Genomic DNA, 288,358 nt, shown 5'->3' on the forward strand with positions numbered 1-288,358 from the left:
GAACAGTTGTTAGAGTGGTGTCATCAACTGAAGGAATCCATCAACCACATTTGGTGATAGAACAGTGGTAAAGCCTTTGTGAAGAGTCTGAAGGATGTTGTGCTAGATTTAGGCATCTGTGTGGTTGAAGAAAGAAGGAGAATAGAGATAGGCAAAGGAAAGCTAATCATAGATCGGAGTGAAGATATGGGTTTCTAATGATCTACTAATCTGAGGAAGTTATGATAGGCAGACCTTAGGCATCTGGTAGGTAAATAGAGACAAAACCATTTGGATATTCATAACTCAGTCCTGTAAAACTTTAAGAAGAAGACAGATGGATTTGAGGTTTGCTCTCTTTTTGATCAGGAGCCAGTGGAGCGCTTTCAGGACAGCCCAATCTGGTCATGTTATTTTAGCCTGAACCGGAGACAAGCAGCATGGGTATGGATTGAAGTGTGGGTATGGATTTGTTAGACAGTTCAGAAATAATCAAGTGCATTAATCAAAGCGTAAAATGGTTTGTAAGAGTTGTTGGATGTTTCTCTACCAATAATTATTAGAGCAAGCTGTTTTCAAAGTAGATACAAATGTTTGCTATTCAAGGGACAAAATGCATTTCAAGCATATCAAGCAACATCTTAAATTTAGACAATAATCCATTCAAAGGATCGATTATTTAAATGTAATAGAACAACAAGAAAGAAGGTGACTACACAAATGATTTTTCTTTCTAAAACATTTTATTGTTTTATTTTTCTGTGTTTAATACAAAAAGTGTTTATCACTGATGGTAATACAGGATGGGAACAGTATAACATAGGCACTTCTTCCCCGGCTTGCCCCTACCACTACGAGTACATCAGTCCCTCCGGATCCGACCAGATGCAGTTATCCTGTGTATGACCGGATTTCCATTTCTAGTGTCTAGGCTTGTGATTCCCTTGGTGTCATAGTAATGCCCTGATAATCTGCCCATTTTGTCCATATTTTTACATATTTTTGGGGGTAGTGATGGAGCAAGGACTCGTATAAAAGAGACGTGCTTGGATGCAATCCTCTCATATAACTCGTAACTCTGTACTAATTATGTAATTTGTAAATTAATATGCACCAAATTACACATTTTAGCAAGATGAAGCTTGCTTTTGTGTTTTACTAACAAGTAACCCGAGTGAAACTTAAAATGGCTGCTAACGCGGGAAACTGTACTGCGCATGCGTCAACTGCATCTACGCAGAATGACGTTCTTTCGCTTGGAGGAAAATTTTTGCACCTGCACAGTTGCTCTAAAAATGTCCACTTGAAAGCTCACATGCTAAGCATCTCCTTTGCTGAAACTAAAACAAGCTGTTTACTAAATGCTAATGCGTGAAGAGCTTTTATAAGTAAATGGGATTAGAGCAGAGATAGGGGGTATACAGTGAAATCATTTTATTTGTAATGAATATGTTCTTTTCAACCTCTCTACTAGTTTGTATTTGGGCCTCTGAGAGAGAGAGAGAAGCGTGCGCTACACGTGACTTTTACGCAGGCGCAGTAATAACAAGCCGAGAAGCAGTGATGTAGTACTTGAAACCCGTCCAAGGCCATCATTGCTACATCGCCTGGGAACCTGATGGACATCCTGAGAGCTGAATGGAAACGAACATCAAATGTATACATTTGTCTGATAAAGATGTGAATACAGGTGGGAAATAAAGCTTGGGAATAAGAATTAAGGGGTGGAATATTAAACAAAGAACCAAAGAAAATTATTAAAACTTAGCATGGTGTGATGATCATCCCCCCCTTGCCTATCCAATCAGAATTAGAAGTTTCATAAAGTTGAAACATTAATGGGTGGAACATGAGTAATGAAAGGTATACTTGAGGTAGTTTAGTTAGTTAGAACACATGAAGCGATGCTGAGATGCTGAGAGATGTTATGCTGTCCGAGAGCTGAGCGAATGCTGAAGAAGAGTCGACTTGCAGACTTAGAATTTAAGCCAATTAATTAGAAGAAGATTGCGGAAGAAGTAGGCCCTGGCCTAGCACATCGGTTTCTCCCTACTCATGCACCAGTTGAGTCCCTTGCGCCATTCCTCGACAAAGGGTGGCTCACTGTCCTTCCATACAAATAATTTTTTTTATAGAAACCTGCGATTTACACTAGGTTTTCAGAAATACAAGACATACATTTGCAGAAATGTGACCATATGTATACGCACACACACAACTCGAGTTATTTCTTGACATGTGTATATAGACAATCAAGGCTTGTTTTTACTTTGCATTCGACTTCATGCAGTCCTGCATTTTTGATGAGAAAATCAAAACAAACATCAGAACCTATGGAAAACTGCATTGAGTGACATGGAGAAAGTTGAGATCTCCAGACTGTAGATGTTGTCTATTGCATTCAACACATTTTTCCTTTTTCATAGAACAGGGGGCAGGCTACAAAAAGGAGGGTGGACTGGAACACAGAGATTTCACTTGTCTTGTCCAGTTGTCGAATTGTATTTTATCAAGGCATTTTCCCCATTGTATTATGGCAATTGTAACATTACATTTAAAACAAAATTCTTCATGTCTCTGAATGCAAAGAAAAAATGGTTTGGTAAGCTCAGCATTGCACCACATTTCCACCTGCAACAAGGTGTTGCATAAACTGTCAGTGATGAGGCATGCAACCGTGACAGATACTGTCACTGCAAATAGATAAATGTCACACACACACATTTAGAAAACATGACAGCTATTTTTATTATGAAATTGAATTTTATTTTGTTCTCATTTAGTGCATTTCGAAGGGCAAGTAACAAGTGAATTGTGGTTACTGGTATATTTACCCTTGTTAGAACTTGATTATGTCACCACTGGAGCACATGTATGTCACAGTGGATGTAATCCTGGTCATTCTGATTAAAGACTGTTATGTTATGTTATGTTATGTTAAAATGGGTCTTGTATAGCGCACGGCTACTCTACAGAGTGTCCCGGCGCTTTTATTGAAGACCCACCTAGAGACAGCAGACACAGTGAGGCAAGCAGAAAACAGAAACACAACATAAAAGAAAACTGCCAAACTAAAGAGTAAAAAGCCAGGTTTTAAGGCCTTTCCTAAAGGCCAACAAGTTGGCGGTGCAGCGCAAGGCCAGGGGCAACGCATTCCAGCGCTGCGGTGCCAAAAACCTGAAAGAACGCCCACCGATGCGAGCTTTCTTAACACGGGGGACTACGGCCAAAAAAAGAGACTCGGACCTCAGAGCTCGGGCCGGATGATAAAAGACAAGCCTCTTTTGAAGATATTTCGCACCGGAGGCATAAAGAGCCTTGTGCGTAAGCGTCAGGGCCTTGAACACAATCCGTTTCCGGATCGGAAGCCAGTGTAGTGACTGTAAGAGGCAAGAGGCATTGGCTCGCCTGTGCAGGCCGAAGATCGCCCTCGCGGCCGAATTCTGGACTACCTGCAGCCGTTGCAGAAGATACTCCGGTAGGCCCAGATATAAGATGTTAGCATAATCCAGCCTTGAGCCAATCAGGGCCAACACCGTCGTCCTTCTGTGCTCTTCGGAAATAAGAGGAAGAAACTTGCGTAACATTCTCAGGAGGCCGAAACAAGTTCCGGTGAGACCTAGAATCTGGGTTTTTAATGTCAACCCATTGTCTTAATCCCCAGATTCTTAGCGAGCTGAGAAGAGCTCGCTGGAGGAAACATGTTAGGAGGCCACCATTCCCGCCAGTTAGGGTCCGACGAGCAGCCAAAGAAAAGTACCTCTGATTTGTCTGAGTTGCACTTGAGACTGTTACCCTGAAACCATTCAAAAACAGCCCCAAGGCACTCACGAATGCGCTCCCCATCAAAGTCTTCGCCTTTCCTGCATGTGAAGAGGAGCTGAGTGTCGTCGGCATAGGAAACGATCTGAGCTCCCCGAGACTCCGCCAGGGCTGCCAAAGGGGTCATAAAGATGTTGAAAAGAGTAGGGCTCAATACAGATCCTTGTGGAACTCCTACTCCCAGAGTCGGCATCGCGGCGGAGCCAGGGGGAACCCAAACCGTTTGCTGATGGCTTTCCAGGAAAGATCTAAACCACCTGAGCACCGTCCCCCTCAGACCGATGTCATATAGCCTGGCGAGGAGACCCTCGTGGGGGACGGTGTCAAAGGCTGCCAACAGGTCTAACATGACGAGCATAGCCTTGCCACCAGCGTCCAGCACCTCTTTAATGGCCTCGGACACTTCCAGAAGCGCCGTCTCCGTACTTAAATTGGGGCGAAAGCCGGATTGTGATGGATGCAAGAGGCTATGAAATTCCAGGAAATTGGAGAGCACAGAGTGAACATGTTTCTCCACAATCTTGGCCAAGGCCGGAAGAAGAGAAATAGGTCTATAGTTGGCCAAGACCTTTGGATCCAGGCCAGGCTTTTTAAGAAGAGGAATCACCAGCGCTTGCTTCCAAGCCCGCGGAACCAGACCCCGACTAAGGGACAAGTTCAGAAGAGGATTAGCCAAAGGATTAACAACTTGCGCCACCTTGGCCAGAAACTTGGCTGGGCACGGATCTAGAGGTGAGCCAGATTTGAGATTGGCCATAAGAGCCAGAGATGATGCAGTCGAAATAGGCGGAAAGGATACCAAAACCGGGCCCGAAGGAGTCCCCGGAGCTAGGTCACTCTCAGAACTGTGACAAGGCTTAACGATACTCCGCGGAAGAGTATCCTGAATCGATTTGATCTTCTTGACAAAGAAGTCTGCTAGGGCGAAAGCCCATGACTCAGAGGGAGCAGCCACCGTCTCATTTTGGCGCGTGGACGTGAATTCTCTGACAATAGTAAAGATCTCCTTACAGGAGTTAGAGGCGGCCTCAATCCTCTTAGCCAGATAGTCCTTTTTTTCCGCGAGAATAGCACGATGGTAAGCTTTAATTGCCAACCTGTACGTCAGCTTGGCAGCAGGATCGTACTGCGACCGCCAGGCCCTCTCGGCTACCTTGCATAAGCGGCGAGACGCCAGCAGAGCAGCAGAAAACCAGGGGGCCGACGCCCGATTAGAAGATAACCGGGGGGCCCTCTCAGGGGCCAGATCGTTCAGGCATCTAGTTAGCCAGACCTGCAAGGATTCGAGGTCACTCTCCAAATCACCCGTAAAGGAGCAGGGATGATCATGAAATGCCCGAGTCAGCATATCGGGGGTCACCCGATAGTATGCTCTAGATGAGCGCGCCTGATATCTAGGACCAGTACTGACAGGTTTCTTCAGGCCAGGTACAGAGAACTTGACCAGCCAGTGGTCAGACCAAATCACCGGAAGAAGTACGAAAGCTTCGATAGGAAGCGTGGAGAAGACCTGGTCCAAGGTGTGGCCTTTATCATGTGTGGGTCCTGTGAGATACGGAGTGAAACCAAGAGGAACCGTGACATCCAAGAGCTTCATCGTATCAGGATCAGATCCATCATCCATATGGAAATTGAAGTCCCCCGCCAGAACACAGTGCTGAGCTCTCATAGCAAGCACGGTAATTAGCGACTGGAGCTCATCAAAGAAAGAACCGGCTGGACCAGGAGGTCTATAGACTAACAGTCCTTTTAGGGAATGATGGTGCGCCAGCGCTAAAGAAAACGCAAGGCATTCCGATCCAGTGATGGCCTCAGTAGGGATGATGGAGCATGCAACCGATTTACTCACTACCAGAGCCACCCCCCCACCCCTTCCGCCCGATCTATCGTGACGGTAGATGTTATAATCAGGGGGAATAGCTACCGCTATGTCCGGGTTGGAGAACTCCCCCAACCAGGTCTCAGTCAGCATTAAACAAAGTGGTTTTTCGGTGGCTAAAAGATCGTAGATGTCCTGTGCGTGACGACGCACGGATCTAGTATTAAGGAGCATGAACAAATGCCTTACAGGATCCACTTCCTCATTGGAGAAATGGGCCGCGGACTTAGTAGGGAGCCACCCACAACCAGGGCATCTATTCTTCCCCCTAAACCTCCCAGGAAATACCTTACGACAGTTGCAGGACATCCTCTGCAAAGAGCGTAGTGCATGTGCCGTGTAGCACAGCATAACGCCAGCAACAGGGGTAAACCTTCGGACTGTTCAATGGCCACTACCTATCCTCCGAACGCCTCCGAGACGCGGACGAGCGCAGACGGGCAGGACTCTGGCGCGACTCCGGCGCAGAGAAGGCGCCCACCCCTGCGCGTCACCGCTGCGTGTGCAAGTGGCTGGCTTAAATGCACCGTCCGCGCATAGGCTGCAGGCCTCCTCCCCCAATATGGCGCCCGGCAATGGCCCACCACTACCCCAAGCAAAGATGGCGTCCAAGCAATCCCCGACGCTTCCCCCCGAGGACAAGGACCCGCCAAACAGCGGTGCTCAACAATTTAAAGTGCGGGTAAGAGGACCACGGCGTACCTAAAAGCAAGGATAATAAAGTAAAATAAAACGCAAATATTAAACGGGAAGAATTAAAATACGACTACAGACAGCGCTGCGCTGGACTGTGCGCTGATATCAAGGCAGGTAGGAGCTGAATTACCTTGTCCGACTGACCCGTGCCACTACCCGCCTTAAATGCACCGTCCGCGCATAGGCTGCAGGCCTCCTCCCCCAATATGGCGCCCAGCAATGGCCCACCACTACCCCAAGCAAAGATGGCGTCAAAGCAATCCCCGACGCTTCCCCCCGAGGACAAGGACCCGCCAAACAGCGGTGCTCAACAATTTAAAGTGCGGGTAAGAGGACCACGGCGTACCTAAAAGCAAGGATAATAAAGTAAAATAAAACGCAAATATTAAACGGGAAGAATTAAAATACGACTACAGACAGCGCTGCGCTGGACTGTGCGCTGATATCAAGGCAGGTAGGAGCTGAATTACCTTGTCCCTGGAATGAACTTGCTTGGCTCTTGATGCTCCTCAGTGGTGCCCCAAGTAAACACTTCAACTAACTTCGGTGTGAGAGTTAATTTCTTTCACTGTTGGCATTGAGTACAGGGGCACAGCAATTCTAAAGGTGTATGAATTAAAGAACTAATGGACAATATACAACAACTATGTCATGAAGAGTGAGTTACAGTAAAAGGTGCACATATTTAATGTTCATGTAGTAGGTGAATTGTGCTTCTCGGTCACCTACAAAAAAAATCCTGAAGTCTACACTATTTGAAAAGAAAAAACCTGCTTCATTGTTTTTTGCCTGACCTTATCAACCGCAAGCACACACTTCCACTGTTTACCAAGCTGCCCTGTAGAGAATCAGCACACACAGCATAAGGTCAAGTAGTGGAGAATCTATTCACCACCGTACGATGCCCATTTAGAGAATCTCAATTTACAGTGACGAAGCTGGGATATTTTAAATCTCAAACGTTGGATGTAATCAACATACAAATCTCCCCACTGGTCGTATGGACATTTTCTCGTTGACTTGGAGAGAGGTTTTGAAGCAAACATTAACATACATTTCAGTGGAGAACAATGGGACTCCACAGGAAATGACAAAGATATTTGAATAAGCTTAATATGATTTATTAACAAATTTAGTCAAAACAAGGTCATTAATTCAGTATGTTTTCGGTTTAAACATTCTTTTTGAAAGTTTAAGTTATTCAGAAGGCCATATTTCAGGATAAGGAAAAATATAATATTAACAAGAACTACATAAAGAACACAAAATATTCAAAAAGTGTTCTATTGAGCAAAAAAGTCAGTGGCACTTTGAACATCACCATCCTACACTATGAATAAATCATCAATGTAACGTAACCAAGTTACAACTTTTGTTTTACATGTCTGCTCGAATTGTTGCATGAGGACCAGCTCCTCCCACCATCCCATAAATAAACAGGCATAACTGGGGGAGAAGCTGGCCCCCATAGCAGCACCCTGTATTTGTTGGTACATTTTGCCATTAAACAAAAATAGATTGTTCTCCAAACAAAACAGTAGCATTTTAAGCAGCATATTAGTATGGTGAACATATATGATAGATCTATTCATCAAAAAGTATTCCACTGCCCTCATTCCATCCTTATTTTTGATGCATGTATACAAAGAAGATACATCCAAAGCTATCAATAAATAAGTGGGTTTCCATGATATATTTTGGATTTTTCTTAAAAAGTCACATGTGTCCTGTACATATGATTTAAGTCCTTTTACAAAATCTTGCAGGAAAAAATCAATATACCTGGATAAGTTCTCCAAAAGACCATCACAGGCAGCTATTATGGGTCTTCCCGGTGGTTTACTGATATTTTTATGTACCTTTGGTATAAGATAAATCACCGGGATAGTGGGATGTTCTTTCTTAAGACATTTGAATTCTTCCCAACTTAACAAGCCCTTGCTTTTCCAAGTCAACAATTGTGAGAATAGAAGTTCCTGTGTATCTTTGAACTCTATAGGAGAAATCTTCCTATAGCATTCCACAATATTTAATTGGTTGTACGCTTCCTCCATATATTCAGTTAAAGGCCATAAAACGATATTCCCACCTTTGTCGGAATTACGAATTATCACTTTGTGGTTCTCTTTGAGTTTATCAATAAGTTGGTGATATTTCCTCTCATGATTGGTATGTTTCCTTTGTGTCTTCTTGATGGTTATATTCAATTTCTTGATTTGTGCAACTATTTGCTCATTAAAAACATCAATTGAATCTCTGGCCAAAATAGGAACAAATTTAGATTTAGTCCTGAACGGGGTAGATGGTTTGGCATGTGTCCCATGTATTTGAGCCGGTTGGGAACTGGGATTTGTTGAATCTATTTGAGTTGCACTTGCATTAGACGTAGGCATATCTCCCCTTTCTAGATCATGTAAGTCCCGTAACAGCCCATAATCTGATGCCATTAATTCTGAGATTTCTGATTCTATCATAGGCGAGGCCATAATGTCAGAGTCTCCTTGTTTATTCCATTGGTGATGAAACTTTTTTAAATTGAGTGTCCGAATAAACTTATATATATCCGCTCTAGTCTGGGTATAATTAAAATTCGATATATATATACATGTATATATATATTACCTACTGGCGGTCGCCAGGAGGTAGTTATAGTGAGGACCTAGTTTCTATAGGAAAAGTGTTTTTGGTTTTCGCAATCGTCGTTTGATGAATCTTCGCAACATTTTCAAAACTAGTGGGGCGCTCCGGTTAGCTCCTGTCTTGAAAGTTTCGGGGTGATTCGTCAAGCGGGGGCCGATAAAAAAGGGGGGACCAAAACGCATTTTCCCCATGTAATGTTCCATAGGAAACTTTAGACAAAGCTACAGCCCGAACTGCTGAACGGTATTACACCAAATTTGGCAAAAACGTATCCCTTGGTTCAGAAAGAGCCATTTTTGTGAAATGGTGTAAATCCGTTCAGTAGTTGCTGAGAAATTTGAAAAAGAAAACGTTTCAATATCTGGGGCAGCGGTGGGTTCGCGAACCCTCCCGGTCACGTGCTTCATTGTGCTTGGCTGCCAACACTCCAAACCAGGAAGTGTTGGCAGAAAGTCACAAGAAAACAGAAAAAAAAGGTTAAAAAAAACAAGAAAAGGGGGCAGGGTAGAAACACCCTGACCCCAGAGGCCTGCTCAGGGGGGCCCACAAGGACCCCTAGGGCCCAAAAAATCCCGCAGAAATTATTTAAAAAAAAACGAAGCGCGGGCTCCCATGCTTAATTTTGAGAAAGCCCGCGGGTGCGCCAGGTCCCGGGGGCACTTGTAAATTCATTAGCGAGGGGCCCGTGGGCGGCCCGCAGCCCCATGGACCGCAACCTCCCGGGGCTTATATTATTGTATGTGGTGGGCAATGTGGCTCCCAGCCGCCCTGGGGACCGCCACCTCCCTGGGGCCATTTTGACAAAGGGAGGCGGGGCCGTGTGGCCCCCTCCTGGAGCCCTCCATGGCCCTGGGGACCGCCACCCCCCAGGGCCGGTTCCTGTAGTGTCCCGGGGTGCCCATCCCGAGACACTGCTATTTGCTATGACAGGGCGGGACCTGTGCGGCTCCCACCCTGTCATAGCAAACACTGGTTTGGATTTTGGAAGTGAGAGCAGGTTTCCTGCTCTCGTTTCCAAAATCCAAAGCAGATTGCTTTTCCACAAGGGGAGCTGCATGTCAGCAGCTCCCCTTGTGGAAAAGCAATGCTGGCTCCCGCAGGACGCGGGAAGCCGGTGGGACCGTGGCGGCATTGGGGCTCGGGAGGGGAGCCACACGGCCCCCCTTCTGTTTAATTTAAAAAAAAGAATGGCCGGGCCCTGGGGGATGGGGTCCCTGGGGTCGATATCGGCCTGGGGAGGGGAGCCACGCGGCCCTCCTCCCTTAAACAAATAAGTAATTGGGCATGCCCCGGGGGTGGGCTCCCCGGGGCAGAACTGGCCCAAGGGAGGGGGGCCAGACGGCATCCTTCCCAGATTAAAAAAAAAATGTACAAAAAAATAATAATATAGAGGCACAACACCGAGGGATGGGGCCCCCGGGGCCAATAATGGCCTCAGGAGGGGGGCCACGCAGTCCCACTCCTTTATAAAAAATATTAGATATGTAGCCATGCCCCGGGGGATGGGGTCCCCAGGGCCGAAATTAGCAGCGGGAGGGGGGCCGCGAGACCCCCTTCCTGTTTAAATATTTTTTTTTTTAAAGAGCAGGCCCTCGGGGATGGGGTCCCCAGGGCCTCAAATAATGTAAAAGAAGGGGGGTCACACAGCCCCCCTTGTAAAAAAATAAAAAATGAAAAGCCGACATCGCGCCAGAGGCCCCACCCCCTCCCTGCAGCACTCAGCAAACGCGCCCCCTGGCGCGTTGTAAGTTGGGAAATGAATTTCCCTTGAATACTTAGGGTCCCTGGGGCCAACTAGCCCACCAGGTACCTCCAGTATGTGCCACAGGGGTGTATTGCAGAGAGGTGTTCCGAAGCAACGCCCCTTTTTACACCTCTCTGCAACGCAGCTCTGTGGTGCTTACTGGAGGTACTTGGTGGGCTAGTTGCCCCCCAGAGACCCTCAGGACTCAAGGGGAATATATCCCCCAACTTACAACATGCCAGGGGACGCATTTGCAGAGTGGTGCAGGAGGGGGCGGGGCCTGACATAGCAAGTGTGCTATCGTTAGAATTTAGCATTTAAAAAACCTTAGAACTTCACTGAAAACATAGGTTTCAGGGATGTTATAGTTAGTCGGACATTTCACTCGTACAAAACCAGAGAAATTCAGTCGTTATAGTTAGTTCAGCTAACTATAACTCGCGCCACCGCAATGCACTACTGATGACGTCACATATTACATCATTCATATACATTCACAATACACCTTAGCACACCCAAAAAGAGTAACTATAATCCAAAGTTTAAGTAAAAACCAATGCACTGCAAACAATAGTCAGTTTTTCAAATGTCCTTAATCACAGTTGTATGACAAGAAACTCTCCAATCAGGTCCTGTTGCAGATTTTTTAATGATCAAACAACAACGCAGAACAGCAGCAGCCGACGTGCGTTACGCCCTCTGGGCTTTTTCAAGGCTTGGAAGTCGAGGCTAAAGCTCCTAGCTAGTTCAGAGTTGAAGATTATGTATCGATAACTTGGAAGATTAGTTCCCGAATCACCACCGCCCACGTTAGTCTTCTTGTAACACGTGGGTATGTGTGGCCGAGACACGTTCTCAAAAAGTGGTTTGTCGTCGTAGTAAACAGTACCATTCAATCCTAGGACACGAGCACCGGACCTTGATAAGTCCTGATTCAAAGTGAAGTCTAGTGAGAGACGCGTGGCAACTCGGCGTTCTACATCATTCATGATATGGTCAGTGACATCACTGATGACACCACTGATGACATCTCAAATGACATCACTGATGACATCATCCACGTGAAAATCTGATGCACCTCCTCATACCCTAATATAACCTTTGATACACCCACTCTAAAATACAGACTACCATTTTCAAAACCATAGACATACCAATACCAGTTAGTACATACCCACTCACTAATTCCTAGGTCTACACACACATCCACTCATTCACCCATACATTCATCCATGCAGTCATCCATCAATGCTGCACTACCATATGTACTCACATATCTATACAAACACTCACACACCGCCACTCATCCATAGAGTTACTCGCACACTTAGTGAGTCGTGCAAAGAATCAATCACACTCCCATTTACTCACCTATACAGTTATACACACACCACCTCACTTATTCAAACATATACTAACACATACTTACACTCTTATACAATAACTAATACAAGCACACACTCATCCATACAGCCACTCTCACAATCACTCACTCTCACATATTGTCATTTATATACTCCAACACTCACATATACTGCCTTTCACATATGTAGTTACTCGCACATGTACCACTGAGGCATCCATTCACTCACCAACACACCCACACACACACCCACCCATACAGCCCTTCACAGATGCACTCTTGAACCCATACACCCAGTGAATCACCCACTCACACATCTATGCACGGAGTCATACACCCCCCACACACCCACACAGATACTCAGGCACCCATACAAATACTCAGACAACCAATCAATAAACCATATAGACACCCGTTTAGCTACTCACCAACCCATGCAACCGCTTACACACCAACTGACAGACTGATACAGACATTTACATAGTTTAGTGACTAATACATGCATTCATTAAGACACGTTTAATTACTCACTTATACAGACAGTCATGCACTTACTAAATCATCCATTCAAACACTAATACACCCACTCATTCTTCAATACACCTTAGTATATTTATATATATATATATTTATAAAACATATTTAAACTTTACAGAAACACACAATCACTGGATGATGTCATCAGTGATGTCATTTGAGATGTCATCAGTGATGTCAACCGTGATGTCACTGACCATGTCATGAATGTTGTAATATGTGATGTCAACAGCAGTGCATTGAGGGCGCGAGTTATAGTTAGCTGAACTAACTATAACGGCCGAATTTCTCTGGTTTTGTACGAGTGAAATGTCAACTAACTATAACGTCCCTGAAACCTGTGGTTTTTTCAGTGAATTTCAAAGGTTTTTTAAATGCTAATTCCTATCTATAACTTATCTCTGAAGATATCATGTTTAATGATTTTGATTGGATTTGTATATTTTTCAAATTCAGTGTGTCAATTTCATTAATTACGTTTTTTTAAAAATACTTTTTTATAACCATTTTTTAAACTTATTTTTTCAATTAATTCTTTTAAAAATTAAAAAATATTATTTGAACTTAATGGGTTTTTCAAACATATTTTTTTAACTATATGTTCAAAACTTTATTTTATATATTTTTTTCAATGTTTTTGGATCCGCGCACCGTTCTCGATCCCTACACGATAGCATCCGCGCATGGTAAGCGTTGGGTGCGTGTAATGCGCGATTGCAATGCGACCGGTACGCGCCTCCCAGCCTATACGCGACACGTTCGATGTACGTAGCGCGACGTTTACGCGCTTCCGGGATGCGTCATGTACGTCTATGACGCGGTAGGTGCGCGGATCCCGTGAAATATTTAACATTTAAACAAACATATAAATATGTATTTCATGTGAATATTAATTGAAGACAAACTCTAAACTAGTCTTAAAAGTAATATATTTTTACATCTAATCCATATTTCTTTTTAATTCAATTTCGCGGATTCGCGCTGGGTGCGTGCTGCGTACGCGCAGGGTGCGCAGATCCCATGTGACCTGCAAAAAAAGAGATTTGATTGGTTCTTTACACTTCCTCTTCTAACTATTGAAAGACCCCACCCATTTCAATCATTCTTCTTTGACCTTCTTTGGAGAACCATCTCTTTGGAGAGAAGAAGATTTTTTAGACTAAGTTTACACTTAGCTCTAACTTTTTTCAACCAAAAATGGCTTCAGGGCAGCAGGCATCACCTGCATCTCCTCATATTTCTGAGGATGAATTTTTGGGGGAGGCACCACCCAAAGAATGTTTTTCTTCAGTGGTGTGCAAATTTTTTACTTTTCCCGAGGGGCAGAATAAGACCAATGCCACCTTGGTCACGTGCAAGATTTGCAAAAGAGTCCTGTCGCGAGGGGATCCTAACAAGAAATACTCATGCGGCACGGCAAGTATGAGGAAGCACATGAGGACCCTTCATCCAAACAATCTTGCATGAAAAGAGTGCCGACGGATGCGAAACACTCCTGCTCCTGCGCCTTCCACCTCATCGCAGCCGAGCACATCAAGAGTGCATCCATCAGCCCAAACCTTGGACATCCGTCCTCAATTTCAATATTTAAAAATACTCTGCACTAAGTGCAATGCGACTTTATGCTATGCTGAGCAGTCGATCGATCTGATCTGCCGCCGGCAAGAAAGTCACATTTGCTATTTTTTTTTTATTATTATTGTTCCCTGAAGTTCATTGTTTGGTTTCTCCTGTTTTATTTTTTGTTTTTTCTTTTTTGCAGAAAAACCAAAAGAAATTAAAAATTGTTCAGAAAACCTAAAAAAAATTATAAAAGAAGAAAGAAGAAAAAAAAAACTTCTTGTAAGAACTAACTCTCCTGGTTTAAAAAACAGAGCTAAATGTCTTTGTTACCTTGTGAAAGTTTAGATGAATCTATGTGTACTACATAATAGACTGAATGAATGCATAAGTGCACAACTATGAGGAAGTGCTGCAGCATCACACAGTAACCCCTTTAACTGCAGTGTGCTGTAGTACTTCCGAAGCACAGGGATGCAACATATGTACATAAATATGTTGCAAATCTATGCTTCTCTCTGTACAGCTGCTTAAATTGCAGCCATGTGGTGACACAGGCACCCTTGCACCATAGTGCAAGGATTTCTGTGTCATGTGCTGTTTGTTTTTGTGCAGCAAGACACACCTTCCTGCACAAAAACAATCAGAAAACGCATTTTTCTCCTTCAATGTATGCTGAACATTTTAGCATGCATTGAAGATATAAAAATGTGGAGAAATTAAAACAATTCCCTTTGTTGTGCTTTCCTACACCAATTTTAGAATGGTGCACCATTCACACACATATCGAGATTCATGATTTCTGATAAATCTAGACATGTGTCTTGTTCTATGAGTATTCAGTGCAATCATGCACAACAACACTTATAGAACACCCTTTCAACGCAAAGTGGTGTGTATGATGAGGTTGTATTTACATGGAGTATAAAAAGTGCACAGAGTGCCTTTTCCTCTCTTTGTAAATATGAAAGAGTGTCTTGCGTGATAACTATGTTACAAAAAGTGACATATTTCCGGTTTCAAAATTCCTTGCAAATGATAGAAAGTAAGCACAGAGTTTTGTCTCCAAAGATTTTCAAAGAAGAATGATTGAAATGATTGCGGTCCTTCAATAGGTACAATGGGAAATATTATGAACCCCTCAAATCTCTTTTTTTGCAGGTCACATGATATCTGATTATGGTCAGATTTGAAAACTACATACGTATAAACAGAGTGTTTTTAGAAACATGTTTCAACTTTGTAGCTTCTTGCAGACCTCGTCATTCTGCATATTGAGACTTAGTTAAACTTACCTTCACAATAATAGGAATAAAAAATGGTATACATTTTTTTCATATATTCATTGCAATCTAAATTCATATAAATTGCTTGTTTTAAAATTTGGATCCGTGAAAGAAAAGAAGAAAAAAAATTATAACATGTAATAATACATTTTTTATAACACAGCATAATTTCCACAAAGTAATTAGTTTGCCTTTGTCGCTGTTCTCAGAATATATTGAATTTCACTAGAAATAGTGATTTCAATCGTACTCATCACTTAACAGCGGGGGGAAAAAAAAAACAATCAGAAAGATTGTTAAAAAAAAAAAAACATACTATTCTCAGTAAAATACCAGAAAATACAAATCACACATATGTGAAATGCTTACAGATTACAAAATTTTATAACTTTAACTCATAAAAACTGTAAATGTTGCCGCATTAAAATAATCACAGAATAAATGACCACCAAAAAGTCCATAATTCAAAAATATACCTTTCCTTGAGGCCAAATGGTACTTTTGCACTTCTTTATGTAAATTGTCCAATGGTAGTCCTATTACATTATAATAATAAATTCCTCAGAGAGTGAATTATCTTCCTAAAACTTTGGCTTTAAAAATATTAAGTAGGAATTTGGTAATTCACTAGGCAAACGTTGTTTGAAAACCAACTGGGCATCATTACAAAGTGTCCAGCCTTTGTCACATTTTAGATATGCAGTGTAATGTCCAGATGTGGTGGAAGGACCATCATGGAAAATTATTGCAATTGCTACAAAAGTCCTTCCTGATATTGATAGTTGTGCTGCTACAAATTGTTTTATTAAAGTATCCAATTTTCTTCCGTCAGCTGTACAACGTTGCATCATTAAAATTATGTATTTTCCATATTTTGTTAAGAATAATGTGGATAACATTTCTGATTTAAATTGGCTACACTCCATGTTTTGAATTGCACCTTTCACTAATTTATTGAAAGACACTGATTTACAGTCTGGTAATGTTAAATACAGAAATCTCTCAGTGTCTACATTGGTGCTACATGTATACATGCAATTTTCACAATAATGTTCCCATTTGTAAGAAAGGCCAAAAATATTTTCTATTTCTACACCTTCATTTTCAAAAATGGTAAGCATATACATTAAATATTCTTGAGCATCTTGTTGAATATTTTGTGTAAATTGTGTAGAACCAGAACACACATCCAATAGACTACGAACATCTGAAACAGATTGTATTTTACTTCGATCTGTTGTCAATTTTTCATAAACAGAATGCAACAGAGAACAAAATCTTTTTTGCCGATTCTCCATAATTTGTTCTTGCAAACCTTCAAGATAAAAAACAACATTGACCACTCCATTAGCATAGCAGTTGACACCAGAACTATTTTCAAACTGATAACCAACAATCTCTCCAACAGTGTCCAATTTCTTTTTACCTGCAATCACAACATTATCTTCTTCTTTTCTTTTCTTGACACCTTCAGAACAGATATTCTCTAACCTTCTTTTTCGACCAACCACACGCTTTTCAAATACAGGATATTTACCTAAATTTGGAGCATACACCCTTCTAAACCTATTATACTCTTTTACACAGTTTGCATCTGCAGTAACCTTTGTCTCATCAAAATCAATCAAAAACAAACCAGATAATGTTTTGACTCGCGACAAAGCAACATATGCCATACCCTCCTTAAATACGGTAGATCCAATGTCCACCAATGCACTGTCTACACTTAATCCTTGAGATTTATGAATAGTAACTGCATATGCCGGAGAAAATGGAAATTGTTTCCTACGGACATATAAATCTTTAACAAGCAAAAAACGAACTGAACAACGACCAATTTCTTTAACTTCATCAATCTGATCATATTTAATTTTTTTAAATTCAATTCCTTCTTTTTTCTGATAATTCACAAAATCCACCACTTTGCCCATTGCACCATTAACTAAGCCTTTCTCTACATCCAAATTACGCCTTAAAATTACCCGACAGTTTACACTAGGCCTGGGCGGCAAATTCTGTTCCGCCCGCGGAATTTGCGTAATTTGCGTAATTTCGCGTTCCGCGGAGAACGCGAAATTGCTCAAAAGTCTGCTTTCCGCGATTCCGCGAAATTTTTGCTTGTTCGCGTTCTCAAAATGCGTGTTCGCGAGATATTTCTCCCCGAGCACGCAAACAGCAATTGTGAACAGGAAAAAAGCATCGCGAACAAGCAATTCCGCGTGTTCGCGGAATTTCCGCGTGTTCGCGGAGATTTTTTACCGTTTCGCGGAGATTTGCGTAACGCAATTACGCGAATTCCGCCCACCCCTAGTTTACACACGCATATAGTGTCTTTTCTAAACCAGCAGTTTTAGATATTTTTTTCTTTAAACAATCCAGTTTTGATCTCAACTTACCCGTCAAAATAATAGTGATTCCTTCATGCAGTATTTTATCAATGGCTTCCATTTTTACAATTTCTTCATTTTCCAGTTTTAATAATTCTTCATTGAATATTGAACACTCACGCAGTGTTGGCATTAAGCAAATCACTGACTTATTTTTAACAATTTCCACGTACACTTTTGCAGGGACTGCATTTTCATTTGGAAAGACATTGCAAAGTAATCGACTCTCCAAAGCTTCTTTCCCTTGTTTTGAAAGAATTCCAATTCTTATATCTTGAAGAATACTTCCATATTCAGCATCATTTGCCTGTCGCATATTTGTTGTCAGTTCTTTGTATTCAAAATTACTCCAAATGTTCACATTACCAACACTGCCAAGAGACTTTCTGGTATCTTCATGAGCAAGTGTTTTAAATACCGGTTGTCCTTTTACCGGAGTCAGTTGCAGTAGATCTCCAAAAACTATGAGGTGTTTTCCTCCAAATAACACGTCATACTCTGTTTTAAGAATTTGCTGCATTCTTAAATGCACAAAGGCAAGCATCAAGTTTGAAACCATGCTCACCTCATCAATAATGAGAAGATTCATTTTCTTCAGGACTCTTGAAACTTCACAACAAGCTTCTCCAGATAGCTTGTGGTATTCCAATTTGTTCTCATGCTCTACTGGTAGCATTAGTAAACGATGTAAAGTAATTCCTTTAATGTTATGTGCTGCCAACCCAGTTGGAGCAGTGACAACACAAGACAAATGCGACTCAGTTGTTTTTTGCAGATCACTTGTAATTACTTTAATTAAGAAACTTTTTCCTGTTCCAGCTTGACCACTCACATACATTCGGATAGGTTGAAATGATGTACATGAGCACCCTCTCTTTTCATGAAGTAATCCATGGTCAATCTGCTCTTTCACTTGCTGATATATTTGTTTCTGTTCAGCATTTAGTTGCTCTTCCAAGTTTCCTAACTGTATTGCATCTTCTTGTGCTTGATACATTGCTGTTTCCACCTCATTCATTGCAATCGCTGCTTCATTTTCAACAATTGGTTGTCCTAGTGGATCTTGAACTTTGACTGTCTTGAGAACTGTCTCTAGCAATCTCAGCTGCAATTATAGCTTCTTGATCAATTTCATCATTCAACATTTTGACATAATTAGCGAAAGCACTGCATTGTATGCTATCTTTACAAGCATTAAATGAATCTTCATAGCTGGGAAAATCTCCAAGTAATTCCAGTTCTGAACGCCATGGTTTGAACATTTGCAAAAGGGCTAAATAGTAAAATTCCCTTTTGTCAGCAGTGTCGCAACTCAGATTTCTGTGATTAATTAAATTTCCTTTCCTTTGTTTCACCAGACATCCTTCGGAACCAATATTTTCCATCGTTGATGTTCTCTGTAGTATTCCGTTTAAAAGTGTAGTTTTGCAGCACTTCATAGAGACACATGTTCTCAAGATGATGACTTCTATTTGGATAGTATGTGTCCAACATATTGGTTTTCAAAATATCTGTACTTTCAGGGTCATTTTCTGCTAAATATTCAATTTCTTGAACAGATCTCGGTACCCGATTTTGCATTCCTGCAAGACCTAGACTCACCCAAATGATTCTTCTACTTTTGGAATATAGACTTGCAGATGATAACCGATCTGAACATTCATATGCTCCAACTTCACGATGCGATAACATCCTCAAACTGAAACTGTATAATTTCTTACTTAGAGTCTTCTCATGAGAAATCTCTTCCCACATTTCTTTCAATTCATTCTTTTCTGATTTAGTAATGTAAGACGTTACATATCGAGCTACAGCAATGGAATTGTCCGCAACATACTGAATATCCATGTTAGCGTTCCACATGGATAAAATAACTGGATTGTAGTCATTTATGTATTTTGATTCTTCGCTTCTTCTTAAGTTGTAGGTGTTTTTCGGAGACTTTCTTGTGATGGTATGTCGTACAGCTGACATAAAACTGTTCACTCTTCCTTTGGATAATACAGGACGTGGAAATCCAAAACGACATTTGGTATAGAACTTATCCTTTGACTTGTACTTTCGTCGACAGTATTTTCCACACCTGTGGCTTTGAAATCGTAAGACTTGTTGTTTTAAGTTTTTGTCTTCTCTGCTTGGGAAGAGCACATGTAGCATAATCTTCAATGAAAGACAAAACAGTTTCATCTGAATCTGTTCCAAATTTGGGGGCGTCCTTGAACAATAACAACATATGTATGTGAGGAGCACCTCTTGCTTGATGCTCCTTTCTCCAAAAGAAATCCACAACTTCTCCAAGAGGAGGATTCTTTTTATTGGAGATGAAAGACATCATAGCTTCAAATCTATGATTGAAATATCTGCATACATTGACAGGATCCAAAGAGCACAATTCTCCAGGTGTCTTGTATTCAATATTTTTTATATTGGAATTTGCCTCTCTAAGAAATTCAAGTAAATCATCCCAAGCATACTCAGCACAGCTTAGTGTAACGAACCATGTAGGAGTTCCCAAGTTCCGTAGCATACATTTCAGTTCTCCATGTCGACGGTACCAATATTCATTAGTCCCACACTGATATGCCATCAGATTAATCAACTGAGATTCTAAATGATCATCTCTCTGATGCACTTTATCCATAAAATCCTTTGCAGTTACATTTTGAAGATGCATTCTAGTTTTTAAAATGTGATTTACTGCATATGAAAGTCCAGACAAGTCAATTTCAAACAGAAGATGAAACATATAAGGGATACATTGACGAAATCTTGGATCTTCTGCATATAATCTTGTTGTCCGATATTCAGATGCAGGAATCTGCACAGGACGTTCATCATATCGTCCACCTTTTCCTGTTGGAAACAACGAGCTTCCAAGCTCTCTTCCCATACACTCATGGGACTTCCTGTTGCTTTTTTCATTTGAAACAACTCAATCGTATTCCCTATTACCTCTTTGGAATGAAGTGGATGTACACTGTAATGTTCATAGATCTCTTCACATCTGGACATGTCCACTTTTTCAATTTGTCCACTTAATGTTTCAGTATCTTCTGCTAAATCTATTTCTTCTTCTCCAACAAACACATTTCTATAGTACTCATTATTTTTTAACAGATACAATGATGTCTTTTGCACTTTTCTAACATCCACTAACTCTTGCCAGATTTTCTTATTATTAGTAGGAACACCATTAACAATAATGACTAGTGGCTCATTTTCTGCATGATCTACACCAATAGTTTCAATATTTTTCCTTAAATCTAATGGTAAATACACAACTCTTCCTTTCAATTCTCTTTGCAACTCTGATGGAGGTAATTTACTTGTTTTGGGCTCCATACGAACAATAGCCTGAAACGGGTGAACACATTGTATGAGAATAGACTCATACGTATTTAAATCTATCAGCTCTGGAGGAATAGCAACCAACTCCAGATTATTATGAACAGCTCTAGCAGGCATTTTATTCTCATCTTATTTGTTATAACAATATTTGCAAATATGCTGCTCACATCCCAAATCAAAACAATCCTCTACCAACAAATAAGTTGCAAATTCCATCATTATCTTCTATTTCTCTTTTAAAATACAGATTGACACCCCTAGTCTGATTTTTATAGTGACTTCGCCGACAACAAATACAAGAAACATTTGGTCTTTCACCTGAAATTACCTTAAACTTTGAGATTTCATCCTCAAAATTTTCTGTAATTACGGGTTCTACATTGTCTTCAACATTTGGTTCTACTAATGTGTCAGTTTCTTCACTCTCTTTCTGAGGCCCAAAGTAACAAAACTCAATATCCTCACAGACCTGCTTCACATCTGATATTGACCCACGCAAAAGAGCATGTTCAAGTCACTTAACTTTAGTGCTGGACTTTTTGCATAATACAACTGTTGTATTTTCCCTCTGGCTCCTCCCCTTTGGTACCTCCCGTCCACCCCTTCCCTTTACTCACCTTTGGAATGTCCGGGAGCTCACCTTAGAATGTTGGTGTGAGCCTCGGTGTATTGAGAGCGGATGACCTGAATAAAGTGACTGCTCATTCTTCTCCTCTGGTGTCACTTGGATTTGTAATACTGGCGACGAGGAGGATCGAGTATCTGCCGGGTCAGGATAATGTCGTGGCAGATTTTTTATCTAGATCTCCTCTGGCAATCAACATCAATGAAGATCCCTTGGATACCCCCATCCTATCTATCCATCTTCCGTCTTTCACAAGGGAGGAATGGGATGATGAAATGAAGAAGGATTCTAAAATGATTGCTCTTAAAAATCTAATAATAAATGGTTGGCCAGATAAATGTTGCAATGTCACGGATGAGTTAAAAGAGTTTTGGGAAGTTAGAAATGAGCTGACCATTTATGAAAACAAAATCTACCGCAACACCAAAATTGTTCCACCTGAGGCCCTAAGAGACAAAATCATAGATCTCGCCCATGGGGGACACTTAGGAAGAAGTATTACTAAAAGTAAAGTAAGGAACAGCTTTTGGTTCCCCATATTGGATTCCAGGGTAGAATTAAAAGTAAAGGATTGCATTAGTTGCGCTAATAGCGACAAGACAAAGATATTACATAAGGTTCCACTATCCCCAGTGGAGGTACCTGTAATTCCTTGGACAAAACTTGGCATGGACATAATTGGCCCAATGGATGCCTTAGGTCCACAAAAAAGGTTTATGTTTGTTCTGGTGGACTACACCTCTCACTGGGTAAATGCTAAATTCACCTCTTCCACCACAACCAGGAACCTCGTCACCTTCTTAAAGTCGGTGTTCTCATTTGAAGGAATCCCATCGATCTTAGTAACCGACAATGGGGTGCAATTTACCTCTGATGAAATGATGACTTTTCTGAAGAACCTTAACATCAAGCATGAAAGAACTGCACTTTACTGTCCCAAAGCAAATGGGTTAGTAGAAGGGATGAATCGTATGATTAAGGATCACATTCAACGGGCAATGTCCAATGGGCTCAACTTAGATGATTCTCTGAGAGACTGTCTGTGGGCCTACCACACAGCACCCAACCTTGTAAGTGGTATCTCTCCTTTTGTGGCCTTAAGAGGGAGAGAGCCTGGCACCAAACTAAACCCTCTCTGGCTAGACGGGTTAAAACCGTTATCTATAACAGGATGGAGAGTCATCTTAAAGTCCAGCAACATCAATCCCGCTACAAAGACTGGTACGACAGAAAACATGGAGTGAAGAATTTAAATCTCAATGTTAATGATCCCGTGGTGGTAAGGAAACCCACCCGGGTACAGGCGGGACAGAGTAAATTTTTCCCTCCGCAAAAAGTTAAAAACATTGGGAAAAATGTGGTGAAGTTGGAGGACGGTCACATCTGGAGTGGCCCCTTGCCTTATTTTTATTTTGTGCTGATAATGTTTCAACAACCCTAGATCATGGGTAAGGAGAAGTGTTGTATTTTCCCTCTGGCTCCTCCCCTTTGGTACCTCCCGTCCACCCCTTCCCTTTACTCACCTTTGGAATGTCCGGGAGCTCACCTTAGAATGTTGGTGTGAGCCTCGGTGTATTGAGAGCGGATGACCTGAATAAAGTGACTGCTCATTCTTCTCCTCTGGTGTCACTTGGATTTGTAATAACAACCTTCTCACTAACTTCCGCATTTGAGTATGATGTACTGCCAGCATTCTGAAATGGTGAAAAACACTTTGACAAACTTTCCTTGAAAGACAAGCCAGAGAATGACCTTGCAAACCAGTATGTTTTCTCACTCTGCAAGGGTCTAGTCCTTGCAACAGCTTAATCTTTTGTTTTACACTTTTTTTAGTATAGGCTCGTAAAAAACTACATAATTTTTCAAAAGATTCCTGTTGTACACTGCAAACACTACTGCAATCCCAAGTGTACACAGGGTTTTTAGCACGTCTCCCTAAAACTTCATCAGCTATCACTTCTTCTGCATGTCTTTCAACCATTTTGTCTTTCTCCATTGGACAATCGTCACTAACCTCATAACCTCTACCACTGGTGTCAACTGCATACAATAATTTTTCGCTCAGTGAATAACTCTCTTCATTAAAAAAAAGGCTCTGAACTAGAACTGTGTTTCCATTCTCCCCAAAAAACATCACAATTTATTTTTTATTAATAACTCTTTTCCTCCTACTTTTGGCCTTCATTACATATCTTGGTTTATCTAGTGATCGAATTCTGTTTAACACTAAAATAAACAGTTTCCTTTTTACTTCAAAAGCCTTTTCCACAATGCTTTCAATATGCTTCTTCTTTTTTATAAAACAAAGCTCTCTTTTTATATTTCTTCACATCTTTCAGCAAATTATGCACTACTCTCTTGTAAAATATTTTTTTGCGTAATTCCTTATACTGATTTTGCCTTCTTTTACCATACTTTATCTCCTTTGACTGAACATTTGCTCTTTTACTTTTCCTCCTATTTTGAATTTTTTTCTTACTTGAAAAATTCTCAGAAGTTCCAGCATTATCTACATTCTGTTTGCTCCTACAAACATTTTTAATAAATTGCTTCGTGATCTTACCAGAAGATTTTTTCCTTTTAGCCACATTATCTTGTTCATTCAATACTTGTGGTTGATGTTTCTTCAAATAATCCTCCTGTCTCTGTTCTTTTCTTTTTCTTTTTTTTTCTGGCATAATTTCTCTATTTTAACGTTGAAAAACAGTATCTGTAAAAAAGAATCACAAATAAATGTATATTAATAACTTTCAAATTTACACTATTCCATTACTGTACAAACACATTTTATATAAAAACTGACTAAGAAACTATAGCCCTGAACCACAAGTGTGACGATGGTTAAAACACTACATGCATAGTGCATACTACTTTGAAGCAGTTCATGCCCTAAAGCCTACCTCACTCAAAGACTACATGCTAACTGACTGAATGATTACAGTACTATAAGGAGACACACTGGGTGAGTACCAGGGTGTTTGCTAGAAGTGTATGAATACTAACTGGGGAATTGAAGGTGTGAAAGACAACTGTGTAGCTGATTAGAGGACTGAATGCATACTGGATAGGCATTTAAAGCAGACCATGTGCTAAGGCCTGGCTCACTGCATGAGTACTTGGGTACTGACTGAATGATTAGACTACAGCAAGGAGAGTGCCTGGGTGAATTTATGAGTGGTAGGCTTTTGGCGCAGGGAATGGATTAGTACTTGGTACTGATGGGTCACTAGAGGAGTGCCAAGGGAGTCACAGGATGTTTGCTGGACGGTATGGCTACTGACTAGGGAATTGAAAGTGTGAAAGACAAGTGTCTAGGTGGTTAGAAGAGTGCATGCATAGTGGATAGGGGTTTGAAACAGTCCATGTGCTAAGGCCTGGCTCAGTGCATGAATACTTAGGCACTGACTGAATGATTAGAGTACTGCAAAGAGAAAGTCTTGGTGAATTTATAAGTGTTTGGGTTTTAGCACAGTGAATGGATTAGTACATGGTGCTGAATGGGTCACTAGAGGTCTGCAAAGGGAGTGACAGGGTGTTTCCTGGAAGTGTATGGATACTGACTAGGGAATTGAAGGTGGGAAAAACAACTGTGTAGGTGGTTAGAGGACTACATGCATAGTGAATAGGCGTTTGAAGCAGTCTATGTGATAAGGCCTGGCTCACTGCATGAGTACTTGAGTACTGACTGAATGATTAGAGTACAGCAAAAAGACTGCCTGGGTGAATTTATAAGTGGTAGGCTTTTGGCGCAGGGAATGGATTAGTACTTGGTACTGAATGGGTCACTAGAAGAGTGCAAGGGGAGTGACAGGATGTTTGCTGGACTGTATGGATACTGACTAGGGAATTGAAAGTGTGAAAGACAAGTGTCTAGGTGGTTAGAAGACTGCATGCATAGTGCATAGGGATTTGAAGCAGTCCATGTGCTAAGGCTTGGCTCAGTGTATGAATACTTAGGCAGTGACTGAATCATTAGAGTACTGGAAAGAGAGTGTCTTGGTGAATGTATAAGTGTTTGGGTTTTGGCACAGTGAATGGATTAGTACATGGTGCTGAATGGGTCACTAGAGAACTGCAAAGGGAGCGACAGGGTGTTTCCTGGAAGTGTGTGAATACTGGCTAGGGAATTGAAGGTGTAAAAGACAAGTGTATAGTATGTTAGAACACTACATGCATACTGCATAGACATTTGAAGCAGTCTATTTGGTAATGAATGGTTCACAACATAAGTACTTAGAAACTGACTAAATCATCAGACTACTTCTAGGATAGTGCCTGGGTAAAACTTTTAAATTTTCAGTTCTGCCACAGTGAAGAGAATAGTACATGGTACTGAACCTTAGTGTCAAACCCTGACTCATTTTATCAATGCATAAGCAAAGACTAGCTTCTAATGCTACTAAGACTTGACAACATGACCGGTTTTAAAAGAGTTATCTGTCAGAAAATACCCGATGTTACCCAATCCTTCTCTCACAGTGGTTCCCAAATGCACACAGACTCACTGTGTGATTCTAGACAACAACCACTATCCCTAGAAGTTTACCAAAACTCATTTACTACTGTAGAAGTGGTAAGGGAACTGCACACAATCTACATATTTCAGAACTGCACTTTTGTGTCAAAGCTTGACTCATTTAATCAAAGCATAAGCAAAGACTGGCTTCTAATGCTACTAAAACTTGACAACATGACAGGTTTTAAAACAGTTATCTGCCACCAAATACACAATGTTACCAAATGCTTCTCTCACAGTGGATCCCAAATGCACACAGACTCACAGTGTGATTCTAGACAACAACCACGATCCCTAGGAGTTTACCAAAACTGATTCACTACTATGGAAGTGTTAACGAAACTGCACACAATGTACATATTTCAAGACTGCACTTTTGTGTCAAAGCCTGGCTCATTTAATCAACGCATAAGCAAAGACTGGCTTCTAATGCTACTAAAACTTGACAACATGACCGGTTTTAAAAGACATATCTGTCAGAAAATACACGATGTTACCCAATCCTTCTCTCACAGTGATTCCCAAATGCACACACACTCACAGTGTGATTCTAGACAAGCACCACTATCCTTAGGAGTTTACCAAAACTCATTCACTACAGTGGAAGTGGTAAGAGAACTGCACGCAATCTACATATTTCAGGACTACACTTTAGTGTCAATGCCTGACTCATTTAATCAAAGCATAAGCAAAGACTGGCTTCTAATGCTACTAAAACTTGACAACATGACAGGTTTTAAAATAGTTATCTGTCAGCAAATACATGATGTTACCAAACACTTCTCTCACAGTGGTTCCCAAATGCACACAGACTCACAGTGTGATTCTAGACAAACAACACTATACCTAGAAGTTTACCAAAACTCATTCACTACTATGGAAGTGGTAAGGGAACTGCACACAATGTACATATTTCAAGACTGCACTTTTGTGTCAAAGCCTAACGCATTTAATCAACGCATAAGCAAAGACTGGATTCTAATACTACTAAAACTTGACAACATGACACGTTTTAAAAGAGTTATCTGTCAGAAAATACACAATGTTACCAAATACTTCTCTCACAGTGGTTCCAAAATGCACACAGACTCACAGTGTGATTCTAGACAAGCACCACTATCCCTAGGAGATTACCAAAACTCATTCACTACAGTAGAAGTGGTAAGGGAACTGCACACAATCTACATATTTCAGGACTGCACTTTTGTGTCAAAGCTTCACTCATTTAATCAACGCATTAGCAAAGACTGGCTTCTAATGCTACTATAACTTGACAACATGACAGGTTTTAAAAGAGTTATCTGTCAGCAAATACAGTATGTTACCAAATGCTTCTCTCACAGTGGTTCCCAAATGCACACATACTCACTGTGTGATTCTAGACAAACAACACTATCCCTTGCACTATACCAAAACACATTTCTTCATCTACAAGGAGTACTACATTTTAGTGCAGAAACATAACTAATTTCACAAATTCATAAACAATGACTGGTTTCTAATTCTACCAAAATATAAAAACTGCATAGTTATCGGTCTACAAACACATGAAAAAAACAAATGCTTATCACAGAATGGTTTCTACATGCACACACACTGTCAATAAGATTGTAGAGAAAAAAAAGTACTCCTTACACTTTAGCAGAAGAAATACATTAGTCTGATTAAAATAAAAATAGTCTACATACATCCCCTCACAATTAAATAACTCACCTTTCAAGTTGTTTTGTAGATTAAGAAGTATATCAGTCACACACCAGATATCAGTCCCACACCAGATTTTCTTATACAGAATCTCTGCACTGTGCACCTGTCAGCAGAACCAAAGAATGGCAAAGTTTCCCACACATATACATGTAAACATCAAATCACATTCCTTCACACATAAATTCAAAAGCAAACACACATTTCTATTGGTTAAACATATCAACCCTTTCCAAATGACATACACTTCAACCCTTCCCCCAATCTGCCGTCTGCCCGTTACCATAGAAACAGGTCATGGAACACTGTACTGAGCACACAGGTCACAAGTTCAGCACACACAATGTTGCTAATCAAGACAGCAAGTGTGCTTGACTTTTCAACATATCAGCTTATCATATAATGTTCCTTACAATCAGTTTTTGTTAACCAATAAGAATCATGCGTTTAAAAAACTGAAATATACACCCTACCTTTCAGTGTAGAAGGTTGTCAAATAACCAATGATTTCTTGTCTTTTTTCAAAATTGCATCTTAGCCACCATTTTACAAACATCTTACTTTCCAAACTGCCATTTCATTTACAGAGACCATCTGAGTGCATCCAGACCTCCTTACAAGATGCTTACAGTGTGGATTGTGGGACACAGCTACATTTTCTGGAGCCAAAGGTATGCAGAAAACAAAGGCATTCACAAAGACCTAGGTTTGCCAAATGTAGACATTAAATAGATTGGACAGAGAGGGTTAAAGTGGCACCAATTGATGCCATTGGTGAAATCCTTCATGCAAATCCAACACCCTGACCTCATAATAGTGCACTGTGGTGGCAAAGACCTAGGCACTTTGACTGGGGTAGGTCTGGAAATGCTTATGAAGGACACCTTTGCAGAACTGAGTTCACTTTTCCCTAATACTGCCTTTGTGTATTCTAACATATGCCAAAGGCAGAAATGGAACTGGTCCGATCATTTTTGTCAGTGATGTCATTTGAGATGTCATCAGTGATGTCATGAGTGATGTCACTGACCATGTCATGAGTGATGTAATATGTGACGTCATCAGCAGTGCATTGCGGGCGCGCGAGTTATAGTTAGCTGAACTATCTATAATGGGGGAATTTCAACGGTTTTGTACGAGTGAAAAGTCCAGCTAACTATAACGCCCCTGAAACCTATGGTTTTTGCAGTAAATTTTTAAGGTTTTTTAAATGCTAATTCCTAACTATAACGTGCCTGAAACCTATGTTTTTTTTCAGTGAATTGCAAAGGTTTTTTAAATGCTAATTTCTAACTATGCCTACAGAGATAGGACATGTGAAGAAAGAAGAAAAAACGCACAGAAAGAAAAAAAAGAAATGCCGAAAGAAGCAACAGAAGTCCTCAAAGACGAAGAAAAGTGCAGGAAGAAGGATAACGTGCAGAAAGAACAAACAGAAGAGCAGAAAGAAGCCTTGTTGCAAAATCATCCTGTACCCTCCACTTTTTCAGACGGATACTGGTGGTAAATGAGTCTGACTAACCAGTCCTAGAGCCAGTGCTATGTTAAAAGACACTCAGAATACAGTGGAAACACCTACATACACTAGAGAACACTATGTGTTGGGGTCCCCCTGTGATTAGCATGACCTCCTCTGTAAGCCCCTAGTATATAATAGGGCAGGGGGATTAAAACTACCTCTTAAAACAGCGCCACAGGGCGTGTTTGCACACGTCACCTGAGGCCCCGTCCCCTCCCTTCCCCACTGTGTAAACACGCCCTGTGAACGTTTTAAGTTGGGAGATTAAGTCCCCTTGAATCCTGAGGGTCCCTAGGGGCAAAATAGCCCACTAGGTACGTCCAGTAAGCGCCATTGCAGAGAGGTGTAAAAAGGGGCACGGCCTGCACCACCTCTCTGCAACGCAGAGCAGTGGCACTTACTGGAAGCACCTGGTGGGCTAGTTGGCCCCCAGGGTCCCTCAGGATTGAAAGGGAATTATTTCCCAAAATTAAAACACGCCACAGGGCGTGTTTGCACACGTCACCTCTGGCCCCGTCCCCTCCCTTCACCACTGTGTAAACGCGCCCTGTGGCCATTCTAAATTGAGAGATTAAGTCCCCTTGAATCCTAAGGGTCCCTAGGGTCAAACTAGCCCACTAGGTACCTCCAGTAAGCGCCACAGAGCTGCATTGCAGAGAGGTGTAAAAAGGAGAGTGGCCTCAGAACACCTGTCTGCAACTCAGCTCCCTGGCACATACTGGAGATACCTGTTGGGCTAGTTGGTCCTCAGGGACCCTCAGTATTGAAGGGGAATTAATTCCCCAACTTACAACTGGCCAGGGGGCACGTTTGCAGAGTGCTGCAAGGAGGGGGCGTGGCCTCTGGTGCAATGCCAGTCTTTTATTTATTTTATTAAGAAGGAGGGCTGTGTGGCCCCCCTTCTTTTTCTAATTTATTGGCCCTGGGGACCCCATCCCCCAGGGCCTGCTCCCTAATTTTTTTTGGGGGGGAAAAAAACAATTTGGAAGGGGGCCGTGTGGCCCCCCTCCTAAGGCCTTAATCGGCCCCGGGGACCCCAACCCCCAGGGCATGGCCTTATTTTAAAAAAAAAATTCTTTAGGAGGGGGCTGCGTTGCCCCCCCCCTCCTCAGGCCACTCTTGGCCTCGGGGACCCCATCCCCAGGGCCGCACTTTGTTTTTTATTATTTAAAAAAATATATATATTTATAGAAACACCTAGGACATGCTGGACAAACCGTATGTACCTATCACCATGACGATTTGCGGGATATTCATTAAAAGGCGACTCTGCATAAAATGAATCCACGTGGAATGTATTTACACCGCTAGTGAAGATCTGACGTGTCTGACGCCCTCCCGTGCCTAATCCCGGTGCCCCCGCCGGTGGGTACACTCCAAGTAGACACACTTGTCGTTTATTTATACAAACATGGGTAGCTATTGACGGGCACATTTAATACACACGCACACCAAGCCATTCAAAGGGGATTCAAGTAAAATTCGACCAAAACTATGCAAGAAACCCCCCTCACGGTTAATAAAACACACATCCACCGCCGGATGTGTAATACTTTTTATTTTACTCTCTGGAAAGGAGACGAACCTCACTTGAGAGTCACAGCGCGCTCCTGGCTGAGCCCAATGCTGTGTTACACCCACCAGTGCCCACCGAGTGCCACACACCTCTGTGTTGTATTCCACCAGCTAGTGCGTATGCTATGACACTCTCCAGCCCATGTGCACTGTAACACCACCCCGTGAATATGTCATGCCACACTTGCCTTCGCACGGATTATATTGCCCCATCTAACGTGCCTTCCTCGGTGCCTATGTTATAACGCACAGCGCTATGCCATACATATTACAATCTGGGATCCATATCTTTGTCACAGTTCATATGCAACGTTACACTCCACAGCACATATTTTATATTACAACTTTAGGGACTAGTTAGGTTACACAACACTGCCCTGTGCATATTACACTCCAAGGCGCATAGCACACGCTAGTACCTGTGCTATCTCGCGCTCTCCAATGAATCTGTCATTGTGCACAATGTATTGCATATTATATTTCACACCCCGGTTCATCTTATATCACACTTTTTGGTGCATAGTTTATACCATACACTATATCTAGTTTTCATTTTCAATCGTGCTCTCAGGACTATGTTCTATATAACACTGCGTTCACCTACCCTTTTCACAGGCATTACATTTTGCGATGGGGGGTGGAGGGTCAGGTTTTTTTTCTGCCAAGTGAGCCCGGAGTCACAGTCACAAACGTCCTCTTCCTTCTGAATAAAAGTGAGATTATGCTGCAAACTTGTTCATATTTTAAGTAGTTCGCACAGACACACATTTTAAAAACAATAAAGTTCCTAATACCCACCTTCTCTGAACAGTTGGCTTGCTGCCCCATCCACCTCCTCCCTATCCTCTGTTGTCTGAATCCATGGACTAGCCTCCTCCCTCCTGCCATGCATGGTCTGATGTGCTGCCACTGCCCTCCATTTAGCATGATGTACCAGACCACTCCTCCTGCCCTCCATTGCCCAATTCTATGCCCCATCATTGACCTCCTGCTTAGCCTCTGTGCTTAGCTTGCTGCCCCTATTTTCCTTCCCCCTGCCCTCCGATGTTTTTGTGCATGCCCCTGCTCTATCCTTTTTGCCCACCATGTTCCATGGACCTGCCACTCCTATCTACTCTGAGTGTTCTGTTCAGCTGCCACTCCCTTCCCACCTGCCTAGCATTGTCAGATGACTGTAACCTGTCCCTGCCACCTCCACCCTGCCTGTCCACATGCCATGCCCCTATCCCCTTCCTCCTGTCCTCCATGGTCCATTTTACTGCCACACCCTTCTGCCCTCCCTGGTCTGTTGTGCTGCAACTGCTCCTCATGGCTGCCCCGTGCGGTCTGTTGTGAGGCCCCTTCCCCTGAACTCTCTCGTCTCTGCCCCGGTCCTGACCCTCCCTATCCTCCATGGTCCTTTGTGCATGCCCCTGCACCCTCCTTCTTGCCCATCATAGCCATTGTGCTGCCACTAACCCTCCCGCTTGCCATGCATGGGCTTCTGTGCTGCCACGGACCCTCCCACCTTCCCTGTGTGGTCAACTACCTGCCCCTGACCCCCTCCCACCTTCCTTCCATGGTCTGTGTGTATGCCATCATAGTCTCACTGTTGCTCTCCATGGTGTGTCTTGTTTCTAGTGCCCATCCTGCCTGACCTCCATGGTCATCTTGCTGCTCCTGCCCTGCATCCTTGCCCCCAGCCCTCTGTTTCCATGTGCAGACCCCTATTCCCTCCCTCCTGGCTTGTCTGTTCCATTGTAATGCCTCTGATCCGTCCCTCCTGCCCTTTATGGTCTGTTATGCTGCAGCTTTCTCTCCTGTCTGTACATTATGGTCAGCTAGCTACCATTGCCTCTTTCCCCTCTGTTCTCTGTATTCTATGTGCATGGTCCTGTCCCCTCCCTATTGCTTTCTATGGATTGTTGTGCTGCACTCCTGTCCTGCATGCCCTGTGTGGTGTATTGTGCTGCTGCAAACCCTGATGCCTGCCCTGTAGGGTCAGTTTGGTGCACCTCTCCATGTCCCTCCTGTCCTCTGTTATCAGAGTCCATGTCCCTACCCCAATTCCTCCTGACTTCCATGATCCAATATACCATACTTGTGAACATTTTGAACTTGGTAAGAGGGAGATTTTGAAAAGAAACTGGGGTATTGATTTTCCCCTTTGAGTTACATTGAAAAAGAGGAGATTGTAGACAGGAGACAGATCAAACAAAGCCCATTTGAGCTTAAAAACATTGGACGTTTCCTGGCTGAATCGGGTCTGTTGGTATGTATTGTTGTACTACCACTGCCTCTTCCTTCTGCCCACAATGGTCTATTATATTGCCACAGCCTCTCTTGCCAGTCCTGTATTGTTGGTTTGTTGCCCCTGACCCCCTTTCCACTGCCCTCCATAGTCTGTTGTGCTGCCACTGCCCTTCCTGCCTGCCCAGTGTGGTCAAATTGTTGCCTCTGCACCCTCCTACTTGCCTTCAATTTTCAGAATCCGTGCCCCTGGCCTCTGCCTCTCAACAGTATCCTAATGAACAATTAGATTGCTAACATTCTATATTTATTACAAAAGTGCAGAACGCCTGACGTCATCTTGATGTGATCAAAACGGTAATACCTAGAGCATTTCCTTTAGAAATTCCATATATGAGAGGGTCTTATTTGCATCAAAATTATGGTTAGTGCTCTAAAAAACTAAAATGGGCAATCCCGACTTCACCCCAGGATTAGAGGAAGCCGCCTTTGTGAGCTGGAAAGCAGCGGGCTGTTGGTCCCTGTGTCATGATTACGGAGGGGACTGGGTACACTCGTTCGTTCATATGCAGAGAGATTTTGGGCTGCCGGAGACAGAGAGGTTACGGTATCTGCAAGTGAGACACTGGGCGCTCCAGCCACAGGTCCGTTCGGGGGCAGAGAGGCGCCTCCTCCCTTACGAGCGATGGCTTATTACACGCACATCAGACAAACACCTCGTTTCAGATCTTTATAAACAATTGCAGGTTAAACACAAACACACATATAACTCTAGTAGGATCCGATGGGAACGAGAACTGGGAAGAACACTGACCCATAAAGAATGGGAGGGCATCTATTACAGGGCACGGCACTCGGCATACCACATGGGGCTCACGGAGACTCTCACGAAGGTAGCGGCATATTGGTATTACACCCCGGAGCGCTTACATGCGATGGACCACTCTCGGGAGGCGACATGCTGGAGGGGTTGTGGTCAATTGGGGTGTCTAACGCACATATTGTGGGACTGCACACACCTCCAATCTTATTGGAAGCAGGTGTTGGATTAAGTGGATAATCACTTCGAGACAGAGATACCGCGTTTCCCTGCTTATGTAATTTTAGGTCTGCCCAACCCTCTGACATACCCATTGCGCTCACGCAGAGGCAGGCTGATAGCCATCGCGCAGGGGTCTGCTATACAAAATATACTTGCGCACTGGCATACACCCCAGCTACCGACCTTCACGGGTTGGCTCCACCGGTTGTGGTATGTCTTGGGTATGGAAAAGCTAGCGCTAACCATGGCAGGGGAAGGGGACAAATGTGGGGAGTTATGGAAGCCCTTTTTATCACTCTTAGCCTCAGAGTTTAGGGAGGTCACGTGTCCCCGATTTTTAAGACTGTTACGTATTGCGGAGACTCCGGGTGGAGACGGCCATTAAAATCTGGCGGGACCTTGGGAAGGACGTGGAGCCAGGGAAGGGGGGGATGGGGTTTGGGGATTGGGGGGGGGGGGTGTTTAATTTGGAGGGACCTTTTATTGGGGGAGGAGGGTTTATATTTGAAAGTTGTGTTTGATTAAATGATTATTCAGCTAAAGCACACTTAGTTTAAAAGAAGAACAATAATGACCCAGATGGTAGTTATGTCATAGCAATGTGTATTTGGGTTTTGACGCATGTTCTTTGGACTGATTTTCAATAAAAACATTTAAACCATAAAAAACTAAAATGAGGACATATTTTCTGAGTTTTCAAATAGCGACAAAGCACTTTTAAATTATTTGTTATCTTTATGTTTTTTTATCCAGTTGACCACTTGATTAAATGTTGCACTTAGGGGAGAGGATGTGTTGTTACCTCCAGAGCTGCAGACTTTGCAACTGGGGAACCAGGTTGGAGTTTCTGCTTCAGCTCAACATTCTGTTATTCTGGTCAAATCACTTAATCTCCCCATGTCTACAACCAAAATGAATTTGATCTTGTGTGATGTAACCAATGCTCATGTAAAGCACTCCAATACCTGACAAGTCTGCACTATATAAAACTGCAAAAACACAAAAAATAAGTGTTTTGCACACTTCTGTCATTGGGCTACATGTGGGCTACATCTAGGTGATATTTGTGCAGCATTTGGGCTCTTTTGTCTCTGGTGGCCATCTTGGGAGATTTATTTGTTATGAAGTTTCCTAATTTCCTCATTTACTGCAGTCTCCTCAGTAAGAAATGCTTTCAGTTTTTTACTTTGATTCCATCAAGAAGGTATTCAGATAAGTCACACATTTGCCATACATTCAGAATGTTAGCACTCTAGTTGCTCATTAGATCACTGTAGTAAAGCTACTGCTCACCACGGAAGTCTGCTGCTTGTATTGAAAGTGCATGTTTCAGTCTGCATGTCAGAAATGTTTAATGAAATAGAAGAGGATTTGCGAAGTCACTCAAAATGTGCCCTAATTTTTATTTCTGCAGCACTAATCATACTTTCTATGGCATAATTAACCCCCTCATTTTGTTCCTTTTTAGATTAAATGTTTTAAGAGTTACCACTTTATTCCAATCAAGATGGCTTCAGGTGTGCAATACGTTTGTCATAAGTAGGACTGTTAGCGCTCTAGTTGTTCTTTAGAACACTCTGGAAAGCTGCAGTAGAACACAAAGGAATCAACTGACAGTCTCTGCCCTTGTTGGATGTACATGTTTTACTGAGAATGTCAGACTTCATTCTCACATGACTGAGAAAGATAATGTGAATTTACAGAAAATATGCTCTCAGTTTAGCTTATAGATCACCTTCCAAACCCCTGTGGGAAAGCATGAGAAAATAGTTTTCTCTCAAACCTGATTCATGATATCACAGCAGAAGGCTTTTTCACATGGTAAAATCACCTTAGAACACACCGCAATTCCTAAAATAAGTATGGTACCATCAACAAATGATTTATAATGTAACTTAAGTCTTAAAACCTTCTATTAACTGCAACGCTTTTTAATGAGGTGCTATCATGTATATTGATCCCAAGATGGCTGCCAACACTTCTTGGATGAAGTACTGACAGCCAATCAGATCTCACGATGAGATGTGTGGTTAGGCTCCGCCCAGATATATATGTGATTTTGATTTTCTCAGGAACTACTGAACGGATTTACACCATTTAAGCAAAAGGCACGACTATGAACCAAGGTATACCTTTCTACCAAATTTGGTGTAATTCCGTTCAGCAGTTCGGCCTGTAGCTGCGGCTAAAGGTCCTATGGGAAATTGCATGGAGAAAACACGTTTTGGGACCTCCCTTTTTTCTCAGCCCCGCTACACGAATCATCCCGAGACTTTCAGGATAGGAGCGGACCGGAGCTGGCCAAAAGTTTTGAAAATTTCGTGAAGATTCGTCAACGGGCGCCAAAGTTATTCCAAATAGAATGTTGCGGATTTCCTATGGAAAATAGGTCCCAACTATAACTACCTACTGGCGACCACCAGTAGGTAAGATAGATAGATAGATAGATATAGCAGTTACCACTGGGAAGTTTTAGTTAGATTTCTGGTTTCTCTAGGAAATGCATTTTTTGTGTTACTAATAACTTTGGAGCCGCTTGCTGAATCTCCACAAAACCTTTCAAAACAGGGCAACTTTTTGACTAGTTTGCGATCATCGGGATGATCCGTCAAGTAGGGGCCGAGAAAGAAGGGGGGTCCCAAAACACGTTTTCATCATTCAATTGTCCATAGGAATATTAGAAACAGCTACAGCCTAAACAGCTGAACGGATGTAAACCAAATTTGGCAAACAGCTAGATCTTGGTCCAGAAAGAGTGATTCTTGTGATTTGGTGTAAATCTGTCCAATAGTTTTTGAGCAATTAATGCTAAAAAATGTTGTATATCTAGGGCTGTGGAGCCTCTGCGGATCCAACAGATCTCCTGCTGAGATCTGATTGGCTGCCACCACCTCACCAGGAAGTGGTGGCTGTATATCTGATAAAAATTTAGTTGTCATACACACCTTAGTGCATCCCTGAGGTGAATGAGAAGCCACAGAGCGCAGCCACGGTGTGAGGTAATTTAGAGTGATGGAGAGTGTCAAAGAGAGTGTGAGCATCAATGTGTATGAATAAGTGAGGGAGTAAAGCAGTGTAAGTGAGTTTTATTGAGTGAGGTGGAGATCGCGAAAGGAATTGGGAGTGAGTCAGGAGTGCCACTATTATTGGTGCAACAGGTGCAGTTGTACCAGGGCCTAGAGGTCTGAGGAGTCTACTGAAACCTATTTATTAAAGCAAAACACGTATACCCTATGAGTTCAAACCAGAGCCCCTGCACACCAGCAGTTGTGAGTGAGAGTCAGTGATTATGAAAGAGTTTGTGTGTGTCAGTGTGTTTGTCATTGAGAGTGAGAATCAGTTAATGTTAATGTATGGGTACATTTGTGTCTGGGTGACAGTAAGTGGAAGTGAGTATGACTCAGAATGATTAAGCGAGAAAGTGTGGGTTAGAAAAGAGAGAGTGTGAATGAGACAGATAATGAGTGTGAGTGTAAGCGAGTAAGAGTGTGTTTGTTAGCATGTTGTATACTTGTGAGTCTGTTACTTGTCAAGACATAGTCTACATTATTCTTGGCTTATGAGGACACTCAAGATCACTTGATGTCTCTGGTATAATTAAGGTAATTCTAGATATATGGGAGGGCATCTAATATAGGCCTAGACATATTTGTTGTAATTCTTGCCATATGGGGGACACTGGCAAAATAATAGTGCTGTCATACTGAATGTAATACTTGGCAACCATGGCAGATTCTGGGTGGGAGGTCTGGTTGGGGGAAGAAAACCATGGGGAAATGCTGGCTCTGGCATACTTGGGTCATTTTTTACATGAAGGTCCCCTACGGTATATGAGTGGTATAAATGGCAAAATTCAGGTACGGAGAAATTGTAAGTAATTCTTGGAATAAAGGGGTACTCATGACACAATTCTAGCATTGGCACACTGGAGGTAATTTGTAACATATAGGGGTCATCCAAGGCAAACTTTGAAAACCGTGAGGTGAACCTCTAGCAAGTACTAATGAATTTGATTTTTAATAAATATTACAAATAGTAGCCATTCCTCTAGCTTGCCCCAAACCAGAGAGAACAAAAGTAATATATCAATCTGCACTCTAGGTTTCCACCTAGTGCAGCCAAAGCCTTTCATAGTGAAAATAGTTTATGGGGGCTTGTTACTGCAGAACATGGCAACATTACATTTGTACTTGTCCCACTTTTAAATATCATGCACTCGACCTTGTGGGCTACAAGGCCTACAAAGGTGTGACTTATTAATATTTGAAAGGAAGTTTTTCCCCCCTGTCAAAGGGTTATTTTAACAGGTCGGACTGCAGGTTTTAAACTGCAGCAGTCAGGCTATATTGGTAGGCCTAAAGTCATGTTTTCTCTGTCAGACTAGTAGATGGCACAATAAATGCTTCAGTCCAAAGGTGACACAACTTTCCATACTATTGGTGTAGTTCTTAGACCATATACTAAGGCCTTACAGGACAGCTAAATATACCAATCAGGGAATAGCCGATTTTTCCAAGTTTTATGGGTTACAGCACTTTGCACTGGACACTGATTGACGGTGCCCCAGTGTGCAGAATCTAATTAGCCGCATTTTCTCACACAAAGGCACAATTACAAGAATAATTTACATTAAAAGGTGGATCCCAAAGTCCAATGTACATAACAATGATACATATATTCTTTCAAGAACAATTGTGAATTCCTGGAACAGGACCATGATGTGGAGTATTTAAAAAATTGTGCAGTACTTACCAAAACACACGGTTATGTTTTACTTTCTTCTTTTTGTAAGTGCTGCGTGCAGCAGGTAAGATACTGCCTCATTGGGATGGCAGGCCTTGAGATATATTTTGGAATGTTATGTCTATAGAAATATGATGCTGCGGACACCTCTGGATCTTCTGTTTCTGTCACTAATGTTTTGGCCAAAAACTGGTACAAAACAAACCTCGTTAAGTCTCTCCTTCCACTTGTACAACTGAATCTTGGAACGTTCACATGATTTTCATTCTGCTCTTACTATTTGGAGCTACCACCAACAATGGAGAACTGGTGCCGTTCCAACTCGATTACTGTGTGTGATTTCCTGATAGCGGATATGCAAAGTGTTTCTTCTCTTCTTACATTTTCTATTAGGTTGGACTGTCTTTCATTAAGGTTTGTCAACTCCACCTCACAACAACATTGTAAGCAACAATGGTACACTCCAGAAAGACCTCATCAAATTGAGACAGCAAAATACCCATAGACCTCTCAGTAAATTGGCAAGCTTTACACGGAGGATTGTCAGACAGCTGCTTACCATGTAGGCTTTAACCTCTGTTTTGTCTGGTGTGTTCCTGCTTTTCACTTCTTTATACTGTTCATCAAGTGCACCTTCACAGTAGCTTAGGCCATCCCAACCTTCAATGTAGAAAAAGACGCATGGACACTTAAGTGGCAAATTCCACAAAGTGTTACACTTACAAAATAGACTTCACGAAATCAATGCAATCAGTCACAAACCTCCATATTTGTGAGTAGAGTCCATGTAACCAATTCCTCTGCACAGATTTTTCCTGAATTGTCACACAGTCCAAATCCATTGAAGGGAAAGGGGGGAGCAGAGGGGGCACAATCAGTTTCGCTACTGTGTGCTTTTATTTCATTATGTTTTCCTTATTTTTTCTCCAACAAATATTTTCAGTTAACAGCCTCTGTATTTGATCTTTCATGTTCCTTTCACCTTGCTCAACACTGTTGATGAGAAAAAAAATGAAATGTATAATTAAAGAAATGTCACTCAAAATACATTATATATAATACCGTTTAATATGAGCAATCCGCCCATTTAGGAGACACAAAAAGGCAAATAAAGAGCCATGTGAATGACACACCCATATCCTGCAATACATTTGGCCTCATAAGTACATCCTAAAAAAAGACAAATTACAGGGCATAGATAAATTTGAAAGTTCAGTGCTTCTTTTTCCATCAAAGTACACAAAGCCACCATTATATATGATAAACTTATAGAAACTTAAAAATGTCTTCAACTGCGATCATCCATGCAAAAAAAAAGCCATTAGTACATCTTGTGCCTGCTCTGGATACATATATTTGCACCTGATCACCACATTTGCATGACTGCGCTTTCGCTTTCCCCATCGCTGTGACTAGCGTTATATCTCTGCACATCTCACTTTTGCTTCTTTTCGAACTCCTATACTCACTCCCTCCTTCATGTTCTTCCATCTTCCTAGAATTTCTATTTCCTGACCAGTGAAGCAAGAGTGCCACCAACCCTAATATAAGAGAGGCAAAGGGCCCCCATTCCCTGATCTTGTGGTTAAAAAACAGGGGTGTAGCGTGGTGGACCCCTTACAACAGTGGACCCTGGTACCACTGCAACTGCTGCACTACCGTTAGGTACTCCAGTTCTTGAACTCGTTAACTACTTTAACACATGTATGACTTCTCTGCAACTCATGTAAAAATGCTTGCTTCAATTTCAACACTGGAACTAATTAAAGAAAATAGGTATGTTCTTAACCGATTATCAAACCAGGGCGTATGTCTTTGTTTTGTGAGAACCACAAATTCTAGCAGGCTATCACTCACAGTATTTGCTCAGGAGTACATAACAAATCAATGTATATTCGTATGTAATGCTATGTATATAGTGCAGACTTGGGTAGGAAGCAATGGAGAGCTGAAATCACACAGCAATATAGACAATATTACATGATATAAATAATATCTGATTGCAGGAGTTAATGGCACATCTGAGGGATTGTTGCCTTACTCCAGGGTGGCTTTTGTTGAGTGCAATATGCCTTCTCTATACCTGAATCTTTGTAACCAAGTGGTCTATGAGAACCTGGGAGTGAACCCTGATCAATGCTCAAGGTCTTCAGTAGATTGCAATACAGTTTGTATTAATGGGCTGTACAGTTGGGTTTAGTTACTCATGTTAAAAGGAACTTCAGTAGGTGTTGCTAGAAGTGAATGTGTAACGTTAGATTTTGTTTAGTACTTAGTTATCGGCTACACAGAGCCGAATAAGGAAGATGTGAGATACTATCCGGGGTGGTTTACAGCGAAGAAGGATGTGTGTGGATCAAAAGTGCCATCAATGGGGGGGGGCAGGTGACAAGCATGGTGTACATGCTCTTAGAGCACTCTCGCTGCTGAAACTGTAATACTGAGAATGAAGATGAAGAGAGAGACCATCAGATCTCTGAGGCAGGCCCCATCAGACAATGGCAATTGTACAACAGATTCTAGTTGGCAGAACAACTACACGAGACCGATATTCTTTGACTGGACAACAGCCCATCCCTCTCCTTTGTATAACAAGGATTGAAGGTAGTTAAATCCGGAACCTCTTAAGGCTTTTGGGAGACCTGGGCCAAACATATTTTGGGGGCCCCTGTTTGGATCAGCTTTGAATTTATGATCCAGTTTCAGCTCTTTCATGTCCTCTTTGGCCAGGTCACTGAGTGCACAGGCGCACTAGTCCAGATTCTAAATGTGTTTACATCTGATATTCATGGATAGTGTGTGTTTTCAATATTGTAACAGCAGCAGCTCACTAATTTTATCACAAATAATCTGTGTCATCCTCCCGTTTCACATACTTGAGGTCGTGTTTTGATCTAAAATAAACTTTTTTATGGGTGTTGAATCAAACATAAACACAACATTTCTCTGCAAAATGTTTGTAATAGACTCTCACACATCAACCACTTAAAAAAAATATAAAGGAAAACAGTATTTACAATAACATGTTTAAGAATTATTTAAGGTCATCAAGGCAAGAGCCTCTGCAGAACAGAGCTGGCTCTATCAGGGGCTTCCCTGAAGGGCTTGGGCCCTGGGCCTGAGCCCACTTTCCTAGTCTGTGGCTACAATCGCTGATTTGTGACTTTGGAGGCAAATGTCTACAGGCACATTCTGCCTGCCTCTGGGAGGCATGTGCAGTCCAGGTACTGCAACCTCTTTGCTAAGAAAGGACCCCGGGAGAACCAAGTTTGGTGCCCCTTCCTCATCCTCTTCCCCTCAGCCCCTCTCTCGCTCTCCTCTAACCGCTATAAATAACAGGCGTATGTCGGAGGAAGCAAAATAATGTATGCAGTGCATGGAGATAAAGAACAGGCACCTGCAGCATGGAAGAAAGGTACATTATTAAAAGCAGTTTTGTAGGTAAGTTCAGGGCGCCCCTTCGAAATTAAGCGCCCGGGCCTTTGCCCACCTCACCCATGCCTAAAACAGGCCCTGCATGCAAGCAGCAGCTGTGACAGATGTTCGGTTGGCCTGGGTGCAGCTGATCGCGAAAACTGAATCGCTCGAGGTATCTTGGGAGCTTGAGGGGGCTGCAAACTGATCTGGCTCTGAAACTGTGTCAGGAAAATGAGCAACAGTCATGTGCCATACTGGAACATGTGGGAAGAGGAGGGAAGGTAGAGAAGTTGTGCGCGTTTTATAAACAGACTGATCTGAGGAGAGAAATAGTGCATGCGACATGTGCAGAGATAGTGCTCTGTTCACAGTGACATGGGAGGGAAAGTGTCATGGCTGTTCATTCTCCTTGTCAGTCATGTGAGGATGACAAGGAACTCACATAGACTGCGGGTTTATAAGTTATGTGGTATGTTCACTGTTTGATGTCTGGACAGTTGCTGTATTACAAGATCGTGTTCCAAAATTATTGTAACAGATCGGTTTGAGCCATTTCTTTCTTGGTCGATTATATGCGGGGCACGCGAACATTATATGCAAAATTGTCTCATCTGCAAGTGGACACGAGGGGCACTTAGTCCCAGTAGCATTACGCCAATTTGATGCAAACATCTTTATAGGGAAAGACCCGACTCTAAATTGATGGTACAATTTCCTTTCGCAAGGTCTAGTGATGGTATCCCAGTATGTTTCAAATCTTGTTTCAAGCTTATATTCCAAGAAACTACGTCAACGAAGAGTTGTTTATCGTTGACATAGTATTAAAAGTGACCTTGTTCCAGTAAATTGTCTTATACTCTAATTGTGAAGGAAAAGAGTTTGCTACTGGGTCCTCCCACAGGTGACTAAGCCCCAAGGTAGTAAGTGAACACTTAATTTTTTGTAGCCATTTTATTTTGCCTGATGTGTCTACTTCTTTTATATGTTTTAGAGCATTTGAATATGGGAGAAGTTCCGGAGTAGTCCAGAGCCTTTTCCAATATGCTAGGGGTCTGAAGCGAGCAATCTCCTCAATTGTTTTACATCCCAGATCTAAAAATAGTGGTTTTAGAGGGGTCGAATGGGATAAACCAGTTAGGGATCTCAGGAATTTATTTTGAGCTTGGACTAAGGAAGATAAGTTTTCGAAGCCCCATAGCTCTGCGCCATATAATATTGACGCCCTAACTTTTCCATTATAAAATTATAGCACTGGGCTTACCGGTTTTGAGTAGGAGGGACGATGCTCTTTTAGTATTGCACCTCCCAGTTGGTTGTGCCTAATTGTCAATAGGTCTAGCTGGGATTTCTAGTCTAATCTCTTACTCAAGGTTACCCCCAAATAAGTGAAGGTGTCAGTTTGTTCCAGTGGTACCCCATTCACAATCACTCTCTCTTTCACTATTTTGTACTTGTGTAGTATCATAAACTTTGTTTTCTCAATATTAATCGCTAGATCGTGGTCTTTGCAGAAGACTGTAAATCTGTCTAGAGCTCGTTTTAACCCTGATCGTGTCTTAGACAGTATTAAAGTGTCGTCTGCAAACATCAATAGGGGCACCTTCAAGCCAGCGAGTGACGGAGCGTCAGTGGGGTAATTTGCATAATACGTAACTACCCTGTTGATAAACAAAGTAAAGAGAGTGGGGGCCAAGACACATCCTTGTCGAACCCCCTTATTAACTGGAAAGCGTTCCGTTAAGTCACCTTGTTTACCCCAGCGAACCTGAGCATAATTTGCCTCATGAAGTTTGACAAGAATAAGTAATAGTTCCAATGGTAGCCCTGAATCCTTTAATATGTCCCATAATATTTTCCGGGGGACTAAGTCAAATGCTGATTTTAGGTCTACAAATGCTGCGTATAAGGTCCCTCCAGCTAAAATTACAGTGTTTCAAGTGACCATCATAAACCTAAAAACGTGGTCTATGGTACTTACATGGGGTCGAAAACCTGTCTGTAAGTTAGAAAGGATATCGTGATCATCTATCCACGTGTTTATTTTACCAAGGACTAACCTGGCAAAAATGTTTTGGATGGTATCTATTAGGCCTATAGTTGCTGGGGATGGCATGGTCCCCTTTTTTATAAATAGGGACAATTTCAGCTCCCCGCCAAGATTCGGGAACAGGTGCCCCCCTGGCTATAGCATTAGATAATACATAGATATATTTTAGCCAGTTTGGTTTGTCAAATTTGAATATATCGGCAGGGATACAATCCGGGCCGGGGGCCCTTCCCGATGGAATTGCATCCAAAGCTGATTCTATTTCCCTCATCTCGAAAGATACATAAGTTTTATTAATTAACTCGGGGTGCTTATTCTGAGCTTCAGGAGTGGCAGCGAATTGTGCCCCAAAGTATGCAACCCATTGATCAGGGGCTATGTTATTAACTGGGACTGGCATATTATCACCGCTCCCCCATTTTACTCTGTGCCAAAATATTTGCATGTCCTTCATTTTACATGCTTCTAGGAGATTTAGCCATCGCTGTTCATCAAAATCCTTTTTTGCCTTATATTGAGCTTTTTTGTATACTAATCGGGCAGCTCTAACCTCATATGCTGTTTTAGACCTAATTGCTTGCTATAGGGATTTATACGCAGCTCTACAATCCGAGTCATACCATTTTGCTGATTTCTGTTGTATCCCTCTACTCGATTTGTTTTCCCTGATAAAATAGGCCTTTAACTTTACAAACAGCTCCTCATGAGCCTTTGTTATATAAATTGGGATTTCTCCCTGGATCTGTGGGGTTAATATTGAGGTTAAAGTATCCCTCACAGCTAGCTTTATCCTTTCCAGGACATTAGCATTTTCTGATAGTGATCCCCATTTTATTCTTCTCATGTCATTTGTGATCACTCTATCTGCAGTCATTATTTCATTTACTATCATCTGTGTTTTTAGTCCCTTAATATCCAAAGTTAACAATAAAGGGTTATGATCGCTCTCGATTCTTTATTGGATTATCATATCCTTTAGCTGGGACCATAGCTCTAAATTTATAAGAAAATAATCTATACGGCTACTTCTGATTCCATTATTAGATGTGTGCTGACCCTCATTGTCTGACTGTGACCTCCCGTTTACTGCCCTTATGCCCTTTTCTAGACATAAGCTTTTTAGCTGGAGAGCTGCCTCAGTCCATTTTTTTATGTGTCGTAGCGTAAGCTGGGGGATACCCAAATCAGAATCCTCTTCCCTGCCAAGATCACAATCTTCATGTCCAAGGGGCTCAAACGTACAGTTAAAATCACCTCCAATTCCTAGGTGGTTTTTTGATCTGATTAGGTCAATAAAGTCATCCAGTTGTGAGACAGTAGGGGATGATTTCCCGCCCACCAACCCTCTTGCATACACATTAACTGCTACAACATCATGATCATGTTTAAAGCGGATCCTAAAAGCTAAGATGTCTGGGCAGTCTATGTTTACCTCCTCAACCTGGTATTCAGAGTGTTGTCTAACCCAGATGGTAAGTCCCCCTGAGGGTCTTCCCCTTTGTCCAGTATAAGCCAGTTTGGAAAAAGCAAGGCAACCCGTGCGAAAGGTACAGTCCCTTGACCAGGTTTCCTGGAACATACAGATATCTTGATCCTCTATAAAAGCGGACCAATCTGATGACATTATCTTAGAGGGTAGACCGGCGATGTTCCATGAGAGAATACTTATGGAGGAGCTCCCCAATCTCTCAGTGGATTGGGGAATTATCTGTGTCATGCTACCTTCCAGTTGTGTGACTTTAATTTTAGTTATCTGTGAACCTGAATTTAGATCGTGATTTAGTGTAGCTGTGCTGGGGCTGTTCTCTATAAATTGTGAATTGCTTAGTTGTAGTCAATCACATTCTTCAAGATCCGATAATGGGGCAAACCTATTGGCCAATCTTAAATCAGTACGTGTAGGCAGAATTCTTGGGTTTGGGAATAACTGCCTACCTGCGTTTAGGGGGGTGCTCTTCCCTAAGATATTACAGTGAGGTCTATAAAAGAACACTAGCGAAAGAATAATGATCTTATCGGCACGGGTCTCTGAATTATTTCCCAAGTAGTCCATGAGAAAACGAACTATTGCACCATTATTAAAATTTACTACTATACAGTCACCCCCCCAATGCTTTTCTTGTTTGGCCAATCCAAGACAGTCTTCTAGCCATGATCATCTGGTTTTGCATGTCTCTATTCATAACCCCAGTGCCCTGCAAGCGTTGATCCAGCCAGTTAATGACCTTTAGCATGAGCTGCGCTGTCGATTCAACCTGGTCCTCCCGTAAAGATGGTACATTCCCTAGACCCACCACCAACGGGGCTGCTGCGGGTGGAAGATCTAGTGTCCGTAGTCCTAGAGCAGAGGATCCATTGGCTTTTGTTTCATGACTCCAATGGTTTCCTGAGGCGCTATTCCTCAGCAGCGGACAAGTGGGATCTATAGGGATTTTGTTCATGGTATTGCTCATTTTGGTTGAGCTATTAATATCTCCTGCTTTATTTATAGCTCTATCGTCCGTTAAACTTCCATTTAATTGAGCAAATTCCCCAGATGGGTCTAGTGCATCCGAAATCTCCATTCCGGTTATTGCAGCTGAACTTCCCTCTACATTTGGAGTCTCCGTTTGGATATTGATTTTACAAGCCAATTATGTTTGCTTTGAGGGTGGCTTACTTGGTAATTTATTAGCTCCGCCTGTGGAGGGAGATTTACTTTTCTCAGGATTGATCACAGGGTTCTCCTTGGTTAAAGGCGTTAACGTTTGATTTGTTTTGACTAGAAGACCCTCAAGCGCGCGGAAATTGGACTTGGCCCGAGAGTGGGGACTGTTTAACCTTTCTTCAATTCGGCTCAGTCATTCTGTGATTGGGTTTACAAGTGTGAGCACAAGGTGTTCTAGTTTAGTCCACATTTCCTCACATATAGGTGGGGGCTGATTATGTGATGAGTTGGAATGCGTAATAGTGACTTGTGATGGAATACCTTCTTCTTCATTAATTAACTCTGTTTGGCCCTCCCCTCCGTTAGTATTCAGCTTCGATATTTTAGAGTTTTTCGGCCTCTGTGGCCCCCCTCCTCTCTTTCTTTTAACTGCAGGATCCACGGTTGGACCTAGGCTTAGGTGTTTTTTTGAACCCATGGCATTAATGACGGGTTGCGATCTAGCGCATGCTGTAACAGATTTAGTCACAATTTCCCCAGATAGCAAACTTCCTTGAGTTAAATCTATTTTGTCGATGACCAGGGTGGAATCGGCCACCTTCTCCATAATTACCCCATGATCAGAGTTGTTGTTTTGAGGGACTATAGAACCCAGAGAAGATCTTTTGTGTGGTAATGGATCTAATGATAATCGTCGCTCTGTCCTTTCTATTTCGCTCTCAAGGGCAGAGGTAGCTCTGGTAAGGAATTGGTCAAGAGTCCCCACAATGCTTCCTCCTGTTTGCGCACTCTTACCCTTAGGATCTCGCTTGTTCATGTTAGCGCTTGAAGTTAGTAGCGTCTTATACAGCTGCGCTCTTGGCAGGGAGTTAGTGTGGTTAATAGGTAGCGGAGTAACAAGACTAACCTTATGAAGTGCTGTAGATTGAAGGCTTAATGATGTGCCCCCCCCCCCCAGCCTCTTTCGGTCTCTGACGGGCCCGCCCTTGGCCCGGGCACGCCTGCTCTGCGGGAGACCTGGTCTCCTTTTGAGCACCTTCTGGCGCTCAAACGATTAAGCGCAATGTGCGCGCCTTGGGGGGTGATGGGATTTGTAGTGCCCTTGTGGTGGCAGCAAGCGATGTTTGGCGATGCTTTAACGGGACCCCCAACAGCGGTCTCCTTATCCCCAGCGTTGGCAGCAAGTAGGGGAATGTCACAACAGGTACAAAAACGGTGCTTTATCGCTCCAGGGAGTCATAAAAAAGAACAGGAATGAAATATATGACATGATTGGAATTCCTAATCTGTGGCATCAAAAACTAATTTGTATAATTCGGATAGTACTGTTTCACACACAATTGGACCATGAATCCTTAATTAAAAAAAAACCAGACAGGCTTGTTAGATGAGTAAATCAGAACCTAATGATTAGTCAGCCTATAGACGATTTTGCTCCTTGCACATATGGCCACCTTAGTAGCCTCTCCCCTACTTCACAGAAGCCAGTTAATATTGAGGTAGAGTCACCTTCAGAAATTAATTATGCATGACACGGTGATACTTACTCTATCTTTCATTGGTACTGGTTCTCTCGTAATTGTGAAATTAAAGGCTTGAGCTTAAACAGGTGCAATATGAATAGACCACGTAGATGGTCGCTACCTTGAATGCGGGCTTATGGTTGTCCAACATCAACTTTATGATATAGGCACTCTATGCTCCCCCTTTTTAAATTTCTTTTGTTTTTTAAATTTATTTACGTTATTCATAAAGACCAACAGACATGTATGTCTTTCAAAATGGCTGCCGCGCTACATACGGTCTAGTGGTTGCGATATCATAAAAAGAGCCGCTGTAGTGTTGCACAACAATATTAGTTGCTGCAAATTATTGACCAACACATTTTTCGCCTTAAGGCCATTGAGCAACTATTGAGCATAGCCATGTATAAGCCACCCATAAGGTTCACTGACATTGATATCCCTCAAGATGGCTGCAGTGGAATATGCAGTCTAGTAGTTACGATCCTCTTACTGGTGCCATGCATGCTCATCTTTATTAGTTTGAATTCCTGTGCTTGTTGAGTGTGTCCAGGGCAGCCGAACATGCCATCTTTCATTGCGACTATTACAACCATTGAATGATTTCTGCTGTGTCTTAAGTAAGTTTTTCTCATAGATGCCCCTATAATTCCGACCATTTTTGTCGTATACATCGTCATAGTGGTATTGATTGTGTTATACTATGTTTTTACAGAGCCACCCATTATTGAAGGGCTTTCTAATGATTAATATTGAAGGAGTGGGTCGATGCACTACACCACTGGATTTATTGCTATTCCTTATTTGTGGGCCCCTTTTTAATGCTTTGATATCGTTTTCTAGACACCCTGGCTCCTATTTTCTTATCAGATCATAAAATATCATTCAGTTGCAAAGGTTGCAGGTGAATCTGCAACGCCTTATGGCTGCATGCTGTTTCATATTTTTAAGTCTTTGAATGTAGACCACTGATTTGAATTTTGGTTCATTCTGTTAGTTGTTTTGGTTTCACTTCTTCGGTTTTTTAAATTGGATTAGGTTTTAACCAATTGGTGATGGGTTTTCACTTTTATCAAGGCGGGTGAATTATATCTCAGACAGGCATATTTCTTTGTAATATTTGATATTATTGTTGTTTTGCAAATTTTTAATAAGTTCCAGTGGGGTCATCAATGTATTGCCACAAGAAATCTTACTGGTCCTGAGGATGGCCTCTTGGATTGATAACAATTGAGATCAAAACGTCAACTACAAGCCCATCTCTCTGGTACAATTCTCTCCATCAACTTGGAATTTTGTCTTAAAAAAAAGATGGACATTTACATTGCTTGAGGGTGGGTTACTCATACATTGACAGATTGAATCATTGAACGACGTATTTATCTTAGGATAACGCGTTGTCAATGTATATGTGAATATCATTTGTATAGGGCCACATTGTTTTCAGTTTATGAATACATATTCTTTCTGATTTAAACATCTTACATGGAAGTCTGTTTTTTACTGAGGATTTATGGGGCAATTTAGTGTGAAACAGTGCAGTCTGAATGATACAAATTCAAATCATGTCATATTTGTCAAATGTCTGTTCTTTTGAATGACTCCCCTGTCAGCAATTTACCTTACTATAGTTAGAAACCCAAGCTCACACGGGAATATTTGGTTACACTTTTGGATGATGTATTACTCAAGGGGCACAGAAGGAGAATGTAAAAGAAAGCAAGGCACCTTTCTTTACATCCATGGAGGTCCCAGACAGCAATGAGGATGTCCTCGCCATAAGGGCACCTGCCTGACCCCCCCTGCTCCTCCAAGAGACACCTTAGACAAGCTTCTACTCTAGCACTTTCCAACTTTCTTAGGGGTTCTCCTAAACACCCAGGCTCCACCATTCCTCGGTTTCCCTTCTTCCCTGTCTCTGTGTTACCTCCCAACTACTTGCATTCGTTTTTGGAACTCTCATGAAAGTCTGGGAGGAGACCGACTCAGAGCTCGAAGCACATTTGTGCCTCCCTTGTTGCAAGTGGATGGTCGGCATACAGTCATGCACCCATGATTCCATTTAACATCTGGATACGAGAACTGCATTGGTGTACATTATGTTATACTTTCTAATGTGCAATAGTCTTATTTCAAGCAATGTTTTGATTTCGGACTACCCCTTAGTTTTTGTCATGCTAATGCATGTATTGAAAAAAAGTAATAAAAACGAACAGTCCATTGCATGTATTGCAAAAAGACCATAGCCATCATATATGAAGTTATTTTTACGACCGCAAAATGGCATTTTTTAATTCACTAAATCTAATTTGTGATTGATAAGATGTTACTGAATCGCTAACTGGTTTGGGGAATAAATATCAATTCAGTTATTGGAATGGATGTGTTTAGTGTCCCCTCCAAATACTGAATCTTTAATATAGGTATTCATGTTTTGCAGCAAAAAATCCAGTTGCAATACAAATATTTTGCCATCTCCTCAAATGAGGTGGTAAGCCATTCAAAAATGGGAAGGGATCCCCGTGGGATCACTTTCCCTTTGTGAATGTTCACAAAAATGTTTTTTTATGAGCAGGCAGTGGTCCATTAAAACCACTGCTGCAATAAAATAGATCTGTGTACTTTTTTTTTTTTTTTTTTTTTAAACAAATCCCGTTTCCTTGAAGGAAAAAGGGTTGTATAAAGAAAAGTCACTTCATTTAAAAGTAATAAAATGCATGGTGCTCTGGTGACCTCAGCAGGCCACCATGCCTGACACTGCGGCCCATCCAAATGGGTCTCAATTTACAGCCTCCCTCATGCAAATTAATAACGTAGGTAGAATTGCGACCCACTAGGAATCAGCATTTTGAAAAGCAACCTATTAATACATAGGTTGGGTCTCAAAATACCAATGGATTTGTCTGAAGTCGGTGCGCAAATTGCGACCACTTGGAACAAATCTTTTTTTGAACATTCCAGTTAAGGAATCCCAAATTGCGAATCCTGATTTTTCACAATTTACAGTTCCCTAAATGGAATCTTTGTACATAAGTGTCCACGTCTTCTCAGTCACTAATTAAAAAAGAAAAACAAATAGTGTCTATTATGCATCCACTGTGGAGCTAATTTATTAAATGGAAGGAGTGCTGCCCTGACCAGACAAGTGCCCAATTCATACGACCATTAACAGAGTGAAATGAAATGGTATTATCTTCATTTGTTTGCTGCAACTAGGCTGTGCTCAAAACCAATGGGAAACTGATGTGATTGTAGTTGCAGTTATATTTTACTCTGGTGGCAAGCCTTGATGGACGCCTGACACAGAGGGGTCTTATAGAAGGTCAACTGAAAAAATACAAATAAATAAGCGAAAGTGTTACAGCTGGGTCAAAGAGATGTTGAATCTCCCAAAACAAAGCAAACACAAGGAGATGATGGAGAGAGCGCTGAATCTTCGGACACTCACCCCCACTCACTGATCTGGTCTGAAGCCATCATCATTTTCTAGCTTACTCTACCAACCCAGTTCAGACCCAGCCATATGCAAATCAGTCTTGACCCTGTGCCTCATGGGAACAGTCCAGCCCAAACTGCCAAGTCAGGCCTTCCCTGGACCGGAAACAAGCATCCTGGGTCTGGTTTCGGGGTAACTCCCCCTCATCAGCCAGGCTAGCTTGAATCCAGTGGCAAAGTGAGCAAGGGACCCACGTCTGGGCATACCCTGCCAACTTAGGGCGAACATTGAACGAAGTGCTAAAACTTTTCAGACACACCCCCCCCAGTCACAGACCAGCACTAAATTGTGGGGAGCAAGAGACAGAAAGGCAAATAAGAACCAGAGAAGGAGGAAGATAAAGATAGGAAACAGTGACAAAGGACAGGGAGCAAGGATGAAAAAGAACACGCACAAGTAAAATGAGGAGACAGGAAATGAAGGGCGACGGAAGAAAACGATGAGGCAGAATCAAGCTAATAATGCAGCCTTGGTATTCAGCAGCACCGACAGTGAGCCGCGGTACCAACCAAAATTCGTGGAATCCTATTGTACATATATTATTCGAGATACAGGATGCTGCGCACGTCACCAGGCTCAAGAAGCCTTCAGATCATGTGCGTGGTGCAGGGAAGACAAGCACAGATTACCATCGAGGAGCTGAAGAAGGGCAATACGTCTTCTGCTGGCGGTAATGGCTTCTACCCAAGCATATTCATCTCATCCGCACAAGGCGACACACTCTTCTGATGAATAAATCAATCTCGATGGGAAACTTCTAGAACTTCTATTTCTTCGTGCGTGCTTGTGCCCGCGCTAAGACAATATGCATATTATTTGAGCAATACGTTTGTTCTGTTTCAGTATGTTTTGCATATGTCATTGTACATGTATGACATTTCTTGATATGCTGTTGTGTAGCTAGGGACAGATTAATGAAACTCTCCTTTGATTGCTCTGTCATCTCCCATCAGTAAATAGCACATTCTTGACTGTCATTCGGCAACCGGATGAATGAAGTTGCCTTTTAGTGCAGGCATAACCCCATCATTTTGAAAGTAATGCAATAAGGGGGAAAGTATCCACCCAGGCAAAAAATAATACACAGCTGGGTGAAGCCAAGTAAAGCAAGGTTTAGTAAAATTAGATAGGATGCTCACATTGTGAAACGATCATTAAAAGGAGGTCAATAAATCAACATAATCACAAAAAGCTGTGGAAAAAGAACTAACACAAGTCAAACTACTTCAATTTGGCAAATGTCCATCCACTTAAGGAAACAAGAATTAAAGAGTAACATGCTAAAGTGTATTCTAAATATATATTTAGAAGCTCAAAAGAAAGGAAAACATTCCAAAGGGGTCACAGCAATGCATACTTCACATATGTGGACTTGTCTGACAGCATTATTGTTTCATTTTAATAAAAAACGAAAATAATCTGTTTCGAAACTTTCAATTCAAACACCTAGGTGAATTTACGACCCACTGCCTAGTATTATCTGCTTTCCTTCCCATATGGACTTCAGGATAATTATAGGCAATGTATGTGACTCAATTTGATTTAATGCCAAATCTTTCCATTTTTAAAATAATATATTTTGTAGTTTAAAAGAAATCATGCTGTAAGGTACATTAGAACATTGGAATGTGGAGCCCTCCATGGAAGACAATGGAGTGCTACGAGCTGCTACAGGCCGGTAAAGGCCCCAGAAGCAACTTTCCAATGTTGCTTTCAAAGAGGCCTCTCGGAGCCCAAGGGTATTTAAACCCCCTCCGGCTCCAAGAGCCTTATGCTTTATTTGTTAGAACATTCTGCCCTCTAGTGGCAGAATGTTCTAATAGCCTTATAGCCCTTCGTAGCTGGACTATACCGGCTATTAAAGTTCCGCTCCCTTGTTAAAGGCCTGAGCCGAGGGCGAGGGCCTTTAACGCTGGAGCGGGCCTTTAATAGCCGGTGTAGCCCGCTACGGCGGGCTATACGGCTATATTAATCCTAACGCCCACCCTCGTACACTAATGCTAATCTGCCAATTTAACCCGATTGCAAGTTAACTTTACACACTCCACCTAATCGCAATTTTAATTCCAGAACAAACCACATCCCTGTCCTTCGCCTAATACTCAGCCTAACTCTCACCCTATCCCTAACACTAACTCTAGACCATCGTCTGCTCCTAACTCTAACCCGAAGACTAGGACTCTTATGCTAACCATTTCCCTAGCCTTTACTTTAACTGTAAATCACACTCTAACACTAACGCTTACCTTCACTAACACTTATCCTCTCCCCAACTAAATAAAAACGTTTTTTAAATATATCTTTTATTAAGTCTTCCAATAAAACCTACAACTGACACTGTTACATATGAATCTAATTCTTATCTACCTTATTTCTTGTGTATGTAAACCTAGATTACAACATTAACCTAATAATAGAAACAGTATCAACAGGCCTGGCTCTAGTCGCTGACAGCTGTCAGTGGCCTCTGTGGGTACCTGCCCTGGTGGACAGATGTGCCGGGGGGGCAGGAGTTTCCCCCCGGGGGTGGAATGGGCCACATCACTGTGTTGGCTATGGTGGTACTGTCTGCCTGCTGTGACACATCTGTGAGCAAAGTAAGATTAGGCACTGCAAGGATGGAGACCGCAGGTGAGGAGAAGGGTTCAGAGAGGCATAGGACTGGAATATACCCCTGCTGCTGTGTGCCTGGGTCCATGTTCTATCTCCGAATCAGGGAAGTCCATCGATTGGTCTATCCTGGCTTTAGGCTGGAAGAGGGTTGTGTTGAACTGGGCCCATTTTGCAGGGTTATCCCCAAACATTTTGCCTTTTGCCTCCTATTTTTCTGACCTGTGTTTTCTAGCTTTAGAACTCTGGGCACTCTACCAGTGCTAACGTGCATATGCTCTCTGTGTATATTGTGATTATGATTGGTTATCCATGATTGACATATTAGATTTCCTGATAAGCACCTAGTAAAGTATACTCTGTGTGCCCAGGGCCTGTAAATCAAATGCTACTAGTGGGCCGGCAGCACTGATTGTGCCACCCATACAAGTAGCCTTTCAAATGTGTCTCAGACCTGCCACTACAGTGTGTGAACACACAGTTGTAAACTGCCATGTCGACCTGGCAAGTGCACCCACTTGCCAGGCCCTGACCTTCCCTTTTCTTACACATAATTCACCCCTAAGGTAGGCCCAAGGTACCCCCATGGGCAGGGTGTAGTGTATGTTAAAGGTAGGACATGTACTGGAGTGTTTACATGTTCTGATAGTGGAAAACTGTGTATTTCGTTTTTCACTATTGCAAGGACTAGCTCTTCCATAGGCTATCATTGGAACTGCCTTGTAACACTTTAGAAGTGTAACAATCCATTGGTAACAGCTAGAGATTTGGAGTTTGGGCTCTCTGAACTCAGAATTTAATAACACACCTTTTAGTAAAGGTGTTTTTAAAATTGTGTGTTTGAAAATGCCACTTTTAAAAAATGGGTATTTTCTTGTCTAACCATCCTGTGTGCCTGTGCCTGCGCCTGCTTCTGGATTCACCGTCTGGTTTTAGACTGACATGGGCTGTTTGTGCATTCACTAGAGACACTCACACAAAGGGAGCTTAGGTGAGCCCTGAAAAGAAGTGATGGGTCCGTAAGGTGAGTTACTTCTTTATTTAGGCAGCAGGACACACGGACATACAAAGTGCCAGCTCCCTCCTTCTCTCTCTCCCTCTCAACCGTCTCTCTCTCTGGCTTCTCGAACTCCACTCGAACCTCCACACGAAGGTTCCACGTGGAACTCTACAACTAGAACCTAACACATCTTTCCCCTATACAGCTTAAAACAAATTACATACATCTATGTTTCCCTAAAACAGAATAACAAACCAAACTCTAGCATGTCTCATTGTTCATTAATACATTTCATAATCACGAAATTTGCAAGGCAATTTTGTTGACCTGGACGAACGCTCACAAAGATGGGGATCTAAGCATGTACTAGTTTGGCTAGAGTCAGTAAAAGGCCAATTGATACAAGATGAGTTGCGGTGGTTAGAAACAGAAATCTTGCCCTTATTCCACCACCTTCCATCTTCCAATTGTACTGCACTTTTATTTGTTCTCACCACAAGTTGAGGCTGAGAAAATTTAGATGAACCTTTGGGTAAAATTCTGGAACATTTAACACGCACCCAATCTCCCGCTTTAACATTTAGCTGTCTTGTGCTAGATTGAATGTGCTTCTTTTGAGCATCAAGTCTTTTCTTATCAACCTCTTGTAATTTTGTTATAGGCACGCTAAACACCCCCATCCATCCTCTCAACATTTTAGAAGAGGGAATCCGACCTCTGAGTAAAACAAAAGGAGAAACTCCTGTATCCGAGTTTGGAGTGGTGCGTACAGCCAATAACAGGTTCTTAAGTTCTTTTTTACAATCAAGACCACTAGCCTTAGAGAGTTGAATGTTGTCCTTAATCACCCTATTAAACCTTTCCACCAGGCCATTACTCCTAGGGTGATAAAAGAGAAGTCTTGGTATGTTTTATGTCCATGAATTTTAAAAACTCCCCAAACTCCAAAGAGGTAAACTGGCCGCCATTGTCCGAAACAATTTCATCAGGAACACCGTCTCTTGCAAAAAGAAATTCTAAGAATTCTATAATACAAGAAGATGTGGGAACCTTCACAAACTTTAATTCTGGCCAACGGCTGTAATAATCCATGACCACGATACCATACTCTGACACACCATGATCCGACAACTTTAAGGGACCTATGAGATCAATTGCCAATTTGGACCACGGTTTTGAAGGAACTTCTACAGCCTGGACCGGACTGGGGAAAGTAATTTGAGTTTTGTCGCTGACAGCACACTGCATACAATCCCTGACAAAATGTTCAACATGTTTGTCAAGACCCGGCCACCAGAATTGCTCCCTAATCCTTCTCTTCATAGCACGTATCCCTATATGTCCTTCATGAGCCAGAGTAAGAACCTTATTCCTCATAGCTGTCGGAACTACCAGAGAAGTGGAACGAAATAACAAACCATTAATGATTGATAGCTCATCAAAAATATGTTTGAATTTACCAATAGAATCACTAAGAGATAATCCATTACTCCATCCTGTGTGAATCGTGTTCATTACCTCCTTGATGTCCACATCACCGGCATAAGCCTCTCTCCATTCTTCTTCTGAAATAGCACTACATGGATTAAAAATGGCAAAACAAAATACATCTTCTTCCTCCACCTCTTCTATTTCTTTTATGTCCTCACTATTTGGCAACCTAGACAGGCAATCCGCCACTATGTTCCTTTTTCCTGGAACGTACTCCACATCAAAATTATGTTCTAGCAGTCTATATTGCCACTTCGCAATACGGGGTGTTGCCCTCTCCCCTCCTTTAGTAGTGAAGAGTTGTACTAAAGGATTGTGATCAACCCTCACAGTAAATTTAGAGCCCCATAGATAGTGCTTAAAGTGAACAATTCCCCACCAACAAGCTTAAGCTTTGCGCTCTATTACCGAGTATGTTCCTTCTGCACCCTTAAGACTTCTTGAAGCGAAGGCTACAACATCCTCCCTTCCATCCCTGCGCTGCATTAATACAGCGCCAAGACCTTTCTGACTAGCATCTGTCATTAATATGGTCCTATCATTAATGTCAAAAGGTTTCAGAAGAATAGCATGAGCAACCTCATGTTTAATCATCTGAAATTCCTTGTTGCATTCCTCACACCATTTGAAAATGACACTTTTCTTAAGAAGATTCCTCATGTGAAAAGTTTTGGATGAGCAATTAGGAACGAACCTAGCATAAAACTCGATGAGTCCCATGAAAGATCTCAATTGATCTTTGTCAATTGGAATACTGAAATTTTCTATGGCTTTGATTAGGCTATCTTTTGGTTCGATCCCTTTTTCAGATAACCTATACCCCAAATAATCCACAGAAGCTACGTCCATTTTACATTTGCTCACACTTAAGGTAACACCTTTTTCTTTTAGAGTATTGAGTACTTTAGACAATGTCTCATCATGTTGATTTTGATCCGAACCATAAACCAAAACGTCATCCTGAAACGCCATCACCCCGGGAATGTTCTTAAACATACTTTCGACAATTCTTTGGAAAACCGCCGAAGCGGATGCAAGACCGAATGGCATACATTTAAATTGGAACAATCCTTCAGGGGTGATGAAAGCAGTGTAATGCCGTGAATCAGGATGCAACTCAACCTGGTGGTAGGCTGAGGTCATGTCTAACAAACGGAACTTTTCCCCATTCTTGAGGGTGCTGGTAATTTCGGTAATGTTTGGTAAGGGATGTTGATCTATCCAAATGTTTCGATTTAACTCTCGAAGGTCCACACACATGCGAAGAGAACCATTGGCCTTACGCGCCAAAACTATGGGGGAAACCCAATCCGAAGATTCTATGGGCTCGATGACATCACTCGCGCAGAATTTTTCAAATTCTTTTTTGAGAGCTTCACGTAGGGCCAATGGTACACTCCGAACTTTATGCACCACAGGTTTGCTTCCCTCAATTAGCTTAATTCTGTGTTTGAAACCTTTAATTAACCCTAGCTTATCATTAAAAATCTCAGGATGAGTATTCACCCATGTTTCATCCGTAAGTGCATGTACCAGAACTAAGTCCTTTTTTAATATTACTTGTTCAGGGTCATTTGGATCTAACACAATTCCCAGATTACCTTGGTCTTTCCAACTCAAAAGACATGTGTCATCTTTAGCAACATACACGATTGTACTAGCGTTATTACCCTTAAAACATAAGTTAGCATCAAATTCACCTATAACATTTATGTTCTTACCACCATACGCTATAGGTTTTACTAACGAATGTCTCAAAACATGGCCTTTAGCTTCGAACAATTCTTCCCAAATTTTGACTGAAATTAAAGTAAATAGAGATCCAGAATCGGCCAGTACTTTGATGTTGACACCATTTACAGTTAGCATACATATGGGTCGTTTAGCCTCTGACTCAATTATAGCAATGACATCAGCATTTTGGGCATCAAACAGTGCACAAATCTGTTCTTCTTCACTAGAAGACGATGTGTCCGAGGATTGTTCAATGTTCATAACTTTTTTTGTGGATGACGTGTTGGGTTGGCTCAAAGACATCTTGCTATTAGATCTGCAAGCACTTGCAAAATGTCCCTTCTTTTGACATTTGCTGCAGATTTTATTGAGAGCAGGACAAAACCTGGCATTGCCCAGGTGGGAACTGCTCCCGCAACGGTAACACTCCCAACGTTTATTAGCTCTGGAATTTTTATCAGTGTTACGTTGTCCATCCTTTTTCTCTTTGCGTTTATCTTTTGAGAAGGAATTTGGTTTGGTTTTCAGTGAAGAGACTGCTTGTGCTTGACTCTCTGAACTGGAGATGGACATTTGTTCTAAATGAGAAGAAGTACTTTCAATCCTTGTGGCTATTTCGAGCGCCTTCTGTAGGGACAAATTAGGCTTATTTAAAAGAGCTTCTTGAACCTTTTTACTATTAGTCTTTTCTACCAACTGGTCCCTTATCATTTCTTCTTCAACATTTTTATAATCACACGATTCTGCTAAAATACGCAATGCGCCAACATAAGTGGTAGCCGATTCACCAGAAAGTTGTGCTCTTTTCCTAAATTTATGTCTTTCTAATGTTATGTTCTTGCATGCTTTGAATCTATTATCTAGAGATTTGATAGCTGTAGAATAAGGATCTTCCGCACCATGAGCTTCGTCTCCGCTTAAAAAAACTACCACTTTTGTAGTATGTTTAAGAATGGTGTGACCTTCGGATCCAAGACAGTGCCTTAAAATCAAAAATTTCCTCTTTTGTGTGAAGGAATCGCCATCAAGAGCGTCTAGATATGCCTCAAAGCTTTCTTTCCATTTCTCCCACTCTAATTCAGGAGAAGATGAGCTTGGAGAAAATGCTGGAGGAGCAGATATAGATTGTTGCATTTTGTCAGCAGTTGTTTGCGTGAGCAATTAGAAATGAATAAAAAGAAGATGGTGGGAGCTAAAAGTATCTTGTCAAGACTGGATAAAATATAGTTGTATACGAGGATGATCGAAAATTGATGGTTTCGCTGGCATTTTTTTTTTTTCCTTATTCCTTATTTTATTAAAAATAAAATGAAGTGTGTAGATAGTCTCCTCAATATGTTAGTGTGCGCATCGCTGTGTCAGAAATGCGCTATTGCTCGTTTAAAGCCGGAAAGTTTGACTTAAGCGCGCGTTGCTAAGCAACGAGTAAACGCGCTGGAAGTTCCGGTTAAAGCGTATTGAGCGTATGAATACGTCATACGCAGAGATCGAGGAGGGGTGCGCGGATGCTGCACGCGAGGATTTGCTCGCTTTTCCTTATTGCCGCCACGTACCTCAAAGTTGTGGAGATACACACCGCTATTGTGGCATCAATGCTTTCTGGATGCTTCAAAACGTCGTGGGACACTCGGAATCCGCTTATCTTGATACGATCTCCACGGCTCCGTCGTCCAGGGCTCCGTCGTTGCACGCGTGGACGTCCTGCTGGCCAATCGTCGCCAGTGAAAAGAAGTGATGGGTCCGTAAGGTGAGTTACTTCTTTATTTAGGCAGCAGGACACACGGACATACAAAGTGCCAGCTCCCTCCTTCTCTCTCTCCCTCTCAACCATCCCTCTCTCTGGCTTCTCGAACTCCACTCGAACCTCCACACGAAGGTTCCACGTGGAACTCTACAACTAGAACCTAACAAGCCCTTCATATGCTGATGGGCCATCCTGGGCTAGAGTGGTGGGAGGAGTTGTCACTGACACCTGAATAGGATGTGGCTGCTCTGCACAATGCTGTCTCCACCTCCTGTAGTGAAACTGGACCAGGGAAAACAGAACTGGTTTTACTGAGCAAGAGCGACTTTCTGAACAAAGACTTCAAAGGGAAAAAGGGGTATAAGTATTAGACCTAAAACCCCAAAACTTTAGATTACTGTTAGACCTGGCACCTTGGCGTGAGTCTCTCTTCCACTTTTCGTCGCTGTGCCTCATGTGTTTTTATGGTGTTGGCCGCTCAGCGCACTGTGCCACTGCCAACCAGTGCCACAGTGCAAGTGCTCCCTATGTAAAATGTATATGTTGGTTGGATTCCATGATTGGATTATTTGGTTTACTGTCAGACCCCAGTAAAGTGCACCAGAAGTGCCAGGGCGTGCAAATACAAATGCAGCTGGTGGGCTTGCAGCACTGGTTGTGCCACCCACAGAAGCGGCCTGGTAAAATGTGTCTAGGGTCTGCCATTGCAGAATCCGCGTGCAGTCTGGTACTGACATGCTGACTGGCAAGTGCCCACACTTGCCAGTACCTAAACCTTCCCTTAACTTCATGTTAGTCACCCCTCTGGTAGGCCCAAGGGCAGGGTGCGTTGTAAGCATAAGGTAGGACAAGCCCTGATGTGCGTGGCATGTCCTAATAGTGAATGACCGCCATTTTTCGTTGTTCACTATTGTAAGGCTACCCTGTTCTCATAGGCCAGAATGGGCGGTTAAGATTGTTACATCCTATGATCCTAACCGACCCAGGAAACATGGTAGAAGATCGAGTTTAGTATGCCTGAACTCGGAATAATAAGGTACATCTTTTCGTAAGGTTTATTTTAATATTCTGCGTTTGCAAATGCCACTTTTAGAAAGTTGGCCTTTGCTTGCCTAACCATTTCAGCCCGCCTCTGCGTGATGTGTATCTGATGTCTGGCTTGCGTGAGTGACAGGGCTGAGAGAACCCAGATGGGCAGGGGTAGGTAACCTGGTGGTGAATAGGAAGATTGACAGGTAGATGGGGGGGGGGGGGGGGGGGGGAGTACACCTGGACTCTAAATAGGACTGTGCTCTGCCACCACAATGCCGGCTCCGCCCCCTGTGGAGCGTCTGATCACTCTGCCCTGCACTCTGAAAGGAGAAGCCTGCATCACGTCAACAAAGTGCTCCAGAACTGGACTGAACTAGGCAAGGGCCCCCCTGGCCTGGGAGAACAAAAGAAATGCAGTATAAATGTAGGAGCCCTGCTCCTAAGAAATCAGATCCGCTTTTGACCCAAGAAGAATCTCTGCCTGAGGAGGAGGCACCGGGAAAGCTGTAAGGAGGAAGACGGTCCCTATCCTGGGGGACTGGCCTGCAGTGGTGACCTTGCTGCCAAAGGAGAGAAGAGGAACCTTTTGCTGAAGACTTTGCTTTATTTTTACTTTCCAAGACTTGTGCTTTTCAAAACGATCTCCAAGGGCTTGGAAGCGAGCTTGCCCCCTGAACTGAGCCCCAGGACCATTGGGCTCAACCTGACCTTCACTCGCCCACCGCTGGGCTGTGGTGTTCCTTCCCTCGCCAGAGTCGTGACTCTTGTGCCCCCAGCCCCTCCTTGAGCCGTGACCGGACTGCTTAGCCGCCCCTGCCTTGGGAAGAGCCTCGCTCGATCAGAGCCGCTCCCCCGACGCCGTGCTGGGCTGCCCGTCACCTCGCTCGCCGGAGGCGCGCTGCGCACCTTCACCCCTCCCGCCGGAATCGGCGTTGTGAGCATCTCCAAGCCTCGGACGGCCGGGACATAGACTGCGTGCCCGGCTGCCCCGCTTTGTTCACTTGCCACCTGTAAACACCCCCGCTCTTGCCGTGAGCCTGAAGGATCAGACCCCAATCATGAAGTGTGGGAGCCCCAGACACCGCCTCGCCCTTCTGACGAAAAGCCGCTGAAATCCCGCACCCGCCTTCGCGTCAAGAAACAAGGTACTGTACTTACGAACTCAACCGCGAGCTCGCATCGGATCAAGGGTCCGCAACGTTCTGATTTCCCTGTCGTCTGCCGCGTGCTTCCCGGTTGCCGCCTCAGCGCGAAGCGCGCTGAGGCCCACAGTCACCTTTGTGCCCGCCTAAGAACTCTCCGTAACAAAGAGAACTTTACCATATTTATAGAAATTGTGGCCCCACCGTTTCACCGTTACTGGGCCTTGTACAGAATCTGCTGACACTATATAAAAGTCTTATTTTCGTATACAACCTGATGGGTGTCCATTTGTGGTGCATGCAAGGGGTTTTGCTGTATGTATAATTGCAATTGCTTAACCGTGTACACCTGAGGTTTAGCCTGGACTGCTCGCGCCACGCACCTAGAGGGTGAGCAGGGGTTATTCTGAGGAGTCATCCTTTGCCCTGACTAGAAGTAAAGGGTCCCTGCTTGTCGCTGGCACTTGCCTACGCCAACCAGAGTTCCCTCATTTCTAACAATTACTTCTGAATCAAAATGACCCTCTGCCAAGGAGAAGGGCTGAAGAGCTGTGAGGAGGAGTACTACCCCTTTGCTGTGTGTTGCTTTGCTGGGTTGGCCGCAGTTGCTTGATTCCACCTGAAAGAGGACAAAGACTGAATTTTGCTGTGAATCCTGCTTGAGATGAGCTCCAAAGGCTTGGAGTAGAGATTGTCTCCTGTTAAGAAGTCTCAGGGACAAACATCTTCACTTGCAGCGTCCCTGAACTCCACTGCTGGGAGTTTAGACCTACCTTGTGGTGCCAATCCCAGTTATGGGCCACTGGAGGTGCTTGAAGGGCCGCAAAACTCAAGAAAAGGATCCCAGACACCGTCTCCAATGCCGCTGCCTGCACCAACGACATGGTCACCACTCGCTGGGTGAGCGCAGCACCGACTGTGATGAAACCTACTCCGCATAGACTCAGACACCACCCTCGAGGCCACTGCCTGCACCTGGCCATCGTGGAGTCGATAACCTATGTGGGTGAAAGGCCGCCGGTGCACCGTCGCCGATTCACCTCCCCTGCACAGTAGGTAAACAACGCCTCAATTTCCCCTGCAATAGTAAGGAATCAACGTCTCACTTTCCCTGCAACAGTAAGGAACCGACGCCTCACCTACCCTGTGTAGCAGTAAGGAACTGACTCCTTACCTCCCCTGTGGCAGTAAGGAGACAATGCCCCGCTTCACCTCTCTAATGCCGTGCGACATCATGGTTTGGATCATCATAAAAGGTACTGTTTCTCTTGGGTTCTGTGTGACTCCATGGCCGACTCGCACACCTCGTGGTCAGTGCCGTTCTTTGGATTTGTACCTGTCACAATCTCGAGATAGCCCCAGTTGGAGCTATTGTCTTCTGAGAGCTATATGTTTGTAAGAAACCTTTTACAAGTGTTATTTTGATATCTGTATGTTGGATTTTTTGTCGTTGTGGTCTTGTTTGGTTTAGATAAAGATACTTTATTTTTCTAAACTGGTGTGGTGTCCATTTCTGATGTCTTCACCGTGTTACTGTGGGTTATATACAATTGCTTTACACATTGTCTCTGTAGTTTAGCCTGACTTCGCTGTGTCAAACTACTAGGGGGTGAGCACAGGCAAACTTAGGTGTGTACTTTACTCATCCTGACTAGAAGGAATGGTCCCTACTTGGAAAGGGTGTATACCACTGCCAAATAGAGCCACCCAATTCTAACAGCATTCAAAACCAAGACATATCTTAAGTCAATAGGCAAGTTCTCCCTTTCTTTCCCCATTACATTATATTGCAAATATCAATAATATAATCTTCAGTAGCAAACCAGTCCCACATTCCTTCCGTGTATGGACCATTTCCCCCCTTCAAGAGAGTGCCGTTGCCACTGTTCCTGTTGTTCAGACTGCAATATTGACTCCTACCTCTGCATTTAGATCTCTTATTATTTTTTGAGTATATTCTCTCCTCACTGAGGTTTGGTTCCCGGTGGGGCAGAGAGGGCCCATATCATATTGGACCTTTCTATCAAGTCTTCCAGTAACTTATCCTGCCTCACTATTCTCATTTAACTAAAACTAATGTTGTGTTTATCTTTAATCCTTCAACCATGTGCTGACACCGGTACCACGTTAGTCAGCACATGGGTATTGCTGTGCCTTGAAATAAGGGAATGTTGAGGGAGATTTCGGGAGTTGGGAGTTGACTGGGGACTTTGAGGCGAAAGGACATGTCGGCCTTTACTCTGCCTTTTCTTCAATAAAGAAGTTACAACCAATACTTACTCAACAACTAAACTTATTGAAAATGAATTTTTATTTTCAAACAGCTCCCTTATTCTAACTCTGTACCTTGCTCTTTCCCTAACTAAAGGTAAATGTATTGTAAATGTCTTAGCACTAATTAACTTTTATTTGAATTGCTATCTTTTTTTGAATGATTTACTTTCAAACTAGGAGGGACTCCTGCATGACAAACCACAAATGTACACCTGACACTTTAATTGGTGGCCTAGAGACTGATAAACAAGTGTTGACAAAATTAGAACAGAAAAAGCAAAGGCTTTGCATGGGGCAAAGGAAGGGAGTCTAAATGTCACTTTTTCTAATGTGACAATAACATTTGAGCCATCCTACTGGATCGTATTTCTGTCTGTATACTTTGAGGCGCTCAGGGATTTTTACAACCCATTTTATTCACTTTTACAGAGGTCTTCAACAGATGCCCATTTTTATTCCCCTGACAATGGTGTGTATCTATCGGTAAACTGACCTTAGGGAGATGATGAGGTGCCTGACATCTGCAAAAATTGGCGGGTATGATGATATTGCAGGGGTATAGCTAGGTATACTCCCTTAATACGGCAGAAGGGGCATCCCCCAATTTCTGGTGGATGTTCCCATCCAACAAACTTACACCTCTTAGTAGTTTTCTTCTTAATATATACCATCAACCTAATTTACTTCGTTGAATAACTTTATTCGTTTTTTTTAAAACCATTAAAGTATACAAATGCAAGTACGAATACTACTAGTTTTCACAAGTATTTTAACAATTAAGAAAAAGTCATCAGACATAGCTAAAATCCATAAAAAAGTGCATAGCTAAAAATTCCAAAAACATTTATCAACACATTTATCAACTAATGACATATAAAACAGCATACAATTGAGGAACTCGACACTAGGGTAACAACGATAAAAAGGTTTTTGCTTACAGTGTACAATTCATTTAAGCCGGCAAATCAATTTGAATCATTGAGGTTTAATTTTTAGAATGAAGACTCGGCACCATCGATATGCAGAAGCTTTTCCCTTGTGATCCAGAACGAGAATAGGAAACGACTGACCGAGTAAACTATTGGTCCTGTGGTATCAGACCTGATTTACTTATGACACTTCAGTGTCCTATAAAGCATTTTCAGATTATTACTCCTGATTGTATACATGCAAATCAGGGTTTTTACTTAGAATTCAAGAACTGAAATAATCTACATCTTTTATATGGAAAGGACTTCAAGTCCAACACTTGTTTTTCTGTCTATAAAAGTCAAGTCAACATTCTGTACTTGATATAGTGTCAGATCAAAATTTTGTCACTCACTATTGTAACATACAGCAAGAGTTGTTGCTTGGCAACCAGCATTGAAACATATGCAGGGGGCATTCTCTGTGATAAAAGATCCCCAAGGATATGTGTTGTAAATAAAAGATGCCTTCTTAGTAAACAGGAGCCCGGTAGTCAGGTCACGTAAATTATAAGATGCAGATTTAGTGAAGAAGATAACTCTTAGGTTACAAGTTCCATATAAATACGCCACCAGGAATAGCATCCTCACTGCCCAGCCCACTTTCTCCAACTAACACTCTTACAGCTCAGACACTCGTCAACATTCCACTACATCACAAATACTGGCTGAGCAGCAGGCAACTGAGGGACTATGGAAAGGATGCATTATAACAACATCATGTTACAACACATCTCCTCCCCTTAGAGAAATAAATGAAAATACAACAAGACCTATAATGGAAAATACAACAATCATATACGCCCAACAAATATTCAAACTCTAAAATCATCAAGACAGGAACTACAATTACACTCATATATTTTCAAGACAGGCAAATACACTACCGCACCTCCTACTGCACACTATCACAGATACTACAATTACCGCACAACTCAAATTATCAAGACCATGGAATGCATGACAGGACCAGGGAACTTCTGGCACCCTCTACTGCACACACTTAATCCTTAATCCCTTAGGAAGGACTCAGCAGGACCAGGGACTACTCACAACCCTCTACTGCACACCTTTGTAAACCTACTATATGGCAGGACCAAGGACTACTCACGCCCTCTACTGCACTCACAACCCTGGCAGAACCAGGGCCTACTCACTCACTCTACTACACACAGGAACAGGGACTACTCACACCATCTACAGCACACACTAATCCTTAACCCCTTAGGAAGGACTCAACAAATTCAGGGTGCAACCCATATGACCCTAAAAACATCTCCATCAAATGATAGTACTCAAAACAGTCTAACCACTTCACCCCCCTACTGCAAGCACAACAGGACCCAGGACAAATACTCAACTGGAACAAATGCAACAATACACTCTGCCTCAATCTCAACATGACATTCACAATAAATAGCATCAACACAAGCAACAACACTCTATACTGCAATTTCAACATGACATTCACAATAAATAGCAACAACACAAGCAACAATACTCTTTGCTGCAATTTCAACATGGCATGGCAGTAGCACAATATCCACCCCTCTGGTGAGCAACTTCTCACCCGAACACATAATCCTCCATTATGGTGCACAAAATTGCACTGAACACATTGCTACAGTACATTTTCTCACATTAAAATGGATGACATTAATTTAACCTCATGTGAAAGACTGGTGCTCTAGTTCCCACTGTGGTTGATCATTAGTCCTTGGGTCAGCATACTTGCTTCCCACGAAACAGCCTTCCTGAACAAACCGGCTGTCCATTGACCTCTCTCTGCATAAGGAGCAGAGCAACTCGGCAACTCCACACTCATTGTTAAAGGAAAGATAGTACTACACCAGGTAAAGTTGGTCTCACTTCTTGTTATTTTCCCAAATGTCACATTCAACTTTAAATACTCAACATTGCCCCCTTCTGAACACTCAGATCCCCAACAGTTCTCTTTAATAACACCGGGCAGACAAATGTTCACTGTTTTCACTTTTATTATTATAATTTTTCTGCCCTACACATCACAGCGCGATACAACTGATCACTGAGACACTCTCTCATCATGCGATCTCTTCTCAGAAGACACATGCAGTCCTTTCCTGCACACAAGTCCATCCCTGCTTGCACACACTGCACACGTGCTCTTATCCCCTGGGAACACGCTCAAACAAAGCACTAAGACATGCACTTTATCTAGCTTCATTGCACATGCTGGTAGCATATTTTTTAAAATAATGTTACCTGCAGCTATAGGCCGTAAGCGCACGCTCTCACCGTTACTCGATGGGACCAAATTAGTTCATCCGCACATACAATCCCTTCTTATTTTAAACCACAACGGTTCCCAATTGCTTTTGACCAATAGCACAACACATTAAGTGCTTCCAAAAGGGACTTTAAAGAGCCAGAGGGTTACTTTCCACAACTCGCGCACCCAACATTACTGCTACTGTGCCCTCAGAGTGTCGCAACACATATACTCACCGCCGATACGATGAACACTTTCTGCCAGTCCACTCCCGAAATGTTGAATAAACCGACTCACGCCCTGTTGGCTCTGGTTACAGGACCATCAGTCAGTATCAATCTGCATACATCAGCAGGTCCAACGCCCTTACACTTCCGCAGGCTGTCTGGTGTAAAAGACACTGGTGGGGTCTTCAGGGAGTTACTCTTTTTTTCTTCAGCTTCAATCATTTTGTTTTCAGGTTTCTAAAACACTTTATCTTCACACTTGGTTCTTTTTCCGGTCGTCACAAGTGCTGTAAATTAAAGATGCCTTCTTAGTAAACAGGAGTCAGGTAACGTCAACTATAAAATGTAGGTTTATTGAAGACGATAACTCTTAGGTTACAGGTTCGATATAAATGTCCCACCAGGAGCAACATCCTCACTGCTCAGCCCTCTTTCTTCAACTAACACTGTTATAGCTCAGGAACTCATCAACACTACATTACATCACACACACTGGATGAGCAGCAGGGAACTGAGGAACTATGGAAAGGATGCATTCTAACAACATCAGGTTACAACAAATGTGTTTAATGGATACCATTATTTCTAGTTGGGCCCTGACTCAAGTTATGTGACAACAGAAGGCTTCAAATTTGAGAAGAAAGCACAAACTCCTCCATATGGAAGGCTAAATACCTCTTCTGGACCCCAACAATAGGGTATTTTGGCCAAAGGATTTTATACTGCCATAGAATCCTCCAACAGAGGATTATTCACTTCCTTCTCAATTTGGAGGGTTTTCCATTTCTGCCTAGCATTCAGACATCCATTTCGCTTTCTTTGCTCCATCTGCCACCACAGGGTATGGAGCGCTCATGCTGCATGTGCTATTTTGCATAAGTGTTGAGATGCAGCATGCTCATTAGCAAGATGCTAAGAGCAGCAGAAGGCTAATTACATGCATGCTTTTCTTAATGGCACTCTAGAAGAGCAGTCCTCTGGATCTTTGTACTGAAGTACAGGCAGGATAGTGTTGACCGGCACTCAGTAAACTCATGACCCTTTCAAAAGGCTGTCAGACCTTCAGATAAATCAGGAGATTTCTTAATAACCCTATGTTCTTGTTAGGTTGGGGGGAATGAGATGCCTTCAGGCTCACCATGACGTAGAACTCTGTCATGGTGGACTCTGACTGCCCAAGAATGGTTGGCATGTTAAGGGACCTGGCCTGTTGGGAAAGTTTTAAAAAACATGTATTCGTCTAACAGTTCCTTTCCATCAGTTCTATGGAGGAACATCAAATTATACCTTCACCCGTGAAAGCTTAACAGATCTGTCCCTGCAGACGTGGGGATAGGGTGAGTTGGCCGGCTACCACTGTGTGGCAATATTTCACCACTCAGGAAAGGGCTTTCATATCAAGTCCTTCATTGGTCCTAAATCAGCTGCACTAGTCCCAATGATAAGCCAATGTCTCTAATATCCATGAAGAATCTCCAAGAAAAACACAGGGGTAGAGGATAAAACTAACATGTTTCTCATCCAAGGTATTACTTTAAGGGAATGAGGGGCATCTATTTGTGCAGAGTTCCAGAAAAATGGCTCTATCACTCATGCAAATACATTGTCCACGCCCGGTATATTTTTCTTCCATCTTTCCTTAGAGATATGCATCTAGAATGCTATTAGAAGAAAGGATCAGCAGAGTAAAAACAGGGAGAAAGTGAAGTGTTTCTCAAGCTCCGCATTGTCCATTTTTGTGGGTGTCTATGTATTATGTGAAAGCTCCTTTAGATACCATGGCTCATTTAAGACTTTTGGAACACTAGAGGGGCTTCTTCATCATGCATCAGTGATGCATGCACCTTGTTCTATCTTGCCTGCTCATGCTTTATGCTAGGTAAACTAAAGAGGTCACAAGTCTTTGCCCCTGACAATTAGTTAATGTTAGACAGAAACTTGATATCATATGTAGGCCATCTGCGCTCCTTTTGTCATTTGGGACAAAGGACTAAACATATAATTATAGCTTTTTTTCCCATCTAAAGCGTACATTGGGTAACCACACATTAATTTCTTTATCTCATTCATGCATTGTTTACAAAGAGCAACCTTTTTTTAAACCGGTTTTGCTCTGCACGAGGCTTGTTTATCTATTTCTTTTGCAGCTCTCTACTGAGTGTGAAACCTAAAGGCTTTGCCAAGGCATGTTTTAATTTATTTTAGTTTTTCCAAAATATTTCTCCACCATGAAACATCTTCCCTTTTCCTCCCTTTAATTTGGGGATATTCCCTACCCATTTCCATACATTTCTTCTGTCCTTAGCAATAAGATTGCACGTGATGTATGGTGGAAAGGTACCTGTGAAACACTGGTAAACACTCACAAACGTTCAAGTTTGTTGGTGTTCACCAACGTCTGCTGGCGAACAAAGCAAGGGATTCCAACTAACCCCAATGTAACCCACAAATTTAAATTTGAAAACATTTCTCAATAGTGAAACTGTCTTTTTTTTACCTCCTGTTTTTTTTCCCTTTGAAGGCTAGCTCGCCTACCCCGTTGTTTCTATCATTTCTTTTTTCACCATTTTACCTCGAGTTGGCATTGGGCTGTTTTTTCCCTCCAACTTTCATTTTTTATGTTGGCACCCCAAACTTCAATTGAGCCGGATGAGGGCTTCCGAGCAAATTTTTGGGCCCCGGCAATTATTCTTTTACAAATTAAGCACTGGGTATTGATGCATTATGTTAGACTTAGGTTATGTACATTTTTTTGTGAATTGGTCCCTTTGTGTGAGACGTCATCTACAGCAAGGATGCTGTGACCTGATTGATTGACTCACATTCTTAGCAACGACAGAGAGGGATGGGTGGCGTGAGATGGTCTCAGTGGAAACGATCTCAGTATACCTATGTGATCTCTTACTAAAAGGTACATTTAAGTAGGTTGGCTTGGCTCGTGATTCTTCTGCAAGTCATCATATAAATGATGTTACATGCTCGAATTCCTTTGGTGAATTCAATCATACTGTTGTAATGTATGAACATCAAAGACATGTAGAAATTGCATGTAAAAATAATAACTGGATTGGGGTTTGATGGAATGCTAAAGTAATTTCAGTAACGCAAGTTAAAGAAGATTTCTTTTCTACAATACAATTACTTGTTTACTCTTCATGGTAAAACGGAAGACATCTAAATAATAATTTATTTGGAAAGCTAACAATTTGTCCTAGCATTCTGCATACTTTATTGTAAACATACTTTATTGTAAACCAGGCACAGCGGAGCCTTACACACTCTGTGGGAATCAACAGAGATCGCTGTTAGCATGAGCTGAAGCCATTTTGGCTGTGTCAGCCATTTTAGTTAGCCATGTGCTAGCCATGTGTTTCTGGTCTCTTCACTGTTGCCTGCTTCTCTATTTCACCAGAGTCATCATCTATAGTTAACTCCTTGAGTCCTTACTGAGCCTGAGCACTGCGCATGCTCAGAAAGGCCTGTAGCTGCTAGAATGCATCCATCTTAAATGTAACTGACAGGCTATTTTAACATATGTCAGCATCTATGTAACCCCTCCTACTTTGTTGACTAAGTATTTTCTGTTAGTCCTTATATGTGAATAGCTATTTGTGTGTATACTTGTACCGACTCTTTTTGAGCTCACATGCTTACTACGCTACAAACTGGGCATAAAAGACCCATGGTTTCTGTACTCCATGTACTGCCTCATACATTGCCTGAGGGCTCTGTGTCGATGCAGTCCAACTCATAGGGGATAATAAACTATTGTTTTGATATTACAGCTTCCGTGCCAATCTCTATTTTGTTGGTCTGAGGACTAAAGGACAAAGAAAGGCGAACCCCTGCACTAGTGGGCCCCTGAAAAGGCTTACTCCCACAAATTGGCGCCCGTCACGTGGGGCTCATCAGAGACGAGGTCGCCCAAAGGAGTGGTCTTGACGGAGGTTTGGAATCACGCTGAGGATGTACACTGCACGAGGAGACCTTTGTCTTTGCAGACTAAAGTGCTTTTCCGATTTTCCCAATTTGACCCTCCAGGTGGTAACCGGTCCCGACTGAGATCCCTTTGGCGTTCGTCCCACAGTGACCATTAGGTCGATTCAGAGCTTGGCAGTTGGAGGCTGACGACTTTTGTTTGGTAAGGTCACTAATGAGACACTTGACTTTGGATTAGCTTGGCCAAGATTCTGGTTTGGACCATTTTATTTCAATAAAAATGGGCAGATAATGAGGAAATTTTTCTCTATTTTTGGTATATTCGGATCGGTACTATATTTGGGGATAGTACTATTTAACTGATAATATTATATTTATTATAGTATTTTTGGCATGCCTGCTAGTAGCACACTTTGTAGGATGTGTCGCTGTCTTGGGCGGTACCACAATGGATTTAAAAACAAAATCAGGCGGCTCCCCCAGAGGGGCTACCCAACAGACATATGCATGTTAAATACGGTATTTCTGCCATAATGTATAGTACACTGTGGAACAAATATATATTTAAAATAAGGATCCTCATGTACGCACTTAGTAAAATTTGTAAGTGGTGAAACGGAGCACTTTTGAGTGTTCTGCCAGCCCAACTGGTAATTCGGTGTATTTTGGAAAAGGTCTGGGGCTAGAGCCTGTCTTTTTGAACATGCAACAATCTTTGGGCTGTTTTGGTGCAGTCTCTGTACTTCTTTTGAGAGCTCTTTTTGTAAATATGATTTACAATTGGTATTTACAATTGGTTTGGTTAGAGTACAGTCTGTGGGCTGCCTCTTGTTTTTGTCCTAAGTGTTGATTTGTGGGTTGATTGTGTGTTGGAGTGTCTATGTGGTTTGTGGACTGACACTCGTGGTGATGTGTGTGAAGTACTTGTTTGAGTGAGTAGCGACTGTGCTCTTTGTGTAAGAATGGCTAGCCTTAGCACGCTGTGTTGTGTGTTATGAGTGTGTGGCCCCCTTTTTTGAAAATGTCTGGAATTAGCTCAATTTGGTTTGTTGTCCTAATTGTGTTCTACAGATGCCATTGGAAAAATTACACTTTGAAATTCAAAGAATGAATTATACAGCATATGTTAAGTAGCTGCACGCTACTATTAAAAATAAAGCTTACTTACTTAATACTTACTTTAATCTTTATTTCGACTCCATAGAGTCATAAAAGAACAAAAGAAAAATATACAGTCCAATAATAACAGAAAACAAGCACCCAGGGTAAAGGAAAAGTTACATCGACAGCAAATAATATAATAGGTCAGGAACATAGACTTCATAGATACAATTATATTTCATAATGTCAAAAGAGTTCTTCTAATGTTCCATACAGCGGCTAAGTACTTAGTAACAGCAAAAACGGTAGAAGGGGATAGGTCAGATTTCAGCAAACGATAAGCATCCAAATGATTCCTAAAACCCCAATTTTTACAAATAGGAATAATCCACTTTTTCCTGGGTTTCATATAAAATGGACAAAAAAACATTAAATGAATATCGTTTTCCAGCTTATTTATACAAGCTGGACAATTTTTAGAAGTGGGTGGGTGCCAGCGACTAGTAAGGGCTCTAATAGGTAATGCATTGTGTCGCCATTGCAGGAATAGTTTCCTGAGACCAATGGGGTTAATATCGTCCAAAACTGTCTCCAACATATAATGATCCTTCACTGTTAGGAAGGAGGTAGACATGGGCCCCAAAGTGGTCATTGTTGATAAAAGAGTCATATTACGGTCGTAGTACAAGGCAACCAAATTTTTTCGGGATATAGTACTACATGCCTCTTGAGGATTTGTCCAAAGAGGGAGTAGACCCATCACTGAAAGCTCCTCCTTAATATACTTAAGCCAAGGGATATTACGTAGAGCTGGGTGTTGATGTATCTCCCTGAATTCACAGCAATAGCTCGAGAGTTCAGGGGTTGTCCAGAGTCGTCTCCAAAAAATTAGAGGCTTCACACCTAATTCTTCCTTTATTGATCCTAATCCCATATCAAGCCTGAGTGGGAGAAGTGGTGTGCTCGGTGGAAGAGCGGCCAAGTTCCGAAGGAACTTGTTTTCCGTTTTGACAAGATCAGGGGAACAATTGTTGCCCCACAGTTCACCGCCATATGTTACTGCCCCCGTGCCTGCATTTTATAGATTTCTAGTGGCGGGCCAATAGGGTGTATCATAGATTCTTTCCATAATTTCAAAATACCCCCGCCTTTTGAGTCAGCTTTAGGTTGGATTTTATTTGATGATGAGTCCAAGTCATCTTCTCATTCAAGGTTAGTCCCAGGTACTCAAACGTATGAACTCTTTCTAGGGTGATACCATGAATGACAGGGTTTGGGCGAGATGACCTAGGAGGGTTGAAGATCATGAATTTTGTTTTATCAGTATTGATCTCCAACCCCCGGTCAACACAGAAAGAGACAAAGCAGTAACAGAGTATAGATGTGTGAACCTTTAATTATTATATTGCCACAATGGTAAAAAAAAAATTAGAATTAAAACTCAATAGGGAAAAATAGGCCTCACAGAAAGAAAGGGAAAAGAAACGAATTTGTGTGCTCTACACAACTAGGACACAATACAAAATGTTACATACAGCATTCTCCTTATATATATTATATTAAAAGGCATTCACATTATCTGAGTAATTAGTTGCTGCTAAAATAAAAGCGTCTTTTTTACCACATTGCAAAACGATAGATTTTGACTGACTTGGCATGCCTGGGTTTTAAATAGACTGAACCGTGCTCAATTCCCAGCTCCAGGAAGAGAGCTTTTAGCAGCTGTTCAATACTGTCTGTCCGAAGGAAGCTGTCTGTCAAAACAGACGGAGGTAATGAATGGTTTATCAACTTTTTGGGATTTCCGTGAGGACATTAGAATACAGCAAGGCCTTTTTCATATGGTATGAAGACACGTGCATTAAAGACTACTGATTTTGAAAGTTAACAATACAGCTTCATTCTTTTGGATAAAAGAGAAAGGATTAAAAGTAGGGACTTCCTTTCTTGTTGCTTTTCTAATAAGCACATCTGTGGATCTAATGGTAAATAATTACTGCGCTTTAAAAGGTGACACAAACGTTTTAAGTTTCAGTAAAGCTTCTGTGCTTAGTGTTATAAATAAATGCATTTAAAGGCAAAAGGAAAGGAATAAGGCTTGCTTTTCATATGTGGAAACATCAAAAAGGGTTAGTGATCATTATTCCAGAAAAATGACTACATGAAAAAAAATTGTTAAAAGTCATTGTATTAATATCGTTTTTGCACTATTATAATTTTCATGTTTAATACCACTATTGTGAAAATTCAATAATATTTAGCACTGCAGAAAATTATCCTTTGCAAAGTGTACGTTACAATTTCAATGTCTAGATGGTTCAATATAATGTGCATCAAAATTGAAAAGGTGAATATTGGTTTCTCTAACAATGACAATATTGCTGAATCTTAGGGACAAACTTAAAATATAATTCCAAGTATGGCCTACTGGCTGCAGTCTCAAATACACTTACAAGTTATGCAGAGAGGAGCTGTACAGACATGTGAATTACATTGCAAGCCTTTATGCAATCTTTTTTGCACAAGAATTCTGGGCGCATTATGGTATTATGAAAACTCTAGTTCTTTAGGTGCTAGAACGCACAGTGCACAATAAATAAATAATAATATGGAATATAAGTTACATCCTACCTTTAAAATATCAGCACACAGGCACGGAGCAGGAATGCTCTTCTGCCTTGTTTCTCGACAGTTACTTTGAGCTGTGATAGCCACGTGGGAATAGCCTTGCACAGACATGGGACAGCAGGTTTAAGGGTCAGAGGTCGAGTTCTGTATTTAGCAAACTAGCAGGGCTAACCAAGGCTTGCTCTGGCACTTCGACCTTGGAAAAGATTCCGAAGGAAGGGATGACAGCGCAGAGAGAGAAAGAGAAGCTTTGCTTAGTATTTTTGGAAAAAGACCAGGCAGGTTCTGCAAAGTCATAAGAAGAGAAGGAGAAGCAGTAGTTTATGTGGGGCCTGTGTAGAGAACAGCTCTGCCATGCATATAGAAATAATGGTTTTAGCTTAAAGATTACTGTGCAAGGGCTAAGATAGGGAGGCAATGAAATTCAGTTTGCATTCATGCGCCCTCATGTTAAACTAGTACAATTGCTACAGGGATTGGTAGGCGGTTATTGGATTAATGTTTTCTAGTTAGCTCAATGTGCTTGTACACCAACATTTGCAAAGTGGTACAGACCAATATATTGGATATGGCCTCCATGATATGGATTCCCCAAACTATTTACCTCCTACGAGTTTTTTGTGCCCAGCTGCCAAAAATGGGTAAATATTGTCAACAGGAGGTCACCTGTTTAGGTTACCTACTGTCGAAAGGGGGTAGGAGACTAGCTCCTTGGCAAATTAAGGGTAAGCAATATTAAGTTTGTCGTTGTGTTCTCTCTCTCTCTCTTTTCTCTCTCTCTCTCGAGCCTGTCTAAGCTGTCCATGAACGGCCATGAGACAATTGGTCGGGCTCGCTTTAAACATTCATTCCGCAGGATGCTGTGACTATGTTCTTGAATCAATAGAGACAAAGCACCTCACCAGTGTATGTCTAATTGGCAATTAAGTTATACTGTTTTTCTCTGAATCTGACATCACATAGTCCAGATTGTGAAAAGTAGAATGGACAAGGTTCACAATGTTAGGAAAAACGCCTGTGTGATCCTCAGCAAACATTTTGAAGGAAAATATTGCTTTATAGGAGTTTGTTTGCCATAACAAGCTCTGCTGGAGAAATTCATATACCCACTATGTTGAGGTTTTGTTAGTTATTTATGTAGTAAGGATCCCTGTTAAATTAGTAGTTTTTAGATTTTCCCACTATGCCTATAACATGAGAGCATGGTTGTAAGTGTAAAATGTAGGTGTTTTTACATAAGAAAAATAATTTTAGAAGTGTCTGCAGTCCTGTACAAGTAGTGGAATGTTCATAAGTAGAAATGTTGTGAACAATATGACTTATGAAACACAAGCTTGCTAAGACAACAAGCACAAAACAATAGTTCGGAAAATTCCTTTTTTTGAAGTTCTTCAGATGAATAATATAGGAATACACAAATGTAAGGATTCGGAGTATATCCGTATTGTTTTTCTTTTTCCCTCAGAATTTAGTAAATAAACACAGACTTCCTTGGCTGCTTGAGATTGAGAGAAACAAATCAAATTGTGTGACGTTTTACTCTTGTCAGTTCACCAAATATTCCTTTTATACTCGCTAATAGATCCAGGGTATTTTTTTTTACTCTCAGATAGATGAAGTGGTTCTTGGGTGTCCTGCTAATGTATGGGGCGCCCCGAGACTAAAGAAGTTTTCTGAAATAGAGTATCCTCTCTGTTGATAGATTATCTATATGCCTTGTCTAAAGATCTTTGTTCTGTTCACTAATAGATATCTGCTGCCCTACAACCATTGCCAGAGGGACCCAGACATCAGATCCAACCTGGGGAGTCAGCGCCAGTTCAGCTTGGAGCCGAGGTAAAGGGAACCAGGCGTTGCTGGCAACTAGGACCGCAGTAAAGGTAGAAGGCCGGAAGCACTGGGTCCATGAAAATGGCGTGAAGTGTGACCCCTACCACTGTCTTGGGTGAAAGACGGGGTCACAAAGCAGGATGGAGAATTCTTTGCGTTGATCCAGTTTTTGATGCCCATCTGAGAAAGTCACAGACCGACAAGGACGGCAAAGAGGCTTTGCTTAAGGTGACCCCCTCTGAAACAAGGGTTGCTTCAGATACTCCAGCATCAGGCCTCTGAGTCCTGGGCCCCAAGTGAATGCAAGTCTGCACCTCTGTTTGTTGATCAAGAGGTGCCTGGGCATACTAGGTAAAATCTGTGGTCCCGACGAAAGAGCAGTGCGCCAGCGCTGCAACACAGGAGTTAGGGAAGGACTTGAGTTTAGGGTACAGGTGCTGTGTCTCTGGTGCCTGGTAGATTAAAGTGAAGAAAACTGGTGCACTGCCTGACACACTGGACAGGATTGTTGAGGGTATTTGCCCTGGGGGGTGATTGCCCTACCCTGAAAGAAAGACTTTGCCCTCAGTCTGGGCCATGATTGTTTTCCTGAGTTGCAAGTTGTGCAGCTCCACCGTGGAAGAAGTGAACACTTGATGAACAATAAGAGCCTGCCTGTGAGGCTCAGACGGACACAGGGAGAAGACTCCCCTCTGGCTGGTTGTACAGCGGCTTCAATTCCCCAAGTACTTTTTTTGTTAGCAATGTACCCCTTTGGTCGTCCCATTTTTGAAGAGGAGCAGCCCTTTGCGGCTCCTCATCCTAATTTCCATGGCCCCGTCTGGTCCTCCTGGTCCCCGAAGCAAAATGTTTTTTGTGATAATCCGTGTATTCTCTTTAATATTAGTATTTGGAATACTGTTTTTTCTGCAAGAGAAACATTTTGTGCAGTTTTTGATAAATACTACTCTGCTCTCCTCCTGAACATATCAATTGGTACTCTAGCCCTCATAAAAAGAACACTGTAAAGGTCTATTAAAAATGTTTTTATTAAGTTATTACATCAGACATGTGTTGTTGACTATTCTGAAACTGAAATAGATAGTCACTGAAATACATCGGAGCCCTGAAACTTGGAATTGGACTGGGTGGTTTGGGGATTTACTTTCTGCTTGGGGTTGGAAAATATTGATAGTTCAGTTTGTATTAATAGCCATTATTTCTTCCTAGTATTTGTGTGTTCATTATGGCCTAATGCTCTGTTCCCTTTGTGCTCCTACCTATACCTTATATATACCTGCTTAACAAAATGTTCCGAATATAAATTCCCACCTAGCAATGGATCAGGATATTAATGAATTTATGAGAATAAATGTGCAAGATGTTTTCTATATTCCTTCTAGATCATAGGGATGTCTTCAGCTAATGCTAAAAGGGTCATCTGTGGGAATCAACAGAGATCGCTGTTTGCATAAGCTGAAGCCATTTTGGTTGTGGAAGCCATTTTAGTTAGCCATGTGCTGGCCATGTGCTTCTTGTCTCCTCACTGTTGCCTGCTTCTCTATTTCGCCAGTCATCATCTATAGTTAACTCCTTCAGCACTGAGCCTGAGCACTGCGCATGCTCAGAAAGGCCTGTAGCTGCTAGAATGCATCTGTCTTAAATGTAACTGTCAGGCTATTTTAACTGATGTCAGCAACTATGTAACCCCTCCTACTTTGTTGACTAAGTATTTTCTGTTAGTCCTTATATGTGAATAGCTATTCGTGTGTATACTTGTACCGCCTCTTTTTGAGCTCTCGTGCTTTCTCAGCTACGAACTGGGCATAGAAGACCCATGGCTTCTGTACTCCATATACTGCCTCATACATTGCCTGAGGGCTCTGTGTTGATGCAGTCCCACTCATGAGTGATAATAAACTATTGTTTTGATATTACAGCTTCCGTGCCAATCTCCATTTTGTTGGTCTGAGGACTAAAGGACAAAGAAGGGCGAACCCCTGCACTAGTGGGCCCCTGAAAAGGCTCACTCCCACAACTCGTAATGATTTGTCAGCCTGATTACATCTCTTACAATTACCCACAAGCACTTCTACTTCATTGTCCATTCTGGGCCACAATTAATAACAGGATACCCTCTTCTTGGACTCAGTCGTACCCACATGGCCTTGGTGAGCTGAAACATGAAATAACTTCTCCAATAAATCGGAGGCATTAAAAAATCACCACACAACACCAACTCACCTTTCAACTACACTTCATTCTTGACCTTAAAATAAGGCCTAAACTTCTCCCTTAAATTCTTTTCTTCAGGCCTTCCCTCAGTAATGAATTTCTTCAGAGATGTCCGGCATCCACTGTGCAAAGGGCACTCTCTTCATTCTGGGAAAGATATCATACTCCAGCAGCCACAATTTCGTCCAACTTACCAAAGATACATTCAACTTCCTCCTCCTCAATTGATCTAGTCTCACCACCAATTACGGTACATCTAGAGAGAGAGAATCCACCAAAGTGTTCTTTGCCCCAGGAATGTGTTTGAACAGCAAAATTAAAAAATTAAATGTATACATCCTTGCCAGCAGTCTTACTAACCTAGGACTTGCTCCATTTAAATTCTTCTCAGAGAATAGGAATGCCAGCGGATTATGGTCATTGAGAAGAAAAAGTTCCTCACCCACATGTAAGTTGCAAAAAGTCTTATAGCCCATACACACTAAAGACTATCCCCTCAATGGTGCTGTAGTGTCTCTCAGCTGGGGACAAGCACTTTGAAGCAAACACCACTGTATTCTCTTTGTCATCCACCATCTGAGACAAGACTGCACCCAAGTCTTCACCACTAGCATCCACAGTCACTGTTGACATCAAATCATCCCTAAAGGCTTTGAGTGCAGGGGCTTCAACAATCTCTTCAATCTCTTAAATCTCTTGAATGCTTCACATTCTTCGCCCCCCACAGATGTTTCCCCCTACGTAACAGTCTTCGGAGAGGTGTAGTATGTAAGGTAAAATTTTCAATGAACCAGGAATAATACTCACACATACCTAGGAACAAACTTTAGTTGTTTCTTATGCACAGTCTCAGGACTTTCCCTAATGGCATTTACCAAGTCCGCTTTAGGTCTGATGCCAGTCCCCGAAAGCACATGCCCAAGGACTCTACCACCGGCACAATAAAGCAGCATTTCTCCTTCTTTACCATAAGTACTTGAAACCTCAGTGTATGTAGCACCTTGCTCAAACATTGTAAGTGGTCAACCTCATTGCCAGTGAACACCAGAATATCGTCACCGGTTTGTTGTTTCCAAACAGCTGAGACATAAACTTCTGGAAAAATGAAGTGGCTGAAGACAAGCCAAATGGAATATGCAGGAACCTAAATGCACAAAAGGGGGCGTTGAATGCAGTTAACGATTTTGACTTCTCATCCAATTCTACTGGGTGATAGGCTGCCCTCAGATGTATTGTGAAAAACACTCTGGCACTTCCCAACTGAGCCAGCATTTCTTGGATCTTGGGGATGGGAAACAGTCTACCAAGATATTACTGTTTAAAGATCTGAGATCAGCACATAACCTCATCTCCCCATTCTTTTACCTCGTGACAATAAGTAAAATTAATTGGAAAGAGTCAACTGGTTCACTGACCCACTCCAAGCACAAATTGTCCAAATGCTCCTTCAATTTACCTCTTACACTGAATGGGGCATTCCTGACCTTTTGCACCACAGGTAACGCATTCTCCTTTAAAAATAATTTCATGCTTGAACCACCTAACCAAACCCAAACTCAAAAAGCGTCTTGTATGTATCAAGCAAGCCATTCACTGACTAAGGTGAGGAGGGAACAGGAGCAACTAGACTATACTATACTAGCACTATCCTGTTGCATAAAGTCAACCAAAGCTTTTGAGCTGGGGCCACTGCTAGCTATTGTGCCCTCATAACAATTTGCGCATGCCAACCAGCAATTATCCCACCTAGGCTGAAGCCTTGAGGTATGCCGCACACTGTCCTGGTGCTGTCCAGTATGGTAAAGGGTTCATGTTCCACTCCGTGCCAAAACATGATATAATGGATAACACGATACTGGATACCAAGTTGAAAAAAGAAGGATTTATTCTCAAACATCGGGGACAGCACACGGCGAGTCTCCTGACTGGTCCAAATCACTTCCACCTGTCGTGATCTGGAGCCCTCAGATAATCTCTAGAGTGAGCATTCCAATAAGAAACACATGTGACTCCAAACACAAAATGGCATGCACTACACAAAAGAGGTCTCTAGGACATAAACCTGGTCTGTGAGTGGACAAGTCTGGAGGAATTGGGGGCCTGCTGTTGAGCATTGAATGATTGGCGACATTTAAATGGAACACTCTGCAAATTATGACAGGTGAAGACATAGTAGAAGTCCTTGGGTGTGACAGCAGCCTTGAAGTGAGACCAGGAGGTAAAGGATCTCTCCGATCGGAGAACTGGTTTCATCAGGCTGGATGGGGACATGCTGCATGCTGACGGTGTTCCACTTAGGGTGACAAGCAGTTGTGGAGAGATACCCAGAGGAGAAAGATGGTAGCTGGAACAGTCTACAAATGCTAATTGACTTCTGTTAGCAGGTGGTGGAGGCTGCGGAGCTGCTGAAGAACAAAATAATGAATTATGTCTAATCTCCATGTGCTAAGGTTTCCTATACTGGCAACCGATGTGGATGTATCTGAACTGATTATTAAAAGACTATTTCACCCCCCTCCTTCCCCAAGAGCCATGACTGTATTTGGGGAAAAGGGGGTATATTAACTTCCCTTGGAGATTTCAAATACCAACTCAATAGCAGGCGAGTTCATGGTGGTTCTCCAGGACCCCCAATGGTGAGGGGCTCTGATGTAAATGGTAGCCTCTTGACTCACAAGATGAAATACGAAAACAAGCATATCCTCCTTTACTTCAATGTGGGGGTAGTAAAGCAAAAAAGAACAGGTAACAACTAATGGCCATTAGGAACAAACACTTCCAGGCGAAACTGAAGGTCTTTCATTGGAACAAGCCTTATTTGCAGTGCCAGAAACGTGTTCACTCTTGACAGTATCAAGACAGATGTCCCTAAATGCATATTTCATGTAATTGCAGAGATTGTTTAAATGCTGTGCTTTACACCTGTCAGCCTTAGAGTTGCCTGCCCTCAAACATTTTGTCTACATCCTCCATTTTTGCTGATCTCCTTTTTGTTGACCTTAAGACTCTGTGCACTTTACTACTGCTAACCAGTGCTAAAGTGCATGTGCTCACTCTTTAAAACATGGTAACATTGACTTATCCCCAATTGACATCAGTCCCTAGTAAAGTGGCACTTCATAGACCCAGGGCCTGTAAATTAAAGTCTACTAGTGGGCCTGCAGCACTTAGTATGCCTCCCACTTAAATAGTCCTTTAAACATGCCTCACGCCTGCCACTGCAGCCTGTGTGCGCAGTTTTAAACTGCCATTTTTATGTGACAAAATAAAGCTTTTGTTAGGCCGAAACCTTCCTTTTCAATACATATAAGTCACCCCTAGGGTAGGCCCTGGACAGGCCAGAGGGGAGGGTGCAGTGCATTTAAAAAGCTGGGCATGTATTTTTAAGTTTTACGTGTCCTGGTAGTAGAACACTCTAAAATTCGTTTTTCATTACTGCAAAGTCTAACTCTTCCATAGGATAACATTGGAGTTACCTTATTACATTTAATAAGCTATAACTTCCAAATGGGAAAAGGTGACCAATTTATGTTTGGTGTCTTTGGAATTGTAATGAAAAATCCTCTCTGATGGTAAAGTGGGATTTAAGTTATAATTTCTGAGTTGTCACTATTAGAAAGCTGCCTTTTTTCTGCCTTAGCCATTTAGTGCGCCTACAGCCTGTCTCTGGGTCATATGATGGGTGTATTCTTCCTAGAGAGCCACACACAATAGAGAGCTTAAGTGTGCTTGGATGGGTAATCACTGGCAGGATGGGAGGGCAGAGCTAGACATAGCCCTACTTACACTTGAATAGGCTGTGTCCCGCCTCCACACAGAGGGCAGCATACACTGTGTGGTTAGTCTACATTCAAGGCAGGGGAGGCAGGAAACCTGGGCACTTCAAATGGAAACCTCTAGAAGCTTCTCCTACTTCAAAGGAGGTGACTGGTATAAATGTTGGACCTCAGACATCAACACTTCAGTACACTTCTGGACCTGTGGAGGCTCTGCCAGGAAGAAGGACTGCTGTGCTGCTCAAAGGACTGCCAGTGTTTTGGACTGCTGCCCTGTTGGACTACTGCTTTGCTGGACTGCTGCAATGTTGGATTGCTGCCCTCCTGCCTGAGTCAGATGGGTTGGACCCTGAAGATGATTGGGAGTCCTGAACCCAGAACTCCCAAAGTGACTCCAAGGGCTAGTCTGCTGGCCTTCTGGTTAGAGCCACAGTGACATAACAGGCCCACAACCACACAGAACATGAACCCAGTTCCAGCTAGTGCAATCCCTTGACCCCCAAGTGGTGCTCCTCATGACCTGGATCCTTGGTGTGGCACCAGAGAGGCTGAATTGAAGTTGTTGGGCTCTTTGTGACCATGTACGGGCCCGTTGGTGCCAAAACCTTGTCACTCACACAGCACACCACACCTCGCAAAATTCTGTCAGCTCGACTCTTTGCACTACAGCAGCACTCTGCTTCCTTACTATCGCTGCACATGATGATACTCTGTAAAAATGACCTAACCTAAATGTCACCTGTAGAGCATGACGGTATCATGGAGGTCTTAAAGGCAAGGCGCAAGTTTTATTCTGTTATGGTTTCTCTATGCAGTTTATGGGCGAACTGCTTTCTATTACTTTGCCTTTTTCTTTTAAAATAAAGGCTATGTTAAAACAGTGAAAGAGTGCATGTTCTAAATTACAGAAATGCTAAATGGATACATATTTATTTTAAATTAAAAATCCAATGCAATTTTGGTATTTTAGTCTATACGATGTTTTAGGCCGCATGTATATGTATAGGAAGTACCATACCCACAATAGGAGAATGGGGTATGGGACTCCTTCTTTAGGCCCACAGCACAAGGCGGAGGGGGGAGTGCCTTTGTGTCCCCCCACAACAAGCAAATGTCGCCCGGGTCCCCAACTGGGGTCCCTAATGCAGGAGAAAAGTAGGGAAGCTCCGCTGCACCCCAGCAGCAGGAGCAAGGGCCCTGGGACCACATCCCATGACCCCCAGGGGCGTAACACAGGTCCCCGCAGCACCCGCGGTGCGGGGGGGCCCCGAGTTGCAGGGGGGCCCTCATGCTGAGTCTGAGTTTTTAACCCATCCCACTTCCTAGAGTTAGCCTTGACCTTTCTTCTTCGCTACCACGCAGTGCTTAATTTGTGCCGGTGCTTGCCGGTGCTTAGCACCGGCACTTATTTATCAGGGCCGGGTCTACATAACACCACCTGTCTGCAAATGACAGCACGTCATATGGCAATGTGAATGTGGCGTAGCTGTAGACTAGACAGTTTTTTAAAATGGATTTACCTAAGTGACTCGGCGCATCACACACTGGCCAGACAGTCCGACTCATAATGTATTTAGTCAATATCCACACAGTGATTCAGTCATGACGGTCACGAATCGATGCGCTTTTTGAAATGTCTTTTGTTTAGGCAGCATCTCTTTCCGGTGGGCGGGACACTGATTGGGCAGGGGCTTGGATTGGGGTCTGCAGCGGAAGCTGTGCGTCATGCAACGTGCGTCAAATTTTTTTCAAGAGGCCACTCCCTGCCCGCCCGCATGCACCGTGCCACGAGTAGCCAGCGGTTGAGGTGGTTAGCGCAGCCCCGACGTCGAGTGCAGGCAGCAGCAGCAGGCCTACGCCGCCTATCGCATAAAGGTATGCAGGCAGTCCGGCCGGCCAGTGCCCGGCCACCCACCACTACCAGTAAATGTAAGTAGCAGCCATAGGCCACTACCAACTCTGCTCGTTTTTTTTCCTTGGGCGTGGAGGATCATGGGTGGCGCGACGCGACAGTCACCGGCATGGTAGCTTCGGCTCCAGCTCAGCTCCACATAATGTCCGGCTGGGTTAAGTTAAAGACCCTGAACTGGCCCCTGCCCTTCTACCAGCCTTCTCCTGCCCTGCCTGGGCCGGGAAGTGGCATTTTACTTTCACATGGTCAGGTGCCTCGTGCCCGGCGCCGGAGGCATGATTGCTCAGGGCAGGCCTTGGACGCGTCACTCAGTGGTGACGAGTCCAAGGCCTGCCCTGAGCAATCATGCCTCCGGCGCCGGGTACCGTGTGCAAGTAAAATGCCACTGCCCGGACCGGAGAAGGCTGTAAAACGCCAGGGCCAGTGCAGGGCCTTTAGTTTAACGTGCTCCAAAGCTACCGCCACTCCTTTAACTGCCAAAGTTGCAAGCGCCTTCCAGCTCCTTTAGGTGGAGGAGCTAACAGACCAGGAGTAGCGCTGCATGGACATTCCACAGCACTAACACAGAACAGGCCCCCCAAATGTACAAGAAAGAAGAGTAGCTGTTTTTCTGGGAAGAGATAGACTCTTCGTTGCATGTAGTAAGTACTGCTGTGCTGTACCTTTAAAAGTAAAGTGGCTGTCACAGGGAGGGGGTTATTGTATCCACTCCAGGCAACCGAGGTAGTGTCTTCTGTCTGCCGCTCCAGCCCGATCCCATTCCACCAACCTGGCAATGCCGCAAACAGGGGTCAGGTCCAGGCACAGAATGTCCTGCAAAGGGCAAAAACTCTCCTAGTTCAACAGCAATTAAAAAGGACATTGCCAAAACTGGAGAACTTTTTATTCGTTTTTTGCCTTTTTGCTTCAGCATTTTTATTTATTGTCAGAGGCAAGCATTATGCTTTCAGAGTCAGCCGGCTACTCAGCTTTACCGCTCACCGCATTTTTACGCCTATGCTGTACAGCATTAGTAAACAGATTTTTTATCCCCGATGCTGAACTAGACCTAAGGATGCTTGGTTTAATAAAAGTACCCACAACACTGTACTACGGGCACATGGGTTAGCAACAGTAAGGTAGGTTAGAGTATAGATATGGTAGGTACAGAAGGTCGGTATGGTGGATGTAGTAGATTAGGAAGGATTGGTTTGGTAAGTGTATGGTATTTAAAGTTTTATATGGTGTGGTATGTAATGTTAGTTATGGTATGTAAAATTAGATATGGTATATCTAAGTTATGGTCCAGAAGGGATGGTATATAAGGTTAGATATGAAAAGCTTCCACAGAACCAAGAACTCAACCACACAACTGCTTTTACATGTATACATATAGAAACATTGTGGGGCATGGAAGTCTGTACATTTAGGGGCCTATTTGTTTCAAAGTTGTTAAAAAATGCTGCTAGAGAAAGTCATGAATGGATTTATTTTCAATTGCTTAAAGCAAGGAAAGGACTCCTCCTTTTTACTTCCTAGTACCAAGTGCATTCTGTTTTAATCCTAAGCCTTAAGTAGAGTACTGTAGCACCACTGGCCTATGTTTCTAGAAAAATTGAACTGTGACTCTCACAAAACATTGTGGTTAAACTATCGCTTGGCCTCAGGAAAACAGAAAACCAGAAACTCTCCCACTGAATCGTACCCCTGGCTCAGAAAGCATAAGTAGTCTGCCTACGCACACCTCTACAAAGTCTTTAAATAATATATTTCAAATTGGAAGGTCGCAAACCACTTTCACTTTGCCTTCCTGTTCTTCTAGATTATATATCTGGTGTCCTTTTTTCCTATCTCATCCGATCTGTTTGTTGCATTTTAATTAGATGAATGGTTGTGTTATTGAAGGAAATGTAGTATGGTCCATAGCTTTGCTATGGTTAAACAACTGTAATTCAAAAGAATATGCTTAGAATTCTGCTTAGTATCTTCTTCATGGTTGTGACATTTCCAAGCACTGGGCGTTTGTTTGAATTGTGATAATAACAATAGAACTTATATAGAAACACTGTGCCCTACTCGGTCTAGGCGCTTTAGAGTCTTTTACCAGCAATACAAAAAAGATGACATCATACAACTAGGAGAGTTTTAGGGTGGTCCAAAATATAATTGATTTAAGCTGCCACTAGATGTCTAAAGGCAGAGTATTCCACTGCTTAAATACCGCCCACCCACACACTTAATAATCAAAAGTCTACTGAATTTGAACATAGTACTTCTGAGTCAAACGACCTTGGCCTTTTGGTACAAATGGGGTAAAGAAGTTTTCCTTCAAGTAAAAGAGTGATAAGTGCTTAATTGATAATGTACTGCTTTGGAAAGTCCAGGCAGTTGAACTTAATGTGGCTTTCAATTTTGAGTCAATACTCCGCTCCTGGTATTGGTTATGTAACCTCTCTTCCATGCAGGGATGTAGCTACTATTGGTGAAACAGGTACAGTGGCACCAGGCCACAGAGCCCTGAGGGGCCCAATTAACCCTGGTAATTGCTGACTGCCCCAATAACAGTCAAAGGGGGCATTTTCCTTGCTTGCAGCAGGGCCCATTGCATCCTTGCTACTACATTGCTTCCATGCAGAAAACAAAATCTAACACTATCATTCTATGCTGCCTCAAATCTGTGCAACAGACCTTTGGTTAGGCTAAGCTAGAGGGAGTTGCATCATTCCTAGCACAGCAGGGTATTGATGTGTTTTGTACATAAAAAGCTTAGGAAATACAGATTTCTTTGAAAACATTCAAAATGCTCCACTGCAACATACCTAACCACCACACCCTCACCACCTCCGCCAGAATGGGCAAGGCTCCTTTGCTATGTTTGTCTTTACTGTGATGTTTGGATTTTTCACAATCTTATGACTTCTTCAGTGATGTAACATTTAGGGCAGCTACAGCACCAACACTGAACATTTTTCCAGCTGAAAATTGTTCCAGCGCTACTGGCTTGGGGTGGGTTCCTTTGTTTGACATTTCCATGCTTTCTTGCCTGGGTGCCTTTGTGTGACATTTCCATGCTTCCTGTTCAGAGTACAGTGTGAGATTTCCATGCTTTCTGGCCTGGGTGCTTATGTGTGACATTTCCATGCTTTCTGGCCTGGGTGCTTATGTCAGGTCATCATTTATGATTTACTATGCTTTGAAAGTTAATACAGCTGAATATCTAATGGAAAATGTGTTGGGCACCAATTTGGTCTTTCTTTTTACAAAATGTTCTTGAGGGGAGAATTCTCCCCTCAACACCTATAGCAGTCGTTAAGCTCGCTTGCTACGCACCGTATGGGGGCTGGTCTAACAAACTTGCGAGGGCCACTTTGGGTTCCCAGCCCAGCCCTGAGTGTTGATTAATTAATAAACTTTGTGACTGACAGTGTGAAACTAACTCTGTACACTGCCACCGACGTCACCCTGCTTTTGGATAAATACCTTTATGTACTCCAAACCACTTCAGCCACTGGAAGTGACACAGTGACTCATTCAACTGTATTGCATGATTTTATTCATTTTATCTGTTCAGCGTGTTTTCACAACATTTTGGTTTATTTTTTCACATAAGCTATGTAAAAGTTGTATCTTTGAACTCATAGACTTTTACAAATGGCATACCCCAGTATTGTCCTTTTCCCAAACCACACATAGAGCATTGGAATTGTCCCTTTTCAATGCATTAGTGATTCTAGTTAATTTATTCCAAAATTGTGCTTTGAATGCACTTTTGATTTAATCTTTTTCAAAATGTGCACAGGGTAGGGGAACTTCCTATCAAAACCTTGCTAGGAGGAAGGTTCCCTTGCTGAAATTCAGATCGGGTATGGGGTATTATTAAATATGGCTTTTAGCAGTGCCAGTTGAGGATGTAGGTGGAGCTAATAGAGTAAGTGGGTGGAGCCAGTCGAGGAAGTGGGTGGGGCCGGGGAAAAGTGGGTGTGGCCTCTGACAAACATTTGAGCAGCTGCACTTCATTTTTTACAAATTAAGCACTGCTACCACGGGAGATTCACGTGCCTAAAGGCGATAACGTGGTTATCAAACCGCATCACAATAGCTCTGGTACCCCTGGGGCACCCATGGTCAATGGCAGGATAGACGCATGATGCCAACCACTGTCCCCGGTAGCGTGCGAGATTCAGCTTTGACAAACTTCGGTTTTCAGTTTCGTATCTACTGAAGCGTGTTTTCGTTGTCTTATTGTGGTATTTTCAATCCCTCTGATTGCGTTCAGACTTAGTGAACTTATTCCAAAACAGCTTTGTTGCCCACTTCTATGAAGAAGGAAGATTCTAAAATATGGAGCTCATTGAAACCAATGATGCAGGAAATCAAACACAAGAAATCCGAAGGAGCACTGCTCTGCAGTACACAGTGCTTATGTACCACACATTTGACTTGTTTCCTTTATCGATGACAAATAAGAGTAAATACGCCAGTGAACTTTTTTGGTGCGGCAGGCGAAGTGTGATCATCTCACTTTTTTATCCACAGAAATGTCATGACATCACCAGTAACCGGACACTCGTAGTCCCACCGAGAGGCACAGACAGATCGGGGGTGAAGCCTTGGAGGGGAAAAAAAGGATGGGAAAGTCTGAGAGGGGAGAGGAGGTGATGGTGAAAGAGACAGACTGGGGAGGGTGATCAGAGAACAGAAGGCAGGTAAGAGAGGTCCCGAAGAGCATGAAGGAGTTGATTGACGTAGAACGAGAAGGGAAAGAGAGGCGAGGAGAGATAGGTGGAGAGGAGACAACAACACAAAGAGAGAGAAAGAGCGGCCGTCCATTACAGAAGTCACTGTAATTGTAGTTATATAGCGCTTACTACCCCTGACGAGGCGCCGAAGAAGGAAATCGGGGGAGAGAGAATAAAAATAGATACTTAGGAAAGATGTGCAGAGAAAGTGAAGAGAGTGTTGTAGTAAGGACAGAGAGAGAAATAAAGGTCGAGACCCGAGAGCGGATAAAGGAGAAACAGATAGAAGAGATGGCACTGATGAGAGAGTGTACAGGACGAAGAAAGAGATGGGGAAATAAGACTATAGATAAAGGGAATGACATAAAAGACTGCAGGAGCGACGGCACCGAAGAATTGGGACGGGGAGAGAACAAGGAGAAGTGAGGGACTCAGAAAGAGAGACGGAGAGGGATGGATGGAGACAAACAGGTAGTGTGAGAGGAAGTGATTGAGAAAAAGACGAGTGAGTACAGGGTGGGTGGAGGAGACGGACTAGAGGGAGTGAAGAACAGAGAGAGGCAGCAACAGAGAAAGAGAATGATGGGGACAGGAGTGGACCAAAGTGATGGTGAAGAGACCTTTGTGTGTTCAAGAACTGAAGGAAAGAGTGCGAGAGATCAAGATAAAAGGGGAAGGAAACGACAAAGCAGGAAACAGGGAAGAGAGTCAGTGAGTGATAAAAAGGTAGTGATGGAGAGATTCAAAGGAGATGATCTGATGGAGACACACAGGGAGAAGAGTGAGTGATAAAGAGTGAGCGATGAGAGAGACAAAGAGGATAATATATGATGGAGACGCAGGGAGGAGAGTGATAAAGAGAGACAACAACAATATTGTCTGATGGAGACACGCATGATGGAGACACAGGAGAGTGAGTGATAGAGAGGAAGTGATGATAAACTCGAAGGGCATCATCTAATGGAGACTCATAGATAGGAGAGTGAGTGATAGAGAATGAGTGACGCGAGTGACAAAGAGGCTATTATAAGATGGAGATATAGGGAGGAGAGTGAGTGAAGAGAGTGAGTGATGGGAGGAAGTGATGGAGACAGACAGAGGAGATTGATGGTGTCACACAGGCAGGAGAGTGAGTGATAGAACAACAGAGTGATGGAGGGAGAGAGACAATGTGGATCTTGTATGATGGACACATACAGGGAGGAGAGTGAGTGATAGAGAATGAGTGATGGGGGAGACAAAGAGGATATTATATGATGGAGACACAGGGTGGAGACTGAGTTAAGAGAGGGAGTGGTGAATAGAAAGAAGGGCAATATTATATGATGGAGACACACACAAAGGAGAGTGAGTGATAAAGAATGAGTGATGGAGACAGTGAGGATATTGTGTGATGGAGAAACACAGAGGAGAGTGAGTGATAGAGAATGAGTGATGAGCGAGACAAAGAAGATATTATATGATGGAGACACAGGGAGGAGAGTGAGTGATAGAGAGGTAGTGATGGAGATAGACACAGAGGAGAATGTCTGGAGACACGCAGGGAGGAGACTGAGTAACGAGAAGGAGTGGTAAATAGAGAGACAACGACAGTATTGTGTGATGGAGACACACAGGGAGTGAGTGATGAGAGGAAGCGATGGAGAGAACTTGAAGAAGATAATCTGATGGAGACACACAGGAGAGTGAGTGATAGGGAGTGAGTGATGACAGATACAAAGTGGATATTACATGATGAAGACACAGGGAGGTTGAGTGAAGAGAGAGAGTGATAGAGAGGAAGAGTTGGAGATATGCACAGATGAGATTATCTGATGGAGACACGCAAGGAGGAGATTGAGTGATAGAGCAACAGAGTTAATGGAGGGAGAGAGACAGGTTATTGTGTGATTGAGACACACAGGGAGGAGAGTGAGTGATAGAGCAACAGAGTGAAGGAGGGAGAGAGACAGGTTATTGTGTGATTGAGACACACAAGGAGGAGAGTGAGTGATAGAGAATGAGTGATGAGGGAGACAAAAAGGATATTATATGATTGAGACGCAGGGGGGAGAGGGAGTGATGAATAGAGACAACAACAATATTATATGATTGAGATGCACACAGAGGAGAGTGAGTGATAGAGAATGAGTGATGGAGAGAGACAGGATATTGTGTGATGGAGACACAAACAGAAGAGAGTGAGTGATAGGGAGGAAGTGATGGAGAGAGACTCGAAGGGCATAATCTGTCACCTGAACCCACAGACCACAATCCTTGAAGAAGCACCGACAGCCTCTCAAGCAGACCTGCGGACAGTGGAGTAGGCAGATCTTTTGCCTAATTCCCCCCCACCCCCAAGACATGTACTCTGTGGAAGTCCTACATGAAGAGGTCAACCGGAGGGGCCCCTTCCACATATCCTGCAGGGGGGCCCCCTCAAGTTTCGTTACGCCACAGATGACCCCCAAAGAGAAGAGTGGACTGGGAGCACAATCGCACTCCCCACAATGGTGGGAGGCTCGCCCCCGCTCCCCATGACTGTCTGGAGGAGTGGGGCAGTCACAACAAGCAAAGCACCCTGCCCGCATGGAGCGAGCAGAGGAGAATCTAGCTAGCAACTAGTGCGGGTAGCCGGCTGGGCAGCCCAGGAGTGGGCTCCCGCGCTGCCCCAATGAAAAAGCATGTCAGGGTGCAAGTGTAGGACCCAGCACTCCTAACAGAAAACAAGGAGAAAAGAAAATTGTCACAAGGTGCGAAGCTCCACATAACACAAAGAAAAGCCGCAGCCGGAGCTGCTGATTCGAAATGCACGCTCCCTCGAGGGAACGCCTTGATGCCCTGCCGAGCTTTCTTGTGCTAAAGGTTTTGCTTCTTGTGCTGGCCCCAGGATGGCACGGGCAACACCATTGTTACCAGGAAGTTATGGGGGTTGCAAACAGCAGCAGTCACCCCCTCCCCAAAAAGTTTCAAAAGTGACTCAAAGTTTCCTGGGTCAAGGAAATGATGAACCCCCTGGATTTTCAGCATAGGTGTAAGTTACCTCTGAGGGTGGAACATTAGTTCTACAGCCTGGAAGTGGAGCTGTCACTAGTGGTTAGTCTTATGGCTGCCTTTTGCTGCCAAAAGGGGTTACAGAAAGACACAGACACTCGTAATGTTGTTTCACAATGTTTTTTTGGTAACAGTATTGCTGACAGGAATGATTCATAAAGGTTGCAATGTTTAATTATAATTATTACAGGCACATTATGGTTACGAATATCAGTGATGGAATGATGCATTATAACATGCGGCACTTGGTCTTTGAATGTGGTAACCTTGATAATGCCATTAGGCCTGGTAGATTTTAAGTGACACCCTCCTATATGATAATGTGCGCTGTGATATGGAAGAGAGGTTCTATGATTTTTGGGGTCATGACCCTTTAGGGGTCAAATATTACACCATCCTAGGTATTTCCACCAAATATATGTATACTTGTAAATCACTGCATATAAATAACTAGTGTGTGTAATAAATATGCTTTTACTTTTCTAAATAAAAAAAGCACAGACTGGCCGATCATTTATTGTGTGTTATTTTGTGCCAGCGAACGGTGATTACTAGCCCACACCACCTCCTCTGAGTAGGCCTTGGACTGCTCTGCTTCACTACCCTGAGAGAGAGTGAAGCTCTACAATGGGGTGCTTGGTTCCAAGCGAGGGGGTAATTGTGGACCTATTGCTTGCACAGGCCTCACATCCTGCACAACTATTAGACCGGTTTCCTTACATGCCAGCTTCAGTAATTGTGTCCTGTATGAATCCGGTTGACATCACACAAGTTGTGTTTCTTTTCACTGCTATGTCTCACCCCATCCAATTAACTTGTTTCCTTCTCGTCTACTCTTTCGTCTCTTCTGGTCGTGGGTATTGAGTTTAGCAAATGTATGTTGGTGTTTATTTTTGACAATGGTAAAGCATTATTGATAACTGTGCGAGGTATAAACTCACAGGCGTTGGCTAAAAGAAAGCATTTTTGTCCTTAACCATCTCTGAAATGTGTTAATGTTCTTCAAGTCAAGTCAAATATACTTTTATTGGATCTCGTAAAAAATCATAAAAGAGTGGGAAAACCACCATTTAAGGAGAATACATTAAATGTACAATTCAAAAACTTGTGGTACAAAGGGAAAAGACAAGAAGATCATTCTACGAGCAGTTGACACTAATTGAGTTAAAAAAGTTAAGACATGCTGTCAAGGCAATAAAAAAGGAAAATGTATAGACTGTATGTACTAGGGCAGCTTAAGTTAATTCACTTTTTATTGTCCAGTTCTTTTGCAGCAATTTTCAAGAAGTTTATGGCTCTACAAGACAGTTGGATAGATGACCCTCAGAGACATTGGATAACTGCGGCTCTGCAAGTTCTTATTTGTTCCTTCTTTAAGACTTCACGAAGGACCATTTTTCAGATTTCTAATAGGAAGGGGCAGATACAAATTAGGTGCAATAATGACTCTCGCCCCTTATCTGCAAAGGCGGCATTTCTTGTATTGCCAGGAAAATTTCCATTTCGGAGTCAGGTCCTTCATTGGGAATGACCCTAGCCGCAGCAGCGTTAAATAATGCTTTTTCTGGTAGGAAAAATGATCAAACAAGTATGGTTGAGGTTTCAGTGTCTGATATCCTTGAATCACTGCCCATGCATGATGTTTTTTGAAAAGGCAGTTTTATATGCCGGTAAAGAAATCCGTGTGATTGCTTTGTTCACAAAGGATTTGAAGGTGGAGTAAGTTGTGAGGGTGAGCCAGGCCTCCTCCAGTTGCAATGCCGAGAGGGATTCCTTCAGAACTTTGATAGTTGAGTTGTTTAGCCTGGCTTGGTTTTTGATTTCTACCCAACAATGATGGGCTAGAGTGTTGTCTTCAGCATCCCTCATCCTCCAGCAGTACTTAACTAGTGCACCTTGTCTGTCAGGGATCTGATTTTTTAGGCCGTACTCTAATCGGATTTGAGCTTGTGAAATATGTCTAGGGATTGAAAACAGTCTCTTGAAAAAAGTGGATTGTGCTATCTTTAGAACTGTAGTGTCCTTTAGGTTCAATATTTCTGAGCAGTATGATATGGAGGGTAGAAATTTAGCAGCAATGACTTTGAATTTTAACAAGTGTCCAGTGGAGCAGCCTATGAGCTTGTTTTTTAGTATTTTGAAAGCGAACTGCAGTTGTTTAGCTTTCGTGAGTCCTTGATCCAGGTGTGGCTTAAAATTGAGGTTACGATCTATTTGAAATCCTAGATATTTATACGAATCCACCCTGGTCAAAGGTTGCTCATCCAGTTTGCAGGTGAATTTGCGGATTTTCGTTATTTTGGAATGTTTGGAAAAACACATCACCTTAGTTTTTTGATGGTTGATAGTAAGGCCGTCGCGGTATAAGCTCCTAAATTGGTAATTAGTCTCTGCAGGCCTACTGGTGTTTGAGCTAATAAAATATTGTCGTCCGCATATTGGAGACAAGGTGTGGATATGTTGCCCAATTTTGAGGGGTGGGATTGAATTGACCGAAGATGCTTATTGAGGTCGGCGATGTAGATGTTAAATAGGCAGGGTGCTAGCACACACCCTTGTTTTAGCCCGTTGAGAGTTGGTAACTTGTTGGTAATGCTACGCCCATCTCCTTTCCTAATTTGAACCCAAGTCCGGGAGTACAGGTTAATTATGGCTTCCAGTTTCGGTGGTGCCCCCGATTTAGCATTTTTGCCCAAAGCTTAGCTTTTTGAAACTTTATCGAAGGCCGCTTTAAGGTCGACAAAGCATGCATATAGGGGCCATGAATTTGCAAGGATTTGGTTGGCTAGAAGGGTGACCGCAGAGATGTTCGTGAGGGTACCCATCCCTGCCCGGAATCCTGTTTGCGTGTAAGGGATGAGATTTATTCGGCTGACCCAGTCCTCTAAGTCTGCCAACAGATTTGAGGCATACATTTTTGCCTCTACGTCAATTAATGCTATCAACCTATAGTTTGAGGGATCAGAACGAGCTCCCAACTTATGTATTGGGTTTAAAATGCTTCCATGCCAGGTGCCAGAGATCGTGCTGTAGGTTATAGCATGGGAAAAGAGCAGAGTGAGAAGACCGGACCAGAATGAAGGATCGTGCCGAAACAGGGCATTTGGCAGGCCATTAGGCCCTGGTGCACCCTCGGATCTTAAATCTTTTATGGTTTTTAGAACTTGCTCTTGTAAGATCCGTGGGGAGAATTCAGATGATTCAGAATTGGGAATGTCAAGTCCTATTGAAGATCCATGGTTTGCGGTGCCTGGAATTATAATTTCATTATACAGAAGTTTGATATGGGCTCTCCAAGTGTCCTTCATAATGTCTGAGTTGTGGTGTTGATTCCTGCCGTTTGTTAACTGGTTGATGATTCTCAAAAAGAGCTTGGAATCTCTTTGTTTACAGGAGTAATGGAGTTTCGCCCAGAGTTGTTCGTGAAACTCTTTATTGGCCGCCTTTGTGTCCCTTTTTAGGTCTTTTCTTCCTTTTGAGATTAAAAGCAGGAGTTCCTGAGAGGGATCGGGGAACCAGGTCCGTAATGGTCTTAGGTATTTATTTAGTTGTTGTTTTTGTTTCCTAAGACTTTTGGTGAACCAAGCTGCCCCTGATGGTCTTCCTGTTTTACCGCCATAGGCCTGGTTAGAAAATGTATGATTTAGTTCTTAAATAAAGGACTCCTAGGCCTGTATGCTTAAGGGTTCTGCTTTAAATTTCTCCAAAAGGCTGGTGCATGTGCCCATGATGTCACCAATGCTGTCCTTTTTCCATGTAAGGCGTTTAAGACTGTAGCATTGCATGTCTTGAGACAGCGCATTGGCTGGTTTAGCGACGTTTCTTAACAGCGTGAAAGATTGCGGTTGGTGGTCACTCCCTGCCCTATCAATGATTTGAAAGTTCGTGATATACTGAAAAAAATCATGATCCGTGAATGTGTAGTCAATGGTTGAGGCTGATTTTTGAGAGATCCTTGTGTATGCCGCGGGGCAGTCTGTCAGGCTTTGACCGTTAAGCGTACACATTGAAAGGTCAACCAGGCGGGCCGCGCATCTCTTACCGAGGGTATCACTTCGATTAAAGGCCTGTGGGGGTCCTTTGGTACCTTTTTTCCTGTATTACAGTAGGTTCATATTGAAGTCCCCTGACAATATGATGTTGGTGTCTGGGTACGCGACTTTAATGACCCCAGTGATGCGATTAATTGTTCGGTTCTTGACCTCTTATGTTTATACGCTGGGTGGATGTAGATATTAAGGATAAGCAAACTATTAAGAGGCGGGGCATAGAGTTTGACGCATAGCAACCAGGTGGAATCGAGATCTACGGCGGAGGCATGCCATGGTATATCGGTCGAGATGTAAATTGAAAGGCCCCCTTTTGATCTCCCATGTTTGGTGACTTACTTGGCTGAATTCAGAAATTCCTTGTAGCCTACTATAGGTGACGGGTTTAACTGCCATGTTTCTTGAAAGAGGAGAATGTTGTACTGTCTGATAAAATCCATAAAACCAGGATCCTCTAATTTCGTACTTAGGCCATGCACATTCCAAGAGCAGATGTTACAACCCTGGAGGAAGTTTGAGGCTGCAAGTGAATTCGTTCATGCCATTTCAAGGGATGTTCCAGCTGAGTTTGAATGCTGGAATGCCGATGGCTTGGTGGCTTCTGGATGGGCAAAGGTGATGGTAATTTTCCTAGCCATGGAGTCTGTACCCTTTAGTGGGCTATTATGGTCCGGCCCTTTAGCTCCCTTTAACATGCCCGCTGTATGATTTGGCAGTTGTAGCGGGCTGGGATAACGAGGGGGGACAATCTTTTTTAGCTCTATGCCCCACTTGGCAGATGGATCCCTCTGCTGCCAGATTTGCTCAATGAGGGAGTTATCTGTGAACGTAGCTGTTGTCATTTCTTGACCCATAAGGTTCGGGTTCTGTTTGAATTCTATACTAACTATGTCACTGGTATTAATGTGAATCAGGGGAGAAAGGGCTTTAAACAGTTTAAGCAGTACACTTCTGTTAAGAATATCGTGGTTTCCCCTTGAAATGTAGTAAGGGATAAAATCCAATTTGTTGTTATAATTAAAGGGGTCACGCTGCGGCACATTGTCTGCTCCCATTTCCATTGCATTTTCGAAAGTAGGCTCGGGGAGATTCAGGGGTGGGTTCAGAAGGACGCTAGTACTGTGTTGTGTATGAATTTCGTTGACCCTTACACTGGTGACTTTGTCGATTCCGTGGCTATACCTATGAGTTATGTCGAGGTTGCGACTTACTTTGCTTGTGTTTTCCTTGACCGGGTTGATCGTGCGTGGGTAGATTGTATTGGATTCTATTGTGGCACTCCTTGATGTAGTTGTGGGTTTCGTGATTTGTATGGCTTGGATTTTTGGGCATGGTTTCTCTTTCCTATTTGAAGGCTTAAATATGCTGTATATGTTTTCTGACAAGGGTAGCTCCCTTATATTATGATTTAAACTACAGCGTGTAATAGACGAATTGAGTGAGGGAGTTGATAATTCCTTATTTCTTACTGCATCAGGGGTGTTTGGAATGTCGAAGATTAACTTAGATGCTGGTCCAGATTGTTGACTTTTTCTTGCTTTTCAAAGACGTTTTCTCTCCCGCTTGGTTAGTGGTTTAAGTTCTTTTGGTAGCCTTCCTGGTGACTGCTCAGGTTGCTTAATAGGTTGGGAATCCAGGGCTTTTGAATTATCGAGTACACTTGCAGATGTAGATGTAGTTGAAGGTGTGTTGGCCTGTGTTTGGGTTAGTTACTATTTCACTTGTGTTATGCCCCTGGGAGAACGGGAACAAGCTGTGTCCGTTTCCCTTAGTACCTCAGTTTCCTTCTCGAAGGTGGGACAATCTTGGTTTGGGCTTCCCTGGTTGTACCCAAGAAGTCTGACCATAGGGTTGTAACTGCAGCTAGTATGTCTATTATTTGAGTGCAGTGGCAGTGACACGTTAAGAATGCTGTTTCCCGATCTCGCTGCACCTTCATAATCATCTCGTTGAAGCTTTGCAATTTCTGTTCAACCCCCTGAACATGAATTGCTAAAATATTTAAAAGATCCACTTGGATATCTAACTTGTCGCCGTGGTAGGTCATTGCTTTGCCAATAGTGTCCATGGTGTTTAGCAAGAGCGGCCAAACTGAAGATGTTGGTAAGCTGCTTGAATCTGCTGGTGATGATTGAACATAATGTTCCCGGTAGGTTGGGCGTTCTGGAGGTAAATCACACCGGAAGCCCAGTGTCCTGCTAGGTTGTTCCTTAATTTGGAGGGGTTGATGTCAAATAAGTAATTTCCTGGATTTTGGGTTTAAAAAGGCCACTCCTCTAGTATTTTAAGATGGCTGGGCTCCTGGCCTGTTTGCCATTCTGCTTCCACTTCCAGTGAAGGAGGTAGGGAGTTGGGCTTGACCTGGCTGTTAGTGTTTATATTAACGAACTCCTGCACTTCGGGATCTTGAACTCCTGATGGCGTGGGCAGGTTACCAAGTGGACTCAAAATGTTAGTGTTCATATGGTGTTTTAGATCACCTTCGTAGTATCCATTGTGGCCACTGGGTCCAGGTGAATTTTGGTGGTGTGTCTGCTGACAGGTGGTATCTGGGGAGGGCAATTGGTAATGAATTTGTGCCGCAATGACTTGCGGCTTGTGCCTATGACCAGGTTCCGGGGGATGGAGAGCTTTGGATGACAGAATTTGGTGGCTTGGGACTGCACTTATTGCTACATGCGAAGCTTCCCATCCCGGGACCTGGGATGCTCTCCTTTCACTCACAGAGCTTATGGTACATCTGTCACTAGAAAGGCTCGTAAAGGCCTCACTTTGGGGATCAGTTGTAGTTGTATAAACCTTGAGGACGTTGTGGCCTCGAGTTTCCGTGGCCGATTTAATGATGACTTTTAAGAAGTCAGTAATCAGTGGACGTTTACTGCTGTTTGGTCCTGAGTGGTGCCTGGTTGGAGCCTTAAAGGTTGCTTTGATGCTGCCTTCGCATTTGGCTTGTGGAGCCAACTCTGTGAGTATTTTTGTTGTTGTTATTGACTTAGCATGTGTGATTGCTGGAGTTACATCTATTGGGGTTCCCGGCTCTTGCTGCACTTCTTTGCTTTCTTTAGTTGAGGAACCGGGCACTAAGGGGCTCATTCCGGTCAAATTGCACATAAGGTCTTTGGCAGCGGTGACCGGGAGTTCCTCCTTATCCTTGTCCTTATCCTATTCTTTTGTCGAGGTCACTTGGGGGTTCTTGTCTTTTTTCTCCCCTTCTCTTGTTCTCCCCGACCGCATTCCTGAACGCGTTCCTGGTCGCGGTGGGGGCCTGCGGTCTGCAGTCTGTGGGTGAGAGAACCGTGCGTTGGGTTAGCCCACGCTTTAGGTGGACTTCTAGATTTGACAGGCGCCATAAAATGAAGTAAAAGGTAATCGATGGTTGTGGGAGGCAGTGAAAACCCGGAACCTGAGAAGGTGGTGAAAGGCAGTTTAAAGTGAAGATTGGAGTAGCGGTTAGAACGTGCGGTGGCCTGGCTTGGCAAGTGAGTCGAGGAAATGACCCCAGGGCCAATAGGGGTAGTGTCCGTAAGCAGTAACATAGTTTGTAAAGAGATGAGACTATGGTTCATTAAGAAGTTGGGTAAAATGCTGAAATTAGGGAGTTGAAGATTGAAAATTGTCGGCGAGGCTGGCCATAAAGCGATGTTGGGCTGCCTCCGCGGACACACCCGTGCACTTCACTCTGCAGCTCCGCTAAGGGAAGCCGCACTCTCACGCTTCCGGAAAGCCACTGAGGAACCTTATGGCGCACTTGCCTGTCGCGTCGCTGCAATGATCACCACACAGCAAGGTCAGGTTCTACGGTTTATTATATATATCTATATATCTGGCAGCCAGCATGCTGCACGTCTTGTCTCGGTCCCTGCTTCCTCTATTCTGCCCCTCACCCTCGCTGACCGGAACTGGTGTCCGGTGACCTCTCCTGCCCTCTGCCCTCGTCTGGGTCCTAGTGCCCCATCTCTCAGGACACTACATTGCCTAATGACTCCTACCTCCTAGCACACCACGCCACCACTGCCCATTTTGTCCAGAGTCCGTGGAAAATACAAAACCCGCTGGACTGGGTCCGAGCTCCGGGGGGCGTCCAGGGAGCGTCTGAGTCTGGGTCAAAGTCTCGGTCCGGGCGGACTGAATCTGGGCAGCTCATGGCCCGACTCCAAACAACGATCAATCGACAGCCTCCGAGCCTCTTTGCCCTGCCTCCGTGCTCCGTCCTGCGTGTTAATGTTCTTCATCAAACTGCTGTGCGCGCTTTCATCTGTGGTGATACCAATATAAATATCAACAACTAACTCCCAAGAAGATTGGCTGACATCACATCAACTCTCGCAGATAGCACTAAATTATAATCAAAAGATCTCAAACAGAACAGCCACCAAACACAGCACCACTTACCCATCTAACCATCGCATAGAGCACTTCCAACAGGCAGCACCCCAGCACACATGCACAAATCACTTTATCTGAATACCAGCTGTCATTTGGAAAGTTTAACAACGTATCACTTTCTACACCACATCAGTGACATTACCAATTCTTCATCACCTAACAGTATAATGTCACTTTTTCAAAGTAACGCAATGACACTATTCGGTTGTGTGGAAATCATTGGGCGTGGTGTTGAAACTCATAGTTCTTGACCACTCATGAGACAGACACTCGCAAAGCATCCTGTGGGACGGTGCCATGTTATTGGCTGGCTGTGCGCCTTTTTCGAGCCTGGTGCGGTATCATACTTGACTCAAAAACTAGTGGGATGTACATGTTAGAGCCTACTACCACAGCAGTACCACCAAGTAACACAGATAGGGTAGCCAAGAATCAATCAGTTGAAGAGTGGAGCAGCACGCTAAAAGTAACTTAGCCAACCAGTCACTACAGAAACTGGGCCCAGGATGAAAACATGTAAGCAAACCAGAACTGTTTTGGATCCTGGGGACGTTGAAGGAATGTTGCACTTAAAAGGTATTCAATGACAAAAGCACCATAACAGGATGATCACCTATGCCTCAATATAGGTTCTGGAAAAAGAAATCATCAGTAACCAGAGGCAGAAATGACACCCACACATCATGCTGTAGCGAAACTCTCCCATTCTCTGATGCACAATACATACATCCCTCAATATTTATTGTGAGCAGCACTGCAGGGCAGTAGTAAAGTGCAAGGAGATCTCAAGGGTTACAATGTTTGAATAGAACTAGAGCGGCAGACTTTGGAGCTGGGGAACCAGGTTCGAGCCTCGGCGTCGGCTCAACATCCTGTGATTCTTTCTGGGCAAATCACTTAATAGCCCCGTGCCTACCAAAAAATGAATGTATCATTGTGTAATGTAACTGGTGCTCATATACAGCGCTCAAATACCTTCCAGTCGAGTTTGCGCTATATAAATCTGCACACACAAAAAACAGCACCTTCAAGGAAGCTGTGGCCCTTTCAGACATCTGACGATGCTCCTGCAGGCGACCTACTTTGAGTCAGCCACTGCTGGTGTTTGCACCGTTTACAGTAAATGACTGCAATTTTAGTCATGGTCAACCATAGATGACCATGGTATAAGCTTGACTTCGACTGCACACTGGACCAGGGTTAACTTTAACCAAGTATATCAAGAAATAAACAGATGCAAACCTCTAATGGCACGACATTAAAGCTCTCCTCATGATTCGCGACACATGCGTTCCTCAAAGACCACAATCGTACACCTGGAACCAAGGCATACCAACACTGTATGTGTAGAGACGCATTTACTACATGTATAAAAACAACAGCGTGGCATGCAAAAGCTCTCTTTAAGCCAGACCTAATAATAGCAGTAAAAAAAAACAGTCATTCAGGTCTTGTTATAAAGCAAATGGTTAAATATTCTGTACATTTTGCTATAATAATGTCTGTCAGCAGCAGAACATTTAATTTATTTGACTTCGGTCCTGTGTCTCTTTAAAAGAAGCATTCATTTAGTTCATGGTATCTTATAGTCACCTATAAAGTTATCTAATAGAAGTGCTGATTTGAATTAGTGATAAAGACCCTCAGGTCAAAGAGCTGATAAAAATAAACGTCCTTTAGCAGCCAAAGGCCCCAGCATCTGCGCTCGCGCCTCCGTCTTCCATTTATTCGCAGATAACTCATTTTCGATCCATCATTAGCATGTAAATAGGCTGGAGGCCACAATGAAGAAGGAGGCATGTTTAGTAATACATTCCATAAATGCTTTGGAAAGTTTCCGGAGTGTGCTACTGAGCGAAAATATATAATACAACAGCCACAGAATAGGGCCCAGATGGGCGGCCACGTGCACAGCCTCTGCTCGCCCACATTATCTGGAGGATACTAAAGTGAGCAGTCCAGTGTTCCCTGTGGCCGTTTATTCTACCTACATACGCTACATTATTTAACAAACACATATGTTAAAGATCATAGCGTTTGTAAATACACTGGGTGATATCTAGCAATGCTAATATTGAAAATGACTGGTTTGGCTCGGGAAAGCATTTGGAGTCTGGGATCACCATGCACCTGACAGATACTTTCCCATACAAGAAGGAAACAAACGGCTAGAATAATATGAATTAAAAGTGAAATGAACTCGTGCTCCAGCAAGCTAGGCAAAATTTGAAATTTTTTATTACAAACGACTCAAATCAAAGACAATCCAATGTGGGGAAAAGCCACACAACCCAAGAACAGTACTGAATTTACATTTAGAAGAGACCCACTTTATAGCTCATATTATGAAAGGAGCCAAAAATTGCATTATTCTTCACTACAAAGAGGGCTTTTCGACAGGTGAGTTTGAGCCAGGACTTTACCACTTGAGTTGAGAGGCATGGCATTGCGGGCCCCCACTGCCAAGACCTGCCCTTTCGCTAAGGCAATACCACGCTGCCTGTTCATAAAAGAAGTTTGCAACATTTGAGGGCGATTAGGAAAGGTAATTTTAGGGCAGAGGGTCGCTTGGGGCAAGATGGCTGCTGTCTGATTGCAGCGTGAAGTCGCAGTCTCTCTCCCTCTTCCCTGGTCCCTGAGTATGCTGATTTAGAAAGACGCTGGGATGCTTGAGATACCCTCTCGAAATAAACTACTAGATTGCGGGCTTGTCCCGGGAACTGTGCTCACTATGCTGGGTGTCACAGTTTATAGCAGCTTTGGAAATACTGCAGCCCGATTTACTCTACCAGCGGCTGTGGCGGCTGTGGCGGCTGTGGCGGCTGTGGCGGCTCAGAGGCGAGCTGAGTATGGCGCCTAGGGGGCCCAAACAACCGAAGGATGAAGTGGTCCAGAAGGACCAACTGGATCACGATGGTGGCAAGGACTATCCGAAGGATCCGGCAGCCCTCGGTTCACAGCGAGTTATGCAGCCGCGGAGAAGTCCCAAGAAACCTGATGATGCGTGAGGTTATGGCGGCAGCGGTATAGGCTCAGCGATTACAAGTGGTGGAAGAGACCTTAGCGGTGTGTACTCGCAAATCAACGGCGGCGGCGAAGTTCGGCCTCGACGGGGGTAAGCTTAAACCCCCCAAGGAGTTACGACAGCCTACCTTACAGGAGTCCTTTGTGGTGAAGACGGCAGATACGGCTGTGAATCAAACCGGGGCTGGAGACGGAGACGGAGCAGCACCAGTGGACGCTGCAGGTATTGTTGCCGAGCAACAAATGGATACACTGCTGCAGGCAGTCTCCGAAATCCAGGATAGATCGATCGCGGCATCTGCAGGAGCCGAAGCACTGAATTTGCAGAGCAAGTCAGAAGGGGAGCTCCCCGGTGGGGGGGCGAGGCTGGCTGATAGCGTGGTATGTGTAAGCAGCGATTTTACACTCGCTCCAACTACAGGTACTGACGGGAGGGGAGCAGGGTTATTAAAAGAAACTCTGGTGATTCCTGCAACGATTGGTGGTAACGGGGTTATGGGTCAGGCTCAGGTATTATCACTTAATAGAGGAATCCCTGGCACCCCGGAAGGAGAATGCTTTTTTTCATTAAATGATGAATCAGATTCTTTATTGTCAAGCGAGGGAAGCCTGGACAGTAGCTCTGATTTAGACTCGGCAGTTAGCTCCTCAGTCCTGCTACTCACAGGGCTTCATACAAAAAAAGGACAAAATCCAAACCAAAGCATCCTCCCAGTCCGCCAGAAGCTGGGGAGAATAGGAAACTTTGTTGGTACTATTCAGCGACGTCACATCTTTATCACGAGGGCACGGCAGCTGACTCACAGGTGGGTCAGGACGAGCTTTGTAATCAGCCTCAGGCCACATCACTTGATCTTCTTTATACTACTCTGAAACAACTGCAGGGCGAGGTTAGACTCGAGAGCCGGAGAGCTAAGCAGGCGCGAAAAATATTCAGAGTTCTATGCGGAAGATGAACAAACTATACGAGGAGATGGCTGACAGGGTCGCTCATGTCGAAGAAAGAACGGGTCGGCTCGAAGACGACTTTAGCAGATGGCATTCATTCAGAGAGGCACAGGAGAAATTGACAGAGGATGTTCAATGGAAACTGGAGGACTTTGAGAACCGCCAGAGACGTAACAACATAAGACTTCTGGGCATGGCGGAAGGGGTCGAAGGACAGGATGTCAGGGTATTTGTCATTAATTTGTTTAAGGGAGCTTTCCCCGAGATGGAGTCCTGGGGGTGGGAGAGCGAAGTCCAAAGAGCGCATCGCTTCCCATTCACTTAAAAAAAATCTTATAGTGCATCTCATGTAGTAAGACCTCGGGCAATCCTGGTTTATGTAGGCAATTTTCTCCTCAGGCAGGAGATTATCGAGAAGGCTAAACCAGAGGCTAGGTATACGTTTGACGGGGTTTCTTTTTTTGCCCGGCCTGACTTCTGCCACGCTACTGTGGAAAGAGGATGGAGGCTGAGGCAATTGATCGCGCCCCTTCAGAGCCTCGGGCACGAGGCCTTTTTGATGTACCCAGCAAGGCTTAAGGTTATTGTCAAGGGGCAGGTTAGGATCTTTTTTTCCGACATCAAGGCCCAACAATCTCTGGCAGAATTAAAAGAGCAGAAGGGGGGATAGGGGTTAGTTCTCTCGTTTGGCTTTTGGGAGATATAGTTGTTCTTTAGAAGACTCTTCGGCAGGGATTAAGGAATACAGGGGGGACACGAGGGAGAGAGGGGGGCTGCGACTGCTGCATTCTATGCTGCCACACATGGGTCATGAGTGACCCATTTGCCTGTAAGGGGGGGAGGGCATTGGGGGGGGGAGTTTCAGTGGAGGGGTGGGATTGGGGAAGGGAGGGGGATGGGGGTTTACACGGTGTTGCACAGCACTAGGTCCGAGATGTCTGAACAACCACAAGAGAGGTATCAATAGAAGAGGGGAGGTAAGGCTACAATCTTTACAAGAAATAAGGAATATAGGTAATATATGTAATAACATTTCGGTTATCTGGATGGGTCAGACATATGTAGTATTTTAATGAGTATAAGGATTGCTTCCCTTAATGTGTGTGGGCTGAAGGATCAGGTGAAAAGACACCGCGTTGCAGCTGCCCAGAGATTAATGCGGTTGGATTTTGTTTGCTTGCAGGAGACGCATGTAGAAGGGATAAGGGGTCACTTAATGGAACAACTTGGTTTCTTTCTGCTCGCATATTCAAGACAGGGGACTAGGACCAGAGGGGTGCCTATTTTGTCTAAAAGAAGGGATGTCAAGGTTATTAGGAAGAAGGAAGATCAATGGGGAAGATGGGTTCTGATGGAATGTGTAATTAATGATCAAACAGTTACTATTGGATCAGTGTATGGATCCACCGAGGGTGTTTTCGAATTTTTAGATTCAGAACTGGCTTTATGGCCAGAACCAGTTATTTTGGGGGGAGATTTTAATATAAATGGGGTTGGGGGCTTGGGTTCGGAGGAAGGACAGCAATATCTAGGTCGGAAGAAAAAATTATGTCGAGCAATACTTAACTTGGCGTATCATAACTCCTTAACTGACGCATGGAGACGCTTGAACCCATTAGACAATGGAATAACTTATTACTCTGCCCCTCATAAGGTCTGTGTTAGGTTGGACTATTTTTTCATATCAAATTCTTTAATTTCTGAAAGTCAGATGGAGAAGTTTCCTCGATTGGTTTCTGATCATAATCCATTGGTTTTAACAGTAAAATCGATAGGAAGTGAAAGGCGGACGCGAACATGGACCTTCGAGAGGAGGTTGCTTAAGGATGATTATTATGTTAATCATATGAATAACTGAATACCTACTTTCTGGAAAATTAATCGTGGTAGCACTTCCTCAGGTGTGATCTGGGACGCTTTTAAGGCCGGTATCCGGGGGGAGACTTTAAGCTATAGTTTGTATAAACGAAAACAAGAGGAGGTCAGAGTTAATAAAATGGTTAAAGCAGTTACGGAGGCAGAGCATTAGCTGATTCTTGCAGTCCAGGCCGGCGTCTCTCCGGATCCGGTGCTCCTTAAAATTTTGTGTATTAAAGCAGATATAAATGAGGGTTTTGCTACAAAGGCAGTCGCGACCTACTTGACCAAAAGGGAGCAATGCCACGAGCTGAGTGAGCGGGTGTGGCATATTCTCGCAATTCGCACAAGGCAGAGAGTGGTGTCGGGAGAGATCAAAGAAATATCTGATGGTAAAGGAGGTAAAGTCACTGATGCCGAGGAAGTTAGAGAAGTCTTTAGACAGTTTTATACTAAATTATATAGCGAGGATCAGTCAGGTGATCCCTCAGATATCCAGCGGTATCTGGGGGGGTCACACTCCTCCCCTGCTCTCTGATGAAGACAGGGAGGCATTAGATGCACCCTTGAAATTTGAGGAAATTCTCGTGGCACTTAATAATCTCCCCTCAGGTAAGGCTGCTGGTCCTGACTTAATCCCCATCGAATTCTATAAAACATTTCAAAACGTAATACGCCTTGACCTGGTTGATACAATCTTACAGGCACAATCAGGAAAATCTGTCCCAGTCTCCTGGGCAGGCGCCGACATTGTGGTGATTCCGAAAAAGGGTAAGTCATCCTTGGAACCGGGTTCATATAGACCTATAACCCTCATGAATTCGGATGCTAACATTTTTTCTAGGTAATGGTTCTCAGGTTGTGTAAGATAATAGGTCAATTGGTTAGCCCTACACAGCATGGGTTTATCCCAGGGAGGGGAACTACACAACATGTTCGCAAGGTAATCACTTTATTTGATGCCACGGAAGTCTCAGGAGAACCTATGGCGGTTATGTTTTTGGATGCAGAAAAGGCATTCGACCGGGTCTCCTGGGACTACCTTTGGGCCGCTCTATCGTGGTGTGGTATTGGAGTAGGGTTTATTAGGGCAATTCAGGCACTTTACCGATCTCCCACAGCCCAGCTTAGAATCAACAGAGGGCATACATCGGCAGTGCAGATTAAACGAGGTACCCGCCAAGGGTGTCTATGCTCGGCCCTGCTATTTGCAGTTTACATCGATCCACTGATTCGTAAATTGGAATTAAACGACCAAATTATTCCGATTAAGATTCAGGGCCAATTGTTTAAAACCTTAGTTTATGCGGACGACGTTGCGATAGTGACCCCTTCCCCAACTAGGGCAATTGTGGAAGTAGAAATGGAGGCTGAGGTATTCGGTCGGATATCGGGATATGCGTTAAATGGACCAAGACACAGATTATTAAGAATAGCCAGGTGGTTTGTAACGATGTGCGGGTAGTCAAATCGGCTGGGTATCTCGGTATTAGTATATCAGCAGATTTAGATAAAATCGTAGAGCACAACATTGAACCTATAATGGTTAAAAGTAAGAAAGATCTCGATAGGATACAGAACCTTCATCTCTCCCTTGTTGGGTGCTCTAACGTGGTTAAAATGATCATTTTGCCCCAATTCCTCTATCTGTTTAGGACAATTCCATTGATATTTGAAGGTAAATGGTTTGCGGCAATTGAACGTTTGATCAACAGATTCATATGGGCACAAGGGAAAACCAGGAGAGCCCTTCGATTTATAACTCTTCCTAGGGATAGGGGAGGATGGGCAGTTCCCGATTTTAAGTTATATTACTGGGCAGCAGCCTTCCAGTACATGAGTGGGCTTATGGGAGGAGACACCTCAGATCCGCAGGTTAAGATAAGATCAACTGATATATATGCAATACTTATTGGTGAAGATGCAGAAAACTGCTTCCTGAAATATACAGATCCTAGGTACTATAAAAGAACCAGATTTAAGACACTTATAGCAGGCTTTAAAATTTGGGTATTATTTTGTAAAAAACTGGGGCTGGGTAGATTCAACGCCTATACTCGGATTGAAGGGAATGTGTCTCTTCCAGGAGAAATATTTGCAGATACTGTTATGGGTGATTGGGGGCGGCGGGGGATTAGGAAATTGGGGGACCTCATGGTAGCTCAAGGCATCTTCCAGTTTACCGAAATCCAAGGGAAGTATGGTATCACTAGGAATAATTTTTTTAAGTTTTTGCAAGTTCGGAGTTATTTGATGAATAAACAGGGCGGCACTGCCGGGTTCTGTAAAAATAGGATATTGGATGTCATTGAGGGCGGGGCAGAATGTTCTATAAGGAAAATCTATGCTGAGCTGTCTGTCTTAAGAAGCGATGATCTGGAAAAATATGGAAGGAAATGGGCAGATAAGCTCCAGGTCGACCAAAATTGCTTTCAGGACTCTCTAGAGTTGGGGCGGACATTACTCTGCTCAGCAGCACTACATGCCCAACATTATAAGACGATATATTCTTTATACCATACACCTGATAGGGTTGCTCAATGGGGGGGGGAACAACAGGAATTACGTGCCCCCGGTGTGAGAGCGGTGAGGCTGATATCATCCATATTTTTGCGCTATTGAATCTTTTTTAGATATAAATCTAGGACTTAATGTTGCTCTTACGCCAGCATGGATTCTCCTTGGGGTACGTGGGGGAAATGAGCAGGCGAGCTTGTCTTATTTCTTGTTCATGGCTATGTCAGTTTTGAGAATCTGTGTGGCAACAGCATGGCTGGATAAGGTAGCCCCAACATTCCATCAATGGTTGGCTAGACTGTTGTCAGTATATAATCTGGAAAAAGGGATATATGATAAGAAGGGGAAAAAGGGTAGAATTTAGGAAAGCGTATATGGGAACCTATCAGGAGGTGGAAGGAGAATGTTTCAAAATAAGTCTGGAAAAAAGAAAAAACCTGAACTTATGTATATTTTGGGGGATAAAGGATTGTTTTCATGTTTTCTGATCTATGTGCCTCTCGGGCAAGGGACTGTGCTATGTGCAAAAGTATTGTGACTCTTTTTGTTTTGGACAATAGAAAAACTCAATAAAAATAATTAAAAAAAAAAAAAGGAAATGTAATTTTATCGAGTTGCCAGTCATCTGAGTCAGTTACATGAGGGAGATGAGTTTCAGTTAAGATATTGGGCCAGATGTATCAAGGGTTTTACCGGTCGCAAATGGGCCGATTTGCAGAATTGGCACGTTTGCGAACGGTAAAAAGCCTTTTTGGGATGTATCAACCCAAAAGGCATTTGCATAATAGGTAATCGTAATTTATTTCCATTACCTATTTTGCGAATGCAGATAGGGAATTGCAATTTGCGAGTCCCTAAATGCAATGCAAGAAGCATTCTCATAATGCGTCTTTGCTTTAAGGAATCGCAAATTACCACTAACTTCAAGTTGGTGGTAATTTGCAAATCCTTAGAAAAATGCAATTTTGTACATTTTTCCAAGTGTCATGTGGCGCATACACATGCCCTTAGGGCATGTGTGTGCCCTACATGTGCACACTTACCTTTTTTGGGGGTGCATCGGGGGCCTTGTGGCCCCCTGGCACCCTTGCAATTGCATTCGTAATTTGCGATTACCTATGTGGTATTCGCAAATTGCGAATGCCTCCTAATTCATTTCTATGGGCCTCTAGGCCCATAGGAATGAATGGGAATGCATTCCTTAACAGCGAATCACAATTTGCAATTAGCTATTAGGGAATGTGTAGGAAATGCTTTTGCGATTCTGAAATAGCGAATTTTACCGATTTGCTATTTTGGAATCGCAAAATGCAATGTATGCAGTATTTGCTAAAAAAAATAGCAATTCCTACGCATTCCCTAAGAGCGAATCGCAAATTGCGATTTGCTATTGGGGAATGTATTCCCATTCATTTCTATAGGCCTATAGGCCCATAGGAATGAATGGGAATGCATTCATAAATTGTGATTAAACAATTGGTAATCGCAATTTGCTAATGCAAATCCAAGGGTGAGAGGGGCCTATGGGCACTCCTGAAGCACACCCAAATAAGGTAAGTTAGCACATATGGCGCACACACATGCCCTATGGGCATGTGTGCGCGCCACATGGCACATGCAACTTTGAAAAATTCACTTTTGTGCATTTTTCAAAGGAATCTCAAATTACCATCAACTTCAAGTTGATGGCAATTTGCGATTCCTTAACCCCTTCGCCGCGGGGGGGCGGCGGCGCTGTGCTCGTGACGATCCCAGCTCGTCATGAGGCACAGTGGAGCTGTGCTCATGACGAGCTGGGCTCGCCACGACTCCGCCCACTAATTGATTCTCCCGCACAGGCGGGAAATCAATTACGCGTGGGAGTGGCGCAACCGTTATGGTCTCGTCATGAGCATACAAGAGGTTAATGCAAATTCGCATTTAGCGTTTGCTTCATGTATTGCACTTAGGGAATCGCAAATTGCGATTCCCTAAATAAATTTGCAATTTAGGTAATGGCAAAAAATTGCGATTACCCATATTGTGAATGCCAAAAGTTACATACATTGCAAAAGCCATTTTTGCAAATGCAAAAAGCCTTGATACAGCTGGCCCTTAGTGTCTTAGCACAAGTGCTATAGCATCCTCCCCAGCCCGGGAACATGTAACACACCAAGCCACACACTGACTCTGGTTTGCATGTCTTTATTATTCAGCATGCAACCGTTAGCTGAAAGCACTGCGTCACAGACTTTAACCACACTCAGCCATACCCACTAGATTACATAATACTTGTAAGGAATCTGCCGAGGACCACTAGAGGTCTCGTACACACAGACACAGCACCAACATTCCCCCCTTTGTTAAATAAAAAGTACAAACACATTTATACATATATATACACATTATAACTCCCCAATGAGTCATGGAGGAGCTCGCACCAGTCTTCCAGATCTAGTTGTATGAGATAGAGAAGGCGTGACTTCAGCTGGCATGTCTGGAGAAGAGTCGGATGCTTAACTTGGGCACTCAGGTGGACTTGCCTCACTCATTAGGTCTGGAGCCGACAAACATCGAGGCAAATGCTTAAAGTGTGAGGAGTCTCTGGTTATGGATTTTCCAGGTTGTTGGGCAGTTACCATATGTCCTTTGCTTGCCACAACTCCTAGCAGTTCAGCATCAAAAGGAGAGTTAGTCTTGCGTATCTGCTTTTGCTTGACAAGAGCTTGGTCTCCTTTCTCAAAGACCGTATCTCAAGCACATAGGAGCTTATCGTCGCAAGTCATTCATTTTGCATTTGTGACACAAATCATGTCAGGGTCTAGTGATAGACTGGTGGTCCATTGTCGTAACTTCATTCCAAGAACTCTCCTGAAGGTGGCAGGACTCTCCCCTGTCGTGGAGTGAGGAGTGGAATGGTAGGCAGGGTGTAAAGCTGATGAGGTTGATTCCTTCCAGTGCAGCATGCTGAACCACACTTTTCAAAGTACTCATAAATCATTCAACAAGCCATTTGCCTGTGGCCAGAAAGGTATATTTTTCTGATGTTTGATGTTCAGATCATTAAGAAACTCTTTGAACTCTCTGCTATTGAAGGGTGAACTGTTTTCAGATTTGAAAAAGGAAGAAACACCCCATGCTGCAAAAATGTCATCAATTACTTTGTCATGTGTGGTTGATGATCAGTCTTCCACTAGAAGAAAACGTAATCACTCAGCAACAACTACCATGAGATGATGCCCATTTTTGAGGGGTCCGAAGAAGTCAACCGCAATCCTCTTCCAGGCCAGCTTAGGAATACCAATAATACGATTTATAAAGTGCATGGATACCTCAATGAGAGGTGGCCCAGCGCTGGAAGCAGATCTCTGAACCCTGCCTATCCCTTTCAAATTCTCAAGCATCCCAATTCGAAAAACCAAAGGGGCATATTGACAACAACCATGGTGCAAGGGTGCCAATTGTGCACCAGCACAGATAAAAGCACAGGGATGCGTCATATTGCTGTAAATACGATGCATCCCTGCACTTTCCTAATGACGCAGCCTGGCGCAGTAAGATGGTGTTACCCGTCAGGCTTCCTGCACCCTGTCCCTGTTTCCCGTGAGGGCAGTACCGCTCCCATAATGCACTATTTCTGGAGGCGGGTTGTGTACCTTCCCATGTTGCATTGCGAGGAGGACATCATCCGATTTGACGTTTTAAAATGACGCCCCTCCCTGAGTTCTGTGCTTGGCTTAATGAAGTCTGGTGGACCACGCCGTATTACCTGACCTGGATGAAACCAAGCCTTCGTTCCCTTGTTCTTCGTGTGCGAAAATATTGGATTATTGAGAAACCCCTTTCTTGGATCTGGAACGTGGGAACCTTTTTTTTTTGGCATTCAAACAAAACGCCTCCGGAAGTAGGCTTTCTGTTTCACCTCTCCCCTTCAGCGTTATTGACCCGCCTGCTTTGTCTGTGAAACGCGATGATCGCATGCTCACCTTCTGTTGTGTGTAGATTTAGATTCCGTTTATAGGTTTCCCGATTTATGCCCTTATATAGGTACAATTCATATTGCCCTTATTTAGGCATAGAAAATCCAGCCCTTATTTAGGCATTGTCCATGCTAACCAAATACAGGCATGGTCTCCTACATTCGTCTATCCACGTCACAACGAGTTCTTGGAAAACCAGCCTTTAGGAATTTCCCTTACTTGGATATTGATTTCTCCAAGGACTCATTTATTATACATGAACATCTATTCCTTAGGGGTTCATTCATGACGTTCCGATGCCCAACTTTTAAGTCAATACAGGCATTCCTAAACACCTTCAAGGTAAAATATACCTGCACTTACCCTGGCAAACCACGGTTCCGGTATGGTCCAGTTCGACTGCCTACTTGCGGTTCACCACTGCAAGTTCGGAAGGAGATCGAGTTCCCGCCTAATGATTTGACCAGACACTGTCATCCTCCTCGCAGAGAATCCAGTTCCAGTGTTTCTGACTCCCCTTGCGGGGTGTTAGATATCGAGTCCAGGAAAGAGATTCCAACCTTACACATTCTAAGGTATGGAGCGGACTAGAACTTAGAGAAACTTTTGGCAACTCTTGGCAAAACTAAAACTATAGCTAGCTATACTTTAGAAAACAGCACCTACTTCTTACCTCATACTACACTTAGGTTAGGTACACTGGGGTAGAACTATTTAGAAGCATCAGATGAGTATTCACATTTTAGCCTGTGTTATTTATGTATGTATTTTATGAATATATGTCATAGCTACAAACCATGCTATTGCAGTATTATTTTATCTTACTGCTAACCCTGTACGTATTGTACTTAGCATCCACGATTGACTGAGTGAAACTATTATCTATTGTTTCCACGGTTCTGAGATTGTTCCGACTCTAAGGGAAACAAAGTTGTCATGTTTATGCGGTTGTCAGAAACTAATCCCTTCTTGTATATTAGAGAAATTTCTAGTGACCTCTGAGTTAGCTGGCACACACAAGTAACTAAGTTTAATGTACTCGATAGAGACATACTGACCTCAGTCCTATGTCAAAACTATAGTGTACATTATTCCAATGCGCAGAGCCTATCAGGGATATAGGAACTACACTACATGGCGCCCAACGGTTTGGTAAGGCACTAATTTAACGCTAGATACTGAAGTAACTCAGTCGTGCTTTTCTCAGACACCCCTACTCATAATACTCCATAAGACGTCTGGAGTGGGTAGGGAAAATATCCGCCATAGCTGAGTAGGACAAAAATCCTATGTATTAGCTGTTTGGTTTGTTCAACGTTGAAGGATACAGTGTTCCAAAATATTGTGCACCTTATCTTTGTTCCCTTGAAACTTGCTCTGCAACTTTCATTAAACAATGTCTGAAAACGGCACAAACAACGAAACTGGTGGAACTGTACCCGAAGATGTCACGGTACTTTTTAATAATACAGGTTTTAATGAAACTGATGAAAATGCGAAAATCATATCCCCAAATTTAAGGAGAGCCATCACTCTAAAACTTATAAAACATGGCCTAACACGAAGAGGTGGTAGGGCAGTTTTTGTGATAGAGGCACATGAATCACACCAGACAGAGGTATTCTATTCATGGATAGTATTACCAGAATCAAATCCAGTAACTAAAACGTTTCACTTCTACAAAGAAGATGAACCACCTGAGGAATATATTCCTTTTGAGGATATTGATATTCCACTCACATTCCAGGAGCATGAGCTCTGGTTTAAAGGCGCCCCAAAAACATTACAATCACATTACCAGGCATGGTCCACTAGGTAGACTAGGAGCAACATGGCCGATTTTACCCGCCACACACTTCATCCAGACATTGAAGCAATGTCAGACATAGGATTACTTAATCAGATACAAAGTCTAATAGAATTACACAGTTAAACCACAACTGTCTGAAAGTCCTGATAAGGTCTTTACTAAAAACAATCCTACCTCGTCTAAAAAGATGTGAGAAAATAGCAAACAACATTCAAAAGAGAAAGATTCTCAATCCCAAGGTAGGTCTCCTCAAAAGGAGCCCTCTGAAAGGAGGTATAACCTCAGGAATAGGGATAATTTGAGAAAACCTGACAGGTATCAAGATACTGATACACGTTCCTCTCGTGCCTTTCAGATATCATCACAGACATCCGAAAGAAGAGGACGGTCAGAGAACAAAGAAGAACGCGTGAAGTCCAAAGACGATCAACACGTTCAGAAAAACAAACGAAAACCTCAATTCTCCAAGAAAAAGGTAGCAGGTCTGAAGATCAGACATCCCGAGGATTCTGAGAACACAACTCAAGAACGGAGAATGGGCTCAGACAATGTTGGACAGCGCAGCAGAAGTTACAGTAGCTCGCCAGAACCTGAAGGGGCTTCTGGAGACAGTGGACTTGAATGAGTACATTCAAGTTGAAACTGCAGACACCAGGGTTAGTTCTCTGCATAGGTTATATGAAATAACACTCGTGATGGAGGGAGACATACCAAGAAAAGTGAAAGCATTTTTTGGTAGCGACTTTCAAAGGGTTATTATATACTTCTAGCAGAACAAGACTGGCCACTAGAATTTGTCAGGGAGTGCCCACATGACGAAGACATCATTATGCCAGCCTTCTCTAACCATGTTCCAGTACATTTAAAATATACTTATGCCAGGAAATGGGCAGTGGCCCAGGCCCCAGCATTATATAAGAATCATGTAGAATGGGTTGAAGACTCACCTCACCACAAAATCCACTTAAAAAAATCAACCAACTCCTCAAAGGCAGTATCCAATTAAGCAAGAAGCTAAAAAACAAGTCAGGGAGATCTTAGATCAACTTGAATACCAGGGGATGATTGAAACATGCACCTCATCAATGAACAATCCTTTGTTTCCTGTCTCCAAACCAGACAATACATATCGTCTAGTTTTGGATTACAGACACCTAAACTCTTGTTGTAAAACATTTGCAGTGCAAAATGCCCACAGTATAGCATTAATGAATAACATTGTGCGTAAAAAGTACAAAACCACATTAGACATTTCAAATGGTTTCTTTTGTCAAAATATTGCACCTGAAAGTAGATATTTGACCGCTTTCTCAATAATGGGGACCCAGAGTCAATTTTGTTGACTCCCACAGGGGTTCAAAAACAGCCCGGGGTTATTCTCAGCAAGAGTAACAGAGTTACTAGAAATTTATGATGACGAGGCATTGTCACATGTCGATGATATATATCCGACAGACGATGACCTGGACAGACACTTGAACAGGGTGAACACAATTATATTGGGCTTCTCCTCTGAGGGTTACAAATTCAACTTTAAAAAGTCCAGAATTGCCCATCTCAACGTCCTTTTCCTAGGATATGAACTTTCAAGTGAAGGCAAAATTCTGGCAGCCAACTTTTTAGAAAAGTGTGCGCTGCTCCAACCTCCAAAAACGCTGAAAAACTTACAGTTGATTCTCGGTTTCCTAAATTTTGAAAAGAACATACATTCTAAACTATGCAGAAAGGGTTAAACCTCTACGAATTAATCAAACCTGATTTTAAAATCACACATTGGACACCGGAACACATACATAACCTGCGTTCACTTCAAGCTGACATGTTAGCAACAAAACACTTACAAACGCGCGAAAACATCCGCAACTTAGTGATCATTCCGGGTCAATGCGGATTCACCTACTTAGCTTTCAACGAAGGTGAAAAAGTACCAATTGCATACAAATCACACTTGTATACACAAGCAGAAATGAAATTCACTTCTACAGAAAAGATTTTGACAGCAGTTCAAACCGCTGTAGCAAAAGAAAGAGCCCTAGCACAGGGGAATAGCATTATGGTCATGACTCCTGTACCAGCCTTAGAGGCAGTTACTAAAGCTAGCATTCCGAATGTAAAAGCTTTGCATCCAAGATGGATACAATAGGTTAATTCTCTTGCTGCAACTGATGTTGAATATGTTTTTGATCCTTACTTGAAAACACGAGCATTCCTGCTATATGAACACGAATTTCCTCTGCCTACTGAAATTCTCCCTCTTGATCAGTACGAATTTATAATTTATACTGACAGATCTGCACAACATGCTACGGAGAGTAAACAAGCTTACAGTGCAGCATGCGCGATCGTTAAAGATCGTATGCGCGATGGCAAATTCAGACCAATGGTCACAAAACGCAATCTCTAGGAGATTGTACAGCTCAGCGAGCTGAACTACAAGCATTTAAAATGGCACTTGAAAATACGGATTGCGAATTCCCCACACTCAGTGTGCGATTCTTTTTATTGTGTCCAATCATACAATGAATATCTACAGAATTGGCTTCAAAATGGTTTCAAAGATGCAAAAGGTGGCACAATCAAGTATAAAACGCTTTGGGAGCAAGTAGTTCAGTTGCGAAACGGACTACAAAACACTCACGTGATACACACCCTGAGTTATCAACGTGATGGCGTTCACGTTGACGGGAATTCATTGGCTGATGAAGCCGCGAAAGGGGCTGTGCAAACAGCTTCCGTAGCTGCAATGACTCGTTCAAAAATTAAAATAGACAGTGAAATAATGCTGGCTGTCAATGCTTCAAGCAAAGGCAGCGGTGAAGCGTTACCTAAAAAATTTCCACTCATATATAATTGATGCGAACAATGTTCCGTTTGCTCGAATCCCTGGAGTGGGGGATAGGGTAATACCAAACATGGAACATAGATTAGGACTAATCCTAGCAGCACATGAATGGTTCGCCTCTGCCCATGCAGGTGTTTCCGCCACAGTATCGTTATTAAAACAGAGATACTGGTGACCAGGTATTAGGAAACAGACCAGGAATTATGTTTTGGAATGTGAAATATGCCAGAAGATGAAAGTCTCTACTGTGAAACGTCCTGCACAGATGCCCCTGTTAATTTCAGATAAACCATTAGCATGTGTTTACCTGGACCACTGCGGTCCCTTACAAAGGGATGGTAAATATAAATATATCATGGTCGCAGTGGATTCGTGTTCTAGGTTCCTATGGAAGTGGCCTCAGCGCTCAGCTGACGCTCAAACTGTTATAAAAGATTTGCGAGTCTTTATTGACACATACGCAATTGGCACACTACATTCTGACCAGGGTCCTGCGATTAGCTCTCAAGCTTACAAAGAAGCCATGGCCAGTTTGGGCGTAGCATTGCGGTATTCTTCTCCATTCCATCCGGAGGGAAATTCTGTTGTGGAAGGAAAAAAACGGGACAGAAAGCAGTCTATAACAGCTAGGGTATTAGGTTTGGGTGATGGGTGGGTCAAACTCCTTTATGGGGTCCAGCGCGCAATTAATAACTTGCCAAGAAGTTCTCTAGGGGGTATCACTCCATATGAAGTTCTATTTGGAACTAGAATGTTGGTACCGGACCTTGATATGCAAGGCACAGTGATAGAAAATAAGAAATTTGATATCAAAGATCGTTTGGCTGTTTTACAGGACTTAAATGAACTAAGAACGAAACAAAGTAACATGCTTTTGAAGCCAACCATCACTGGGGAAAAATCGGCCGTCCCAGCAAGGCCTGTCTGGATCCCAAATCTTGGTGATTTAGTCAGAGAAAAGATCGCGGACAAGAAGGAATTTGGGCCTTCTTACAGACAACCAGTACCTGTCCTAGCAATCCACGGATCAAGAACAGTACTTTTGCCGCCCCTTGCTGGTAAAAAGGAGAAAAGATTTGTGTCCATCAACCTGATCAAACCACAGTATGTGGCCGATACTAAGCAGTAGGCCAAGTGGACTCCGCCAATGTAGCAGACGCACTCCTCTAGCTACAATCCAAGAGGTTCAAAATGAGAGACTCATCACCTTTGAAGATTCTACAGTAAGAAATGAAGGACTAAGCAACAAAGCTATGGAACTCGTCCCTCCTGAGACCCAAATAACAGTTCGTCCTGATACACAATCCCAATCACCTTTTCTGGTGATTGGGACTTCAAGACTGTTAATAACTTGATGTCTGCTCTAGAGGTGTCTACAGTATTCACAAATCATGAATATTTAGAAGGTTCATCGGACTATGAACAAATGTATTGTTATAACCACTATGGTCATCATTTCTTGCATAAATCTGCAACACCTAGAAATGTATTTATGTATAACCAATGGGAAGATTGTCCTACACCTCCAAAGGGTAAATTTCCATATTTTTCAGGCTACAATTTGTCTAATCCAGAAACATTTTACTTTAAAAAATGTGAACAAGACGGGAACGAAAAATATGTTAACCAATACGAAACAGATTTATTCTGCAACCTTTATTGCCCAACTGTCTAGACAGGGTTTCGACCTTTGGAAAGACAACATTGAGACAAAATCTGTCTGGGGTACAAAAGATTGGCAAGTACAGGGGGTAGAAGCTTTGTTTAGAGCCTGTATCATCCCTGAGCAAATTACGTTTTTGAATGACACTGTCCAACAAACGTCATGCCTTGGGTTAGCCAAGATCAAAGACATGAACACACCGACCGTACCTATACCTGCAAGTAATAGCACTACACAAGAGCAGGTCGACGTACATAATACCTTGGATCACAACAGATCAGATTGAGAACGGAAAAAATTGTTGCTCTGGCACACAGACACAAACAACTGTCAAGATCGATTCCTGAACAAAACACAGGGTTTCACTAACAATAGGCCAGACCCACGCTATGTTCAAAGACAGCATCCGGGGGTAGTAACAACATACAGTGTAGGGAAACTTTGCCTTGATTGGCTACAGAAAGCTACACTGAAGGATGTAAAACAACACTTAACTTTACTTCAAGAAGGTGCAGACCTTAGGGAATTCGTGCTAGGACCAAGAAAACCACGTCAAAAACGTTTCATATATGCCGGTATCTACACTGCTTATAATGAAGCATGGAAGGTCACCCAAGCAGAGACTGCAGAACGAATACGAGAAATTGATCATATTAATTTAGAGAAAACTCTCTGTGTAGTAGACAATGGGTTAACAACTCTGTCGTCCAGAATATATTCATTGGACAGCATTGTGTCTTCTGTCAGACATCATGGAATAAGACTTGGTCATGTTGCAACATGGTCAGTCTCAGCTACGTTCTATCATTCTATTGGGCTGGACGCTAAAAAACTTGTGTGCAGGCTATGTGCCTTGGCGTTTAATCAACACTACGTCACTGTTTTCAGAATTCAATCTCACTGATAAACAGATCAGACTGACACAAAGGGGAGCAGACTACACTCTGCTGAGCATTGAAAAACTGGAAAATTACCATTCACAGTGGCAGAAAAACCAGCTACTGAATGGCTCATACATGGTAAAATTACTCTGCCTGTTACAACTTTCCATTTTCAGTATTGCCTAAAACATATACCAGTAGGCAAATATGAAAGGCTGGGTAAAGGATACATCAAGACATCCTGGGATTTACCTTACACACATAGATGTTGGAGTGGGGAACGTGAAGTGTTTCTTAGCGGAGAAAACCGTGAACATGCACTAAGCGGTTCTCTCCTTTGTCAGGGTATTAAGTTACACGGGCCTGTGATGGTTCCACTACAAACTTATCCTGTCACCTGCAAGATTCACCAGCTGCAGTGTTTAATCCAATTTTTGGCCAACTTTCTAATGGGAGTTACATTATGTTGAATGATCACAGCTGCTGTGGCATGTTGCCAGGTATTCCATATCTAGTTATGGTTACATCCAGGGTCACTTGCTGTATTCAAGTCTAGTTTCCACAAATAGACACTTTCAGGGAGTCGCCTTTATGACCTTCACTGAACATCTCTTCTATACGAATTGATACTCTAAGCAGAATGAAAGCCATTCTTTTACAAAAAACAGTGCCACTGACCTCGGCCAGAGAAACCTATGATCTGCAAGTCGCAAGGACTTCTGCTGAGATACATACCCTTTTGTATACAAACTGCCCTGAACATTTCTCAGAAATGTTAGGTCGTATCTTAAACATGTCTGATACGAGTGGTATTTTACATGTATTTAAGAACGTATGTGCAGGACGGTTAGCACCTTTTCAATCCGTCCTCGGAATTTTTTCAAACTTCGTGCACTCTGTGTTTGGCGGACTGCCGCTCCTTTTAGCACTCGTTGCAGGGATCCTATTTTTGCTCCTACTGCTACGATATGGCAAGCCAAATCACCAGCGACACCCAATTCACCATGGAGAGAGCTCTATTGGAATGAAGTGTCGTGAGAGCATCGTCCAAATTTTAGGTTTACATCATCTACGAGAATTAAATACCACATGGTTTCTGTCATTCAGACCAATCTGGCAAGATTGTATCTTACCAGTTCTACGCTGCCTGCTTTGCGGTGAAGAATGTGTGCTAGACATCTGTCTAACACTTTCATCAGTAATGCCTACGGACATCGATACTCTGCTGGACCCGGTAACGGCCCATGCTGTGTGTGGTCCCCAGCAGCTACCAATCCTGATAACGGCATTCATTGAGATCTCACAGACGCAAATTGCTACTGCTGAGGTACGAGAGGAAACAGGCACGCAAGTAACATCCGATACGAACATTGCTGATGCGACCAATGCTGACGGCGATGCTTCTCATCTATGTGCGGTTAATCTTCTAAACGAGGTATTCCAACTTTCACCTACAACGGTAGATGACTTTTTGTCTACAGGATTAGAATATTTCATGTTTTCTCCAGGTCCACACACTGACTTTTGATTCAGGCACACAGTGTTCCGATGAGACTCTGAATTTGGCCTTCACTCTTTTTCAGACAAGGGACTAACTTTGGAACTTTTTTCCTATGATTAATTTTTTTTTCCAAATTTGTATTTTTTTCATTTTTTGGCACAGTAATCTGCTTATGGTAGAACTATTCATAGAGGACAGAATTCTTTGAAAATCTTCCAGGGACATTATGCCACCTTGTCACATCAACAATTGATTTGTGTTAACCTGATATGAAATGGTTTCGGCCACTTTTCTTCTGTATTAACGAGCCATTTCATCATGTGTATATATTTCTGGTTCATTCTTTTTAGCATTTCCAATGCACACATATGCTTAGAATGAAATATTGCTTTTAATATGTACAGCACCTTATGCATAGCAATGGTTTTGTAATGCCTTTTTATAACATATGTTTTTAGCATGTTTTAGCTAATCATGCGACAATCTCTTTTAGATATTTTTTGTATGTTTGGGATTTAGTAATGTCGTTCATACGAAACTGGAGTGGGTGTTGTGTGTAGATTTAGATTCCGTATATAGGTTTCCCGATTTATGCCCTTATATAGGTACAATTCATATTGTTCTTATTTAGACATAGAAAATCCAGCCCTTATTTAGGCATTGTTCATGCTAACCAAATACAGGCATGGTCTATCCACGTCACAACGAGTTCTTGGAAAAACAGACTCTTAAGCCTTTAGGAATTTCCCTTGCTTGGATATTGATTTCTCCAAGAACTCATATATTATGCATGAACATCTATTCCTTAGGGGTTCATTCATGACGTTCCGATGCCCGACTTTTACTTCAATACAGGCATTCCTAAACACCTTCAAGGTATAAATATACCTGCACTTGCCCTGGCAAACCACGGTTCCGGTACGGTCCAGTTCGACTGCCTACTTGCGGTTCACCACGGCAAGTTCGGTAGGAGATCGAGTTCCCGACTGATGCACTGACCAGACGCTGTCATCCTCCTCGCAGAGAAAGGTATGGAGCGGACTAGAATTTAGAGAAACTCTTGGCAACTCTTGGCAAAACTAAAACTATAGCTAGCTATACTTTAGAAAACAGCATCTACTTCTTACCTCATACTATACTTAGGTTAGGTACACTGGGGTAGAACTATTTAGAAGCATCAGATGAGTATTCACATTTTAGCCTGTGTTATTTATGTATGTATTTTATGAATATATGTCATAGCTACAAACCATGCTATTGCAGTATTATTTTATCTTACTGCTAACCCTGTACATATTGTACTTCGCATCCTGTCTTACGATTGTAGCAGTTCATATCTCTTGCATGAGAAATAAGACTGTTCAATAAACCCTTTTTATTGAAACGCCCGTCTCTCTATTTCTGTGCAACTGTAGAAACGAAGCATGCACGATAGACTGAGTGAAACTGTTATCTATTGTTTCCACGGTTCTGAGATTGTTCCGACTCTAAGGGAAACAAAGTTGTCATGTTTATGCGGTTGTCAGAAACTAATCCCTTCTTGTATATTCGAGAAGTTTCTAGTGACCTCTGAGTTAGCTAGCACACACAAGTAATTAAAGTTTAATGTACTCAATAGAGACATACTGACCTCAGTCCTATGTCAAAACTATAGTGTATATTATTCCAATGCGCAGAGCCGATCAGGGATACAGGAACTACACTACACTTCCTCCTGGTAACTCATAGCCGGGTGATCGAGGAAGCTTCCTTCTCTCAGACGCTGTCAGGAGCGTCTTATCTCCCGCGGCGCGAGGACGCGCCGCTTTGCCTATGCTTAGACCGCGTTCTGGAGAGTGCCTCACTTTCTCAATAAGCGATATTTCATTTGAGGTGAGCAAAGTATCGAGACGCTCAGCCCTTGAAGGTGGAAACCTTTACTTTTTTGACTTGCTAGCGCGATGCACGCTGGTATAGGAGTTTTGTTATTTTGAGCACTGTCTTTATCACAGGAGATGCCAGAACTGTGCAACTGATTTTTTGTTTTGTTTCAACAAACTTTATTGAACAATCCAGTTTAAAGAGAGTTAAATATTGGAGTTGAAGCTGCTGCCTTTTTGCAACATAGGCAGACGTATACCTTTGTTTCAAGTGTGATTCCTAGCACGCTCTTCAGCAGGACCCGACTCATTATTTTCCTTGAATGTTTCTTTGCTCACTCACAGAAGAGACCTTATATTCATCGGAGCTCACAGTTGTGCATATGCAAGTATGAGAGGGTACACAACCGGAAGTCTTACTCTTTGCTATACTCTGCATCCCCCTTAATCACGGTTAAGACACTTGTGAGTAACACTTGTCCCTGCCTCTCTTCTCTTTGTTTGTTATTTTCATGTGCTGCAGTTCAGTGGACCATTTATCCAGCTTCTCACACTCTTGATCTGCTAGTGCTGCTGGTGGGCTTCACGGTGGTCCTGTGATTGTCTCTTCTCTCCTAGGGGGTATTAGCCACTGTTCTGGTATCCTGCCTTTACTGGGGCTGGGGGAGGCTGTACCCCTGGGGAGAGTTGGGGCCCTGTCTTCGCTTCAGAGGATACTGATATCCGCTACTCTGCTGGAAGTAAGTTCCGACAGATGGCTTGCAGCACCGTGCCATTTTCTAGTAAACTGATTTTACCTGATGAACCGACAAGGCATTCCACAGTTTTGGCACCAGGTAGGTGAGAGAGCTCCTGCCTGACCAAATTCTTTATTTACCTTTGGAACAGTAGCCAGCAACTCCTCTGCTGAACTTAGATTCTTTAAGGGGACATACGGTTTTACTAGTCACTGAAGGTATCCTGGCCCTTTGTTCAGCAAAAGTTTTGTGAAAGTTGCACAACAGTTTAAAAGATGATCTCTACTTAGCTGGCAGCCAATGTAATTTCCTAAGCGTGGCCCCAACAGACGCATGCCTTGGCAAATTCAGAAGGCATGCTGCAGAGTTCTGCACTCTCTGGAGTCTTTTGATCCGTTGCTGAGTTTCTCCAAGATACAGAACATTGCAATAATTCAGTCTTCATATGACCAGAGCCTGGATAACTCCTTTTTTTGCAGACTCTGGCAATAGAAACAAGATTTTACTCAGTATCTTGAGCAGTCCAAAACATTTTCCTGCCACTGCAGTGACTTGACTGTCAAATGACATCTTATCATCAAGCCAAATGCCATGGTTCTTGACTTTAGGTTTAGGGACAGGAGCGGAGTCCACCATGCAATGGACCAGATGTATGCATGATTGCCTAAAGTCAGAACCTCAGCCTTCCCAGTGCTGAGCTTGAGACAATCAATGTCCATCCACCTAGCAACCTTTGCAAGGCAAAGGAGCAGGGTGGAGGCCATGTGGGCCAAATTCTGTGACAGCAGGATAAGCTGTGTGCCGTCCACATTTGAAATGATGGTAAATCCATAGCGCTCTATGATATCCACCAGGGGTCGCATGTACACATTAAACAGAGTTGGGCTCAACGAAAAGCACTTTGTTAGTTCTCTTAGAGGGGCACTCACAGTGGCAAAATCACAAATGTACGTGGAGCAGAGGCTGGCCATGCCTAAAAAGGATTGCAGCATGGTCGCATCTTCTGGAGGGCAAGTAGATGACAATGCTTGTACCTTTTGGGGTCAGGAGTCATTCCCTATTCAGAGAAAATATGCTCAAAGAATTTGTCTGTTTTTGTGAAACTCACACTTATGTGCATTTAGTGTGAGACCTGCATCAGCAAGCAGACAGTATACTTGTTTACGTGCTTTATCATGCTCTTTCCGTGTAGCCCCAAACACCGATATATCATCACTGTAGTTAAAGCATGGCTGAATTATTCGATGAATGACATCTTGAAAGATTTCTGCAGCTGACCACACACCAAAACTCTTTTATATCTGAACATCCCAACATGATTTGGAAAAATAGTAATGTACCTACAGTTTTCTTCCAGTTCAAGTTGATAGTATCCTTTGGTTAAATGAAGGCGGGAGAAAACTTTGGCGCCATTCAATGAGTGATCATGTCCACAATGTGTGGACCTGGGTGTCTTTCTCTTTAAGTTGTTTTGTTGACCTGCAGAACTTGGAATGCCGTACCTATCACATATAATCAAAATACAGCCGGTCCTATTATGGCATAAGATCTGGTCTAGCCCCTCCACTGGCCTTAATCGTGACGTGATAAATGATTGTCTTAAACTGCAAGGGGGGTCGCGTATCCCATGGCTTGATTATGTTAACAACATTTTTTGCTGATTTGGGATGCCCAGAATATTTTTCTAACCTGGCTAGCATTGCTATAGTTCCAAGGAAAGTCTTCAAGACTACTTGAATGGATTTTCTGGGGAATAACAGAATCTCTCGAGAAATATTCAAATCATCTATTAGAGAGAATCAACTGCTACTAATACAACCAGGGATTCAACCTTATCTTGCAAGTGTGAAGGGGAGTTATGATAGGATGTTGCTAACTCGCTTCCGCGTAGGCAGTTTTTATAGAATGATTGCGCTTCCTAATATGAACGACTGGTCCCGATCTCTAGATCCTTGTCCCTGTGATGACATTTCCAGCCAGTCCAATATACATGCTTTGTTTTTCAGCAAATTCTATGCTTTTCTGCGTAAAAGATGGATCCTTCTGATTCTAAAGAGGATGGGTTTGAGACAATGTCATCCCGCCTTTTTTAAACTACAACTTTTAGATGAAGAAATGTATATTGATTGTTTAGCTAAATACTTGAAGGGTGTGATTAGAAGCAGGAAATCAATGTTATCTCCCTTGTTTGAATTGTTACTTGGTTCTGTTTTAATTACAGTGTATGTATGGTTCTTTAATATATTTGATGTGATTAATTCATTAATTTATTAACATGTTTGATACTCTCAAATTCTGTATGCAAATGGATATACAACATATGAATGTTATCCTTTTTGAGTACTGTACTTTTATGATTTAAGCGTTTAAATCGAAAAAAGCTTGTTGATTCTGATTGATCATGTCCACAATGTGTGGACCTGGGTGTCTTTCTCTTTCAGTTGCTTTGTTGACCTGTTACTTATTAACACAAATGTACACTGAACCTCCACTCTCCTTTTTTTGTACCACCACAATGGGTGAAACCAACGGCGCTAGACTAGAAGAGTGCTCAATGATGTCATGCTTTAACAGTGTTTCTAATTTTTTCTCAACAGCTTCCTGTAAGTGAAAAGCAATTCGAGGTTGTCGGCATTGACTCACTATTGCAGAATGGGCATTCAAGTTGTAGTTAACAGAGCTCAGTCCCATGTCAGCAGCAGTAACAAAACTTAATAAGCATGCACGTAACAACATACCTTGGAGGACATGAATTGATGATTGTACTGTTGTTTTTTTGTGCCACATGGTCACTACAAAAGATCCTTGAATCTGCAAGGGCGTAGAAGCTACCCAGGTGTACAACTTTGTTCTTGATGGTGTGAGACTTGGTACCGGAGATAGTTCTTTGTACTTTTCTGCCCACATGATGTTTATGAACACAGCGCTATCTATAATAAAGGTTGTAGGGCAACCATTCACCTTGAGCGTGATTTTACGACTCAATGATAACGTTAACGAACCTCTGGAAATGCATTTGAGAACGATTGATTACATTTCATTTACACTTGCCTTAGCCGATGTTGCAGTTTGGCATTGTGGGAATGGTTAGATTGTTTCTGGAACTTTCTGGCATCCATCTTCTAGTCTCTCCGTTACTCACTTACATTCATTTTGGAAACTCTTATGAAATGGTTTTCCTTTCCACAGCCTTTGCATATCTGTCCAATGGCAGAACATTTACCTTCATGTGGAAAGGACAATCCACAGTGGAAACACAATTTATTTTTCTTTGGAGACATCACTCTGTGGGCCTCTGCTTTGTGTTTCCGCTTACCTTATATACTCAATGCTGATTTATTTTGGGTTGTTATAGCTTCCATATCAGCAGCCTGTTGATCAGCAATTCCTCGGGTCTTGCATCCATGAGCACTTTCTCCAAACTGAGTGTTTCTTGCAGTATGCATCATCGTAATGAATCGGAGAGGCAACCATTAACAATTCTAAGATGCATGGCTTCATCATAATTTAATTCACTCAACTTGCAGTGCTTTATGAGCGTATCAAGTCTCTCAACAAACTCATCCATCCTCTCACCAGGTTGTTGTCTTGCTTGGTTGAAAATGTATATCTTTCATTGTCGACATTGGATTGAACTTCCAACGTCTTCTTGATTTGAAGGTATGATACTTCATCAGCTTGTGATATCTTCTTTATCACTTCTTTTATTCCGTCACCTGCAAGTTTCTTTAAGTATTTGATGATCTTTTTGTCATCTGCTACTTATATAGCATCTATAAAGTGATCGAGTGTTTTGATCCAGGCAGTCCATCTGGTGCCAATATTCTGCTTTTTGGCGGTATCAAATGGAGGAGATGGTTTCAGAAACACGGCTGAGCTGTATTTGGTGCTTTTCCCATCCTCCATTTGTTCTAGTGTGTACTGTTCAGACAGCGTTTGTCTTTCGTGTCCCTTGTCCCAGTGGCATACCTGGAAGCATCAGCCTGCTCACTAGTACTCAGGTCATCGCGCCGAAGCGGAGGTCGGGAGGCGCCATCTTCCTTCTTCAGAATGAGTAATGATTGCACTTCCTGCACGTGCTCTTCACTGCTCTCAACTTTATGCATTACACCTGTCAGTGCTTTTAGCGTTTCCCTGTGCCAGGTAATCTTTGACTTTAGCGTTTTTGCTACACTTAGCTGTCGCTGCCTTTAGCACTTCTTCATACCTGGGTGTCACTGTCTTTAGTGTTTCTGCATGTATGGGTGACAACTCCATTCGCTTTTGTGAAGTAATGAATGGTATATGTAATTGTGTTTACAGTACTGTGTTTTGTTATTAATTTTATATATGATTTATGTCCTTTGTTTTTTGAGTTCATGGGAGTAAAATATTGTCAAAAGTGCTGCTGTGTTTGTCTTAAGAATATGGAAAGTGTTTAAATGTGTTGTTTAAAATAACTAAAGGTTTAACTAAATAACTATAAGGTCAAGAACATTACAAGCTTGATCACTTTCAAAAACTGTGTGGACAAAATAATTATCTGTACAGGTATCTATTGTTATTTGACTTTAAGAAAGTTGGCATTTTTTTGCCTTAACTGTTTAGTGCCTGGACCTGGGTCACATGACTGGGTATAACTGACAGTTGAACCTCAAGACTTCACAGAATATTTGGATCGGCCTCAAATTGTCCACAGTGTCAAGAACCTGACGCCAACATGGCACATATGATCTGGAACTGCCCCCTGGCAGCTGCATTGTGGCGTGAGGTCACGGACCTCTATCCCATGGCGAGAGGAGTTTGGGGCTGTTTAGGGGCAGGATAAGCAGGGAGCACTACAAACCACTTCATAGACCTGGAAATGCTGATGGTTTATAGGTTGATTGCCATGCACTGGAAGGTCACCACACTACCCGGGTCAAGACACTGGCACTCAGCGACACTTAAGTGGGGCGGGCCGAATCGGTAGCGCTGAGGCGGGAAGAGGCACGAGGGCTAGTGCTAGACCCCGTGGCAGCAGACTGGGAAAGCCTGTTGGAAGAATTACATACTCCCCAAGAGAAGCTCCCTGCACAAGAATGAGGTGGTCAACTGGCTGAAAAAAGGGTCTGCTCTTTGCAGATGCTGCCTTGCTCCCCTCCTAGCCTGCACTAGACTGCTCTGGAGACAGGGGATGCACTCTACTGCGCTCTGGGGCACGGGATCGTACTTCCGATAGCCGAGATGTTCTTGAATATAGAGGTGGGAATATGGAGTGGGTGGAGTCGTAGTAGGAAGGACTGTTCCCTCACCATTAGATCCCTTTGCATTAGACTGGAACTGTCATGGCTTATTGTTCATTATGTTCTAATTGATCATTTACTGAACTAATCACTCCTGAGTCCTGATATATCCAGTGGAAAGCAATACATGTACAGAGATTATGGCGAGGTCATGAAGCACTGATATGTACAATTAACCGACACTTTTGTTATAAACTGTATTGTGATGGTACAAAATCCCAATAAAGATGGTTAAAAATAAATAACTTACAGTTGAGCTTTGCATATTCCTCCTAGATAGCCACACATGATAGGGATCTTAGGTGTACCTGCATGGACCATCACTGGCAGGATGGGAGGGAGGAGCCGGGCACAGCTCCACTTACTCTTGAATGGGCTGTGTGCTGCCTCCCCGCAATGGGCTGCATATGCCCTGTAGTTAGTCTATGGCCAAGACAGGGAAGAAAGGATGCCTGGAGAATTTAAACGGAAAACTCTAGAAGTTTCTTCCCCACTTAAAAAGCACAACTGGGTATAAATATTAGACCCCAGACACCAACTCTTCAGTACACTTCTGGACCTGTGGATACTTTGCAAGGAAGAAGAACTGCTGTGCTGCTGACAGGACTGCCACTCAGCTGGACTGCTACTCTGAAGGAGCTACAGCCACGGCTGGACCCTTGGTGTGGCCAGCCGTGGCCCGTATACGTAAGACCGGTGGAGCCGGGTTGGAGGGGGAATCGACAGATTAACCAGACGGAAAATTAAATAAATAATTATTTTTCCCTCTTCATCGTCTGTTGAAATACCCCCCACCCGGCCCCACTGCTCTTACCTGCTTAGGCCGCGGCGGGGTGTGGCTCAGCAAGCTTAAAACAAGCTTTTGGGCTCTTTGCTACCACAAACAGACTTGTTTACACCGAGACTGCACCGCTCACACCGAAAATCAGTGAGAAGCGCCGCTGCCAGCCCGTCTCTTTGCTCTGAAGTATTGATCGCTCACAGAGAAATGCCAATGCAAAACTCCAGCCTGTCCGCCTGTGATGTCTGGCCTGCTGTGCGTGCCATGCCAACAGCCTACCACGACGTTCTCCCTGCTCATCGCTGCTCCCTTCAATGCGAACGGGACTCTTGGCACAAAACTAGAGACAGTAAAACTTTTGTTGGATTGTAGCCGACCTATGCTCAGCAGTCAGCCTGAACTTTTGACTATGCGTGACCAGATAGCCGCGGTTGGCGCTTTGTGCATTTAGGTGCTATTTTACACTACAATCTTTAAAAATCCATAACTCCGGTTCTACTTATTGGATATTTGTCATTTTGGTCTTGTTTTATTTATTAAATTGTGCTCTATTTTTCTAACTTGGTGTGGGGTCTTTTCTGTGTGTTGTTTTCACTGTTTTACTGTTTAAACTGTTACACAAATACTTTACGCAGTGCCTCCAAGTTAAGCCTGACTGCTCTGTACCAAGCTACCAGGGGTTGAGCAAACGTTAATTTGGGGTTTGCTTGTCCTTACTCTGACAAGGATTGTGGCTACTGCTTAACCAGGGCTCATAACCCAGTCAATCAATAACCCAATTTCTAATAATGAATTATACAAACTATTATTTACAGATGGGAGGTGCACCAGCTGTGTATTATTAGCAGATAAATTGGCTAGGATAAGTAGTTTCATTAAAATTATCAGTTTGAATTCTTCATTTAATGTTATTTCATTCTATACACTTGTGGATTATGAATTGGTGTAAATATACAAACTTCAAGATGGCGTCAAATTATATATGTACATTTGTCCTATGTTAGTTGTTGTGATGAATAAGTCCAGTCAACAAGAGAGATTGTTATTCCAGATTACAGATGTTTTATTAGGAGCATAGGAATAGCGTTGGTATCCCTTCAGGAGCCAGCATACATCTGCCAGGCAAAGAACACCACTATAATGTTCCTATGGCAACGTTAGAACATACGATAGAATCTCCCCATTTAAAGTACCATACACACATAGTAACATAAAGTAATAACCAGACATAACATATCCTTTCCCCTTAATCTATTCATATTTACAACAACAAAGAAAACAATCAAAGTGAACACATATCCTAATTATTCCCCAAAGCACCATCCTGGACACCTGCCTATTTATCCCCACATACATAATCTTGTAAGTACCTTGGTGGACATCTGGATCTCTGTAAGACAGCCCTATTATTGATACTATCACCATGGTCTCCTGTGACCACAGAAGGTTGTCTATTGCACATCTCACCATCACTAATAAGAAGGTATGGATTAAGATCACCATCTTGTCTACACTCCAACTCCCTGTCCGAACCCGAATTTCTTTTGTACAAAGCAACCCTTCTCAAGTTCCAATTCTCTCCATTGTATAAAGTGACATGCCTACTATACACACTCCTCACTTTGAACGGACCGCGAAATTTCGTAAATCCAGTCCCTATGCGTTCAGGTTTAACCTTAACCCAGTCATTGGGTTTAATAGATGTTCCAAGTGGAAGTGACCTGTTGTCCTTTAATTTATCATAATCCAAACTGGCCAACCCCATACACTCTTTCATCCATGCTGGGATTAACTTGGTACTAGCAGTACGTCCTCTCATAACAACAAACGGAACCTTCCCAGACACACTGTTTGCTGTTGTACGATATGCCCACACCAAATCATTAACCATAGTCTTCACATCCCTCCTATTTACTATAGCCATTTGGATAATCCCCTTCACCATGCGGTTAGCTCTTTCCACCACACCATTTCCCTGTGGATTATAGAAGGAAGTCCTTGAATGCACAATTCCACATGATTTCAAATAAGAAATCATTTCCGTGGAGGTTAGTTGTGTGCCATTATCAGTGATTAACTTTACCGAAAACCCTTCCTCCCTGAAAATATTAGCCAGCACCTTGATAGTGCTACCCGTGGTAATTTCCCTTACAAACTCCACACACAGCCATTTTGACATTACATCAATTACAACCACACCAAACTTCAATTCTGGACCCAACCCAGAAAATGGACCAATAAAATCTAGACAAATAGTGTGCCAAGGTAGATCAGGAACCCCAATTTTGCCAAAATCAGCTTGGTTACCTACCCTCAACCTTTTCTCACTCTCCACACACTCACCACACCTCTCAACCCAATCAGATATTTGTTGGTCCATTGCAGGCCACCAAAAGTGCTCCCTTAACGTTTTCTTCGTGAGTATCTGGCCCATATGACCCTCATGAGCCAACTTGAACAAAGAAAACCTCAACTCTTGTGGAGGGACAAATTTATCATCTTTCATAATCACATTCCCCTCATTATCAAATATGGACAATTCCTCCAAAACCTTCAAGAAAGGTCTCACAGCCACCGGAAGGGTACTCTCCCTTCTGCCCCCTTTGACAATTAATTCTTTAACCACCTGAAGTACTTCGTCCTTTAACATACCAGCAATCCAACGATCCTTGTCAATTGCTTTGCCACACATTTCCATCAACTCATCCACCGCCGCAACCGCACCTTCACACTGAAACGCCTCCACATTCACTTTGTCAATCTCATCCCACGGTAATGGTAGTCTAGACAATCCATCAGCTTGACTGTTCCTCCAACTCGCAATATATTCAATCTTGTACACATACTCTTGTAAACGTGCAGCCAATCTGGCCAACCTTGCTGACCCTTTCCCTGCTCCACCAGGGGACAAAATCTTCACTAAAGGTTTATGGTCAGTCTGTAAAGTGAATTGGAAACCCCACAAGTATGTGCGAAAATATTCTGCTCCCCAAGCTGCCGCCAGAGCCTCTCTTTCGATTATTGAATAATTCCTCTCAGAATCAGTAAGTGTTCTTGAAGCAAATGCCACAGTTTTGGGACCTGACGTATGAACCTGTGCCAACACGGCACCTATACCTACTGCACTAGCATCTACAGTAAGAATTGACCTATACCTGGTGTCAAATGGAGTCAAAATTCCTGCCTCGCAAATTTCCCTCTTGATCTTCTCAAAGGTTTCTTGTTGCTCCACGTCCCACACAAATTTCACCCCCTTCCTAAGAAGTATTTTAATTCCTTCCGTTTTTTCCGCAAAATTGTGCACAAATTTTGCGTAGTACTCTATAAGACCTAAAAATGATCTGAGTTTATCTTTGTCTGTGGGTGATGGAGCTTTCCTTATCGCCTCCAATAAGTCACGTTTTGGTTTCACCCCTTCACTGGATAAAGTATACCCCAGATACTCTACCTCTTCTACTGCAAATTTGCATTTCTCCTTTTTAAGTGTCAACCCAGCATTATCCATTTTTGATAACACCTCTTTTAAGACCAGATTATGACGTTCCTTCATATCCCCAAACACCAAAACATCATTTTGGAAAAAAACAACATTCTTTATATCTTTCAAAACCGATCCCACCATGCGCTGGAACACCCCAGCCGCAGACGCCAAACCAAAAGGCATTCTTGTAAACTGAAATATACCCTCTGTAGTAATAAATGCTGTAAGCGGTTTAGACTCTGCATGTAATTTGATCTGATGGTACGCACTGCGTAAATCAAGCTTTGAAAAATATTTTCCCCCCTTTAGCATTAGAATAAGTTCATTTATGTTTGGTAATGGATAGTTGTCAACTACAATATTTTGATTGAGTGTGCGCAAGTCCACACAGAATCTGTAAGAACCGTCAGGTTTGCCCGTGATCACAACAGGTGAAATCCAGCTTGACGTCTCAATTTGCTCTATTATACCTTGTTCCACCATTTCACATATCATTCGCTTAACCTCTTCCCTAGCAACTTTCCTGACCTTATGTTGCATTGGTATTGCATCAGGTTTAAGCATAATCTTATGCACATACCCTTTGAGTTCACCTATACCATCTGCAAACACATTACTCATTCCCTCTATGATTGTATCAGTCGTTATTTCATCAACCACCATCACCTGGTTTACAGCCCTCGGGTTAATAACTATGTGTAGATCATATTGATGTACCCATCCCAATATCGGTGGTCCACTGTGTGCTACATACACCTTTCCCTTTATGGTTCCATCTTGAAAATTGATATCTACTAGCATATAGCCAATGATATCTATTTTCTCCCCTTGATATCCTCCTGGGTTGATATCCTTAGGAAGTAACTCTTTGTTTGGCCAATGTTGTTCGAACAAAATGCGAGGAATAATTGTCCAAAATGAACCTGAATCAACCATTAGTTCCACATCTTTCCCATGTATAACGAACATGGCCTTGGGTCTTACCCTCCTTCCAACTGGATCTGTTATATTTTCATCCTCTACACACAGAATCTTATTGAGACCCTCCACCTCACATAATGCTGTTATGTTCCCCACTTCACCTTGTACTACCGATACCTTAGGTTTATACGTTTTGCACATCTTGTAAAAATGACCTTTACGACCACATTTTTTGCACTCCTTATCAATAGCATAACACCTTTTATAGTCACTTGTGTGGTATGTACTACCACACCTAGTACACATCTTCTCATGCATCTTATTATTATCCAAGTTCATACTGGCATTATTGCTATACCTCCTCCCAGGTACTCCCTTCTTTTCATTGCTTTCACTATTTTTGCTAGTACCCAGCGCTGCTACATCGTCTTTATTTATGCATGTTACAGCTGTGGTGCTCTCTTTTTTCTTTTCTAATTCTTTCATACACGATTCCGATTGCTCCACTACCTTAGCAATATCAATAGCATTGGTGAGCGTGGGATTCTTTGCAGCCCATAACCTTTCCTGCATCTTTTTGTTACAGCATTGTACAATAAACTGATCTCTAATCATCTCTTCCCTCATATTTCCAAACTGACAGTCCAAGGATAATTCACGCAACCGTGTTACAAATTGATCAATGGTTTCATCTTGTCTCTGTGGTTGTGTATAGAATTTATGCCTACACATCACTATATTTCTTTCTTTGGCATATTGTTTCCTTAGCCTCTCTTTTGCCTCTAAATATACATTCGCTATAGCCCTACCTTCCACATCTACACCAGGTGGTAAAAATTTAAATGCATGTTGCCCCTCCTTTCCCAGAGTACTTAGTAATAACGCTTTTTTCCTTGAGGCACTGAAGTCTTTGCCATCTAAGGCCTCAATATAATTTTCAAATATCTCGATCCATTCTTCCCACTCTATGGGTGGATCACCTGGTTGTTGAAGAAATAAAGGTGGCGCTATAACATTAATGCTTTCCATATTCCACTGCTTTCCCTTTTTTTTTTTTAAAATAAGCAACAGCACGCTACCTTAACACATAAACCTTTACGTTAAATAAATACGTTGTACTGTCAAGTATATAGTCACCAGACCTAAAGTCTGAAACAGGACATGTATTTTACCGTAGAAATACTACCGCTCAAAACCATAGTCCATTTCACTTCAGCGCGTTGAATACGAATGTCAATTTCACTCGAAACCGCCGCGATCTCTTGTACTTGTGTTGGTTACCACAGCAACGGCAACTTCATACTTAACCAATATGGCCGCCAATTACATCACCACGCACGCGTCACTGTCGTCTGAACGTCGAGACGCTGTTATCAATCGTCATACACTGCCGTCAATCACTCAGCTCAGCTTTGGACGCTGTCTCATCCGCTCGATTCTCGAAGGTTGGTCAACTTCGTTCACGAGGATCGCAGAAGAATAGCACAATGAAAGCAAAGCAATGTCCGACGTCACGAAGTGATCGCGTGAAGATGTTGATATACGAACAGGTAGCAGTTGACTTTACCGTTTGACGCAGTCACCGATTTCGTCAATTTCACGCTGTTTCACCGTTTTCTTTGTTCCATGTCCATAACAATTCTGAACCTACTTCTCATTTGCTGCTTTATCTTTTCTTCTCCCTCTTTTTTTTTTTTGGTCAATTCCAAAAGTGGGTTCTTTTCACCAAAACGCTACTTCCTCTCTGCTCTCACATCCATCCATTTCTTATATTTGCTGTCTCCAAAGATCGTCGCCATTTGTTGTGATGAATAAGTCCAGTCAACAAGAGAGATTGTTATTCCAGATTACAGATGTTTTATTAGGAGCATAGGAATAGCGTTGGTATCCCTTCAGGAGCCAGCATACATCTGCCAGGCAAAGAACACCACTATAATGTTCCTATGGCAACGTTAGAACATACGATAGAATCTCCCCATTTAAAGTACCATACACACATAGTAACATAAAGTAATAACCAGACATAACATTAGTACTTATGACTCATGAGTGGTTAAAATGTAGAAAGAAACGTGGCGTCTTTATTATGGCAAGGTCATGGTGCACGGCAATTTATTGGAAGATGAATTGAACAAAGACAAGTTGCTCCATCAAGATTATTAGTTTGATTTGTTTAATATTATTTATGAATTGGTGTAAATATGTATATTTCGAGATGGTGCCCGATTTGCGCTTGAATACTCGTTCTTCGTTTCTCATTATGACTCACTAAGGGTTTAAATGTAACAAGGACTATGGCGTCTGTATCGTGACCAAGGCTGAAGGGAGCAGCCGAAACGCGTTGATTACTCTCTAGCAAATAAAGTGTGGTACGGCTACCCCAGGAGTCTCATCTGTAGGAAAGGAGGGTTTATTCAATTACAACATGCAGGTGGGCGCGCTTTTTCCCTGGCACCATCAGCTAGGAAGCATGCTGGCACCGCAACTGATTGAATGCTTGACTTGCGACACCGCATGTTCAATGAAAAGTGCAATTTTTGGCATTATGTTTACAAAAGTGTTTTATGGGGGGGAAGACAAATCACATACATTTTACAGCGGGCCATGTGTGTTTTCAATTGTTGGAGCATTTGATGGCTGCAGCTTCAGAACGGAATATAACTAATGTGGTTCGTTACCACTGGGTAGTTGAAAACTGGCCAGTAAATGCACCATTTGGATCCACATTTTCATAATCTTTTGGGGGCTGAATATCTAGCGCCCCAATTGTCCTTGGGTTATCAGGTTTATTCACATTGCTCGTTGATATCCCACTAAATATAAATATCACCAGACGGTGCTATTAAATGATGAAATAATAGGTAAATGCATCCATATTCTGTCTGGGCTGATTCATGATTGCACTTATCTTGTGCAGTCAGGCCTGCAGACTTATATTAGTCACCCAAAAACATAAATAATTAAAGATAATTTCAATGAATGACTTTCCCGCACATTAAATCGTTTTAATGTGTCCAATTTATACAGGGGATAAAACACCTTTTTATCTGGAACCTAACATAGGCCTTTCTCACTTCTTATATTTAGGCATATTCAGAGCTGCTGTCAACACAAAAAGCACTACAACTACGTATTTTTAGTGGACTTTGTTTGAAACTTTGAGCATTTCAGCTTAGTACACGATTTAAAATGTGGCATTTTCTTTCAAATTACTTTCAAGGAGAAGCTCAAATTATAAAATTAAAACACAATTACTATTACACTGTGCTATTACAAATTAGATTTTGTGTCATGCAATCAAGTTGTTTATTTAATGCCCTGAACGTTCACATCATACCTTAATGGCTCCTTTCAATCATTTACTTCAAGCCAAAGAAACCTTGTAACGTTTAAAAAACTACAATATGATAAGTAATACATTTCTGATCTAGAAGAGAGTGACATCCTTATCGCTCATTATGATTTCAACAGGTGCACAGTTCCTTGGGAGCGAATATAGCATTCCCACATCCTAATAAACATCTCTGTCATCCTGTGCCTTTGTCAGTGTGTTCATACAGAGCCAGCAATGTGATGGATCTATGGAGCATTAGCAGAGGAAGCTCCTATCTGTTAAAAGTGGGAGGAAGCTGTCTCTTTCCAGTACAAGCTCAAATACTTTTTCCAAAGTCCACGTTCAAACCCTACGCAACACTGACACCGATCTCAGCGGGTTGTTTCTCCCAACCTTGGCTGCTCACCGGGCTCGTGCCAGCCCACAGGGTTCGAGAGGAGGGGTCTCTTGACGAGGTCCTGCAGAGGAGGGTTCAGTTGCTGATATAGGATTCAGGACGCGGAGCCCAACTGAGCCTCATCAATTGCAAAGTGGAGGTGAGTAAATTCACTCAATTCCATCCTTGCTGTGTGTGTATGTCAGGTATTTGTGTATCAGTGTCTGTGTAATTGGATTGATCCTAACTTCCTTTGCTACTAACTTTGGTTTGAACTCGCAAGAACTACTGATTGCCTTGATGGGCAGTATGATAGTTAAAAAACTCAGGATTCGCAACATCCACACCAACAGACAACAGCTCCTGCAAGGGGTAAAGGGGTAAAGGGAGAGCAGAAACAAGGAAAGAATCTCTTCGTGTTGGATCTCTTTTTGGTTTACCTACTATCACAAAATTCTTTCCCAAATTAAGCAATCTGGGAAAAGAAACATCAAAGGACCTCAATGCAAACGAGGAAGATCCATTTACCCAAGAAGATTTGCTCATGGTATGAACCGAAAAGTGACCATTATTAAAACAACCCTTTCCCCTGTCTCCAGTGATAGAAAATTATTGATTCAATAATATCAAATGAGAAGATTTCATTCCTGATACCATGAATTTTACAACTCCTGATATTGGTAGTTTACCCCCTCACACTAAGGGAAAAAAGAGTCATTAGAACCTATCAAAAGCACTCCAGGTAATGACTATTTGACTGATAATGACCTTTCTAACACACCTGAGCTTTCTGCAAATTTTCCAGAGAGTTTTAGAATCAATTTTATAATTATTAGAAAAGACAACCATAAATTCGAGTCATCTGCCCTGAATGTCATCAGTATGTTTAAAATCCATTAATATCCCTATTATGCTCCCAGGGACCTCTCAAATCAAAATTAGGTACCTCAAAGTGGAGTGCAAGCCCCCTCAATTAGGGGGTGCAAAACAATCCCTGGTTATTAGCAATAATATTGATAAAAGAAGTTCAAATTGAAAAGCTAAACTTAGTGCAAAGTAATAATGTAAAAGCAACTGATAGGGATGAAATATATTTTCAATGAAAATATTTTTTCAGAAGACCAAACCAATCCACAAGCTTTGACAACTGTTTAATCTAAAACAAATGTTCTGTTTTCCAAGTTTTAACAAAACATTTTAAAAAGACTGCCAGCAACTCGAAACCTCAGGGAAGCTGAACCTAATCCTAGAAGGAAATCTATTAATAAAAAAAGGCAAAAGGAATAAACAAAGACTTAAAAAACAACATCCCGGTCATATTCAATTTAGGTGGAAAAAGCACCCTTGCTCTCTCCTCATGTAGAAAATGGGACCAGTCCAAGCCCAACTGTAGCATCACAGCCAATTGTAAGGAAAAAATCTAACATTACTTATACCAATATCTCTGAAACAACACAGGCTCAAGAAGCTCCTAAATGCATGACTCTTTTGCCAATTAACTTACATGTATCTTCTTCATTTATTGCTATTTCTGGTAAGAACCAAGGAACTTTATTGTCATCTCCCTCCCTTTGAAGTTGTAGATATTTTTCATAATGATGGTTGTCTATTGAACAGGCAAAAACAAGTATGGCTACTATGCACATATCAGCAACTACAATCCATTTCTTCAAAAGAAAATAAGCTAGACTTTTTTCCGTAGAAACCTGATCTATTTGCTGCAAGAGTTGAATTCTGGTTAATGCTAGTACCATCAATAAATCTAAATGACTGCAAACTAATTTGGAGGAATGAATTGGTTATTTCTCCTATAGATCAACAACTTGAGGGAGGGAAGTCAAGAGTATGTAAGTAACTAATGTAAGTGTCCATGGCATTCAGTTCGTGATCTCCTGGCATATCTAACTCCCTAGAGTCATCTAATTCATTGTTAACCCATGCTGATCCTTTAAGAGAGTACATTGTTGTGAACAATTATCCTAGGAAGTTCCTAATGACAAGCTGTCTTGGTCCTGGTTACCAGGACAGCTGAATGCAAATAAACACTACAGGGCTTCTAAGTTACCTTTATAACAACAACACTCTCTTTTTTTCTTGGAATTAAGCCGGCTTCCATGATGGTAAAATTAATTATCTGGCCAGTTGAAACCCTCCATTTTTGTTTCCAGGAGACTTGGTGCTTTATTACGAGTTTGGCGGTCCCACAGCAGACGGTGCAACACTGTAGTACTGCCAAACCCATGGTGCGACCGTCTTCCAGATAGGGAGTTTATTCCTGGTCTAGTGGGCGGCTTGCATAGTATGGCATACATGCCATCGCTTGGTGGTGGTCAAGCTCACATCATGGGTTAGGTAGTCCTATGGACCGCCAAACTCACAATAAGGCAGTTTGTCTGTAAAGGAATTGGATCCTGATAACTATTATGTAGTTAACAGTTCTGTCCTGCACACATTTCAAATAAAGGTTATGCAAAAGGAGCCTAGCCATATTATTATAAACATCTTTTAACTGGAATTTTGAGATCCTGTCGAGGCTTATCAACTATTTCCAATGTATAAAAATAAAATGGCAGAAGTATAATCAATATAAAAAACTCCCTTCTTCTATTTAACATCTACAAACACCGGGATCAGAGAAATAATTGGACTTTAGTTAGTGTCTTCTAATTCATCAAAAGTACAATTGAAAATGATCCTATTTCTCAGTTTCTAACTGCGACTTATTTAATGTAATGATGTCCATCAATTTACAGCAAATTTATAGAAATAGATGATGACTGGAATATTCCAGATCTTTGTTTTCTAGTGATCACATGGCTGACTTAAGGAGTAGACAACTGCTTTATTTACTTGGTGGTACTATGGAAGAATTGTACCAGATGTTCCTGCAAGACCATCTAGAATTGTCAGGACTGGATCATCAATAATTAATCACAAAATTTCTAGCTATGATCTATTTGGCTTAATCCTTGAACTTAATAAGGCAGACCAAAATCACAGTGATCATAAAGTTATCCAAGCTTCCATCAAGTTTCCACTTCAAGCTTCATCGGAGTGTTCCTTTGGCATTTGAAATGGTCAAGTCAACATTGCTCCTAAACAAGACCATCTTCACTGAAACTCTAAAGCATAAATCTTTTTAACAGAAGAATCATGGGAAGTTTGTTCTTAGGGAGTGATGCGAAGTCTAATACAATTATGGAATTTGAGAAGTCCATCTCGAGGGGCATAGAGGAAATGCTAAGATTTGAAAAATCTCAAAAGAGAACTAAAGGTGGAAGAAAAGACGCTTTAGATGTCCTGTTATTAAAAAGTATCAATAGACTCACTAGAAAACAATTTTTGTTCCTAACAATCTCAGAGTAAAGAAAGGCTCTAAGGAAAGCACGAAAAAAACATAATTTGGCTTAGAAAAGGAAATTATTTTATCAAAATTGGTCACATCTTCATCAAGCTGCTACAAATAAAAATTCAAGACAATTTGGGAGATTAGTGGCGATTAATTGTGAGACCAAAAGAAGCATCAGTCACCAAAATTTGACCCAGGGCATGGTCTGATTATAATATTACGCTATATGCAGAGCATAAAAAAGATCTAGGGCATGACCATCTGCTTGAGCTTTATTAAGCTCAAACTCAGCACTCCAAAGAGGTTTCTCCCTATCAAGAAATCAGATTATCCGTTATGTAAGAAGAACTAGAATCTCTGGAGCTATGGGTCCAGATCAAATTCCAGTCCTAGTACTGAAAGCCAATCTGGAAGCATAAAGAGATTTCTTAGCCCAATTATGTTACTACTGCTATGAAACATGATCTACATCAAGCTCATGGAAAGGAAGTATGATTATCCCGCGGTTTAAAAAAGGTAACACAGATAAAATCCTAGTAGTTTGAGAGAATTCTGCTGGTCATTAGATGGTGAGAAACTGGTTAAGCATTTAACCTATCTTGGCAGACTTTTTTCGCGCACCCTTGATAGTAAGCAGCAGAGGAGACTAATGCATTACTTCATGCAGATACACTAAATTAATTTTATAACACCCTGGGGAGACCTCATTTCCCACATTTACTAGAAAAAGTAAAAAATCCTTTCATCTTAGTTATGCCTTAGAATATATACCAAAAGACACACAATTGATAGACGGAATGAAGACCAAATCAAAACATTCACCCTTGTCAAGAGATCCGGGTTAAATCCATCATTCTTTTGCTCACCATGCCACCCCAGTTTAGATCTGGCTATATGCAAATCAGTCTTGACCCTGTGCCTCATGGGAACAGTCCAGCCTGAACTGTCAAGCCAGGTCCTCCCTGGACCGGAAACAAGCATCCTAGGACCGATTTCGGGGTTTCACCCCTCATCAGCCAGGATAGCTTGAATCCAGTGGCACAGGGAGCCAGAGACCCACGTCTGGGCATACCCGGTGCACTTGGGGCAAAGAGTCAAAAGACACACAATTGATGGACGGAATGCAGAACAAATCAAAACATTCACCCCCAGTCAAGAGATCTGGTTTAAATCCATCATTCTTTTGCTCACCATGCCACCCCAGTTTAGACCTGGCCATATGCAAATCAGTCTTGACACTGTGCCTCATGGGAACAGTCCAGCCGAACTGCCAAGCCAGGTCCTCCCTGGACCGTAAACAAGCATCCTAGGACCGGTTTCGGGTTCCATCAATTGTTCTTTTGCATTTGTCACCCAGAGTGGAACGGGTATGCCCAGACGTGGGTACCGTGCTCTCCATGTCACTGGAGTCAAGCTATTCTGGCTGATTAGGGGTGAAACCCCGAAACCGGTCCTAGGATGCTTGGTTCCAGTTCAGGGAGGACCTGGCATGGCAGTTCGGGCTGGACTGTTCCCATTGGGCACAGGGTCAAGACTGATTGGCATATGGCTGTGTTCAAACTGGAATGGCATGGTAAGCCAAAAAAACGATGGATTTAGGCCCAGATCTCCGTACTGGGGAGAATGTATTACATTGTTTTGCATTCTGTCCATCAATTGTTCTTCAAAATATATACCAAAACCAAATGGTCTTGTTGGAACTTGCATGAAGAAAACTTTTTAGGAATGTAGTTCAGTATGTTCCCCAACCCCAATTCAGGCTCTACGCCTTGAATTTGACCTCCCTAGCATACTTGCATACACAATTACAAAAGGTAATTAACTAGGCATATAATATAATCCATGCCGGAAAAGGCTCCCTCAGAGAATTATTAAAACAGTAATTATCATCAGATGGGCATAAGAACAATATCTTTGTATTAAATATACAATTTGCCTTATCTAAACTTGACTGTACAATAACACTCTTTGATTTATGGGCTCCTGGACAGTTGCAATTATATCTTTAAAATGATTTCCCAAGACTGAGATTTGAATTAGATAGTGTCGTTCCAGATTGAAAATGTATAACTATTTTCCATAAAGTGTATCCTGTGGTAAGGCTCAAAGCTATTTGTTTCTGTCTCTTGACCATAGTGTAAGAAGGTTAATACTTTTACTAAGGCTTGGAAACCTTCCTCTGAAATCCATTATTGGTAAATGGACTGATCAAGGAATAGACCCCTTTATGTGTCACCTCTGTAATGGAATCAACAAAGATTTGTCTCATCTAGTTTTCTACTATGCATTCTTGTTGACCTCATAGGCGTTTTTAAATCCCCTTTATTGTAGATATAACTTAGCCAATATGGATGAATTTCTGCACTTTGAAATGCCTCCCCATGAATGAATGTGAGTGTTTTAATCTTTTTAACTTTTTTAAGAGCTTTCTCAAAATAATGTAATCATTTTAGAAACTGACCTTTTTATTGATTTAGATTGAAGGCAATGATGAGAAACTTCTTTTAATTTTTATTCTCTATTACGTATAATAGGATTGTTGACCTCAGTTGAGGTCTGAATCAATCTTAATAAAGATAAAAAGTGAAACTTGAAACCCTTCGTATTCAGGTATTAACCACCATAACATGAACCCCAACCACCACATCCCCAGAAAATTTTTAATGGCCCTACCTGCATACAGAAATCAGACCACTCGCTCATCCACGCACGCAGGGATTTAGATACATCATACATCACCGCTCTGGTCCCTGGATTTCGCTCACCTACAGACAACACTATTTTTTTAGAGAGAAACCAGACACCAAAGGTGTAAACTTGGGGAAGTCAAACCTATCCCCAAAGCCAACATCTTGGTGGAACGGCAGATGTAAAATGACATTACTTTTTAGAGATATGGGTTGTGACCCACATCTTTTAGGTGATTTGAGTATTTCAGATTGGTTTAAAGCCTAGAGTTCTGAATCCCACCCACTCTGAAACTCAAACCCCGGCAGGCTGGGATCTAGGGCTGTAAATGTGTAGTCTCATACTACAGTAAGTCTGGCCGTGGTTCTAGAACAAAAACAGATTGTTTGATGGCTCAAAAACTCTTACATGCCATAAACATTCAAACCCATACCACAATGACAAGACTCAAACATTTACATATAAACACAAAATCCACTATTGAAATTCATGCTAAAGTGAGTTCAAAGTAGCCCAAACATAAGCAACTGGGTAATTAAAGATGCTTTCTGAAAACCTACATCAGAGAGTTATCATGGATGTCCCAGAAAGCCTCTACCACAACTTAATGTTCATGCATTGGCAGACCCCAACAAGTCTGGATATTTTGTTTGGACACAAACTTGTACGTCTAACCAATAGCCAGCAATGTGGCTTCCACAAAAGTCTGTGCAGTAGCTCTGAGAACGTCTACTTCTGTTTTTGGCTTTTTCCTGATACATTTATTCAGTATATGAAAACGGTATAGAAATACTAACCTTTATTTCCCTTCAAATACACAAATCAAGTAAAACCTGTGTCAGTACAAATTCCGAGACTAGGCATTTTCAATAAGAGATAGGCAACACCAGGAGAGCAGTAGTCACTTCTGAAGAAGTAAAGTATGTAAAGTAATTCAGAAGCACTGTGTATCAAGGTATCTTCATAGAAGTGTTAAAAGCAAACAAGTAGGTTCATATACCTTTAAACCTGTTTAATCACCGAGGTCCACCAAAACTGATGTATTTTGCAACAGAATATAGTTTTGTCTCCCCTTGTTTTCAGCAATCGGGTTATCCTCACAGCAATGACGTTTCTATGTGCCCCAAAAGTAAATACTTAATAAAGAATAGATGGACTCAGTCCTCACATATGAGAACATTGATCCATATGATTTCAGGTCAGCTCTTATTGCTAATAACTGTCAGCTGTGTGTGGCTGGATCAGCAGTAGGTTTCTTGCATAAGAGTAGGACAATACCCGCTTTAAAGCACAGAGCAAAGGACACAGGATTCAGAAAACAGTTACAAATGTGTCAAATAGGATAGGGTGTGTGATGAAACAGCTAGAGATGTTATCATTTCTTGGCTGAAAGTGCAGGCTGATGCACAAAAGTGGCATTCTTCAGAATGTGAACGAGTTCATTGGGAGATGGAAGATATATTGGACATAATAGAGGGAGATGGGGAGTATAGCTGTGGGGTTAGTGCTGTTAAGAGTCAGTAAGGGGGAAGAAATATGCTGCAAAGCCAGGGCTGATAGAGGAACAGGGTGAGCGCGATGCCAAGTAGGGGGAGATGGCTTTCAAAGGTGTGAATAGGGGATGTGGGTGGGAGCCTACAGTAGTTATTAGTTCTGAAGGTACGTTGATTTAACAATTGTTACTGTACATATAAGCTACCTCTGGGCTTGTTTGAAGTTACCTAGGTGTTTACTGGTTGGCCAGTGCCTTTAAGATGGCAGTCTCACATTAAGTGTGCGCCATTCCAGTGTCTTGTGTACAACCAAGAATTTGAACTTAGGGCAATCGTCTGGGGCCACCTGCCAGGACTGCAAGTCGGCATGTAGCTGTGCACCCTCCACAGCGCTTTTGGAGTGTGCAGGTGCCATGCTAACTGTGCTGCACGGAATCGGAGGCAGAGCAGCCTGGGGCACTCCAGGACTGGGCATTAATAAGGTGACCTGCAGGGAGAACCAATCCCAGAAGTCAGCTACTGGACTGCAGTGAGCCCGGAAGCATATTGCCTCACTGCCCCTCACCCTCTTCTGCTCACCCTGTACCGGATGTACATAAACCGGGGCGGTGGGCCAGTAATGGCCATTTTCAGAGCCACGCAAAGGGTGCTGCTTGGGCCAATCAGGGCCCACATGGGGAGACCGTTCATTGGAGCTGCAACGGGTAGGCCACCCCATACACTAGCCTGTGTTCCCTTTGGGGTGAATTGGAGCATTCGCGCCAACACACACAGAGGCGCTTGAGGCCTGGCTTGGTGTGTTCGGAGGAACAGACCTTCATAACTGCTCTCCACCCTGTATTGCTAGCATAATGGAATGCAATTTTTTACATAGTGTGTTTTGAGGGATATGAAATATTAGTGTTCTACGAAACCTTTACTACTAAAGAATTGTGCTCCTCTATTGTTGTAGCATTGCATAATGGAATGGAGACCCGGAGAAGGCCATGTTCGGAGCACCTTGAGGGGCTTGGCTAGGGCCCAGTGGAAGAAACCAGCAGTTGGTGCTGGAAGAGAACTGGTGACGCTCTCCCTCCGGATTTAGAGGTGGAAGAGACAAGGGCGCACCCCTGTTCTACATGGACTGTTGATTCTGGACAGTCTTCAATCTGGCACGTAAACACCTCCAGGGCGTAGTATAAATGCTATATTGCTGAAGGGTGGTCCCAGAGTCACAGGACCCCCATCACAAATCCTCCTTTTGCAGATCACTGGTCATTGTCTGCAGGATGGTGTTTTGTGAGTCCTGACCTCCCTTCAACTTGTGATGAAAGAGCTCCTCTGGCTCTCATCAACAGTGGGCGACCGACTGTTCATGCCCAGACTGCTGCTGTGTGACTAGTGAGGCACATCTGGGGTCTGGGAAGGTAAGCACTCTTTCCAACTGCAGTGGTAATTGCATTGTTCTAGAAGTGCAGGCTCTCCCACGCCTGACTTTGTTGGAACAGCCTACGTCACTTACGGACAGCAACAAACGATGAGCAGATCAAGCCTGTTAAAACATCAGCAACTGTGTTGTTCAAGCGCTTCAGTAATACCCTAGTAGTTGCATCAATGATGGTAGTGAGGGCTGAATCGGAACCCACAGACAAGCTAGACCTGAACTTGAACACTATCTGCACGACATGTGACTCCTTGGAATCCAAAACTGTGGGGGTGGCAGCTCTTGGATGTGGTTCAAGCAGACCAGACCAGACTTCTTGAGAGGATGATGTAAACTGAGAACGTTCTTTAGAGGGTTTCCTCACAAGTCACAAAAATGCAACAACAAATCAAGGGCATAACAGATAGAGTTCTCTTTTTGGAGATGAGAGCTGAGGACATGCAGGTCAACACAACAGACATTGGTTGCATGCCAAAAGTCGTGGAGCTTCAGGATGCCCTCGCATTTGTGGAGAAGTGACTTGCCGATGTGTAGGTGCTGTATGCACTCTAACCAATCCACTAGACAGAAAGAGCACATGGTGTACCAGGAAAGTGTCCCAAACCCCTCTCCCCTCCAAGGTCTATAATGGCCAAACTCCTTCATTATAAAGACTCTGATGTTATACTGCAGGCAGCAATGAAAGTAGGTCACTATGAAGTAGAGGACAAAACATCTTGATTTTCCCTGACTGTACCCTGGCAGTGCAGGATCACAGATTCTCATTACTGGCTGTCAAGATGAAGTTGCGAGATCTGGGACTGCAATATTCATTATATTTCCTGCCAGACTGAAAGTGATCAAGAAGAAGAAAGCAGTGTTTTACGGATTCCGAGGCAGTCTGGACTTGGATTAGGCAACATTTACCTTCAGGCTGCACAGTAGTCTTTCTTTGATGGGAGACTCAGTATATAAAAAGACAGTGTTGACGGGTGAGGTGCAGTAATCGCTCAACAACCAAACTGGCTTTGACACCGATGCACCAACAGGTGTCCTTTTTAACACATATAGGTCATCCCTAAGGTTGGCCATAGACAGCCCGAAGGGCAGAGTGCAGTATATTTAAAAAGTTGGACATGTACTTTTAAGTTTTACGTGTCCAGGTAGGGGAAAACTCTTACATTCGATTTTCACTACTGCAAGGCCGATCTCTCCCATAGATTAACATTGGAATTACCTTATTACGTTTTATAAGTGTAATTAGCAATTGGCAAAAAAAAAAGATAGCTATTTCGAGTTTGGTGTTTCTGGACTCAAAATTTAAAACCCAAACTTATGGTAAAGTTGAACTTTAAGTTATAAGTCTGAAAATGCCACTTTTAGCAAGTGAACAAAGAAAGAATGACCTGGACCTGAATAATTTATGTACGTTATTGAATTAGCGTGAAGACCAAACCCATTTCTTCAGTTGTTTGATTAGGAATTTTTATTTTACCTTATTATTCAAACTATTTTTCTTGATTTTCCAAAACAAAATTTGGGGTGAAAAAGAACATGGTATAGTCATATCAAGTTTTCATATATCAATACAATAAATCATATACATTTACAGAAAACATTCATCAATACAACATCAATACATTTATAAGACATTACCAAAAAACACAACATCAATTTCTAGCCCCAATTTGAAGGGTATACTACATTTTTTGAGCCTAGATACTCTAGAAAGAATACAAATGAGGTCTCTGAAACAAACAAGGAGAGCACCCGATTATCTAAACCAGGGATAGATAGAATAACCCTCTGTCTAGAGTGAAATACAATTCTCAATCCCTCAATGTTTGAAATTTTGCCAACGCGTTGCGAGTCCCGGGCAAAAACATACAGGGGCTCTCATCAGGGCTTCTGAATTTTATGGGTGGTGATGCTGTCTGGCAGAAGGTATTTTTCTGTCAAACTTTGTTCTGAAGTCTCAGGGACACCAAAGACTTCCAACAACCCTTCTGCAGCCTCTCAACTCTGCCAACTGTGAGTCCTACTCTGCCAAGTGGTGACATTTCAGCCTTTGGTCTCTAGAAGTGGGTTTTCTGGCTGTTTTCCTTCAAAATCTACACATCGCGTCAATGCAGCAATCGGAAACAATGCATCTCACCTCAACACCAACGTCATTGACATTGCACCACCGGCTGCACGGCTTGATGACAATGCATCGTCTTCATCGTAAAGGGTTCGCCGATGATGCATCTTCGGCTGCGCGGTTTGGAACTTATGCATGGCCTACATCCAGCTGGATCAACAATGACACATCGCTTCCTCTGCACCTCGCATCGGGTCTTCGACGTCAACTTCCATCGCAAGGTACTGTTTGCAGTGGGCCAAGGCTGGTCGCAGAATCCGACCAGTGTTCCATCGCAGTTGGCCTGCACATTTTGATTTACCCCAGTCAAGTGAGACCAGATGTCCCGGTTGGCACTTTATGCTTTTAAGCACTATATTTTAATTTAACATTTAAAAAATTCATAGCTCCTGTTCTACTTATTGGATATTTGTCTTTTTGTTCTTGTTTTGTTCATTAAATTAAGCTCTGTTGATTATTTTGGGGCAGTGATTTCACTGTTTTAAGTGTTGCACAAATACTTGGTAATTCCCAGCTGGAGAGTGCAGCTTTCCACACAGGAGGATTTGATCTACAGGCACACCCTGTCTGAGGATATGACATGTTTCTTTGACAATAGCATGTGTTGCACCGGGGATGTGCTAAATTAGCAGGAAATATTTTAAGGTTATTTCAGAGGCATCTGCATTAAGACAACAGCGGGAGTCAAAACCTGTCTACCAGGCAGCTGCTGACATTAAAAAGGGGGCGCGCAATGGATCTCTCCAGTCAGGATTGGTATGTCACTAGGTGTTAGATTTGGGGGTCTCTAGATGGCAGAGGTAGGTACCTTTGACCAAATAGGGACCCTTGCGTCTAGTCAGGTAAAGGGGGTTCACTTCTAAAATAACCCCTGCTCACCCCCTTGGTAGCTTGGCACAGGCAGACAGGCTTACCTCAGAGGCAGTGTGTAAAGCATTTGTGAACACATACAGTAATATAGTGACAACACTACAAAGGGACACCACTCAGGTTGTAGTATAAAAATAAGTATTATTTATATAGACTTATTATCACAAGACCACAAACTACAAAAACCCACAATACTGTAATCAAAAATGGTAGAAATAGCTTAGTTCTCATTGGATGGTAAATGTGTCACTTATAATCAAAGTACCTTTGGATGCGTAACGCTATACAAACAAAAGAGTTGCAGGGAAGGTGATGCGTCGGTTCCTTACACTCAAGAACGGGGATGCGTCGGTTCCTTTCTCCAGTGGAGGTGATGCGTCGGTTTCCTACTGCTGCGTATGGGACGGTGATGCGTCGGTTCCTTACCAGAGGGAAGGTGATGCGTCGGTTCTTCTCGGCATGGGGAGGTGATGCATTGGTTTCCTACTGCGCTTCTGTGGCGATGCGACTAGCAAAGCCATGATGTGATGAAGATCCGGTGCAATGAAACAAGATGGCATCTTCTTGATGTTGCGACAACGAAGGGGTGATGCGTGCAGGCCCGATGGCCGTGCGGTGACTTGGTGAATCTTCTTGAACTGCGACAGGCCCTGCGACACGCTTCTCTGGTGATGCGACGGTGTATGCTGCAAATGCGACACTTTTCTCCAATGATGCAGGGCGCCTTGGTGATGCGATGCAACAGCAGCGGCACGCTTCCTCAGCGATGCGACGACAGCTACTGCGGCAGTGACGCGCTTCTCCGGTGATGCGATGGCGTCTGCTGCGACGGCGACACTCTTCTCCAGTGATGCGAGGCGCTTCGGCAATGCGATGGCGACAGCGGCGCCACGCTTTCTTGGCGATGCGACAACTGCTGCGGCGGCGACACGCTTCTTCGTCTTGAGTCGCACTTCCAGCTCCCAGCGACACGCAGTCTCTCAGAAGGCCCAGCTCAACAGCAGGCACTTCAATTCCCAGCAAGGTAATGCAGGGGAGCTGGCTGGTGAAGTCTGTTGTCCCTGAGACTTCAGCAGGAGGCAAGCTCAATCTTCAAGCCCTTGGAAATCCTTTACAAGTTGATGAAAATAGCACAAAGTTCCTTTCTCCTTTCTTTGGCAGTAAGGCAACCACTGGAGGTCAACCCCCCAAACAGCACACAGCACATGGATAGTCTCCTCCTGCAGTCTCTCTCTCTGGTTCCTCTCCTCAGCAAAGGTTCTTCTTGTTTCCCAAAAGTGATCTAAAGTTCTGGGGTCTGGGTCCCCCCTTTTATACTCATATTCTTTTTGTTCTCTGAAGACAGAGAGGCCTTTGCCTAGTCCAAACCAGTTCTGGTCAGTCATGGAGCACTTTGTTCACACGACTCCTTCTTTCCTTTGACAGTGTGGGTCCACGAACATCAGACGCACCACAGGAGGTGGAGCCAGCATTGTGGAGAGAAGGCACAGCCCTATTCAAACCCAGGTGCAACTCCTCCGACCACTCTCCATGTAGATCTCTCTATTCAGCCTTGTGCTGACTCACCCTGTCTCCTGTAATCCCCCAGCCCCTGTCTCTCAAACTCCAGACATGGAATACACAACCTAGCAGAGGCAGGCTTGGATAGTTAGGCAAGAAATTACCTACTTTTTAAAAGTGGTATTTTCAAACACAGAATGTTAAAACCAACTTCACTAAAATATGTATTTCATCATTCTGAGTTTAGGCATACTAAGCTCGAATTTCTACCATGTTCCCTGGGTCAGTTAGGATTATAAGAGGTTATAATCAAACTGCCCATTCTGGCCTATGGGGAACTGGTAGCCTTAGAATAGTGAAAAACGGCTGCAATTCACTATCAGGACATGCCACACACACCAGGGCATGTCCTACCTTATAATTGCAATGCACCCTGCCCTTGGGCCTAACTTAGGGGTGTCTGATATGAAGAAAAGGGAAGGTTTAGGGACTGGCAATTGGGTGCACTCGGCCAGTCAACATGGCAGTACCAGACTGCACAGAGGCTCTGCAATGGCAGGCCTGAGACCCACTTTACAGGTTGCTTCTGTGGGTGGCACAACCAGTGCTGCAAGCCCACCAGCAGTATTTGATTTACAAGCCCTGGGCACCCATGGTGCACTGTACTAGGGTCTGACAAGTAAATCAAATAACCCAAATCATGGAGTCATTAATCCATACATCAATTTATCATAGGGAGTACTTGCACTGTGGCACTGAATAGCAGTGGCACAGTGCCCAAAGCATCTAAAACCAGCAAAAACATGTGAGGCAACAGCAAGAAAATGGAAGGGAGACCCACGCCAATGGTGCCAGGTCTAACACTAGGTAAGGCTACCACTATTATCTGCAGATCATAGGAGCAACCCAGACACACCCTTGTCAGTGGAGGAAATAAGCCAGGCTCTATATCATCAAGTCACGGGTAAGACATGGGGCAGCGATGGCTTACCCCCTAGAACTCTTTAAGCTGTTCCAGAATAAGTTATCACAGCATCTCCAAGACTTATATACTGAATAGTGCTTCCATCAACACCTAAAGAGGTAATTATCACACCGCTACTGAAAGTAGGCCAAGATCCATTGGTACCAGCCTCCTATTACCTCTTGTCCATCCGAGATTTGAGCTAAAAGGTACTGAGAACAATTCTGGTGAACAGATTAAGTAGAGTGATCCAAGGTTTAGTGCATACAGATCAAAGCAAATCTGTGCTGGGGGGGTATACTACCTCTAATATTCAACAACTTTTCCATGTGATAGACAGCATACCTGAAGACAGTGAATATGATGCAGCGGTGTCTACTGATATGGAAAAGGCATTTGAATCGCTTGAGGGTACCTGCAAAGGATACTTGATGGGGATGGGTTTTGGCAGTCTGTGCTTGAGTGAACTCTAAAACTCTGACCTTACAGCCCGAATAAAGACAGGTAAACTGTTCTCTCCTTAGGTTACCCTCCAGACAGGTATGAGGTAGGGTTCTCCCTTGTCCCCCTTCCTGTTCTCACGGGAAACGACCTTTACATTGCGGTCATCACACCGAGGTGCCTTTACAACGCGGTTGTTACAACGACCGCGTTGTTACCACGCAAAGCCACCACTATGCAAGTCATTATATCGACTTGCAGTAGATGGCGTGCGAACATTAGAAATAGTATAGTTTACTATTCCAACACCTTCCCTACTGTTACATAGGCTGGAGTTGGAATAGTAAATTATACATTTCTAAGGCCAGCGCGCCATCTACTGCAAGTCGATGTAATGACTTGCATAGTAATGGCATTGTGTGGTAACAACGCGGTTGTTGTAACGACCACTTTGTAATGCCACGCGATGTAATGACTCGCGTTGCAACGAGTCATATTCTGTTCTCACTTGCCATAAATCCCCTGGCATGACACATGCGCAAAACTGGAGGGCACTATGGTTTAACTATTCAAGCTTATCATACCATATATGCGGACACTGCTGTTTTATATTCATGATGTCTAGGAAGAACTGCTGGAGCCACTGTGGAAACTGGAAGAGTTTGAAAATATATTGGGCCTCAAAGTTAATGTGTCAAATCTTGCTTATTTCTGCTGACCAGCACAGGGGCTGGTGCAGTCACCTCTGAGCATGCAGAGGGCTTTTATCTGAGAAACAATACTGTTAAATATCTGGATGTTAAAGTTTTTCCGGAGAGTGAGAGATTACTTACATGGAACCTAAATAGAACTTTGGCAGTCTCAAGATCTGAGGGGATATGGTGGAGGTTATCCATCCAAGTGGTAGGAAGGATGACACTCATTAAAACAGTGCTATTGCCCCGCATGTTATACTATTTCTCAACTATATATGTGATGGTACCTGTGAGCTTTTTGTTGATCGAAATTATATGGGGTACAGTTAGGCGAAGAGTAGCACTGTCCAAATTATACCCACCACTCATGGAGACAGGCCTGGGAGTCCCTGAATTCGAGCTTTAATGAATCTTAACACATTTCCAATGGATGGTAGGATGGCTTCGTCACTTGGCCTCGCCTGAGGCTGGGTTTCTAGCAGCTGCATGGGAGTTGGAACTATGGTGCATTATTTCCTGGGTGGGAGAACCTGCCTTAGTAGAGGTCCTTTGCAGATGGAGGTTGCTAGATACTACTAGCACAGATATTTGCAGAGAAACAAGTCTGGCTCTTTGTACGCCCCGGAGAGTCCCCTCTGGCCAATATCGGTTTCACTTGGGTCACCGAAGCAGCGAGCAAGAGTTTGATCGTACATTGCAAATATTATTGACATAGGGCGAGGCAGATGTCTGATATCTAATATCTATTAATCTATCAGGCTGAAGATGGGGTTTGACCTGGAAGGTTTAGCAATTAGTTGGGAAGAAAACCAAGGCATGGATCTCTTGGGGTCAGACTAGCAACCATACTAATAGATATACATAAGTTGACACTAAACTCTTGCCTGAAGTGTATTCAAATGAATTCCGTTCACTGAACCTACCTCACACCAGCCTGGTTGCATTAAATGTTCCCCACAGTTACGGGATATTGCTCCAATGTGTGGGCCTGAACCTTCTTTCATGTGTTGTGGTAGTGTCCATTATTCGCCTCAAGTTGGTAATTTAGTTCAGGAATGGATGCGTAAGCGACGACTAAGCACACAGCAAGCTAATTTGTTGGGTCTCATATCCAGACCCAAGTGAGATGAGCTCATTACCCGATCCTAGACTTAGCCATGGTGATTGCGCAGAGGTTTATTGCTCTTTGTTGGATAGCTCCTCATCCACCTCATGTTACAATCTGCAGATCTCATGTCCAACAAGCATTTGCAATGCAATAGGTTTTGGATTTGCAACAGTTAAAGTTACTGGCACTGGCATTGTAAATGACAATGTTATTTATCTCTGTGTTTCGGTTTGGAGTGGAGTGGATGTATGTGATTTGGAGTGGAATTATGTGGGTTGAAGTGGTATTGGTAGCTGTGGAATTGTGTGAGGTTGAATTGTGTGGTGTGTAGCGGAATTATGAGACATGGTGAATAGATACGGGTGAGAGCTGCTAAGAATAGATCAAAGGAAGATAGAGAGGGATAGGTAGTTTGCGCATGAAGTGGTGAATGAACTCCAGCTAGAGGAGCAGAAAGAGTGTGTGAAAAAGAGTGAAAGAAGAGGAGAGCAGGCCACAGACGCATAAAGAGGGAGTGCCTGTGTACGCAGAAGAGACCCTAAGAAGCAGAGGAGAGCGCGGGTTTGAAGGACGAAAATGTTGAAAAGGCATGAGAAAGAAATTGTGCTTCAAGACCTGGTGTGAACTTATATGAGAGTGGCCGGAAGAGTGCATGAGACTCGTGCGAGAGAGAGGTGCAAGAGAGAGTGAGTGAGAGAGGGAGAGGGACGAGAGGCTGGGAGAGGAGAGCGAGTTGAGTAGCCTGCCTACATTTATCCCAGGAAAAAACTGAGTGTGAATATACGCCAAGCGCAGCGCTTGGAGTAGATCAATAGGATAGTGTTGTGTTTGCAGTGCAGATATCTAGCTGCATAAGTACAGAATATTTACAGCTCTGTGACTGGTTGCATTTAGTATGTGATGCAAATTGGGCTCCTTGACTGAGGACATGATTTCTAGCCGTCGGCTGACCGCTTTGAAGCCAATAAACACAACAAAGCTGAACCAGAAGCTGAGGCAAAAGAAACAAGAACCAGCAAAATAATAAGAATAAAAAACTGAAACAATTCGCTATAGAGCTGCCAAAAGCAGCACCTTGAAAATGATGTTGGACCGGAGACTTGGATGCTAAACCAAGTAGAGAAGTGGGACCTCATCCAGCAGTATAGAGAAAGGGTAAAGGCTTCCTTTCCGCTGCTGCTGGTTATTACGACCTCTAGGAGAGGGTGGGAAAAGAGCTGAGAGAGATGACGTCACTGCATTCCAATCTAGGAAGAATGCAAGTTTCTTTATTTTTGGAGCCTTCGATGTCGGAGCAGTGTACGATTTAAAGGGGGAATGGCTGGCTACAAACTGATGGCAACTTCCTGCAAAACTTTTCAGAAAAAAACGCTTTAGGAACAGAGCGACTGTAGGCAATATTACATTTCAGCCTTCCCATTGTTGGCTTAAGGTGTTGCCCTAAATAGATTTCGAGGAAGAATCGGTCAGCCGGTGCGTTCCCCCACGCATCCTGATCAAAACCCCCATTGCAGATTTCATGCATGGCCGCTGAACGGTGTTGGTCACAAATGAAACATACGACGAGCAAAATAACAAAAACGTTCCTGAAAGTTAGGGGGGCAATTTGTAGATATGAATGTGATTGTGCTCTAAGCATCATACATCTTCCATCCTAGCATTGGGCTTAAAACATTTACAATATTCACAAAAATACATGAAATACCCAAGCACATATATGCATATGCAAAGTTTCCATTTGTCTTTCTACTGCCATATACTCGCTTCCTAGGAATAAGAAGTGGACAGACTTTCGCTCCCACTGGAACGATGTTCACTCTTCTGCCCAAAAAACTACAAAACAAAAAAAAACGAAGCTTTATTGTTAATAAGAAATTAGCAGTGAATGGCTACTGTGTTGCATCGTTGCAAAGGATTTTGTTCTTGTAGTATTAGCTTGAAAACAATTAAAAAGCGAAGCAATTAAGACTTATGGGAAATTAACAAAGGAATCGGAAGCTACAGCATGGGCAGCGAGTGCAAATGGAGAGCAGGGTGCCTTGAGTGAAACTCTCTAGAGTGTAAATGACAAAGGCTCGTAAAAATGTGTGTAAAAGAAACAACACAGCAAGAATGAAGAACAAATTCCAGCAATAGGCTGGTGGCGTAAAACAGAATGGATGTAGAGGCAAGTGAGTGGGGCTTTAGAAGAACGGGGCTGCCTGGGAGAGAAGCACAGCATGGTATTGTAAATGAGGTTGGCAGCCGGTAAACACATGCACTCCCAAGGACTGAAATGTATGGTACAGGCTTGCTTAGTCAAGAAGTAATGCATGTCATGAAGACTCCCGTGATCTCCCTGCTGCTCCTGAAGATGCGGAGACTGCTGTCGTCAACTCGGCCTTGTGTACGACTAAACAAACACCCCGCCAACACAGTCTGACAGGAGACAAACACATAGCGCCCTCCACCTGAGCCCTGCCCGCAACTTAAGAGTTGGCACCACAACCCGCTGCCGGAACTGATGAGCGCAGCTCTTTGTTTTCCATCTGGATGTCTTCAGTGGGAGCACTTGCGGCAAAGTTAAAGTCTGATTAAAGATATCACAACAAACGGCCTGCACACGTCCGGCAATGCAGGACACATGTCCAGACAAGCGCCATGTTAGAATCAGGCAAAAAGCTCCAAGTGACAGTCATGATCTTATTTATGATGCTGATGTTAATTTTACATGCTTATAACATAAACGGCGCACACAGGTGAAGGCAGGACTGGGGCTAAAAGGAAGCCCCACACTCAACGGGTGAAGAGGGCAAGGGGAATGGGAGGGGGGGTTTGAAGAAATAGTACCTGCATCGCAGCGGACACCCACTAATCAAGGGGAATTAATCTGTAGTTGAGCTATGCTCTTAAGCAAGAAAACGGAAGTGATGTATAGGGTCGCCAACCAATTAGGAGACAGCAGAGAAGAGCGCCGCTTGAGTCAACCTATGGTAAGCAGCAGGCAGGATTAAAGTGCTTTTAGTGAATACAGCATGCCTTGCAGACACTGCATGCGCGCTGCCAGGCTCAACCAAAAAATGGGCCCAAGCTGAGGGAACTGCACTTTGCTGCTCTGTTTTTAAAGCTGGGAAGCAGGAGAATTTAATGGAATGTGAAGAAATCCTACTTAAAATGCATCAGAAATCTGTTGCCAACCCCACGTGAATATAAGAGGTAACTTAGTATTATGTGCTAATCTTTTTACTTATGTAATCTTACCCTTTGTCTCTTTTGCCAGTATGATTGTAATGAGAAAACTGTCCGTTGATATTGTGGTATTTCAAGTTATTGCACTGACGACACATACCCCACCTGCTGGGAAGTTCATTGTTAGACGCAGTTCGAAGTTATGGCACATGACAGTGTATGGGTGTAGTGTGGTATGTACTTGTTTATAACTATTGCTATCCATGTGAACTCGCTACTGTTCCTATGGTATGTATTGCTCATAAGCAAATTACAGCTGGTGCAAATCAATAAGAAACATTGTTTGAAAAATCGGGGCATTCGTTGGCTTTTGATTTTTGCCATTTTTCAAAATGCACCCACATTTATGTCTTCCTACAGCAATTAGATGAATAGGTCAATGGATGAGGAGAAGGAGTAGGCATTATAACAGTATGTAGGAGTTGATGGTTGTTGGCTGTTGAACACTGTCCTTAGGCTGTCAAAACAGCCATTGGGTGAAGCAAAGGTACAACATCATTGCGCCTTTGGCCACGGAATGAGGATAAGACTCTTGGAGGGTACTTCCCTTTGGTAAAATGGGTGGTGTATTGTGGCAGTTGTGTGGGGAATGGTGTTGATTATCGTGTAATATGGCATGTTTCGATATAAAGAGGTGAATGCTTGGGAGTGTCTGTATAATTTTTCAAAATGCGAACCAGATCAAGTAGTTTCTATTGAGCGTGGGACATAGAGAATGTGCAAGAGTGAGGCTGAGGGGAAATGGAGTAAAGAGGTTTAAGTTTATTAGATAATGACATCAAGGCTGAAATCATCTAGAATGATAATGAGTAGTTTTGGTGATAAAATATCTAAAATGGTTCCAAGACTACCTAAGAGTGAATCCATAACGCACGGAATGTAGCAGAGAATTAAGTTATGGGCAATAATGGGTTGATACGAGAGAGGAAAGAGTTGAGCTCACTTGTTAAGGAGGAGGCATTGCCCCAAAACCTTCTTAGATGGTTCATGGCGTGTAAGAGAACATAGCAAACTTGATATGTAAGCCCATGGTGTGGCTGAGTCTTTTGTATCAAATAATATTGATTTTTTTTGCTATGAACTGTAAAGTAGGCATGTATCAATGAAGCCAACTGCAAAATGGACCATGAATACATCAATCGATGGAGAGGCCCACTGAAAATGTTGTATTTTAACTGGAAATCACCATAGTCCTGATTATAACCCACACTGATGGCCACTCAGGCATCTGTACTTTGTTATGATTAGTGTCCAAGTAGTGGCCATTCATAGTGTTCTGGTTCAGAGGGTCACAGAACAGGGTGTTGTATCAGAATATCACTGTCAGAATTCTGTCCGACATAAATATTGTATATTAAACACTTTACAGAAAAATTTCGCCCCAAGGAGAATAGAAAATCAGCATCCAATGGTATGACAGTTTTATGAACAATAGTTAGGTTACAATATTTAAGTCAGCCGACATTACATTCTGGCACTCAAACCCATGGCAGTCAGAAGGTACTGGGCACCAGCTGTAATAAGAGAGGTCTCTCGCCTCTGATGTCTTGGGACACCTGTACTAAAGCACCCCCAAACTGATAAATAAGTACTCTTCTGACTCTGAGGGTGATGAGGCAAAGTAATCTAAGACTTATTCAGGTATGTTCTGTGGGCTAGAGACTCAAAACTAAGCAGAGCAACAAACAGCACATAATAAATCAATGTTCTGTCAGTGCTTTTACTTTTAAAAGGAAAAAGTACTTTGTTAAAAACAAAGCTTAATACTACACACAAAATGATGAATATATTTAGACTGGCAGGTGACACTGCCAATGGGGACTCTCTCTAAAGGGCCTGACACACTTTGGGGGTTCATAACAATACTCCCGTGTACCCAATACAAATATGAAGAATGAATAAATACTAAGTCAGACCCCCAGGCTGTACCAAGAGTTTCACTACACAATCAACTAGCAGAACATAAGACTTCAATAATAAAACATTTCAGCAATGTGAAAATATTCAAGATGGTACAAAAATATTAACCTATTGTAACATATATTGTTGCCAAATCATTCATATGGACTGTGAAATACCCATAATAAACTGCACAAAATAGTGAACATTTTAATCCGCAATCTTACTACTACATGCGACCAAGGTTGTTGCCACTAAAGAGAAGCCAAAAGACTATACACCCTAAAAACATTCTATAAACGCCCCCATTTCACAAGAACTTGAAATCAAGGGAGCGTTTTCCCGGGGTCACTCTTTACCGACCGCATGAGAGAATAAAAGTTACTTCGTATTATGGTAGTTCTCAAATATGTTTTCATATTTCATAGATTAACCCTTTCGGTGCTCATGACGAATGGTTCCGTCATGAGCACTAGTGCCTCTGTGCTCATGACGGAATGGTTGCGTCATGTGCACAAGTGCACTAAATCCCTCTGCTGCAAACAGCAGAGGAATTTTCTTTTTTGGGTGGGGGGGGTGCTTCCCCAACCTCCCAAGTCCTGTTGCTGATTTTCAATGTAATGACGATCATGCGCATGGTGCGCTGTCATCATTACATTGAAAACAAAACTGAAACTTACAATGTTTCTGTGCTTGTGGGACTATCTCAGTCCCAAGAGCACCGAAACACTTGGGAGAGGTATCGTTGGAAAGGGGAGTATCTCCCCTTTCCAATGGTACCCTTCCCTAGTGGATCCCTGCTTGGGGATCGCCCCAGGAGGGGGAAAATGTGACATTTTTTTGTTCAGCAAAATTTGAGGTTTGCAGGAGATTCTTGGTAGGGAAACGGTGGGGGATCCGCGCAAGCCATACCTCCCTGGACTCCCCAGGGTGTCTCGTTTTTTTTTTAGAAATGTGTGGGTTTGGTAGGTTTCCCTAGCCCGGGGCCAAAAACCCAGGTGACCTCCCGTTGCAAACACAGGTTGTTTTGTGATAAGGTAATTTTGATATCTCCACAATATGTTGTGGGCCCTAGCCTGTCGAGGGTACTTGGCCCACCCACACAAGTGAGGTACCATTTTGGTCGGGAGACCTGGGGGAACCCTGGGTAATAGGAAATTTGTGTTAGCCCAGTGATCCCACAACTTTCCCACACAGAAATTTGAGAACAATTCGATTTTTTCAGCAAAATTTGAGGCTTGCAGGGATTTCTTGGTATGAAAACTTTGGGGGTTGTCACGAGGTGCCAGCTGCTAAAACGACGATGTAGGAAGAGGTTGATGACTTTCCACGATATCTCTCACCCCTCTTTTCTTTGCGGTCTGAATCGGCTTCCGAGGTCCTATGGGCCTTTAAAAACTTGGATGTGCAGGATCCTAGCCCCACCCACCTACCTAGAACTCGGATTTCTATTGGCCCTGATGTACTGGCCTCCGGTGTGATAACTAGGCCAGAGGAGGAAAAAGGCGCGCAAGCTGACTGGCCAGGTAGGAACGTGAAGCCACTGACCAGCATTCCGGTCGGGATCCTAGAGGCCGCAACTCAACCCTGGAGAGGGACAGGGAATGTGACTGCAGAGAGTGACCTACTCCCGCTCAGGAGGGCGCCGAATCCGATTCGGCACTGCGAAGAAGCGAGCCACGCTCCTGGAGGAGCGTGGCTGCAGCAGGTACGTGCCCGCCTCGGGAGTGTGTTCTCTAAAGGTTCTCCAGGTGCGAAGCCTGCAAGAAGGGTGGCGGGAGGCCCATAAAACATCGCAGAACTCTCTTGTGCTACTCTATGCTGCACGGGTGACGGACGGTGGTGCTCTTTCACTCCCTCACTACCCTTCCCAACTCCTCCTAGGTCCGGATGGACTAACCTACTGACGAATGTTTCTTTTTCTTTATTTTTGTTTTTTACATGGTCCCTTCCTCTCCTCTACGGCGATACTGAGCGGAGCTACACAACTGCAAACGGGATCCCCCTCAGCTGAACTACCCACTCACGGAAGTGGTAACCATTACATGGACTTACATGAGACTGTGCAAGTTAAAGGAGTACCTGCTAGAGAGGAAGTCCTGTCAGAATAGTGACTTATTGATTAACCACTGTATACAGCATTGATCCGTCCCCCTCCCTCAATAAATATCTTTTGGACCAGCACTCATTACACTTCTGCCTCTTGTTCGCCCACATATGGTGGAGAATGCGGGCAACTTAGCTCCATAGACAGTATGGAAAACCTCTTACAGCAACTGATATCTGGACAACAGAAGCTAGAATGGGCTGTCGAGAAGCAGATGACGTCGGCCCAGGCCAACCGTGAAATGTTCAAAGAGACCATGTCTCATCAAGTTGAATGTATACAGAAGGTTGCTGTCAATCAGCTACAGCTCACGACCCAGATACAGAATCGTACTGGAGGTCAAACAAACAGTCCCCATATTGCCCTACAGAAATACCTCACAGGAGAGGATCCAGATGTATTCCTAACTAACTTTGAACGGGCCACCCGTACTTGTGGATGGCCCGCCACCAAGTGGCCCTTCTTCCTGGCTCCTTTGTTGAGTGGTGAGGCACAAGCTGCCTACCAAGTGGCCAACCCCACAGGGAACACCCCCTATGCTGAGGTGAAAGAAATAATCCTGGATCATCTTGGTGTCGATCCTGAAGCATATCGGGTCCGGTTCCGGAAAGAGAAGGGAGCACCTGGGACAACCCTAAAACACTATACTTCAAACTGAAAACCGCCACTAATAAGTGGCTCAAGCCACAGGAACGGTCCAAGGAGGAAATTATGGAATCAATTTACCTGGAACAGTTCCTATAGTCTCTCCCATACCCCACACAGCGCTGGTTAAAACAGCATTCCCACCTGACAGCCGCCCAAGCGGTAGACATGGCTACCACTTTCACTCGGTCCCAGTCCCGTTCTTTTCCCATGGACACTGACAAGTAGCGCACAACCACGTCTGCCCAGAAAACTGAGAGAAGACCCCAGAGACCCGTTCCTGAAGCACCTCGTCCTCGCTCCCGACCCGAAACACCAATCTCCAAGGGTCCACAGTGTTATGATTGTGGGGAGTGGGGCCATATTGCTCGGTTTTGCCCCCTCAAAAAACCAACCAAGGAGCCAATGGACATGAGCTGTATTCCGCGCACAGTCCTGTATACGGAAGAGATGGGGCCCTGTTTTTATGTGAGTGTACAGATGAATGGGAAAACGGTAAGAGCCCTACTTGACTCAGGGTGACGACAATCTGTTGTCTGGGAATCCCTGGTGCCCTCCTCTGCTCCTCCTGCTAAAGAACACGTACCCATAAGGTATGTTCATGGGGATGTCCATACTTACCCAGATGTACACCTCCCTGTCCTCCTACTGGGTGGGAAAACACTCCAGGCTAGATTAGGAGTGTTACCAAACCTCCCAGAAGACCTAATCCTGGACCTAGACAACCCACTGTTTTTACAACTACTAAAGAAATATCTGCAAGACCCCACTTCCCTTCTCCCTGATCAGACTACTCTCCTCACACAAGCCCCTTGGCTAGCTGATCGTAGCTTTTGATATTGCCAGGAAAACAACCCCACTCTACAACATGCATGGACACAGGCTAAACAGGCCTCTACAATACAAACACCTGTCTATCCTCTCTTTCACATTACCAATGGCATCCTATATAGGTCAGACAATGAGAAGGCTTCCCCCCAGTTATTAGTACCACAGCCCTTTAGAGAACAGATATTGTTCTTTGCTCACACACACCTGTTAGCTGGACACCGAGGCATACAGAAGACACCGCAGATGATTCTATAGAACTTTTACTGGCCAGGGATATACTCACAGGTCACCAAATATTGTCAGGAGTGTGAGGTATGTCAGCGCAAGAACCCATACAAACCACCTGCTGTTCCCTTACAACTACTCCCGATCATAGGGAATCCCTTTGAGGGCATTCAGATGGACCTCATAGGCCCCCTTCCCTGTACAAAAAAAGGCAATTGATATGCACTAGTCATTGTAGACTATGCGACCCATTACCCTGAAGCCTTTCCCCTACGAACACCCACAACTTCAAATATAAGCGATAAACTAGTTGAGCTGTTTTCACGAGTCGGGTTTCCTAAAGAAATACTTACTGACCAGGGGACCCCCTTCGTCTCACGATTAATAACCCAGGTCTGTAGAACTCTCGATATTTCGCACATAAAGACATCAATATACCACCCTCAGACCGACGGTCTTTGTGAGAGGTATAATGCCACCCTGAAACTCTCTCTAAAGAAAAATGCTTACTACCAAGGGTCGAGAGTGGGACATGCTTCTCCCCCTAGCTCTTTTTGTTATCCATAGCCAACCACAGAGCAGTCTGGGTTGTTGACCGTTTAAGCTTCTTTTTGGGAGAGGTCCACGAGACCTGCTCGAGATCACCAAGGAGGCATGGGAACAAGAAAAACAAGAGGAGACATGCTCTTTTCTTGAGTATACCTCGGTCTTACGCACCCGTATTCAAAAGCTACGGGATTTCGCTGACGCCAACCTTGAAAAAGCTCAAACAAAACAACAGTTCGTCTATGAGAAGGGGAAGAAGTGGAGACAACTAAATGTGAATGACTGGGTTCTGGTACTGCTACCCTCCAATATAACGAAGGTGTGCTCAGAATGGAAGGGTCCCTTTCACATCATAAAGAAGATAGGACTCACCACTTACCTTGTACAGCTATCACCCAAGAAATCCCAAATGTATCATATAAACCTTCTAAAGAAGTGGCTCGGTCCAGTACCCCAGAACATACACATCACACAGACCCCAAGGGAGCACGAAAGCACGCTAGAGCAATTGAATATAAACGAAGCATTGTCAGACCTGCATAAAAAGCCTTACATGAGATCCTTCTACCGTTTTCTCCCCTCTTTTCCGATTTTCCCGGAAAAAAAGATCTCGTCGAACATTCCATACCTACTTCATCGGGTAAAACCGTCAAGCAAAGACCCTACCGCATACCAGCAGCCAGATGGGAGGCTATTAATACCGAGGTAGACAATATGTTTAAAATGGGAGTGATACAACCCTCCCAAAGTGAGTGGTCATCCCCCATAGTCCTCGTACCAAAACCTCATGGAAATGTGCATTTTTGTATAGATTTCAGAGCGGTCAAATCCGTATCTAAGTTTGATGCCTATCCTTTACTAAGGGTGGACGAATTAATCGAACGGCTCGGGGATTCAGAATATATTACTACCTTAGACCTCACAAAAGGGTATTGGCAGGTGCCCCTGAAGAAACAGGACCGGGAGAAAACTGCATTCTCCACCCCTACGGGTCACTACGAGTTTACAGTCCTCCCCTTCGATCTTCAAGGAGCACCTGCCACCTTTCAGAGGCTCATGAATAAAGTCCTCTCAGAACATCAGGGATACTCAGCAGCCTACCTTGACGACATAGTCATATATAGCCCCAGTTGGGAGAAACACCTACAACACTGTCATGAGGTTTTACTGGCCCTTCAACAAGCGGGCCTCCATGTCAATGCAAAAAAATCCTGTGTTGGTACCCACGCGTCAAATTTCTCAGATACCTTCTAGGAAAGGGGGTCATCGAGCCACAGAGCGAAAAAATCAGAGCAATAGTCGACACCCCCTTCTCCTCCACAAAAAAGAGGTCCGGCCCTTTCTCGGCCTTTTGGGATATTACAGAAGATTTATTCCCCCGCTTTTCAGACATAGCCAGTCCCCTAACAGATCTTCTTAAACAACAGGTGAAAAACAAAGATCTCTCACATCCCTCCTCTATAGCCCTGTGTGCATTCCAAGACCTAAACAGAGCCATGACAACTACACCAGTACTCAGGTCCCCAGATTTCTCCAAACCCTTTCTCCTCCAAACAGACGCCTCCAATCAAGGGATTGGAGCCGTCCTTTCCCAGACCTCCCCGAAAGGTATAGATCAACCCGTGCTGTTCATCAGCCAAAAGCTATTTCCCCGAGAGCAGAGGTACTCCATTATAGAAAAGGAGTGTTTGGCTATCAAGTGGCCGGTGGATAAACTCAGGTACTACCTGGAGGGCTCCCATTTCATCTTGTTCACCGACCACGCACCCTTACTCTGAATGAGCCGCAATAAAGGGCACAATCCTCGGGTCCTCCGATGGTTCCTCCCCCTCCAACCCTTCTCCTGTGAGGTGCGCCATCGGAAGGGACTCGAGAACGGTAAAGTGGAATTTCTTTCCCGTGTACCCATGTTCCCCGATCGGGAACATTCTTGGGTGGAAATGTGTCACGAGGTGCCAGCTGCAAAAACGGCGAGGGAGGAAGAGGTTGATGACTTTCCACGATATCTCTCACCCCTCCTTTCTTTGCAGTCTGTATTGTCTTCCGAGGTCCTATGGTCCTTTAGCAACTTCGATGTGCAGGATCCTAGCCCCACCCACCTACCCGGAACTCGGATTTCTATTGGCCCTGACGTACAAGCCTCTGGTGTGATAACGAGGCCAGAGGAGGAAGAAGGCGCGCAAGCCGACTGGCCGGAGAGGAATGCGGACCCGCCGACCAGGATTCCCGTTGGGATCCCAGAGGCCGCTACTCAACCCTGGAGAGGGACTGGGAACGCGACTGCTGAGAGAGACTTACCCCCGCTCAAGAGGGCGCCGAACCCGATTCGGCACTGCGAAGAAGCGAGCCACGCGTGGCTGCAGCAGGTACATGCCCGCCTCGGGAGTGTTTTCTCTAAAGGTTCTCCGGGTGGGAAGCCTGCAAGAAGGGTGGAGGGAGGCACGTAAAACACCGAGGTACTCTCTTGTGCTACTCTATGGTGCACGGGTGACGGACGGTGGTGCTCTTTCACTCCCTCACTACCCTTCCCAACTGCTCCTAGGTCCGGATGGACTAACCTATTGACGAAGGTTTCTTTTTCTTTATTTTTGTTTTTTACATGGTCCCTTCCTCTCCTCTACGGCAATACTGAGCAGAGCGACACGACTGCAAACGGTATACCCCTCAGTTGAACGACCCACTGATGAAAGTGGTAACCATTACATGGATTTTCATGAGACTGTGCAAGTTAGAGGAGTACCTGCTAGAGAGGAAGTCCTGTCAGAATAGAGACTTATTGATTAACCACTGTATACGGCATTGATCTGTCCCTCTCCCTCAATCAATATCTTTTGGACCAGCACTCATCACGCTTCTGCTTCTTGTTCGCCCACAGGGGTCCATGCAAGTCTCATCTCACTGGACTCCTGTGGGGGTCTAGTTTTCAGAAATGTGTGGGTTTGGTAGGTTTTCCTAGATGGCTACTGACCCCAGGACCAAAAACGCAGAAGCCCCCTATCTATCAGAAAACAACCTGGTTTTGCAAGGGGGGCACCTGCATTTTTTCCCCGCGCTCAGTAGCCATCTAGGAAAACCTACTAAACCCAGACATTTCTGAAAACTAGACTCCGGAGGGAGTTCAGGGAGGTATGGCTTGCGTGGATCCCCAAATATTTTCCTACCCAGAATCCCCTGCAAACCTCAAATTTAGCTAAAAAAAAAAAGGGTTTGCAGGGGATTCTGCGTAGGAAAACATTTGGGGATCCACACAAGCCATACCTTCCCTGAACTTCCCAGGGTGTCTAGTTTTCAGAAATGTCTGGATTTGGTAGGTTTGCCCAGAAGGCCGCCGAGCGCGGGACAAAAAACGCATCTGGTTTTTGGTCCCGGGGCCGGCAGCCATCTAGGGAACTCTAGATTTTGTTCCCATTTGGGAAATACATAGGTGGCATGCAAACCGATTTGTCAGTTTTTATTTTCCCAAATGAATTGCTATATACCCGGTTCACAATAAAAAACCATTGCAAGACGCTGCTCAGTTATTGGCTCTGGGTTCCTCGGGTTCTTGGTGAACCTACAAGTCCTACATATCCCTTCAACCAGAAGGGTCCAGCGGATGTAACAGTATATTGCTTTCAAAACTCTGTCATACTTAGAAGAAATTACAGGTGAAAACATTGGCACAAACGCTTGTTTTTTCAATTCATTTTCAATTTTTCCTATTTTCAGCTGTTATTTTCTATTAAAAAAACCTTGAAGCATCTACACAAATTACCCCTTGCTGAATTCAGAATTTTGTCTACTCCAGGATCCATTATTGCTTTCATACCCATTTCTACCATTAACTGGAAGTAGGTTGAAAGCACACAAAATATCAGTAAAATGCCAAAACTTTATAAAAAAATGTGGTTTACTGACCTTGATCCTGAAAGATAGGAAGATGGTGATTTCAGCCCCACAAACCCGTTGTTGATACCATTTGCAGGGAAAAAAACAGACGCTTTCTTCTGCAGCACTTTATGCCCCAAAAAAACAACATTTAGCTGTATTTTGGCAAATTTATGGGTCTCCTCCAGGGTAATCAACAAACCCTGGGTACCTTTAAAATCCTCATGATGTTGGAAGAAAAGGACGCAATTTTGGCGTGGATACCTTATGTGGTCAAACAATTACAGGGGCCTAAGCGCGAACTACCCCAAATGGCCAAAAAATGGCTTAGAAGGAGGGGAGAAAGGCCTAGCAGCGAATGGGTTAACATGCTCAAATTATCCCTGTCATTGGGCTGGAAGTCCAACAGTAACATTACAATGACAGTTTCAAGTTAACTATGGCGTAGAGGCAGTAACCATGGCTCTTACGTAGCCCAGTAATACTGTTTTAAAATGACCAAATTTTAGCCAATCAGAGACAATGAGACTAAAGGCCACCCTATTAGAGGCCAACATCCTTCTAATTTCAAAGTGCTTGTGTGAAGTACCAATAATTTTAGGCGAGCCTCTCATGGGGAGGGTGGGTCACCTGTGAGTTTATGAAAGATATCAATACAGAAGAACTATTATTACAGGTAAGTAACTTTTTTCTTCTACAGTATTGTATCTTTCATAGATTCACATGCTTGAATCAGAGTAACAAGCAGTACATAGTATTCAGAATAAACTAATACAATGAATGGAAGACAAGCGCAACTTTTAATACATTTACTGGGTTCGCAGAATTAGTTTTGGATCAGTGCATTCAGAAAGGCGGTCCCACCTCTGCATTCACGCAAAGGTACTCATGAAACATCTAAGGACTCACTCACACGACGAGAAGAAAGTGAATGAAGTCACATACAGTTTGTGAAACAAGTTCTACATTAAGTTCCAAAAAAGACAATTTGTTTAATCACGGGTTTGCGAGCGCAAAAGGTTTTGTTTACTTTGTTCAAACCCAATCGCAGTTTTACTGCTCTAAGTGAAGTATAATTAGTTGTATTCAGTTACACTGTAAGGTGTCAAGTTCAACAGCTCCTTTCAGTTTGAAATGCCTTTCAATAGAGTCCCAGAGCGACTTCCCACTGCTTTTTCCTAGCTCCTACCCAGAATGCTTTCTTGGTTAATAAACATTTCTCTAAAAACACTAGTTTATAGTGGCGCAATAATTTCCCACTTTTAATTATTGGTTACCTTGATCCATTTTAAGACAACTCACTAAACGGCCCACATTTTTAAATTAGAATCAAAATACAGTAAACGAAGAACTTAAAACGTAATTTTCTTGGGGCGAAGGTGGCTGATTTAACGTTTTTCTGAGCCGATGATCGCTGAAATAAAGAAAGGAAAAGAGCAACTTTTACCAAAAATCCAAGAGAGTGTTCGCCTTCAGTCCCAGGAAGGAGTATCCCTTTTATTACCATGGTAATGGAAAACAGCCTGACAAGTGAAGCAGACAATCACATAAAGGTAAAGCATTCAGAAACAGCCAAGCATTAAAATGCCCAATTCTCTCATCAACTTTCTTCAATAGAAGCTTTTGCAACAGGCCGATCAATAACAGAACAAACCGACAGTCACCACTAACACTTTCCATTCACTAAAATTCAGTAATCCCACTGGCTAATTGCATGTTCGGATGCTGGACTTTTTTTTAGATACAGGATCGTGTTCACAGAGAAACGAAATAGCCCCGCTTGCCCATGAACGTTAACATAGAGGGGCATTGTTCTTCGAGCTCTTTACTTAAGCATGCATGGACTACTTTTAAAAAAAACTGCAAAGGGTAAGCAAATGTCTAAATAACCTGAGTGCATATTGACATCAGTACGAGGTGGCTTTAAACCGCTGTCATTAGCAGAGCCTTGGCTGTGCCAGTGGGTAAAAGTTAAAAGTCAGAGCACGTAATGCATTTGTTTTCAAGGGCCGGACTGCACACGAAGTAAGAAAGGCATCAGTTTTAGACCCTGCCCAATTCGTGCTCTATATCACATGACTATATATTACGTAGCAGCATATCAGTTCCGTATAAAAATGATATTTAAACCTGATTATCCTTAATATTTAATATATAGAATCATTTACAATATTCATAATTCATACTTTTGCTGGAGAAAAAAAAACTTTTGTTATATAGAAATAATTGTAGCTTGCATTTTTTTTGTTGCAAAAAGCTAACTAAAACATTTCGATTTTACCCACATTAAATGGATAATGTTCTTATTTATAAGGGGCCTTCAGAAAGCTCTCTTCATCTACTGATCTGTTACTGTGTCATTCATGTGTTGTTTTCACTCACTATAGCATACAGCGCCTCGAGACCTTAACGGGTGAGTAGTCGCGCTTTACAAAAAACTTGATTGATTGATACCGCATGGGCCAGTGGGTCTGGCCGCTTCATCATTGGCTAACTTCACTGTGAGGAAGGCAGATCGCCTCTTTCACGAACAGCACATTCAAACATAAAGCAGTTCTTTTCTGTTTCAGGAACTACTAGGCAATAGGGTTTTTTCAAACCAAAATAACGTTTTGCTTTAGTTTTGTAGACTGGTCAGGCTCAGCAACTTCCCCAACAATTAAGATTTCCAAGAACCATGACAAGACAAAGCAAGTGTTGACAAAACCATAAGTTTAGCAGCCAGTATCATACCTTGGTTTTACTACTACTTGTTTATAAGAGAGGACTTAAATATCAAACCTCACCTGCAGTTTGTTGCTGAAGAGATAACTTTTGATATCACTGCAGCTCTCGTTACAAGCTGGCTTTCACTTTCGATGGGGGGCAGTAACCGCCATTAGATGCCAGAACAGGATTACGATAGCCAAGAGGAATCCACATATCTCAGGGTGCTTCAAGGTAAAAATTAAAAAAATCTCACAGTATTCCACCCCATTCCCCAAAAGTTACAAACCTCCCCAGGATCCGTAACCCGGGAGGGGGACAAGGGGGGTGAAAGAGAATGAGATGAATATCAACCCTAAATAGGCCATGCATAATTAAAACCCAAGTGAGAAGTCATTAGCAAACAGGTAGAAAAAGATGCAAGGTAATAGTAACTCCAAATTGGGACGCAGCTCAAGTAGCAATGAGTCTGTCCGAGAGATGGGTAGAGTTCTGGCTTATCTTTGTCAATAACAAAAGAATTCTCAAATAGATGTAAAGTTCCTGAGGTAAAGATAATTCATTGTCAAGTGAGGTTCAGAGGATGGACTAGGAAGCAGTTATCACTCCTACTGAGCCAAAGCAAAGAGTAATTCGTTTTTAAATAGAAATAAAAAGTGTTTTGAACTGTGGCAGTGAATCTCAAATGCTCTGTATGAAAATCTTTAACTATTACTGCAAGTGAGAGCTTACTTTGGGCCGTGGAGGTGAATAAGTTAGGGTAGCACAATTGTCTGTTGATCTAATCAACTTAACTTCAAACACTTGGTGTCAATACATCTCCAGAAAGCCATTTAAGTTCAGTACTTGAGCAGTCACTGCGAATATCTGTGATATTTAGAGAGGCATGATCAAGTGTATTTGTAGAACCCCCCCAGGTACCAGTCAATCTTTAGAATGAAGTATTGTTTCGGAGCCTGAAAGAATAAGTTACTCATGACACTGACTTCTATATTGATAAGCTCTCCCTTCCTACAAACATGTAAGAAGTCCTTGCTGCTGTCCGCGGAAAAGCAAATCTAAGTTGGTAATTTTAAGTTTGGTAAGAGGGGACCTTTGCCATAAATCTGCAAATGTCCTGTTCCAACAAACCTATGATACCCTTGCTTCATTTAAAGGCGAGGGGAGCAAATGTTCCTTTCTGAGAATATTTAGCACTCTTTCTCCCTTTTGAGAGTAAAACAAAATGTTGGTTTATCCTTCTTCCCCCACACTCGCCTTTTTGATATTCTGTCATTTACAACCTTTCTCCACTCCTGGTGGAGTTAGGGTAACCATCACTCTTTGCTTTCGTACTCCCTTGGCTTTTCCTTCGTTTTCCACTGCTATCTCTCAGGGCTCTCGTCCCGCTAGGTTTCCTGGCCTCCTCTTTGGGTCCCAAGGTTCGCTATCCTGGTTTTCTTCCTTGGCAGCATCCTCCCTACATAATGTCAGCCTTTCCCCTTTCTGCTCATGTTGACAAGTCTGTTTTACTGTTTTCAATATTGCCTCACCTTCCTCTTTCTAGTAATGCATTTTTGTCCTTTAGTGTTTCCTCTCTTTCCACAATTCTGTTTCTTAGTCCTTTCTCTTTTTTCCCGATGCATATTTCGTATTCCAGGCCCTGACCCAACGTAACTCCCTTCATATGTCCCAGTGTCAATTTCTGTCTCCCCAGAGGTAATTGATCTCTTGCCCCGAGACATACCCCCTAGCTTCTTTCAAACTTACTGCTAATTTGCAAGGCACCAGGTTGTAGTGTGGACAACTCTTGTCAAATTATTGTTTAATTGCCTAAACAAAACTAAAGCAGATAAGGAAACATATAACAGTGTGGCTATTTATGTAGAAAATTGGCACGCTCCCCACACTAATGACTGAAACTAGTCCAAAGCCAACAACAATTTATAACCAGCTAAGAATAATAATGCAAACCTATTCGACACAATCAAAAATGGCTACCTTTAATCTGAAAGAAGTTCCCAATTGCTTGAGAAACAGGTTACTTCTCTAGTTGTCCTGTGGCTGAGGCATATTAGTTTGGATTTCGTAGATTATGAATTAAACTGTGTCCTCCAATGGTAACTTTCAGTGCCTTTAAAATATATATACCAAAACAAATGGTTGGTCATACGCATTATGGTATCAAACTATAGCTCAGCAATGAAAAGTCAGCTTCTACAATATCCATTAAGACAAGAACTAACAAAACGCCATCACTGGCTTTGTTGGAAAAAATCACTTTCTGCAATGGTTACCACGAAGAAATATCTAATTAGACACTTAACCAGCATATGGCTCAATATGTTTAAGGTGACATGTTGGCATACAACAGTGTACAGGCATCATTTTGCTGCGAGTTTGCATTGGATGTTAATTGGTTTGGGCATTAGGCAGGCTTTTAAACCGGGGTGGGCTATGGCCTCCCCTGAGGAGGGACCTCTGTCATATGTAGAGATCCTCGCAAACACAAGGAGATGATGGATGTAGCGATGAAACTTTTCAGACACTCACCCCCAGTCACAGATCTGGGTTTAATCCATCATCGTTCTTTAGCACACTTTGCCACCCCAGTTCAGACACAGCTATATGCAAATCTGTCTGTACCCTGTGCCTCATGGGAACAGTCCAGCCCGAAATGCCAAGCCATGTCTTCCCTGGACCGGAAACAAGCATCCTGGGACCGGTTTCGGGCTAACAGCCCTCATCAGCCAGGCTAGCTTGAATCCAGTAGCAAAGTGAGCAACGGACCCACGTCTGGGTATACCCTGCTGTTTTAAATGGGATTTCTGGTTGGCTAGGGCTTGTGCCTAAGCCAGGCAGAAACCACCACTCTAGTCAGGGCAAGGGAGTTACACACTGATGATAACCCCTGCTCACCTCCTTAGTAGCTTGGCACGAGCAGTCAGGCTTATCCCAGAGGGAATTCCTAAAGCGTTTGCGCAACACACACACACAGCAGCAACAAACTAGGCACACCACAAAAGAAACTCCACACAAGGTTATATAAATATAGCCTTTGTATTATCATAAACACATTAGAAACCGAATCACACATTTACACTGTGCCAACTGGCACAGGCAATATTCACAGGGGAGTATATATAGGACCAGGCCAATCGGGCCACGGTCAGAACAGGTAAAACACAACCAGTAACTACTGGTACCATAATGATCTAAGCATTATCACATCAGCACTGACAACATCCTAAAATATCATAGCATGACATTAGGCATAACCACATTAGCGTTTGACACCCTCCTAAGCATAAACATATTACGCATTAGGCCTCACCAGCATAAACACATTATGCAATAACCTCATGAGCATAAACATCATTAGAGGCATAAATCAGGGTGCATAAATCACATGGCACAACATACATAAATCACAGTAGGGCCCTGTGCCCTACCAACCTACAACTGACCCCCAGGCCAACTGGCCTTCTCAAAGGGGCTCAAATGCCCGATGTCCCAAATGTCAGGGCGGCTGCCAATGCAGCAGTATCCACGTGCGCAAATGCACTGGGGCACAGGAGTATACCTCACTCCTGTCTCACTCACAAAAATGCCCCCAAAGAACTGTTGGCCTAAACGTAGCAGCTGACGCTACTTGCCGTGCAGCTGAGAAGTAAAGAAGGCCTGGCACCACTGTGCCCACTCCTGTCCCACTCAGGGACTCTGATTTAAATACGCTCCAAACGTTGTAGCTGCCCGCGCTGGTACGGCACAGCTGAGAACAAATCCAGTGAAGGGGCCCTGGCACATCTGTGTCTCTACAAATCAACTTGCCCCATCGCTGCAGCTGCCCTCAAGCAAGCGGGGCAGCTGTAGTAACTGGCCAAACATGGCAGTTGCCCGCTACGGCGGCGCAACTGAGAAATCACCAAAGAGGCCCTGCTCTGGGGCTCTCTAACAACGAAAAGTGCCCCCTTGGTGCAGCTGCCCGCTCTGGTGCAGCGCAGCTGTGAACATAAAGGTAGGCACGGGCACTCACTTTTGCTGTATGCAGGGGAAAATGACGCTGGCACTATTTTGCCTACTGAGCCCCCACTGGGGCTCCAAACTGGCAAGTGTCCCTCCCAAAAGAAATCAACTCGGCACCTCTGGGCTTCAAGCACCGACAACGTGCCTCGGGGAGCCCCAACACGACTCTCCTGGTGCCCTCTGCAGCCCCCCCTCACTCACCTGGCTCTCTTCTTACTGCAGTCACCGGGGCCCGCGAGGCTCTGGTCTTCTCACTTGGCACCTCCTGAGTTCGGCTGCAGTCACTGGGGCCAGTGAGTCTCCGGTGTTCTCCCTTCACCAGGGCCCCTTCCTGGGACCCAGTAATTCAATGTGGAGCCAGCAAGGCTCCGGGCTTCTTCTCCGGCGCTTCTGTGGGCGTGGGGCTTCCCTCGGGGAGCGGAAGTCCCGCCCCACGTCAGGCGTCACGCTGCCTGACTTCCTGCTCGGGCCGACAGCGGTGATTTTTCAAAGTAGAACGTGGGGTGGGCACCCGCATCCAAACCAACCTGAGAGCGGGGTGGGCACCCGCTCTCAAAATTAAATCGGCAATGCAGGGTGGGCACCCGTGATTCTCAGCCTCATGGGGGAATCCCTACGCTGGGGACTCCATCTCCATAGACGGCAGCTCAGCGCTGCACAGCCCAGGCTCTCCTCCTTCTGGGGGCAAACAAGGAAATAAAGCACAGCGCTCACGAGGCGCTCGAAGCCCTGAAGTCGATGGTGAAGGAAAAGCTCAAATGCAGCAGAGTCCTGAAGAATAAGGGGGCAATGCTGGGCACAGGGAGGCAAGCCCTCAAGGCAGTTCCTCCTTGGCCCCAACAGCAGCACGCCCCAGCAGGGTTCAGGAACCAGTACAGAACTGAACATCTTCATGGGGTCACAGCCCCAATATTTATACCAACATATCTCTATGTCTGTAGTGCAGGGCATGGGGGAACCAGATGCAACTGGTTCAGGGGGGATTTGGAGCACTTTGTTTTGCAAGCTCCTCTTCCCCTTTGTCAGGTGGGGGCTAGGTGATCAGACACACCACATGGGGTGGAGCCAGCATTGTACAGGGCTGGCACACTCCTATTCAGAGTCAGGGGATTACTCCTCCCACTACTCCCAGCACAGATGTCCCATTCCGCCTAGCGCTGGCTCACCCTGCCCCTCCTGGAGCCACACACACCTCCCAGCCCCTGTCACTCACAAGCCAGACATTCAATTCACATCAGGCAGGCAGACACATAGCACACAGAAATGTCAACTTCTAAAAGTGGCATTTCTCCTATAGTCATAATAAATCTGCGCACACCATTGCATAGCATTTATTCTCACAATTTCATACATACCAAACTCGGCCACTCTCTCCTCCCATACCATGATCAGGGAATCCCCAATGCATTCCTATGGGAGGGCAGGCCAATCTCACTAATGTACACAGAGAGCGCACGCACTTTACAATGGACCACAGTGCTACAGTGCCCAGAGGCCTAAAATCACCAACACCAGGTTACAGAAAAATGCTAGGGGAAAGCAAAAAGTTTCGGGGTGAACCTGCCAAAAGGGCCAAGTCCAACACTTGCCAACTTAGGGCGAACAAAGCAAACACAAGGAGATGATGGACGTAGCGCTGACATTTTTCAGACACTTACCCCCAGCCACAGATCTGAGTTTAGTCCATCATCGTTCTTTAGCACACTTTGCCACTCCAGTTCAGACACAGATATATACAAATCAGTCTTGACCCTGTGCCTCATGGGAACAGTCCAGCCCGAACTGCCAAGCCATGTCTTCCCTGGTCCGGAATGCTTGTTTCTGGTCCAGGGAAGAAATGGTTTGGCAGTTTGGGCTGGACTGTTCCTATGAGGCACAGGATCAAGACTGATTTACATATAGCTGTGTCTGAACTGGTGTTGCAAAGTGTGCTAAAGAACGATGATGGACTAAACCCAGATGTGTGACTGGGGGTGAGTGTCTGAAAAATTCCAACCCTCCGTCCTCCATCTCCTTGTGTTTGCTTTGTTCGCCCTAAATCGGCAGGGAATGCCCAGACGTGGGTCCTTTGCTCACTTTGCCACTGGATTCAAGCTAGCCTGGCTGATGAGGGCTGTTAGCCCGAAACCGGTCCCAGGATGCTTGTTTCTGGTCCAGGGAAGACATGGCTTGGCAGTTTGTGGTGGACTGTTCCCATGAGGCACAGGGTCAAGACTGATTTGCATATAGCTGTGTCTGAACTGGGGTGGCAAAGTGAGCTAAAGAATGATGATGGATTCAACCCAGATCTGTGACTGGGGGTGAGTGTCTGAAAAGTTTTAGCGCTCCGTCCATCATCTCCTTGTGTTTGATATGTTGAGATCCTCACCAGGCAGGCAAGGATCTCTAGGCCTTGAGAGGAGTCGCTGTAGGTACTGAAGCTTTGCCATGTTTGATGCACCCACCCAGCAAAATGTTTTGGTATCAGGAAACAAACTTCCAAAGCAGAAGTTTGTTTCTTGAAAGCAAAACAACAATGGCCCTTTGAGCTTGGAGCTTCTTCACTGTGCATAGAATCCATTGTGTGTGTTTACCTACCCAGGTCCATGCTCTATAAATACAGCAGGGGAACGGGGAGTTTGGCAGTGCAGCAGTACCACTGATTTACGGCAGTACTGCCACACAACCTAACTCTGAGTGAGGCCTAAGAGCTTGATTTTGATTCTGGGGGTCTTTGACCGCCAGACTCACAGTGGCACAGCGGTGGTGGTACTGTGGCTGCCATATTACAAGGCAGTCATTCAGACTGTGCCAGGGAACCACCGTTCTCTGGCGGTGGAGCAGTGGACAGTGGTATACAATATACAGGGCCGCACCGGTACGCTGATCATATTTTGAGTTTCCCCACCGCCCACCTTTTCTTGGCAGTAAGCCTGCCATCAAAAAGTTGGCAATGGGGAAACAAAGGGGGCCCTATATGCCCCCGCCACCATGGGTATGCCTTCAGGGGGGCACAATATGTGCCTCCCTTGTTTGCATGCACCCCAAGTTACAGCAGGAGCTGCTTTTGCATTCCCATTGTGGTGCCTGTTTTCAGGGCACTTCCGTGTGAACGGCAAAGGAAAAGCCCGGCTGACATGAGTTGAATTTATAATCTGGCAGGCGGGCCATGCAAGGCTTAGGCAATGCTGTGCAAGCGCAAAGCTGGCGCGTGACTGTCCTAAGTTGTAACCAGGCCCCAAGTCTTTTATGTTTGATGTTCTATCAAATGTCTGGCTTTTTACACTTACACCAATTTCAAAACAGTATACTCATATTTTGTCTTGTTAAAAAGAAATAGTATTCAGCTGGTACGCTCTCTTACAGCCACTACCAAGACTACCTTTCCATGGCACTCCACACAGTGGTGTTGAACAGAATAGCGGAAGATTATAGATTACACACTGTGCCGTCTCTTGACCCATTCCCAATCGTGCCACTGTACCCAAGGCCTCCCCAATCTGGGAAAAGGAAGTAACTGCAAGAATGATTTCCTGGCAATATAGCCAATACCTTTTTATACTGCTCAACTAGGGTGCATGGAACGGTGGAATCAGGCCGCATCAGTTTCCAAAGCCCATTTGTCACATTCTGGCATACACATTTTACTACCTGTGCAAAACACCACGTGAAATATAAAGAGGCAAGAGGGGAGGGTAGTGAAAGGATGTGGCCCAAGTTAGTTCTGGCCACAACCCTGCCTGCCTCTCCACTAATGTTAAACTAAGGTGTAAATTCCTATTTTTATAACAACATAATGCATTTGATCTCCTCTATTTTATTTTTAATTGAGTGTTTTGTATCTTTTTTTGTAGTAGCTCTCGATTTAAAATGCATTTTTATTACATTCGGCAGCACTGAACCCTTTTGGTATCTTAGAGCGGTTGTAAATGACTGGTATTGAAGCAATAGTAATATTTTTATAGGGATGATGGAACATTTCACTGCAAAATCTAAAATGACACAATTCACAGGACAAAAAAGCTTAACTGGAGTAATGACTTAAGAAACTTGTAGATATGTACCAAAAAGTGGTTTTCACAGGTCCTTTCATTGCATTTTCAGTTTACAGATCATGACAAACTGTATAACACAAAAACTATGAAGGTATGGCAATCAATGTTAATTTTGATTACTGGGGGTTAATGATGATGATGACATGTAGCTGAGCATGCAGGACCATTACAGCATGAACTCTACAACGTTTTTGAGCCTTTATTTCTCAAAAATAATAGTGAACAGATTTACACCAAATCACAAAAAACACACTTTCTGGACCAAGATCTAGCTTTCTGCCAAATTTGGTGTAAATCGGTTCAGCCATTTGGCTGTAGCTCTGTCTAAATTTCAGATGGAAAAATGAATGCGGAATGCTCTTTTTCTCTGACCTTGCATGATGGATCACCCCGAAATTCACCAGGAAGGTGCAGAAGTCTTGTCAGACGGCGCTACAGTTATTTCGAAACCAAAAAATACTTTTCCTATTACCCAGTGGGAGTCGCCACTGTGTAGTTATAGTTAGGATCATGTTTCCATAGGAAATGCCTTTTTTGTGTTGCTAGTAACTTTGGCGCAGTTTGATGAATCTTCACAAAACTTTGCAAAAAAACTGATCTCTTTTGCTTAGCTTGTGCATGGAAAGTTTCAGGGTGATCCATCAGACGAGGGCAAAGAAAAAGGGGGATCCAAAAACATGTTTTCACCCAAACATTTCCTTAGGAACTATAGACACAGCTAAAGCCCAAACGACTAAACAGATTTACACAATAATTGTATATTTCACACTGCAAAAAATCAGTGGAGCCGATAGATCTCATGGTGAGATCTAATTAGCTGCCACCACATCAACAGGGATATGGCAGCAGCCATCTTAGCACTCAGGAGTCAGTCCAGAGTTCCCCTCCCCCAAAAAAGGTAAACAAAATAAACAATATAAGGGGCACCCTGACCCTCTAGGCCGTGTGGTAGAAATCTGGCTGAGGTCAAAAAACGCAAATCTGTGGCAACATTTAAAATTAAAAGCGAGCCCTCCCATGCCACTGTTAACCCCCCTACGCCCCTCCCACTGGTGGTGGCCTAGGGTCCCATGGGTGGCACGAAACATTACTTTTCGGGAGGAGGCATGTGTCCCCCCTCCCCCCTTGGCAAGGAGGTCCTGGGGACCACATCCCCCACAGCCTGTATGGAAAATATGGGGATGATGCACACAGCCCCTCTCCCTGAGCCTTAATGGGCTATGGGAACCCAATCGCTTGGGGCCTAATGCCTTAGAAAAGGGGTGGCAGCAGCACAGTCCCCCTCCCCAAGCCTCACTAGGCCATAGGTACCGATCTCCTTGGTCCGGCCAAATTACTGGGCATAAGGGAGCCCACACCTGTTACCCTGCCTACAATTGCGTGGGCAGGGAAACACGTCTGCTCCCACCAATAGAGAACACTTTCAAAGCTCCTGCTGGGTGGGAGCAGATATGCCTCACCTGCTCGCAAAAAAGCGGGCAGGGAAAGCATATCTGCTCTCACATGGGCGGAGCTTTCAAAATGGTACTGCCAGGTAGGTACAGACTTTGGCTTCCCTGTTTGATCTCGTGGGCAAGGAAACACATATTTCTCCCACCAGGCGAGATCAGTGCTGCCTCAGAGCACCCAGGAGGGTTGCATGCAGGGAGCCGGCTGGGGTGCGGGGGGGCCTAGGTCTCTCCCGCAGCCCTTAACATATTGTTTGCTGGGTACTCTGGGTGGGCACCCACTAAACAATAGCACAGGCACCAGGGCATGACGTCCATAGGGTCTATTACGGTTCCGGGAGGGTGGTCATGGAGCCCCCTCAGCATTTGATTGGAATTCGCCAAGGGAAATAGGGTCCCCAGGCCCTATTAAAGCTGTGGGAGTTTGGCTGCTAGCTCCTCTCCATTTACTAATGGAATCTGGCCCTGGGGAATGGGGTTTCTGGGGGCTATTAAGGCTTGGTGAGGGTGTTGCATGCCCCCTGCCTTTATTAATAGAATTCAGCCTGGGGGAAGGGGTTCCCGTGGCCTTCCACAGGATTGGGGAGGGGGGCCTTGCACCCCCTCTTAAAAGATATACATTGACCCTAAGGAGATGGTTCCCTAGGGCCTCTTTTGGCTCGTGCAGGAGGCCTTGCACCTCCTCCCCTTAATTAAAAAAAACGCCCCATGGAATTGGGTCTCCGGTTCTCCTAGTAGTCCGGGGAGATGTGTCAGGTGTCCCCCCCTTTCATAAAAATTAAGAGGCCCGAGGGAATGGGGTCCCTGAGGCTCTTAGCAGGTCGGAGAGGGGGCGTTATGTCCCCCTCCACTTAATAAAAAACACACAAAGGCCCGGTGATGGGTTCCCCGGGGCGCAAGTGGCTTGGAGAAGGGGGAGGCACACAGCATTGGGTTGGCTGTCTACTGGGATTGGACGCAGGGCCTGGCAGTAGACCAGGCCTTATGGCCAACCCCACACCACTCACAGCCAAAGGCTTTACGTATGGTAATAAAATATTTGTTTATATTAAAGAAAACTGAAAATTCACCAGAAAAACCTGTATGTTAAAGGGATATTATATTTAGGTGAAAATATCAGGTAAAACAAACTATTTTAAACTAACAAAACCCCTGAAATTCACCAGTAATAGTTATCTAAAGAAACAGTAACTCATGCAATAAGGCAACTATTACTAGTGCCCTCACCATGCACTGCAAATTACCACACATATTGCATCACTCATGACATCTTCTATGATATCATTGATAATATCACTGCCACACTTGCAATTAAATTATTGATAAGAAAACAGTGCATGGCGAGCGCACAAGTTATAGTTACCTTCGGGCACAAATTATAGTTACTTGGTGAATTTCAGTGGTTTTGTTCATAAACGGTAAGTTTTAACTGACATTTTCACACAACTATAAGAGCCTTTTAACCTTTGTTTTTTTAGTATATATATTAATATTGTAATGATTTTATATTACAAGTTCCTAGCAGACAGTAAAGAAGAGATTCTAGCAGAAAATATTACAGTGAAGATCTTTCTTCCTTCGGGGTAGCAGAGGTAGTAACTAACACTAAAATCCTTCCCTATAATGGTAATCCGTGACATTTCATATAACAAAATACTCACCTTTAGGCTTTAAGATGGAAAAAAACAATCCATCCTTAAGTGCCGATTGACTTTAACATATACTTTTCACAATCAGTATGTCAAGCATACTGCATTTAAAATACCTTTTCATAATAATAAACAGTTCAGACCTATGGCATCATCATTGTTTTTCTAGTAAATTATTCAGGCCTCCAGCGGTTGCCATCAGCTTGTCACCTAAACCAATTTAGGCTTAAGCATTTCCACAAGCCAACCATCAGGCATTGCCATAAAATTACATAGTCTATTAAATTACAATTGGTAAAGTAAAATACTATAGCTCCTAAGAGGGCCTAACAAGGATTCTGACAGTGCAAATCTTCTACACCCACAGTTTGTCAGAGGGGGTAACCAGCACCAAAACACTTGCCTACTATGGTAATCTGTCAAATTCCATGTAACAAAATACCTATCTGTAGGCTTTAATACAAAGTAATAACAATCTAGCCTTCAATGCCTTTTGTCTTGAACATGTGATATCCACAATCAATATGTCAGGCCTACTACATTTCTCCTACCTTTGTATTATATGTAAGCAATCAAGAATATAACCTGCATCATTTGCTTGTCACCATAACTAACTAAGACCCACTGTGTTGGTAATAAGCCTTCCCACAGGCGAAAATCAGGTATACCGTCATAAAATAACAAATTTGTACAAAAGAGAGTGACATCTCCAGAATGGCCCGTGCCTCGGCTATTGAGCTATTCCAGGACTGGAATGGATTTTTTGGGCCCTGTTGGCCTCTCATTGTTGATCGGTTTTCCTCGTTTTCTTCCTTCTTTCTTTCTTACGCTTGTGGGAGCCAGAGGTGGAGGATGGGATCATATTGGATTGCTCACTATCTAGGGTTAGGCCATGTGCGGGGTTCATCACCACTTTTGACTGCTGCCCCTATCCTTGGCCTTTATCCTCCTGTGCCCTTCTTGTCCGTGAACCCCCCTTGACTCACAGCTTCTTGAAGCGCCAATCACGTTGACTGAACTCCAGCAGGCGTTAAACGGTCTACCAGTTGGCAAAACTCCGGGTCCAGATGTTCTACAGGTCATTTTTTATCACCTGGTTTTGCCTTGATTACAACTCATTGTCCAATAGAATAGGCCTCACTTGTACAATGTCCATGGCCAAGGTAGCCCTCATCCCTAAGCCTGGTAAGGACCCCGAACTATGCTCATCATGCCGCCACATTGCCCTTGTGAACACTGGCGCCAAAGTCTATACTAAAATTCTGGCAAATCGTTTGCAACCCTACCTGCCCGGACTGATTGACCCGGTCCAGGTTGGGTTAATCCACCACGGTCAGGGGGCTGACAACATACGTTGGGTGGCTCATTTAAAAAAAAGGGCTCAACAACGGAATATCCCTGCTTGCTTTCTCTCTCTAGATGCTGAAAAAGCATTCAACCGTGTTGACTTAATCTTTTTCTATGGGCGGTCGTCTAAAAAATAGGTCTGGGCCCAGTCATAATCTCTTGAATCATTGCCTCCTATACCACTCCCCAGGTACATATCAGTGTCAATGGACAGCTCACCCAACCCATACATATACACAGGGGCACCAGGAAGGGATGCCCTCTCTCGCCCCTGCTTTCACCTTGGTGGTCGAGCTATTGGCAATCACTATCCGCCAAACAGGGGGCATCAGGGGCATCTTCTTTGTGGGCACTGAGCACAAGGTAGCACTATGTGCCGACGATCTCTTACTCAACCTTGACAGGCCCTAGGAATTCTCTCCCAGCAGATATCACTCCTTAGCTCTTTTAAGGCAGCCTCATGTTTTAAAACCAATCTGGCCAAATCCACGGCACTAAACCTATCAATCCCTAACGAAGATATGGCAGAATTGCAATCTCTTACCCCTTTTCAACGGGCTCCACACTCACTCCGCTACCTCGGGCTGAACTTAACCTCCTCCTTATCAACTTGGACACAGGCAAACTGGTCGAAAGTGTAGGAAATCAGTACTAGAAGAACTACGAATCTGAAAATCGCTCTCAATCTCATGGCTTGGGCGATTTAACGTGATTAAAATGTCTATCCTGCCGAAAATCCTATATTTATTTCAAACACTACCAACCCCTATACCACAAGCATAAATAGTGCGCCTGCAGCGGGACCTAACCACGTTCATATGGGGCGGGAAGCATCAGAGATTCCCCAACAAACTCCTAATGTTACCTAGAGATAGGGGAGGTCTGGTGTGCCCCAATCTCCTGGAGTACTTCTGGGCATCACACCTACGATTCATCTCGGAATGGGTGGTCCGCGAAAGTGAGACGCACTGGTTCCACATGGCTCAGGTGATGGGTTGCAGACTGATCTGGGACCTAGCTTGTCTCCCACGGTACGCTTGGCCTCATAGTGCTTACATAGATATCCCCACGAAAACAGTGCTGAATATCTGGGATAAGATCGCAGTACAAAGGGACCTCACTTTAGGAGCTAGATTGGTTCCGTTCCTACTTATCTGGCAGATGTAAAGCGGTCTACCTCCCTCCGTATCAATGCTAGTTCTCCAACAACCACCATGGCGTTCCTCAGGGATCTGCAATCAGTCCCATTCTGTTTAACATTTATATGAGACCACTGATTGATATTATAAAGACGCATGGTGTAAAATTGGTGGATAATGCTGATGATACTCAGCTTTTTTCTCCATGGAAGGTAGCCAGTCCATATCTTTAGAGACTTTTCATGCCTGCATGCAGGACACTGTTCTCTGGTTAAGGGCGAACTCCCTACAATATAATTCGGACAAGATTGAAGTCCTATATTATGCTGTCGGGAAAGTTCCCTCCCCATTTCCTGATAACTTTTGGCCTTCTTCAACAACCCCCACTCCTGTTCCTGCTAAATCAGTACGCAATCTGGCAGTTATGCTCGATGCTAATCTGAATTTGGAAGGACAAGTAAATAAATTGGTGAGGAGCGGTTTCTCCCTTATCAGAGCATTGAGGAAGATCCTCCCGCTGCTGCCTATTACGGCTAGAGCCTTGGTAGTTGGAAGTATCATCCTTAACAGGCTGGACTACTGTAATGCTTTATTCCTGGAGTCTCCAATATTCCTGATTGAACGCCTTTAAAGGGTCCAAACCTTCACGGCTAAGCTGGCTTTGCTGAAGCCACGGCGCTTGTCGGGATCTTTGGCCCTTGCAGAGCTACATTGGCTCCCAATACAGCAAAGAATTCAGTTTAAAACTCTTTGCATAGTATTTAAAGTCCTTCATGGTTCAGGACCCAAACCTTTGCAGGAGAAATTCGCCTGGTATATTCCGATGAGGTGTCTTCGCTCATCCTCTGCTTACTTGGTGAGAGTTTCTAGATTTCGAAGAGCGAAATTAGGTGGTAGAGCGTTCAGCACAGCGAAACTCTGGAATAAACTTCCATTAGAAGTCAGACAGTCCCAGGACCTCCTGCAGTTTAGGAAAATGGTTAAAACATGGCTGTTCCCTAGAATTTGATCCCGTGATGATGGAGAAAGTTTACTGCCAATCCACTCCCTTTTTCCATCTGTGGGTGTTGATGTCACGTGCTACAGCGCCAAGATACCCGCTGGGTGGAAGTTGCGATTTATAAATTTGGCATACAATACAATACTTCCTTTCCTTCTCCCAACACTCCTTTAGCGCGTAACCCCGACTTCCCCCCGGTTCTACAGCCATGATCCAAGATGTCTTTGAGGAAGATAAGTTCAAAACCTTCCACCAATGTAAACGCGCCTATCATCTACCTGACAAGTCTAGATTGCAATATTATCAAATACGACACTGGCTGCTCACACCATTAAACACCCAAGGGGCAACCCAGCCTCTTACCTCCTTTGAATCGCTAGTGCGCTCATATGACGGCTCATGGGGCCTGATCTCTCGCACCTATCAAGTACTACAGCATTCTACCCCGATTGTACTTCACTCTTACCAAACACAATGCTACAGAAGAGATCCCCTTGAAACAATGGGAGCAGCTATGACATGACATTCCTAAAATACATAGAAGTATGCTTCTACCTCTCTATCGCCACAGCTAGTGGCCTTTAGCAAGGCACAGTTCTGCTCCTAGCCACTACGATATCAGAAATGTGATGCATAATGTTGTTCCCCCAGCGGGAAGCTGCCTACAACCTTATGGCTAGATTGTACTACACTCCCCAGCGATTGCAAAAGATGTGCCCTGCCTCCTTTCCCTCCTGCTGACGCTGTCAAGCTGCAACTGGAGACTTCATACCTAGCTGGTGGTCGTCCTTTCCATCGCTGACTCTCTACTGGAAAGACGGTCTGAGCCACATCAAAGACACCATTGGCTTCCCCATACCGAATACATGTACTGTGGTTATATTGGGAGTTCGGCCCCTAGCGTTCTCCTCCATGACCCACTCCAATTGGCATCTTACTTCACATATGCTCAGCACCGCTAAACAGTTACTAGCCCTCCTTTGGAAGAAGTCCGCTGCACCCTCTATCGCCCTATGGTTCACTCGCCTCTGGCAGGTTATGGCGATGGAACTTCTTTCATGCCGGCTGACGCATACTGAACCCAAAATTCACACGTATTTGGCAGCCACCGATATATCATATTTCCAAAATGGAGCACACGTTTCACACCTTCCCGACTCCGTGCTCTCAAACATTTTGAACACTTGTCACTAGCCCAAGGTGTTGAAACCTCACAGGAAAGTCCCCAGCCTGATGCTACGGAGGGCTTGATACCCACCCTTAACCCCTTAAAGGGATTCTTTATGGTCCCCACTTGGGATGCTCCCCCGCCTCCCCCTTCTTCTCTTGGCTCCATCTCCTTTCTTCTATATTCTCCTCTTTTCTTGTTCCTTTCTATCTCTCTATCGCCACAGCTAGCAGCCTTTAGCAAGGCACAGTTCCGCTCCTAGCCGATACGATATCAGAAATGTGATGCATAATGTTGTTGCCATCATACTTGTGTAGCCTAAAATGAAAAATGTACACCAGTGAATGTCATATTATTTCATGCTGTGGTATACAATGTCAACCTTTCAATAAACAGATTTGTAAAGAAAAGAATTGCCATAGAGCAAATCCTCTACCACCACGGTTTTTCAGGTGGGTCACCACCACCAAAACGTGTGCCTTGTACAGCAATCTGCAGGATTCAAAGTAAGAAAATACCTGCCTACAGGCGTTAGCACAATCCACTCTACAAACCAATTGCCTTTAACACATGCTTTTCACAATAAGTAAGGCCTACTTGCATTGTCGGACAAGTTACTCACCTTCAGTAACTCCTTATTTGGTAGAGACTCTATATACCCGTAGATTCCTTACCTTGGAGTACTACCCAGGCATATGACAATTTTGAAAATCTTGAGCAGTACCTCGGCGGTGTTGATCTCCATTGTCATACACACCAGAAGGGACATGTATGGCACCTATTAATGGGCCACCCCAGGGCACTGACATCAGTTCCTTTCTTCACATTTCCATGCCAGAAGCACAGAGGCAAGTAAGAAGGCTGAGGGACAGTCTAGTTAGGAGAAACATGTGTGCAGAGAGTGGGATTGGGAGGGTGGGTAATGAATCTACAACTAGATAGTCACTCTACCAGATAAGGCATTACTGAAGGTAAGTACCTTGTTCATGTGATAGAGATTTCCAGCCAGATTCCTTACCTTAGAAAGCATACAAAAGTATCCCAGAGGTGAGTCTGAAAACTGGTTCAGACAAAAATGTCCAGAAGGTCCGAACAGGCACAATGCCTGTCAAGATGGACTGGACTGTCAAGGCAGTGGTGTTTTGTAAACTTGTGCAGAGAAGCCCACTTAGCAGCCTGACAGATGTCCAAGACAGGGATTCTTTGAGCTAACGTAGTTGTAGCAGCCTTGGCTCTGGTGGAATGTACCCGCAAGCCTTCAGGGGATTGCTTCTTAGCCAGTGCGTAGCAGATATTAATGCAGAGCACAATCATCTCAGGATGGTCTGTTTCTGCTCAGGAAAATCCAACAAAGAGTTGCTCATCTATCCGGTGGTCTCTGATGCCATCAATGTAAAACGACTGCCCTCTACTTGGTTGTAGGTGATGGAGTCTCTCTTTCTCTTTAGAGTGGTGAGGGGGAGCGAAGAAAGTCTGCAGCGTGATGCTTTGGACAACATGGAGAGGCATCACAACCTCCGAGAGAAAAGAGGCAGGAGAATGTAGAACCAGTTTGTCTGGGAAGCAGCTGGTATAAGGAGCGTGTACAGAGAGTGACTGTACATCACTAACCCATCTGGCTGAAGTAATGGCGACCAAGAAGATTGTTTTGATTGTCAAGAGACACAGAGGGCAGCTATGCATGGGCTTGAAGGCAGTGGCGGCCGGCACGGATCAGGGGCGGGGGAGTGGGAGTTGGAGGGGGGTAAGGCGGTTTAAAAAAGAATTTAAAAATGATTACCTGATGCCTTGTCTCTCCTCCGTGTCTCCACCACCGTCTCTTCCCTTGGGGCCGGAACAGGAAGCACCCAGGCTCCCCTGAGCTAACCACAAGGCTGCAATGCAGCGTTATGATTGGTCTGAGTGCTGTGGTTCGGCACTCAGCAAGGGAATGGGAGCCTGGGCATGCTCTCCAAACAGGCTGCAATGCAGCCTGCATGGAGAACATGCAAAGTGTGCATGAATGTTTGGCCAGCCCAAGAGGGAGCAGCCTCGCCCCGCCCGCAAACCTGCTGCAGCAGGAAAACATAAAATGATTATAACCTCGAGTTATTATCATTTTATGTTTCCTTTCTTTCACTGCTTCAAGCAGTGAGGCGATGTTCTTCTGCCTTAGCGGAGGAGCCACCGCTGCTTGTAGGGTCCACTCATCGAAAAAGTTAAGACAAAGTTAAGGTCCCATTGGGGCATAATGAAGGGTTCAGGTGGAAACATGTGCTTGAGTCCTTTCAGTAAACAAGTTGCAATAGGTGACTTGAAATAGGAAGGATTTGGCAACCATAAGAAAGCAGAAATGGCCGATAGATACTCTTTAACTGTGCCCAAAGCAAAGCCTTGCCAGTCTAACGATAAAACAAACAACCATACCTTGGACAAAGGTACAGACAGTGGAACAACATGCTTTTCAGCACATGAAGCCACAAACCTGTCCCAACAGCAGATGCATACAGTCTTTGTTAATGGACGCCTGGTTGCCAGTATAACTTCACAGACTTCTAAGGGAAGATCAAAAACTGTTCACTGCAGCTACTCACACTCCATGCATGAAGGCAGAGAGTGACCAGGTTCGGGCGCAAAACCCTGCCCTCTTGCTGCAACAGAACATCCTCCCAAAGGGGCAGCCTGACCGGAGGACTGATGCTCAGGCTCCAGAGTCCCGGATACAATACTCTCTGTGCCCAATATGGAGCCACAAGGACGACTTGAGCCAGATTCTTCCTGATCTTTTTCAGGACTTTAGGCATGAGTGGTATCAGCGGGAAGGCATACAAGAATCCTGTGCTAAACAGGAGACGGAATATGTTTCAAACTGAGAGCCACCTTGGAAACTCCAACATGCAGGAGTGGAGACATTGCGCTTTTTTGGCGGTGGTGAATAGATCTAACCAAGGTTCTTCCCAGTCACGGAAGAAACCTTACACCACCTCTGAATGGAGCTGCCATTCTTGATCCACTAGGCTTCGACAGCTGAGTCAGTGCGCCCTGCCGTACAGAGAGTCTGCCAAGTGTTATACGATCAGGAAAATGGCCTGATGTTCCAGCCACATCCAGAGACACTGGGCCTCCTAAAATAGGGTCAACGACCCCACCCCGCTCTGTCTGTTGCAATACCACATGACGGTGATGTTGTCCATGGACACCTGAACTAACCTCCCCTCGATGGAGGGTAGATAGGCTTTAATGCCAGGCAGATCACTCTCAACAAGTTGATGCATAGCTGAGACTCTGCTGGAGACAAGAGTCCTCTCATCTTCACCTCTCTCACATGGCTGCCCCTACCCCGGAGTATGGAATCTTCAACCAGTGTGAGATCTAGGTGGGGAAGGTGAAGAGTCTGCCACTGCCCCAATCGCGGCTCGTCTGCCACCACTGCAGGTCTTTTTCAGTTCCCTCCGAAATCTGGAACAGGTCGGAGAGACTACCCCAATGCTGCGCCCAATGGGATTTTAGATTCCATGGCAAAGTGGACATGCTTTACCAGCAGGATGCAGGAGGCCATGAGACCCAGCAGCATCAGAGACAGTCCCACCAGGACTGACTCTCCAGGATAGAGGCTGAAACATCAGAATTATAGACTGAATATCCTGGATTCTCCCCTCCGAAGGGTATGTGTGGATCTGTACAGTCTCCAGACTGGCTCCAATGAAAAGGAGCCTCTATGTGGGAGATCTGCCATAGTCTAGAGGTGGGAGCCTGCTTTCAAAAGCGATTTGTCAATGTAGGAGAAGACTGGAGCCCCTGACCGATGCACATGGGCTGCAATGACCTCCATGACGTTTGTGAATACCCAAGGGGCACTGGTAAGTCCAAAAAGGAGCTAGTAGGATGGGTATAAAAAAAATATGTGTCCAGCGCTACCATCCAGTCTCTAGGGTCCAGGGCAGACAAGACTTAAGCCAACATGAGCATTCTGATTTTTTTTTTCAGGAAGTAGCTGAATGGCCATAGATCTAAAAATGGGAAGATGCCTCCGTCCTTCTCCAGCCCCAGAAAGTAACGGCAATAGCAACCACGACCTACCTCTTATGTCAGTACCCTTTTGATAGCTCCTTTGTCAGAAGAGCCTGTACATCCTGATGCAACAGGTAGAGGGGGTCCTCTGATCTGCAGGTGGTGGCATAGGTGGCAATGTTTCTGTGAGTGGAAGTGAGTAATCCTACTGGCCAATTTGGAGCACCTAGTTGTCCAAGACTACCACTGGGGCAGTTGATGCTGGATCCTGCTGCTGACCGGCTGCCCATGATGGAGAAAGGTGATATTAAAGGGATTTGAAGGCAGCGGCTGTCAGGGGGGTTGCGAGCTGGGCATATCTTTGGCCATGTGTTCCACAAGGCTTGTGGGAAAACAATCTGTGGCAACAAAAGAACTGAAGAATCTGCTGGTGATGCATAATAGGACACGGCTGGTAGCCTCTACCACAGCTACAGAGTCGGTGAAGCACAGAGTGGAGCTGGCATGGGCCGTTAAGAGTTCCAATGACCAGGTGGTGAACCTGCTGTCCCTAAAGTGCCTGATTGGCAAATCTTCCTGATTTCCAAACAAGCGAGTGGCATTGAAAGGCATGTCCATAAGGGATGCCTGGACATGCCCAGAAAAAACAGTTGACTTCCGCCAGGCCTGGCAACAAAGTGCCACTGACAAAGCAATCACTCTACCTAGCGAGTCTGCCATGTCCAGTCTGCTGAGTAGAGAACTTTGGGGCATCCCTGCCATTGGCAATAGAATGGGACAGGATGGTTTGAGCCTCCTTCGAGAGCATGGGCAGACCTGCGCAACCAAGCCTCCAACTGTGTGGGAATAAAGGCCCAAAAGGCATGCAGTGCAAGGCTGGTGGAAGAGAAAATCCTCTTGCGGAAGCAGTCCAGAATCTTGAATTCCCTATCTGGTTGTGTGGTAGGGAATGCTCCAGGGTTAACCTTGAAGGTGGAGGCCTAGGTGACCAGGGACTCTGGGTCCCCAGGAGTGGGACTATGGCAACAGGAAATGGTCCTGTGCAGGGCTTGGCCCAGGCTGCACATCAGGGAGGATGTAGTGATTTACCTTTTGAGCCCACTTTGTCCTTAGTGTTTGGGATATATCCTCCACAGTATTTTAGGAAGCACCTACTTTTTTCTGTTGGTTGTTCAAGCTTGAACCTTTTAAAGGCTTACTTGTGTTTGTACTTTGTTTCCATTACTGTTTGTATAATGGTGCAGCCACAGCTTATAGCAATTGCTGACAATTGCAGACCTACAGATTTGCACATGTAACTTTGCATGGCCTTGACTTTGTAGGCGGTGACTTTATCTACGTGGTTGCAGTCTTTTATTCTTGGGTCAATTTTCCAGCTGCGGATGCTAACACAGGTACGTTTCATGAATACACTTGTGTTAATCCACTTCAACAATACAGAGCATATCTGCTCTTAGAATTTCCACTTTCTCATTGGAAACATCAAAATTGGTTCTCAGGCACCCTTATTCACGTACTTGTACCTGTTTTATGCATGGGTCCCTTCAGTAATGAAGGGGCCACCTGGCCAGCATTAACTGGCTATACACCATTCCTTAATTTACATGATCCTAATGTTAACGAGCTGCAAAAATTACAATGGTCTAGTTAAACTATATAGACGCTTAACTCAGTATTTTTCGAGCACCTTGCTGGCTGTCCCAGCTAAGGCCAGCCTGGCAGGGCAAGCTCAGTTGCCTGCAATGCCTACTATAAGTCCTGTGAAGATTTGTTCAATTATGGGCAAAAGTGCAGCAAATTGTAAGGAAATTCCTTTTTGGATCGCCCCCCCAAAAAATACAAAAAACAACTTGAAGCAGTGCTTCCCCTTAGGGGACCACAAGACAAGCACAGAATATTGACTATGTGCTTACCCCATGGGACGGCTCCCATCATAGGTGACTGCGCCATTGGGGCACAATCTTTGCTGCAGTGTATACCATCAAACATGGTATTCCTTCTATGTCAGTCTTTCCGGAGGTGTTAAAACAAATGCAGAATGAACACAGGGTAGCTGCCCCCCTGGACTTGGGGATGAAACTAATGGGAAACTTTGCCATAGTCTCCTCAATGATTCTGTCTAACATTAAAGGTGAAGCAGCTTCTCCAGCACTACGCCAGCGGCTCACGCAGGTTGCACCAGTCAGCCAAGAACATGAGCTACCTATAATTATTGCTGAAGTATAAACTTCTATAAGAAGCTATAATTTGGGAACTAGACCCAGTAAACCACAACTTGGCAAAACTAGTTCTGACAAGAATAATGCCAAGCAGAACCTGGAGTTTGTTAAATAACGATGGGACAAAACCAAACCTAAAAAAAGCAAAACCCTGAGGACAATCTCCGCCTCCAGAGTTCCCTGATTGACGCTGAATTTGCGTGATTGCACACAGATAAAAGCACCTGAAAGGACTCAGCTTTCTGATAGTTGTCCTTTTTGTTCCTTTCAGGAATCATCAGAAAAACAGTATGAGAGAGGAAGGCATTCTGACCGCAGACAAAAAGAGTAAGTGAACATGGAGAGGAACTCACAACGGTAGTCTGACGCTAAGATAAAGAAGAAGCGTTCCTAATATAAAAAACAGAAAGTTGTGGCTATAACCGCAAAATATGCCACAAACACTGAGAACTCCCCTCCTGAACAGGATGTGAGCGATGACACTCCTAGACAGCGCAGGAGAGATCAGTATAGTGTGCCAGAATCCCCAGGTGTTTCTGGCAGGGACAGCAACTGATGACTTTGTTGCAGTTGAGACCCCAGACAGATGTGTATCCCCTCCAGATAGATTATATAATTTGGATATACAAATTGAAGGAGACATACAGCGCATCATTAAAATTATATTCTGGAAAAATGCAATTTTATCATATGAAGTTCTCTTACTGTAGATAGATTGGCCCCCACAGTTTGTTCAAACCTCCCCACAGGGTGAGGATGTAATACACCCATGATTTTCTGTGCTTGTTCCTGACCAAGTCAAACAAGCCTATGCAGCAGAATAGGCTCTTTCACTAGCCCCAGCTTTATATCGCAATCATGTTGGCTGGGTTGAGGACTCCCCTTATCATATAATACCCATACAGTCCAGCCTAAAAGTACAACCACAATACCCAATAAAATGGGATGCAAAATCACCTGTTAGAGAAATACTCTTCCAGTTGGAATACCAGGGAGATACTGAACCCTGTGTCTCTCAAATTAATAATTCCCCTTTTCTTGTTTTGAAACCAGATCATTTATGTTGCAAAGTCTTAGGCTACAGACATTTAAACAGTCATACACACACATTTGCAATACAAAATACACACAATACAGCACTTACAACTGATATAGTCCATAAAGATTACAAAGAAAATGGACATTTCCAATGGCTTTTTCTGTCAAAATAGACCGCCTGAAAGCAGAGATTGGACTGCCTTCTCGGTGCTGGGCTTTCATTTTTCTCAACTACCTGTGGGGTATAAGAACAGCCCTGGACTGTTTGCCACCCACAGGGTGTAAATTCTACATGATATTGACCCTGATGCATTGTCCTATGTAGATGATATCTAGCTAACGGATGATGAGTTAAACACACATTTGGCCAGAGTGGATCGCATTATATTGGGATTCACCGAATCTGGCTAAAAGTTCAACTTTAAGAAATCTAATATGGCATTTCTAAGTGTCCTCTTTCTAGGTTACAAACTTATGCAGAAAGGTAAAAGCCTTGCACCTCACTTCCTAGAGATGTGTGCTCTGCTGCAGCCTCCAAACACTTTAAGGAAAGCTGCAAACCTTGTTAGGAGTTTTTAATTTTGCCAGAACCTAAATACCTGATCATGAACAATGCATTAAATCCTTGTATGAATTGAATGATCCATATTTTTCCAATTCTCATTGGACATCATGTAGTAAAAGAGCCACTCTTGTGGTTTGGCACCCTACGATGACCCTCAACTACCACCATCATTTTAACTGACTTTAGTGTGTTATTTTACCTTAGCCTGGATATATGAGACGGTCCTGTATATGCCTGCTTCTCTTCTGTCTTGTAATCTTGCTGTCTTTCAGTGGGAGCTGTCACGGAGTAGAATAGTCTTGCCAAGAATAGAAGGTGTGGAATGTGCATTTGAAAGCGTGAGAGGGAGAGAGAGAGGTGTGGAATGTACTCTTTGGTCTCGAAGTGCAGTGTTGTGAGCGGTGGTGCACACGTGCTCGGTGTTGCTTAATTATAAGTGCTTACTATTGGCTTTGACATGGTCTCATGTCATTCTTGTTTTCTGACTTTGACTTTTGGCTTTGAAATGGCCTCATGTCTGACTTTGCCTTACTCCTGCGTGCACAGCAATGCTTGCAAGTTGTTAATTATAGGTGCTTACTATTGGCTTTGACATGGCCTCATGTCTTCTTGCTTTCTGACTCTGCCTTGCTGCTGCATGCACAGCAGTGCTTGCAAGTTGTCTGGGTTATTCACATTCAAGGTCTTTCTGTTTTTCTAGCGATTGTTTTTGTTTAATGTACTCTGGAAGGCCTTGTGAGAGCTTCGTTGAGATAGGTTAAGATAGAGGCTGGAAGATGTGAGAATGGAGGAAGGGACAGGAGAGCTCCTTACTGCCATGGGGATGCTTGCCTGGAACCTGGCCAGTTCTGGTAAAATTCCTCTGGCGCTGGGAGGAGGTCTTTCGCGAATCTTCCAGTGTGTTTATAGTTGAGGGTTGCAGACTGAGAGGCTGGGAGTTTGGAATCCGAGCGAGGGCAGACGTGTCTATCTCGGAGTGTGGACCCTGGTTGCTGAGCTCTGAACCCCGGCTGTGAACTCCCAGAGTCAGAAGTTGGCTAAGATGCAGATGCAGTGTTTGCACCAGGTGATGTATTGAGTTTTGGTTATTGTCATTGTGATGTTTAGCCAGTGGCTTTGATCATTTGAGGTATTTGCTTTGTGGTGTGGGAGGTGCACATCCAGAGCAATCCTCTGCTCTATATATATTTCTGATCTCTTGCAGGAAGTCCAGTGTGTCTTATCTTATATCTTGTTTATTAATCAGTATTATTCATACATTTGATGAGTGTTAATCAGTATTATTCATGCATTTAGATTATAGCTTGCTACATATATTTGAATCTTGTGCATTTGGTATCTGAGACAGCCTTTGTTTACAGAGCATTGTGTAATAAACCCCAAGCCTTATTCTAAAAGAGAGAGTCCCTGCGTTTTATTTTACTTGTTCATTTAAAAGTGTTTGATACCTAATGAATCTGCATTTACTGATATATTTGGCCTGCAGTTCATTAATAAACTTGTGTGTGTTATTTCAAAAGCACCTGAATTTGTCTTTTGCCTCCAAAGTGGGAGTGCTGTGCAAAGTGTGTAATTTAAAGCTGCAGTGGCAAATTAGCCTCCCAGGTGGGAGTGCAGGGTTTTTGGGTGTGTCCTTTTTGTGAAAAGCAGATTCATTACACATCAGAACACACAGACCTACTTAGATCACTAAAATCTGACTTGCTTGCTACACATCACATACATACAACAAACATGGTTAAGCATAGATTTGCGGGTGCAATTGGCTTTACTTATGTCAACTTTAACGAAGGTGAGACGCTACCTATTGCAGATAAAACGCATTTATATTCCAGTAGAGAAATGCGTTTTGCATCCACTGAAAAAATACTGACTGCAGTGCAGATGGCTATACTTATAGAGCGGCCAATTGCACAAGGGAAACTCATTATTGTCGTAACTCTTATTCCTGCCTTAGAGGCCGTTTCTAAAGCAAGCATTCCTAATGCTAAAGCCCTCCATCCTAGATGGATACAATGGGTAACATCCGTATCAGCTGTTATGTAGACGACATCTTTGGCCTGTCTTTACAGACAAGAGTTTCTACAATATGACCATGTTTATCCCATGCCCACCAATATTTTGCCTCTCGAACAGTATAAATATATAGTTTATACTGATGGTTCAGCCCAGCCTGCTATAGACACCAAGCACCAATTTTCAGCAATGTGTGCCACCGTTTTGGGTGTAATGTTGGACTGAAAATTCCAACCACAAAAATCTTGCACACAGCCTTTAGGGAACTGGACTGTGCAGTTAGCTGAACTGAAAACCTTGTTACAGGCGAGAACATACGGATCCCGAATTCCCTACACTTATAGTGTGCGATTCGTATTATTGTGTCTAGTCTTTTAATGACAATTTGCATCATTGGCGCCAAAATATATTAAACGATTCAAAGGCAACACAAACCATATATCGCTTTGGGTGAAGGTGGCAGACCTTAAGGATAGGCTCATGTTATTCATATATTGAGCCATCAACGTGTGGGAAATATTTGGCAGAAGAAGCTGCCAAATCTGCAGTTCCGACTGCAATAGTTGCTGTGATAACTCGTTATCTTACGAGGCTAGACAACGATATACTAGCTGCCGTTAATGTTACACACGACGGCACCCCTTTGCCTGAGGGTTTTCTAGCTAAATATAATGATCATTTAAGTGAACAAAACTTCCCTTTGTAACAATTCCAGGAATGGGTGATCATTTGATTCCCAAGACCGCAGGCTAGCTTTTGTGATCTATGCACATGAAGGTGTGGCTTCCTCGCATGCAGGTGTGGAAGCCACAATTTTGTTGCTACAGCAACATTGCTGGTGGCATGGCTCATACAAACAGGCCCAAAAATATGTCCTTCGCTGTGACATTTGTCAATAAATTAAGACTTCTTCCGTGGCTCGTCCACCGTAGGTGCACATGTTGAATTCCAACAAACTTTTCGGCTGCATTTAATTGGACCATTGTGGTCCTCCCAATTTGGATGGGGCGTTGCTTGCAGTTGATTCTTGGTCAACGTTCCACTGGGTATGACCACAATGTTCGGCTGACGCTCACACTCTTATTAAAGATTTGCAAGTCTTTATTAGAACATATGCATGCACTACATTCCACTCGGATCAGGGCCCTGCTTTAGAGTCTATAGCATATAGGGTTTCTATGGCTTCCCTGGGTGTAGAGATACATTACTCTTCTTCATATGGGCCTGAAGCCAAATCTATTGTGGGGAGGATGAACCATGACTGAAAGCAGTCCTTAACAGCCAGAGTACAAGGTACATGGCGGAGTAGGATCTACCACCTCTATGGGGTACAAAGAGCATTTAATAAACTCCCAAAAAGATCTCTATGTGGCCAGACCCCATACAAGGTCCTTTTTGGAATAAAAATGTACATTCCAGACCTTGACGGTCCAGACATTGTGGTAGCAGCCACACCCTTTGACGTAAATGATTCTTGTGCTGTCTTACAGGACTTACAAAACGCCCACGATGGCCAATCCAACAAACCGTTTTTTATTACTAGTATATCTTTTTTTTGCATGACATGCTTATTAGTATCGCATTGAATTCGCTTAGCTTGTGCTTGTGTTTTTATTATTCTATTGGTCACTAAGTTGCTTTCCCAACCAATGAGGGGGTGTAGTGATTTCCCTTTTGGACCCACTTTAATTCTTCCTTACTTGGATGCATTCGCTGTTTTAGGCTGCCTCTGCTTTGCACAGGCACACATAATACATTTGTGTATGTCACATGATATTCTTCTAGAAATATGCTGCACATATTATTTGTTTTCCAGTGACTCTTCTTGGGATTCAGTCTGAATATTTTGTACAAGGTTGAACAACATGGTGGACTGTTTTCGTGTGCCCGGTCAGCAACATCTCCTAACTTATTCAGACATAACACAGTAGCACAGCTGCAGTTTTCTAACAGTAGTTCTGATAATATAAACCGTATCTCACTCCCTTGGGAGCAAAGAGGAGATTTCCAGCAAAAAGTCCTGTCCTAGAACAGTGGTAGCAGGCTTGTGTAAACTGAGTTTACACCTATGATGTGGACCACCTAACTATGCACACCAGGTATGGGGTCTGCTGCTAATCCCAAAGATCACTAATATATCTCTGTGCTCACATAGTGAGGGTAGGCCTAGATCGATATATTAGTTGCCATGGTTGGGTTGCTGATTGTATACAGCCTGTTAGTAATGTTGGTGAAGTTGCTCAGTTCTATTTGTTTACTTACCGCAGCACACTTGCTTCAAAATAGACCACAATAGTTTCAATAAATATACTGTAAACTTCCTTCGTGCCTTTCTTTTGTTTACTATGGACATGCATGAGTTAGAAACAAAGGGTTATGATCGGTATCCACGGTTCCCTTGCGGACATAAGGTTTATGCTCTAGGTTTACCAAAATCATCTTCTACTCTGGAAATGTGAGGATATCAGGCGAGGTCCTGTGAGCTAGTCGGGGGGTCTACAGGTACCGACGTGGTAGAGACTCAGTCCCTACCTTCTGCCGTCCTGTTATCCCAAGGCACAGTTCTGCTTCCAAGCAGAATCCGTGCAACAAGGGCTTCATTAAAGGGGAGAAGAGGTTCCGTGAGGGCTACTCTGGGTTGAAGCACCTCTGTCAAGACGTTAATCTTGACTGCCATCGAGGGCAGCGTAAGGTCCAGGACCTTAGATGCCCTCCTCACCACCATGGAAAAAGAAGCCACTTCCTCCATAGCCACACTAGGATGAGAGACTAGGCAATTGTCAGGAGAGGTGTCCAGACCACAGGCCTCCACCAGTTCCTCATTACACTTATCCTCGGCCACAGGCTCTTCCAGGGTAGCCAAAGGGATCCTCAGATCCACTTCAATCGTATTCTCCACTGGGCCTGGGAAAGGGAGGTGCTGGCCCGTATGGCCTTGGAACGGTTGGTGCCGGAGTCGACGTCAGACATCACAGTTCCGGCTCTTTATCGGAGTCAGGTATAATGATAGGGTGCCACCGCTGAGGGGCATCGGTATTGTATGGAACTGAGCCACTGCAATGGACCAAAGGGAAAGCTGCGGACACACAACTGGAGCAGATCCAGGAATGGATCTAGAGGGCCAAACTGGCACAGAGGGTGAACCCCCCCCGTAGAAATCCAGGTGGGGCATTTCCAAACCCGTGGGGCCTAATGCACTCCAGAGGGGTTGGCCTGTCCAGATATGAGATGCATGGCCTCAAAATACTTTTAGTTGGGCAGGGATTGCTCTGGCAAACTCTGGGAGGTTCAGAGCAGATCCAGTCTCAGGCTCTGTGGCTGAGGTGTGGGGGCAGGGCCTTGATATGTGGCATTGTTCCCTCACCTCATCCGATGACTTGGTTCCGTCCCGGCGAAGTCGAAGAGTGCTTCGATTTCTTAGACTTCTTTTTCTTTTGGGAATTACCAACAAAGATTTCGAGAGCGACACCGACTGGTGGGAGTGAATGACTCCGAGAGAGGGACCGGAACATTCTTCGCGACCAGGACCTGGAGCGGTGCAGAGTCGTCCGGTATCGAGCATCCATGTGCTTCAGGGCATGCTATTAGAGCACCTTGGGCACGCTACCGATCTGAACAGTCTTGCCAGGCCTTCAAGTCGTGCCCCGGCACCACAAGCAAACCAGGTGGGTGTCTGTCACAGAAATGTGCTTGTGACAGGATCCACATGGTTTAAACCCCACAGGTTTCTTAGGAGACATCTCTAATGCACACTTTGATAGTAGCACAAAATGAATTTCAACAAAAGTAAAAAAAGGCAGTCCAAAAAGGACTGTGGTAGCTCCCTCTAGATCTGCGCCAATGATGTGGAAAGAAAACAACTGATGTCAGAGCACTGGGGTGGCGCCTCTATAGGCACTGCCTGCATTACTTCCGGGTTGGACGTCTCCGTGCTGGTCAACACCACCTACCAGAATGTAAAGGTACTGCTCAAGCTTTTCAGGATCCAGGCTAATGTCTCGGGAATATTCTACGGTAAGGAATCTGCTGCTTGAAGAACTAACAGATATAACTTTACAGTTTAAATAGGTCACATTTAAGGTATCTTTTCCCCAGTGAAGTGATATGGCCTATTGCCTTCACCAATGGCTTGCCACTAGCTACACTATATACAACACAGGCCTACTGAAGTGCGCATAAACTGGCAATCATCATTAACATATTTCTTTAAATTACAAATATGTTCAAAAATACAGTTGCAAAACAATGTGCAACCACTCGCAATAAGCCTAACAAGAATCATCACAGTGAAATTCTACTCCAAAGGTTTGTCAGAGTGAGTGACCAGTACCAAAACCCCTGTCTGCTGTTGCAATCTGTGAGATTACATGTAACCAAATACCTTTCTCCAGTATGTAACATAACATGATAACAATCCACTTTTAAAGGCCTATTGTCTTTGCCATATGCCTTTCACACTAAATAAGACAGACCTACTAACTTCGTTATAACTTTTCATATTAAACAGGCCAGACCTACAGCATGTGGCATAACATTTCCCTGCACACCAATCAAGTCTTGAGCTGTTATCATTGGTTGCCACCATAACCAACTGAGGCATACTGTGCTAACCGTTACCTTGCCCATAAGGCAACCATCAGCACACAACCAAAGTTACAAATGTATACAAAATTAGAGTTGGCAAAGCAAAATACTCAGAGTGATAACAATCCACTGTTAAATGCCTCTTGACTTTAACATATGCTTTTGTTAACCAGTATACCAGGCATAACGCCTTTATCGTAACTTTTGGTAATAAACAATCCATTCTATAGCCTTTATCGCTGGCTTGTCACCATAACCAACCCAAGCCTATTGTGCTGAAAGTAAGCTTTGACAAGGGAACCATCAGAATAAATTCATGAAATTACAATTGCCAAAGCAATAGACTACCTCTCCTAAAACAGCCTAAGAAGAATTAGTTTAGTGCATACATTCTATCCCCACAGTTTGTTCTAGTGGATCACCAACACCAAACCCTTGCATAGTATGGTAATAAATGAAATTCCATATAACAAAATGCCTGCCTATAGGTTTAGCACAGTGTAATAACAATCCATCTTAAACGTCTATGATCTCTGACATGCTTTTCACAATCAGTAGGTCAGGCTTGCTGCCTTTGCAATAATATTTCATAATAAACAGACCAAAACTATGAAATCTGCCATGACTATTTCCAATGAACTGATGAAGCCTTTACACATTACCCACCACCAGCATATTCACGTGCTCATAAACTGGCAACCATCATGCATAGTTATGAAACTAAAAATACAAGGAAAAATACAGCTTGCAAAAATAAAAAAAGAATACAATGCGTCAACAGGGCCTAACAAGGATCATCACAGTAAAGATCCACAGGCTTTGATAGAGTGTATGGCCAATGTCAAAACCCTTGCCTACGACTGTAATTGTTGAGTTTACATGTAACAAAATACCTGTTTATCATCTGTAACACAAATGTTATAACAACTAACTGTTATAGGCTCACTGGCTTTAACAAATGTTTTTCACAATCAATAAGCTAGACCAAATGCCTTTTTTGTAATGTTTCATAATAAGGAGACCATATATATATATATATATATATATATATATATATATATATATATATACCATAAAAGTTGCCTCCAACAAACAAGGCCCTGTCAGCATATGAACCTGTTGTGGGCCTCGTTCGTTGGAGGCAACTTTTTTGGTGCATGTGTAACGGCCTGTCTCAGCCGTCGATGCGGCCCCGCTGCTATGCAGACCCTGATGACGCCAAACGACCTCTGTGATGTGGGGACAGGCGCTGCATTTTGAAGCTACAAATGAGTCAGCTGAACAGTGAAAGGACTTTTAAAGCAACCCACGGTGGTTTTTCATTTTAATATGGAGTCGTTCTGATTTGGCAACTCACCTGAGGAATACAAGCGAAGCACTCCAGGTACCACAAGGCTGAGCAAGAAGGAGTGTTTTTGGAGTTGCTCGTGCACGGTGCGCGCACGGTGCACGCACGGTGCACGCATGCGTACGTGCTCTGTGTGAGCATGCGTACGTGCGCATGCGTACGTCGTGCGTGCTTCGTACGCGCGTGCTCCGTACGCGCATTCGCGCGTGCTCCGTACGCGCGTGCTCCGTACGCGCATGCGCGTGTGCCCCGTACGCGCATGCGTGCGTGCTCCGTCCACATATGCGCATGCACGCGTGCTCCGTATGCGCATGCGTGCATGCTCCGTGCACGTACGCGCATGCGCGCGAGCTCCGTATGCGCATGCGTGCGTGCGCGCACCGTGCACGCACGGCAAGTCATGTGATTTAGAAACAACACTTTTCATTGGTTTATAGTAGCTTCAGGTCATATGATTTAGAAACAACACTTTTCATTGGTTTATAGTAGTTTCAGTTCCAGAAACTTCCAACACCACACCCACTCCCCTCATTATTACTTCTGATTCCCTGGGAGAAGGAGCTGAGCAGCTTTTCCAGTACTCCAGTACTTAAGAATGGCAGAGCAGCAGTCATCTCTTGGGAGTGAGCAGGAGACCCTTGTGCCACAGAGACAGAGGAAACAGAAAAACTCTTTTATATGGCAATTTTTCACTTTTCCAGAGGGGCAGAAGAAGGTGAATGCTCCAAAAGTCACCTGCACTATTTGTAATGGTGTAGAGTTGTTTGCTGAATAAACTCTGCCTTGAAGTTATTGGGAGCCGTGAAGCGTTGTTGTTTTTCATTTCACTACAACGAAGTGTTTGGATATATATATATATATATATATATATATATATATATATATATATATATTTATTTATAAATAATGTATACATACAAACAATTATGCATATATTTGTGTGAAGACATGCATATATAATGTTATGGTTGTGTCTTTAATTTGTACTTGTATTTAAATTAATTTGAAAATCAAACATTTCACATTTTAATAATTTAGTATTTTTTTCCTTTTAACAATGCTGGACAACTGCTGTACACGTTTAAAACGTAGCCAGCATTGAATGCACCATAGCGCTTTTTTAACTGACTAAAAAAACATTGACAAACCCAAAGATCTAGCATAGGCGAGAGATATTGGCTTTGCCAATGCTTGTGGATTTTGATCTCTTTCTTTCGTGGCTTTCATGCAGTAGTAATGGCACGCTAATAATATAAAATGTCAGTAACCCACAGAAGATTCCGAGATCAGAAAGGGGCATTATGCTTTTCCTGTTTAATAACAGCAGTGATTTAGTGCTAGTTACAAATGTGTGTGTGTGCAGCACCCTCCAGGACTTGGCTGTTGGCACTCTTCTCACTGCTGAGAGAAGCAAGCACCAGGCAGAGAGCATTTTGACTTTGTTTATGTTGTTTGTTTCAGACACTTCCTCTTGGGGGGGATACAACGCGTAGATAAGAACGTTGGAATTAATACATTTGACTCTTCAGTTCACCTCTTTCTTCAAATATGTTTTGTCTTTTTATGGCGCTGATATATGACGGCTCTGATGTCCCCAGGAAGAGGGCTCTGGATGCTTTCAGTGTTGTTTATGCATTGCCCTCTATCTCTTTTATCTTTTGAAAAGGGCAGAAACTAAGTACATGTACAAATGAATAATTCCCCTTCTTTCTTTAAAGTCTAGTGGGAGGAATATATATTAGTAATCGTTTTGCTATGATTAAATCATCAATCCCTGATCAGTAGGCACAGTGGCGGAAAATAGCCCTCAGTCTGCAGATCAGAAGCTCTCTACCTCATGCAAATTGTTGCACGTATTCAGGCCCTGGCGAATAATGCGATGCGCATCTACTTACACGCGGCTACTCCAGTCATGCAAATTACAGATTTGCAAAAAACAAGCTGCTTTGAATACTGGGCTCTTTCATGTTTCTAGTTCCGAATGCGAGAGGTAGAGTCCGGCATTTCTTGAAAGAGCTAGCAAGCTGCTCTGCTACAGAGAGCCCACAGCTCTAGGAGAGGTTTGCTGGTATGCTAGAAGATGAAAGTACAGATCCGAAATATTTAAATAGCCCGGTAACTTATTTCCCTGCATTTACTTGGGCCCAGATTGCTGAAAATACATCAGCCTTCTCAGTGGCTTCTTTTTTTTAAAAAAACATTTCTTTATTCATTTTCGGTGATATACAAAAACCGAGTACAGTTTCAAGATAAAGTACCTCTAATAGAGGCCATTAAAAAAAAAAAAAAAAATTCTCAACTCATCGCTGACATGTATCTCGTACACTACCATCAGTTCCCTAACATGAGGCTCCGTAGCCCCCTATCCTGATCCCTGTGAGCATCTTACTGTTAGGACAGGCCAGATGTAAAATTGGTCATACGCATCTATTGACGTATACATAAGAAGAGAAGGAATTGGGGAAGACGAGAGTGAGAGGCAGACAAAGGAAGGAAGAAAAGAACAGGGAAGACAGAAAGGCCTACTGAACAAACACAACAGAACCTAGAAAAATATCCTCCCCTCGGACTCCTACAGACTATGTTATACAGTATATCTATGTTCTAATGCAGCACGATATGACGATGTCGTTTCTATACAAATCATGCTGTGGACATTGGAGCAACCACTCACAAAAATATTCTCCGGGTACACCTACAAGTGGAACTCAACAGCATTCAGTCACAGTTTAGCCTTCTTCTGGCAGGTCTGGGAATATTGTAGCCCTATAGACTGCTGTAGCATACCAGCCAACACCTACAAGTGGAACTCAACAGCATTCAGTCACAGTTTAGCCTTCTTCTGGCAGGCCTGGGAATATTATAGCCCTATAGACTGCTGTAGCATACCAGCCATTAAAGTGGAGCTTTAAGAAGGAAGAGCGTCTTTAATGGCAGGTATAGCCCGCCAACGAACGCCTATAATGCTATTAGAACATTACAGCACTAGAGGACAATCCCCTCGGGCTTCATGACGCCTCTGTTCACATCAATAACTGTGAAAGAAAAAGAGTGGAATGTTGGAGATCCAGGTTTTTACCAGCCATTAGAAGCCCGAAGCACTACATTGTCTTCAATGGAGCTCCCAACATTCCAATGTTCTATTGGCCGTTAAAGGCCCTCTCCAGCGTTAGGGCCTTTAACAAGTGAATGGGACTTTAATGCCAGTATAGCCAAGGTAAGGAGAGCTATAAGGCTATTAGAAGATTCCGCCAATAAGGAGCAGAATGTTCTAAAAAATAAAACAAAGGCCTCGCGGAGCACTAGAGGATTGAAATCCAATCGGGCTCCACAAGGCCTTAATTCACAGAACAGCTGTGAAGGGCAACATTAGAATGCAGGAGCTCCGGGCTTCTACCAGCCATTAGAAGCCCGGAGCACTTCATTGTTTTCAATGAAGCACCAAACATTCCAATGTTCTAATAGATGTTATTTCACTAAACAAAGTCCAGTGTCAGACAGAAGGCCAGTTAGGCATGGGTAGTGTTTCTTTTCTTTACAAGACAACACATATTGCATCCAACAAGTGACCCGTATTTGACTAGGTTTTTGCTGGTAATCGTTTTTTTTTCCACCTTCCAACATAGGCCCACATGCATCAAAGCAAAAGCCAGTCGCAAACGGGCAGATTCTCAGAATCTGCCCCTTTGCGACTGGGATTTTTGCATTTGGGATGCATCATCCCAAATGCAAAAATCGCAATTTAAGGAACCTCTAAATTGTGATTCCTTAAATTGCTATTGCATTTAAGGAATCCCAAATTGAGATTCCTTAAATGCAATGCATGAAAGTTTAAAAATTAGCGATTTCGCTAATAGGGGGAGCAAATTACCATGAAGTTGAACTTCATGGTAATTTGCAAAAACTTTGAAAAATGCACTAAAGTGCATTTTTCAAAGTTCCGTTTTACACACACACATGCCCTTGGGGCATGTGTGTGTGCAAGATGTATTCATATGCAGATTTCAGGGGTGCAACAGGGTGTCTTTTTGACGCCCTGGCACCCTTGAAATAGCATGAGCAATTTGCGATTCTCTAATTGGGATTAGCAAATTGAGAAAGTCATTCCATTCATTCCTATGGGCCTATAAGCCCATAGGAATCAATGGGGAGGTATTCCTTAATTGAGACTCGCAATTTGCGAGTAGCAATTAAGGAATGTTTAGAAATCGCTATTTTGTAAGCGATTTCTACATGCATAGCCTTTTGCTATTCCTTATTAGCGAATCCTTATTTTTCGCTATTAAGGTATCGCAAATGGCATTGTTGATGCATGTGCCAGATAGTGGCTAACAGGAATGGGGCCTTGGTGTATAAATAATAAGAGGCCTGTCATCTCTCATCTCCAAAAAAAGAATGGGTGGAGAGTTGGCAGGAGTATGCTCACCTTAGAATTTGTGTTTCATTGTAATTATTGGCCTCTGTCTGGAGGATCACAAGAGTAGAGAAATGGGCTTCAGACAAAGTCAAATATTGGAATCTGGCCCTTAAGCATATATATTCCTCTCGTACTTTGTTAGTCTAAAAAGTTCCATTGAGCATTCTTGGTGTGTGGAGATGGTCGATGTACGCCAATGGAGGAGGATGCATATTTTTGCACCCATCAGGGCCGGTGACATCCATCGCCGCCAGTGCAAAGTGGCATCATCTGTCTCTGAAGTATCATGCAGAATGGCTAATTTGGCTGCCTCCCCATATAGACGTGCACCTCTATCACGTACAGTATACAATACGTCTCTCTCGTAAATGTTTAACCGTGTAAATGACCACAATATTCGAGTAATGTCACAGCGTGGTGTTGCATCTCCAACAATTGTATCTGGCATTAGTTAAGCTTTTCAGTTTGTATGGTGCCAACAGCACATTTTAAGCACCTTAAAATACATAAATTTAAGTCTAACTTCTCAAAAGTCCTAGTCGTGGGCCTGCATCAGCAAGGCAACCCACTTCTCATCCGTATATTCTATACCTAAGGAGTTCTGCTAATTTGCGTCTGCCGTGAGCCGTATTAGTACCGAGCAGAGATTGACAATAAGGATTTACATATCCCCATGTCACTAGGCATTTCTCTATTGGCAACTCGTCTAATAATGTAGTGTCTGGGCCGAGCCGACGTCTCAGAAACTGAAGTAGTTGCCTATACTTCCATGTATGTGAGGACAGTAATCCCAAGTCAGTGTGGAATGTCTCAAAAGAGACCCCCTTCACTAGGTCACCTGGTGTTTTTATCCCACATCTGTCCCATATTGACGAACTGATTATTTCACCCCCAATTTTGACATCAGCATTGTGCCAAAGCGGTTCATCTGGCTGTAAGCGACCCATCACCCCAACTCCCTGTGTAAATCCACTGTGGTTGCCAGCATGGCCCTCACTGGAGGCATACATGGAGCAGAATTTGGCTTCTTTTTATAATAGAGGACTCCCATACTTTGCATGACATTTAGAGAACAACACTTAACTGATACTCACATAGGCTGATTGTCGTTATAAACTTCTAAGTATGCTAATTGCAAAATGTTGTGTGCAAGATAGAATATATACATGTGTGGGTGATGTAACCCTTCCGCTGTCATATCCTCACATAGTATAGAGGGCATTTAATCAGAGAAAGTGTCTCACTTTTGCTGTAGCTAACCCCATACCCTGAGAATCATGAGAAGGTATGGATCAAAGACATGAGATGTGGTATCAATATATCTGGGTCACCAAGTGTCATAAGGATGCCCTCAACATGTAGCATCACTTTTGTTTGTCCTGCTGTGGTCTCTATTCCCCTGATCCCATCAGCTTGTTTGATTGCAGCCGCTAGCGGTTCCACAGCTAATAGAAACTGAAGCCTTGTCCCTCGATATATTGGAAAGGTATGTAACATATGGCCATCACAATCAATTTGCACAGTTATGTCCGTAGACATTTATTTTAACTATGAAGTTTGGGCCCATCCCCGGTCTCTCGCAAGTGTTTGGAAAAGATTATACAAAAAAAGGGTTTGACACGGTGGCATGGGATAAAGTGATAATAGGATTTTATTGTTCCAATCATTCGTTACCTTCTACAGGACATTGGCCAATAAGCATATGGTTCTGCAATGAGCGGTTAAGTACAAAGCACACCTGGGACTCGTGGATAAGACTCTGCAGAACCATTTTAATTGGTTTGTCAGGACCTTGGCCAGCACTTTCATATCAGTGTAGATGAAGGATATAGGTCAAAAGCTGGTGCATTGGGTAGGGCATTTATGCCTTGAATATTAGACTGATTATCACCTTATTGTATTCAGCTATCATTTTATCTAGGTAAGTATGGAGGTGGCATGCAAACGCCTGTTTATCCAAAGTCATTTTGTACTTGGACTTGTTCATCCTCCATCTCTTGAAGGAGTGGGTCACTGACCAATCTTCAGTTCCAGCAACACTGGCACATGATCAGATTTTCCTCCCTCCCCATCATGCAGTACTGTATGGTCATTAAAATAGAATGAGTAATAAGGAAGTATTCAATTCAAGTGCTGGGACACTCTTGGGAGTATCTGCGCCTTCTATAAATCACTAACATAACATAACACATCCTGTGGACAGGGGACACAAAAGCATACTCTTGGTCTCTGGGATGTAATAATCTCCACAGATCCACCCGGTCACTGCCCTTTATGACACCATCTAATATTGCTTGGCCTGTAGCACTAAACCTGTTTCTACAGAGCCCAACCAGTCTGTATGAGGATCCAAAGCCAGGTTCCAATCCCCTCCCACCATCACTTTCATAGAGCCTAATTCTGTAAAAAAAAAAAAAAAAACCTAGACAGAGGGGGTAAGAAGTCAGGGCTGCCTAAACTGGGTGCATATACGGATCACATTATAAGCGTAGTGTCCATAGGTTTGAACTTAGCAAAAGATTATCTGCCCATCAGGCCTGTCCATGCATTCAGTACTGTAATGATGGGCGTATATATAGTATATATCGTGTAATGGAGAAAGGACTCACTGACCGTGAGCAAGGCCGTGAGAGGGCTGAAACGCGTTGGTTGAGCTGTGCCCAATAAACATATTTTGAATATCCCCTCCTGAGTGCCGCGTCAATGGTTTTGAGAGGTGAAAATTTGTGGCCAGGATCCGGCCCGTACGCAGGGCACCCGCTGCAAGTGTGCGCCAGAGTCTAGGATCACTTTGCTGACATATATATATATGGTCCAATCATCTCAAGCTGTGGAAGCCTGTACGAAAATATATCAACTTATGTAGACCACTACTTAGCACCGATTGTAACAACCTTGAGCTCCTACATAAAGGATACTGGGGACTTCTTACGAATACTAATGAACACTGAATGGCAACCGACCTACCTATTGGTAACAATTGATGTAGTGTCATTGTACACTTCAATTGATCATGAAAAGGGACTTAATGCGATCCAATACTTTCTCAAACAGAGACCAATGAATGAATTAGAGCACTCCAACATGCTGGTCGACATGATCACAATGTGCCTGTACAACAATGTATTCCTATTTAACAAAAAGATCTATGCACAATGTTGCGGTACCGTGATGGGAGTTTCCTTCTCTCCAAGCTATGCGAATCTCATGATGGGGTGGTGGGAGATGAACATAGCTTGGAGAGAGGAAAACGACCATCATATGTCAAATGTAGCCTGTAAGGAGGAGGACGGAGCGTACCGGAAGTGGGGCGGGACGGAGCCTCTGAATGCCGCTCCGGAAGCAGGACGCGGTCTAGTCTCGGACTCGGCCTTGGGGGCGGGGCCAAAGACGGAAGGAAACGCAAAGAGCCAAAAGCAAAGAGAGAGAGTAAGAGAGGAGAGCGATACCGGAGAGAAGAGGAAGAGAAGGCGCGAGGACGACGGAGAGAACAAGGACGAAGGCAAGCGACGACGGGAAGGAGCACCGGAGGCAGAAGGCGAGACGAGAGACGACGAACCCAGGAAAGGGATTTACACGGCGAACAAACCCGGTGGGCAGAAGGGAGGAGAAGACGCCCCGGGTCCCAGCGCCGCGGTCCGTGTAACGGGCCGTGGCTCAAGGCAAGTGAACCCTCGGGGACCTTTCGGGTGGGGTCGGTGGAGGTGTTAAGGGGAGGGGGAGGCACTAGAACAAGTGTGAGACCAGACCGAACTCCCTCACTTCCCTACCCACACAAACGAGTCGAAGGTGGTGGTAGCACAACATACACCTGAATAAGCAGCCCTGACTACGACCTGGTTTCTTTTTGTTGTTTTTCCTCCCTTCCCTCACGTGCCGAGCACCAAGAAGTAAGACCCCCACCCTGGAAGCCACGGACCCCCCTTTTTTTCAGACGAACCCGCAAGGAAGATCCCAGAGACTGTGAAGGAACAGTTTGTTGTGATGTTATGAGAACATACCCGGCCATTTACTTTTGAAATATACGCCTATCTCAAATAACTGGCATGGTAGAAAAAAAGAGTCCGACACCTGCACCTGTTGAACTCAGAGAGTTTCATTGGCTTGGGTCACCTTCCCCGGTAGGGACTCCCGACTACCACAGATTTGGTGTCAGAAGTGGGATTTTAGGGTGTCGACAATGACACAGCCCGTGCCTATTACTGTGGAAAGCATCATCAACCAGTTGGCCGAGGGACAGAGACACCTCCAATTGGCACTGGAGGAACAGCCCCAAGCTGCCCAAAAGGATAGGGAAGTGTTGCATGGGGCATTACGGGATCAAGCCGTCATACTCACCTCCAACCAACAAGTACAAGACACAGCGATACTTAGACTGACAGACGCTATCGTCAGTTCAAGAGTCCGTCCAAATGTCCCTGGGTCGGTCTTACAAAAGTTTCAAGAAGGAGACGACCCTGATTATTTTTTTGTTAACTTTGAGAGGGTAGCGACTACATCTGCGTGGCCCCAGGAAAGGTGGAGTCAGTATATTGCGCCTCTCCTGGCGGGGGAACTACAAGCTGCCTATCAGGCCGCTAACCCCGCTGGAACGACAGCCTATGAGGATGTGAAACGAGCGATTTTAGAACGACTAGGCTGTGATCAAGAATATTACAGGACCAAATTTAGGAAAGAAAGGTGGAACACAGGAGACAATCCCCGAGACCTATATTACCGGGTCAGAGACATGGGAAGCCGATGGTTAACACCCCATGTATCAACAGTAGAGGAAGTGACAGAAAGAGTATACCTAGAACAGTACCTTGATGCCCTTCCCCCAACAACCCGTTCATGGTTGAAACAACACCCTAACCTTACAACCGCAACAGCGGTCGATTTAGCTTGTGCTTTCCACCGGTCACCTGAGTTTAAAGCCGGAGTAGCACGAACCTCCTCTGTACCACCGAGAAACATGCCCCGACCCGAGTCAAAACCTCGTGCACAGACCAGACCTCTTCCTCCACTTACGAGTATAGGGAGTCAAGGTCCCCAATGCTATCATTGCTCTGAGTGGGGACACATAGCCCGACAATGCCCCCATAAAACCCAGACAGTGGAACCCATGGAGGTTGGGTATTCTAGAGGAAGGATATTCGTGTGCGGTCAGGGGTCCCCTCGATACAAAAAGGACATACTACTTAATGGGAAAAAGCAACAGGCGTTATTGGACACGGGGTGTCACATGTCTGTAGTGGATAGATCACTGGTTCCCCAAACCCAACTTCAAGGAACTGAACGAGTACAAGTCACCTGTGTACATGGGGGATACAAAATCATACCCCATCGCGGAGGTACTCCTCGATATCTCTAGTGATCCCCAAATAAGGAGAGTAGGGGTTATCCCGTCCTTACCTGAGGCTGTCATCATTGGTACAGATCACCCTAAGTTCGAACAGTACTTACATGAGACAAAGCAAGAAGCACTAACATGGTTACATGAGGCACCATATCACAAATGTGTCCTGGAGAATGGGGCAGGCAAAGAAAGGAAAAGCAAGATGGAAAGAAGGAAAGCAAAACACCTATTCCTAGAGACCCACAACTCAAACCTCGCTTTTCCTATCTCCCTTGCAGACCCCGTTGAGGCAGACCCGATTAGCTTCCGCTCAGCCCAGAGGGATGATCAAACCCTGGTACATGCCTGGGAACAGGCACAGGAGCAAGATCCAGACAAGGTAGGACCATATTTTGTTCTTATTAAAGGGTTGCTGTATCGCGCTGTAAATGAGGGGGAACAGGTCAAAACCCAGCTCTTAGTGCCCCTTTCCTTTCGTGCACATGTATTACAGTTGGCCCACAATCACATAGGGGGTGGACACTATGGGAAGGAGAATACGCTGAAGTATAACTTGGGCAGGTTCTACTGGCCAGGGGTCTATAGGGATGTGGCAAAACATTGTACCTCCTGTGTGAGGTGTCAATATTCCAACCCCGCAGGGATCAAAAAAGCCCCTCTGTATCCATTACCGATAATCGATGTCCCCTTTAAGCGTGTTGGCATGGACTTGGTAGGCCCTCTCACCCCATCTGCTAGAGGGCATAGATACATCCTGGTCATAATAGACTACGCCAGCAGATATCCCGAGGCATTTCCTTTGACCACAATGACTTCCCCTGCTGTGGCTAGAGCCATGATTTCTTTTTTCACTAGGGTGGGTTTTCCCTCCGAAATACTGACGGACCAAGGAACCCCTTTTATGTCACGGTTAATGTCCCAAGTATGTAAGATCCTGGGTATCCACCAAATCCGAACATCGGTTTACCAACCACAAACAGACGGCCTTGTGGAACGCTACAACAAAACCATCAAAGGTATGCTCCGCAAGGCTATCTCTGAAACCGGGAGGGACTGGGACCAACAGCTACCCCTGGTCCTGTTTGCAATCCGAACACACGAGCAGAAATCTACTGGTTTCTCCCTGTATGAGTTATTATTCGGAAGAAAACCCCGAACCCTGTTAGACATGGCAGCCGAACAATGGGAGGCAGTGGAAGAGGAGGGACAAACACTACCCAAATACGCAGCCGATTTAAAATCCGCTGTGACCAAGATCTGGGGTTTGGTTCATGAAAACATGGAAAAAGCCCAAGACTCTCAGAAGGCATATTACGACAGAAATAGCCGAGTAAGAGAGTTCGCTCCCGGAGACAAAGTTTTCCTTCTACTACCAACGACCGAGAATAAATTGTTGTCCAAGTGGCAAGGACCCTACATTATTGATAGAAAAGTCACCCCAGTCACATACAGCGTCCTCCAACACCTTAGGTCTGGAGGCAAACAGATCTACCACGTTAATCTGCTAAAACAATGGGTAGAACCCACTACACCCGATGAGCCAGGGCGAGCGATACTGACGATAAACACAGAGAGGTCCCTAGAAATATCCACGGCCAACACACAGGAAGCAGCAGGGGAGAAAGCCCCTGTTGGGAATATTCTATCCGCTATCCAGCAGACACAATTTTCCTCCCTACTGGACAGCTTCCCTGGTCTGTTCTCGGCCACCCCGGGACTGACGTCCCTAACTCACCATGACATAATTTCATTGGATAACAGCATAGTAAAATTGAAACCTTATCGCATCCCTGAAGCCAGAAGAGAAGCGGTAGAAAAGGAAGTTACTGATATGTTACAGGCCAATATCATAGAACCCTCCACAAGCAACTGGTGTTCACCTATAGTTTTAGTACCGAAACCCGACGGAAGTCTGCGTTTCTGTATGGACTTTCGTCAGGTAAACAGTGTCACCAAATTTGACTCCTATCCTATGCCGCGCATAGATGAATTAATAGAGAAGTTAGGCAATGCCAGGTACTTAACAACCCTCGACCTTACAAAAGGTTATTGGCAGATCCCCCTAACCCCTCAAGCCAAAGAGAAAACAGCCTTTGCCACCCCCTCCGGGCTCTATCAATTCCGGGTGCTCCCTTTCGGCCTCCATGGGGCACCAGCGACATTTCAACGTCTTATGGATCGACTACTGAAACCCCATGCCACTTATGCAGCAGCGTATTTGGACGACATAGTCGTTTTCAGCCCAACTTGGACAGACCATCTAAGACACATCGCAGCAGTGTTTTCTGCCATTGAAGAAGCGGGCCTAAAAATAAACCCAAAAAAGTCCCTTCTAGTCACAGACACCATACAATACCTTGGCTACACCATACAAGGAGGTCTTATAAAACCACAGCTGACTAAAGTAGAGGCCATCAAATCCCTTCCCAACCCTACAACCAAACACGATATCCGCTCTTTTCTTGGGTTCATAGGGTACTATAGGAGATTCGTCCCTAACTTTTCTTCCCTGGCGAGCCCCCTCACCGATCTACTAACCAAAACATATCCATCCCGGATACGCTTGTGGACAGAAGAGCACGAACACAGCTACCAAGCACTCAAAGACGCCATCTGTAAGGCTCCCGTGTTACATTGCCCAGACTTCCATAAGCCGTTTGTCCTCCAGACAGATGCGTCCGGTCTGGGTCTAGGTGCGGTCCTACAACAACCTGACTCTGGGGGGGGAGCTCAAACCTATTCTCTACATTAGCAGAACGTTATTTCCTAGGGAATCCCATTATTCCACGATCGAAAAAGAGTGCCTGGCTATAAAGTGGGCAGTGGAGGCTCTCCAATACTATCTGCTAGGACGCCGCTTCACTATCCTCACTGATCATGCCCCCTTAACATGGCTCGTGAAGCATAAGGATTCCAATCAACGCATACTCAGGTGGTTCATGTCCCTACAACCTTTCTCTTTCCAGACATTGCATATACCGGGTGCCAGACAGGGCTGTGCAGACTACCTATCCAGGAATCCCTCAACTGAATGGCCCCAACGTCCATTCCTAGAGGGAGAGATATGTAAGGAGGAGGACGGAGCGTACCGGAAGTGCGGCGGACGGAGCCTGTGAATGCCGCTCCGGAAGCAGGACGCGGTCTAGTCTCGGACTCGGCCTTGGGGGCGGGGCCAAAGACGGAAGGAAACGCAAAGAGCCAAAAGCAAAGAGAGAGAGGAAGAGAGGAGAGCGATACCGGAGAGAAGAGGGAGAGAAGGCGCGAGGACGACGGAGAGAACAAGGACGAAGGCAAGCGACGACGGGAAGGAGCACCGGAGGCAGAAGGCGAGACGAGAGACGACGAACCCAGGAAAGGGATTTACACGGCGAACAAACCCGGTGGGCAGAATGGAGGAGAAGACGCCCCGGGTCCCAGCGCCGCGGTCCGTGTACCGGGCCGTGGCTCAAGGCAAGTGAACCTTCGGGGACCTTTCGGGTGGGGTCGGTGGAGGTGTTAAGGGGAGGGGGCAGGCACTAGAACAAATGTGAGACCAGACCGAACTCCCTCACTTCCCTACCCACACACACGGTGGTGGTAGCACAACATACACCTGAATAAGCAGCCCTGACTAAGACCTGGTTTCTTTTTGTTGTTTTTCCTCCCTTCCCTCACCTGCCGAGCACCAAGAAGCAAGACCCCCACCCTGGAAGTCACGGACCCCCCTTTGTTTCAGACGAACCCGCAAGGAAGATCCCAGAGACTGTGAAGGAACAGTTTGTTGTGATGTTATGAGAACATACCCGGCCATTTACTTTTGAAATATACGCCTATCTCAAATAACTGGCATGGTAGAATAAAAGAGTCCGACACCTGCACCTGTTGAACTCAGAGAGTTTCATTGGCTTGGGTCACCTTCCCCGGTAGGGACTCCCGACTACCACATAGCCCTCTGGCTACGATTCATAGACTACCTGTTTCTGCTATGGAGGGGAACTGAGAAACAATTTCAAGCTTTCTTTACTGAGCTTAATGAGAACGAAATTGGTCTCAAATTCACATACAACCTAAGCTCAAAAGAAATTGAGTTCCTAGACACCAAAATCTACGTCAAAGATAATCAGTTGCATACAACAGTATATCGGAAAAAGACAGCAACAGTCTGCTCCATGGACTGAGCTTCCATCCCCAGGCATTGAAGAAAAGCATACCTTACGGTGAATTACTGCGGATGAAGAGAAACTGTTCGGAGGAGCAGGAAATGGAAAAGAAATTTGAAGAAACAAAAGAACGCTTCAAACAACGTGGATGCAAACATGCAGATATAAAACGGGGTGAAATGAAAGCAAGACAGAAAACCAGAGCGGACACACTATTAACCAAAAAAGAGAAAGAAAGCAGGAAAGAGAAAAGTACAGACACAGATGACAATCCAGAAAGAGAAATGGAAATCACAAAATCTAATAACAATCAACCACAACTAATACTTACCTATAGCAAAGAAAGCTACGAAATACAAAAAACAGTAACAAAATACTGGAATATACTGAAAAAAGATCCAGATATAGGCAATTCAATTGGAGACCGGCCGTTGATTTCTTTCAGAAGAGCACCCAACCTCACAGATCATCTGGTGAGAAGTCACTTTGAAAACAAAAAAACTGAATCCTGGCTACAGTTGAGATCGAAAGGCTTCACAAAATGTACATCCTGCAAGGCCTGCAATATTGGAAAAAATCTGAAGAATCTAACAGATCCCACTGGCAAGGTTCTTGCAATAAAGTAAACCATCACATGTGAATCTACACATGTGGTATACATTCTCCAATGTTTCTGCGGAAAGCAATACATAGGGAGCACAATTTGTCCCCTTAAAAAACGTATACTCGAACATATACGTGCGATACAAAATATGGACAATACATATGCAATTGCGTAAACACATGTCTACGCATAAAGATAAAACATGGCTAGATATCAAATACTCAGGACTAATAACAGTCCCAATAAATGAACGTGGAGGCAATCGAGTACAAAAACTACGCAGACTGGAATCCCGCATGATCATGAGATTCAAAACGAAACATCCCCTTGGACTGAATGGGGACGAGGAGATGTACGTTCACCTTTAAAAGTCAACCAAGGAAAAGAGTTCAAGAGGAAGCTACAACTATTGAACATTCAAAAAAACCCCAATGGAACCAAAAAGACTTAAACTGTACGAACTCTCTCAAATAACATACAGAATGTAAATATATGCAGAAAAATACCCTGCACATCTCTATATCTGAAACATCTGATTGTGAGGAGCATAAATAGATTCTGTAACTAGCCCAAGAACAAGCAATTCATAATAACTGATATTGTTACGTGCACGCTCTGTCTGGATGGCGAGATGAGTGACTAGAAGCAGAGTGTGGGGGCACTCAGCCCATAAACATATCATAACACTTAGTTATCCCCTTCACTCCATGTGTGATCATTTGTGAAACATTGGACTGATTACCAATGTCCTGGCTCTCCCGCATTTATCAATATGTGCGGTTGTATCTTATAACAACGAACAACGTGGTTTGTGATCTATAAAAATGAAAACACTTTGCTTTGCAATACTCAAACTCGCTAGCACAGCCAGAGAGAAAAATAGCACAATGTATAAATAAAGTTTTGTGAAAAAGTTTTTTTGAAATAACATGAGAAACTATCAAACCCACAATGCACTAGCAAAACAAAAAATTGTATATAACTGGAAATTGAAAAAGGACTAAGAAACACTCTACCGTGATCAGGAACTTCGGTTCGAAACGCGTAGGAGGAAGTCACGAATTGAATAAACAACATTCATCATCAAGAGGTGTGCCGCGTTCTTTGTTTTTGAGGATTAATTTCGCGAGACCCTGTCCTGGTCTCGACGCGGGCACCAGCTGTTTAAGGTGCTCCCACTGTCACATGGACGTTTTGTAAAAGGATATATATATATATATATATATATATATATATATATATATATATATACATTTTTTTTTTCCCACCAATTTGCCACTATCCTGCCGAAGACTTGCAGGCGGGTGCTGCTGTTGTGACTGTTGCCCTCATGCATTATATGTCCACCAAATTCGAAACAGGAAGTTCACAGCACACCCAACGGTTTCCACATGCTTCAATTTATTCGAGGCAGACGCATTTAAGCATTTCCCCTTTTTCAATGCCTATTGTGCATGTCATCAGTATTGTCCCTATTTACAGATCCTTGTTCATTTCCCATTGGACAGGTAAGGTGTGTTAAGTGAAGACGGACTAGAGTAATGTCCCTCTCCTTTCGTTTCTGTGTCCGCCATATCAACAAGGTTAATTTCAATGATATCTAAGTGAGTGTGGCTGCATGCTCGTACACGTCCATTTGATAATTATTGTCACTAAGTAGAAACAAGCATGCAGACTACATTGTATAACATGCTGAATCTCACTCGCCACATTAGAGCCAATTGAAGACAGTTCCTCACCCTGCTCTAATTCACACAGGGGTATAGCCACAGGAGCCGGTTTTAGAACCAAAATCCTTACATTGTAGTAGTGACGACTTAGTGTCGATGGGTACATCCTTCCTTGTGATCGGCAGCGGTTCTGGCAGGGACATCATAACTTCCCACCAATTTGCAAGTATACTGCCAAACAGACATGCGGAGGGGGTGCTGCTCCTGTGACTGTGGCCGGCACACATTATATGTCCAGCAAATTCCAAACAGGAAGTTCACAGCGCACTCAACGGTTTCCACATGCTTCAATTTATTCGAGGCAGACGTATTTCTGCATTTCTTCTTTTTCAATGCCTATTTTGCATGTCATTAGTATTGCCCCAATTTAAAGATCCCTGTTCATTTTCCATTGGACGGGTAAGGTGTGGTAAGTGATGATGGACTGGAGTAATATCCCTTTCCTTATGTTTTTGGTAATGATTGTCACTGAATAGAAACACAGATCACCAGGAAGGATGTACCCATCAACAATAGGTTGTCATTACTACAGCGTAAGGATTTTGGTTACAAAACCGGCTCCTGCGGCTATACCCCTGTGTGAATTGGAGTACGGCAGGGCGAGGAACTGTCTTCAATTGGCTCTAATGTGGCGGCTGAGATTCACCATGTTATACAAAGTGGTCTGCATGCTTGTTTCTATTCAGTGACGGTCATTACTAAAATGGATGTGTACGAGCATGCAACCACACTCACTTCGATATCATTGTAATGAACCATGCTGATATGGTGGACACAGAAACGAAAGTAAAGGGACATTACTCTAGTCCGTCATCACTTACCACACCTTACCGATCCAATGGAAAACAAACAGGGATTTTTAAATGGGGGCAATACTAATGACATGCACAATAGAAATTGAACAAGGCAAAATGCTGAAACACATCTGCCTCGAATAAATTGAAGCATGTGGAAACCCTCGAGTGCGCTGGGAACTTCTTGTTTGGAATTTGGTGGAGCTATCTATCTATCTATCTATCTATCTATCTATCTATCTATCTATCTATCTATCTATAATGCACAAGTTACTACTTGTGTAACGATATATCTGTAAGAGACATTAGTTAGTGATAGATTCCTTACCTTAGAATATCCCCAGGCGTCAGACTGAATCCGTAAAGTTTTTGTAACAGTACCCCTGCGCATCAGTAGGTGGCATCGTGCGGCTCCGCCTCTGTCGCTGGCATCGTAAGCACCGAGATGACGTCACAGAGACTACTTAGGTGCCACCCATGCGTGCTGACGTCAGTTCTGTACACGACTTTCCGTGCCAGGAACGCAGAGCCATGCAAGAAACTGACCACTGGTGCCATGAAACTAGGGCCCTACAAAGGGGGATGACCTTAACCCTAGAAATAAGTTCGCAGAATGGGAAAGATGGGTGGGGTGGTAAGGAATCTATCACTAACTAACGTCTCTTACAGATATATCGTTACACAAGTAGTAACTTGTGCATCTGAACGAGACATTAGTGATAGATTCCTTACCTTAGAATAGATACCCCAGCAATACCAACCCCGGTGGTGGGTCTGCGAATAGATTACACCTGAAAGTCACGGAGAACAGAACGGCCAAAGAAGCCGTCTCTCCAGACCCGACTGTCAAGGCAGTAATGCTTGGTAAACGTATGCAGCGAGGCCCACGTAGCTGCCCGACAAACGTCCTGCAAGGGGATGCCGCGTTCCAAGGCAGTAGTGGCTGCGGTCGCCCTGGTAGAATGGGCACGCAGCCCCACAGGAGGCTCCTTCTTAGCCAACGAGTAACAGGCCTTGCTGCAGAGAACGACCCACTGAGAGATGGTCCGCTTGTGCCCAGCCCGACCTCTTTTGGCGCCCACGTAGCCAACAAAGAGCTGGTCATCCACCTGGAATGGGCATGTGCGCTGCAGGTAGAACGAGAGCGCACGCTTTGGGTCCAGAGGGTGGAGCCTCTCTTCCTCTTTTGAAGGAGGCGGAAAGAAGGTGGGCAAAGTGATGGTCTGCCCAATGTGGAAGCGCGTGACAACCTTTGGCAAGAAAGAAGGACGGGTCCTTAAAACCACCTTGTCTGGATGAACAGAAAGGAAAGGAGGTTTAGAAGAAAGAGCCTGGAGCTCACTCACTCTTCTGGCAGAGGTGATAGCTACCAGGAAAGCCGTCTTGAGAGTGAGAAGACGAAAAGGACAGGTATGAAGGGGCTCAAAGGGAGCGCACATCAGATATGTCAAGACAAGGTTTAAGTCTCATTGAGGCATTATCAACGGCACGGAAGGAAACCTGTGCGTAATGCCTTTTAGGAAACGGTTAACAACCGGGGACTTAAAAAGAGAAGGCTGATCTGGAAGCCTTAAAAAAGCGGAGATGGCCGAAAGATAACCTTTGATAGTGCCCAGAGCAGAGCCCTGCTGGGCCAAAGAAAGAAGGAACAGAAGGACTTCAGAAAGAGGGACAGAAAGGGGATCCACAGCCTTAGCTGTGCACCACGCCACAAACTTGTTCCACCTGCAGGCGTATACCGTCTTAGTGGAGGGACGCCTGACTGCCAGAATGACATCACAGACTTCGGGAGGAAGATCGAAAGCTGGAGGTGGAGGCTGGACAGGTTCAGGTGGAGGACCGTCCCCTACTGCTGCGACAGAAGATCCTCCCGAAGAGGCAAGCGGATCGGGGGATCGATCGCCATGCTGAGTAGCTCGGGATACCAGTATCTTCGTGCCCAATCTGGAGCCACAAGGATTACTTGGGCCCAGTTGCGCCGAATCTTCTTCAGCACTCTGGGCAGAAGTGGTATAGACGGAAAGGCGTACAACAGACCGCAACTCCACTCGCGACAAAAAGCGTCGCCGAGCGAATGCCGCCTTGGAAATTCCAACGCGCAGAACTGATGACATTGCGCGTTCTCTTCGGTGGCGAATAGATCTAACCAAGGCTCTCCCCACTGCAGAAAGAGACCTTGCGCCACGTCCGAGTTCAGACGCCATTCGTGAACCATCAAGCACTGGCGGCTAAGTTCGTCCACCCTGGTGTTCAGAGAAACTGCCAGGTATTGAACCACCAAGGTAATGCCTTGATGTTCCAGCCATGTCCAGAGGCGCATAGCCTCCTGACATAGGGTCCAGGACCCCACCCGCCCTGTTTGTGGCAATACCACATGGCAGTGGTGTTGTCCGTGAACACCTGCACCACACTTCCCCGGACAGAAGGAAGGAATGCCTTCAGTGCAAGTCGGATCGCCCGAAGCTCCAACAGATTGATATGGAGCCGGGACTCCGCCGGAGACCAGAGGCCTCTGATCTCCGCCTCTCCCACGTGGCCTCCCCATCCCAGGAGGGACGTATCCGTCACCACTGTGTGCTCCAGTTGGGGAAGAGAGAGGGATCTGCTATTGACCCAATCGCGATTCGTGAGCCACCACTGCAACTGCCGTGCAGTGCCCTCTGAGATCTGGACATGATCGGACAGGTTGCCCTGATGCTGCGCCCACTGGAACTTCAGGTCCCACTGCAGAGCCCGCATATGCCATCTGGCATGTGTCACCAGCAGGATGCAGGAGGCCACCAGGCCCAGAATCTGGAAGGTCATCCTGACTGAAACCCGGGACAGAGGCTGAAAGAACGGAATAATAGTCAAAATATCCCGGACTCGCTGCTCGGGAGGATAAACCCGAAACAGCGTCGAATCCAGAACCGCTCCAATGAAGGGGAGCTGCTGAGAGGGACTCAGGTGCGACTTCGGCATGTTGATGGAGAACCCCAGCAAATGCAGGAGGTCAGCCGTAGTCTGAAGGTGGTTGACGACTGCCTGTGGCGAGCTCGCCTTCAACAACCAGACGTCGAGGTAGGGGAAGACTGACACCCCCGACCTGCGCAGATGAGCTGCGACCACCGCCATCACCTTCGTGAACACCCGAGGGGCACTGGTAAGGCTGAAGGGGAGCACGGCAAACGGAAAATGCTCCTGGCCTACCGTGAACCGCAGGTAACGCCGGTGGGCTGGCAGGACGGGGATTTGAAAATATGAGTCCTGCAAGTCCAATGCTACCATCCAGTCTCCAGGGTCGAGGGCAGCCAGGACCTGAGCCAGAGTCAGCATTTTGAACTTCTCCTTCCGGAGGAAGCGATTGACATTCCGGAGGTCCAAGATGGGGCACAGGCCCCCTTTGTCCTTCTTGGGGACCAGAAAGTAGTGGGAATAACAACCACTCCCTATTTTCGGCCCAGGAACGCACTCGATGGCCCCCTTGGCGAAGAGGGCCGAGACTTCCTGCTGGAGAAGTACCAAGTGATCCCCCGACATGCGGTGGCACCGAGGTGGCATGGCCAGAGGGGAGGACAAAAAGGGAAGGGAGTAACCCCGGCGGATGATTTGCAACACCCACTTGTCCAATGTGATATCGCGCCAGTGGGGGAGGTGGTGGCAAAATCTGCCACCCACCGGCGTGGGGTGCTCCACAAAGCTCGGATTAGGAAGGTTTGAAGGTAGAAGCAGTGGGGGCGGAGGTGGACTGACCTCCACGCTGATTCCCAGACCCGCCCCTGTGGAAACCGTGTCCGCGCTGAGGCTGGTTCTGCACAGGCTTGCTGAAGGAACGTGCCTGGGCGCCTCTGCTATGGCCACGAAAGGAACGAAAACCAGGAGTGGCCGGGCTTTTGGCAGAAAGCCCCAAGGACTTGGCCGTGGCCCACGAGTCCTTAAAACGCTCCAGTGCACTGTTGGCCTAATCGCCAAACAGGCGAGTGCCATCAAAGGGCATGTCCATGAGTGAGCTCTGAACATCGGGTGAGAACCCGATGTATTGTAGCCAGGCGTGGCGACGAAGTGCCACCGTCGTAGAAATCGCCCTGCCAAGAGCGTCAGCGGTGTCCAAACCACACTGAATGGCGAACTTAGCCGCATCCATACCCTCAGCAACAACTTGGGACAGCACAGCGTGGACCTCCTCAGGACACTGAGGCAACACTTGAGCAACCGTATCCCACACCGCATGGGAGTAGCGGCTCAATAAGCAGGCGGTGTTCAGCGACCGAAGCCCCAAGCTGGCCAAAGAGAACAACCGCTTCCCGAACTGTTCCAGCTTCTTAGAGTCCTTATCCGGCGGAGCCGTGGGAAAGGCACTCTGCGACATCGAGGCTTGAATGACCAGACTCTCAGGCGTGGGGTGAGTGGTCAAAAATGTGGGGTCACCAGGCACCGGGCGATGACGCCTGGCGACATTCTTATCCATCGGAGCCCCTGTGGCCGGCCTCGACCAAGTGCACAACAAGACGTCAGTGAGGGCGTCGTTGAAGGGAAGCAGGGGCTCCGACGAAGTAGACGCCGTCTGGAGCACCTCAGTGAGGAGATTAGTTTTGAGGGCCACAGTAGGAAGATTGAGGTTGAGGACCTCAGCAGCCCGACTGAGCACCATCGTTTAGGAGGCACCCTCCTCCATGGTAGGCGAAGGAGAGGCAAACCCCGGGTCAGAAGAGACATCGAGGTCGCCGGCGTCCTCCAAGTCGTCCACCCAGTCCTGCTCGGAGTCACACTGACGGGCAAGAGGGTCCTCGGACCCCTCCCAGTCATCCTCCACCTCCGTTGCAGGGGGAACAGACCGCAGCGGCAGAGCCGGAGAAGGAACATACAGGGTCGGAAACAGTGCCGGGAACAGCACCGGCCGGGACCAAGCCAGCGCCGCCTCCCAATGCAGATCCCAGGTAGGAACAAAATGGTCCTGGAACCAGGGCAAGGGCGGAACAAACGGTACCCACTGCGGCACCGGAGGCGGAGCCAAGGGTGGTGCTGGAGCCGGCAGCTCTGGACCTCGTGGTGCCGAGGCCACAGCCAACAGCGCAGGTTACTGTGGCACCGAAGCGAGGTCCGCCGGCAGCGCCGACAGCCCAACAGGATCTGGACATGGGACCGTGGGGCCTGAAGGCACGCAGGCGGGAGCCCGAGGCCTAAAAAGGAGGTCCATGGTGGCAAGGAACTCATGCACCTGTTCGGGAGTCGCCGACGGACCGGGTAAGGCGGGTAGGCCGCGGGACTCCCAGGCTCCAAAGGAGGCGCAGGGGCAGAACCCCTGTCCCCCTCGTCTGCATCCGAGGACCGGCAGGGGGGACGTCGGAGAGCGAACACGCTTCTTCGACTTCTTTTTATGTCGTCGCTTACCAGAATCTGAGGGCGAAGACTTGGAGCCCGAGAAGCGAAGACTGCGGCCCCGCGAGCATTCCCGGGAACGGTCCCTGGACCTGGAACGGCGTTGGGACGAATGCCGGGCCTGCAGAACTTACGCCCTCGAAATGCACTGCTTGCTCGCATTTTACATCACTCATGAAATGGTCAGTGACAACACAGATGATATCTCAAATGACATCACTCATGACTTCATCCAGTGATTGTGAGTTTTCTAAACGTTTGTGAGTGTTACACATGCATACTATGGTGCCACATAAGTTAAATTAGTATATATTCTGTACTACTACTAAGTGATTGAATTTTTTAACAAAGATTATGTGAGTGGCTGTGTGTACTCCTGTGTGAGTGGGTGTCTGAGTACCTGTATAGATGTGTGAGTGGCTTTATACATGGGTATGCGATTAGCTGTGTGGGTGACTTAGAAGCTGTGTGAGCAGCTGTATTGGTTAGTGACTTGGTGTGCGAGTGGCTGTATAGGTGAGTGAGTGGCTGTATGGGTGTGTGTGACTATGGGTGAATGACTGGGGATATGAGTGAGTGACTGGGTGTGTAAGTGGCTATATGGGTGAGTGTTTGGGTGAGTTGGTTGGTGAGTGGCAGTGTTGGTGTGTGAGTGGCTATATTGGAGAGTGAGTGGCTGTATGGGTGCGTGACTGATTGTGCGAGTACTTGTATGGGTCAGTGAAAGGATAAGTGAATATTTGTGTGAGTGTATGAGTGGTTGTGTAGGGGGGGCGAGTGGTTATGTGGATGATGTAATCAGTGATGTCACTGACCATGTCATGAGTGATGTAATATATGAGGTCATAAGCACAGCATTGCGGGGCGAAAGTTATAGTTAGCTCAGGTAACTATACCTGCTGAATTTATATTGAAATCTGACCCTAACTATAACGTCCCTGTAACCTTGGATTTTTTCAATTAATTTCAAAGATTTCTCAAATTCTATTTCTAAAATATTATGCCCCTCTGTTTAGTTTTTCTAGTTAATTTGTGAAGTTTATTTTTAATACTAAATATATTACAATTTATTTTTATTTTAGTTTTTTTGTACTGTTGACATTCTTTTTAATAAATATACTTTTTATATATTTGGAAACATAAAAATTGCATTCGTAGTTAATGTAAATGACTTTTTTAATGTAATTAAATACATTTTATTTACAACAAATATTTTTGGGGTACCGCAGTACCTTCATGGGTCCTCAAACATAGACGACTACTACTCAATGGTTTGGTTGAACGAATCTGCGGCTCTGAATTCATGGATTCCCGGAAAATTTTGGAAATTACTGCGCATATGCAAACCCCTCTATTGTCATTAATGACATCAGTGTGAACATATTTACAAGTATATATAAATCACCTTATATCTATTCTTACAAAAAGTTACCCATTTTACGAGTTTCTTAAATCCACGAATTAACACACACCCAAACCTTGCCTTCTGATTGAATACATTAGGACGCCCTTCCCTGCACATGGAAAACGACACCCAAAAGCTGCTACTTCTCCAGTGAAGTCTGTAGAAGGAAGATTGAGAACTAGTGCAGCTGTGCTTTTACACAATGGCTGAAGCTATATCATCCGTCCAAGAATAGCACCTGTTGAGTATAAGGCGAAAGACACACCACCTTGCAGAAAACATAGTGATGTGAGGAAACACTTTGCCTAATGGGGAAAAGAAGGTAACAGCAAAATGTGTGCAGTGCAATATTTGCAGCTAGCAGTTATTTAGAGGCATTGCAAAGAAGTATTCATATGGGACAAGTTCCATGTAGAAGCACCTAAAAACAATTCATGAAAGGGTCCATAACCAGATGATGTGCGAGAAAGCAGATGCAGCAGGACAGTTGAGCTATAAAGCAGAATTGGGAGAACCATCATTAGCTGCAGTCATTACAATACCAGTTGCCTGTGAGGAATTGAGGGACATAGTTATTCATTGTGCGAAATGCCACATGCTTGTCTCTGTAAAAATGTATTTTGTGGGTACATTCTTGAATGCAGTGAAGAAGCATCACTGTTAGGTTTTTTTTGTTGCTTCCAGTGACTACACAATATTTGTTGAAGAGTAAAGTCAGTTGCTTCTTTGCATTTCCCCATCCTTACCCTTTTTACTACCCAGTTCACTTTTTCTTCAAAAAAATATTAAAAACTGTTTAAAAAACCCTTCTTGAAAAAAACTGGTTCTTGTCAGAACCACCATCTGTCAGGATCGTACAGGTGCTCACCTGTTGGTTTCTACAGAAGCGCCCTGGAACTGATGATTAGGTCCACTACTTCCCCAACCCCGTACCGCGCCTATCAGACTCTAGGCAGCAATAGGAGATCTGGGGAAGAAGGGAGACAAAACAAGGAAAGTAGGGATCTCTCAGCTTATGGCACCAACCAGGAGTCCTCGCACAAATGGAACTGGAAAGAAAGAACAAACAATGTAGATCTATACTCTCGGAAAGGAAAATTAATCTAGATAAACCACTATATAGAAGATACCTTAAAGCCACCCTTCTTCCTCTCATACAGGACGGGCTCCACCCTACTAGGGATCTGAACTATAACGGGACAGAAGAACATATAATTATTACAATGTAAAGTCTACTGGGAGTAAATGAGACAAACAGATTGTAGTGCTTACTGGGCGGAGTCAATGGAGCATCCATGTATTAGGAATCCAGATATTAGCAAGAACGACTTTCAGACTGCTCTTCCTTCAGAGAAGTCTGCCTTGGCCTAAACTCATAACCCAACAGGATACTGGAATCCACAAATAGAAACGATAAACAAAATAAAGCAGCGAATACTCGCTGTTACCGTATCCCCTCTGGCAGTTGCAGGGTCCTCTTTTCGTGACTGTTCCAATAAGGGATATGTGGTGAGGAAAACAAATCGAATCAAGTCTCTTCCACCGAAGGGGGAATATCAGGAAAGTTCCAAGAACAATTATTGGGGGCTTTCAGTATTTTCCATAGTCTCCCACAAAGATAATTGGCAGCCCCGAAAGACACGCGAGTGACACCAGGTAATCCGACCGGTCGATGGAAATCCAATCCAGTCGACTAGTAAAACCCCCGATGCACTCTACCTGTTTGCGGAACTGCCTTTCACCCCGTGGTCCGAACAACGGACAGATACTGGAATTGGTGAAGCACTAGCAAGCAAGGGACTAAGGGCAAAGGATGCCGTGGCACTGACTCTCTGCCCAGCACCGTGCACTCCGAACAAGGGAACAGGGTTCTTCAAAGTTGGGTTCAAGACGTCCGTCCGGGAACGCTGAAGGCACCGTAGGACTCTGTGACTTCTGGAAACGGAAATGACGCAAAGCGCATTCCCCGGCGGAAGTCAGGCTTTTGTTGGCTGCCTGACCTCCTCGCGCAAGCGCGTTAGGATCCCGTTGTCTGTAGCAGAATGGAGACGGCAATCCTGACACCATCTACTCAAACAAAGAGTTAACTCTGTGTTTTCAATGTGTCAGTGATTGTATCGGTGTGAGAGTAGGTGTTGCAGTGTGTGCATGAGTGTATGCCTGGGTGTGTTATTAGAGGCGTTAGTGTTTCGCTGTGTGTGCCAGTGCCAGCTTTGGTGTATGCACCGGTGTATGCATTAGTATCACCCTGAGTGTGTCACTGTAAGTGTCAATGTGTCTCTGAGTGTGTTATTGGATGCAGTAGAGTTGGATTACTTTTGTCAGTTTCTGTACTGGTGTCTGCCTGGGTGTGTCAGTGTATACGTCACTGTATGCCTGGGTGTGTTATTGGATGCATTAGTGTCTGGCTGGGTGTGTCAGTGTCTGCATTGCTGAATCTCAGGGTGTCTCAGTGTGTACATAAGTGTGTGCCTGGGTGTGTTATTGGTTGTAGTAATGTTTGACTGGCTGTGTCAGTGTCTATATTGCTGTATGCCTGGGTGTGTCTTTGTCTGCACTGGAAGACTCTGGGTGTCTCAGTGTGTGCCTGGGTGTGTTATTGGATTCATTAGTGTTTGGCTGGCTGTGTCAGTGTCTGCATTGCTGTATACCTGGGTGCATGGGTGTCTGCATTGGTAAGTCCCTTAGTGTACTATCACAAAGGGGAGACAAGAAGGGTGTTCTGGGGCTCATGCCTGCCCTTACTAACTCAAACAAACCCAACAATTTGTGTGATACCCACAGAGAAATGTTGTTTGCTTAATCAGAAAGTCAGCAGGTTAGTACCAGAGATCCAATGAGTTCTCTGTGTGCTGCTAGTTGTTGGTTACCTACATTTATGGGAATGTAGGTAACAAACAACTAGCAGCACACAGAGAACTCATTGGGGCTCTGTAACTGACCAGCTAACTTGCTGATTAAGCAAACAGCAAGGACCTGGGTGTGTCAGTGTGTGCCTGGGTGTGTTGTTGGAATGCATTAGTGTTTGGCTGGATGTGTCAGTGCCTGTATCAGTGTGTCAGTGACTTTATAAATGTGTGTCTAGGTGTGTCAGTGGCTATATCTGTGTGAGCCTGTGTGTGAGAGTACCTTTATCTGTGTGTAGCTGGAAGTGTGTTGCTGTAACGATGTATACCTAGGTGTGTTAGTAACTGTAACAGTCTCTCCTTGGGTGTGCATTCTCAAAATCTAAAGTTATGGAACAACACTGCAAGAACTAATTAGTAAAGTAAGTAACCCCAATAGATAGTGCCACTAATCTACATAAAAAGAAAAAAACTGAAATATGTATTAATTTGTACAATTAATAGAATTATAAAAGTAACTTACTATTTCAAAAATGCATAAAGACATAATTATAAGAAATAACTAGACATTTCTCATACCGAAAAGGTATGTATTAATATAAGAAGCATTTCATTTCCCCTCTTTTATAGTTCGCTGCTTCTGTAAACAATGTAGTTTTAAAGCAGTCATTATTAAACAGTGGTAAAAAAAAAATCAACGATTGTAGAGAAAAAAAACTGCACACTATTGCAACAAAGGAACATTGCGCATTACACTCACTACAAATAAACATAACACAACTAATTTAACTATTTACAAATACAGTTTTGTGCAAAACCACTTTAAACATATGCAGTTATATCTTTACATCAGTAAGCACAAAAGAAAGTGATGTCTGCAAGTATTTTACAATTCCTTCTGGAGAAAAGATTACAGCTAAATATGAGCAGTGTAATATTTGCAGCACACAGTAACCCAGCAGCACTGCCAAGAAGTATTCACACGGAACAAGTTCCAAATGGAATCACTTAAAACAAATTCATGAAAGTGTGCACAACTGAATGATGCAGGAGATACCTGGCCCAGCAGAGTATTCCCCCTCTACAGCACCCTTGGAGAACCTTAATCAGCTGCAGTCACGATAATACCAACAGACTGTAAAGATGTGAGTGAGGTGGTTACTCACTGTGCAAAATGCCACACATTTGTCGCTGAACAAATGTGTTCTGTGGGTCAGTTTTCCCTTCTACAGTTCTCTGGTCGTATACTCATACACCACAAATGATGTACTGTTGAAATAATGATCATTGATCAGTTGCGAAAAACTACCATAAAGATTGTAGTAAAAATAAAACTGACAGTGACTGTGGGGGCTTTTGAGTGGGTGGGTGACAGTGTGTGGGAGTGTCAGTACCTGTGTGAATGACTGTATAGGTGAGTGAGTACATGTAGGAGTACCTGTATGAGTGTGTTTGTGACCCTGAATTTAAATTAAAAATAAATATATTTATAACTTTACATGTGCATTTTATTAACATATTAGAATACAATTTTAACCAATCAATTAACAAACAAACATAACATAACTTATTTAACTATTTACAAATAAAGAAACATACTGAAACTTGACTTTTTGATTAACTACTGTGGGAACTTACCCATATACTCTCACTGCTGCTGTCTATTTACTTTACCTCTCCAAATTTGTAATGGAGAAGGAGTAAGATTGTTACAGGCCCATTTCTCTCCTAGACTCTGTGGTGAAGGTGGTGGGTCGTATGATTCTTAACAGGTTGGTAACTTGGGTGGACGAAAGCAACTTTTTATCTGAAATACAATATGGTTTCCGCCCTGGCCGGTCTACTGTAGAGCAGTGTTTGAACTTGTATATTGTTTTGAATAAGTATACTGAGGCTCGTTCATGTCCGATATATGTGGCCTTCATAGATCTGTCCTCAGCCTTTGACTGTGTGAACAGGTCCAAATTATGGCAGCTGATGGCATCCATTGGCATTGATAAAAACATAATTTGGTTCTGGAGGGACCTTCACTGAGATTCTAAGGAGGTTGTCCGCTATTCAAAGGACCTGAAAGTATCCCGTCATTTTAACATCAGGAGGGGGGTGCGTCAGGGGTGCATTCTTGCACCCTTCCTTTTCAATGTGTATATCAACTCCCTAGAAAAGGCCCTCCTAGCAACCAAAGCGGACAGTCCCCAGGTAGGCAAGCGTAGCCTGTTGGTCCTTTTATATGCGGAAGACGCAGTCCTCCTGGCGAGGACTGCAAGGGGCTTACAACTTCCAAACTCTTTTGCCTCTTTTATGGAGGAGCTGGATCGGTCGGTGAACCCCTCTAACTCATATATCATGCAGGTGGCCCCTGGAAAGGCAAAGCAGCCCATCTTTAAACTAGGGAGTTCTTTAATACCCAAGATAAATGTTTTTTCCTATCTGAGAGTAGTGTTTGACGACTCACTGACCTGGAGCCCCCTACTTAACCGAAATAAAGGAGACCTAGTGAGAGCTTCAGCTGCTGTTTTTAACTTTGCCACCAGAGTGGGAGGGAAGCCAATAGGGGCCATGCTGAAGATCTACCAAGTGAAATGTATCTCAAAGGTCAGTTATGGGAGTGAGATATGGGCCATATTGTGCTTGGGGCTTTACAGAGCAACGAAAACTCATTTTTGCGAAGAGCTCTTTCTGTCCCACAAGGCTTATCTTATGTTGTGCATGAGGAATTGGGGGTGCCTTATCTCTCTGATGACTTGGCTTTTCGACCTCTGGCCTTATGGTTTAAGATATGGGCCAAGCAAGAGAGAATACTTAGTAAAGACGTCCTACGGGACTGTCTTTCTCTTGATCACTTTTCACGTATTCAATGGCTCTGGTATATAAAAAATTGGGCTTGCCAGACTAGGAAGAGTTGATCTCTTCACGAATCCTGAGGGAATTGGTAAAAGGGACCTCACTTGAGCCAAGGAGTCTTTTTTAAGAATGCAACATAGTGAAAGAGAAGGAAACGAGCTGTGTAAGCCCATTGTGCGGAAGTTTGTCGTACTGGAAACCATGCCTATCACAGAGCCTTATCTTCTAGGGCTGAAAAGCATACACAATAGTTTTCTTTTGACGAGGTTCCGGCTTGACCTTTTCCACTACTTATTGGTATACCCTGATGGTTCTCACAGAGGTCAGTGACTCATGCCTTATGGCTGCGATGGAGAATCTCTTCAGGACATGATGCACTTTTTAATGTTCTGCACTTTTTATGCTGTTCCCAGAAGGTTATTTATTATCCTTTCCTTAAAAAAATGGGCTTTAGGAGGGTGAGACCAGTTTTTTTTTTCTTACATCTTCTTTCTAGTGAAACCGTTTTGTACACTCAACTTTTTACGGTTAGCCATCAGACAAAGGATAAGTTGTAAATAATATCTGTAATATAACTTATGTTTTTTACATGTGTATAGCTCATTTGGATTTTATAACATTTGTCAACTTGTGTCTGATTTAGAGTATAACGTAGGCCGTATGACTTTTATGGTTTTATCCTCAACGTTGAATAAAGTTTTATTGATTTATTATGATCTATTAACAAACAAACATAACATAACTTATTTAACTATTTACAAATAAAGAAACACACTGAAACTTGAATTTTTGATTAACTACTGTGGGCCTCACCCATATACTTACACTGCTGCTTCCTATTTACTTTACCTCTCCAAATTTGTAATGGAGAAGGAGTAAGATTAAAAGTAAAAAAATGTTATGAAAACACGTAATTTGACAAGGAGATGGGAACAATTTAAAGAAATACCAATAAGAATGTTCAAAGATAGAGTAATACAGAATTTGTTACGAAAAATGAGGGACACTAAGATGAGAAGAGCAGCACTCATACAAAAATATTACATCGCGAGTGTGGTTGATAAAGTGTTTCATCTTAAGAGCAAACTAATAGTTTCGATACTAACGAAGAAAGCTACTGTGCATCAATGGGAGTGCAGTAGAATTTGTATTATTTGCCAGGAATAAATTGCCACAGTAGGACCCCCCCCCCATGTACTTCCAGTGTTGCTGTCTATTTACTTTACCTCTGCAAATATTAGGATGAATGAGTACTGGTATCGTCGACACGTTGAGCTTAAGTGTATGTTGTGAAATCTAGCAACACCAACTTGGTTACTAATTTTGAGTTGTGCAGAATATCCATAGGATCACTTACATTACTTTCTGAGAGAACACTTTAACATTAAAGGTATCATCTACAGAGCTTCAGAAAGGGCTTGAAGGTTGAGTTGTGTACTTTCCTTTAGATACCAAAGGCAATATTGAAACTGTGGGTGTAGAGAGTTATTTGGAAGAACTGCCTGTTATTCTAGTGTGTGGTGTGCTCACGAAAAACAAAAATATATTGCAGGAAACAGTGGATCTAAATAAGGTGAAGAAACCTGCATGATATCAAAGACAATAACGTGTACTATAAAGATACATGAAAGTTGCATGGAGGAAGAAATATTGCCTTCAAGTAGACAGTTTGAAAAACTGCATTGAAGTAGATCTGAAAAAATATATGAGCGTAATAGTATTCATCTCCATAAGTGGTTATTTGGGGATGCCATTGAACTGTATCAGATGAAACAAACTAAAAGAACTCCAATGAGTGTCTGGAGAAAAGTTTAGAGGCTCGATATTTTCCTCAACCTTTTCGAACTGGACTAGAATGGGGGCATGATGACAGTCCTGTGCAAACACTTGCAGCAGTGTACAAGTCAACAAGATTATATTCTGAGGGCCCTGGAATGTATATTCCATATGTATTGCATCTGTTGTTTGAAACAAGTTGCTTCTTCTCAATTCTCATTGGAAATAAAGAAAAATTATAATACTGTTAGAAACACCTTAAAAACATCAGTACTTTTAAAAACATCTTTTTTATTATGCTTGCAGCAAGCAGTAGTACAACAAGTACATCACAAGTCATCATTAGTACCGATAAGGAGAAAACAAACAGTATTCCTGTTGTTGATGGTCAAACTCCTCGCTTCCCAGTCCTCCCTCCACCCACTGAACGCCAGGGGTGAGGCAGCAGGGAATGGTAGCTGTATTCACAACTGCAATGGATGCAGCATAGGGGCTTTCTCAGTAGACAATTGCACTTGCCCCATACCCTCTCCCATTTTCCGGGGCAGCCCCAGCTTTTGTAAACCACTTTCTTGGCTACCATGCACCAATCCATGTCCCTTTTCCTGTCCTGTAGTAGTAGTGTGCTCCCAATGACAATTCCCCAAAGGCATGCTATGTTGCATTTGGCAATTGCCATACCCAGGGTCATCAAAGTCAGCTCCATACGAGTTAGGTCAGTTGTATCACACACATTGAGAAGACACCATTTCTCCAGGCTTCATTTAGGGGGTCTCCCCCGGCCTCCTGGTCGGAAACAGTCATAATAATTTTTAGGAAAAAGGGAAAGGATCCCTGTGAGCTTTCTTCTTACCGCCCAATCTCCCTTATAAATGCCGACAACAAAATATATTCGAAATGTTTAGCAAAGAGATTAGGGGCGGTTATCACACCATTAGTTTCATTACGGCAACATGGATTCATAGCAGGGAGAGGCACTACGGACCACGTCAGGCGACTTATCTCTGTTTTTGATTGGGCTCAAGCAATGGGGGCTCCCGTCGGGGTGGCCCTGTTGGATGCCGAAAAGGCATTCGACAGGGTCTCCTGGGAGTTTTTATGGGCAGTGATGAGATGGAAGTCCTTTCCCAATGACTTTATACGAGCAATACAATCTATGTATTGTATGCCGAATGCAATAGTACGACTGGGGGGAGAAGAGTCACAGAGGTTTATGGTTAGCAGGGGCACGCGTCAGGGGTGCCCCTGCTCCCCACTTCTTTTTGCTTTGTTTATAGACCCCCTTATAAATAGGTTGGAGGCTGACACCGAAATCTGTCCGGTTAAGGCACATATATACTCAGTGAAAGTCCTGGCATATGCGGATGATCTCGCGGTGTTGTCTGCGGATATGAACAAGGCTATGGAAAGAATCGTGGTTAATACTAGTAACTTTGGTATAGTGTCCGGATATAAATTAAATTTGGACAAAACGCAGGTGTTACATACGGAGGCTGGTTTACCATTAGGGATGAATATAGTCACGCAGGCAACGTATCTAGGTGTGCTTATATCTACTAAAATTCAAGACATACCAAGGTTAAATGTAGAACCGTTGATTACTTCATCAAATAACACTTTGGAGCGTTTAAATAGGTTGCATTTATCTCTATATGGAAGGGGGAATGTCTTAAAAATGTCAATCTTTCCGAAATTTTTATATCTGTTTCGGGCGATTCCAATTATGTTCCCTAATATTTGTTTTAAGAGAATAGAGCGAATGTGCTCACGGTTTCTCTGGGGGTATAGGCGCTCTAGAAGGGCGATGAAATGGCTATATCTCCCAGTAGAGGGGGGAGGTCTGGCTATCCCTAACTTTTACGTTTACTACTGTGCTACGCTGCTCCAGTTTATGGGTGTGTTGGTATTTGGGAATATGGAGGTTCAGGAGCCTGCTTTTTCTCCATCTATTTACGAATGAGACTCGGCGCGTGGGCTATTAGTAAAAATCCTGGAGCCAAGTTATTATAAAAAGACTCGGTTTAAGATCATCCAGGCAGCATATCTAGTATGGAAGAGGCTTAGGAAACAACTAGCTATTCCCAGTATAACGTGGTTTACACCTTTTGATTCATATATTCTGCCCCTTACTGTTTGTCAGGATTCAGTCATGAGGAGGTGGTCTCAGCAAGGTATAAGGGTAATAGGGGACTTATTAGAGATGGGTAATATTCTTTCTTTTTTGACACTTCAAGAGAAATTCGGGGTAGGTAGGTCTGATTTTTTTCAATATCTGCAGCTTAGAAGTTTCTTACAGGCTGAAATTGCTAGGGGGAACTGTCAGGTGTCTCAGATTCGGTTATTGGAGTTGATAAAAAGGAAATCTAAAATAGGTCAAATATACAAAGAATTTATTGTAAAAGAGCCCGGTGACATCCGTAAATTCGAAGCAGCGTGGGAGGGGAAACTATTATTGACCAATATACATCTTCAGCTGGTATGGAGGACCGCTTATGCTATTCTGCTTTCTGGCAGTTTAAGAAGTCAAGCCTATATGGCCATGTTTAATTTATATTATACGCCAGCAAAGATTACAAAGTGGAAGGCTGGAAGGGGGACGAGATGTGCTAGATGTGGTTTATATGGGGCTGATTCGATACATATGTTTTTTTCTTGCCCCTTGCTCCATCAACTTTTTTTAGATATTGAATGTTTTATGTTAGGGTCTTTGGGTATATCGATCTCTCTGACTGCACATCTTGTCCTGTTTGGGATAGAACATGGTATCAATCCGGGTAGGAAATTGGTACCGCATAGAGGCTTAAAGTTTATATGTATGGCGGTTCTGAGGCTCTGTATAACATCTCAGTGGCTTGATCCTGAACCCCTGTCATTTGTCACCTGGAGGGCTAAGCTTATTTCATTGTATAATCTGGAAACCGCCCTTTATAAACTAAAAGGTAGGGCAAGGAAGAAATTGGGGGTTGCAATATGGGAGCCGATTGCTAATTGGGTATAGTAATATATTTTAAGGATTAATATTAGATTTATGTTTGTAAATTATCGATTATCTATGTTGTATTATGGCTCTATGGGTGTATATGTCCCTGATTTACTATGTTCTCTGTATGCTATTAATTTTGATTAATGATTTTTGGCCTGACTGAATTGTAAAAAATAAACATAAAAATAAAAAAAAATAAAAAAAAAATAAAAAAAAAGAGAAGACACCATTTGGTGGAGACCCGCATGTCACATTTACATACGCCATTTCATGCACACCACCACAGACACCCAGTAGGCCTGTATCCCTGTTCAACCCTAAATTATGTGGAAGAAGGTCCCTTTCTGGCCGCACAGCCTTCGACAGCAAGGATCAGACACTCTGCCCATTTTGACCATAGTGTTGCAACAAGAGATAAGATCTATGGAGTATTTTAAGCTGAACCAGCTAGAACCCCGCCCTGATGGTTACTGCCCTGGGGGATGCCAAGCCCTCCGGCCATTCATCATCTGCTAGGCCTCCCAAGTCGTAATCCCAGTGGTCGCGCAGGCGAAGCAGTGTGTCCGGTTAATTATTAATCAACTTCCTGTATATAAAGGAGATTACTTTACGGGTCATGTGGTCGTTGAGTAATTTATTTATTCAAGGAGGTTGACCCCTCAGGGAATCGCCGCTTGGAGAGTATGGTGCATCTGAAGGTACGGAAAGGTCTCACACTAACATACTGATCGCATCTCTGCGAGTTAAGCTGCGCAAGGAGCATTTTTTAACTGATTTTAAATTTCTTAACTAGATTGTATTTTATCCTGCTATTTGTTTTCTGTGTAAAACTGAATTTATATGCCAGAGGCACATGCACTTTTAGGAATGCTCTGTATTAATTGTTGGTAACTCGGTCAACCAGGAAGTGGTTGCGGGCCTTTTGAGATCTTGCCTCACGTTGTGGACATAGAGTGCCACCATTTTTGTGAGGTGGGCGCTCTATTCCTTTTCATGGTTACAAACAGAGACACTGCGCGGCCGCAGTTAACCTCACACTAAAATACTGATTGCATCTCTGCGAGTTAGGCTTTTCAAAGAGCACTTTTTAACCGATTTTAAAAGTCTTAACTAGACTGTATTTTAGCCTGCTATTTGTTTTCTGTGTAAAACTGAATTTGTATGCTAGTCCTTTTCATGGTTAAAAACGGAGACGCTATGCGGCCACGCGCTGCTGGCGTGCCAAAGGGAAGCCCGCCTGCACCCATCAGCGTCCCTGAGGTGGCTGGCACCGGTTATGCTGCCCATAGAGCCACCGATATTACGACCATTGTACAGTATGGGTGGGAGACACTGTTTCCGTTGCAACGTATAGCTCCATAGAGGGCCTGAATGAAGGTAGGCTCTTTGTTCTTTGCTCACACTGCAACTGGTCTTCGGCGACAACCGAGGAGAGCACACATATGGGGCTAACCTCCAGCAGGAAAATAGCCATGGCAGGAGGTTAGGAAAAACTGTTTAAAGCAATATTGCTCAATACCCGCTCGTTGCAAAAACTCAAGGCACAAATATACAACCTACTGGTTGATCGGAACCCAGACTTCTTGTTTCTTACAGAAACATGGCTGTCAGTCGCCTCTAATCCTACTATAGCATCTGCTATTCCGGCGAATTACAGGATTATTAGGAAGGATCAGGAAGAAGGAAAGGGTGGTGGTGTGGCCGTCATTTTTGAGTGTGCTTCCTTAGTACTTGATGTAGTGGCTGGTGCGGAATGTTTGGGTTTTCGATGCACTTTGTCATCTCAACACTGCATTGCTGGGATGATCTATAGACCACCGGGCTCATCCAGTAATTTCATAAGGTCCCTCCATGAATGCATTACATCGCTAGCATTGAAATATAAACATCTTTTGATACTGGGGGACCTGAACTTACATATAGAATAACCTTCTGATCCCCAGGTGGTCGCTTTGTTAGAAACAATGTCTGCTTGCAAGCTAATGCCCCACATTAAGGAACCCACACATACGATGGGTCATGTACTTGACCAAGTCTTTTGTAGCACGAAGTTGGACACCGACTCCCCGATTCCTATTATTTGGTCAGACCATTTTTCAGTCCGGATATCTACAAAAGGGAAGAGTGAGCTTTCAGAAATCACAAAGCCACCGAATTTAATGTTAGAGCTCTAAATAAGATATCACTACCATCTTTACAGAGGGCTATTGCCTTATCTGTCCCCTCATTGTCAGACAATCTGGTAGAGGATGCCTGTGCCATAGATTACTGGTTAAGGACGAATATCGACGCGGTCGCGCCTTTAACCTTGCGAACCTCTAGAGTTACACGTCACTCAGCTTCCTGGTTCATTAAATTGCTAAGAATCAGTAAAAGTAAAAAGCTGGAAAAGAAGTGGTGTAACCTCTATCTTTTCGAAGATAGGAATACCTATAGGTAGGTTTATCTGTTTTCAGTTTCTATTTTTGGTAAATTCTGGTGGGGTATTTTCAGTTTTTTCAATACCTTAAAAAAACAGTGGTTACATTTTTTTGCGCCATTAAAAACAACAGAAACAGTGTTTTTCCGGTGTTTATGGAATTTTTATTTAATTGTAATTATTGCTTGCTTTCTGCACTGATCGTGCATGTGTATATATAGTGTGTGCACCAGAATGGACTACTAAGTCACTAGCATTCTTCATTAACTCTGAAGATTGTAAAGATGCTTTCAGCATACCATCTAGCAAGTGACAAGGATCTCTTACAGGGAAGCACTTCAGCTCAGGTATCGATTTTGACAGGCCATCATACAACTTGTTCATATACGTAGTTCAATTACTGCAAATACAAATAATATCACTCCAATCTTAATTGAACTTGGTAGGAACTTTTTAAAGCAGCATTCCAAGTGACACTGTGTTCCATGTTTACCAAACGCCTGGTGTCATGTTTTCACCACTATCTCAGATGCTTGGTGACAACATTCTTTTCACACATACCTGTCACTACATCTTGCATTGAATGTTTGAAAACTGGGGTGTTTGGCAATTCACTTACAATCAATACTGACTCACTAGAAAGGGGGGCAGATGTATCAAAGGATTTCACCCATTCTCTGTCTGTGGGTAAATGTGATGCTACATATTAGTAAAGATTCTAATTAAACCAGCCATTTTACCTATCAGTGAAGTCAAATGTAGCCAAAATTTCAAATATGATTTTGATATTTCCCGATTCTCTACAGTTTATAAAATAACTAAATAAGACCTAAAAATGCATCGAAACACTGCATCTTTAGACCAAAGACCACACACCTAAAAAAAAAGCAGAAGGAAGAAGAGACAATGTTTCACTGACATCCCTAAACAACAAAACTCAAGCAGAATAATGTTAGCCCAGTCTCTCTTGATACTACCTTTTATAACAAAGTTACATTGTATTGGCCCCTTAAGGATGAAATAAAAAGGACTCTTTCACTCATCTTTTCCTTTCTTTGAATGGCACTTAGTTTGTGGTTGCAAAGGTGTTTTTTAGTGTTTATATGATTACACCAGTGATGGCTATTTTCCTTTTGGTGGGGTTTTATCAGTTATTATAGGTTTAAACCTAAAATCAAATAGCCTACCTATAGGGTAGCCTTAATAGTACACTATAAAATGGTAAGAGAGGCTAAGATGAACTACTGGCAAAGTAAAATCGTGGCTTCGAAAAATAAGAGCAAAGAGCTCTTTGGGATTGTGAAGTCCTTTACGGCTCCAAAGGAAAGCAGTAAAACAGCCCCACTGTCAGTGGATTGGACGCACTTGGTGGCCCAGTACTTTCATGCCAAAATAGTGATAATCCAGCAGTCTTTCCTGGTGTCACCCAAAGATAACATGTCTTTGCTAAGTATGGAAGGGGGCCTAATTAGGCGCCCTCCTTCTTTGGATCTCCCACAAGGCCCTCAGTTACTACATTTCCCGGCCATTGAAATTGAGGATTCACTCTCCTATCTGATGAGCCTGAAATCTGGTTCACCAGTGGACGCATGCCCCGCAAAGCTTCTACCAGCTCTTGCTCCTACCATAAATCTACAAATTAATAAGGTACTGAACTCCTCTCTGGCAGCTGGTATTATGCTGCCTCTCTGGAAACAGGCAAAAATCCTGCCCCTCTTAAAGAAAGCGAGTGCGGACCCCCATATACCCACTAATTACAGGCCTATCTCCCTCCTTCCGATTTCTCCAAAGTGCTGGAGAAGCACATAAACAAAATAATTATGGAAACGGCTCTGTTGGAGGTGACAGAACATCTAAAGGAGAAGCTGGATCAGGGAGGCAGAGCGATCCTCATATTGTTGGACCTGTTGGCAGCGTTCAACACGGTGCCACATGGGAGGCTCCTCGATAGATTGGAAAAAATAGGCTTTGGCTGTAGGGCTCTAGCTTGGCTTGCCTCCTACCTAGAGGACAGAGAACAGGTTATTTGGACTCCCCCTTTTCTTCTCCCATGCCCAGCCTACAGGTGGGAGTCCCTCAGGGCTCCTGTCTCAGCCCTACGCTTTTCAACCTGTATATTACCCCCTTGCAATACTGGTGGAGACCTATGGTGCAAATATAATTTCATATGCTGATGATACTCAGCTGATTTTTTTCCTGCAACAGAGGCAATGGGTTTGATGGAGGCATGATTAGATCCTGCCTCACAAAAGTCTTCGGGTGGCTGGATAAGAACCAGCTGAAGTGTATCTCTGACAAGTTAGAAATTGTTTTCTTTGGCTTGCCCGAAGTGCACGATTGGAGTCAATGGTGGCCAGAGGAATTCTCCCCTCCCAGTGTGGCTCAATCCACAGTTGAGAATCTGTGATTCTATCTTGATAACGCTCTTTTCATGCGTTCTCAAGTTCAGGCCCTAGTGGGGACTTGTTTTGGACCACTTCGGATAGTGAGAAAGTTCCTTTCGCTTCTCCAGTTGGACTCTAGGAGGATTGTGATCCAGGCATTGATCACATTAAGACTGGATTATGGGAATATCCTCTACCTGGGTCTGCCCGATTTTCTCTTACAACGCCTTCAGGTGGTGCAGAACTCTGAAGCCAGGGCTATTGTACATCCAAAACCTAGGTCCCACATGACACCGCACCTCAAAGCCCTTCATTGGCTTCCAGTGAGGGAGTGGATAAAGTTTAAGACCCTAGTAATGTTCTTTAAGGCTCTTCATGGCAAGGGGGCCAGCTATCTCAGAAGACGTGTAGGATGGTACACTATGACAAGGGCACTTAGATCAACCTCTGCGGCACATGCATGTGTCCCTAGAGTACGCCTGGCCCATAGGGGCGGTAGATCCTTCAGCCTCCTAGAGGCACAGGCATGGAACAAACTCCCGCTGCTCTTCAGACTTTCTACGGACCTGACGCATTTTTAAAAACTGGTGAAAACATGGCTTTTTGGGAGTTAAACCATTGCTAAGACAGCATTGTGCGTTTCTGTAGCACCGGGACACTCCTTTCGGAGTAGCTGAGCGCTTTATACATTTCTATCATTCATTACAAGGTCGCCAGCTTGTAGTCTCTCTGCAGATCAGAAAAAGGGACATCCCACCCTAGGACCAAAGGTCCCCCACTTTGGAGAGAACTATGAGATCCTATTTGAATAAGCCAGATCGCATTCCTAGAGTGCCCAGTCTCTTGGACTCCCACAGCAGTGTGACCTGAGTAATCCTTTTCCCCAGGCCAGCTTTTTGAGCATCAAGTGCCAGATCTAGACCATAAGAACTGTGGGCCGATGTAGTATCATGCACCTCGGGTTGGTGTAGAGAGCTCTCACATATCCCCCCTGGGCACAGAACGAGGCGGTCCATATGGAATGCTGGTTCATCCTCAGGGTGGTGAACACAGTGATGACAGCCAGTTGTGCCGCCCAGTAGTATTTTTGAATGTCTGTCAGGGCTAGCCCCCCCCATCATACCAACCTATTAATGCAGGTCCTCCATCCCAGAGCAGTGTTTCACCCTCTATGGCCTTAAGGCAAACTGTAGGGATGGTGTGTTCTGCAGCACATAACAGAATCATGTCAGGGCCATCATTTTGAACAACTCTGTTCTCCCGAGCTATGAGAGTGGTAGTGATCTACAGTGATGGGCATCACTTTTAAGTCTCCTCAAAGGGGTCTGCAGGTTTCTGGCGTGGAACAGTTCAGGGTCTGGGGTGATGTATATGCTTACGTATCAGAACCTGTTTGTCTCTAGTCAGGCCTAACACTCCGTGGGAAGGTCAGGCGTTTGACCGTGAAGGCCATATATGATGGATTTAGGCCAGTTGATGGTGTACACTGAACATTTGCTGAACTTAGTAAAAAATTTCAATATTATATGATGGGAGAACTGCGGGTCCATGATGTACAGCAGTACGTCATCAGCATTAAGAGATATTTTATCTACTCACAGGCCACGGATCAGGGGATCTGTGTGAACTCAGGATGCTTGCGGTTCAAGCTTCAGGGTGAAAAGGAGAGGTGAGAGCAGGCAGCCCTGCCTAGTTCTGTGCTGGAGGGGGAACACTCAGGACACCCTCCCACTGACTATGACTTGGGCCAGGAACTCAGTGTAGACTAGACGCAGCCAGGATAGGAACTTTGGGCCGAAGCCCATGCGATCCAAAACTGTGAAAAGGTATGGCCATTCGACATTATCGAAGGCCATGCGAGCATCTAGGGAGAGGACTACTGAGTCTTGAATTCTCCCAGCTCGACTCAGCACCCCATGATGCTACTGCAGTTTAAAGGCTGTGTTGCGGCCAGGCATAAAGCCAGATTGACTGGGGGAGCCGGGAAGCTGAATCTTAGCAAGGATCTTGGCTTCTGTATTTAGAAGAGATATTGGTCGTTATGAGGCACAAGTCTCTGGTGGCTTTCCCGCTTTACGAAAGACCAGCATCAATGCCGATCGCTGGTCTCTGGGAAGTATACCCTGCTGCCTACTTTCCTTGTACATCCATAACAGATATGGTGCAATGGTGTTTGCGGTTAGTTTATAGAGCTCTATCTGTAGGCCATTAGAACCCATCACTTTGACATATAGTCTGATTCGCTTGGTAAACCTCATCTTCAGTAGGCTTGCTTTCCATGAGTGTTCTGTCTTCCCCGAGAGGATTGAGAGCTGTATGTTGGCTAATAGTTCGCTAGAGTCTTCTGCAGTGGCCGTACTTGCGGGGGAATAGAGACTAGAGTAGTAGGCAACAAAGGTGTCAGCTATATCTTGTGTGTCTCTCAAGTGTTCCCAGTCTTCTGAACGAATATCTGATACCCAGAGTTTCCTTTTCACGTCTGTCGCACTATGCAATCAATTTCCCTGCTTTGTCCTCCACTTCGTAAATGCCATGTTGTATCGCTCAATGCCTGGCTTGGCGGACTCCGAGGCTAAATCTCTATACTCTTGCTGCTTCAGGCCCAATATATGCTTGCTCTCTCCAGCCTCATCATCTACCAGTTTGGCCTCAAGGTCTAGGATCTCCTACTTGATTGTCTCCATGGCAGCCCTCTTATCTCGTTTCTGGCCCGCAATTAGGGCGAGCGCTTGTCCATGGACTACGGCTTTGTAAGCCTCCCATAGAGTATTTGAAGAATCTACTGAGGCCTCTTTTCTCCGCTCCAACATTCAGGATCTTAAGGTACCAAGGATTGAGTGTTACGGCTCTCCGCTCTTGGAGCTTGCCCAGATTGTAAACTGCCCATATCAGGGAAAGATTGGTAATGCCCCTTGACAGATGTTGGATGTCATGGAAGGTATTAATATAGTAAGCCTACATAAGGACACAACAGGAGAGACTCCTGTGTGCTCTGGAATGATACATGAAGTATTGTAGCAAAGGATTAACAGCCTGCCATACGTCTACCAATCCTATCACCGGGAGGAAGTCTGCGAGTTGAGAACAGGAGGGTGACGTTTGCCTCAGGGGCATGCGGACCCTGCTGTGGCAGAGTACCATGTTAAAACCCAACCCACCAAATGAGGAGCTCCCAGTCGGGGAGTCCCAGCAGGAGAGTGCCCAAGTTCGGGAGGATGTTGCCCGGCACGAATGGTGGGTCCTAGGTGGATATAATATTCATTGTCTCTCCCGCCCACGTCCCCAAGAGGGCTGCATAAGCTGCCAAGTGTATTGCTCCAAGTACTGTGAATGGTGAGTGGTAATTGTCCCTTTCCCCTTGGAGCCAGATGTAAACTCAGTGTAAATGTCATCTTGTATCCCCATCTATCTAGGGCCTTGCAGGCATTACCCGTAAGGTATGACTCCTGCAAGTAGATCACATCAGAGAATGATTGTTTTACGTATTGAAGCCACAACTCTCATTTGATTTTGTCCCCTAATCCATTTACATTCCAGGTAAATAATTGGATATCAGTGGTGTTCACTTTAGCCGCCATCATCTCATAGGAAATGGTGACACCCTTGCACTGCAGTAGTATCGGAGGTTCAGGCCTGGAGTGGACCATACGCATAGAGTAATAAAATTATAGCGATTGTGGTGTGAAGTACTTGCTGCCATTCAATCGACCTGAACCAGACAAATCAAACAAACTAACATGCCCCCCTCCCCATCTCCCGCCTTTTATGGCCAGTAGGTCAGAAGTCAAAACTGCTAACAGAGCAAGCATTGCATTGCAGACCTAGAATTGCCTGATCCCCCAACTTTGCAGAGCGCCTGTCGCCCCAACCCAACATGTTAAACTAAGGAGACTGTGGCCTTCCCTAAATGCTTCCCACAGCCTCCGTGAATCGAAACATTATGTTACCGGTGAATCACAGAATCGTAAACTTGTCTCCAGGCCTTAGGCCAAAAATGGCCCCACCATCAAGATCGGGCTCCCCCAGGCATGTAGTCTACATCCAATCCTCAATGACCAATATGTCCGTTATCAGTAGTTGATGCCCCACTGTCATCGTCTGCATTCCTGCAGTCTATACCAAGTCGTGGTGCCTGGTTAGCCGATGTATATAGTCAAGAAGGCTGCTGTTGTGGTGATCCTTACCCCTCCTTGCTGTTCTCCCTCGTCCCCTGCCCGGCTGACTTCTTGGGTCGCTGTCTCAGTCGTCCATACCTTGGTTTGAGTTCATTGCCTCCAACTGTTCTCGACCCTTCAAGCCAGTCCCAGGCTTCTTCAGGGGCCGAAAAGTACCATGTTGTCCTTTCAGCCTCTACAAGGAGCTTAGTTTGAAAGAGCAATGATTATTTTACGTCTCTGTTTCTCATGGACCTTTTGACTTCCGGAAAACTGCAGCATTGATCCAGACCTTGAGCATTTTCAGGGAAGAACGTTAGGTTTTCATTCTTGTAGGTCACTGGAGGAGCCCTGCGGGCCAACTGAAACACCACGTCCAGGTCACGAAAAAAGAAGAGGTGGGCTATAATCTGGCATGGGGGGCTGCCAGTTCGGGTCGTCTGCCAGGGACTTGATGAGCCGGCCACTGAAAAGTACTCAGAGAGGCCTCAAGGGTGTGGTTTCCTAAGAATGCGATCCTCCAGAAATAGATTCACAGCTCGCTCCTGGACTCCTATTATGAGCATGTTGTTGCGCCTTGATCTGCCCTTATAGTCTTCTAGTTGGGCCTCCGGGATTTTGCTTGCAGCATGCAGTTCACTGACCAGAGTCTTCAGAGCAGCTGTATCCTGTTGAAAAATGGCTGTTGAGTCTTCCACCTCCTTCAAACATGTGCTCATGTTCCGGAGGTCTGCTCCCACTAGCGAGAACTCTGACAAAACAGAGTCTATGCACTCATCCAAGGCTGCACATACTCCATGGATAACAGCGATAATATCATGCAGTGTCAATGATTCTCCTTCGGGGGGCGGCTGAGCTGCTGGCATAGGCAGTTCCTGGGACCCATACAAAGTATCTGGTCCTTTATGTAGCGTGTGCTTGCCTAGTTTGGTCTGATGGGAGTTTCTCACTCTTTCCGCCTGTCATGATGGGAAAACATTAGTGAGAAAGTGGGGAGACACTGGGGCCACGGGGGAATACTTGCAGCTGCATGCAGGCACTCATGAGCACACCATGCAGCATGTCAGGTTTCTCGCCCTTTATGCACCGCTCTCTCACCATTGACACCTCAGAGGCCACTTTAAAGAAGACCCAGAACTTACTGTGAGAGTAGGCGCCTATGCCTGTCGGGTCTGGAATAGAGGGAAATATCAGGATAGTTGAGTTCTGAGGCCCCAATCAGGTCTGCGACTGTAGGGGTTAAGATACTCAACCAGGAAGCCAATGTGTGCTCCACACGCCAGTGGCACCAGTGAAGCGGAGGGCCAGGTGCTTCCTTGTTCCTTCAGAAACTCCACTACGTAAGACACCAAGGTGGTCTCATAGCCATTGTGTCTTCCGAGGGTGCCTCACTCCCCCCGCTCTGAGGCGTGCCTCTGCGTCCCATGTGTGCCATATTATTGGTGTGCTTGTGTGGAGTGGCCACACCGCACTCTTAGGCTCTGTCCTCCACCACCCACAAGTCACCGGAGCCTGATGGACAGTCCTAAGCGGATGCTTGGGTCCCCCCGATGATCACGCTCCCTCCGGTAGCCATCAGAAGGGAGGGAGGGAGGAGGGGGTAGCATCAGTACTTTTAACATTTAAAAATTACCCAATAAAATCCTGCCAGTAGTAGTGACAGTATCTTACTGACTCTGAATTCCAACCTGCATTCCTTGTTGGTTAATTCCTACTTACTGAAAAGGGATTGCTTTATAGTGGGATACCTCAACCTCTTCCCCTAGAGCCAGTACGTTGTCCCTTCAAAACCACAAATATAACTCCAAAAGCACCTCAGCAATACTCCTCAGAAATCCTCTTTCTCTACAGCTACTTCTTATACCTGAAATAACCTGTCTATATCAACCTCCTCCTCAAAGTCAGGCACCAAGACTCTCTCTTCTGCACTGGACACAGCAGTGGTGCTTACACCATTTTTGCTAGACTCGAACAGCTATTTGGCCTTCAAGTTCACCTCTTTGACACTCCAGCCAGCAAGACCCTTTTCTCCTCCAAGGCTCTCTTAACCTCACCCTTTCTCTCCTCTGCACCCAGCTGGGCCAGCTGCAGCCTCAGGTCCCACTCAGCCTGTTTGTCCTTGAGGTCCTTAGGGGACTGAGTTTGAGAGGAGACAGTACTTCCTGCACTGTATCCAACAGAGAATTCTCTCTCTGGTAGGCCCCCTCTCTCTTCTGGAGAATTCACCCACTCATTTCTCCACTCCTCTCCCTCCTTCTGAAAACACCTACTCTTTGGGGCCCTGATTCTGAGGTTAACTATAATCAGGGTTCTTCCTTTTCAAGAGTTCTGAAGTAGTCCTCTTCAAACTCTTCTTGTGGTGCAGACTGCATTCTGCAGATGTTCCCCAAGGCTCTAAGGGCAAGCTAGTACTCAAACTTGGATGTAAATTTGAGTAAATGGGTGTGTGAATGGTCTTAGGGGTGAGCCAGTGACTGTGGCAGTCACTGTCTGGCTATATGAGTGATAGGTACATAGCTGCTTTTGTGAGAGGATAACTGGGTCTGTGAGTACCTCCCTGACTGTGTGAGCGTATGCAAATGATATACTATTACATTACATACTATAAGCAAACACCCACCTCTAATTTCAAAAAGTCATTCATACTAGCACAGTAAAATTAATATACATTCAGTATAGCAATTCCTCTTTCTTCTTTCCTGCTCACAGCACCCTTCTATTTCCCTTTCTAGTATACTGTCTAGAACCTACACATTTTCTTTCACCTTACAAATACTTTTATATACTACAACCTAATTAACATACCTGTGAAAGCTCTTTGCTGTTCTCTCAGTTTTATTTCTATGTCTGGTAACATCTGGTTTCACTCAAAATCTCCAGTCAGAACTCCTGCAAACTACCTCCTTTCTCAGTAGAAAAGCAGGTAAAATTGCTACCCCTCACCAGTGTTCTTACTAATGCTACACTGGCTAACAAATCACAGGCTCCTTTCATCTATCATTTTTGTTATACCACTTCTAAATAGTGAGTACTTCTTTAACCCTTTCCATGTTTTCTGCAAAGAAGCTAAATTTCGTTGTTTTTTTTAATGAACTTGCAAATCAACCGCGCTGTGCCCCCCTCCCCCCCCGGGCAACTCTGCTGATAGATTCGTGGATGCGCACTGGGGCCACGCTGAAGCCCCGCAGCAGATCCGTAATATCAACAAAAACCACAAGTTTACTGGCATTTTGCTGCTCATTGTACATTGTACATACTTTTCCCACATCTATTACACAAACATGGGGTCAGGAAAGCTCTAACCTGACCTCTTCATTTATTTTAGATTTGACTTTTCAGCCCCGGGGACCATTTACCGATATATAAAATGGCGGCTGCAACTTTTCTGTGAAATTGCGCTCAGCCAATCAGGACCTTCGTGGGAATGCATCGCTTACTTAAGCAGTGTTTTCTGGCCTGATTCGGGACTCCTGCGGTGGGGTGAGGGATCTGGGGAGCTGTCATTTGGCCCACAAATAGAACATCAAGGCTAGCATGGGGTGAAGGGAGCAGACACCGCCCACCAGGGCTAGTACTTACGTTTTGGTGTCTGCTCCGCGCGGACTCAGATTCCTGGGTTCGGGTTTTCCCGTGCACAACAACGCCAGCGATGCCTCAGCCAATCGTATGTGGGCTGCAGCTTCAAAAGGTGGGCTAGAAAACAATCTGCAAATCTTGTTGGCGGCATCTGAGGAAGTTTAATTACGAAACGCGTCATGCCGAATGCCGATGGTTTTAAATAAAGCACAGCTTCCTGGAATCCGGTGTGTACTCTACTTCCTTGTGATGCCGAGGGAGTGTGGAGTGGATGTTTGAGGTGCGGTCACAAGCACCTATGGAGTACCCACCCCCCAAGTGTCCGGCGGACTCTGTGGCAACTTTTTGGTGAAACTGAAAACTTTTTAGTAAACGCCGGACCACAGCATACCCGGACTGTGCCCAGTCGTTGAATCAATGGACTACGACTTTGTGGGAATGCATCGCTTACTTAAGCAGTGTTTTCTGGCCTGATTCGGGACTCCTGCAGTGGGGTGAGGGATCTGGGGAGCTGTCATTCGGCCCACAAATAGAACATCAAGGCTAGCATGGGGTGAAGGGAGCAGACACCGCCCACCAGGGCTAGTACTTACGTTTTGGTGTCTGCTCTGCACGGACTCAGATTCCTGGGTTTGGATGCCTCAGCCAATCGTATGTGGGCATGCAGCTTCACAAGGTGGGCTAGAAAACAATCTACAAATCTTGTTGGCGGCATCTGAGGAAGTTTAATTACGAAACGCGTCATGCCGAATGCCGATGGTTTTAAATAAAGCACAGCTTCCTGGAATCCTGTGTGTACTCTACTTCCTTGTGATGCCGAGGGAGTGTGGAGTGGATATATATATATATATATATATATATATATATATATATATATATATATATATATATATATATATATATATATAACGCTGAAAGGGTAGCGAGGGAGTCTTTGCAACCTAGTGTTTCTAGATATCTAGCCCGTAATCTCACAATTTATCCGACACCCAGTTATTTAACCCTCCCATTGAGTCATTGGGAGCGTGGCCTTCTATTTCGCCTTAGGGCAGGCACTATTAAATATTAAGGGTGGGCGTAGTTCGCGAAGTAGCACTTCGCGAAGCTACGCAAAGTGAAGTTCGCACTACGCGAGCTACGCGTAGCACTTCGCGAACTGCGTAGTAACATGTTCGCACTGTGCAAGATGTTGTTTTCAATGATTGCACAGTGCGGACAAGCAACCGGCACTGTGCAATCATTGAAAATGGCATCTTGCACAGTGCGAGCTGTAGTTTTCTGCTGCTCGAGTAGATTTTTACTCGAGCGGCAGCTTTCTCAACGCGAACTGGTAGTTTCTAATCGCGAGCGGTCGCGAGCATACGCGACCCCTCGCAATGAGAAACCTGACCTCCTCGCGTTGGGAATCTCGCCGGGAGGTTTATTTTCCATGCTCGCGATCGCGAACAAGGAAAAAGTCTCGCCAGGATGTCATTTTGCTTGCTCGCGGTCGCCAACTTGACGTTGAGGACCGCGAGCAAGCAAAAAATGACCGCAGCACTACGCAACACTACGCTACGCGTGTTCGCACTGTGCTACGTGCAGTTCGCGTAGTGCGAAGTAGCGCGCCCTTCGCAAACTACGCGAGCGTAGCGTAGTGCTTCGCCCAGGCCGCACTTAGTTTCCCTTTATGGAATTTTAATGACCATTGTGTTGAGCCATGTCCTTGTGATTTCCAGAGTAGGCAAACAATTTTACACTTTTTATTCTTTTGCAAATTTTACATGAAGTATATCAAATGGTTTTTAATTCCGTATTTTAAAAAACTAAAACCAATTAGCCTGGAACTTGCATTTTCAATGATTTTGTCCCTGGATGACCATGAACTTGTCTTTCGTGTGAGCTCTTTTTTAAAAACTGTGGTTCGTGCTCGGTTAACAATGTCTTAAAATTTATATGGACTATTTCTTATGTGTAAACAGTACTTTATTATATAATTGTATGTTTTCTTTCATTTTATTGTGCTTTTATGGATTGATTCTGATCCGAATAAAGTTTCATTGATTGATTGATTGATATATATATATATATATATATATATATACACACACACACACATACAAATTAATTTAGTGGTTAATTTTCGTGTTTAATTGTAGTTTATAGTCCAGCCACCCTGGGCTTTACAAGGACTCAAGCTTATTCAGTTTTTTTACAGCCTCTAAATGGAAGCAACAGATATAGTCAACCTCTTTGTACCCAGAAAGAGGTAATGCTAGCCTTCACATGGCCAGAAACAATCACTGCCAGTTTTCAGGCTAGTTGTAAAATGATTTACTTCTTGAATCCGGTGACCATGAATGGCAAGTACCTGCTACCACATGCCAAGCAACAAGCTATTTGAGTCTTTAATGCCCAGATACAGATAATGCGATTCACATATGTCCAGTAATAATAACTTATGTAGTTTGGACCGCATCACCCTTACATTACATCTTAATTGCCCAGCAATTTCAGGTGAAACATGGGTTCGATGCCAACATATCAGCCTGAAATAATAACAGAAACTATAGATTTGTTTTGCCAAAATTATCAGTTTGGAATACAAAGCACATTCAGAGACTTAACCATAAAATGTAAGAATGTAATATTCAGTAAAAGAGCAAAACACAGAGATAAGAGGGGTTGGTGGGGAGTTTTAGTGGGGGGGGGGGTCAGAAGCGTTCGGGCTCCGACCGATGTGTGGGTGAACTGACTGTCCCTTCTCTCTTTGGCTCCAAACATGTGTTTTGAGCGAGTGTGGAGGGAGGCCCACTGAGCCGCTTTACAGTGTCTACCACTGGTGCACTTCTAGCTAAAGTAAAAAGGAACACTGTTCTGGTGGAATGAGTCCTGATTCCCTTAGGCGGCCATTTCTTTGCCATAGGGTAGCAGATCCTAAAACACAGTATATTCCAGTGGGAAAGAGTTCTCTTTTGAACTGCCTTACCTTTCTTGGTGCCTATATGTACCTGAAAAAGAGCTGGTTATCAGACCTGATCATCTTCTTGTGATGGATAGAAAAGCTTACCTCACGCTTGAGGTCCAGTTTATGCAACTGCTCCTCACCCTTGGTTGGGTGGGGCGGCTGATGGAAATGGGGAAAGTGATAGAAAGCCAGAGATGAAAAGGGAATACAACCTTCAGCAGGAATGCAGATTTAGTTTGAAGTATAAGCTTATCTGGGAAGAAGCATGTGATGGCTGGGCAGATAGACGGAGCCTGCTCTCTGCTAACTTGATGAGCTCAGGTCGCCGCAAGTTAAAAAAAAAAGTCTTTATCATGAGGAGCCTCAACTGGCAACTATGTAGGAGCTCAAATGGAGGACCCATGTGGAGCATTCCTTTTCCACAATTTGCAGGACATATTGGTGTGAGGTAATGGCCTGCCAGGCATGCAGAAGACAGGACACCTATCCTTCCACTGGCATCATGTGCTCCTTCATAGAGAAATTACTGAGAATTACCTGGTGAAGCAAGGAAGGAGGAGGAGGAGGGAGAAAAAAGGTTGGTTCTGGCAGCTGCATCCGTTGCCTCTCTCTACTAAAGGACCAGAATATTATACTGTTGTTGGCCAGAAGGTGTAGATTGGCTCCATCTGTGCCGGAATCCTCTGCCAAATGACTTGGCTTTCTAAAGGGGTGAAAATCATCCTGTGAGATCGATTGCAATCAAAGAGATCGTGCTGGCTCTTTCTTCCGTAAACCACTCAAATGCCACAGCTGGCGTTTTGTTCAGATTCATTTGACATCAAACGGCCTGTCATATGTTGTATGTTTCTAGAAAAGCCAATAGAACAAAGCCAGGCTTGCCTTCTCAAAGTAACCGAAGAGCTAATGGTCAAAGTGTAAGGCAAGGTTGCAACCTGCAAATGTGAAGGAATTTGAGTATGGAGAGAAAGCGGGGGCATTGATGGCCTGGAAGGCTAGGGTCGAAAGAACCAGAAATGAGATAAAGATAAAGGAGCCAAGGGGGGATTCAGGGGAGGTGTTTGATGGCTGGGATGCTATGCAGGAACATGTAATGGCTTTTTTTTTACAGCTTTATAAGGAAGATCTTACTCCAGAATCCCAAAACCTAAAAAGTTGGCTTAGCACGCTTGGCCTCCGCGTATTGAATGATGAAGGCAAAAATTATGGAAGCTCCAATCACTCAAGAGATCAGGGGGGCACAATTAACCCCTTGTGTGCCCATGACGTGCTGGACACATCATGGAGCACAGTCGCGCTGTGCCCATGACGTGTCCAGCACGTCATGAGGCATTCCCTGGGGAACCAGAGGGATTCCCTTTCTGCCAAAATAGCCTCGGGAGCTGGGGAAGAGCTTCCCCAGCTCTCGAGGCCCCCCCCCCCTCCCCCTTCACTGTAATGACGATCGTCGCGCACGTCGCGCCGACGTCATTACAGTGAAAGTGAAACTGAAATGAGCCTCTTGGCTCATTTCAGTTTCACTTTCTACGTGCTCAGGGGGCTATCGCAGCCCCCTGAGCACGTAGAAAGACGGGAGAGGTATCGTTGGAAAGGGGAGAATCTCCCCTTTCCAATAGTACCCCTCCCCAGTGGATCCCTGCTTGGGGATCGCCACAGGAGGGCGATCCCCAAGCAGGGATCCACACACTAGACACCAGGGAGGGGGGAGCGGCCCCTTGGGCAAGGGCCTTTTCTCCCCCCCCAAATATTTTGGGCATTATTTAGTCTTTTTGCCCCCCCTGGGGGGCAAAAAGCCTACTAGACACCAGGGAATTTTATAAAAAATACCAATAGGAGTGGGGGCTGCCCAAAACAGGCAGGCCCATGCCCCCACCCCACCCCCCAATAATCAGTCTTTCTGCCCCCCCGGGGGGCAGATGGGGCATTGGCCCCTAATCTGCCCCTTCCGGGAGGCAGAAAGCCCACTATACACCAGGGATTTTTTTTCAGTTTTTTTTAGGGTGGGACCTGCCCAAATCGGGCACGCCAATGCCCCCACCCACCCACCACCATTACAGCCTTTCTGCCTCCCCTGGGGGCAGATGGGGCATTGGCCCCCAATCTGCCCCCCGGGGGGCAAAAAGACCACTAGACACCAGGCAATTTACCAAAAAAATAAAAATAGGGGTGGGGGCTGCCCAAAACGGGCAGGCCCATGCCCCCACCCCACCCCTCAATTATTACAGTCTTTCTGCCCCCCCGGGGCATTGGCCCCTAATCTGCCCCTTCGGGGGGGGGGGGGGCAGAAAGCCCACTAAACACCAGGGATTATTTTAGCGCAATTGTTTTTAGGGTGTGGGTTTCCCGAAACAGGCACGCCAATGCCCCCACCCTCCCCCCCCACAAAAATGACAGTCTTTCTGCCCCCCAGGAGGCAGATGGGAGCTGTAGCCCCCAATCTGGCCACCCCTGGGGGCACAGAATGCCCACTAGAAACCATGGATTTTTTTGTTTTATTAGTGTAGGGGTAGGGGCTCCCCAAAATGGGCATGACAATACCCCACCCCACCCCCAGAGAAATTCCAGTCTTTCTGCCCCCCCGGGAGGGCAGATGGTGGCAGTGGCCCCTGATCTGCCCCCTGGGGGGGCAGAAAGCCCACTAGGCGCCAGAGAGTACGTAGGCTTTTTTTTATGCGTGGAGGTGGGGGCTGCCCCAAATGGTCATACCAATGCCCCCACCCCCACAAAAAATAGCCACAGTCTTCCTGCCCCTTTAGGGGCATATCAGGATGAAAACACCCCTTCCCCGATTCCCCCCCAGGGCGGCAGAAAGCCCACTGGGCTCCGAATTCTTTTTAGCAATGTGCATACCTGTGGATTTTGGGCCCTAGCGCAGTTGGCACGTAGGCAAACCTAGCAAACCTGTACATTCTTTAAAACTAGACACCGAGGGGAATCCTGGATGGGGTGACTTCACTGGCTCTCACCAGGTTCTGTTACCCAGAATCCATTGCAAACCTAAAAATGTGTCCAAAATAACACATTTTCCTCACATTTCTGTGGTGGAAAGTTCTGAAATCTGCGTGGGTCCACAAAATTCCACCCACCCTGCGTTCGCCAAAGTCTTCAGAGAAAAATGGTACCTCACTTGCGTGGGTAGGCCTAGTGCCCGCGTCAGGCAAGGGCCCAAAACCTATTGAGGAGACATCAAATTTACCTATCACAAAACAACCTGGTTTTGCAAAGGGGCTCCTATGAGTTTTTGGCCCCGGGCTTGGCGGCCACCTAGAGAAACCTACCAAACCCACACATTTCTAAAAACTAGACACCCGGGGGATTCCAGGGAGGTATGGCTTGCGTGGATCCCCCAACATTTCCTTACCCAGAATGCCCTGCAAACCTCAAATTTAGCTGAAAAATTCACCTTTTTCACACATTTTTGTGTGGGAATGTTGTGGCATCACCGGGCTGACACAAATTTCCTACCACCCAGCGTTCCCCCGGGTCTCCCGATAAAAATGGTGCCTCACTCGTGTGGGAGGCCCAAGTACCCGCGACAGGCAAGGGCCCAAAACGTATTGAGGCGACATGAAAATTGCCTACATCAAAACGACCTGGTTTTGCAAGGGGGCTCACCTGGGTTTTTGGCCCGATGCTCAGCGGCCACCTAGGGGAACCTACCAAACCTACACATTTCTGAAAACTAGACACCAGGGGGATTCCAGGGAGGTATGGCTTGCGTGGATCCCCCAACCTTTCCTTACCCAGAATGCTCTGCAAACCTCAAATTTAGCTGAAAAAATCACCTTTTTCACACATTTTTGTGTGGGAAAGTTGTGGCATCACCGGGCTGACACAAATTTCCTACCACCCAGTGTTCCCCCGGGTCTCCCGATAAAAACGGTGCCTCACTCGTGTGGGGAGGCCCAAGTACCCGCGACAGGCAAGGGCCCAAAACGTATTGAGGCGACATGAAAATTGCCTACCTCAAAACGACCTGGTTTTGCAAGGGGGGTCACCTGGGTTTTTTGCCCGGTGCTCGGCGGCCACCTAGGGGAACCTTCCAATCCCACACATTTCTGAAAACTAGGCACCCGGGGGATTCCAGGGAGGTATGGCTTGCGTGGATCCCCCAACGTTTCCTTACCCAGAATGCCCTGCAAACCTCAAATTTAGCTGAAAAAATCACCTTTTTCACACATTTTTGTGTGGGAAAGTTGTGGCATCACCGGGCTGACACAAATTTACTACCACCCAGCGTTCCCCCGGGTCTCCCGATAAAAACGGTGCCTCACTCGTGTGGGAGGCCCAAGTACCCGCAACAGGCAAGGGCCCAAAACGTATTGAGGCGACATGAAAATTGCCTACCTCAAAACAACCTGGTTTTGCAAGGGGGTCACCTGGGTTTTTGGCCCGGTGCTCGGCGGCCACCTAGGGGAACCTACCAAACCCACACATTTCTGAAAACTAGACACCTGGGAGATTCTAGGGAGGTATGGCTTGCGTGGATCCCCCAACGTTTCCTTACCCAGAATGCCCTGCAAACCTCAAATGTAGCTGAAAAAAATCACCTTTTTCACACATTTTTGTGTGGGAATGTTGTGGCTTCACCGGGCTGACACAAATTTCCTACCACCCAGCATTCCCCCGGGTCTCCCGATAAAAACGGTGCCTCACTTGTGTGAGAGGCCCAAGAACCCACGACAGGCAAGGGCCCAAAACGTATTGAGGCGACATGAAAATTGCCTACCTCAAAACGACCTGGTTTTGCAAGGGGGGTCACCTGGGATTTTGGCCCGGTGCTCGGCGGCCACCTAGGGTAACCTACCAAACCCACACATTTCTGAAAACTAGACACCCGGAGGATTCTAGGGAGGTATGGCGTGCGTGGATCCCCCAACGTTTCCTTACCCAGAATGCCCTGCAAACCTCAAATTTAGCTGAAAAAAATCACCTTTTTCACACATTTTTGTGTGAGAAAGTTGTGGCATCAGCGGGCTGACACAAATTTCCTACCACCCAGCGTTCACCCGGATCTCCCGATAAAAACGGTGCCTCACTCGTGTGGGAGGCCCGAGTACCCGCGACAGACAAGGGCCCAAAACGTAGTCAGGCGCACTACGTTTAGGACCCTTGCCTGTTGATACGCACTACGTTTTGGACCCTTGCCTGTCGCGGGTACTTGGGCCTCCCACACGAGTGAGGCACCGTTTTGATCGGGAGACCCGGGGGAACGCTGGGTGGTAGGAAATTTGTGTCAGCCCAGTGATGGCACAACTTTCCCACACAAAAAAGTGTGAAAAAGGTGATTTTTTCAGCTAAATTTGAGGTTTGCAGGGCATTCTGGGTAAGGAAACGTTGGGGGATCCATGCAAGCCATACCTCCCTGGAATCCCCCGGGTGTTTAGTTTTCAGAAATGTGTGGGTTTGGTAGGTTTCCCTAGGTGCCGGCAGAGGTAGGGTTCAAAAACTACAGCTAGGCACTTTGCCAAAAAAGGTTCATTTTTCACTGCGAAATTGAGGTGTGTCCACGATGCGTTTTGCGCCGTTTCCTGTCGCGGGCACTAGGCCGACCCACACAAGTGAGGTACCATTTTTAATCGGAAGACTTTGCGGAACACGGGGTGGGTGGAAATTTGTGGATCCACGCAGATTCCAGAACTTTCCACCACAGAAATATGGGGAAAATGTGTTTTTTTTGGCAATTTTTTAGGTTTACAAGGGATTCTGGGTAACAGAACCTGGTGGGAGGCAGTCAAGTCACCCCATCCTGAATTCCCCTGGGTGTCTAGTTTTCAAAAATGTATAGGTTTGCTAGGTTTCCCTAGGTTCCGGTAGAGCTATGGTTAAAAAACTACAGCTAGGCACTTTGCCAAAAAAGGGTCATTTTTCTCTGTGAAATTGAGGTGTGTCCACGTTACGTTTTGCGCCGTTTCCTGTCGCGGGCACTAGGCCGACCCACACAAGTGAGGTACCATTTTTCTCGGAAGACTTTGGGGAATGCGGGGTGGGTGGAAATTTGTGTATCCACGCATATTCCAGAACTTTCCACCAGAGAAATGTGGGGAAAATGTGTTTTTTTTGGCAATTTTTTAGATTTGCAAGGGATTCTGGGTAACAGAACCTGGTGGGAGGCAGTCAAGTCAACCCATCCAGGATTCCCCTGGGTGTCTAGTTTTACAAAAATGTATAGGTTTGCTAGGTTTCGGCAGAGCTATGGTTAAAAAACTACAGCTAGGCACTTTGCCTAAAAGGGGTCATTTTTCGCTACAAAATTGAGGTGTGACCACGTTACGTTTTGCGCCGTTTCCTGTCGCGGGCACTAGGCTGACCCACACAAGTGAGGTACCATTTTTCTCTGAAGACTTTGGGGAACACGGGGTGGGTGGAAATTTGTGGATCCACACAGATTCCAGAACTTTCCACCAGAGAAATGTGGGGAAAATACGTTTTTTGGGCAATTGTTTAGGTTTGCAAGGGATTCTGGGTAACAGAACCTGGGGGGAAGCAGTCAAGTCACCCCATCCTGGATTCCCCTGGGTGTCTAGTTTTCAAAAATGTATAGGTTTGCTAGGTTTCCCTAGGTGCCGGCAGAGCTATGGTTCAAAAACTACAGCTAGGCACTTTGCTAAAAAAGGGTAATTTTGCATTGTGAAAATGTGGTGTGTTCACGTTGGGTTTTGAGCCATTTCCTGTCGTGGGCACTATGCCTACCCCTACAAGTGAGGTACCATTTTTATCGGGAGACTTAGGGTAATTCAGATTTGTAAAGGAACTGTTATTACCTATTGACTTTCGATGCATTTCTGCCTTCCAAATTAAAGACATTGTGTAAAAAAGAAGTCATTCTAAAAAATGACTGATAATTCTCATGCTAGTATGAGTATTCCCAATTTTGGAAATGTGCAAATATCTACTGTTTCTAAACTCTATATTTTGTTCCCATTTCAGAAATACATAGGTGTCTTTCATACCGATTTTTCCATGTACACATTTTTACAGAATAATTACTATATACCCGGTACATAATAAAAAACCATTGCAAGTTGCTGCTCAGTTTTTGGCTCTGGGTTCGTCGGGTTCTTGGTGAACCTACAAGTCCCATATATCCTCACAACCAGAAATGTCCAGCGGATGTAACTGTATATTGCTTTCAAAGAGCTGTCAAAATTAGAAGAAGTTACAGGTGAAAACGTTGACACAAACGGCGCTTTTTTTCAACAAATTTTCAATTTATCCTATATTAAACTGTTAGTTTCTATAAAGAAACCTTGATGGATCTACACAAATGACCCCTTGCTGAATTCAGAATTTTGTCTACTTCTCCAAAATGTATAGCTTTCCAGGATCCATTATTGCTTTTGTACCCATTTCTACCATTAACTGGAAGGAGGTCAAATGCACAAAAAATAGCAAAAATAGGCTATGTTCCAGAAAAATGCCAAAACTGTGTAAAAAATGTTGGGTTTCTGACAAAAGTCGGGTATCCCCTAGAAGCTGGGAAAATGGTGATTTCAGCCCCACAAACCCTTTTTTGATAACACTTGCAGGGAAAAACCCAGATGCTTTCATTTGCAGCCCGTTTTTCCCATTTTCCCCCCCAAAAACTAAATTTTGCTGTATTTTGGCTCATTTCTGTGACCCCTCCAGGGGAATCCACAAACCCTGAGTACCCTCAGAATCCCCATGATGTTGGAAGAAAAGGACGCAAATTTGGGGTGGATACCTTATGTGGTCAAAAAGTTACAGGGGCCTCAGCGCGCACTACCCCAAATAGCCAAAAAAGGGCGTGGCACAGGAGGGGAAAAGGCCTGGCAGCGAAGGGGTTAAAAGAGCTAAGAATGGGAAGGCCGCTGGTTTAGATTCTGTCCCCTCAGAAGTATATAAGATTTTAAAAGAGGAAGTACTGCCTGTGTGGGAAAGTCTGTTTAATATGGTATATATGGGGGAGACACAGGCCTCAGAATCATGAAGAGAGGCTTCCATAGTTCTGATATTAAAACCAGCCAAGGACCCGGCAAAAGCAGAGTCGTATCGACCGATATCCCTGCTAAATGCAGACTATAAGATATTTGTAAGCATTTTAGCAGGGAGGTGGACCAGAATTGGCCATCAGCTTATACATGAAGATCAAAAAGGTTTTATCCTCGGAGGCAGGTGCATGAACTGACCCAGCAGCTGATAGGGTGTATCGACATAGCTACATCAAGGTCGGTACCCTTGGCAGCAGTCACATTAGACGCCGCAAAGGCTTTTGATCGTGTTTGCTGGTACTATTTATGGCCAGTATTGGAGATCATGGGGTTTGGACCACATTTTATAACAACATTAAAGGCTTTATATCACCGCTCTACAGCTAGGATTCTCCTCAAAGGCTCTCTCACTAGGAGTTTTTCGATTCTTAAGGGACGAGACAGGGGTGCCCCATTTCCCCATTATTGTTTGATATATATATCGAACCATTTGCCCAGAAGCTTCGCCAGGATGAACAGGTTATTGTTTTTCGTGCAGGTGCATTTGAAAAGAAAATCGCATTATACGCGGATGACCTTATAATTTACACAGCAGATCCGGCTATTACAATCCCTAGGGTGGAGCTACTAGCAAAAGAATATGGAGCCTTCTCGGGATATTTGGTAAAAAATGAGAAAACCGGGATAATGTGCTGGAATATTCCAGCCTGGAGGGGAAGCGTCCAAAGAGAGATCAGGTATCTTGGGATAGATATTATTAACTCATTAGAGGGAATCCCCCAGCATAATCTAGGGAGGATAGTAAAGGGCAATGAGAAAACATTTACTAGATGGAAAACCTGCCGCTGTCATTATATGGAAGAGTAAATCTAATTAAAATGGTGTTACTCCCGAAGTTGACATTCCTTTTTAATTGTGTTCCTCTTACTTTCCCCAAAGGCCTGATTGATCAAATACAGGGCAAATTAGGCAGTTTTGTCTGGGAAGCCAGGGGAGCACGAAGTCCTGGAAAAAATTGCGGCGTAAACTGGCATTCCAGTTCAAGAATTGCAGAGCTCTTTTAGGTACACCGGGACCCATGGCGTGGGGTGGGCTGTTGGAGGAGATGGTTAAGGAGTGGGGCACAAAAGGGTTTCTTTACAAATTTGGGGCAAAAAAAATCTTCAAAAAGTTAGACTGAAGACGCTTAAGGCAGCAGTTATCCTTTGGGTAGGAATAAGGAATATATTGGGAATGGGGTACTTTTCGGATGGTGCACCAATATGGGATTCACCAGGTACGCCAGAATGCTTGCAAGACCACTTAAGCCTTCAACTAAGGAGGGTGGGAATTGAACTATGGGGGGGATCTCATGGTGATGAAAGAGGTGGTGTCATGGGAAATCTTGACGGCAAAGACAGGGGGGTCTCTCTCAAGGTTGAAATACTTGCAGTTGCTATCCTGGGGGGAGGCAATAGGAGAGTGATCGGAGGAACTTGGGAGTTTGAAAAGAAATTACAGAACGAGGCCCCAAAAAGGAAGGAAGTTAGTGACTGGTACCGGACCCTGGGGTTTTCAGAAGAAAATAAGTTGAAAACACCACATGAGATCTGGGATGGTGCTATTCAGATGACAGAGCAACAGGGAATGTGGCAACTTTCTTTCAAACTGCTGTATAAGGTGGTCAAGCCAGCAAATTTGAAAAGGAACAATTTTTTCACAGTCAATAGGCTATATTGGACACCAAATAAATTGACAGAATTCGTAACTGTTGTAGCCCCAAGATGTCACATATGTGGCATGATAAGTGCGGATGATCGGCATAGGTTTTTTGAATGCCCCCTGTTACAGGACTTTGGTTGAGAAAGTAATAAACAAAATTCTCTGCACTAATATAAAAATAAGCTTAACGTTTGATCATAATAGGGTTGGAGGATCAGCCGACCTTGCCCCTATTCATGTTCAAGCTGGCCCTACTCTTTTATCTGATTCTTCTCGCTAGGAGAGAAATTTGTAAAACAATGGGCAGACGTGGTACCGCCTCAAGGGTCGGACTGGCTCCAGGTGGTTAAAACTATTTGCAAAATGGACATAGGACTCGGGACCGGTATACATTCTAAGATCTGGGATGAATTTTTGAATTGGAATGGTACAATAAGAACGTAACCCCTTGTGTCCTATGATTACACCTCCCTGGAACTAGCAACCAGGTTACTGGGTGGGCTGGTACGCAGGATTATTGCGATACTGCAAATAGCCTGGAGCAGTACAGGTCGGATGTCAGGCTTGACTTTGCAAACAATGGTGGTATGAGGACACAAAAATTAAATTAAATTTAAAAAAAAGGGCTAATGGTCCTGGCAATGCAATCCGTCGTGTCCAGTGCCACTATGATGTGGCAAGAAGCATCCTGTTCGTCGCAGACTACTTTTGTGAAGTGGTCCTTCCGTGTTCCGGTATATTAGGGACTACCAATGATGTCATGTCCAAAGAGCTTGCATGTGGTGACCGAAAAGATGCCTGCATTTAGCAAGTGTTATGCTAGGCTTCCCCAGAAAAAGGTTTTCTTTCCCGCACATTGAAGTTTTAAAAATTCCCTGTTGGGAGGGTGAGAAGGGAAAGCGCCAGGATTCAATTTTGTTGTGGGGAGACTTGAACCACCAAACTACCAAAAGATGGATGCAGAGTCAAGAATGTGGGGGTCCAGAGTCTAGTCTGTAGAGCTGGGCTATTCATCGGTTGACCCTGGACATGATGCTGGTTTTGATCATGGGTGTAAGAAATTGGGTTATTCGTTGAGGGCGGTGGAAGCCCAACTCAGGCAACAACCATAGTCCTTGTCAGGGTGAACCACAAAAGTTCCCAGATGAAACTGTGCTTAACCTCCCGATAGCTCGCCACAAAGCAGTCAGGCCTAAATTAGAGGCAATGTGTGAAGTATCTATGCACCATACAAACAGTAATAAAGTAAAACACCACACAAGAAAAATCATAAACCCATTTATAAGAATAGAGGAAATTTAAAAGAAATCATACCAGAACAATAACAATCTACTCAGTAGAACCAGAAATATTCAATTTTAAAGTTTTTAGTAGAGCACCTAAAAGCACAAAGAGCCTCGCCCTGTCATCTGGGCAGGTTAGGCCAAAGAAGTCACAAATTCAGGCCGACTGCGATGGAGCACAGGCTGAATACAGAGAGCAGGTTAGTCCAACTGAAAAAGTTACTGATCGATCTGACAGTCTTCGATGCGTCTTCCCCAAAATGTTTTGCCTTCTCCTCTCCCGATTGCTGAAATGTGTTTTTGTTGGCCTTATGACTCTGTGCACTTTACACTTCTAACCAGTGCTAAAGTACTTGTGCTTACTCCTTTAAATATGGTAAAAATGGCCAATTGGCACATTTCATTTATTTATAAGTCCCTAGTATAGTGGTACTACCTGTCGCCGGTGCCTGTAAATTAAATGCTACTAGTGGGCCTGCAGCATTTATTGTGCCACCTACTTATGTAGCCCTAAAAGAAAATCTCCCAGGCCTGCCATTGCAGCCTGTGTGCAGATTTGAACTGCCAATTCGACCTGGAAAAATGTACCATTTGCCAGACCTAAACCTCCCTGTTTAGTATATATGAGTCACCCTTAGGGTAGGCCCTAATGAGTCCATTGGGCAGGATGCAGTGTATTTAAAAAGCTGGACATGTATTTTTAAGTTTACATTTCCTGCTAGTGAAAAACTCATAAATCCGTTTTTCACTACTCTGAAGCCTACCTCTCCCATTGGATAAAACTGGGTTACCCATTACATTTAATAAATGATCAATTTTGATTGGAAACAGAAAAGTAATGTTGATTTTAAAAGAATTGTAATTCAAAATCCTCTTTAACCCCTTGTGTGCCACGCCCTTTCCCCGCCCTGTGCCGGCCGTTACATTAGCGGGCGGGGTTTATGACGAGCTGGACTCGTCATGGGCACAGCGCAACCGCGGCCCATGACGAGTCCAGCTCGTCATGGGCACACAAGGGGTTAATGGTAAAATGGGATTTTACGTCACAGTTCTCAAAATTAGCATTTTCTTGTCCTAACCATTTGGTGCCTGTGTCCTGGGTGGCATGGCTGTGAATAGTTGGTAGCTGGCCTTTGTGTATTCCTCCCAGACAGTGAGACAAACGAGGTGTTGGCAGAATGGGCCATCCCAAAAGGATGGGAGAAGCGGAGCTGTTCGCTACCCCACTTGCATTTTAAAGGAGCTGCCTCCAGAACACCCACAAAAGAACATGACACCACTCCTTTGCCACTCTAGACCTCTTGGAGTCTGGGCAGTGGAGGAAGGGAAATTCCAGAACCAGATGTGGGGGTAAGTCTAGAAGTTTCTTCCACTTCAAAAGCTGCCACAAGCTATAAATATTGGACCCCCAGACCAACTCTTTAGTTCACTTTTGGACCAGCAGAAGACTCCCAAAAGGGCTGCCTTGTCCTTCAGAGGACTGACCTGCTGCTTGAGGTCTGCTTTGTACTTCAGAGGACTGCCCTGATGCTACTAGAGAACTGTTGTACTGCTTGAAGCCTGCGCTGTACCCTCAGAGGATTGCCCTGCAGCTTGAGACATGGCTTGCTGTTTGATCCCAGGACAACCAAAGTGAGTCCTATGGCTAGCTGGCAGGTCTCCTGTTCTGAGCTACAGAGACACAACAACTTCACCATCCTTGAACCAGCACCTAGACCCTGTTTGAAGGGAATCCTGCACTTCAAGTTGTTCCCTGCTTGGTCCTGGACCCTTGAACGTGTTTCTAAAGGGGCTCAAACACCCAAAAGCTGAAACTAGAGACTTGGAAATGTTTCAACCACTTCAGGATTAGTATCTGGACTCTTGAAACCTTTGGCAGCTAGAGCCTGCAGCTGCATCTTGCTGGAGATTTTAAACTTCTAAAAAAGTGACTAAGTCTGAACATAGAAATCTTCATAGCGACTATGTCCAGTGAATGCCACACGACCCTGAACTTTACTTTCTCAGACATTCTTATTCAAAATTTCTTTTAGGTCTGAAGGCAAGCAGAGAACAGGCTCAATCCACCGCATATTCCCAAACCACTCTCCATCGTGGTCATCCATACGTTTTGACTTTGCTCCTGTCTCGCGTGGCTAGATGTCAGCGTTTGGTGCTTTGATCTTTTAGGCGCTACTTTTGACTAAAAAATGTTTTAAAGTCATCAATACGGTCCGACTGATTGCATTTAATTTGTTTCGGCTGCAAATTATTTATTAAACACTTCTCTACTTTTCTAAAAATGGTGTGGGTTTTTTCTTGTGTTGTGTTTTAGTACTGTTTGAGTTCAAGGCAATGTGTAAGTACGTTATACATTTCCTCTAAGTTAAGCTTGAGTGATTTAGTGCCAAGGCACCAGACGGGTAAATTCTGGTTGATTGTGAATTTTGCTGCTCACCCGGACAGGGTTTGTAGTTGTTGATTGAGAAGGGTCTTTTCTTTCCTGCCAATCAAAAACCCAATTTCCTACAGATACCTTCTCAAAGTCCGACAAGAAGACTTCCATTTCCAGTGGAGATGGTCACTGCTGTTGCACAAAGAGCAGGCAGGCGGTGGGGGCTGTTGTCACTGCAGCCTGAAGAGCCGGGCAGGTGTCACAGACTGTTGTTAATGGAGCTTCACGTTGGTGGTCGCTGCAGCACGAAGAGCCCGGCAGCTGACGCAGAAAGTCATTGATGGAGCTCCGCATTTGTGGTCACTTCGGGATGTTGTTGCTGTAACACAAAGTGCAGAACTCACTTTGCTGGCCACTTTAGCGCCAAGAGTCAGGTTCACCAGAGTTTTGCGTTGTTGGTCTTCACAGGCAGCAGAGTCTCGGAGGGATCAGACCTGTTCATTTTTCGGGAGTAACCAGACTTCAAGATTTCACCTTTCTTCACTGGGGGAGTTCAAATGATGCAATACAAGGCAAGGGTCCAGGACACGGCAAGGCACCCCTCAGGGATCAGGAACTCACTCAAGCAGAGGCCATTAGGGCCCAGACAGGTCCAATGTGGCAGGTCAGCTGGGCAGTTTCAGGGAGGGCTCTGGAGATTTTTGTGTCCCTGTAGCTCAGCTAAGAGGTTAGCCATCTTACACTTGAAATCACCTAGGTTAGCCTGGGATGAAGGGAGCAGGTCCAGTCTTCCTTCTCAGACAGTAGGACAGGTTTAAAGCAGAAGGGTAGCTCTCCGGGGGCCAGAGCAGTCCTCAAGCAGCAGGGCAGTCCTCTGGTGAGCAAGGCTATCCTTCAGTGAGGTCCACAGCTCAAGGAGCGTACCGATGACTGGCTCTGGAGGGCAAATATTTTTACCTCTGCCAGCTTTTGAAGTGGGGGGATTCCCTATATTATATCCACATTTGGTTCTGGAAAGTTCTTCCCCTCCCTGGTCAAGGTATCAAGAACTCTAGGGTGACAAAAGACCAATGTAAGGTTCCTTTGTGTGGTCAGGAGGCAAAGCCCTTTGAAATGTACTCGGGCAGAGAAAGTTCTGCCCCCACACCATCCTGGCAGGATGGCCCATCATGCCAACCTCTAGTCTGCTCTTGTCTCACTGTCTTGGAAGAATACACAAAGCCCAAAAGCAGAGCCATTCACAGTCATGTGACCCAGGACACTGGCAAAAGGCACAAATACTTAGGGTAGGGAAATGCAAACTGTGTTAAAATGCCAGTTCTAGAATAGGGATTTCAAATCAAACTTTACCAGTAAAGAGGGAGTTACTTTACAATTCATATGAATCTATACATGGCATTCCTACCTGCTCCCAATCACAATTTATACTTATTAAATGTAATAAGGTCCAATCTTATCCAATTTAAGAGATAGGCCTCACAGTAGTGAAAAACAAATTTAGGAGTTTTACTCTACCAGACATAAAACTCAAAATCATGTGTAATGTCTTTTAAATACAATGGCACCTGCCCTATGGACCTTAGGGCTTACATTAGGGGTGAAAAATGTATTAAAAAGGAATTCGTAGGCCTGGCAAAAGGTTTATTTTGCCAGGTTGAAATAGCAGTTTTAAAACTGTGCTACAGGCTGCTGCAGCAGGCCTGAGACATGTTTAAAAGTGCTACTTAAGTAGGAGAAACAATTAATGCTACAGGGCCACTAGTAGCATTTAATTTACAGGCCCTGGACAAACGTAGTATCAGTTACTAGCGACTTGCAAGTAAATTACACGTTCAAATTAAGTGCAAGTCAATTTGATCACGTTTTAGAGAGAGAGCATAAGCACTTTACAACAGGGAAAAAGTGCACAGACTTCTAATGCCAACATCAACAGGTTCAACAACACAAGGCAAAAATCTGGGGGAGACCGTGCAAAAAGGGCCAAGTCCAACAACGGGTCTTTTGGTGTTTCAATAAGGGCATTGTTAAAGGATAACAATGGCTCCACTGTGGAGGCAATTGACTGTAGAACATACGTTGAAATGTTGGAGCGATATTCCACTGAAGAGGGGGTTGTTAAATCTCAGCTGCTTTATTAAGTACCACACAAAAGACCATCATCTCAGCAAGAGCTGGACCAGGAGTGGGTCAATGTCAATATTCTGCGTATTTTCCAGCCCACTTGTGTACTAAAGGGCCAGTAAATCTGATCCATCAGAGGAAGGTAAAGGGTCAGTGTCATCTGCGTCACTGTGGTCATCTGGGGTTTGCTAGTCTGAATCTGCTTATAAAACCTTGGATAGTGTCTTACTATTGTGCCCCTGTTGTTCCCCATGGTATTGCCCTGCTCCTAAGAGGCGCCTAGCCTCTCTTAGAAATCGCATGGTCTTCTCTAGATGTTCAAGAGGAAGTGGTGATGAGGGACCTATGAGTGCCATTGGAATGGTGCTGTATATGGAGCTGCTAGCAGTATCAGAGTCTGCATCTTCATAGGCTGCATTGGAGCACTTTAAATGGAGCTGAAGGTGGCATCGAAGTCAACAGCTACGGGACAGTGACCTTGTATAGACACAGCGACGGACTGCGCTGGGGAAACAAATACAGTGCTGAGATCAGGGCACCAGATAAGCCACTGAAAGATCCGATGGGGCCAAGAGGCACAACAGAGGCGACAGCCGCGCTCCTGAACATGTCAAACATGACTTGGAGAAAAGAAGCCAGATTGGGACCCTGTGCTGCAACTCCTGGTATGCTGGCGTCAGTATTGACTTCAGTGTTGGAGGAGGTTGGAAGCAGAGCTACCACTGGTAGCAAGGGAGGCAGCACCAATGAAGCCGGAGATGACTACCCTAATTCTGGCTCTTTCAAGATAGGCAAAGCCAGAAGGGGAAAACATAATCTGTGTATTGTGGTCTTTCTCAGTAAAGAAAGGGGGTTCTTCTTTTTATGGTACCTTCTCTTTTACCTTGAAGATTTAGATGTACAGGATGAACGAGACAGTGACCTGGATCTCGTTCGGCCCCAGACATTAACTATAACCATTTTCAACCCCTACAATCATCTCTAGCATGAGACATGGAAGGTTTTGTCACACTCCGATATCTTTGGGGTTCATGTGAAGGAAAAGGTCATAAAATGAAGAGTTGTGCTTGGAGCCAAGGCACCATGAACAGTCCTCAAGTGAATCACTTAAAGGCGACTGTCCATCACACCTATGGCACGGGTTAAACCCTGATTCCATACATTGAGACAGTTCTAGCAGATCATAGTGAACTTTTGAAAGAGAGGTTTCAGCCAAGTGATTTGCATGCAAGCTCCCATAAATCTATATAGGCATCACAATGGTTGGGCATCACAACAGTGGATGCTAAGGAGACACTAACGGCCTAGTTCTGATTCTTGGAAGTAATTAAGGGTCTGCAATGCTATGTGTTCATTTAGTGTGAGCAACTGTAAGTGAAAACTGGGTTCAGCCAAACCACTAATATAAAGTAATACATTCACAGATTGATTGAGACTGTTTGAAATAAACAATCTTCCTCTTCTAAAGCAAACAACTGTTTTGCAGGGCATGGCACTACCATTTCAGCTAGTTATCTACAGTGGGGTCAGTTATCCTGTCCAGGCCCAAGTTCTCCACAAAATCGGTGTGGGTGAAGGAAAAGCCACATACCAGGAGCCAACAGAATATGAACCAATGAGCTCCATGCGTACCCTGAGTATCAGTGGTCGTAAACAATATTTTCATTTTATGTTAACTAATGTCAAAGTAGGAAATGTTTTAACAAGACATGTCACTTTAACTTTTGGATCAAATTTCACCATAGGACTTACTGAGCCATGGCCATTCTACTTTACACAGGTTGGCCACGTTTTTCTCTATTAAGGGGCCTTATCTGTGGATTATACTCATTGAGCAAGAAATCAAGATCACACAGCAGTCGACTAGATTGCGTGCAGCGTATCCAACATACAATAAACAATTTTCCATGTTGTTTGTGAATAATCTAAATTGCGTTGTTGTCAGAGGTGTTTATTTAAAAAATTGGAAAGCTTTTTTAATTTTTATTCTCCTAATGGAAAATGAAAGTATAACAACTGGTGTGCTTTTTGTCAGTGAAAATTACGTAGATGTCTGGATTAAGTGTGAAAATATATCTTCATTGGGCTGAGCCATTTTGGTGTAAAGCAGTACTCCAATAGTACTACATCACATACTACTAAATGAAATTCACAAACCTACAGCCGTTGATCTCCCTCTCGGCCTCTCCTATCTTTTCTGTGCGGCGATCTTCACAAATGCAGGTACACATTTTAGCAGTAAATGCAGCAAGGGCAGGATGAAGTGGTGGGAAAATGAGGAAAAATTACTAATAAACTGGAGGGATTTAGGAAATAATTCAGGGAGGGGTTTAACTATGGACAAGCTAATACAAAACACACCCCCACATAAGAGTACAAGTGCAAAACCCAAAATACACTTGTTAATTCTATAGCATTCCTAATATTGAAAACAAATGGGCTTAAATGGCCTTCAGCCCAGCCTTGGAGTACGAGAAGTACCACACATGGCCAATCACTGACACTACAACACACTCCTATGGAATACAATAGAGACAGGCTATAACACTAACACCCAATAGGAAACAATGTAAAAAAAGGTAAACTAATTAAATGTTTAAAATATATGTATATTTTTAATTTATATAGCAAAAAACTGAAATCTTACATTTTATTCTTTAATTCATAATAAACTTAAATGTAAAATAATTTAAAATACATATTTAATTTAGTTTAAAAAGTTTATAAACTTATTACAATTAATTGAAAAACAAATTATAACCACGTTTATTACAAATTAAAGAAACAAAAGTATGTGAGGTTGAGTGATTTTAATTTTAAACCATTCTAAAAAAAATAGTATTAAAATATATTTAACGTTTAAATTAATTTACAAATTAAAACAAAGTTAATTGTAGGAGGCACGGCTTCACATTGTTATCTTTCAGTTGTCCTTGGTTAATTTTGTTTAAAATTACATTGCATTGTGAGTTTACATTAACTTAATTTTATGTATTTTTCCTGTAGGGGTATTTCCATAAACAGAGGGAAGTTATAAAGAGTTACTTTACAATTGCAAATTCAGTCAAAAGAGTCTCCACCATCCCCTTCAATTGAAGGGGTGGAGACTCTATAGTATACACCTATGTGCAAATCTTCACGCAGAAATAGCAAATTGCAAAAAAGGGAAGATTTACACTTAAAAGTAGGAGTAGATCTATAAGTAAGCAAATGGATGCATTCAAACGTACCTTTGTGGATTGGGTCTCCTGTGTTTAACGTATTTAAATGGTTCTGAATGGACTAGAATACTGAGGAAAGACCTTGGACTACACCAGTACCTGCACTCACTTTAGGTGGCCAATATAACAATGTTCACTGTACACATACTTAATGATTTCTGAAACAATCTAAATATTGGGACACTGTTGGGCCTGATCTGTGATTAGACCTGTGTCTGTATGTACACAGAACTGAGCCCAGAATTAGACTCTCTCTCTCATCAAGAACAGTGTGACTGCAAGCTTCAGCTACAGCAGAGCTCTCGTGGCTCAGTGGGACATGCATGGATTGCCTAGTTAATTTAGCATCTGAAGCAGATGGAAGCGCCATCAGACAGCTGAATCTGGTGGTGGCCTGTGTGCTCTGCGGCAGCAGCCCTGGCATGAACATGCATGAGGATGGGGAACCACTAAAATTGTAACCTCAAAATATAACCTCAACAGCATATCCGCATCTGGATGAATCAGAGATGGAGTTAAACCTCAATTACGCGAGGCAGCGTGCCCCTGAATTAGAACACCTTATAGTATATCAAAAATAAAGTCAATTAGTAAAGGACAGACTCAATAATTGAGGTCTAGTGCAGGAATAGACATTTAAAAGACTTGTTACAAAATTCAAAAGATTTGGTACCAAAATTGGAAATGCATGGAGCTATTGTCATGGAGGCTCTCATCAGATAGAGCAATACAAAAAATGTGAACAATCAGCAAATATTGAAGTCCCAAATGAGCATCAAAATCAATATGAAATCAGACAGCACCACCAGTAGCATCAAAAAGTCTACTGGTAAGCTCTGTCTCGCCCCAATTCCAGGGGTTATATTCAGTTGTCTTGCATAGGAAAACATACATTTCTGCAAACTCATCATGTAAGAGAAATAATTATATTTCCAGCAAATCAGAGCACTATTCTTGTTAGCGCCATACTGTCTTACTAACTAAGCACTATCCAAAACAATAATATTGAATCTACTGACTCTATGCTATTGTCATTTGGATACGGCAGGAAAAACAACTTAAAGGAACAGCAGCAAATTATTGTGAATGAATGCGGTACAATGAGGTAGAGGAAGGTTCTTGGAAAATGCAACATTACTGTGTCCGTGTTGGAAAGTTTTCTTCAAGAACAGCAAGAACAACGTCAATGAAAATAAACAAAAATGACTGTGCGCTGCAAATATAATTAACCGTGAACATGAAAGAGGAGAAATACATTTTGAAGAAGATTGTGCTGTGGCCTAGTATCATTTAAACCTTATCAAAACTTTTACTACGTGTCAATATACTAGACTCAACATTATGTTCTGTAGTTAATTCAACTTCCGGAAACATATGCAACTGTAACAGTAACAACTAAGAATATTAATATCAATATTAATGAGATCGTGCTAACACATTTACAACATCTGCTGTAGGCCAATTCCATAGAGATCAAAAACAAAAAATAAAAAGAGTGTTGAACTTCATAAATCTATCTTCAATAAACTCTTTCAAAAATAAAATGGATCTTTTCTTCTGGTTTTCGAAATAATAATTAAAAAGCTGAATCAATCTTTAAAGTTATTTTTTTTTCTCTTTTTTTGTTCATAACCTCAATACTTTATTTCTTAATTTGAACTCTTCTCAAAGCTCACAAGTTATTTCACTTATATTGTGATTCGTAAAAGTTCAAGGTGGCTCTTCTGCGATCTAATTTTCAAAGATGAATTTGCATCAGTTTATTAGACTGTAAATCTCACTATCTGGTTCCTTTGCTTCCTTCTCAAACATAGATGCCCGATACGCCAAGTCAGATGATGTCCACTTTCTATTTGGAATTCTATTTCTTGCTAGTCTTTTAGGTGATTCACTCTCCCTGTTCTCTAAATCCATTTCAACCACTTCTAGTTCTTAATCAATTGTAACCTTGAATTCTCCCAATACCTTATCTTGCATGATATTTTACCCGACTAGGGTGTTATAATTCTTGCATCTTCACTTGTGGCTACTGCTGAGTCCTCTTGACTCACTGATGAACTTGCGCTCCAATCTGCATCTGCAACTCGACTCCCTGTAAACTGTTTTCTGCCTCTGGGGGTTCTCAATTCTCTAAATTTCAGCTGAAGCTTTTGTTAAGCTGGATCAGAGACTGATTCTTCTTGCTGCCACTTGTGACTTTGCAACAGCCCTTCACTCTGATCCTATGATTGAAACTGGCCACTGGTAACTTCACAACAGATCTTCAACTTCACCAGCTTCAAGATTTTCTTCACCCCATCTAGATCCACTCTGAGAACTTGAGCGTGACTCTGTGAATCAGTGACTGTTGTCACCAATTCTTCATCCTCAGTCTTCTCTCTCTTCATGTGAGAGATGTGAATCCACTGCAGCACAACTTGGTGTGGACCTTTTCAATGCTCTTCGCGGTAGCTTTTGCAAATATGCTTTGTCACCAGGTTGCAAGGGATGGCAAGGAGTTCCCTTTGATGATGCTGATGCCAAAATTACCTGAGCGGAGACAAATTTCACCACATCATCCAGACCATTGCAATAAACTTATACAATACGATCAGTTACTGACTCAATTGTTGCTGAAGGCATATAGGGCAATTGCCCTGCCTGTTAGCACTTCATGGCGGCGAGAGTCTAGTCTTTTTATTTGGGGTAGTTCTAATGCTCATGAGAAGACAAACAAGAACATCTGACCATTTTAAACTAGTTCATGCACACACTTCAGTCAGATTCTAATTGATTGTCCCATTCATCTTTTCTACTATGCCAAATGATTGACGACAATAACTGTAAAGAAATCTCTGATCAATCAATTTCAAGAATCTAACTTTTGAAGTCAGTTGCCCGATCTGTCTCAAAAGATGTTAGCATGACAAACAGTGGTATCAATTCCCTCAACAAGAGTTTGGCAACTGTCATACTGTCAGATCTCTGTGTAAGATAGGCCTCATTCCATTTAGAGAACAAGCAGACAATCACAGGAATATATTTAAGACCATTGTAAACTGGCATCTCAATGAAGTCTGCTTGGAGTCTTGTAAATGGGCCCTCTGATTTGCCGATAGAACTCATAACAACTACAGTACTCTTTCCATTGTTATTTCTCGAACAAATAACACACTCTTAACGCAGATTTGTCTAAAAAGTTTCTGAAGTTCTGATCATTAAGTCCCTACCTACACAAGTCGGGCCATGTAAATTTTGAGCCACTGAACATAACGTACTGTCAGTGAGAACATATTCATATGGAGGAGTGAGCCTCAAACGTTGGTAACTATTGTTAAAACCTAACATTTCCCACCTCTGTTTCTCTTTTTCTAGTCCTTCCTCTTGGAGATTCCTCAATTCACTTAATGATGTCTTTATTTGGTTTAACAAGAAATAAGTTACATTCGCTGTGTTTTCAACAAAACGTTCCTTTGATTCATTCAGCTCGGTTTCTTGCATTGCAATCTGCTCATTTATTCTCGGAGCAGCATTCTCAAGTGTGCACTATCTTGCCACTTGGTCAGCATATTTGTTAACCAGTGTTGACAAAGTCCCTATGATCTCAACCCATCCTGGCCAGACCCCCACAACTCTATTTTGGACAACACTTCTCTCGAATTCTGCCAGCTCACAGTCATATTTGTTCTAAACAATAATAATATGAATGTGGTCTACACTTACCATTCGTAGAACTGAGAAGGAGTCAAGTTATTCCAATAATAATAACCTAGATATAAAACCTGATGAGACACCGAGTTTGGAACAAGTGTTCCTTTATCAATATGTTAGGGCCATCTTGAAACATCTCTACATACATTAAAGAGGAGTAGTCCAGACTGACATCCCCTTGTCTCCAATTTCCTCATAGATATGTCTAGAACCCTTTCTCTGGGCGTCTGTAATCTAAGTACCACATTCTTGAAATTATGTCGGAGGTTTTCCTCACTGATCATATTTTGTATTTAATGACCACTACTCGACCCCTAAGGTATAGAAGTCATTCATCACCAGCTATCCTCCAAGATACTGTCTTAGGCTCTGGAGTATTGCTAGCACTCAGAGAAGATGATTCATCTTGCTTGATACTGATCAAAGCTGAGTACTCAAGGGAGTCTGCTACAGCAGCACATTTGCCGTTCACAGGGAATGCTTCCTCCAAGACTCTTTCAATAATGTCACCTTGAGGTGTCAACAAGGTATGCATTGCTCTGCTTCTTCCTAAGAAATTGTAGACCGTAAATTACTCTACTACATGCTCTCAAAGGGTTGTGCATGGAAGTAGGTTGGAGTGTGTTAGGCTTTTAGAGAACATTTTAACAAGTGAAGTCATTTTTGTTGTTTACAACGTGCTTTCTTGTTATTTTTATGATATCCTGTGTGATTATATCAGATGGGCTAAGAAACAGGTTAGCCCTGCTATAAAATACTTTTAGTTAAAAGTGCCTGTTCTTTTTAGTGCTGAAAGTGGGAGATTCTGTGAAAAATGAAATAGGTTCACTATTACCACTGTGCCCATTATCGCCTTACAGTGATTGTCAGTAACCTAAAGGCAATTACTTCACTTTGCAAAAGTTGGCGCCCAATGTGGAGCATATTTCTTATGGTTAAGCCTTCAGCATTTCTTATGTTATTCCTATACACAAACCATTGTTACATCCTAATGGAGATGTCCACCCTGTTTCTGTAGGTTTGTCAATTTTGACTTTCAAAAAGGTTATTCCCTATTCTGTGGGTTTTCGAATTCTTTGATATAATTTTCAATTGAATCAGTTTGCCATGGTGGCACCTATAGGGATTGGAGCCAATTACAGGAAAGCAGTCACTCAGCACCTCAAATCTCAAGGTTTCCCCAATGAAGGGGAGGAAGTTACCTTTGTAGTTGCTGCACACATGGCATTTGCCTTTGAGACATTTTACTCATGGGTGGAGTTTGAGTCTATCGATGTGGTTTCAGATAAGTTTAAAAAATATACAGTGGCAGGTCTGCCGGGACACTATGGGGCATACCAAACTTTGGAAATACCTTTCACTTACCAGAACACCAGAATTGTTTTGCTGGTCATTTACCACACAAGCACAGGAACTTCTGCCTGGGACCCCAGATCAATAAAGTGGCTCCATGGCAAGACTTGGTTGGCTATACACCTGTTCCCAGTACTGATATTGTAGTCCCTGCTGAGGTGATCGGGGGGCTGAACTACATGTTCTCCTTATACAGGAGACTGGGACGGTTCATACAGCGAACTTTAAGCACTCGCCCTGATCTCGCAGCAAGACCAGTAACTCCAACACAAGTACAAACTATTAGTCCTCAGACTGTTAATGCTATCATGGGCAAGGCACCCATGAAACTAGAGGAGATGAGCTTCTAGACTGCTCGCAAGGCCAATCAGTTAGAACCAATGTATCCATACACCACCCCCCAGGACAAACATAGAATATTGACTAGTTGTCTTCCTCATGGGATGGTGCCACCCGTAGAGGAGTGTAACTCCTGGGGAAGCATATTTGCACGCATCTATGCTTGTACACATGGCACGCCTTTATTTGCAGTACTCCCTGATGTACTAAAAAACGAGTACCGAATGAGAGCGGCACGGCACCAGATCTAGACTTGGGTATGAAATTAATGGGAAAACTCTACAGTTTCCTTTAAGATCCTAAGTAATATTAAGGGAGACGCTTCAGTTCTGGCTATGCATCAGAAACTGGAAACTGTTCCAGTTGAAGAACGCAAATAAGAACTACCTAAAGTAACTGACGAGGTTTACACCTCTGTGAGTTGTGATACTTTAGGTACACAAGCCAATAAACCACATTTAAAACCTAAAAGGAGTCTGAGGGTTCCTTAAAGAGAAATCTGCAACAGAAGGAAAGAAGAAACTGAGGGAGAATGACAAAAGATGGACTGGATCACCCGCATCCTGGGAATCCGGTAGGGATGGTTATATTAGAGGGACCATAAGAAAAATTTAAATGCCTGAACAGTATCAGCATTCTGATAGCTGCTCTTCACGTTCTTTTCAGGACATTTATAGTACACGAACAAAGGGAGCCAATCCGAGGACTGAAGAAAGATGGAGTATCTGGAAAGGTGAAGTTGGACGTGAGGCTGATGTCAGCATAAAAAGGGAGGAGAAAGGAGCAGACTCCAAAACTCCAATAAAAAAAGATAAATGTAGCCGGACTTTCTAAAACAACATGTTGATAAAGCAATGAGTCCTCCTGCAGACCAGGACTTGGGTAAGAGTGCTTTTAGACAAAGCAGCAGAAGTCATGATAGTGCATTGGACACTTCAGAACTGATGAATATATCTAATAGAAACTCCAGACAAGCATGTACATCCTCATGATCAGATTTATATATACAGATTGAGGGGAACATACCATGAACTATTGAGGCAATCTGCTGGTCACATTTATAGGATGACTATGATATCATACTATCCGAAGAAGACTGGCCTCAGGTCTTTGTTACGGAAGCACAACTGAGGGAGAAAGTCATTAGGGTAGCCTCTCTCCCATAGTACCTTAAGATATCCGGTAGATCTACACCTGTGAATAAGCCGTAAAACAGGTCCGATCATATATAGAAACCAAGCGGGGTGGGATAGAGAATCCATTACATGTTATTCCTCTATGGAGTGAGCCACAAGCACAGGCCTCATATCTTTTGAAGTTAGAAGTCAAGTATGGCACTGAAGCAATACTAGACCAGCTACAGTATCAAGGTATAACACCACCTTGCCTCTCGTGAACACACCCTTTTTTCTCCATTTCCCAACTGGACGGTTCTTTTATGATAGTCCTAGGCTACAGGAATTTGAATACTCGAAACTATGCAGTGCAAAATGCACACAGCACAGGTTTAACGACCAACCTGGTGCGGAAGACATACAAACACGACCCTGGATATTTCCAATGGGTTCTTCAGTCAAAATATAGTGTTTGAAAGTGAATATCTAACATCCTTTAGTTTGAAGGGGGTATCATTTTCACTTTGACGTTTGCCTATGGACTATAAGAACAACCCTCGCTTATTCTAAGTGTCTATTATGGACATCTTACTACCAAATCCCGAGGTATTATCATATATTGATGACATCTATTTTACAGACGATTATTTAGACTTACACCTGACCAAAGTGGACAGGGTTATAATCTCGTTATACTCCCATGGGTCTAAAATTAATTTAAAGAAATTGAAGATTTCCTCCTTGATGGCAACCTTCCTAGGATATGAATTATCAAAAGAGGGCAAGGGCCTAGCTCCTAATGTTCTGCGGAAGTGTGATATCTTGCACCCTCTCTTGACGTACTGAAGCAGTTGCAATCCCTGCTGGGGTTTCTCAACTTTGGGCATACTTAGCCCCTGTATGATCCGATTTCTCCCACGTTTTCAGCAAAACAATGAAGAAATGTGCACACTGCTATCTTGGGTGTTCTGCAAGCAGACATGCTCTGGACTAAATATTTACAAACTAGGGATAGTAAGACCAACCTAGTTTTCAGTCATACCCAATCACCATGGTAATACCTATGTGACCTACCATGAGGGACAGAAGTTTCCCATGGCATACAAGTCTCACTATATGCACGTTATGCTTCAATTGAAGGAATCCTTGCAGCTGGGCAGACAGCTTTCTTTCAGAAGTGTCCTTTGAAATTGGAAATTACATGCTTGTTGTTTCTCCTGCAGCAGTGCTGCAGGCAGCCATCAAAGCAAGCATTCTAAAGGCTACTGCCTTACACCCATGGTGGGGGTAGTGGGCCTCTTCCGTAAGTGCCGTGATGTGAAGTTCTAATGTGATCCTTCTCTTCATACACAAGCTTATCTCCAGTATGAACATATCATTCCTACTCGATCTAGCTTACCCATTGAGTCTTACCAGAGCACTTTCTACATGGATGGCTGTGACCACCCTGCGGTAGGAACAAAATGCAAGTACTCCGCTGACTGTGCAGCATTGCAAGGGGTTGTGAAATGTGGCGAGTTCCATCCACAATGCACCCCCAATAAAATATTAGGTGATAGCACTGCACAACACGAAGATCTTTTGTGCGGTCACTGGCATCACACAAGGCTGACTCATCAGTTCCCACACAAATAGTGTCAGACATCCTTCTGTGTGCAAGATTACAATGTTGACTTGCAACAATGGCGTTTGAATGGATTCAAGGGGAAAACCTATCAAAATAAACAGCATTCGGAAAGGGTAGCTGTCTTACAAGCTAAGCTGTCACTGGCGATTGTGAGGTGACTTTGGGCCATCAGTGTGATGATGTTCATGCCAAAGGTAACTGTGTGGCTGATCTAGCTGCAATTCAGACGGTTCGAGTAGCAGTTTCAACCAGTACTCAGACAAATATTCACCCACATATCTCAACAGCATAGCCATACCAAAGCAAGGTGAAAAACCTGCTGCAGGCTACCCCCATAAAGTCTTCTACACCCTTAAGACGTTATCTTGTTTGCCGTTTGCATCGCCCTTGGAGAAGAGGCACTGTCCTGGTCCTCCACTCACCCGTGCCGAAGTTAAAGCCTCGGTCCCCCTTGTGTCCTGTTGAGTGTTCTGTGCATTATGTGTTTTGGTGTGATAGTATTGTTTTTGCAACTTGAAACGCTGGGATAATATTGTTTTTCCTCTCGTTTTCCTTTTTGAGAGACACTGTGTCTGTTGAACTTTGTTTTTACCTGGAATTGTTTTTCTTCTCCATCCGGTTCACTCCCGTTTCGCACCGCCTTTTCCTACCGCCACCCAAGCCCCCTCCCTCCCGCCTCCCAGACAGCCCCTTCCCACCTCCCAGTGCTACTTCATGAAGGCAGCAGCACTGCCACACCACAGGTAAGCCCGTCTGCGCCCATCCGCTGCTTGACCGCATCCAGAGCCAGGAACCCTAGCCGACCGTATTCCCACAGGTACTCAGTCGCAGGAACTCAGTACCATAGACCCCACAAGCAACAACTGCTGTCTCACATCACCACGCTCCACAGCAGGACCTGCATCGACTGCTGTTTTAGTGCCACCCCATCACTGGTCACCAGCGCATCGGTCAACACCACGCCAAACCCAGATGCTGACACGCCAAAGGATCAACTTAACTGCCTCTCTCTGCAAACACGCAACCAAAATCTGAGACACCATCTCTACCACTGCCCCCCAACGTGGCCTTCATCAGAGAGACCTGGCTCACCCCACATCTGCCCCAAACATCACCACAGCAACTCCCAGTGGCTAGAAGATGAAACACAGACTGCACCAACAGACACGGTGAGGGTCATCAACATCGTACACATGAATCAATTACCGGCAACAACTCCAACAACGACAACACGCCGATGATGGAGCACATGAATTTCGATCTCCACACCTACACAAAAACCAACATCAAATGCACCCTCGCATACAGTCCACCAGGACCACGAACTGGCCTCAGCGACGCAATTGTTGGGTTCATCACCCTGCTTGCCGTCAAATCCGAAGACCACATCTTCCTGGGAGATCTAAACTTCCACCTGGACCCCAACAACACCATCAAACTCCTGGGAAGACTACACATCATCAGCCTCAAGCAGATTGTCACCGCCACCATACAGAGAGCAGGACACACGCTAGACCCTATCTTCAGTCAAGAAACAGATACAGTCACACCTCAGAAACCACCTGAACGTACCCCTCCATCATACACTTTACCCTCACCAGTCCGCCACACACAACCCCTAACTGACACAGCACTGCCTAATGCAGCTCGTCCAAGACTCGGCTGCAATGGACCGATGCGCGCAGCACTGCTCAGCCCAACATCACCACTGACCAGTACCATACAGTGGAAAATTTCAATGCCTGGACCACCAGCGCTGCTAACCAAATCGCCCCCACCAAACCCGCCAAATTACACAGACCCCACCAAACGAGACAGCTGGTACACACCAGGCCTTCGCACAGCAAAACGCAGGTGTAAACAATGGGAAAGAAGATGGTGAACCAGCAAGAACGACACAGACCGAGCCGCCTACAAATCATCCCTCAACAACTACTACCGCTAGTTCAAAGTCACAAAAAAGAGGCAGCAATATGCCCAATCGAAGCCGGCACCAACCAAACCAAGGAATTCTTCACAATTGTCAGAGAGTTCACCTGCCCGTCAGGCACAGAAAGCTCAATCCCTCCCTCACAGAAACTCTGCGATTCCCTCACTTGCCACTTCCACAACAAGATAGCAACCATTTACAGAAACTTTGTTCCCCAACCATCCGGCCTCTTCTGCAACCCATCAGCCACCTGCTCACCGGATGGAAACAACTCAGATCACCAACCAACACCCTGATGAATGCAATACGCTAAAGAGTACCCACTGACCCATGCCCCCACAGACTCTTCAAATCGGAAGCAACAAAATCAGCCACCAGCTCACCACTTTTCCGACACATGGAAGCATGTGGAGGTTAGAGCCCTCCTCAAGAAACCTTTGGCAGATCCCAGAGAGCTCCAGAACTACTGTCCCATCTCCCTCCTCCCGTTCCCCTTTAAAGTCCTGGGGAAGGCCATCAACCTCCAAATCACCGATCATCTGGAAAGAAAAAACTGCTGGATCCATCGTAATCAGGTGTCAGAGCCAACTACAGCACAGACACAGCCCTGATCGCAGCAACATACATCAGAGACCTACTCAAAAGAGATGAATCATCTGCCCTCATCCTCCAGGATCTCTGCGAAGCTTTCAACACCATCTCCCACCACTCACTCATACATAGTCTACGCCAGATTGGAATCACACATGATGTGCTCAGATGAATTGCTTCCCTCCTCATGGGACGTACCCAGAGAGCCCACCTCCTCCCTTCACCTCACAACCCAGGTACAAAATCTACGAAGTACCCAAAGGCTCGTCCATCAGCCCTATCCTCTTCAGCTTCTACATGACTCCTCTCACAAACATCGTCCAATCACACAACATCATCTCCTATGTAGACAACACTTAGCTCGTCCTTTCACTCTCAACGAACTCCACCTTGACCAACTTCCACAACTGCATGAAAAATATTGTGGCATGGATGAAAGGCAACTGCCTGAAACTCAACATGTACAAAACAGAATTTCTGAACTTGGGAAGACACACAACCATGTGGGAAGACTCCTGGTGTCCAGCCACCGCCACGCCGAAAGACCATGTCCACAACTTTGGCATCATACTGGACAGCAATTTCTCCATGAAACGACAGGTCAGCGCCATCGCCTCAGTCTGCTTCCACATGAACTGCATGCTCTGCAAAATCTTCAGATGGCTCCCCAACAGCACAAAGAAAATGGTGATGCAGGTCCTTATCACCAGCTGGCTCAACTATAGCAACACACTCTATGCCGGCACCTCCACAGAGATTTTGCAAAGATTCCAAACAATATAGAACGCAGCAGCCAGACTGATCCTCAACTTGCCCAAGAGGACACGCATTACCCAGCACCTGAAAGACCTCCACTGGCTCCCCATCCAGTAGAGATGCCAGTTCAAGCTCCTGACCCACACAAAGCCCTCCACAACCAAAGACCAGACTACATGAACAGCCACCTGATCATTCAACAACCCTCCAGAAACCTCCGCTCCGCACACACCACATACTTGCTGCAACCGCTCTGCAGGACGCTCCTTCTCCGACCTTGCCGCCAAAGCCTTGAACACCTTCCACCGATGCACTTTTCCCTCACTGAACCACTTCAGGAAGGGACTCGAGGCCTGGCTCTTCGAGTGATACCTGCAACACAGAACCTGGATACCCCATGGGGAGATTAGCTACGCTATACAAATACTGCTCGATTGATTGAGTAGTTCAGACAATGTTCCTGTAGTTACTGTTCCTAAAGCAGGAGACAGGATAATACCCAACAATCTATCTCACATAGATTTAATCAGAGAAGCTTATGAGGGCCTGTCATTTGTTCATGCAGGAGTCAATGGAACCGTAGCAATGCTACAGAAACCCTACTTGTGGATTGGTTCATACAAACAGACTAGGGATAATTGTCAACAGATCAAACCTTTCCCTATCAAACAACTCTTGCCATGCCCTCTCACAGTCTCCAACATCCTCTTCCATGTGATTTATTTGAATATCCAATCGATATTAATATATATTGGTGGCAACGAATTCATGTTCTTGATTCCTATGGGAATGGGCACAGACATGTGCTTCAGCAGTAGTAAAAGATTTGCTGTGTCTGATGGTGATTGGGAGAGTACATTAATTTCATTCGGATACGTTTATACCCAAGGCTTATAGAAATTCAATGACTGCTCTGGGAGTTTGTTTGACATTCAGCAACCCGTTCATAGCAGATTTCAGTGGTGTTGTTGAACAAGCTAACGGGATGATTAAACAAGCATTAACTGCTAGGGTGCTAAGATCAGTTCTTTGGTCGTACCATAACTTCTGTGTAATCCAGAGAGCATTAAAAAGCTTGCCTAGACGAGTATTGGAAGGACGCACTCCAAATAAGGTTCTCTTCAGAGTTCCTATGAATGCGGCTCGTTAGGATAATCCTGGGATGGTAGCGGATGAAGAAAAGTTTGACTTAGAGAACTGCTTGAATGTTTTACAGAATATCCAAGAGGTCTGAGACTAGCTGTCTAACATAAACCACTCTGATGCAGCCACCCATGAGGAGGAGGTTATAGCTGATGCTGACGGGTGGGTTTACAAAGCGGGGGACCCAGTTTGGGTGAAAATCCATGGCAAACAACCCTTTGAACCATCCTACAGACAACCTGTGACTGTTCTTGGGGTAAAAAACAATACAACTGTCATTTTGTCTCCTTTGTCTGGCTCACTGAGCAACAGACAGGTGTCCTTCGACCACTTGAAAAATCACTATGTGGCCATTCCTCAACAGCCGAACAGCCCAGACACTAAGAAGGAATCAGAGTAGTACCTCTCAACCTCTCCCTACTCTGAATATACCACCTCTCAAACAAAGCAGCACCACTAGCTTGAGTTCCCAGACAGAGACTGCGGAGCACATTACTACACAGAGAACATTGAGTTCCTCAACCAAACCCGATACTATCACCATTGTTACTACTATTCTACAAGACTTCAGGGTCTACTATGAACTCCCACCTAATGTACCATCACTTGAAATGTTGCCCTTTTCAAGAAGTCAAGAATCCACTGACTTTGAGAATGATTCTGGATATGCTTCAAAGGATTTTACAACTCCATCTACAGTCAGTCATCACCATAGACTACTTTGCGCTTATCTGTGGGTTCGTGACAGATACCCAATTCCACCGAGGTCCTATGTTTGGATTATGCTGGGAACTATTCTTTCATCCTATGGCTAACTATGCTGACCATCGTTCTACTGCTACTGAATGGACATTTCGTCCCCGGAAGAACAGCTGCATCTCCTGTAACTCGTAATCTACAGCTGCAGTCTTCCTTAAACAAAGCTTGCAGAAACCTCTACGCTGCCAACATTTAGATTACCCTGTGTCCGAAGGCATAGTTTAGGAAAAGGTCCCATATCAGATTATGGGGCCCACTGAGACTTCTAAATTACCCTTTGTAGTTAAGGTTTCAATGAAGGATAATGTGATCCCTAGCTCCATTTCAGATGACTGGGATACAGATACTGTTAAAAGAATGATGTCAGGCTTCCAGATATATTTTGCTTTGAATAATAAAGATCCTCATTTGAACTCAGCTAATTACCCAAAAATATATTATCATCGTTATGTGCATTAATACATACATAGGAACAGCGATTTACAACTACACACAATGGGAGCATTGAGAGGCACCGCCTCATGATAGTCACACTGATTTTTTAGATTAAGAACAGATCACATCTCCCTGCTTTCCATTTTTAACAGTAGCCACAAAAAGTTCACAAAAATTTAATTACCACTAACAAACTAATTTATTCCACTGAGTTCAGTCTGAAACTGACTATCCAGGGATATGAATATTAGAAAAACAATATTGATGAGAAAAGTAATTGGGGAACCAGATTTTGGCAAATCCAGGGCAAAGAAGCCTTGTTTCGTGCATGAGTAATCCCAAAGAAATATTTCTTAACAGAGTGGTCCAACAGACTATCTGTCTGGAATTTGGAACCAGCAAAGTACTTGAAGAAGCCTTCTGTACCAAAAGTTAACCCAACTTTGTTCACTAACTGGCAACATCAAATGAAAGCGTCTGTCAAATAAAATGGTTCAAATTGGAACATATAATTCCACTAAATATCCTTTTGAGGGTTTGGCCTCAAGGCTTTATGATTCAAATGCTTGAATGAGTTGCTTCCTTTCCAACAGTCCTAGACCTAAAGCTAATCGTCCTGATCCCCGTTACAACCCACAAAACCCTGTAGTAGTTATCCACATACAGTGTAGGCAAATTATGTCGAAGATGGTTAAACATTTCAGTTTGTCAGCTGTAAAAGACAATTTCCCCCGATTTAAGAAACATGGATTTTTCTGACTTCCTCTTGGGCCAACGTCTAAGCAGAAATTAACAATTCCTGGCAACGGTAATATATGTTCATTTACTCATTTGCTAGGCAGTACAATAATGTCAATATGAACATAGACATAAAAAGAGTGAGAGAGTAAAGTGTGGAATCACACTCGGCTGGCAATAGCTCTCCCACCTCCATTAGCAGTACAGCCTCCATCAAAATGACCGCCGATACCCCTTTAGCAGTAGGCCCTTCGTCCTCCTTAAAAGAGCTTGCGAGGCTATGAAGGGACAACAAACAACACAGCAAAGAGGGAAAGACACTACAGGTGCTGGGGGGTGGATTTCAGGAGGCTAGGGAAAATATGGACAGGCATACTAACACACACACAAGTTTGAAGGTGATTAATCTGTTCAATAGAAATCTAGATGAAAATGAATCAAATGTTCTATTTAAGGTCTTAAGTTTCTCTCCATCCCAGAAAGGTGATAATGCTGACATACAAATTTCCTAATATTAAAATTAAAACAGTTCTTTAATCAATGACCGAATAAGGCTTTATTCATATGACCAACCGTACAAACAATTCATGATATGCAGAATTTACAATGTCTGTTGTCCATTGAGAATGATGAGGTTATTGATATTGGGACTCTTCTTGAAGATCTGGATATTGTTGAAAATATAGATGAGGACAGTGCCCTAGGCCCAGATCTAAGTTCACTCCACCTCCTCTTAACATCAAAATATTGATATTTTCCATGACAAATCTGGTCTCATTAGACATTCCAGTGACAGATTTAGGCATTTCCACTGCAACTTGTCTCGTGGTGAGAAAGAAGCACTTCATAGATTGCAGACAGATGACACAATAGTTATCAGTAAAGCGGACAAGGATGGTAATGTGCTCATTATGAGCAAATGGAACTTTATGACCGACATCAACCAACAGCTTAATGATCGTGAATGTTATGAGTGAATTACGAGAAATCCAATGTCTGAGTTTACTGTGTTTTTGAACATGAAACTGAAGGAACGGATAGATGTGTGTCTCCTATCTGATGAAGAATATAGGTACTTATGGTTAGTGATGAAAGATTCCCTGTGCATTTACAGAATGCCAAAT

This window comes from Triturus cristatus, chromosome 1_2 (genome assembly GCF_964204655.1).
Source record: "Triturus cristatus chromosome 1_2, aTriCri1.1, whole genome shotgun sequence".
Taxonomy (NCBI): domain Eukaryota; kingdom Metazoa; phylum Chordata; class Amphibia; order Caudata; family Salamandridae; genus Triturus; species Triturus cristatus.